The sequence below is a fragment of the Orbicella faveolata genome, unplaced genomic scaffold, assembly GCF_042242905.1.
Source record: "Orbicella faveolata isolate gen_17 unplaced genomic scaffold, um_ofav_v1 contig_13, whole genome shotgun sequence".
NCBI classification, from domain to species: domain Eukaryota; kingdom Metazoa; phylum Cnidaria; class Anthozoa; order Scleractinia; family Merulinidae; genus Orbicella; species Orbicella faveolata.
Genome location: NW_028301540.1, coordinates 5,514,626 through 5,795,105, shown reverse-complemented (window position 1 = coordinate 5,795,105; position 280,480 = coordinate 5,514,626). Strand labels below are relative to the sequence as shown.

Genomic DNA, 280,480 nt, shown 5'->3' with positions numbered 1-280,480 from the left:
CCGCATTAAAGATTCTTACCTTCATGGATATGGTTGCATAGTAATGCAATTGAATGTTAGTTCTCATGCAAATTGTGTCATTGAAAGTCTTTTGTTGAAAACTGATTGTGCTAAAGTGTAAATGATTGCCGTTTTGTGACAACGAATTTTTTTTCGACCAAAATGAAAATACATTTACAGTCAATGAATGTCAAATGAAGGTATTGTTTTTCTATTGATGATTTTGAATGTTAATGCATATGTAAATGTTATTCTTGAACGTTCCTTACGCGCAAATGAAGGTCATATTGGTGTTAATGAGAGTTTAATGATCATAATGAAGGAAACTTGGACACAAATGAATGTTTATTTTCTGTAAATGAACAGCAAAAGGTGTAATAAAGCGTGCTAACGACTTTAAAATTATTTCAAACTGACTCGTTTTCCTTTCGAGGTGCGTCAGAAAATTGCAGCCTTTCCGAGTCTGCGTGAATAGAAATCGTTTCCGAACCCGTCAGGATCACAGTAGAGATATAATAAATATCTTATTAACCTCGTCTAAACGGTCCGTACTGTAAGTTACGGATCCTCGTTTTTTCCCCTTCGATTTATGACCCTCGCGCGCTTCGCGCTTGGGCCATGAATCGAAGGAGAAAAAAACTCGGTCCTTAATTTACAGTACGGACCTCGAACTCGTTTAGCAAGAGGTATTTATTATATCTCTCAGTTAGTACGTGCGCTGTGATTGGTCAATTTAGCGGGCCGTAATCTACTGTACGGTCCGCTAAAATTCAAAGCTGTTTTGGTTGGCAAAATGTTTCGTGATTTATCGTCAAGTGTTCTTAACTTTATCAGCAAATAAAAGTTTAGATCTTTCTTTACTTCTGAAATTGTGTATGAAAACCTGCTAACGACTTAAGAGTCACTTAACAACGATTTCAAATTGACTCGTTTTGGTTTCGAGGTGCGTCAGAAATTTGAAGCCGTTCCGCGTGAATAGACTTCAGACACACAGCAGAGATATAACAGATAACTTACTAACCTCGTTTTCTCGGTCCGTACTGTAAGTTACGGATCCTCGTTTTTCCCCTTCGATTTATGGCCCAAGCGCGAAGCGAGCGAAAACACTCAGTCCGTAAGCACGGCCCTCGAACTCCGTTAGCAAGAGGTATTTTCAGCCCAGTTCGTGTAAGAAACCTTCGCTTCGTAACCCCACGTGTTGTACCCTTTGCTAAATAATCAAGTTCACTTATTTCCATTTCGAATAGTACCACAGGCATCATAAAAGATTACATTACAAACCAGAAAATCCTGACCTCCCAAACTTTCCTGTGATGTTAAGGTAGCGGTCAATTCGTTTACCTTGAATATGTCGCTCTCTCCAGTTTCTCATTTGACTGCAGTGATGGTGGACAATATAAAGGATTTTACACGGGTTCTTTGTAGTAAATTGTGCATACTTATGAAAGTTAAACATCAAAACTTGTTCAATACCGTTAATGTTCGGCCGGTAGTCAATGCTGTCTAATAGTTGAGAGGGTAGTGGCACGAGAAGCCTGAACAGAAATGCATCGTGGGAACCCATGTATTTTGCTTTCGGTCCACAGAAATCTCTAGCGTGGCAATGACGCACGTTTTCGGGAGTTTCATGCCTGGTCAATGCGTGCATTGTTTTCCTGTTCAAAATGCTTTCGTCCAGTCGTTCAAACCCTTTATCCACATAACAGTCTGCGTTCATTATCATTACATTTCTACGTAACAAGTTGTTCGAAGCGTACTGGAAGGCATCTTTGTAGCGCATGCGCCGACCAAGAAAATGAAAATTTAATTTCCAGTCCTCAGGCAAATTCCGGGCCTCAATGGCGTAGTGATCTGTGTCTCTTTCAAGGAAAATATGGATTCTTTCAACCTGGAAAAAAATCAAGGACATTCACGGTTTTCAAGGCACGTGCAGATGGTCTCGATAAGAAACTAGCGAGACAATCTCAGATAGAGCAGAGTGCAATAGGCCCTTTGCACGATCCGGTAACATGGTATCAAGTCACACATGCTGGGACGCAAGTTGCCAGTGGGACTTCCAAAACAAAGCAACTCGTACCAGTCCACTTTGACCTGCCTTTGTTTTGGAAGTCCCACTTTGCAACTTGCATCCTAGCATGAGTGATTTTGTACCATGTGACCAGATCGTGCAAAGGGCCTAGTTACGGCTCTGCTACAGTAGTCACACAGGTCCTCACCCCTGCCGTTCTCTTCCTTGGTAGTCAACTAGGCCTTTTCTCCTTTGCAGAATATGAGCGGACAAAAAACGTGATAAGACACAACCTTAGCAGTGCGTATGTCTCATGTTTGTATTTTCTTTCAAGGCCCAAAAATAACTTACAATTACCGTTTGTCAAGACGGTTTGAATTTTATTGTGGTGTTTTACTGACGTTGAGTTTCGTTCATTTTAAATTCAATAATATGTAGAAGTAGCAATTGTGACAATTTTACTTCTCACGCCAACGTTTGTAGCTTGATACTTTTGTTTTCCTCTCCAAGGTATGCAACATGATACCCTTGTTTCCTCGAAAATATAGCAAAAATGCGTATTATTTCACTCACTGGCTGCTGGAAATAAAGCTAAATATCTGATGAAAAATCGAAGAGGAATCATTTTGTTTGATTCAAAAAGCAAATTTTCATTTCACCGATGATAAACAAGAACTATCTTATTATCAAATAGTCATGTCGAGTCACGGAATAGTGCCTTCTTATTCACGCCAAACTATTGATTAATACAACTAGAGATCGTTACTTGGCCGAAATTATATCCTACATCGATGAGAGGGTTACCTCAAAGACTGATGACATTAATTAGCGGCCACGGAGTCTGCGGCAATAATTGCGAAGTTTCTGCTGTTATTTGCTCGGTTTCGGATATGGCAAACTGAACGTTTTAAGGTGGCCGAACACAGTTTTCGCGCTCGCTTTTGCTGATGCAATTCAGCGCGCGTACAAGGATTGCGAAAAACAAGCATGCCGTCAATAGAGCGATCGTTTTATTTACTCAACACCCGCACTATCTGTGCTATTTTTCTCTATAATCGAACGCAGTGTATTGATGGCTTTAGTCTTTTACCACATTAGAAAAGGTAACGATGCAAAGAACCCAGCAATTCTCAGCTTTTTCTTTGTTACCGAAAGAACCCAGTTAAACGCAGCGCATGCGTAGTAAGTAAAAAAATTGCGATTGAATGAAAAATTACATTCTCAGAAATACGCCTATTTCTCGAGAACCACTCATTAGAATTTCACGAAATTTGGCACGAAAATACTTTAGGAAATAAGTAACTAGTTATTGAAAATAATTGAACTTTAACAAAGGAAATCTAGATATTCCAGTGAACCTTCACCCACGGATAATTAAAGATCTCTCTGTTAAGGTGGTATGGTACCCTAAAATATGGCGATGTTCATGAAAAATTCAATTTCTTGGAAATACAAGACTTAAGACCCTTGAGGACTTGTCAAAAACATTTTGAAACGATCTTGCCGAATTTCCTTCCAGATGAGTGTGAAATTTAAGGAAAGTACAGAGAGGTATAAGTTTTTTCACGTGGCAACGGCCATAGCAACGACTGTTTACTATAAGAACGTGACCAAAAATATAGATTATTTTTAACTTATATGAACGAAACTATTTAGAAAAAACTTTTAAGACATGCACAACTCGATTGGTATAATTATTTGTGAAAAGCTTTGCCTCAAATTGCCATCACAGGCTCATTCATTTCCCTTATGACAAGGAATATTTCCCACAACTGCGGTAACTTTTTACAAAATAGAACAACCATTGCACCCCCTCCCCCGAGATCCAATCTGCACCCCTTCCCCCCACTATTTGTGGCTCATTAAATGCTTAATACTTCGTGTAAGAAACTTAAAGTGCATTTTTCTCAAAAGTTTACTTTTGTACCGACTGACTTCGCGCCAACATTTCTACTTTGCAAGGTTTTTAAGTAGAATTTCTGAAACTTGGGCTCATCAAAGACCAATAGTGTCGTGATGATATAAACCAAAAAAATCGTAACATTTTAAGGTCTGTCACGTGACATGAGATGATTTGTCCACTGGGTGTGGTAAAAAATAAGGTTATTTCCAAATAAAGCTGTAAAAAGCACTGAAAATAAGAGTTAACTGTCAAAACTTAGGTTCATATCACAGAACAAAACAGAAACTTACATGATATGCTTATATGACAGTCAATTCTTGTTTTGTAATAGAGCAGGAAGTGTTGGCGTCAATACTATAAAACACTACTTCAAAAGGCCGTGGCTGGTTTCCATAGCAACCATTTTGAGTAAACCTCTAGAAATTTAATTTCTCTTCTTGAGTGCAATAGCACACAATTGATCTTTCTTTACCATATTTAAACAAACTTTTTGGTCCATATTGAGGGTACCATACCACCTTAAATTATTAGCAAAATGGCGTTAACTTGCGAGAATCGTTACAAGCTTGTTGCATGCAAATTATAAAGCAAAGCTAATGACCAGATTTTCTACAAATAAACAAAACCGATTTTAAAGGCATGTTTATATTTATTCATGTTGCCATGGCAACGGCACAACTTAACCATCAAAAAACCAAACTTTGTGTTGTTAACTTGCTTGCTGCCATTTTTGGCGACCGAGGGATTAAGGGTTTTAGAGAAAATGGTGAATGAAACACAGGTATCAAAAACTGTGTTCAGCCACCTTAATTCAAATAACTGCCTAATTTATACAAATGTGCGGTGGTTGTGCTGTATGCTAATTACGTGCATGTGCGTGCTGAGCAATAGGTGCTGGTGCGAAGGTGTGACATATTTACATGGTGTAACACTTCTGTCACAAATTTACTAGTTTTACATGTAACTAACGCGGGAAAGTTTCGGCTGAATATGAGCTTTTTTCTCCCTTCATAGAAGAGAAAATTAACAAGTTGCTAAGGAGAAGAAATATGCTCCCATTCTTTATTTGAACCCGGCCAGTTGATATAAAAAAGCAGACGAAATTTCTTGAATCGAGCTAAGGGTGATGCCAGAAGATACGCAGTCACAGTAGCGTTCTTTGCACTAAAAAGGGACAACTGACGTTACCTGAAATATAGCTGCTATCCCCGGTCAAAACGAGAGTGTAATATCACGCAAAAAAAAGATGCGCAGCTCTGAACTCGAGAGCGAAGTTTATCGTCTTACACGTTATGTTCTACCACAAGGAAAAGCACACTACGTTTGTGTGTGATCCCGTATAAAATGTTAACCTAACAAATAGTCGACTCTGACGCTAACTAATCTGCGCATGTGTTTCGAGCAAATTGCTTTTGTTCTTAAGGTAATAGCACCACGGTAGCAACAGATTTGCGAAAACGTATATATAGTTTTGTTATGTTTCCAAATTAGCAATGTAAGTAAGGGATGTTTTGCGTAATGCACTCGTGTACCTACCCCACCCAGCCCCCCCCCCTACCCGCAAGGATAATTGATTAATTGAAATTAATTAATTAAGCAAACATTGAAGGTTACACTTAATTGTGTTAGTCCTTACTGCATTAGCGAACAGCAGCCCCCTAAACCATCCCAATAGTGCACTCTGCACTAAAAATGGGAATGTCTGCGGTGATTTCTGATTTTAACACGGCCCGCGTTTTATCAGATTCCCCGCAGTGGCCTCATGGTTAGTGCGCTCGACTCCAGATCGAGCGGTCCGGGTTCGAGCCCTGGCCGGGGACATTGTGTTGGGTTCTTGAGCAAGACACTTTACTCTGACAGTGCCTGATCTTTCCTCTTTTCGAATTGAGGATGAAGCGAGTTCACCCCGCGAGCTACGTGGGGAAGGAACGCGTGGAGAGCGTGACGAGGCTACAATGTCAAGCTACAGCTTTGTTAAAACGTCAAGTTCTAAGAGGGTCTTGCCCCTGATGAAACTAAAACCTCGGAAATATAGGTAACTGTTTATGTTGGATTATATCCACATCACATAAAAACTGGCAATATAAAATCAGATAAAATACAGTCCTCAAGCTGCTCCGAGAAACTATTGGCAATGACTGAGAAGTCTGCATAGATTGCGTTATCCAAGTTTGGAAAGAAATTTATAACTATCTAGTTTTGTGAGTTACAATTTTAATTGTTGATAGACCGAAGTAAACTTACGTGTGGACTATTCAGGTTTCTTCTGAGGCAATAGATGTACTCCTTTTGTCTCAACACAACCCAGCTGTTTTCTGGTTCGTTTGTGATATTCAACACTGGAAACTGGACAATGAGGTGAAGTCGAGTTCCGACCATGAAATTTACAGAACTGTTCTGTGTAGTAGTCTTGTTTGATGACGAATGACTGTCTAACCTCCCTCAAGAATAAGATAAAAAATAGAAAGTATGGTTACGTTGTTTGAGCTGTCTTGCCTTTACATCTGCGTTGTTTTATTGGAGGTAGTGTGGTGCCACGCCGTTAGGATACCAGCGGCCTCACTACAAGATTTGTTTCCAATAGTCTCGAGTTCAATTTCTCCGTCGCGCCATTTTGAGAGGGTCTGCATCAGGTTTAACTGACAACTGAGAAATAAGTTTTTCAAACTTATAGCTAACAATTGTCCTGCGCTCAGGTCTGTGAAAGTTGATGAATGGGCTTAATTTATAGCAAAGAAATCCGCGCCGAAATTTCACTGATTAAAGAATTTCCAGCGCTTCTATCCAAACCAATTTTTTGGCCGTACCATTTGTAAGTCTTAAAGAATGCTTTGTTTACTTGAGATAGTTTTTCCCTCTTACCCTCAAGTTTCCTGCTTAGCATCACCTTCAATCCAATCAAAAGAATCAAACTTGCAGCCGTGATTATCAAAGACCGTCTTTGGAAAGACCAGCACTGAAAAGAATGTAGAAAGAGAGATTTTGAACAAATGAGCATTTATTTGAAGGCACCTTTGTTTTTGATTACGTGTGAGAGTTTGGCTATTATATTTTATTCGGAGCATGTCGAAACGGAGGAAATATATCATTGTGAAGCTACTAAAGATAATTAAACATATACACTTTCGGGAATACAACTTACAGTAAAGCAATAAGATTTCGCTTCACCGTGCAATATCAATAATTTCGATGGCATCGGAGGCTGACTAGGGTCCTTTAAAGAGGTCATTAATGTCACGGGCCAATTATTTAATTTTAAGGCCGAACTGAAGAAGCAGGAGGACTGAGAAGAAGCAGGAGGGGTAGAAGAGCCGGTAGCTGCTTAGTCAACTCCGAGTTTCGTGGTTCGCCTGCAACAAAGACACTTTCCGACGGCCAAGAGATTTGTATTTTATGTTTTGCATTTCTCCGATCTCTCAGTCAAAAGCTTTGATGCCTTCTTTCACCGATTTGGTGTGAAGGATATTTCCGTTGCTGCTCAGTTTGCAGCTCAGTAAATATCCTCCGCTATCTACCTCTAGAAATAATAACTAACTATATATCATGCACAGTCAAAGCCAGGAACTCGCGCACACCAACATAATCATTCGAATGAAATTTCAACTGCTCTCGGATTTCGCTATCTACTCGAACCTTCTAGAAACCCTCGTTTTGCATTTTAAGTAACGATACTCATTGAATTAGATTTAAACTGAACAAAAAAAAAAGTAACTCTTACTTTTGGTGGTAAAAACACTTCTTGGACAGAGTTATTTAACAAATAGCAGTCCATGTTGTCGCGCGTCTGTTCAGTTATGAAGAGCTTAAGCAAACCACGACGACCACCGCCCCAACGAGAACGCAACCAAACAAAAGATCTAATGAGCAAAACAATAGCTATGCACGTGCGTTATAAATCTTTGGGCATTTCCTTGCCGTCCTCTGCAAAACAACAACGTGAAATGACCAAGTTCTGCGTAGCCTGAGGAACGCGAACGACAACGGCTAATTTTTCGTATTTTCATTTAGAACTGAAAGCTATCATTGAATATTTAGCCTGAGCACGCTTTTAGAGCCATTGGCGTACTGACCAGCTGGTAAAATGCAAATCCAGTTTTGACTAGGCGTCGTTCACGGCGTCGTCGTCGTCGTTGCTTAAGCTTAATTCACACTAGCGACGTAACGACGTAACGACACAATCGCTTTATGATGGCAATGTGAACATCGAAATAACGACATAACTCTAAGTGAAAATGGAGCAGGAGACACTTATTTTGGTCTTAAAATTCCTTCATACTTTTCTCATACAATATTGGTTAGCATCGAAACGCTTCGGCAAGCGCTTCTTCATCTATCCGAGCCGTCTATATTTCATGCTCAATGAACAGTCCGGATTCTTGCTCAGTCGCCGCCATTTTGAAAATAGTGCTGGGTTCGACAATTCTTGCGCTGCTCTGATTGGTTCTTTGGTATGTTGTTATGTCAATGATTTTCACACTTGTTTTAACAGAAACATAACGTCATAACGACATAACGTCTTTCTTATGTCGTTATGTCGCTAGTGTGAACTAGGCCTTAACACTTCATTTGAAGAGGTTTTAAATTTAAAGGTGGAAAATTACCGTTATTTAAGGAAAATCCGACTCGACGAAGCACTGACAAAAACTTTCGTTCACTCGACGAGGCCGCCATCTTGAAAGTTCCGTAAACATATGATAATTTAGTACACCCAAGATATTTGGGTGTTCTGAGATCATGTGACCAGCCGATCCCAGGGCCTTTTCCCGCCCCACCCCCAAACCAGGGAAAAGACCCTGGGAACGAGGTTGTGAAAGTTGAAGAATGAGCTCAATTTATAGCAAAGAAATCCGCGCCAAAATTTCACTGATTAAAGAATTTCCAGCGCTTCTATCCAAACCAATTTTTTGGCCGTACCATTTGTAAGTCTTAGAGAATGCTTTGTTTACTTGAGATAGATAAAAACTGTAAAAAAAACTCTAAAAAGCGACGACGTTTCGACGTTTACTCAACGTCATTTTCAAGTCAAAATGAATAAGAAAACGTTATTTGAATATAAATGTACAAAACAAATCCTTAGAGACTTAAATAAAACACTATTAAATGCGAGAAATATTTGCACGCAGTGTCACGTAAACAGTTTAGCACGAACGGAGTCCTTCTGGGTATTTAGCCCAGGTTTTAGCTCCTTAATAAACAACATCTCGAATATTAAGCAGTCAAACTTCGTTCTACATTTCCTCAATATCGAGAATTGTTTGTCCTTCAAATCAGACTTCGATAGGCCATAGTCTTCCAAGTGTCTTCCAATTGCAGAATGTTTATGCTCGCCAGTGCGTTGGTGCAAGTGTCAGGTTGTGTACCCGACATAATCTGTGTCGCACAGATCACATTGAAATTTGTAGACCACGCACTGATTGATGATCAATCAGTGCGTGTGTTTTATTTAAGCCTCTAAGGATTTGTTTTGTACATTTATATTCAAATAACGTTTTCTTATTCATTTTGACTTGAAAATGACGTTGAGTAAACGTCGAAACGTCGTCGCTTTTTAGAGTTTTTTTTACAGTTTTTAGAATTTTTAACCGTGATGGTTTTAACTCTTGTCTTATCGCAATGTTTTATAGTTAAATTACTGACAGCCTATTCTTTTACGTATCTTGAACAGTTGTTGCTCTAGAAAAAGTCTTAATTTCAATGTGTCGGAGCTCTAGAGTAATAACTTATCAATCATCTTTCATGTCCCAGCTTCTTGACTTAATTTATTGAATGGTTATGATTTTTGAGTTATTTTTTTTACAAAAAAATACGTCTTAGTCGGCGCGTCGAGTATGTTACGGGTCAATGGGTGAGTGAGTGAGTGAGTGAGTGAGTGAGTGAGTGAGTGAGTGAGTGAGTGAGTGAGTGAGAGATGTATGTATGTCACACCAATCAGATTGGATCTACTATAAACAGCCAATCAAATTTCTTGTGCTAAAGGTAAATGGTATGTGAGAAGATCTGATCCCGATAAAGTTCAGACCGGCCGTATTCATTCTTCTATAAAAGAGGAGGAAGTATTCATATATTGGGTTTACTTCGACATTTTCTGTGGGTTAGGCTGAGGATTTTAGTTAAATGAACGAGATGAGCCTTGAGGTTTGAAACAGTTCGTGAGTTCGTAGTATGCAAATGCAACGAGATATTTTTATTTTTAGTTAAAGGTAACTTGATACTTTTGTTTTTCAGAAGGAGTAAATTCAATTAGAGGTCACGAATCGTCGCTTCTAGTTCTTAGGACATGTTTTAGAGGGGACGAGACTTTAGATTTGAAACAGTTCTAACGTTTACAATAGTAAGTGCGGGTAACGATTGTTTTGTTCTTGTTGCATGCAAATATAACAAGATATTTTTGGTTTTTAGTTACAAAGTGTAATGTGACACTCTTGTTTTTCACAAGGGAGTAAATTCAATTAGAGCGGACGAATCGTCACCACTCTTTCGCACGAGATGTTTGCTATCTTTAGTAACAAATGGTAACTTAACATGGGAGTAAATTTAATTAGAGCTGACAAGTTATCGGCTATTGTTTCCAGGACGGTTTTTACGTCTCTGCAGTAGCAGTTTAATAGTTTTATTTGATGACAGTCATTTCAGGCCGATATTTTTTAAGGTAAAAAGTATGAAAACTGTTCAAATGTTCTTTGAAGACTGCGCGGCACCAAGTTAAAGTGCAATTTAATTAAATCAGACTTTCAACGTGTCAGAGGTTTTTTTCTCTTTCTTTCTATTTTTGGTGAAGTTGTGTTGTGTTGTGTTGTGTGAAAAGGTAAACTTACTTCTCGTATAAAATGCGAAAAAGTCCCTAAATTAACTTGAATATTTTTGAGCAAAAATTCCTCTTGAGGGTTGGAAGGGTTATGTGATCGGTGAGTGAGGGAGTTATGCATGTGCGCGTGTCACACCGGGTTGTATTAAAGAACGAATCAAATTGCCTGTTAGAAAATAAGATGGTATCTACATTAATCTGGAGACATGTCAGATTACTGTAGTTTGTTCAGTCAAACATTTTATGGCTTACTATTTAGCTATCTTACCATGACCGATGTAACATCGCAACCAAAGAAAAAAATGTCAAATTAACCAAATCATTACTGTACCATGAATGCTCCTATCTCCGACACTTCACACAAAAAATAACTCTTGCACGCCTTGCGTGCCTATGTTTATTTTTGATGGCGTGACACTGCAAACCAGCCATATTTAGGTTTGTGTGGTTATTCATTCGCGCGCTATTCGGAAAAGTGTCTGACCCAAATTTATAGTTTTGTACGGGAGACGCCATGTTGGTGCCCTTCGGAGGGGCAATTTGACTTATCATATAAGTCATATAAATTTCCATAGATTAGAGCATTCAAGATGACCTTAACATTACAATCCTGTTTTTTTTCTTAATAGTCCGCCGCTCAACAAATGAAACCCCGAGTTCGAAGCCTAACTACTTTGATCTGTGACTGAAAGTGAACTAAATAACAAAAAAAAGAACAATCTTACCTTCCTTGGTGATAAACGCATTCCTTAGCAGGCGTTTTGTAACGACGTTTTTCCCTTTTGGTGTTCTTCTGAACTTGTGTCGCACTCAGCCTAAGAACAAGCTTAGTTAGGTGACGGGTGTGTTAAGAAACTTACATCGGCGACGTCGACGTCGATGCGAAATGCTGACTAGTAAAATTCAATACTGACATTTCTTACCAAAAAAGTTGCCTGGTGATCTGACCAAACTCAGCAATCATCCGACAATTTGGAGCTTCTGCTACGAACGTAGGAACGTAAAAACTGTAGGAATATCAAATCTTGCGCTCCTCGAACATATTCCTTACGTGGACGGGATACTTTAAAATGTCATTAAAGAAGCTAACGAAAACTCGGGATCTCTGTTTTGTTGTTGTTTTAAAACGTTTGTATCCTTGTCACCTGGTATGACGGTAAAATAGTGTTGCAGAGCCTGGTGATTTGGTTTAGTTTTGCTTCCCGCCTTAAGTCCGGACCCGTCTACATGCATTAATCGGGATGAATTGGAAAAACGCACCCATTTCAGGGTCTTAATCTGCAACCAGTTTACTCACCAATCCAGCCATTTATTTAGAGCCCGCAGGTCTTCTCGCGTAGAGGTCCTCTCCAAGTCCCCTTGTTTTTGAAGGACTGTAGCCATCTTCCGCAGTTGCAATATTATGGGCACCTCTGCAAACCTGGGAGCATTATCCCGATGGCAGTATTTGAGAGCGTAGAGAAGGATGCTTGCGTGATTGCTTATTGTAGCCGCACTAAGCCGTCTGTCCTCCTGAAATAGAGTGGATGGAGCAAAAAATTACACAAAGAGATCGTCAAATAACAGCATTTTACCGAATTTCATTGATTTAAACTGGTTGGTAATTCGGAGTTCCACCTGTTTTAACTGGTTCGTAATTGATAATAATGATGATGATAATAATAATAATAATACGTTTTCATAGCGCATTCAAAAGGCCTTGACATATATTGATAAAAGTAGAAACATTAACATTGCAATTCAAACATAAAATATGCTATCACGAGGCCAAAAAAGAAAAAAAACAGAGGTGAAATTTCAAAATAGACACCGAACGTTCAATTTCGCTTCAGGATCAAGCGCAACACGACACGTTTGTACCAAAAGAAAGGCGTGAGCACAAAAGAGCCATGCCTAGGATGATTTTCAAGAGGGATTCACACTTTGCGCCTGTCAGAATGAATATTAAAAGCAAGTCCACCCCCACTCGGAATTGCGGTGCATGTGCTTTTGGACAAACTAAAAGTAACGAGCCTACCTTGAGAAAGTCCAGATAAGCTTCTATGAGGTGTGAGCTGTTGAAGACTTCTGGTGACAGTGGCTTTTCGGCACGAACGCGTCTTACGTGACCCAGGAAACCTAAGGAGTCAGAGAGAAGGTCTTTCATGAAAAGGTTTTGTTTGTTTGGGCAGTGCCACACTTTTATCCGGATAAATTGTCCAGCGAAAACGGAGCTTTTCTAAAACGCTCTTCAAAGTCCTGAATTGATTTAAAAGCGCCAGGTTAACGCTGAAAGTGTTTGCATGGAAAACGGAACTTTTGGAAAACGCCCTTGTAAGCGGGTATCCGTTTTGAACCAAAATACGCGCGTTTTCAAACTTATGCGGGCTGGTGTGGACGGAAAATATTTTATGCGGCGTTTTCAAATCTCTCCGTTTTTCGAAGTTATCCATTTTCGTTCGTTCCTCGTTGATGGTAAACTTCAAAAGCCTTGTCACAGGATTTTAACAGATTTTTTCAAGAGCCAAAATTGACATTTATGTGGCAAGAAACCTAAAACGTGCGGTCCATTTTTTTTTATGAACAATTGCTGTATTAGAGCACTGAAACTGTTAACAAGAGTCTTTGGCTGCGGATGGCTAGAATGCAAACGGAGTGCAGGTTTGAGAAAGAAATCAAGGCTGGACTTTTCAGGTTGTTTCCCCGTGTCTTCAAAAACATCAGTATTCATTGAGGAAGTTTGATTTCAATCCGCAAATCGAGGTTAAGCCTTCCTTGAGCCGTTCAAAGAGAATGTTTGTCATGAATTGATTTGCCTAGCACTAATTTCAAAACAGCTTAATGCAAAAATCGGAGAAGTCGCGGAGAAGTTGTCACCTTGAATCTGTTTGCGACAAAACATGTGAGCAACAGAAAAGTTTAATTGAAGACAAAAGTAAAAGGGAAGTACTCACAAAGAATGCGTTCCTCGGCTTCAGCTTTGCTGTAGGTACTGGTTGCGACCTGTTGGCCATGTCTCTCCAGCGCATGGGGCCGGATGAAAAATGACCTCGCTTCCTTAAGAAATTGCGTGAGTTGACCCGGGAGATCTTGCATTCGAAGCGCGTAAGACTTCCTGGAGGGAGCGAGGACAGGCTGAACTTCTTCCTCTTCAGAGGAGCTGGCAATGGTCACGACTTGGACTGCTGCGGGCTTCGTTTCTGGCTCGCTTTCCGGCTCGCTCGGGCCTGGCGAGGCATGGCAGGTGAGGTCAAACAGACGTGGTCTTTTGCTGGCTGGCTGATGTTCATCGTCACTGCTTTGACTTGACGCATCGCTGGTGTCTTCCTCATAGCCCAAGGGACATAGCGCTGGCAGTTTAGTCGCGGAACAGTAAATGTAGCTCTGATCTGGCTGAAGTTCGTCCTCGCTGGAAGTTAGATCGTATTCAGCGATAGTAGCGCGCCTCTGCTGGTCGCCCTCCAAGGTTTGCGGGTATTCCATTGCTAGAGTCTGAGCAAGCCGCGTCTGATGCGAATCTGAAATGACGCCACGCGAAGCCGGGAAGCCGCTCAAAGTGACTTCCGACGAGGTGTGACCTGTTGGAAACAATGGCGCATCCCTTGGGAACTACAGTGGAAGCTAGACTTGCAGCTAGCTGCCTAGGACAGTCTTTTTACGTATTTACTTTTTCATTCATTTAGTTATTCACTGATATTTTTTTTTGTCCCGGCGAAAGGGCTATATCTTTTCCCATAATGAAACTCCGTTAATAGGGCTAAACGGCCGCGTTCTGAAATGCCAACCTGTATAATCCTTCATAATTCTACCGCATTGTTACGGCCACATGAACAAATTACCATCAATAGTTGACCAATCAAAACAACTCGGACAGCACTTGAGAAACAATGTTGAATGATCCATTGTCGTTAGCGTGGGTATCCGCTGAGCTGAATTAAAAGGCGATTAAGACGAAATCCACAAGAAGTTCGAGTAACAAGTGGACAAAAACCTAGAACCAAGACTATTGACATCGTATTGCAAGCTTCTGTGCGACCGTTTGAAACATCTCAAAAAAATAAAAAAAATAATTTCTAGCCACACCAAACGTGGAAAACGAATGTTGAACTTCGTACGAAACACTTGAAAGTTTTGCCTGTGTTTGCACAAGTTCTCTTAACTTTTAAATTTAGTTTCTCTCGTTTCCATGGGAAATTGTTTTCGGTTTTATTTCAGGCAATCATTTATGTATTTAGCTTTAAGAAAATGTAAAAATCACTGTAAAATATACTTAAAATTATTTTGGTACCAGATTTTTGTCCACTAAAACCTGAACATGCTCGATTTTCTATCGGATTTCGTCTTATATTGTTGTGCGCGCTTAGCAAAAAAGGCAATGATTAGCAAAGTTTTCAACACGGCTTGCTTTTTTTTCTTGGCGCTTGCTGCGGTCTATAATCCTGACTTTTTTTTTGCCTGGCTCACAAGAGCTCTCGGAAGTTAAGAAAGGCCAGGTTCGCTGCTAAGTTTGATAAGATGATATTTAAGCTTTTGGCCGAACGCATAGCCGACTTCCTCTGTTGTGGGTTAAGTTTATCTTTGGTTTAGAAATTTTCAAACCACTTGGATGTTTTATAGTTGCTTTTAACTTCAAGAAATGTTGAAGTCAATTTAGCCGTTTTAGATTTTTTTTTTCTTCCCGCCATTTTATTCTTTTATTCTTTGTATTTTTTTTACTTATTTCTTTTTTTGTCTCCTTAGTCTTCATGTTATATTTGCCATTAAATTGTAATTAATAAATTGTTACAATGAGTAAATGACCAAAGAAAAAGCAAAATCAAACCGGTTTGCAAAACATATTTAAGCCGTAACATCTACATAACGCTGATAAGCTGTGGATGGTACAGGGAAACCGGCCTCTCGAACCCTCAAACATTCTTCCATGACCCACCCGCGCGTCGGCTGCTTACGGTTAGCTATAGTCTGTTGTGCGGGTCAGCGACTATTATATTAATTTCGTAAATGTAAACAAAGTGAAATAAAATTCTTGCTTACCTGTCGCGTCTCTCCGCGTTATTTTCCCCTTGATTTCCTTCCTCAAATTCCGTCCCATGCGATGAAGCTGTGTATTTTGTTTTTTTCCTCAATGAAGTGGCGATCGGATCACGAACAGCGCATACAATGGTACGAGGAACAATTTACCCATCTTTGCGTACTTCACATAAGTCGGCGATATGGTTGATAATGTTGCCAAAAGGATCATCGCCATAGTGCTTACGCCACATCCATTCCTGCAGGTAGCTTTCGAAGAGATCTTTGGATGTTCCTGTATGAGGCATACTTTGTTGGACTCCCCACCATGTATTTTCAATGCACTGGGTGTGCGCACCTGTGTCTGGATCTACGAAGTTTAGGCTGTGGTTAACTGTGATATGACTATAGTCCTCGTCTTTTAGGCAATCGTAAGCTTTCCACATGTCGCTCATCACGCGTGTCCCCGGCAATATGTGAGCAGTAATGGACGCTTATATGAGCGGTAACCAATCAGGAGCCGAGAAAGACAATAGGCTATTGTTTGGAGAACAATGGATGCTATTGTTCTCCAAATCTAAGATGGCGCTTTTTTTAAGCCAATCCGGAGCCGAATTAAGAATTCAAGATGGCGGCGCCCACAATAGTCGGCCATGTTGGAAAACAGCCCACCAGCCTCGAAGGAGGACTGGGATCGGTCTCACGGATTTCCATGGCGACACAAACTACGTCAGGGTCACGCCAAAAATGTCATGCAACTTCAAAATCGATACTTACAGTGTCGTGTGGTCCTAAACGACAGAGGTCCGTCTGGCAAGCGGCCAGAATGAGAGACTTGGGTCTGAGTCTAGGCTATATAAGGTGGTGCAAAGCATCATAGGACGATGACATCATCGGGAACCAATCAGAATGAATTAAAGTACTTACAGTGGTGGGCTTCCCCAGTCCCCCTCTCTTAAGGAAAGTATTAAACCAAACATCACACAATGTCAAATGTCACGAACTTTAATATCAAAACTTTTGCGCTCACATTACAAGATATGACGTCATTGCATTGTTGATCGAGTAAAAAGACCGGTTTCTATCGTCATCACAGTTTTTCAAATGAAGTTTACTGTCCAAATTGTTAGTGCTAAAATTACAGAAAGCTGGTCATTGTGTTTCAAATAAGATAACACTATTACAAAATGGAACAGAAATAATTTTATCTAGCGTAAATGCAATCCTTGACGAGTAACGAATAATAAGCGAAAACAAAAATATATAGGGTAAAAGGTGAGAAGAAAAATAAAATACAATTGAAATACTTCAAGTGGAAATGAATTGCTAATGGCAGTTTGCAATAAAATCTAAACTCCTTGATCTCGACTGTTCCCTTGAGAAAAGCATCATTCAAATCCATACACTATTTACAAACAAGGTGTATGCGTGTTGACGAAGGGGGAGAGAGTGTGTCATGTTAGATGAATGTTATTTTCTCAGTACAAAATAATGTTATCATTGATCATTGCTTTTAGGACATGTGGTGGCTCCTAAAGGAGCCGTTTTTCGTTCGATGTTTTACTTACTGCTCCAGAAGTAAGTGTAACGCATTCATGAGGAGTGCGATTGTCTCTTCCTGTTCCGCAACTCTTTTACGAAGAAGCAACTCCTTAGAGTGCCTGATATGTTTCTCCGGCACTCTTGCCATGAAGTTTTGGTCTAAAAAAATCTTCAACTTCTTCAGTCTCACCTCCCTGCTAATCTTTGGTGACGGCGTACCATCCACTAAAGAGTTGCTAGGAAGAGAATGATCTTTCTCCACTTCTACTAGCGCTTCTGAGACGTCGAAATTTTTAGCACACTCCATTATAAACATGGGTTGTTATACTGAAAAATAAAAAATGTTGAAGTATTTATACCCTTCAGTGCTTAGGGCATAATCAAATTGCCGTGTGCTTTGTTGTCCCTATGGCTATTCAAAATGCCACGTGCTTTAAAAGCGTTAATGAATAGGTGTACCTACCATACCTTGATATGTGTCAGTTAGACTGAAAAAAATTCCTATGATTTATTCTCGTCAGTTTAGTTGATTTGTAGAATTTTTTCGCCTGTCAAAGTGATCGGAACAATTTAACGCAACGCATAATCAAATTGCCGTGTGCTTTTGTTGTTCCTGGGGCTATTCAAAATGCTGCGCGCTTGAAAAGCGTTAATGAATAGGTGTACCTACGATCCCAGGTCGGTAGTCTGCTTACTAAAGCATACTAAAAGACTTATTAAGCACTCTTTTGAATCGTATTGTAATCAGATGGTATAAAAATCATTGTCGAACGAAAGACATTCAACTCATGTATCGACAAGCTTAGTCATGCCTAGTAGTGCTGAGAAACCTAGAGAAAGAGTGAAGAAATGGAGGAAAGAAAATCCAGAAAAGTACAAAGAACAGAGGAAACGATACAGAACAAAACATGCAAAAGTCAGATACGAAAAACTGAAGAAGTGGTGAGAAGAACATCCTGACCTTCGCAAGGTCCAGAAGGAACATGAGAAAAGTGTGAGAAGGAAGAAATCGAAAGAAGAGTTAGAATGTTCAGACGAAACAGAGGTATTATCAATTATAAACTTTAACTGCGATGAGGCAATAGCCTCAGAGCAGCAACAGCAGGATTTAGAAGACTTGTATGCAGTAATTGGATCAGAACTGGAGCATGATTTAGTAGCTGATTTTGATCTGTCTTTGCTTGATGTGTAAACGAGGCCATGGAACGAAAACGGCCCCTTTAGGAGCCACCACATGTCCTAAAAGCAATGATCAATGATAACATTTTTTTATTCTAAGACCGTAACAAATCTGGTGTATGGTCGGTGGATTCTTTTCCGACTCTTTAAATTCCCTGGCTATTGGCAGTCACATTGATGTCAGTAAAGAATGTCCTCCTCCTTTACATTTCCCAAAAATTTATCATGGCGTGTTTCGCTGCCTTTGAGCGAAACAAACTTCACCAGTTTTTAAAGATTGTTTCCTTTTCACCTAAGCGCTCGATTTACGCTTTTTTAAGGTTTTCTTTAGTCTTTGCCTCGTTTTTTCGCTGATTTTAAGTTTTGTTGGCTGTTCCTATATTCCAAAAGGAACGTTCCTCAAGTATCGACTGTTCCTCGTTTTTGTGTTCCTATTGACTATAAGAGGACCAGATTTTTTACATGGTAGGAACAAAACGTTCACACTAGTGTAAAAGAGGAACATTTCGTTCCGAGTTCCCAACTGTAAATGGAACATATTGTTCTCAAACTGATAAATTAGGACTGTTTTGTTCCGAGTTCCTTTCTGTGCATGGAACACATTGTTCCGAAATTGATAAACTGGGACTGTTTTGTTCCGAGGTCCCCTCTGTAAATGGAACACATTATTCCCACATTGGTCATTTAGGACTGTTTTGTTCCGAGTTGCTATCTGTTGATGGAACACATTGTTCCCAAATTGGTCATTTAGGACTGTTTTGTTCCGAGTTTCTATCTGTTGATGGAACACATTGTTCTCAAGTTGGTCATTTAGGACTGTTTTGTTCCGAGTTTCTATCTGTTGATGGAACACATTGTTCTCAAGTTGGTCATTTAGGACTGTTTTGTTCCGAGTTCCTATCTGTTGATGGAACACATTGTTCCCAAATTGGTCATTTAGGACTGTTTTGTTCCGAGTTTCTATCTGTTGATGGAACACATTGTTCTCAAGTTGGTCATTTAGGACTGTTTTGTTCCGAGTTCCTATCTGTAAATGGAACACATTGTTCCCAAATTGGTCATTTAGGACTGTTTTGTTCCGAGTTTCTATCTGTTGATGGAACACATTGTTCCCAAATTGGTAAATTAGGACTGTTTTGTTCCGAATTCTCATCTGCCAATGGAACATACCGTTCCCAAATTGATATTTTTGTTCCGAATTCCCATCTGTGAATGGAACAGTTCGTTCCCAAAATTGGCCACTTATTACGAAATATAGGACTGTTTTGTTCCGAGTTCCTATCTGTAAATGGAACATATTGTTCCCAAATTGATAATTTAGGACCTTTTCTTCCGAGTTCCTCTCTGTGAATGGAACACATTGTTCCCAAATTGGTCATTTGGGACCAGATTTCGGACCATTTCTCTGCGCATTCCTATTTTGTTCCCAAATGGAGGTATACTTTGTAAGGCAAACAATAGGGCGCGCTCAGACCTGCTTGGGCAAGTTTGGTTGCATGTCACTGTCATGAATTTTGCACAATAGTAATGAGGGCGGGCAAGTAAGGGCATGACTTGGCAAATACAAACATATATGCAGTTCCTTTGCTTGTCATCGGCTCCTTGGTTATGGGTCAGATTTAAAGGAGATCGTGTTGGCCAAATGCTCTTCAAAAGGCAAAATGAGCAAGAAGTGCAAGGTCAATTGGTCGGATATCGATGGAGCATCACCCAGACCAAAACGGCTTCACTTGGAAAAGGATGAAACCGACAGCTTGTATCACTGCCCAATACAAGAGTGTGACCATGGTGGATTTCAAAGTCAAAGAGGGTGCAGAAAACATGTTAATGCCAAGCACAGTTGGTTCTTTTATTTCGATGAAAAGCCCAATTCGAAAGAAATCACAGATTCGCTAAAGGTAGCAAGAAATGTTCCAATGGTGAACACAATTCAAGATCAAACAAGTGAGACCACAAAACATGCCGGAAAGTTACTTCCCTCATTTTCATTGTCGTGTGACATTGGCGAAGTATTTACGAGATGGTTGACTGGAAGTGGTGGCGGTTGCAAGAAAGATCGCGCAGCCCAACAAATAGTGACAAGATGCTTTAAGTTTCTTAGATTTTGTTGTGAAGACGAGGAAGAGTTGACTTTTGACGTGGTGGACTTTAGTTTGTGTTCTCCAAATTTGTTGTTCAAGTTTATCGACTACTTACAAGACGAATGCAAGCTTGGACATGGTGGACGTTTAGGCTACATAGATGCCATTTCTGAAATGATCGACTTCAGAAAGCTGCATGGCGCATCAGAGGCAGTCTTTCGAAAGTTCTCTGCAACAGAGCTGTACCTCAAAAGAGCGCGAAAGACGGTTGCTAAGATGATGAGATTGCAGTGGACACAAGATTTAGACATCGAAACACTAGAAGCGAGAGGCCATTGGGCAACAATGGAGGAGTTGTTGGAGGTGGTGAAATTCCATCTGCCTCGCTACGAGAATACCGTGAAGATTTGCAAATCGAGTCCAACTCAAGTTAACCCTTCAGACTTGACATTTGCCACGAAATTCGTTGCCATGTATCTGTTCATCAAAGTGAAGGGGTCGCGTCCCATGACTTATCAATATTTGACGGTGGACATGATTGCTACAGCTAAGGAAAAGGGTGGATTCATTGATCAGAAAACGTTCAAGACTGCTGGAAAGTATGGATTTGATTCTTTGATTCTGACCGATGCAAACATGCAAGTTCTCAATGGCTACATCTCGAACGTCAGACCTTTGCTTAAACCCCAGTGCGATTTCGTTCTCGTCAACAGAAATAGGGGCCAACATGGTAAATTGGGGGAGATCATGAGCAAACTGGTGTTCGATACAATTGGAAAGTACATCCATCCCACGCGTTATCGCCAAATTGTTGAAACGCAGAGCCTCAATGAGCTCACTAGCGAGGAGCAGAGGATTTTGTGGGAAGACCAAAAACACAGCTCTGCTGTTGCCAAAGTTCACTATCAAAAGCAACGATCCCGTGAAGTTGCTTTGAAGGGTCACGAGTGCCTACAAAAACTTCAAGGTGCCAAGGGTTCAGAGGTGGACGAGGACGTCCACGCAAGACTCGGAGATTCAACTTTCGACGCCGGGCCTTCAGTTGGAAGAGTGCAAAATATCAACTCCTCCCCCAATAAGGACGCCCTGCCTAAAAGAATCTTGCGCTCTCAGAGGAACATTCGTCGTGTTTTGAAATTCACAAAAGAAGAGGACGATTTTCTAAAGGAAGGGATAACTAAGCACGGGTTTGGACAGTGGACTGCTATTTTGAGAGATGACGATTTCCAATTTCAAGACGGAAGAACAGCGGACTCTCTAAAGAAAAGGGCTGGAATGAAGATGCCACTCGGTTAGCAATTCAACTAGCAAAAAACAACAAATGCACACCAACTAAAATACAGAGGAAACTGGACCATTTAATTATCGCATTTCGACAAACAGCTAGCCTGTTAACACATCTACGGAACGCGTTTTATAAATGATCAAAGTGTAATAAACTCTAATTTCTTGGACACAAAAGTCTATTCTTGTAACGAGTTATCGTAGGTACATGTAGCGTTCTGAGTGCCTAATTCTATCCTATCTATTATTAATTCTAATTCTATCCTAATTATCAAACTACTGAAAAAGACCACCCTACGGCCTATCTTACGAGGAAAAAAACACCGCTTTTACTTTTGACTAGTAAAGTATCGAGTTAGAACGTTCTGGGATTTTTTGACTGCTCGTTGACTGCTGGATTGCCTCTTTCGCTTCTTTTTGTTAGAAGTACTAGCTCGAAGTAGTTCAGCAGAGACTGCACAGTCGTCGAAGCTTGAATGAGGCACAGACGCACCACTTGTGCTCGGAAGAGGAGTGATGAAAATACTCTGTACCTCTTCCGTCTCATCCACTCCATTACACTGCTGCGTGATGAAAATACTCTGCTCGTCATCCGTCTCATGTGCATGTTGCTGTACTCCCTCGGTTTCTGAACTGAGGACAGGCAACACAGGCAGCCTTTCAGCAACGCTTGTGACTAGGTGGTGCTGCTCTTTTCTCAGCAGTCCAAGAGTGGTGCACACCTTGATTCGTTCTTGGACAGCCTCGGCAGTGTTGAAAGTGCCCAAGGACTCGTGATGCATTTTTAACTTGTCGCACAGGACCTTCATCCAATCTTTGACGTTCAAGCGAACCGTGGGATCGCTACTGCTTTGATATTCGTCGCAGCAGTTCTTTAGCTCGACCTCAGTGGCTCTTATCCAGGTGCCTTCGAACGCTCGACGGGCTTTCTCGCGTCTTTCTTGCTCTTGGTGCGCTTCTTGTTCGTCGCAGTGCTCCTGCAGTTGTCTTTGAATTTGACTTGGCATCGCTGCGTCGGGGTCTTCTGGCAACAGTTCGGCAATCTCGCTGCTGACACCCCTCTCTCTCAGGAAAGATCTTCTTGCTTCATGTAGTTCATGTTTCCGCCGATTCTCTTCTTCCTTCTCTCTGACGCGCGTGTGCAAGATGCTGGCAATTTGTCTATGTCTCAGGGAGCCTGTGGAAGATAGCCCAAGTGCTGTCCTCAAGTTACGAATGCGCTGGTCGTCATCCGAGTCGACTTTATCGTCACTGGCAGCGTTAGCTGTTGTGGCTGGCTCGCCCGTCTCCTCAAGAGCGTCAGTCCAGACGTCTGCGAGAGACAACGTTCGTAAAGCGTCCTTCTCCTCGTCTTTAAGAACGCCGTCACCGATTTGCTCTTCTTCCAAGCTGCTGTCGGAGCTTTCTTCTTGGTCTGTCGTCGGACGCGCTTTCGTCGAGGCCCACAAAACACAATCCATGGAGTGCTTTCTGAGCCACTCTGCAGCTTTCTTCCTTGGGTTAGGCAGACTCTTGAAGACATAGTTCCTTAGCCTACGGTCCATTGCTGGTTGATCTTCTGGTCCGAATTCAAGTTTCTGTTGTGCTGTTAAAAGCATCGGGCAACGGTTAATGACTGACTTAGCTGTTTGATACTTGATGTCACAGGCCGTGTAACCTCCCTGCGTTAGGATTTTCCAGTCATCTATATCTAGTGTGGAAGGATTCGCTTCGTCCACGAAGATTACTTCTGTGAAGTGATTGATCATGGCCTTATTGAAGACGCGCTGTTTAGTGATAGTCGCTATGTTGCCATGATGTACCAGGCCTAGAATTGGTTGAAATAAACTCGTCTTTCCACTATTAGCAGCGCCAATTAGGCAAGGAACTTTGTCTTTGTGTCTCTTTTGATTGTGATTCAAGAGCCTCAAGAAATCTTCGCAAAATTCTTCAATTTCAGCTTCTGTGAGGCTGTTTTCCAAAATTTCTTTGAAATACTTCGGTTCTGGCTCTCTTGTTGGATCGTACGGGGAAAACGCTCGCGGTGTAACATGACCAATGTCCTTGTCCGCGATCACATTCTCCAGGAAGCGACGCTCCTTGACTGACCAGCACTTGCCATCGTTAACCTCAATCAAATTATAATCTACGCGAAGTGGTCGAATGACCTCGCAGTGCGGGTTGGCTAGGATATCGATGACTTTCTTCATGTCCTTTAGAAGTCGCGCCTTGAAGGATTCGTTAGCCGCCAAACTATTAACGAACGCCTCCACCTCGCACTTGTAGGAATAGGTGTACTTTGCCTTGTCGCATTTCTTGTACACTTTTCCACCGTACAAAGCGTAGCCCAGCCTCTTCATGGCGATACCGATGTCATTGACAAGCACTGTGAGTTTATCGGACAATCTTGCCTGTTCGTAGACGATCTCATTCTCTCTTGGAACAGCCGAGCCGTCTAATTGGAAGCCGAACTGGTCGATGACCAGTTTTACATCTTGAAGTTTCCTCAAAGCCCACGAAAGACTGGAATAAAACGAGGGATCGACGAGACAAATTCGGACTACGTTCTCCGTGCCGCATTCGTCGAGATCCACTGAATCAGCGTCCCCCACGAAACTTTCAAATTCATCCCGAAAGCAATACTGGTAAGACGAATTCACCAAATCCTCCATAAACGGGTTCTTGTGGTCTTTAAGGACTTTAAACAGCTCTTTCATCGCTCCGGTTTCTTTACCCTCGTGACAGGGGACCTAAGATTGAGAAATACTTAAGAGGTTGATTCCGGTTCTTTCATAATAACCAGCATTCGCCTGGTCAACAAGTGATCAGTGATTTTCAGTACCGAGGAAATTCATCGTTAGTGTACTTTGAAATTCCAGGCTAAATAAAAGTTGTTGAATCTAACCGTTGGAATTATCTTGGGCACTTATACGTTTGATGTAAAGCCTGACTTTCACTATTTTTTATTTATTTTTTTATTTTTTTCATGCCTTGTAATAAGCCGGTAAAAGAGTTGTTACACTTTATCACTGATTAGTGTTACTCATGTCAATTTTACGATTGGAATAAAGTTGTTACCTGAGTTGCGAAGACATCCACGCTGCACTCCAGGAGGGCACGGTGGATAACAAGAGGACTACACGGCGCACCATTTGGCGTGGTCAGAGCGATCCAGTAACTCACACATGGGCACAACTTCTGATTTATGATTGTGGAGTGACTTGCAACCCATTCTTGGCTTGTTGAATTTCCCAATTGACTCGAATCTGGAAATTCGTCTGCATCATCGCTCCCCTCTTCCTCGACATGTGCTTTTTTCCTGCTTTGTTCTTTCTTTAGACTTTGCGTGCTAATGGCGCTGAAAAAGAATGCGACATTCTTTATGCCTGCAAAATAGACGAAACAAGATATTATTCACTGAATCTGCATCAATTTATTCCACCAAAACAACGACAGAAAAGCTCGACATTTCAAACAACACACATATAAACAAACCTTGCAGAGCTTTATCACAGGCATCTCTAGTTCGACACACGCCATTCCACGCATTTTCAAAACCTTCCTCCTGAACTTTGCAAGCACATTTTGCACTGATAATACTACATTTTCCCAGAACTACCGGGCTCAAGTAGCACAACGCAGCGCTTTTTATCGTCCTGCTGTTTAGTTGACGGCATGGATAACGAGCCCTCTGCATCTTGAACGACGATGTAAGCCTTGAAACGTGTTTCGCTTTTATAGAGAAGACTTGTGAATTTCCCGGGGATAATTATACCACACAAATGCAATCAACAGAAGACGTAATTATTTGTTTTAAATGGCCAATTGTGACACGCTATCAGTTCGCAGATGCTTTCCAGTGAGTTTTCTAGACGACTTTTCTCGCCACGTAATTTTCATGTCGATGCCATTTTTTGTCGCAGTGGTCAGCAATCAACAGTTATTTTACACCAAACAATAAACTCGATTAACAAGCCACAGTGACGGTAAATTCGTGTGAGAGGAATTTAGGAAATGATGTCTACTCATGGTCCCAGTAGGGGCTATCAACAACATCAACCAGAACTAATGAGGCAAGCGAAAAGAGTTGAGAAAATATTATCTACAGCGGCATGTTTTCATCGTGTATCACACAATTATTACGACCCATGTTAAAAACACGAGCAAGAATAAATAAACTGAGACAGCTCTCATCTTGATGTTGGGGAAGGTAGGAAAGCGACGTATCAGTGTCACTGGCTTTTGAAGAAAGATGTAACATTTTCTATGTCACCGCAAATGTGGGATGTGGTTCAATAAAAACAGTTGAAACAGAATATAGAAACCAGAGATAAGTAAAATCTTGTATTTCAAAGGCCAAAGGATAAAAGCGCAAATGTTATGCTTTAGTTTTGCAAAGAGATATTAAAACAAATCTGAACATTTTCGCAAAATCCGTGAAATCCGTCCTTTCCGCCGTGATTACAAGAAAGTTTCATCCAACTGCCTCCCAGTACTGGAAGTTTCCACCGAAGGTTTTTCCTATTAATGGCGGAAAGGACGGATTTTACGGATTTTGCGGATTTTTTAATTTAATTTAAATCTTCTCTTTAAAACTGTAAGTATAATATAAATAATATATTATAATATATCATGAATAATATTTTACTTACAGTTTTAAAGAGAAGAATTAAATAAAACCAATTGAAAAAATCCGCGAAATCCGTGAAATCCGTCCTTTCCGCCGTGATTAAAAGAAAGTTTCATCCAACTGCCTCCCAGTACTGGAAGTTTCCACCGAAGGTTTTTCCTATTAATGGCGAAAGGACGGATTTTACGGATTTTGCGGATTTTTTAATTTAATTTAAATCTTCTCTTTAAAACTGTAAGTATAATATAAATAATATATTATAATATATCATTAATAATATTTTACTTACAGTCTTAAAGAGAAGAATTAAATAAAACCAATTGAAAAAATCCGCGAAATCCGCGAAATCCGTCCTTTCCGCCATTAATAGGAAAAACCTTCGGTGGAAACTTCCAGTACTGGGAGGCAGTTAAGTGAAACTTTTTACTAAACACGGCGGAAAAGACGGATTTCACGGATTTTGAAACATTGATAGATTTAACTTAGTCATTCCCTTCCATGTCTCAGTTAAGTGTCTTCTTGTGAGAGAACAGTTTGGACCGTTTACCTTTAATTTTTCAACTTTGTTTCAAAATCCAACAACGTTGCTGTTTTTCAATTTTATATTGACTGGGAAATTGCAGTTCAACTTCTAAATGCTTTTACGCCATGGAGCGACAATGAAATGATATAATATCTCAGACTTAAGAGATTTAACGAAAAGTAGCAAAAGGAACGAGGACATTTGGGAAACGATCCTCCACATTTCCCAAAATTTTTACAGGGTTTATTTTACTGCCTTCGAGAACATCAAAGTGCTCTAGATTTTGAAGCTTGGTTCTATTTTACCTAAACGTTTAATAGATGCTTTTTTAGCTTTAAAGCTGAACTTGTTGGTTTATTTTTCACAAATTTTAAGTTTTTTCGGCTGTTCCGATATTTGTAAAGGAACGTTCCTCTGGGATCGAGTGTTCCTCATTTTTGTGTTCCTATTAACCTTAAGAGGACCAGCTTTTTACAGAGTAGGAACATAGCGTTCACTGTAAGGTAAGACAAGAACATTTTGTTCCGAGTTGTCAACTACAAGTGGAACAAATTGTTCCCAAATGAGTGATTTAGGACTGTTTTGTTCCGAGTTCCTTTTTGTACATGGAACACATTGTTCCTAACTTGATAAATTGGGTCTGTTTTGTTCCGAGTTCCTATTTGTGCATGGAACACATTGTTCCTAACTTGATAAATTAGGACTGTTTTGTTCCGAGTTCCTATTTGTGCATGGAACACATTGTTCCTAACTTGATAAATTAGGACTGTTTTGTTCCGAGTTCCTATTTGTGCATGAAACACATTGTTCCTAACTTGATAAATTGGGTCTGTTTTGTTCCGAGTTCCTATTTGTGCATGAAACACATTGTTCCTAACTTGATAAATTGGGTCTGTATTGTTCCGAGTTCCTATTTGTGCATGGAACACATTGTTCCTAACTTGATAAATTGGGTCTGTTTTGTTCCGAGTTCCTATTTGTGCGTGGAACACATTGTTCCGAAATTAATAAAGAAAGACTGTGTTATTCCGATTTTGCTATCTGTGAATGGAATATATTGTTCCGAAATTGGTCATTAGGAACAAGTTTTGGACTTTATTGTTCCGATTTATCGATCCGTTAACTATGTATTGTGTCACTGAATAGGCGTGTACAGACCTGCCTGGGCAAGTTTGGGTTGTATCTCACTGTCATGAATTTTACACAATAGTAATGAGTGTGGGCAAGCAAGGGCATGTTTTGGCAAGTTGAAACGTCCTTTTGTTTCGGCTAAGATTTAAAGGCGATTGTGCTAGCCACATGTTGTTTAAAGGGAAAAAATGAGCAAGAAGTGCAAAGTCAATTGGTCAGATGTCCAAGGAGCATCACCCAAACCAAAGCGGCTTCACTTGGAAAAGGATGAAGCAGACAGCTTTTACCATTGCCCGATACAAGAGTGTGAACATGATGGATTTCAAAGTCAGAGAGGCTGTAGAAAACACGTTAGCACTAAACACAGTTGGTTCTTTTATTTTGACGAAAGGCCCGATTCTAAACAAGTAACAAAGTCGCTGACGATTGGAAGAAATGAAGATGAGACAAGCGAGACCACAAAGCACAACGTGAAGTTACTTTCTTCATTTCCATTATCATGTAACATTGGCGAAGTATTCACGAAATGGTTGACAGGAAGTGCTGGCGGTTGTAAGAAAGATCGTGCCGCTCAACAGATAGTGACAAGGTGCTTCAAGTTTCTTAGATTTTGCTGTGAAGATGAAGAGGAGTTAACGTTTGAAGTGGTCGACTTTAGTTTGTGTTCTCCAAATCTGTTGTTTAAATTTATCGACTACTTACAAGATGAATGTAAGCTCGGTCATGGTGGACGTTTGGGCTACATAGATGCTATTTCTGAATTGATCGACTTCAGAAAACTTCATGGCGCATCAGGAGCAGTTCTAAGAAAGTTCTCTACGACAGAGTTGTACCTCAAGAGAGCCCGAAAAACAGTTGCGAAGATGATGAGATTGCAGTGGACACAAGATTTAGACATCGAGACTCTGGAAGCAAGAGGGCACTGGGCAACAATGGAGGAGTTATTGGAGGTGGTGAAATTTCATCTGCCGCGTTACGAAAATACCTTGAAAATGTGCAAAACCAGTCCAGCCCAAGTGAACCCCTCAGACCTAACATTTGCCACAAAATTTGTAGCCATGTATCTGTTCATCAAGGTGAAGGGATCGCGGCCCATGACGTACCAATATTTGACGGTGGACATGATTGCCACAGCTAAGGAAAACGGTGGATTTATCGATCAGAAAACGTTCAAGACGGCTGGAAAATATGGCTTCGATTCTTTGATTCTGACCGACGCAAACATGCACGTTCTGAACGGCTACATCTCGAACGTTAGACCGTTGCTTAAGCCCCAGTGTGATTTCGTTCTCGTCACCAGAAATGGAGGTCAGCATGGCAAACTGGGCGAAACTATGAGCAAACTGGTTTTTGATGCAATTGGAAAATACATTCATCCCACACGTTATCGCCAAATGGTCGAAACGCAAAGCCTCAATCAGCTCACTAGCGAAGAGCAAAGGTTTTTGTCTGAGGACCAGAAACACAGTTCTGCGGTTGCTAAAGTTCACTATCAAAAGCAACGATCGCTAGAAGTTGCCCTGAAGGGTCACGAGTGTCTTCAAAAACTTCAAGGTACCAAGGGTTCCGAGGTAGACGATGACGTACACGCAAGACTTGGCGGTTCAACGTCCAGCTCCGGGCCTTCAGTTGAGACAGCTCAGAATAAAAACAGCTCGACCCCCATAAAGGATACCCTGCCTAAGAGAAACTTGCACCTTCAGAGGAAAACTCGTCATGTTTTAAAATTCACGAAAGAAGAGGATGATTTTCTGAAGGAAGGAATAACTAAGCACGGGTTTGGACAGTGGACAGCTATTTTGAGAGATTCCGATTTCGCATTTCAAGACGGAAGAACGGCGGACTCTCTAAAGAAAAGGGCCGGAATGAAAATGTCGCTAGTTTGATAAAGAGACTGGAAAAGTGTGGACACTGACTTTCAATGCAAAGCTGATGGGTGTAAGCAGAGTTTGTTGTACACAAAACAGACAAAAATCAATTGCTTTATTGTAAATGCATCTTCCTGTCTCCAGATGACAGCAAACTCAACAAACATGTTATATTCTTTTGGAACTGGCCTATCGCCACTGTCAATATCACTGTAGCATAACGACTGTCTAGTTCACAGTGCTTTCAAGAACTATAATCTCTTAATGTAACTAATAGCCATAATATTTTTCCTTTAATTCACATCGTGTGCAAAATAGTCAAACGTAGCATAAGCGCAACGTGGTATTCCTTAACAATGCACACACTAATACATGTGCAAATATGAACATAGAAAGAATAAGTCGCACGCAAGCTGTCTTATTACAAGCCCATGAAACTACCAATCTACGGTTGCGTACTAGTCTGCATAAAACGAGTCAGGGTCATTTGCTTCTTGGATGGATGCGCCTGGCTTTGAAAGTGCGGCCTCTTCACTGACGTAGCTGCTACAGGGTTGTGAGCTCGAGCAATGCCTGGGGACGGTGGACAGATAGCTTCCACGTCGTCATTCGGAATGTACAGTGGTGTCTTTGGTGCCGCCGACCAACATTCTTCGTCGTCTTCGTCTGAGCTCCTGCTTCTGGCAGGCAGATTTGCTGGACGCTGGCTGGGTGGGAAGACTCTCACTGGCAGCGGAGAGAACAGGTCTCGTATGAAATTCACGCAAGAACGGTCTACCAGCTCGTTGCTAAGGCAGAGCCTCTTGCGTTCTGCCAGGGCAGCCGGTAGTTTCAGCGTTCCATGACGCTCGTGATAACAGCGCAGTTTTTCGCAATTGATTTCCAGGAGACTTTGCATCACTCTTCGTTCTTCTTCGTCTCTTGGATCTTCCATTCTTTCGCTTTGCTCAGCCATTTCCTTCTCCATAGCTAAAAGCCACGGCTTCCCAAATGCTGTTCTGATCCTTTCCTGTTCCTGATCTTCTTGAAAGGCAGCGAGGTCCCTTCGAATCGGTGTGGGCAGCGGCTCGTTATGGTCGTGCGGGAGCAACGACACGTGCTCCACCGACACTCCCCTCGTTTGTAAGAAGTGTTGCCTCTTCTTATAGCACCTTTCTTCAACCCTTTTCAGCCTTTCCTTTTCAGCGAGATGACTTTCTAACATGTGGCTCAGTTGGCGGTGACGTAGAGAGCCAGGTGAGCATTGTGCCAGCCTAGCTTTCAAGGTCGTCAGGGTCTCGTCTTCATCGGAATCGCCGACATCTTCAATGGCGTCCTCTTCAGAGCTTTCTTCTCGGGATTGCGGTTCTGTCAGAAGGCCGCAACTCTGTTCTCGTCTACAATCGCCCTGGGCGGTTTCGTCGACTTCTTCGTCTATTAAAGAAACGCTCAAAATGTTGCGTAACTCCTCCTCAGGCATACCACTTTCGTGCACAGTGGGCATTGTACTGGCCTGACTGCTCGGGCTGTCTCCTACGATATTGTGCGCCCACACAATGCAATCCATAGCATGTTTCCTCAGCCACTTGTTTGCTTCAGGTTCGACACGAGGAAGACTCTTGAAGTGGTACTTGCGCAGGCGTTTGTCCATAGCTTGATTGTGAGCTGCACCAAAATCCATTTCCACGTGGCAAGTTATGTACATGGTCGCAGTGCAATGGAAACCTTGAGCCTTTTTCCACTTCGCGTCGTGCGACGTGAAGCCCCCTTGACATATGATTTTCCAGTCATCTATGTCGAGCAGGGTGGCATATGCCTCGTCTAGGAAGATAACCTCTGTCAGGTTGTCGATCATAGCCTTGTTGAAACTCTTTTGCTTCGTGACGCGAGCAATTCGGCTTAGGGGAATGATCTGAAAAACAGGTGAGAAGAGGCTGGTCTTTCCGCTGTCAGCTGAGCCAATAGCACACAGCATAGGCTGTTTGTGTTCTTTGGGACGGAACAACGCCAGGAAATCTGCACAAAACTGCCGAATTTCATCTTCTGTTAGGCTGTTCCTTAGGATTGCCTCAAAATATCTTGGCTCCGGGTCCTTGAGTCGGTCGTAGTCCACAAACGCGCGTGGAGTTGTGAGACCCTTCTGTTGAAAAGAGCCAAAACAAAAGCACATCAGACAGTGCTACAGATCGTAAAGATTGGGTTTGAAAATTTGATTGTATCTTCTTATTTAAATGTTAAAACAGTCCAGTGTATTCTTCTCACCTGAGATTCTGAGATAATCCCTTGGACGAACGACCCAGAGGAAAAGCTCCAAAACCACCCGTCTTGTACTTCGATCAGGTCTCTGTCAATCTTAATTTGGCGTATGAAAGAGCTTTCTGGCTCGCTTAGTATGGGCAGAACACGTTGAATATGCTGGACCAGACGGTCTGTGGAGGAACGTTTTCATGGTACACAGATACTGGAACGTGAACTGCGATTTGGCCGCCAGTTTGTACACCTCGCCGCGATACACAGCATACTGCAGCTTTTTCATCACAATTTGTATATCGTTGCACAGGACTGTTACTGGACAGGATAGGGGTTTGTGCGGCGGATCTGGTAGTGCTGTCTGCGATGTACTTTGCAGGTTGTTATCAAATCCAAAGGTGTCTAACACGAGACCAGCTCGGCGTAATTCCGAAACGGATGCTGCCATCATCGTTTGAAAACTCTCAAGAACGACACGAAGGCGAACGACATTTTCCGTCGGCGCTGACTCTTGGGATTCTTCGTGGAAGTCACCATGAAGCTCCTCTTGCAGAGCCCTGCCAATCAAAACAAAAGGTTTTGCTTACGTAAGGCAATGCAATATCTCCCTGGTATTACTTTGTGAAAGTGAACTGCTGAAATCAAACTCGCGATGTTTTGAAAATGAGAAGATAAAAATTGATCAATTATCGATAATCGAATAACAGTCTCTTTTCACCGGGCAATGAAGCATGATTACTTTGATTTTTCAATGATGAATAGCATTTTTTACCTTTCTGACTATTTATGTTTGTTTATTATATATTTACTTTCATTAGCGTGCAATTTAACAGAAATTCAAGGAATATAAATTGGTCAAATTAATCTACTCACCCGAGGCAATGCTGGTACGATGACTCCACTAGTTGCATTAAGCAGAGGTTTTTGTGGTCCTTAAACACTTGACACAGCTGATTCAGGTTATGACAGCAGTTTTTCTTTCGTGACGCCCTTGATGCATAATATTCCAAACCGCAACTTGCGACAGCTCTTTGGATTCTAAGTGCATTAATGACCGAGCCATTGTTTGTTTGGCAAGCCACCCAGTAAGATATGGCTGGGAATGTTTGCTTTCCCGGCGATGAAAGCTGGGACGCATTGACGGGCGATTCGTCATTCGATTCGTCACTCTCTCTGGTCTCCTGCGATTGTGGCCTTTTTCGCTTCTTGCTGTCCAATGTTGACGTACTTATCGCCGAAAAAAAGAAGCAAATTTCCGCCAATTTTGACAAGGTTAAATCGCATTCGTCGCGTTTCTCGCATATCCAGTTCCATGCTCTTTCTATTTCGGCGTCGCTAACCCGCCAAACGCACTTAAAAGCAACAACCGAACACAGCTTTTCAACCCTCGCAACTATCTCGCACTCCGCCTTATCTCTGATTGCCTTGCTATTTAACTGAGAGCAAGGTTTGCTCATCTTGCCACATGAACATGAGCATGAACTGAGCCGTTTGAAGTTCTGACTACCCTTAAATACTGTTCCGTCACAAACATGAACAAATTTTCATTCTCAAACCCGCCGGAGAGAATAGCAGAGCAAATCGCAGGTGAAAGATTGAGAACTCCATTTGATCACCACCAATAGCTTTGCAATATTCTTTTTCTCTAAATTCTTTCGTTGAGCTCAAAAACAAATAATGGCTTTCACCTAAACACTCCACAATACAAATCTCCAAAACAAGTTAATGCTTTAATACATTTGATGAAGAAAAGATTACATAAGCGTTATGTAACCTATCAATAACTTTGATATTTCTGACAAATTTCTTGTGGTTAGTTCCTTTTGAAAATAATAACGGAAAAAAGCTGATAAAGTTAAACAAATGTATTCATGCGTATGTGATGTGATGAACAATAATAAGTTGATGAGGTGAATCTTACTCTGTTGTTGGCGTGTATACTGGGTATGGCGTATACTACGGATATGGCCAGAGTTGATTAACAAATTTACTCAAACCCGCTATATACGCTTAAACCGGTATATACGCCAACAGCAGAGAAAGATCATTGCAACAACTCATTAGCATGCAGTAGGCACATTTCACTCTGTACATGGCGTGTTTACCGGGTTTAGCGTATAAAGCGTATATGAGATGAATTAATTAACATCAACTACTACTACTACTACTACTACTACTACTACTACTACTAAATAAAATTAATTATTATTATTATTATTATTATTAGTAGTAGTAGTAGTAGTAGTAGTAGTTGATGTTAATTAATTCATCTCATATACGCTTTATACGCTAAACCCGGTAAACACGCCATGTACAGAGTGAAATGTGCCTACTGCATGCTAATGAGTTGTTGCAATGATCTTTCTCTGTTGTTGGCGTATATACCGGTTTAAGCGTATATAGCGGGTTTGAGTAAATTTGTTAATCAACTCTGGCCATATCCGTAGTATACGCCATACCCAGTATACACGCCAACAACAGAGTAAGATTCACTTCATCGACTTACCTTTCATTTTTACTGTAAGTATTTTGATACTTACAGATCAAAACGTGATAGGGAACAGAAATTTTGGGAAACGATCCTCCACCTCCACCTCCACTTCTTCCACTTCCTCCTTCTCCTCCTCCTCCTCCTCCACCTCCTCACCTCCTCCTCCTCCTCCTCCACCAACTCCTCCTTCTCCTCCTCCACCAACTCCTCCGTCTCCTCCTCCACCTCCTCTTCCTACTTCTCCTCTTCTTCCTCCACCTCCTCCTCGTTCTTTTCCTCCTCACCTCCTCCTCTTCCTCCTCCTGCTTCTCCACCTCCTCCTGCTCCTCTTCCACCTCTTCCTCTTCCTTCTCCTCCTCCTTTTCCTCCTCCACCTCCTCCTCTTCCACGTCTTCCTCTTCCTCCTCCACCTCCACCTCCTCCTCCTTTTCCTCCTTCACCTCCTCCTCCTCCCCCCACCTCCTGCTTTTCCTACCCCACCTCCTCCTCCTCCTGGTCGTCCTTCTCCTCCATCCCCTCCTCCTCCTCCTCCTCCTCAAGTCCTTTGTTTTCCCTTTCTTCCATGGTCGTGATGATCAACTAAATCACCATTAATTATCGGCCAAGAATAAAAATAATGCTTGAACTACCTTTATTCATTTGAAGTAAGGAGTCTGTAAGCGAAACATGTCCTTATCGTGCCGTTATTGCCAGAGACTTGACGCGTGAAGACAATAGAATCCGTCACGCGAAACATAGTTGTCAAAGCAAAAAAACACCAGAGGATATCCCAAAGATCCCATATACTACCGAAAAGCACCATGGGGTCCCTAGTGGAAAAGAAATGGGAGAAGCGTTTCGGTTCAAGACACCCTCTAGTATTTTTATTGTGGGCCCTTCTGGTTGTGGCAAGACTTGTTTTAGCGAATCGTTACTCTTGGATCACCTGGAAGAATAGTTTGTAAACCCTCCCCCTACGATTCATTATTGCTACGGGGCGTGGCAAGATGGATTCCGAGGTATAGAAGATGCTGGTGTGCAATTTCATGAAGGGATTCCAGAGTCAGACCATCTCAAGTCATGGTTTCCGAAGGGTGGATTCCTCATATTAGACGATCTGATGGCAGAGGGAGGTGAGGACAAAGCGTTGCTAGACTTATTCACCAAACACTCTCATCAAAATATCACCGTGTTGTACTTGTGCCAAGACATGTTTCCACCAGGGAAATACACTAAGAGTATTTCCAGGAATGCCCACTATATCGTAGCCTTCAAAAATCCAAGAGATCAATTAGGGATGAAGAATTTACCGCTTCAAGCTTTTCCACTTGCTGGCAAGACATGGTAGACGTGTTTCAAAAAGTGACCAAACGACCATTTGGGTACATGGTCCTGGATTTACATCCCGCCAGTGATGACAGGAAGCGCAAATTTAGTCACCTCCTGACGCATGAAGGATACCCGTGCTGGCATCGAAGAAAGAGAGGATGTTTGATCCTTGACCAAAATGGTATATTAAATATCAGTTTAATCGACTCGGCTCATTTGAAGTACGCTCTCTTGTTGAAGGTCGACGGGAATCATGGATGATCATTCAACAGATATTTTTGGCCCCATAGAAGATAACGATGAAAATGTAGAAGAGGAAGAGGAGGTAGAAGAAGAGGAGCCTGAAGAGGAACAGAAAGAAGAGAAGGATAGTAGCAGCTCCGAAGAGGAAGAAGAAGCGGACGACGATGAACCGGATCCGTGGAGTCCGTTACGTCAAAATGTCGGGAAGATCTCAAAGAAACCTACCTGAAAGAAGTCCAGCAGTTCCTGGATAAGGGAAAATCCCAAAACTATGCTGAAAACGCTGCTTTCAATGCCCTGTTACCTGTAACTAGAAGAAGGCTACGAAGGACTTACTTAGAGCGTCTAAAATGGACTCACCGTATCAAACACGACACAATACACCGTAAAGTCATGAAGACTCTTCGACACTTTATTGAGGAAGACAACATGGATTTTGATGAAGCGGCCGAGTCGGCAGTGGCAAAACGGAAATTCCTGTTAAGCAGACTAATGAAAAAGAAGTTACTCCCTGACGATGATGAAGAGGAAGTAAAAGAAGAGACCTGAATAAGCCATGTGACTCCAGGGTTTTGGTCATAATTTGTAACACGCCACACTTGCAAGATGAATTGCTCCAATCAACTGTCAGGGAATGACCAGAAGGTCGTCTGTAAAAAGGCCTACCACAGCAAATATTATGCAAGGAACAGAGAGCAAATCCTGGCCCAACAAAAGAGATATCGTGCAGAGAACGTCGTAATTCTCAAAACCGGTCGTAAAAGATGGTATGAAAACAACAAGGAACGGCTCGCCAGCAGACAGAGATCCTATTGTCAGCAGAACAAGGAGCACATCAGAAATTACCGAAGACAACACTGTAAAAGCAACAGGGAACGGATCAACGAATATTGGAGAATTTATTATGCCAAGAATAAGGAACGGATCAGGCAAAGACTTCATGACCAAAAGGAAAGAAAACTAGGGCAGAATATCGTGCGTTTTGGGGCCACGGACCAAGACTCTGTGAAACTGGAAACGAGTCTAGTTCCCAAAACTTTGTGGAATACCGACGGTCAAGACTTAAAATTATAATCAATTCTCCCTTTAGAGTTATTATTCAATAAACGTTATAAAGACTCAGACTCTTTGTTTTGTTTATAACAATTTAGCAATTTATTTCCACTTGAAGTATTTTAATTGAATTTTTTTTACATGGCCGACTTTCGTGGGCGCGGCCATCTTGAATTCTCAATTCGGCTCCGGATTGGCTAAAAATAAAATAGCGCCTATTGTCTTTCTCGGCTCCTGATTGGTTACCGTCCATATAAGCATCCATTACTACTTATGTGGGCGCGTATAATGGGTAAGAGTGTGTCTTTATCCCTTTGCGCTACTGGAACAAGAAAGAAGGTCTTGGTCTCGCGGCAGATGCCGCCAAAGACCCACTGTCCTTCGATGTAGCGACCGCGGTTGTACTTCGTTTTGCCAAACTTGGACTCGTCAATCTCAACAGTCGTACCTGGTCCGCCTATTTGCCCTGCATAATGATTCATGATTCTGTTGGCACAAACCTCTCGGCAATAGTTATACCAATCTATCACCGTTTCTGTTGACGTGGATTCGTCATCTAGTGAGGTCTTGTGTACTGCTTGAGTAGTGGTAACTTTGTGCGCCCAAACGTACATTAGGGCTAATACTTTTTCAATGGACAGCCTGCTTCCAGAAAACCATGAGTTCTGGCGCATTGATCCCATGCCATTGCATTTTCTTCTCGAACACCGCCATTCGAACCCATCTCGCGATGAAGCTCGTCGTGTTCACGTCAATGTATTGCTACAATTTTCCCGTGGACACATAATTGACGACGCGAGCAGGTTGTGTTCCTTGCGCCGCTGGATGCACTGATCGTGATCCGTCAAAATTTTACGCAATTTAAAAAAGTTTAGTGTAGACATTCCAAGCAGAAAAACGGTAAACTGTAAATGTAACTTAAAACGAAAATGTAACCAAACGTAATTCTTACAAGAGAGTAGATGCGACAGGGAGAAAGAAATACATCATTCCCTTTATATTCACTAGGGAGCTAGTGATGAGAACATGCGATGCGTGTTTTCGTGCAGCGTGAAACATGCTTGAAACAGAGGAATAATGCAATTGTAATGTAAATTTTTGGGAATGTGAACGAGTGAAGTAAAATAAAAATGATTTTTCGAGTGATAATTCTCGACTGAACCTCGTAGTGTAGTGGTATGGAAGAGAGACTGATAAGCGGAAGGTATGCGAAAGGTAAGTGGTTCGACACCTGCAGGGGTACAAGGAAGAAAAAGGAAAAAAATGCGCAAGGAGCCTGAATAATGTGGAGGAGAAGAAATCCTCTTTTATTCATACAGTAAGTAGTAATTATCAATGTTCATATTCAATACCTTCGGGAATTCCTATTGTCTTCAAAAACAATAGAGCGCATACATAATTAATCATTCTGCATGCACAACAAATGTTGGGGTTATACGGAAATCTTTCCCAAGCCACATACAATTTGTTAATTATGGTCAGGAGCCTTTTTCTAATGATTTACGAAATTACTAATATTCAAAAAACTTAATGTAAATTTTGGATTTTTATCGTTAAATGTTCGAGGGATCAGGCTATTTGATAAGCGGAAAGCGCTTTTTCACTGGTGTATGAAAGACAAAGCTGATATAATCTTTCTACAAGAAACATATAGCACACCCGAGGTGGAGAATGTTTGGAAGTCCCAGTGGAGGGGAGAGCTGTTTTTTAGCCACGGCTTGGAACACAGCAGAGGTGTATTAACACTTGTCAAAATCCAGGTGCCAAACGTTTGTCTTGGACGCAGAAAAATCCAGCAATTCAATGCCGCCTAGATTGCTGGCTAATTAACAATTAGACCCGTAGCCCGCAAGGACTACGGGTCAATAGCCCATGAGGCGAACCCGAATGGGCTATTGACCCGTGGCCCTTGAGGGCGAAGGGTCTAATTGTTTTAGTATCACCCAACTAGTCGGACAGAGAAGGTAATAATAAAGTTAGCAAATGCAAGTTGAAGAAATATTTATTTGGGAATAAAACGAAAGAAAGCGTCACGCTCGATGACGCCAATTTGGCTACTCGATGACTATTACTAATAGTCCCCTAGTAGCGTAGCCAATCAAAATGCAGGATTTGCATTAGTCCACTAGTTGGGTGATACTAATAACTAATAGCATTCAAGAAGGGGTTGACAAGGTCGACATTATTCCTGCCATTAGGTCTGATCACTCTGCCATTACGCTACATATCAATGGCATAGAAAACACGACTTACGGACCTTCCTTTCGGAAATGTAATGCAAGGTTATTGGAAGACGAAGAGTATGTGAATAAGATAAACGAAAAAAGTCGGGAGTAGATAGAAGAAAATAGAGAAATACAGGATGCAAGGGTTCTTTGGGATTTCCTTAAGGTCATTCCCCAGTATTGCATTGCGCATCCTTACTGCGCATAATTGCACGCGTGATCAGCGCGCGCGCATTAAAAAATGGCGGCTTTTTCTTTACAGCTGGACCTCGCCATTAAGGTAAATCGTCATTTTCTCGCAAACGAGTATGGTGACCTATCATTTTTTTCTGCTGTTTTGAATTGAGTAATAAATTTCTCTGTGTAAAATAAATATGGACCAATTCTCAGTGTAGAACAAAAAGCAAACGTCGGAAACGTGAATCTAGCAAGCAATCGTGACTACAATCATGGTGCTATAATAAGGATTTATATGGGTATAAGCAAGGTGCTGTTGCTCCTAAACGAACATGGGACCCCTCATTTTTATTTCAAAATTTACGTTCCTATAATATAAACAATCAATAGGCAAAGTTTCACAAAAATCTCAGTGCAGGTTCTATTTCAGTGGAATGACCCTAAGTGTAAAATACGCGATGAAACGATTGTTTACAGTAAAAAGAAAGCTAAAGAACGGAGATCGGTGCTGGTCAGTTTAGCGGAAAGACTTAAGGGTGTCGAGTAAAATGCGACAAGGGTCCAACACCTGAAAATCTTAATGACTTAGACATAATTCAAACAGAATATGATCCCCATTATGATTGTTACCCAGGGAATAATTATAAGATCCAGGCAGAGTTAACTGGTATGAACAGGGGGATTTCACTGGCCTGGGTACCAGTACATGGGGCTTGGGACCAAGTTGGCAAAGAGACTGAAACGAGGAGACCCAGGCATCAACCGACTGGACAAGATCGCCAAACAACACGACATCGATTACAGTCACGCTAAGAATTTGCAAGACAAGTGGAAAGCGGATACAAAGATGATCAAGGCCATAACGAAGTTACCAGGGAAACGCACTTTCACCGAAAAAATTGTCAAGAAAATCATGAAAGCGAAGAAAGCGTTAAAATTTTTAAGTAAATGTCTCTGTGCCTTTGCTAGAGCTCATGTTGTCATTATTCAACAAAAGTTGACAGGAAATATCAGACTCTGTGTTCCTTGATAAAGCAAAGTTTATTATCAAAACCCTGATTACAATGTGTGTGCTCTATTATAGAAACCAGGCTTTTTACTCCGCGAACACGGAAACGAGATTAATAACGTCATTCCTCCACTGTCAACGGGCCGGGGCTTCTGGTTACCATGGATACGTCCAACTCAAGAAAACAATAGAACTCTTTTCCATAACAATACCTTTTCATTTGCATCACAATACGTGTCAAATCCGTACTGAACTAGCCCATGCCACTACTCAATCCCCCCTCACATTTTATTAGGTTTCTTTATTGATATTTTAGTGCTGGTCATTTTCTTTTGCAAACTTGGTGGGTCCTAAATGAGTCGTTTTTTGGTTGTGGGTTTTGTTGACTTATTCAGTTCCCACGAGTCGGGCCGTTGAGATGTGAACAGGTTTTCAGCAGCTATGCGGCGGTCTTCTCCTTCTTCCCAGCTGTCGATTAGCCTCGCCTGCAGGGGTCCGTACCGCTTCCGCTGGACCCTCTCCAGTTTTCTATCTGACTCAAGCCTGATGGTGACGGCTGTAAGTCTTACCTCTCTGTCCAGAAGCTCGAACCAGGAGTACAGAGGTAATCCGCACTTCCCACTCGCACGATGATTCAAAGCGTTGTGTCATTCCTCGATGTCGTTGTTGGTTCTGATGGCCTGCTAGTAGACGCTCCAGTTATTTGGAAGGAATACTGTGCATTCAATCCACTGTCATCTGATGTAGGCGACATGGTTGTAAAGGTGCTCTGTTTGTGCTTCAGCTTGCAGGCGAAAGAACATAGGGCTGATCTGGTGGTGAGGCAAGAACGGAGGGGCGATTAACTTTCTGATGTATTTGTAGACCGCATCGTCCTCAGAATAGCCGGGCTCTCTGCAGGCTGAGCTCTTGCACCTGAAAACAAACATAGACAAACGCATTAGTTCCGTAGTCAAGAAGAAAGAGAAAGAGTTGAAAGAAAGAGTTGAAAAGTCAATAATTTATGCATATTTATATAAACCATTGATATCAAACCTCAACTAAAAATACTTATATCGCGTGTTGCGTGAGATTCGTAACGAATGTTCGAACGTAAGTTCTTCTTTATTTATCTGATCTTCGCCAATAAATCATTTATATATATGTGCGAATGTTCAGTTGAAACTAATTGCGATAACGTACCTTCCTCCACACGGCTTGCGTCCAGTGGAAAACGCATCCCTGAGTGGACACAGCTGGCAGGATCGTTCTTAATGCCGCCCACAGCGCCTTTTCAAAGTATTGGGTAACTTGTTTGACGGTTGGCTAGCATGTAAGCAGTTCGATGATCATCTTTAGTTCTGGGAAAATAATGTGACAAGACGCTGAGTTACATGAAACTTCATAATAATGCTCAGTTTTTCCCTAAAATTCTTTCTTCCCAGGAGTCGCACAAATGCTGGGATATTGATTAGTATACAAACACTTTGCGCGTAATCAAACAAAGATATTTCGACTCAATGGCTCTTTAACTTCGCAAATGATTAATAAAAAGGTTTTACAGGCGGTTTATACTCTACTCTACTCTGGATGGTTTATAAAGTTTTCAAGCACGGTCGGCCCACGATCGATCAATGGTCTTTGTTAGTCTTTTAGTATTGTTGTTGTTTTATTTTTTTGTTGTTGTTTTGTTGTTTTTTTATTTTTTATTTTTATAATTATATTACATGCATTTCATTACATTTAAAAAACAGGAACTTTTACACACGCACTGTAAAGTACTTACTTACATTACATACTACTTGACTCTACACCGACATTGTATATTACACTACCAAACACTACTACACTACTTAGTAAGTTACTTAATTACTTTACACACCACCTGACTCTACTTTACATCCACATTGTATACACACCACTACACACTAATACACAACTTATATTTAACACCCGAAAAAGAAATAAATAAATAAATAAATAAGGTTTACAAGGCTTACAATACTACTTACGTTTTCTAATAATACAGAAAAATAATACAATAAAAAATACACAAATAAGTGTCTCTAATTAATGAGAGGCTTCCACTTTCCGTCGTGGATTTTAAGTCGCTTGTTCGTCATGGCTATAGATCTTTCAATTGATTCTATGTGATCTAATTTTATTATGAGATAACGCAATGATGGTAAAATTATTCTTCAGACGTCTGTGGTAGATGACTAGTTTTCCAGCGAGGATAATATGATTTAATTAAAAGCAACCAATGAGACCTTTTTTGCGTGCCCTCAAAATTTCCCATGCATTAACCCGTGTAAAGAACATTAACTTAATTTGTCCATCGCCTTTCCTTAAGTCAATCACAATTGACAGCGAAGTACCGGATCTTTGACCGCGTACAAATCGTGTCTCAACCAAGACAACGGGTATATTAACAAGTTCTGCATCATTAATATGCAATGTAATAAAGATAGAGGATAATCTTTCTAATCTTTCATATTTTTGAGAAATGGTCCAGAAACTAAACAAGTGAATTAGCCATTGACCATAATATATAGATTTAGGCCAGCCCAAAAGCGTAGCTCCTGGGCCGGGTTGTTCAGAGCCCAATTAAGCTAACCCAGGGAAAGGTAGAATTTTGATTTGAGTTTTGTGACTTTGCAGTGAGGTTTTCCGTATATTGTTAATCCTGAGTCAGCGTTAACCGGTTTCGGAACAATCCTGCCCTGTTTTCAACAAGTTAACCTGACATAAGCCCGCGATTCAATCGAAAACCAGCACTCGGTCAGCGGTCAACCTAAAAAAAACACGTGACCTCAATTAGCTGTAAACTTGAACCCGCGATATGGTCACTTGATACTGGTCAGCAGATACCTTGTTTTGACAGGTGTCAATTGATCGTAACATGGATGTCCAATATCAAAGAAGTACACGGTAAACCAAGGCTGCATGTCTCTTGTAGGCTTTGGTAGATTGTGCCCGAAAAGAAAGCATATTATGCTTTTAGCAGTGCTCATATTTTTTAGAAATTATGCCAAAATTATGCTACTTTCTGAAAATTATGCTCTCTGTAACCGAAATTATGCTACTTAGATTTTAAGAAAAATAAAGATCACCAGTAGCTTAACAGCCTGCGACATGTTTTTTGGAAGCCAAGTGGTTTTTGAGAATGCTCTTTTTAGAGCTCAGTATCTCCTTACACCCATTGCAAAACAGTATTCCACCTCGAAGACACAAATTTTCCCCTAGAAATTCTTCGATTCGATCACGAGGACTCATGTTCTTTGGATCTGAGTTACCTCTTTCCTTGTACTTTCCGGTATTACTTTTAGGAACACGTTCTCTAGAGATTGAAGCTCTCGGTACGGTACTGGAAGTGCTGAAAGGGCTGGAAATGCTGGAAGTGGATGTACTCGAGGACGACGCCATCTTTGATCTGAGGCCTGAAGGGCCGAGCCGCCGAGCCATAAGCGTGGTGGCCTGAGGAAAGTCTAAGTCTCTCAGATATGCACAGGGTTACCTGGAGTCTGCCGGACCATATTTGACCATGGGCCTTAGCACAGACCTCAATATTTTCCAAAAACAATACAGAAATAAAATACAAAGTGAATTATTCGAGAACTATGATGGGTGTTTTTTTTTTTTTTTTTTCAACGCATAAAAGCTCGGATTATGTTAGCAGTGCTAAACTGAAATAAAAGCTTAAAATAATGCTCGTTTTGCTAAATTATTCTTAAAATTATGCTAGCACAATCTACCAAAGCCTAGTCTCTTGCCGTGTTTTCACGAGAGAGGTTTACTACGGCTACCGTGCTTACTGAGGTTTTGTAACTAATATTAGAGGAGCTGTTTGCACGAAACTAATTAAGTAAAGTAGGCCGCATACAACGGACGATTTGAGGTTTTCTCGGAAAGCAAGTGCTGCAATGCTGCTATTGGAAAATTATAAAATTTGAGTTTACTCCAATGCCGAACGCAGATTGCTGTCAATTTGCTTGCTATGATGTCGAGCCAAACTCTCCTTAAATGTAAAGCTTTGTAGATGAATAGTGGAAAGGAAATTTTGATATCTTGCATAGCCTCTTCCCTCAAAAACCCTGAAACGGCATCTGCCACGGAGCCCGGGCTACGTGAACGTTTACCGGTACTTCTTCTTAATTTCGGGGCCGCTTTAAATTCAAACATTTGCTTTTCTTCTCCATTGACCTCAATTATGATTTTTTTTTCTCTCTCTATTTCTGGTAGGTCTTCTTCTAGTTGCGCCTGCCTGTACACTCTTACTGAGCTACATGTACTGAGCTTCTAACAGTAAGGAAACGCTTACGGCACTTGACGATGAACGGGAAACAGTAGTCCGGGATTCCTTTGCCTAAACATGAGTTTATTTAGCTTTTTTGCCCGTTGACTTGAAACCTACTTACATTAGGAGGAATCTTCGTGCATTTTTCTCTTCTTTACGCGCGCTGCACGCGTAAACACTTCTTGCCAAGATATCGCGACAACGTCTGCTTTTCCTCGGTTACCGTCGGTTACTGAGCTAAACCATGCCTGATGAGGCGTTCAACTGTCGACAAACCTAGGTTGGCTTACTTTTGATTCTGCCGCCATTAACCGAGGTTTGCTGCTGTGTTTACACGATTAAAAATTTCACTTCAGTAAAGTTAAAACAAAACAAAGGTAAACATCTCTCGTGAAAACACGGGCTCTGTCAACCTATTATTTGGAGTATGGCTGCCATGTTGCGCGACTCCGTCGTCGTCGCCGTCGTGCGTACGCGCCCACGAGCAATACCAATTAATTTCCTAATATCGATTTCACTGATCCTTTCCGGCGTTCAAATATACTGCACCTGGCTAACCACATCAAATAGTATATTTGTCAAATAAAGCATGACGTTATGGTTATTTGACTGGTATCCACAACAACTAATTATCACAAGACGACGAGAGTTACTTTGTAATTAGCTGAAAGGCTTTTCCGTAGCTTTCATAACTTTTTCTCGGCGATAGGATCTTCTGTGTAGACCGTTACCCAATCATTTTGAGTTTCCTCGACTATCATTTGAAAAAAAAACCTTTTACTTCCGTGCTTTTTTAAGCTATTACAGGTGGGAAAAACACACGGCAAACGGATCCTAAAGGGCCTACATTTTCCAAGTCATGAAATGAGAAAAAGTAAATTTGTTGCGGTTGTGTTTAACTATGGGAAATTTCGGTGCAGATCAGACATTTTAAATCGAGGATGCAAGATTACTTAAATATTTCAGGGAATCTTGGCATCTCTAAAGTTTGTTAACGTAGTATTTTAAATAGGTATAAATTCCTCTGATATTTTATTTTTTGTGTCCACGTTTAGTGGTTTCCGTACTGCTTATTTCAGTTTGTCATTTAAATGGATGTTTTAAACGTTGATTTCTCATTTCATATGAAAAATTGCTATGTTGCTATGGCAATTAGTGTTGGGTTGATAATTTACGGTTCCACGGTTGTCATCGCCTGGGTTGGTAATGAGGATAAGCTCCCATACATTGAGCAAGTCAAAAATCCACGTTTGTGAGCTTAACTTTGTGACCATGGTATTAAACTGGTTACAGGCTCGGACAATTATATATTAGAATTTTGAGAGAACGCGCGTGAAGTTATTTCTCGATTTCACTCGTCACCATTTCATTACCCATACATATTTCAGACAACTTTTTAGACGTTGTGGAGCTGATTTCAGAGATGGGGCCACACAGCTCCGCCAAGTATGCAGTCTCACCCCCCCTCTCCCTCAACCCGCCACACAGACAAACGAGCTTTGCCTCAAGAGTCTCTTGATTTTTATTTTGACAAATCATTTCACCATACACTGGGTCTACATCTGCAACAATATAAGTCACGGTAAAGTTTAGAGTCCCATACATTTAACTTAAGTTTATAGGAAGTACGACTTGGCGGGCTTGAAACCTAAATACAAACTTTCTCATTTCCTTCTGTCGCCAGCAGTAGATCAGTGGGTTAAGAAGCGAATTGAGTATGCCAAAGGTACGAATCCACGGAGTGTAGGCATAAAATAATTTTAATTTCGTGGGGTTTACACCTGGCGGAAGCGAAACTATCCATAAAGGATAAAACGCCATTGGGAGAAGGCAAAACACGACCGCGCCGACTATATACACAGTAGTCTTGAGCGCTTTGCTCTCTTTAGCGAATCTTTCCACCTCTTCTTGCGGCAGCTGTTGGGTTTTGATTTTCTTACGCTGGCGAAGCGTTTCACGATACAAAATCACATAAGAACATGTCATAAAAAGGACACATGAAATCAGAATGATAGCTAATGGAAAGTTCATATAAAATATAGTTCCTTTACTGTAGACTTGTGCCAACATCTCAGTTGTCCCCCAAATGGCAGCTAAGATCCAAAGCACGGTTACAGCATGCTTTATGTTCTGCTTCGTAACAACATAAGGATAACGCGTGAAGAACTTGATAGCTATTAGCCTCTCGCCCGTAACCAGCATCAGATGAAGCGAGGAAAACGCGAAGGCGGTGCGTAGACATGAATTGTGAAAACGGGTTGCGTCCGTGGTTTCCTGGCTCGTCTTCCCAAGTAACTGGAGCGTTTTCCACAAAATGAACGATGGCTGGACCAGAAGACCTGTTAACACCGCGTCAGTCGCCGCTAAACAGCCCAGCAAGATATTGGTGTTAGTCTGGAGTCTTGGTCTTCTCTTGACGGCCAATATCACCAGCACATTGAGCAAAACTGTCAAGGGACAAGAGATTCCGTTAATGATAACAGTACTGATCAAGCTAACTAGCACTGGAACATTTTGTGTGTCGCCTTCCGTGGCCATTTCTATAACGCTTGCAAAATTTGATCCGGAGAAGTTGATTGATATCAAGTCGAAAGCGTAATGGAACTGAAGCGCTCCAGGTTGTTATTTTCTTGTCCTAGTTGCTCTGATATACCGCCACTGTAGCGTTTCCACTCCAAATTTTCTCATGCATTAACCTAATTATATATCTTAACCTAAAAAGAAGATGAACTTAATTTCTTCGTTACCTTCCCTTACGTGAATTACGAGTTGAGTGTGAAACGATTTTTGAGGTGTTCCATTATCCTGGAAGTTTTTGGTGTGCCGATAAATTTACGTGAAGTATATTTCATGTACAAATCATGTGTCTCGGGGAGGCAATGTAATTATCCAACTTGACTTAAGGCCGGCAGCGGAAACCTTAAAAAGAGAGGCCATTAGTCAGAAAATTGTGTTGGCAACTTACCAACTGTTCATGACATATCTCTCCCATGTTTCAATTATTTTTATTTATAACACTTGGCTGATTCAATTTGCCGCTTATTTTGAAGACCGTGGTACAGGTGTATAATTTCTCTTCAGTGAATATCAACCGTACCACTTTCCCCTTCCACCTCGAGAAATAATTTCTATTGATTATTAATTGAAAATCTCTTTCTTACAGGCAGACGGCAAAACTTTTAAAACCAATGTAGCTCAATGTTTAACTAACTGCTTACAAAAATTTTTGCCGATGATAATTTTGAAATGGCTCTGGAGAGGACAACGCAGATTGACAGTCAAAGTAGGCTAGACGAATAATTTTATAACGATGGATCAAACGCATAAAAAAGGAAGAATGAAATTGAAACCCGGCAATGCAACAAACTTGGATAACCGGAGCACATGATTTTTAGAAATGCGCCGCTCAGCCGAGCGATCTGCAACAGGACGAATTTTGTCCTGAATCTGGATACTTTTTTTGAATTATTTTTTCCAAGAAATAACAAATGGCATACCTCAGTTTGAAATGGCAACTTACTGGAATATTTTGATGGTAAAAACTAAATAGATCATTAGATTGCCAAGTGAACCCCCAAACAATTTTCAAGATCTAGAGGAAGTGAGTGTATAACAATGTCCTGATGTATTTTGTTTCTTTAATTTCCACGTCAATGTCTCGTTCGAACTGAGAGAAAAGTACTACGACCCGGGTACTATTGTTACACACTGATGTATCTTTCCGTTGATTAATTAAAGCTATTTAATTATTCAGTAATTTTCAAGCTGTATTTAAACTTTATGTTTCCAAGATTTACTCGAGCAGGAAATTATCAGATGGGGAAATACATGTCTATGAGTATCACAAGGTACACGGAAATTTCCATTTACCTTTTGTTATGTGCCGCAATAAACGTACATGGAAATTTCAATGTACTTTTTCTTATGTTTGGCCATAAGGTACATGGAAATTTCCATGTACTTTGTCTTATGTGTAACCATTAGGTACATGGAAATTTCCATGTCCTTTTTCTTATGTGTAACCATTGGGTACATGGAAATTTCCATGTCCTTTTTCTTATGTGTAACCATTAGGTACATGAAAATTTCCATGTGCTTTTTCTTATGTGTGTAGCCATAAGGTACATGGACAATTCGTGTACCTTTATTGGGTGTGTGGACGAGTTACTCTGAAATTGTCATGTACTTTTGTAACCGTGAGAATTTTTGGGAACATTTCTTGTGATGACCACTAACTTTGCCAGTTCTTTCCTAACTTCGCAAAGAAAAGAACATTTTCGGTGTTTAGGTACCATTAAAAGAGATAAGAAACATTTTTTTGGCAAATAATCAACTCTAATCATGAGTTCTTGCCAGTTTTGATTACCCCATAGCAGAAAGCTGGGTTATCGCACTAATTCTTACCAGTAGGTTTTGGTAAATATATTGACAATTTAGTAAATTTGTGTCATAACTTTTCTTAAAGCTTCGCTTCTGGCAAATTTCTTAGGGATTCGCTGTATTTTTACCGGTTGACGTTTTCCCCTAGTTTGGCCATATTTATGCCTTTAAGGCTAACTTGCGCCAAACTTTTTATCAGCCTGGCAAAATAATGGTCCAAAACATCCTTTTCTGGCAGATAAGTCATTTTTTTATGGCAAAATTAACGCCCAATAGCCAAATTCTTGCAAGAAATTGTATTTTAGAATATCCCATTTTTTTTAGAACGTGTTAATGTTCTTATTTGATTTTGTATCGTGAAACGCTTCGCCAACGTAAGAAGATCAAAACTCAAAAGCTAGAAGAGGTGAAAAGATTCGCGTAAGAGAGCAAAGCGCTCAATACTACTGTGTACACAGTCGGTGCTGGTGCGTTTTGCCTTCTACCAGGCGCGTTTTTTCTTTTATGGGTAGTTTCGCTTCCGCCGGGTGTAAAACTCACGAAGCTAAAATTTATTTATGCCTTTCACCATGAATTTTCGCCTTTGGCATATTCAACTCGCTTCTTAATCATAATCCACTGATCTACTGCTGGCGGCGGAAAGAAATGAGAAGTTAGCATTTAGATTTCAAGCCTGCCAAGCCGTACTTGCCGTAAAGTTAAATATATGCGACACTAAAGTTTACTGTGATTTATATTGTTGCAGGTGTAGACCCAGAGTATGACAAAATGATTTGTGAAAAATTAAAATTGGGAAACTAATCAAGACATTGCTAATTTTCATAAATTGTATCAAATTTGGAAATCGAAAATGGTAAATTTTAAGCTTAGTCCTCGACACTAGCGACATAACGACATGAACATAACAACATAAGACGGACGTGATGCCGTTATGTTTTCAGTGTGAACATCCTGACATAATGACATAATAGCAACATAACAGTTTGAACATAACGACATAAGGGAAAATAGCGTGGTTCACACTAGCGACATAACGACATAAGGAAAAGATTAGTTTTATCTTTATTTCGTTATGTTCATGCTATTACGTTGCTAATATGTCATTATGTCTACATGTTCACACTACAAACATAACGTCGTTTTTACGTCGAGATAACGTCCTTTTTATGTCGTTCGTGACGATATCGTTACGTCGCTAGTGTGAACCAGGCTTTAACTGATTTTTCCTCATGTCTTTATGTCGATGTTGATATTACCAACATAAGCGATAATGTCGTTCTGTTATTTTTGTGGTTCTGTCGTAACCAAACATTACAGAGCTCAGCGTGAAACAAAGGTCGTGATGTATTTGCGTGGCGGGCGAGGGAGGAGAGGGTGGAGCGAGATACTTTCCGGAACTTTGGTTTCAATCCAATTATATTCTTAACATCCTATTACCCAATCTCTAAAATCGGCCGATTCTAAAAAGCACTGGAGAATTTTTCGCGTCGCTTTCTGTTGCCTTTTCTGTAGCGTTTAATTAGTAAACTTTATGAAGACATGATTGAGGGTGAACTTTGGTACGAATAAGTTAGTTGGTATCGAGTCTAGAGCGTAATGGGGCTGTGGTGCTTAGGTTATTTCCTTGTCCTAGTTGTTCTGATGTACCGCCACTTTAATGTGCAATATGTTTGCCCTCCAAATTTTCCCATGCATTAACCTATAAAGAAGACTTACTTAATTTCTTTATGGCCTTTCCTTACGTCAATCAATATTGACAGAGAAGTGACGGATCTTTGACCGCGTGCTAATCACGTGTCTCAACCAAGACAACGAGTAAAATAACAAGTATTGCACCGTTGATAAGCAATTTAATAAAGATAGCGGATAATCTTTCTAATCTTCCATTATGAGAAATGGTCCAGAAACTCTAAATAAAAGCAAGTGAATAAGCCATAAATCATATTTAATTGCCTGTATTTGTTGTCCTACTTGACATCAAACCAATTAACTTCCTAATATTTTACTAGCCTGGTAATATTTCACCTGGCTAACCGATCAAATAGATCAAATAATATATTGGTCAAATAAAACATCACGTTATGACTTTCATCCACAACAACTAATCACAAGACCACGAAAGTTACTTTGTAATTACCTAAGAGGCTTTCCTGAGTATAGTTTTCATAACAACTTTTGCTCGGAGTAGGAATTTGTTTCTATAATCTTATGTGTACACCGTAACTCAAACATTTTGTGTTTTGTCGATTATCATTTGAAAAAATATAAACCTTTGGCTCCCGTGCCTTTTAAACTTTTCCCAAGATTTAAAACGAGGCAAACAAGTTTGTTGCGGTTGTTTTAAACTGGTTTAACTATGGGAAATTTCGGTGCAAATCAAACATATTAAAACGAGGATGCAGGATTACTCAAATATTTCAGGGAATCTTAGGAGCTAGAAAGGTTGTTGGCGTAGTAGTTTAGTTAGGTTTAAATTCCTCTTATATTTTATTTTTTGTCTCCGTTTAGTAGTTTCCGCACTGCCTATTTCAGTTTGACATTTAAATGGTTGACAAATTCCAACGTTGATTTCTAATTTCATATCAAAAATTACAATATTGCTATGGCAATCAGTGTTGGGTCCATAGAATAATTTATGGTTCCACGGTTGTCATCGCCTGGGGTTAGTAATGAGGATAAACTCCCATACAATAATGGCAAGTCAAAAATCCACGTTTGTGAGCTTAACTTTGTGACCATGGTATTAAACTGGTAAAAGGCTCGGACAATTATATATTAGAATTTTGACAGAAAGCAGGTGAAATTATTTCTTGATTTCACTCGTCACCATTTCATTACCCATACATATTTCAGATACCTTTTTAGACGTTATGGAGCTGATTTCAGGGATAGGGCCACAAAGTTCCGCCAAGGATGCAGTCTCACCCCCTTCTCCCTCAACCCGCCACACAGACACACGAGCTTTGCCTCAAGTGAGTCTCTTGATTTTTAATTTGACAAATCATTTCACCATACACTGGGTCTACATCTGCAACAAGATAAATCGCTGTAAAGTTTAGAGTCCCATACCCCATACTTTTAATTTAAGTTTACAGGAAGTACGACTTGGCGGGCTTGAAATCTAAATACAAACTTTCTCATTTCTTTCTGCCGCCAGCAGTAGATCAGTGGATTAAGAAGCGAGTTGAGCATGCCAAAGGTGCGAATCCACGGTGTAACGGCATAAAAGAACTTTAATTTCGTGGGGTTTACACCCGGCGGAAGCGAAACTACCCACAAAAGAATAAACGCTGCCGGTAGAAGGCAAAACACAACTGCACCGACTATATACACGGTAGTCTTAAGGGCTTTGTTCTCTTTAACGAATCTTTCCACCGCTTCTTGCGGTAGCTGTTGGGTTTTGATTTTCTTACGCTGGCGAAGCGTTTCACGATACAAAGTCACATAAGAACATGTAATGAAGAGAACACACGAAATCAAAATGATAGCTAATGCAAAATTGAAGTAAGATAAAAGACTGTCGCTATAAATTTGTGCCAACATGTCAGTTATCCCCCAAGTGATAGCTAAGATCCAAAACACGATCACTGCGTGCTTTATGTTCTGCTTTGTAACGACATAAGGGTAACGCGTGAAGAACTTGATAGCTATTAGCCTCTCGCCCGTAACCAGCATCAGATGAAGCGAGGAACACATGAAGGCGGTGCGTAGAGAAGAATTGTGAAAACGGGTTGCGTCCGTGGTTTCCTGGCTCGTCTTCCCAAGTATCTGGAGCGTTTTCCACAAAATGAACGATGGCTGGACCAGAAGACCTGTTAACACCGCGTCAGTCGCCGCTAGACAGGCCAGCAGGATATTGGTATTAGTCTGGAGTCTTGGTCTTCTTTTCACGGCCATTATCACCAGCACGTTGAGCAGAACTGTTAAGGGACCAGAGATTCCGTTAATGATAACAGTACTAATTAAAGTAACTAGCACTGGAACATTTTGTGTGTCGCCTTCCGTGGCCATTTCTATAGCGCTTGCAAAATTTGATCCGGAGAAGTTGAGTTGATATCAAGTCGAAAGCGTAATGGAACTGAAGGGCTCCAGGTTGTTATTTTCTCGTCCTGGTTGCTCTGATGTACTGCCTCTGAAGTGTTTGCACTCCAAATTTTCCCATCCATTAACCTAATTGACCTAACAAGAGGATTAACTTGATTTCTTCGTTGCCTCCCCTTGCGTCAATTCAACGAGTTGAGAGTGAAAAGAGTTTCGAGGTATTCCATTATCCTGCAAGTTTTTGGTCTGCCGATAAATTATGAGAAGTATATTTCATGTACAAATCAGGTGTCCGCAACTTGACTTAACGCCGGCAAAACAGCGGAAACCTTAAAAAGTAAGGCCATTGGTCAGAGAATTGTATTTGGGCAACCGACCAGCTGTTCATGACTTATCTCTCCCATGTTTCAATTGTTTCTATTTAATACTGACTTGCCGGGCTAAGTGAATTTGCTGTTATTATTGAAGACCGCAGTACAGGTGTATAATTACTCCGTTATTTTCTGTTCAGTGAATTTCAACCGCTTTCCCCTACCACCTCGAGAAACGATTTTCATTGATTATTAATTGAAAATTTAATTTTTTTTAATTTGTCGATGATAACTGTGAAATGGAGAGGACAATGCAGATTCAACATTCAAAGTAATACACGAAAATGGGATCATTTTGATTCTTGAGCTTCCTGATATAATTAAAAAATGTTATCTGAAATATTTTTCCATGTTCCGTTTTTCCCGTCCCGAACAGCGGCTACTAATCGACCCTCGTTGCTTTCTGTTCTAATTAGAATCTAAATGTTTTTCTGATCTTTCCCTTCGTTTCATACGTCTCACCTGTTCAACTAGATCAATCAACAGCATTAACCTTATGTACCTGACAACACGGTTATTTAACAGGCATTCATGACAACAAATTAAGAAACGGAAAACATTTTTCGTCTTTTTTGTGGAGTCACAGAAACGAGAGTGGAAATTTTTGACAACGAGAAATGCTGTTGGAATTCAAGCCACGGGCGAGTGTTTCCACAACTTTTTCGAGTTCTCCAAAAATTTTACTGGGGTATCTATAACTCGATCGAAACAGACAAAATGTTTTTTTTATTTCTTTTAGAAGACACGGCGAGAAAACGACTTAGGAGGAAATCACTTGTCGATCACCAAAACGTAAATTCTCTTTATAACCGCCATCACTACGTCAACAGCTCGACCCAGTTCTCTCCAGCTCATGCCAGTTATGTGTTTCTTTCGGGTTACATAGAAGTATTGTCTCAAGTATGTATCTGTTATAGTTATTTCGTGTAAAAGTTTCTGATTTACCGCTACGATAAGTGGCAACATGTTTCCACTATATTTTTCCCATACATTAACACGGATAACAGGTCAACTTGATTTCATTATAATAGCTTTTTACTGTGCTTCTTTTTCCTCGAGTCAGTAAGCAGTTGACAGTGAAGTTACTTTTGAGGTGATCCATGGTAACCCTCAATTTTTGGTTTTGCTGATAAATTTTTGTGAACTATTTTAAGAAAACCATGCGGTACCACATAACAAATCATGAGTCTCGGGAAGGTAATTATGCAACTTAACTTGACGCCGCCCAAACAGTGGAAAACTTAAGTGGAGTGAAGCCATTAGTCAGAGAATTGTATATGTAACTGGCCAACTGTTTGGCGTCGATATGTCTCATGTTCCACTTGTTCATATCATTATTTACACTTAATTAATTGTTCTAATTTGAAACTCTGTTTTCTCGCGGGCATATCCTGCCTGATTCATGCGTTTTGCCGATTGTTGTTTATGTAGTTGTTTAATTTTTTTCAATGAGTAATTTTGGAAACGATGGATCCAATACAACAAACTTGGATAACCGAAAAACATGATTCCTAGAAATGCGCCGCCGCCTAGACGAGGAAACTGCAAGAGGACGAATTTTGTTCTGTAGCTGGATACTCTTCTGAAATATTTTTTTTACCAAGAAACTACAAATGCAGATTATGGTCAACAAAAAAACCAGAAAATATCAAAACATTGAGGTCCTCTAAGAATAAAGTTGTTGTTTTCTCTTCATGATCGCATACACAAGCCAGTAACGTAATTCTTGCATTCAAGACTCAAAACGCTCCGTCGAACTGATTTGAAACGTATTTTTTGCAAATAACAATTTCTCGAAGCTCTCTCTCATCAGTGTTCTGTTCGTGGCTGGCTAAACGGCCTGCGAACAAGGAAATCTCAACACCCGACTTCACTACATTTTCTACACAGTCAGTCGCCACTACGCTTCCCCCAGCTTTGCAAAGTCTCAAAGATAAGGTTGCACAGGTCTAATTCTAGCGCAAGTTGAAGGCTTGTTTTCTGAGGTTTGACCTGGCGAATAAAACTATCCGAATACAAAAGCATCCTCGAGCCTAAGGCGGATGGGATGAAGCAGTTTGAGAAAACTTTGCTAGTTATAGAAACATGAGAAAACATCAGCACAAAACATATGCACTCTGTGGTTGATAGAAGTCTATAGTTTGGATTTCGACAATGTTCACATGATAGTAGCATTGTTCTCAATTTCTAACAAAGTTGCAGAAAAAACATAGAAAAACAGCTCTTTCCGTCAAAGCGTAAAAGCAATTTTTCCGCAAATTGCTTTTACGGAATGATTCGGTGCATCACTGAGCCGATATTCCTGCGCTTCTGATGATTCTGTAGACAAAACCATGAACAAAATTGAAAGGCAACAAAAAAAAAAATCAGGTTAACAATTAACTTCCGAATAACTCGGCCTAATTGATCGAAAAATAGCCGACTTATAAAGTCAGAAACAATTAACCCGCGGATAAATTATCGGAAAATGCTTGCAATCGAAAGTGACGGCACAACGAGACCGCAAATAAGAAGATCACCGAAGAAGTTCACTTGATTACGCTTTCGTCTCGACAAGGCAAACCTCTCCCGCGTTACAAAGATAATATGACCATGCAAGGCGACACACGAAATGCTCTGCCTGATGTTACTTACGTCATCACTAGCATCATTAACGGAATCTCTTGTCCCTTGACAGTTCTGCTCAACGTGCTGGTGATAATGGCCGTGAAGAAAAGACCAAGACTCCAGACTAACACCAACATCTTGCTGGCTTGTTTATCGGCGACTGATGTCTTAACTGGTCTCCTAGTGCAGCCGTCGTTTGTCTTGTGGAAAACGTTCCAGTTACTTGGTGTGGACTACACTGACACGATTTTTGAATTGCACGATTCGTCTCTTCGCACGGTGATAATATCTTCAGCTCTTCATCTGATCTTTGTAACTTTCGAAAGACTTGTAGCCATAAAATTTACTATGCACTATCCTTCCATTCTCGAAAAGAGAAGCATCAAGGTAGCGGTTATAGCGTTTTGGGTTACTGCTTCTATTTGTGGGCTATTTAGACTGACACTAACGAATTTAAAAGTTTTGTACACTTTTGTGGCTCTCGTTCTGATGTCGTGTATCCTTTTTATTGCATGTTCTTATGTTATTTTGTATCTTGAAACGCTTCGCCACCAAAAGATGATCAAAACCCAGCAGACGCCCCAAGAAGAAGTAGAAAGATTCGCCAAGGAGAGACAACCGTGTTTGTAGTCGGCGCTGTTATATTTTCATTTCTACCGTCGGCATTCTTTCTCGTCGTGACAGCTTCAGGATTGCAAACACGGTCACCAAGTGCATTTCTTGCCTTTACATCGTGGCTTACCAACTTTAGCATGTTAAACTCGCTTCTTAAGCCGGTGATTTATTGCTGGCGACAGAAGGAAATGAGAAAGGCGGTATTTAGATTTTCGCATGAACATGTGCATCCCGCAAATGCTAACTAAAAGACCTGACAAGGTAGCTGTGTAAATAAAGTTTGGCAAAGTGTGGCCTACTATTTACTTTCGATAGATTGCGTAGCCTGTCCACTTAGTGTCCATTTTTCCTCTGCCGTCTGCTTCGCGATCACTGTCGCACTCAGCGCTCACTGTCGCGCGCGATTCGATTGTGCAGTCGCCAGAAAAAAATGTGGACAGCCTTTAAATTACTTTAAATACTGCAAGTAGAGTCATAATAACTGGGTTTGCGGAAATACACGGATTTGACCAAAAAATTCGTGGTCCGATGCCTTGCCTTAAAGTGACCATTTCGACTTCCGAATTTGGAGCTTCTTCATAACAGCGCATGCCTGTCTAGTTGTATGTTGTTGAGTTCAGGCTTTTTTTTTTTTTTTTTCACCTACCTAATTTGAATTCGGAGAGAGAAATGATTTGTGGATTCGGACTTAACAAAAATTGTTCACAGATAAACTGATTCGGCCACATTCAATTTGGCTGAGAGAAGCGGCTTGGAGCATTGACATCACAAGTGCATTACACAGTACTAAGTGTTCAGTTTGACCGAAATGAAATCGTCATAATAGCCGTACTTACACCGGGCTTTTTGGGAAAGAAGCCAGCGCTAGTAGACCGTTCTTGAAAGAGCGGCGGAATCGAGCCTAAAAACAGAAATGAGAGCGTTTTTTTATTATTATTTATTCGAGCGCACCCTAAAAGATACTCTGACAGCTTAAATTAGTGGCTTTTCGTCCTGAACACTCAAAGTGAGACCAGAATTCTTGATTTATACCCCTAAGCGAGACGACGAGGACCCCCAACCTTTTCATATGGATCCGGAGTCCCCCTTCTCCCTTTCCTGGGCTTCAGCCCCATTACATTTTGCACACTAAAGTGGCGGTACATCAGTGCAGCGGCCAGGACAAGAGTATAACAGAGTATAACATACAGAAGCGCTTCAGTTCCATCGCGTTTTTGACTCGATATAAGCTGACTTATTCAGATCAAAGTTTACAAATTAAACGTTACAGAAATGGCCTTAGAAGGTGACGGCAAAAATGTTCCAGTGCTAGTTAGAATTGAGCCGATTTCAGAGATTGGGTAACTGGTTGTTAAGAAATGAGGCTACAGGAATGAGGCCAGCAAGTTCTCTCTAAGGCCTCGTCTAAACGAAGCGGGAGAAATTTAAAAACGCTGCTATATTCCTTCGGTGAGGCCTACCGTCCACACTAATCAGTCACGAAAACGGAGCTTTTTGAAAACGCTCTTCAAGCCGGAGGAATTTGAAAACGCTGACTTTGCGTTTTTAAGGTGCGCACGAAAAATGGGTTTTTGAAAACAGAATTAATTTTGCGTGACGATGACGTTACAATAATCGTGTAATTTTCCTGCCCTAGTTTTCCTCAAACACAAATCCAACAATGATCGGTGATTGTCGCGTTTTCTAATTTCTCCAGCGTAGTGTAGACGGGACCGAAAGTTCCGAAAAGTATCTTGCCCCACCCTCTCCTCCCCCGACAGCCACGCAAATACGTGTACGACCTCGCAAGATGATTCCAAAAGTGTTAAAACTATGTTCTATCTCAGCAATTTCAAATGTAAGTTTCCACAATTCTCCTAGCTCTTTCCTTTAGTAATCCGACCTTCTACTCCCATGTTTTTCTTTACGTTCACTCAAACGAGATGGAGGCTACCTCGATAAACCTCGCGGTTCTATTTGCCTCCATGCACAAACTATATGCCATTGTCACCTTTAATTGTTATATATGTATCTTTTTTCTTTTTTGATGCTAATATTGTAATTTCAAAATGTAAGTGCAAAATAAAGTGAAGTTGAAGTTGAAGTTGAGCGCTGTAAGGTACACTGACATTTGCCACATTTTCGATTTCCTAATTTGTTACAACTTATGCAAACTAAACAATGTCTCGATGAGTCTCTCAATTTTAATTTTTTGTCGTACTCTGAATCTACATCTGCAAAGACATAAATCACAGTAAAGTTTAGAGTCTCATACATTTAACTTAAGTTTACAGGAAGTACGACCAGGTGGGCTTGAAATCTAAACACAAACTTTTTCATTTCTTTCTGTCGCCGGCAGATCAGTGGATTAAGAAGCGAGTTAAGCATGCCGAAAGTGGAAATCCACGGTGTAAAGGCATAAAAGGATTTCGAATCCGTGGGGTTTACACACGGCGGAAGCGAAACTACCCATAAAAGTGAAAACGCTGCCGGTAGAAGGCAAAATACAACAGCACCGACTATATACACAGTCGTCTTAAGGACTTTACTCTCCTTCGCGAATCTTTCCATCGCTTCTTGCGGTAGTTGTTGGGTTTTTATTTTCTTACGCTGGCGAAGCGTTTCACGATACAAAGTCACATAAGAACATGTAGTGAAAAGAACACACGAAATCAGAATGATAGCTAATACAAAATTCAAGTAAAATAAAAGACTGTCGGTATAGATTTGTGCCAAAATGTCAGTTATCCCCCAAATGATAGCTAAGATTCAAAACACGATCACTGCGTGCTTTATGCTCTGCTTTGTGACAACATAAGGGTAACGCGTGAAGAACTTGATAGCTATAGGCCTCTCGCCCGTAACCAGCATCAGATGAAGCGAGGAACACATGAAGGCGGTGCGTAGAGACGAATTGTAAAAACAGGTTGCGTCCGTGGCTTCCTGGCTCATCTTTCCAAGTAACTTGAGCGTTGCCCACAGAATGAACGATGGCTGGATAAGAACACTTGTTAACACCGCGTCAGTAGCCGCTAAACAGGCCAGCAGGATGTTGGTTTTAGTCTGGAGTCTTGGTCTTCTCTTGACGGCCATTATCACCAGCACATTGAGCAAAAATGTCAAGGGACAAGAGAGTCCGTTAATGATAACAGTACTAATCAAACTAACTAGCACTGGAACATTTTGTGTGTCGCCTTCCGTGGCCATTTCTACAACACTTGCAAAATTTGATCCGGAAAAGTTGTTTGATATCAAGTCAAAAGCACGATGGAACTGAAGCGCTCCATTGCACTGATGTACCGCCACTATAGTGTGCGAAATATTTTCACTCCAAATTTTCCCTACGCATTAACCTATAAAGAGGACTAACTTGATTTGCTAATAGCTTTCCCTTGCGTCCATGACGACTGAAAGTCGAGAGCCTGATTTTTGAGTTAATTTATTATCCCTCAAGTTTTTGTTCTACCGATAAATTTATGTGAATATATTTTAAAAGAAAACCATGCGCTACCGCGTACAAGTGGGAGGTAATTCACCAAGGACCAACGCGTATTTTTTAAAGTTCTGTACCATTAAAATCAATATAATAAAGATAGTGGATAATTAACAATTATTGAACAAGGTTGAGCAAAATACCGTCCTTCGGCATCGGCAAATAATTGATCTTTAAGACACTGACAAATCACGATATTTTTTGATAATCGAGTTCAATAATCGTTTTGCCATTCGATCACCGCGTTTGTTTTCATATTTAGATCACTCTCTGACAGCTCACTACCCTTTTTCACCCAAGTGCGTGGTTACAATTGCGCATGAGCAAAATATCATTTGCAGTCAAGCTCAATAAAAAAGACGGTATTACTCATGAGAGAACCATTATTTGAAGGCAGTTATTTTTAGTCCACGTAGTGGGCTGTAGTGGGCTCTCGGCCAATGAAAAGGGAGAAAAAATGCATCGAATGATACACGTAACATATCTAATCCTTCATTCTACTAAATAATCTATTAACCACATTAACTTAACAGTACAGTTTTTGATCCTTCTTGACATCAAACCAATTTAACATTTACTCATATTTATGTGAAATTGCTAACCCAGGCCTTGAACTAAAACTTCGGGCTGACAATATAATATGTACGCATTGCTGTCCTACGTTTATTTATCGAGCCCGCGATACGCCCCTCAGGACATGCGCCCTCTCGTCAAAACAAAATGGTGGACGTAAAGGAACTTTGTGATGATGGCTACCGATTAGCGATACAAGCAGTAGATTTAGACAAGATTGGCAGCGGAAATGCAGCCGCTTTTTTCTACATCGAGGCTGCAGAAGCTCTGATAAAAGCGCTGTCGTACGATCCCACTCTAGACGTGAAGGATAAAGCTTCGCAGTACATCAGGAGAGCGGAAGAGCTTCGTGCACAAGAGCAAGGTAGCGTTTTCTTCCTCATTGGATCCATGACGGTTCTGATGGAGTGACATGACACTGTAGATTGTTTCATGCAATTGATGATGTTGCAACAGATCAGCTGTTCTTTAAGCTTACTGTAATTTATTGAGCTTACATTTACACGTAAGTATCAAACATCTATCAGCTGATAAGCTTATAGTATAGGAATTAGCATTAACTGCTTAAACTTTTGAGTTTTGATTTTTTTTTTTTCAGGTTCAACAAGACCACCCTCTTCTTTTAAGTCTTCACAGCAGGTAATCCATCTATTTCCATAAATAAGAATTTATCAAATTACTCATTCGACTTATCAGTCCTTTAATATTAGAATGTTGTCTTTTTAATGACAACTTGTGCTGGAGCAACTTCAGAGTACCCGGCCACTTTATTTACATGTGCCGGTGTACTTTCAAGAACGAGGTATATAACAATCGTTGCTATTCTTATTCAATGCTGATGCTTTTTTGCTGTTGCAGAATGGCGTAGAAAGAGCAGAATTTCTTCTGAAGCAAGCACTTTATGAAGATGAAAGGGGCAGACCTAATGATGCACTGCCACTGTATACTGATGCAGCAGCACTCTGCATCAAAACAGTGAGTTGTTCGTATTTATGTCCTGGGCTTAATTGAATGGGGCACCATTATTATTATTACTCAAACTTTGCTTGTACCCTGGGCAAGTCATAGCTAGTTTACCTTTTTTTAATTTAGTTGGCAGGCAGTTTGCCTGAGCCTTGCCCATTGGCTAAATGAGAAATAAGAATTTTCTTGCCTGCCAGGAAAATCTAATTATTCCAGAAGACCAGATGGTATTTTTTTCAAGCCCTGGATTTCCACATTTTATTACCAAATGAGACCAAAGAAACAAATATATTGTCTGAAAAGATTCTGCAGAGAAGAATGGTGTTTCTTTCCTTTCTCGTGCAAGATCTAAAAACAAGTTCAGTTAATAACAAACTTCTGGTCCTTTAGTTTATAATTTCTTTCCTGTTATAGAGCAGTGGCCTATCAGATGATGATGACTTAAAGAAAAAACTTCATTATCTGGCTAAACAGGCAATAGAAAGGTACATGTAACTGTTATATGTGGATGTTAAAGAAAACAGCCAGACTGTACTGGTTTAATATGGATTAGCAAGCTACATAAATGCATGGCTCCACTAGCTCAGTGGTTTGAGCATCTGACTAATGTGTGGAAGGTCATTGTTTTGATTTCCATTGAGGAATTACATAGAGGATGTTACCTGGCAGCGCAAAGATATCAATTTTATTTCTGAGTGGTAAAATATTGTTTTTAACACGAGAAAATAAAATTCACTTCTTCATATCTTTTTACATACAAACTGACTGTTTGCACAAGGAACTGTGAAAAAGCAGGAATTGACATCATCAATATCTTCACTAGTGAGGATATGGAAAAATACACCACTCAGGTCCCGGATGTAGTTTCATATGAATTTTGCAAGTGTGGCATTTTCCAGTAAAACACTCTATATCTTTCTAATGTTTCTGAAGTGTTTTTTTTTTTTTGTACAATTTTAGATTGTAATGTGGGGTAATGCTACATTCTCTCTTGTCATGAACCTAAATGGTCCTTCCATCTACTTGCACATTCTTCCTGGCTGCTCTTTGGGAATTGGGTGGCTTTACATTTTGAATGTCAAAGTTCTTAAGGAACACTTAATAATATTATACACAAATTATGCAAATTATGAATCAATGTGCTGCGTGTACATTTGTAAGTAGAGAAACATTTGAAGAAATGATAGCATGACTGTTACAATCATTTCTTCTCAGAGCTGAAGCAATAAAAGGAATTTTGAACAAACCTGGAACCTCAACATCAGGGTCAGCATCAGTAACCAAAGGTGTAAAAGACCTCTCTCTGAGGTCCTCTGGAGAGTCCACTCCTGGGGGTAGTACTGGGGACAAAAGACCTCATCTTACTGTGAAGGAGCTGGATGTCTTAAAGTAAGAACCTACAATGTCTATACAGAACTTTATAAAATAACTAAGCTACATTACCGTGCGCACTCTCGTTGGTTGATAGGTGTGTTTGGATGAGAGTATGTAAACACAGTTGTGATGTTTTAGATTCACACGTATTTCTGACAATTACTTTATAAGAGCAATAGTCAAGAGCACTTTTTCCATGTTTATGTGGCCTCGTCGTAACACTTGGGGGCTGGGAGAATTCTCGAAAGTTACACAAACCTTCGACTATATCCTTGGGTTTTTATAACTTCTCAAATTCTCCCAACTCTCCTCGTGTTTAGATAAGGCTATGTACAGTAAACATGGAAAAAGTGCTCTATTGCTTAAGTAGTGTAAACTTTTCTAATTTTACCGTGAGTTTCCTAGATGATCCAAACAAAACGAAAGATTTCAAAGGATCTTCCTAAGATTTCTAAAGACATTTCAAGCGTTTGCAAAGACATTCGGAAGATTTCCAAAGATGTTTTAAACATTTCCCAGTTTCAGTTTCAAGATGAGTTTCTCCAAAACCAATGCTGTTAATTGCAAGTACTTTAATTGGAGAATTAAAGCTTATCATCATTTACAAGGATTTTTCTTTTCTTTTACTGGTGCAAATCTGAGTTTGTAGGTATACACATGTATGGTGTAATTCTGAAGACTAAAGGAATGTTTTCCTGTTTTTACAGTTTCCTTGTTTTCATACAGTACACCATGATTTTGTTTTTTTTTTTCATTATTATTATTATTATTTAAACATATCTGTCAGATTGCTTTCCCCCAAAAGCACCTATGTCAATGAATCAAACTTGACAGTTCAACTGAATAATGCATTAATACATGCACCTGTCATCCATTTGATATAATATTTTCAATAAAGTTATTAATTTTTTCAGTTATTTTTTAATTTACAATGTAAACATTCAAAAATACATATCCACCTGACAGGGGTTGTTATGTTGTATTCTTGTGCAAGAAAGGTTACTCTCACAGTGCCTCCGATCATGTGTCAAAATGTGGCTAGGTTATTTGCGATATTGGACTAACATCCCATCCAGCTAAGGAGGAGTTGTAGCTGCAATGCTTCTAAAAGTTGGAGTTATATGTTTGTCAGATTGTCCATAGGCAACATTGATTTTCTTATGTGTTACTAATTTTCAGGAAAACATCCTACATAAATGGCAAGCTGTTCCCCCCATGGCTGGATATTGATCTGAAGGAAAGATTTGCTTATCCCGATTATTACAGGTAACAATTAGACCTATCCAAAAAAAACACACATTTCCGAGTATTTAATTTTATTGCTTTAAGACTAGTAAGAGCAGAGTTTTTTTATCATTTCTTTTTCCATGAAAATTTAGCGGGTTTCAAAAACAACAATGATGAATGATTGATCTCATTATTTTAGTGACAAAGATGGACAGCTTGCTCTTTCACAAAAGCAAAAAGCTCGTTTTTCCAAGTGGTTAAGGTGAGCTATTATTATCCTATGTGTCAGTGAGTTTTAATACAGTCGATCCTCCATTAACTGCCACCTCTCTTCAATGGTCACTATTTTTAGCCCCAGCAGATGGTCCATGTATTCACTCTTATTTTAACTTCTCTACAACAGCCAACTCCCCACAATGGTAACGGCCACTAAAACATGTCCCGACAGCCAAAATAACTTCTTGACAACAGCCAGTTAATCAGTGACTGTTAAACAGTGTATGCAAAAAACATTGTTTTTATTGTAAAAGCTCACCAAACTTGATCTGTCTGTGCATAGTTGGTCTCTGTTTCTGTTTAGTTTCTGTTTTATTGATTTATTTTTATTGTTTTGTGTACAGTTTATATGCTAAAATAAGCTTTTTAAAAAAAGAAAGAAGAAGAAATGTTGCATCCCCAGAAAAAAGGTGTTGACAGTGTTTAAACCCTACCTCCCCATAATCGCCACCTCTCTACAACAACCACTTTCCTCTGTCCCTGAGGTGGCTGTTGTAGAGAGGTTTGACTGTATCATGTGCCAGAATGTAGGAGTTGCAAAAAGTAACTTAAAATATGTCAAGACTAGGAATGATTTTTAACTCTCGACTAGACCAACAGAACTATGTGAAAACCCAGAGATGATTTATGCCATATCCAGCTTCAGCATCAAACAGGTATAAATCCATTCACACTAAGTCTTTTAATTAGTTTACTGACAGCAGCATTCAGTGACATGGGCACTCTCCTCAATTACCAGTTGGATTTTTCTCTGCTGTTCATCAAGTAACAGTTCTCGACTTCAGTGGGTTTAGAAGTTTATTTGCCATTGCAATTATGATTGACCAGCAAAAATGCAAGGATTAATTGTTTGTTAGGTTAGTAGTAGAATTTAATCACATCAACTAAACTACATTTCTGTTGGATAAAGTATTCTAAACTTGTGGAGTGGTTTTTTTTTCTTTTTGTCACTTGGCAGACTATTGTTTCAGATTGCTCCTTTCTAGCTTCACTAGCCATCAGTGCTGCATATGAGAGAAACTTTAAAAAGAGTCTTATCACAAGGTAAATTTATTTTGAAGGTAGATGTTCTACAGTAAAATTAATAATTAACAATTAATAATGGTAATAGGACTGAGTGGAGTCCAATTTGGTCTGTAATCATACGAGTGATTAACAAAATCGGACGACCGTGAAGTGGGAGTCCGATTTGTTAATCACGAGTATGATTACAGACTGAATTGGACGACGCAAAGCCCTGCTACCAATTAATCAAAACTATGACAAAATTCGAGAAACAACAAACCATCGATTGAGCTCTGAATGATTAAACATCGTTATGAATGCTGAAAAACACAGCAGTTTACTCAACAAGGAGCACCGCAACAGCGTGCACAAAATGACGCATACTGTCCAATTACAAGCATGACGTGTACATTGTCCAATTAATGCTCAAATCAGGCTGCTGATAGCCAACCACGTTCGAGAATTTTGTTATAGTTTTGATTAGACCTGTAATAGCCCATGAAGCGAAGCTGAATGGGCTCTGTATTTACCCGTGGCCCTTGAGGGCAAAGGGTCTAATTGTTTTAGTATCACCCAACTAGTCGCACAGAAAAGGCAATTATAATAAAGTTAGCAAATGCAAGTTGAAGAAATATTTATTTGGGAATAAAACAAAAGAAAGCATCACGCTCGATTGCGCCAATTTCGCTACTCGAGGACTATTACTAATAGTCCCCTAGTAGCATAGCCAATTAAAATGTAGGATTTAAATTAGTCCACTGGTTGGGTCATACTAATTGATAATAATTTTACGAGCTTGTGTTGGATATGACATGATAGATGACCAACAAGGTACGTAGCCCATTCCCATACCAAGTCAAAACTACAGTCTGTAGTTACCCTAAATAATTGTGTAATGTGTATTTAGAATACTATAATAGTGATTCATTGCGGATCTAGCATTGAGGATGAAACATTGCTTAGTAACGGTCTTAAAGATGACTGTGAGTCATAAATCGACTGATCGTGAAGCACTTCTTGCCCAAACAGCATAATCTATCCACAAAATCGTGCAGGGAAACCAGTCATCAACCCATCTGGAAAATACATGATCAAACTGCGGGTTAATGGAGTGTCTAGAAAGGTATGTACAACCCCAGAAATGCACACTCTACATGCATACACATCTTATTCCAGCTCATTTTCACAGAATTTGCATAAAAGAATTTCACGAGGCAGAACATAACTACTCACAGTGATTATTTGTAGAGTAATCCTGAATTAAGATTAAGATTTAGATTTGGTCCTATCTTTTTGTAGTTTTGTACATGTATGCTCTTCGTTGCCCTTCATTTCCCTTCTCCTCTAGCTGTTCTTGTGTTAATTGAGTTATAGTGCATAAGTGTTGTTGTGATGTCCTTACAGGTGATTATTGATGATACATTACCAGTGGGAAGAGATGGAGAGCTGTTATGCTCCTACTCAAACAATCGCAATGAAATGTGGGTCAGCTTGATTGAGAAGGCTTATCTGAAGGTACGTACGTTTCGCTACCGGCAGGTCATGCGATCATTTTAGTTTCTAGGCACCTTTTTCTTTTCTTTTTTTTCCCTTTTTTTTTTCTCCCTTTTTTTTTTCTCCCAGACCCAGTTTTTTCTTCACTCGTCCGCTCTTTTCGATCGTCCCATTGGCCAAAATCCTGTAACAGGCTGTCTAGTGTCATAAAATCAAAACCACACAAAGGGTCAGAGCGGTTTTCAAATGGGTGTCGTAAAACCAAAACCAAATCAATTACTTACCAGTTAGACTACTCATCCAATCTCAAACTGTAGTAAAACCAAAACCAAAACCAAAGTAATTGCCTGATTACTTTCAACACTCAATTGAAAACAGCTCTAACAACACGAGACCCAAAGAAAACTCAAAGCAAACACCAGTTTTTTCAATCAATCAATCAATCAATCAATCAATCAATCAATCAATCAATCAATCAATCAATCAATCAATCAATCAATCAATCAATCAATCAATCAATCAATCAGTCAGTCAATTAATCAGTCAATCAAGGAGTGTAGTAAAGCAAAAGCAGGGCTATTTTGGATTGGTTTTGACACCTGTTGAAAATCGGTCTAGAGTGGGTTTTTTCCCATACGTTTTCCCGCGCTTAGCATCAGCTCTATGTATTTGCTTCAAGCTTTGATTGGTCCTCTGGATTTTCTGTACTCCATGTGATTGGCCAGATTGATTACTTTGGTTTTGGTTTTACAAAATTCAGTTGATAATCGCTCTAATCCAGTCTTGTGAAAAACCAAACTAATGGTTGTCGTTTATCATTGCTTTATAGGTGATGGGAGGGTATGATTTTCCAGGTTCAAATTCTGTAAGTAGACTAACGATGTGTTAATGTTATTTTACTAGGAGCAAAATATGTCTCCTGATTTTAGTCCTTATATAAGATTCTGTTTCTATTTAGAATTGTGACAGATTAGTATTAAATGTGGAGTTTTCTTCCTAGTAAGCATTATATTGGTTTTTTCGTGTCAGTTTTTTGAACCAGAAGTGAAAAACACAAAAGGAAAATATCCATAACTTCTTATATACCAAGGTAGCCTTGAGATATATTCGAGCGTTGTGATTGTTTCTTTCTTGGTCGGGATTTTGCCATGTATTTTTTGTTTTCGAAAGCCGGCAAAGTACATATAATAAACTACTTACTAGCCTAGTTTGCTGAAGCAGTACTGGGGAATATTGGCCCTTGGTTGTTCTTGTACGGACTGCGCTGCGCTAGGTCGTACGTGCTGCAACGACCTCCGACCAAAGTTTCTCAATACAGCCCCGGCGCTCGGTTGGTAAGAGGTTATTCTTGCTCGGTGACCCACAATTTCGCGCAGTATTGAACTTTCCGTGTTTGTCTTTGTATATTAATTATTTCTGTTCCCATTTCAGAGTATTGATCTTCACGCTCTCACTGGCTGGATTCCAGAACGGACGTCCATCAAGCGAAACAGTCCAGCATTCAATGAGAGTATGCATTTTGATCGGCTCTTGAACGGAGTCAGAAAAGGTAACAAGCTTCGTAATATTTCCCACAGACATAAAGACTTAGTTCTTCCTGTATCAAAACCCAGGTCTGGTCTCTTGTTGGTTCTCTTTTCTCTTGTGACACTAAGGTCCCGTCCGCACTGCGCCAGAGGAATTTGAAAACGAAGGTTTCACTCTGAAAACGCATCAAATGTTTTCCGTCCACACTACGCTGGAGAAATTTGAAATCAAAGGTTTCACTCTGAAGATGCATCCAATGTTTTCCGTCTACACTACGCAGGAGGAATTTAAAAACTAACAATCACCGGTCATTTTGGATTTGTGTCTGAGGAAAACTCGGTCAGGGAAATCACAGGATTGTCGTGACCCCATCGTTTTCGGAAAGCTCCGTTTTCAAAATGTTTTCCGTCCACACGAAAAAGAAAACCCGGCGTTTTAAATTTCCTCCGGTTGGAAGAGCGTTTTCGAAAAGCTCCGTTTTCGTGACGGATTAGCGTGGACGGTAGGCCAAACCGTAGAAATAAAGCTACGTTTTCAAATTTTCCCGGCATAGTGTGGACGCTGCCTAATACATGTACGTTGTTCTTGTTTTGGTTTCTTGTAATGTCTTTTCCAATGGCGGAAGTGCTTTGTCTCCCCTTGTGAGCACCAACTCCACCCACAACCCGCGTATTCGCATCAATTGCGTTTCCAATTCACCACGGCAGTAAACTTCTTTTAGCCGCGCAGTGGAAACTAATCTTCTTATTTATTTGTTTTAACTGATGAAAGGCGACTGCCTCATCACCGTGGCAACAGGTCCAATGAGTGAAAGTGATGCTGACCGAGCAGGGCTGGTACCTACTCACGCTTACGCCTTGTTGGATATCAGAAAAGTCCTGGTAAGTCTTGTGGGCAGTTGTAGTTTTATGCGGAGTTTTCGTTGCTTCTCTGTGTTGGATTTACTTCTTAAGCAGCTCGCAGTGAAAAATGCTACGGAGTTGCTGTACTCAAGGGACTAAAAAGTTTTCTACACTAATGAAATTACATAAGGTATCAACAATAATCGTTTTGTAACAGGCCTGATTTTTTACCTCAGCTTGCTATAAACGTTTTTCATTAAGACATCGCTGACGTGTATTTCAACATGTTTTCCTTGTTTCTTCAGGGACATCGTCTACTTCAACTCAAAAACCCTTGGAGTCATTTAAGATGGAAGGTATGCAGTCGATTTGTTCCTTTTTCTGTATTTATAGTTCCCAGCTTTTGGTTTGTGATTTTGTTCAGCCCCGTCCGTGGGTATGTAATTAGGTAACGGGTAGCTTATATTTCAGCAAAAATTGTACAACATCTGTAATTCTACGAAAGTTCGAGACTTTAAAACACTTTCATTATCACACTGAAGTTCTTTCCAACCGTTCCCCAAGAACAAAAGAAAAACCGAACCATTAATTTGACAGGTGCAGGAAGAACATGCCTTATGCATCTGCTTAGACGTGATTTGCTGAGAGAACAACGTCTTAACTCTGGCGCGTTAAAACAAATTTTAGAGCTCAAAAGGCGCGGAAAACGTTTCAGTGAAAACCATGCGTTAATAGAACCTCTTTGTTTGCTTACGACAGGGAAAATTCTCCGAAATGGACTCTGTTAGCTGGACACCTGAACTTCAAAGAGCACTCAATTACGACAGAAAGAGTGCTCTTCAAATTGACAACGGTAAAACTCCAGAATGATTTCTAACTTACTTTATTTACTGATTTTGGTTTCTCGGTTTGTCGGGTTTGTTGCGTTCCCTGTGGCTTTGGTGTACGTTTAAATTGATGCAAAAAGTCCTTTATTATTGGATTTCTAAGCAGCGGATTGTTTCGACTTCTGTTGAATTTAAAACTAAATTATTTTCTTCTTTGGCAGGAGTTTTTTGGATCAGCTGGGAATGTGTCATGCAATTTTTCGACGTGATTTACATGAACTGGAATCCAAAACTCTTCAAACACCGTTACACTCTTCACTCGTGAGTATTTTCTTCTGCTCGAATTTGTCTTCACTTTGTCTTACCATGATGACTCTAGCCTGCAAATAATTTCCTCCGCTCTAAGCTGGTCATTTGTCGGGGAAGATACGATGTTGATGGAGCAAGAATCAGTCTGATCCGTCACACAGATTTTCCCCCGTACTTTGTGTTGTCTTGAGGAGGATTTCAAATCACATTTACATGTATGTAACTGGCTAGAGATCATCCCTGGTCAATAGCCCATTTCTGAGTTGTCTCAAGCCTCTCTATCAAAGCGAGGCCTGGTGCACAATCATTTATATGAAAATTAGTTTAATTTGCATGTGAATGAAATACATTTTCATATGAAAGAACAGGCGCCAAGACTTGCTTTGAGAGAGAGGCTGAAGGTAATGACCTATTTGCCAGGCTGCCGGTCAAAATGGCAAATTTATTAGACGGGCGGCCATATTCGTATTCTTGAGACTGAAATGGACCTAGCTTGCAATGGAAAGCATTGTGAGGGAATATTATTTTTTAAAGACAACTTCCTCTCATACCTTTATAGGAGAATCTTTGTTTACAATATTTGCCTCATTACCATAAGCGATACAGTTTCTGATGGAGCTACAAAGAGATTAATACTGAATATTGAAAGGGTACAGCACGATTAACTGTCCCGAGGAATTTGAGCGCGATGTATTGAATGCTTTTTGTGCGACGTGGGTTTAAAAGCTCAAAATTTTACAAAGAATGTATGAACTCATTAGCGCTTCTGCCACACAGAGATTTTGATGCTTTTAAAAGCCAATTTCTCCTCGAATATTACACCCAAGGAGCCAAAACTTTCACCACTTACTAAGTTTCACAAGCTCTTTAAGTTTTTCTAGTAAAATTGTGTCTAGCATAACGCCTTCTATGCGCAAAGTCGTATGTTAATGAGGAAAAATGTAAACAATGACGTCAGCAAAGATTCGCCTATATGCCCCCACATCAGTCTCCTTTGCAAGCTTATTCCCGTTTAATCCTGAGAAGACGAAAATGGCCTATTATCTCATGACAAACTGTTTATGCAGGATTGACAACTCGTTTTCGGCATAAAGTAACTTAAGGACTGGACCAGTGGACTCTTGGATCATTGGACTGTTGGACTATAAAAAATAACAAGTGAAAAAAATAGTCCTGCAGTCCAATGGTCCACGAGGCCACTGGCACCAATGCACAAATTACCCTATTCCTATTTTTTTTAGACAGATTGATTTTCATTGCACGACGACTCATGCACTCTAAAGTAGTTCAGTTTATAATATTCCATTATTCAGAATATTTCGTCGGTGATAATTCAGAATGACTTAAATATATTAAATTGTTTGATAGGACTTGGACAGCTGCCGAAGGTCCGAAAAAAGACGTTTATAATATTGGTAAGTTGTTCTGTGTTTTCAAGGCTTATGTTGTATCGCACTTTGATTTGGATCACTTTAGAGGTCAACGATCGGTCATTTTTTAGTATTTTCTCTAATTTAATTGCGCTGTGTTTGGTGAGCAATAAAACGCGCATTTGTAGCGAGTTAGAAAAAGAAAACCTGCGTTATGCGAAGCAAAATCACCAAATTTTGCGTATTACTCAAAACGTGAGACAAGACATCAAGGCGCCGGATTTTTCCTTTTTGTCTGTAAGATTTGCGACTCGAACAACGTGCTGTAAATATGATATTATAGTCGTCTTCTCAGTATACATGTATGCCCGGCCGTATAAGCATAGTTGTTGTTGATAGTCAAATACAGTCGTGGTCTTCATTGCTATATCCAGTGTTTACACTTGTGCCGCATTTCCATTGCCAAATGAGTGTTAATAAGTGTATTTAGAGAAGTATGTGTATTGATCAAATCGAACATTTGGAAACTCTATCAAGGGTCATCATGTTGTGTATTTGATTTCATGTTAGAACGGAACGTAAACAAACATTGTGATAGACAGAGCAGTGGCTTTGAACATGCTTTACATTGTATTTCTCAAACTCATCAATAATTCATCAAGTTTAAACAAAGGAAATCATGACCGCGACGGTGTTTGGATATCTGATCTTAATTAGCAGAGATTTTCACGATTTTATTTCTCCGTTTTCTCCTTAGTTTTGGTTTCGATTGAGAAGATATATCAAACACTCAAGACAGTGTTTGACGACATTTCCAAACAGCTCGAAGTTCGTCAAAAATACTCCGCTGCGCGTTGTATTTCCAACTCTCCTCTCGGTGTTTGGAAATGTGGTCAAAGTCGGTCTTTCGTGTTTGATATATTATTTACCCTGGCACATTTTATTGTTGTCTTTTGCGAAACATCAACGTGAATTGATGATAAACGTCTGTATTTTATGCAAAACGCGAACCCTGGCGGTGAATTCTGCCAGTGTTTCCTTTTGGAATTAAACGGTATCCCTGTTTAGTTATTGCACAGTTGTTCAGACCTTAGTGAGTACAAATTCACTAAAAACCGTTTGATATTCGAGGTAAACTTGTCTTGGTTTTACCTAAGCTACCCGATATACACTGAAGACGGTACACAGACAGCGTCCTATATAACTACTGTTCCTATGAGACAATACATGTCGTTAATGATATAGGTGAGCAATACAGTCTATTGCCCAAGCTGAAATCGTAGTCATTACTCATTCCTAAAACAATTGAAGTGCTTCTTAAGGTGTATTTATATTAGGTAAAGGCTTTACTGGATATTGATTGTTTTCAGTTAAGGTTAAAAGTCAAGGGTTCGACTTGTGCAAAATCGTTGCGTTGTCAGGTGTTCTTGAGAAAGACAATTTAGCTTCGAATGCCTCTTAACCTCGCACTGGAATTTTTCCTCTTTTCATTTAATCTACTGAAATGAGACCTGCCTCCGACGATCTTGGTTAGTCCGGATATCACAAAAATGAATCCAGTATTTTTTTTTTTTTATACGTCATTTCAATGAAAATAACGTGTTGCGCTGAGCACAAACCAGACATGTTTGTATCGTTCACGAGAATGCCCAGACACTGTCCATTCATTGCGCGCAATGACGTCTTCTTGAAATCATCCATTACGCGCACACGTGACATGAAATATTCACTAATAACTTATTCTCTATATTGGATGCAATCCTCGTGGAATAAACCGCTGTGTTGTTGTTCTGGGTCCGGGACGTACTAGAGTAAATACGGCGGGCAGATTATTCCGTTGATGTCCCTTGCGCTAATTTCAAGAATTAACTGTGGACTCTTAGATAAAGATCGTGAGAAAAGAGATATTGACTACAATGCGCTGTGATAATGCTTCCTATGAGTACAGTATACGTGAAGGAATAGAGTTCAGTGATGCATGCATGAACCTTATTGTATGGTTTGTGTTGCGGACAATCTCATGTGCAGCAGGGTGGTTTTCACTTGACTGTCAAAAGTTATTCACTTTTTCTTTGTTTTGTTTTTTTTTTATTTCTGCACCGAACGATTGGCGCAAAAATCCAATCAGAAGTAAAACCAATACTTATGGTGACTCTCTCGAACGCGTTTTCTCTCGTTTCGCGTCGGCTACATAATTTCGCGACGGGTTTTGTGTGATTCACTGGATTGTTTGTGTCGTTTTTGATAGATCAGAGTGATTATTTTGGCGCTGCTTTTACGACACTCGATTGAAAATCACTTTAAGATTACAGTCTCCTGACGTTTTTCTCCTTGAAACTGCAAAGTTTGCAATGCCTTGACTTCTCCTGCTGCTTTGCTTTGCTTTCTTTTGTTTAATCCCATTACGTTTATGGGTTCTGATTTATACAGTAATTTAGAAATGTATTGTTCCATTTTCACTGGAAAACCTTACAGTTAAATCTGATAAAATGTACCTGTATGAATAGAAATGCAGTATTTTCTTCCGTCATTTGTTCTCAACTCCCGATAACTCGAAACTTTTTCAATTTCTCTTGATGGTTCGAGTTATCGGGAGTTGATTGTACTTCTAATATATTATCATGCACGTGATTCACAGGAGACAATCCGCAATACAAACTGGAGTTGTTGTCATCTGACAGTGATGCTGTTGTTTGGATTCTGCTCACTCGACATATTACACGAAAGGTGTGCTCTTCACATTAATATTTTCCTGTGGTCACTGCTGTGAAATGTAGTATACGTTGATCCAGAATTTTTCTGAAACTCATTACAGAATGGCTGTTCCAAACAGGGCCACCTAACTAAATTCTTTTCAAATTAACCAAAGACGTTTGTATTTTTTTTTATATATATAATAGTAAAAAATTTTTTTTTTCCCGTGGCGTGTAATTTTATTGGACCAATAATTTGTCTGCAAGCGACGATTTATGTTGGAAGGTCCCTGACCCTGTATATCTTTTGTTTTATGCTCAAAGACTGTGCATGAATTACATAATCGCAATGCTTCTAGTGGTTAGTTGTATGAGCACACATAACCAACTTTTGTATTTTTGCCAGGTTTTGTGCAGGGTCAACCCCCAAAATAGCCAACAAAAACATACAACAAAGAACTTTGCCAGGTTTCAAAACCATTTCCCTCTATTAACTATGCTTTGGTACATTGTTTCAGTCTGATGCCTAAAGTTCTTTAGTTAATGGAGTGTTCCCGATCTGGCTTTAAAATCTTATTTTTGATTTGGCTGAATAGAAAGAGGAACTTAGAAGTTACCTGCAGTAAACACCACTTTTTCATAGGACATCACACTACAATCACAAACTGATGTTTATCCTCCATGTCACAGGATGATTTCGCCGAGAACAAAGAGTTCATCACAGTTCACGTGTACAAAACAGATGGCGGCAGAGTTTTTTACCCGGGTTAGTTAACGGCGTTGTGTTGTTTAAAGGCCACCATCATCGCTTCTTTGTGGTAAAGAAGCGATGATCTTTGAGGTGGCAAGACTAGAAAGAGAAGAAAAATGCATTGCTGGACATGGCTCTTTTACTTTGCTCTATTTTAATTGTTGTTTTTCCGCTTATCCCTTTGAAAATCTGCAATAAAGAGATGTCGTATTTTAAAACACAAACTGAAGAACAAAAACTTGTTAAGTTCTTTATCGTTGGGAGGCTAATCGGTTAGCTATGCAAAAGCTGTAGAAATAAATTAGTCTGGTCGAAGAGTTTAAGGCAGGACCTTCCATATCTTATCGCCTCCTACGGGTTAGCTAGAATGAAGGATTTGAGCCAGGGACGTCTTAGAGTTGAAAACCCCCATACTTGTGTGTGGTGTCCCCAAAACTACTTCAGTAGTATTGTGGAGGAATGAAGCTTGTCGTTCCGTCTTATTCTTAGTTTGTTTTTTTTGTTGTTTGTTTGTTTGTTTGTTTTTTTTTTGTTTTTTTTTTTTCGTGTTTCAGACAACCCGTTCTTGGAAGGAACAAAAATTAACAGTCCTTTCTACTTGGCCAAACTGAATGCTCCCAAAGGAACAAACCGATTCACGCTAGTGGTCTCTCAGTACGAGAAAACCAATACCATTCACTACACTATCAAGGCATGTGCCTTACTAGTTGTATTTGGTTTTCTTGTTTTGATTTTGTCTACATTGATTTACATAAGTATTAAGTGTTTACTTAGAGTTTTGGTTTACTGAACTTGGTTGAATAGCTGACGTGCTCTAACCAATCACACTGACGCTATTCTCTTTATAGCCAATAAGGTGCAAACGCCGAACCATCGGCAGATATTCCCGCGCTCTCCACAACTTTCATGTTTCCCGCGCTAACAATGCCTACATATTTTCCCGCGCTTACATGCTTTTCTACGATTGCTACTTTTTGCATTTTTGACGCTTTTCCATCGGTTGAAGGGGTTTTCCTATGTCGTTCCTACATGTAGTCGTCAACTGCCGTAATTTCCTACAATATCAAGTCACTGACTTGATATCACTACATGTTTGCTCGACTTTGAGTACAGTCGATACCTAGTTGTATCTTTGTGCTAGGCTTCGGCGCCAAATCAGGCTCGTTTGATCGCGTCTTTGTTATTTCCAATCAATACGAACCATGGATCGACCAAATTCGCCTGATATGTTGGTTAACTTTACCAAAAAGGTTAATTTAACGGATAACATTTTATTCTCTCACACAGGTATTTTCCTCCACTGAATTTCGTTTATCCCCCGTTCCTGTTCCATACACAGTTGAAAAGCAGGTTAGAGATAACATAAAGAACAACCACAAATTTACCCAAATCTTGATGTAGCGTAATTGATAAACTTCCTGTACTTAAACTGAAAACATGGAACGGCTGTCTTATTTGACTGTTGAATGTTTTGGATGTTATGGTTAGTGCGCTAGTCTCCGGATCAAGCGGTCCGGGTTCGAGCCCTGGCCGGGGACACTGTGTTGTGTTCTTAAACAAGACACTACTCTCACAGTGTCTCGCCCTACCCAGGTGAATAAATGAGTACCAGCGAATTGTTTGGGCGATCTGACGGAATGCTTAGGACGAACCTGCGATGGACTAGCATCCCATCCAGGGGGGAGCAGCCATACTCTTAGCCGCTTTATGCCTACGCGTAAAGAGCCGACACGCGACTATGGAGAACGTTTCTTTCCGTGTAACACGTGTTCTGTTTTTGTATTCAGGTCAGTGGTGAATGGCGTGGCAGCTTAGCCGGTGGATGCCCAAATTACTCCACACATTCTAATAATCCAGTCTATCGCCTGAAGCTAGAGACTTCCTCGCCTTCAAAAACTGCTGAAGTTCTCTTAAAACTACGTGGACCCAAGTAAGTTTATTTCTGTTAATTTTCTTGTCGCTTTTACTTTGCGGTCGCAGAAACGATTGATAGTTTGAACAAATCCTCAGCAGAATCTTGCATTTTGAATCCGAAATAAAGGAGCTCAGTCACAGTATTTTGAGTAATGTTGGCCATGTGCAAAATTACTTTTTAATTGAAGGAAACGTTAACCTGAAAATAGTAATTTACAAAAATAGAAAAACACGAGAGATAGCAATAAACCATAAACCATTGGTAAAGGATGGATAAGATTAACACGGATTACAAACGACGAAAAAACCAGAGCAAAAGCAGGGGCTGGTTTCCCTGTTTATTTACCTACCTCTTTCATTAGTTAGAGGAAATCGTGTCACGTGATTTCTGCTTAACCAATCAGAAATCAGTCGTCACTTGGTTCACGTCACTTTTCCCGCGCTTTTCACCGATCGCCAGCTGGTGCTTCATGATTGGTCAATTTTCAGGTTTTAGATGTACGATTACGATTACACGAGTAACAAGATGTCATGGTTGTTTGTTTGTCTTGCAATTTAGGCAATTTTCAGTGGGAGCCATATTTCGCTCAGTTGACCGAGCCTCTGACGGAAAGCCTGTGTACGAGGCCTACTCTGAAACTTACAGGTAAACGACCCGAAATCTGTCGAATGTTTTCGAAGCAACTAAGGCCTTCCGAAGACTTCCGAGAATGTCCGAAAAAGTGATCAGAAGATTTCGCTCGCTATACGAGCTACGATTTGGAGATAGATGCTAGATGATCGGGAAGTTAAGGATGAAACGATTCTTCTAATCTTGGTGTAGACTGAAAGTAAAATGAAAATAGGATATGTTTAGAGAGACGAGACGAGAGAGACGTTTAGGCGAGCGAAGCGAGGATGTGCTAATTCTTAGCTCGGGACGTCTTGTGCAATCACAACGAGCGACCCTAAAATTGCAATGCCTTCTTCACTTTCAGGCCTGGCTTTTACGTTCAGCAGCTGACCAGGGTGCCCGAAGGAACGTATGACGTGATTCCTTCCACGTTTTACCCCGGACAAGAAGGGCCATTTATATTGACGATAGCAGCAAGTTGTAGGATTGCACTGGCAAGGAAGTAGACAGCACGACAGAAAAGAAAGTCAAGCGAGTCTGCCGTGTACACGTTTCTTAGCTGGCGGCAACCTCCTTCCCAGGGTCTTTTCGGTTTTGCTTTCCAGTGAAGATCACTGCTACAGATGAACGAGGAGCACTGGGACGAGTTCAAAATTACTGAGTAGGGGAGGGAAAGTTGGAAAAAGGGTGGAGGGACAATACAATATGGCTTACCAGCCTCTAAATGAGCACATTCAGAATTCAAACCTGAACAAATGAACTGTTCTTGAAAAGAACGAGAATATATTAGAGTACAATGCTAAGTTAACTGAGCAGCTTTCCCGGAAATGCCTTCTTGGAATTAACCTTTTGTAACTGTTCATGTTGAAGAGAAAGGACTTCTCGACGAGTCATAGTTCTTCAAATTTCACGACAGCCAACTTGACTAGTAATTTGTGGATATCTGACTTTTGTAAAAAATACAGTCCAAACGAAGAAAACATTAACTTTTTGTAAACGCCCACTTTTCTCAACGAAACAGTCGTTAAGCTGACAATGGGATCGTGTAAAATACCAGCTGCTTAAAACTTTTATTCTTAGTAGAAGACAATAACGTCCATAATTACAATGTTAAGATAATATTGCCTATGAAATAGAGATGAAATAGTTTTAAGTGAAGAAATATAATTAATTTTCTGTCCGTGGCAAAAGAAGATTTATTGTATGCAAATATTTCTCATTTCTTGTGAGTCCAGTATGGCCGTCGCGAAAAGTCTTTGTAGTTCAAAGTTGAAATGGAGATGAACAACGAAGGACATTTTCCACGCATCGAGGTAAATTAAATACCCTCTGCTGCTCAAGAGCATTGCTCGGTGTATGCCGGCGAAGATCCATCGCAAATTAAGGTATCTGCTGTCCAAACGATAAATCTGCGATGAGACTTCGCATGCGATAGTGTATGATTTGCCAATCAGAGCATGAGAAAAAAAAAAATTGCACTAGTCTGGTGTGCACTAAAAATTTAATGAACCTTTGCATTGCGGAGCGCAAACACATTTATATAACTTGGTGCCATTTGTATGTAGAGTAAGTATTTTCCGTAAATTAATGTTTTCTACTTGTTTGTGCCAGATTATAAATATATGGATGAAGGTGCTATGGATAATAAAGTAATAATATAATGGCAAAGGAGTGGAAAATGAGAAAAACACTGTTTGTCATGAATGTAAACGGAGTTACTCAGAAGGTTCCGAGACGTTTTAAAATACCCACGCTAGTTTATAGTACTCTTGTAGTTACAAAAAAATTCCGAAAATTTCGGTTGGAAATTTCTGTTCGGGAAGAATTGAGGTTAATATGACGCAACTGCCATCGTTAGGCTTCACTGTTTTACTTGAACTGATGATGCAAAATGGTAAATGGAAAACGGGACTACCTTTTCAGAAGTTCCTTTTCCGCACAGAACATTTTTTAGCGGACTGAAATATAAAGTTATGTTCCGTTTATTCTCAACTGGTATTTTAAAACAACTATTCCGTAAAATGGCAAGCAATGATGGTTGCTGTTCTTTTGGCGTAAAACAGTCCAAGTAGACGAAGCTTTATTTGTTTTTTTTCTTTTTTTGATGGGGGAGGGGAAGGGGCAAGTCTTATTTTAAAATCCCAGTTCACGCTTAGTTTTTCTCATTTGCATTGCAATGTAATCCAAAGTGGATGCGAGGCAATTTCGGGCTAAAAAAACAAAATAGCCTGAGTTAAATTGCCTCACGCACATGCGAGATTATATTTTAAAGCAAATGATAAAGGTTAACTGTGAAAAGGGATATTGACGTTAATTTCAAAAGCAATTTTATGCTTGTAATATTAAACTGAAACAGGCAAAGCCCGAAACGTCAAGTGTTGATTTTGTTAAAAAAGAAAAAACTCAAATACTACTCGTATATTCAAATTTGCGGCATTCGTCTATTTGCCGGATAATTGTTGAAGTAGTCAACAGGTTAAGATGAATTGTAATTGTGTCATTACATCTGTTTGCCAACATGCCCTGGCAAATGGCAAGCGCAAACGTTTGACGCTTGCTCAATGAACAAATAAATACAAAAAATCCGCGTTTGTTAAACTGAGCAATGAAGTTTGAAGTCTTTTTCACTAAAAACGCCTTGAGTTAAATACAAGTTATGAGATGAATTCCACATTTCGTCTTTAATTTAGCGTTTACCTCTCGTGGGATTTGAACATGTGAAAGAAATCTCACTGAAGCCAATCAAACATTGCCAAAACCATTTAATTGTTTTTCAAGTTATGAAGAGTGCTTAAGATTCGTATTCAGAATCGAGAACAGATTACCGAAGGCTTTCACCCGATTGTTTCTTTCACAACTGGATCAGTAAAATCGCTAATTGACAATAATTTGTACCTATGACTTGGCATCAATTTATTTACAAGTGTCTGAATAAATACGTTTATTAACATTTTGGCTTTGATATCTGGGAAAGTTTACACTTGGTTCAAGCGCGTATCGTTTCGACTTTAAACGCTTCTTCCGTTTGTGTACATTGCATGTCAAGCAATGATTTTCAAGAATATTGCGGGAATTGTAATCCGGTAAAAAAATCTTGCAAGAAACGGTAAGTATTTTTTTTTTTTTTTTTTTTTGTCTTTTATGAACATCGATTGTATTTTTTGCTATTTATCTTTTTTTTTTTCATTTTTTACCACTGATGTATGTTTACCGAAACTTTAAAACGCGTTATATTTCACAGAGAAACATTTTATAAGCCTATTTTAGCTCGGTGCAATATCCAGTTTTCAAAGCTTCAAGTTGATACCGAATTTGAAATACATGTAGTTCGAAATTCAGCAATATCTTAAGATTACTGTAGACCTTCAAGGGTGGCTTCCGGGAAAATCTTTTTGTTTGCACTACTTTAAGGAAAACCACGGGAAAATATCTATCGTTGTATAGCTAATAAACTGCAAAATCCGAAAATATCATTTTTTTTTTTTTCTGCCGTTGGTAGGCTCGCGCAAGCCTTTAAGCGCAAAACTGGGCGTACCAGAATTATCACTCAGCGTTTCCGCTGACATCCCAGTAAACTGACTGGCCCCGGGTTGTTCAAAAGGTGGATAACGCTATCCACCGGATAAATCACTATCCAGTGGATAGTGTGATTTGTTTTGTTAACAGCTATCCACTGGATAGTGAAAAACCAATATATAAAAAACGTATTTCGATCAACAATGCTGTAGCTCATTTTGAAACGTTCTTTTTAATTCAGTCCGCTTATAAGCTCCCCTGGATATAAGCCCCTACATTTATAAGCCCATCCGAAACTCCTTACGAAGTTGTATAGGCCCAGGGCTTATAAGCGACATTTTACGGTATTGTCTTTTGCTTGTTGTGTGACACGAGTTCACAGTCTGAAGCGAGTTTCTTACATAGCTTTCAAGAGAACGCTGTCGGTGCCGAGAGATGAACAGAAGTTTCCTTATCGTTTTCATCGCATTCACAGAATTAACCTTTGGTAAGTTTTAGAATTGTTCGTTATGTGGTGTTTTTTCTACTGGCAACAACAATAAGAACGGCATCAGACTTAAATGCCCCGTCCACACACACTACGCCGGAGAGATTTGAAAACGGAGCTTTATTTCTGCGGTTAGGCCTACCGTCCACACTAATCCGTTACGATAATCATGTGATTTCCCTGCCCTAGTTTTCCTCAACCACAAATCCAAAATGACCGGTGATTGTTACGTTTTCAAATATCGCCGGTGTAGTGTGGATGGAAAACATTTGATGCGTTTTCAGAGTGAAAACCCCGTTTAAAATTTCTCCGGTATAGTGTGGACGGGGCCTAAACTAAACAAAGGCAGAAGTATTATTGTTCCAGATGGGGCAAGGTAAAACTATAAGCTGCGAAATTACTCAAGAACTAGCTGTAATAATAACAACTTTTTTGTGGCATGCTGAGGCGAAGCAATTTACTGTTAACTTGATAGGAGCAGTATAACATTTAAAATAACTATCTTGTGCGCGAACGCCTTAATACTAATAAAATTTAACTGCAAATGGAAAAGCAAAGTGGTTCAAAATAACGCGAAAATGTTTTACTAGTACTCGATAGACTTTCTTCAAACTTCTACTGGGGACAGATAATGAATTACTTGTTTCAGAAATGAAAAAAAATGGGGGTCACGGACTTCGTTTCAGAGATAAAGCGTGTGGAAAACTAGTCTGAGTTGGAAAAATTGACGCACGTAAACCAGCATGGTCTCCAGGATTTTTAGCTTAAACTATCATAGATGAATCGACGGAGACAAACCATCCTAGTAATATTTTGTACAAGTGAATCCTTTGCGTTAATAATTCCAAATGTTGCTAAAGTTTTCACAGAACTTAACCCTTCAAGAGGCATTTGAAACCGCCGCGCAGATAAATGAAGAGCTAAAAGGAACGGAATTCGATGGTACATTTTGCAAAAAATTCAAACTTACAATCGATAGATAACGTAGAAAATCGGTAGAGAAAATGATCCATCATAAGAAAAATAGGGGTCACCGAACGTCCAAGATCGTTAAATCCAGGCAATCTGTGCTTAGCTTGCGCTTATGCTTGCGTTTGCGCTGCAACAAGTGAAAATGAAATGCCGCTCAGGCATAACACAAGCACAAGGATATTTACCACACGTGGTTGTGTTTGGCCAATGAAAACACTGGATCCAGATTACCTTGCGCCTAAAAAGTTTGGAAGGTTCGCGTGCTTGTGCTTGTGTTTGCGTCGAATTTCGTTTTCACTTGGGTCATCCCTATTGCTAGCGCTTGTGCTTGCGCTTGTGCATGCGTCGATTGTGAAAACCGGGTTTTAAGCTCCCTATTATCTTTTAATCTCGCCGGTCACTTAGGAAAGCACAATTATAGGTACTTTAATTTGAAAGTCATTCTCTAGTAACGTGCGTGGTTTATACATATACTCTCAGGTTTTTCCTTTTATCAAGTTGAGTACTTGAGTTACAAATTGATGGTTTGAAGAATGACTGTATTTTTTTACAATACACAGTAATTTAAGTAGTAATAAATCCATTTATATAACTTGCTAATGTTATAAATTTCACTTTGGATAGCAGTGGCGTCATTCTCAAATGACTGTCCGGAGAAATGCGACATAACTTACGACCCTCTGTGCGGAAGTAACGGCCGAACGTACAAGAACAGCTGCCACATGGCGCGCGACAACTGCTTTGCAAAAACCAAGGTGGTGGAGATTCACAAAGGAGAATGTTTAAAGAGTGAAGATGATAAAGCAGAAGAGATACAGTGAGTGCTGATTGTGTCTTGGTGATCTCGCGCATATCTTAAATTGAGAAATTGGTATAAGTATATTTTATATTTAGTATAAAAAATAATATTTTCAATATCTTGGTATCAGTACAGTTAACTTTTCATAGTGTGCTTTTGTGCGCTTTTTTTCGCGGATTTTTGGTCTTGCTTTCCTTTTGCGCATTTGCGCATTTGGCCTTGCTTAGCTATTCTTTATTTCATTTTGTACGCTGATAAAAGTATTTTTTTTCTTTTGTTAAGTCTTAAGTATCTTTAAGGTAGGCCTTTACATAAGCCTTATTGACTTTCCTGGGCTTCCTTGCCTTATAGATTGATTTTGAAAATATATTTATAAAGGGCAAAAATAAGACCAACAAAAAAAAAACAAGAAATTATCGAATTTTATTACACTTAACTGAAGTTTATCTTAAAATCAACATTGCTATAAGAGCATGACTTGCTGACGTTGTCGTGGATAAACGATTATAATTTTTTTTTTTGCACCTCGTGATCATAAAACTGCAAGTAAATGGCGAATTTTACCAAAGAATCCCTCGTCAAAAAGCACCAGTAAGTTTCACTGCAACATAAAAGACACGACAGATTGGAACAGATTAGAAGCCATTCCACCTTTCTCATCTCAGATGCCGAAAGACGGATCGCCAAGCATCAGATGAGGTAAACAGATTAACCAGAATTTCCAAAAAACCTTAGGAGGTAAAATTCACTCGGTTTAAAAAAAAAAGATTCCGCAGTATTTCAACGCTACGGCCCGTATCGCAAAATGTAACCATCATGCAAAAAGAGTTAGTAGCCGTATGTTGAACTTACGTTGAATTGGGTTGGGTGACCAAACGGTGAAAAACGTACGTCGACTTGGGTGCAAATTTGATCTCGCCCAAGGTGAGCACAAGTCATCACAAGTCAACGCAAGTGCACACAAGGCCTGGACAAACGGAGTCGCAAGTAGGCCCAAGGTTTCAACTCTTTTAACTGACTGTCTGCGGTGACATTCATTTCAAAATTTCTGTAAAGTAAAGCCTCATTTTATTTCCTCATTGGTATTAAACGACAGAATTAGACAAACCTTTATAGGAAATGGCGCAATAAGTGGTAGATTTATAGTGAGTCAATTTTGTCCTTTTCATCGGAAAGCAGCCCTCTAGTAGTTATTCCTTTAGTTTAAGTGAACAGAAAGTGCTTCATGGTATTTTTCGAGACGTTTCGGGAAAAACCCCCTTCATCAGTCGCAAATTTAACGCTTCATTTGCGACTGATGAAGGGTTTTTTTCCCGAAACGTCTCGAAAAATACCATTAAGCACTTTTTGTCCACTTTAACTAAAGCAATTCAGTTCAAAGTGCCACACAGCAACAACTTGTTTTACCTCTAGCAGTTATGTCCACCTCTATGAAAATGGCAACAGTTGTTTTCCAAAGTTGCCGACGAGCAACTTGGGATTTCCACTAGACCAAACACACACCGGGTAATCGAACAATGAAAGGTCATGAAACAATCACTGAAGTAAATTGTCGCAAAATATCGCGGTTCTTCGTTCTTCTTCCGCCGTATCTCACAAAACAGTTTATAAAACGTTCGTCTTTAGTAGATATAGACTAATAATTCCTCCCCAATGACAAATATCGTGATTTTACTCAACATCGTGCAATAATTTTTGATTATTTCTACAACCGTATATTCCAGTTGTTTTTCAATAAGTCAGCTTAGTATGTGTATAGTGGGAAGGTTTTCTGTAGCAACCGCACCCAAATTTGCAATTAACCAATCGGAAGCCGTGTCTATTGTCCTCATATGCTGCGAAATCCTGTGATATCTACTTACTGAAGTGACATGGTGCATGGTCGAATTTATAGACGAAATTGGGTCCTGTAAATACCTAATCGCGCCTTTCTGGTACGTTTCGGTGGCATATCAGGCCCGTTTAGTCTTGCCATGGGTATTTCGGCTTGACTGGGTCACATCAAGATACGAACCATGCATGCTTGACCAAAATCGCCTGCACGATCATGCTGATATGGCGCGGAATCACACCGTAAATGTACTATGACGGGTATAAGTACCAGGCAGGTGGTAAATCGATGTTTGCTCTTTTTACTCAACAGACCGTACAGCTGTCTGAGGGTCGGCCGTGGAAAGTATCTCAAGTGCTGAAACGAAATATCGCAGGAGCAGTTATTAAGGGGTTAATAGCACTGGCGGCCCTACAAAATTCTACTGAAGTATTCAATACTTGCGGCATGTCGCTATTCTGCCTACAAGAGATTTTACTTTAACACTACAATTAATGACGCAACTTCGGTTAAAATTTCTGGAATTTGAATAATTCAGACCTTGATGATGTAATCAATTGAAATGCCTATGAAAACGGTGATGGTAAAACTGAAAAAGACGCGACGAAAAGCTGACAAGAAATATTTAAATTTCCTTGAATTTTCCCCAGGTACGTAGTGTTCCAGCGCTGAACTAAAAAAAAAATAGTTGCTTTGGTTGGTCTTCTTGCTAATTCCTAAGATTCCAAAGCCTGGAAGAGATTATATCTGAAGAGGTGATAAAATAAATATATCTTGATTTGTTTGAACTGTTATTAACTTTGAGTGGAGACTTAACACTTAGTAGTCAGTACAAGATAACACGATATCGCACGGTGTATATGCAAAAATTTCTGATCCACAATTAAAGAGCAAACTCAGTTAGGAAGGTTTTATATCACTCCAGACCATTTTCAATTAAAAAAAGAATAAGTATAAACATTTGGTTTCAATCACGCACTCAAGCTCCAGCCGGCACTTAAATATCGTCCTTTAATGGGCTCATGACTGAATGTTCACACTGAGGACCTGCTAAAAGCTTAGTCATATGTCAAATGCACTTTCGTGACAACCTAAAGTGGCTTTTTTTTCTCTTGTAGAAGTGGGTATTGCAAACTCACGTTTCGCGATTTGCGCTCACAAGGAACTACATATCGAATATTGCACTCTGTTACCGACGTTTTACGTCTAATGCCTGAATTAGAAAGTTTTGTGGTTATCTTCACAGACGTAAAAAGGCGTTTTCCTTTACTCACCGTTGCCTTCGTGCGTGCGGTCGCAACATCGCTCTCGTGCAAACACGAAAACCGGACGATTTGATTCAATTCTTTATGTTACAAGCCCTTGAAACTAAGTGCTCGAGATGGAAATTTCGCATGGGAAAATTATAATCGATTTATTAAGGTGGGCGTAAATCATGTTAAGTATTTAAGAAATCAGGAAAAGCTATTAAGGACCTTTCGCCAATTTAAGCGAAAAAGAGGAATTGAAATTCAGTTGGAACTTAATGAACTTTCATTGGACCGTAATGTCTTCTATGCACAACAGTGTGAACAAATTTGTTTGCTAAGTGTTTAAAAGTATTTTCCCTTGTGTAGACTAAAAACAAATAAAAGGAAATGGACGATTAACATCTGATTGGGTGTGCCTTTGTCCCCCGCGTGCCTCAAGGCCTCCCAGCATGGCACAATAGCAAAAAGTTGGCGAAAATTGTATCGAATATTGTTAAGAAAGATAAACGTTTCGGAAGCTATAGGCGAGCGTTGTTTGAGGGCCACGGTTGCACGGATAGCAAATTCTTTTTGAAATGTGAAAATGTCTGGTGTTCAAAATAAGCGATGATTACGTAATTACTTTCGCGACGAAAACGCGAAAGACAAATCTGATTTGAGCTTTTCTTTTTATTTACGTGCTAAACTCTATATTCAAGCGACAAAGGTCAGGTAAAGTTCTTTGTACAACTGTTTTAATCTCAAATGAAACAATCAAATGTTTCTTTGAGTTGCTTTCCACATGCACCTACAAACGAAATGGTCGAACTATGCGAATGAAGACGGAAAAAGGCAGTTGAAACCTCGGGCGACTCAGTTGAAACCCCGAGTTGAATCTCGCGTTCAAGTGATGATATCCCTTGAATGTTTATCGCATCATGACAATGTTCTCGTACGAATTCAATCTCGATATTAGATATTATAAATATTCAGTTATACCGACACTTGCCGTCGGTCGGCTTCATTTTCAATGTATTGCCGCGAATTCTGTTGTCGCAGTCGGCTGAGCGATATTGTTCCATATGCTTAACAGAGGAAACCAAAACCTACTCGGGAAGGATTATAGAAACTAAACTAAGTGCAAAACCCACGTATATACTTTGGCTGAAAAACGGAACTATGCCTATATAATACGGAATTTCATGAGCTGAAAGGTTCCATCTCTTCCGGCACAAAAATAAGCAAATTAAGTTTTGCATTTTAAAATGCCTGTCACTTTTGACCTGTTCTACACGATTTATGAAGGTATTTCAGCATTATTTTTTGACAACGAAGCAGAGTTACAATAGCATTCCATAAATAGCCACAAGAAGTTAGACGCCTCCGAAGTACAATGAAAAGTGTTTCGCTTTCAGGTTCTGTGGAGACGCAAGTCTGTGCTTGCCATTGAATGGCGCGGAAATCCAGCAATTCTGTGAATTCTCTGCCCGTTTATGTACGTGCAGTGAATTTATTTGTAGAACAAGGAAATATCACACCAGGTTAGCTGAAGTCTTAGTGTTTTTCCTAGCAGGATTGAACATAATCGAGCCTTAGCACGCCCGCGACAGCCTACTATTAACATATTAATGTTAAGAGCGTGGAGGACCTAAAAGAGATGTCTCATTTGTCTTTCACTAAGTTATAATTACTTACAAGCATTAATCAACATGGCTTGAAAAACCAATATAATTATTTAAGAAGCACCGATCGAAATATCGCTTCCAATCGAATACCCTAGTACTTTGCACAATGTAAGGTATCGTAAACAAAGTATTTCCGAAAACTTTGAAGAGAAAAAACCAACAAAGGTGTTTGCAGATCGCGCGAGGAATTGTGACAATTGTGTACTCTGTACACCGACGTCTTGTTTGCATGTTAATACTAACCTGTAAAAGTTGTCGCTCAATTGACTACCCCGAGCCATTCAAACTCAGTGACCCTTTAAAAATTGTCGTGATATTGTGATTATTCACAAGGCGCTTTTGTGCGACTTTTTTAACTTTGCAGAGCTAAGCACACGGCAGGCGACTGCGATTTGCTCGCCTTGCAAATTGTGCAGTTATAAAACAACAAAAAACATAGTTGATATGTTTTTATTTTTAAATTCCCAAAGGAACATGGTAATTTGGATCTTTTATTGATATAACTGAACTTTCGAAGAACAAACTCGTATTTACTGGCAGGAATGCGTAGGAAGATGCAAACAGAAATTTTTGGAAGATCATTTTTTCTGTTTCTTTGTATTTATGGGTGGTTCTCAGAAAAAGGATAAAAATTGCGAGATTCCCTACCGACATTCCTACTGAATGATAGCATGGCGGAAAATTCAATTACGTCATTCTGATGTCTTTGTTACATGGGTTGCCCGTTGCCCGGAAACGTCCAAGAATAATATAAGGGACACCTATGAGCTGTGAATATTATAAATAACGATATCTCGACACGCGAAGACCAGGTCCGTGGGTGAGTGTGAAAATCGAAGAAAAACTCCAACGGATTCACACCTCGAAGGTATTAGACAAGTTTACAACTCTGTGCTTCAAGACTTGCAGTTTGACTGGAAATATACATGAAGGAGCTTAAAATGGGGTTATTGCAGGTAAAATATCTAGTATTTTTTATGCTAAAAACCAAGAGAATTTTAACGATTGCTAGTATAAATTAAAAGTAGTTTAAAGTTACTTTGCGTTAATTTGAATATCGAATTCGTTTTCCTAAATTCTGTCTAAGTACCGCAAAAACCACGTTGAAAGAAATTGAAAGAATGTGTTGTTATGATGAATTTTCACTTAGCTAAGAACCTACTCTTGCGTCTCGAAAGTTTCAATTGATAACACATTGCTCAGTTAAGTAGGGCGGTTATCTGTGGTATACAATCAATATTCAATTTAAAAAAACACATTCGTGTTAAGAAAGCTTCACAGGAGTTCAACAATATTTCGGTTCGAAGATTGGATACACGTGTTTCTTTCTTGCGCAGGAAATGAGCTTGTAATCGTTGTTTTAGGGAATCAGGGAAATTCCCTTGCAAGTATTGCAGGGAGACAATCATAAATTTAAAAATTGCTGAACTGACCATTTTTGAAGCACGTGGTGATGTAATTATGCAATGAACCGTTGCGAGCAGAAAATAAACTGGAACAATTTAACCGGGTTTTCTAAAGAGAAGGGAACATAGTTCACCGCTATTCTTGAGCAGAAAATTCCGGAAGTCAGGTAAATAGTGGCAAAATTTGGCCACTTAACCCCGTCAGCCTCGAGGTGTCTTAAGATGGTCATCAGCTGTTTTTTTTTTTTTTTTTTTTTTGCAATTTCACTTCACAGAGCTTGTTTTTACACCGTTAGAATAATATCATTAATAGTGTTGGGAAGAGAAATTTTAGGTCGATTCAAAAAAAAATTTAAAGAACATTTCTCGTGGGTTGTGACCCGTGAAATAATTTAAGTAGCTGTCTTTGTGTTGTTTTATTGTTTCCAACATTAGATCCAAAAATATAATACAAACACACAAGAAAAGAAATCACGAAATGTCTTTTGCTCGAGGCGAAAAAAATTATCATACTGATGACAAAGTGGTGCATATCTTCACGTAAGTACTCTTTTTGTTTCAGGTTATTTCGGTCGTCCTCTTTCTGTACTTGTTTGGCAACTCCGGAGCTGAGCCCTTCCAGAAACAACTCATGCGGAGAATTCAAAGAGAGAGAAGACATGTGAAGTTGACTACGGCTTCTTCGAAGCGCTGCAATCAAACGCTGCCCGGTTCTGGCTACACATCGACTTCGGATGTTTCTTTATTATACAAAAATGGCTGGTTTTTAGCTGTTTACACTGACGGCAATATCAACGGAACTTCAGATGCTCGGAGCCCGGACAGTAAGTAGACAAACAACCTTTTGTAGTCCCGTTGCAATCATATTTGCTGGATAGTTTTGAATGACAGAAATATCTCTGTTTCGAGTTCTATTACAATATAGAACATTAAACGCCGTATTTGTGACTGAAAGAGGTCTTTTGCGCATGCTAATAGCCTTGCTTGGACAATTAGCCTCCATCCTTAATCGACAATCAATACTGTTAAGAAGACAGCCGATTTTTTAAATTTTTAATTAGTTTCATTTCAGTTCTCCTCCTCTTTAATGAAAATAGCCACCAAAATAGCCGTTTGCTAATTTTAATGTCAACTGTTGTATTTTTTGCAGTTAAGCTTCAACTCCAGTCTGTTGGCACTAGTTTGGTTCGGATATTCAGCAAACAAACTTGTCTTTATGTTGCTATGGCGGCCAACGGAAAGGTGTACACAACGGTGAGTGGTTTAGTTTCATCCGGGAAAAAATAGAAACTTAGAAACCACCAAATCCACCGCAGATTACTTCTTTGTCAGTCACAAGCGGTTACAGTGTTATTTCAGATCACGATTGACGCAAATAATGTGGAGGGGCGACATCTTAATGAACTAATAAATAAATGCTTCCTTTATAAAACAAACGCGCGGATGTTCTTTATGTGGAAAAATGCTGAGCTAAATAGCGGCAAGCCCAAGATTTGAATGATAACCAGGCATAAGTGAAAAACTCGAGTGCTCTAAGTATGTCACTAAATTAACCTCTGCCTTAACGATGCCGCTGTTAATTGGTAACACCTAGTGGCGTATTGTACAAGGGCATTCTTTCTTTCGAAAAATAAATCGACTTTCCAAAGCGAAGAATAGTCATTTTTATCAGCTCGATCAGTTGTTGTTGCTGCTTTGGCGGTTTAAATGACGTTCCCTTTATCTCTGGATACTTTACTACGAACAAAAGTTCGGTGAACGCACTTGATTCCACTAAATATGTTTTTCACTGAGAGTACGTTCGTGTGTATGTGATGGTATTTCATGTCGGGCGAATATTTGCTTTAGGCCGGAGATTTTGATTTCCCACGTTTAATATCCTTGTGTTGTCACCTGGAACACCTTGTTCCCGTTTAATCAATCACCGCAGTGAGGCCAGAACTTTAATAAAAGCGTCAAAAGAAAATTAATTTTATTTATTGCAACCCGCATCTATTATAAGCTCAGAGCTGTGCAAAACATCGACCTATATTAATTCGCTACGCATTCCTTTAAGTTAAATTCGAAGAACCGATCTCGAAGAGAATTAACTAAGGTAGATGGTTGTTTACTAATATTTCTCACTTAACAAAGTGTTGTTTGTTTTTCTTATTTACAGGAAGAACCCACAGACGACACAGTGTTTCAGCAAACCCAGGAATCAAATGGCTTTGAAACTTTCGCTTCCAACAAGCATTATATTCCACTCTCAAGACACACACGAAAATTCCTTTTTCTATCCATGAGAAAAAATGGTCAAATGAAGAATGGCACCCATACGAGACGGAACAACAAGACGTCGCTGCTTTCTGTGATGCAAGCGAGAGAAACCAGTTAAAGACAGTAGATACTGACGACAAATAAATCTTTATTTATTTTGAATTTCATGTTTCGCCGCCGGTTTTGTTCTGAAAGCGGGTCTTCAGTATAGACATAAAGCCGAGATATATTTTGACAATTTAATATCTAGATATTTATTTTTAAAATTGTTAGATTCGTAAATCTATTTAATAGTTTCGCAAAAGCGAATTTAAGAATCGAAGGTAACAATATTTATGAATGTTTTGAAGTGCAAAGAGTTAAAAATAGTATTACAACTGACTGTCAAACAGTTTGTGGTTTCACTGAATAATTTCAAGAGAACAGCTTTAAGTTGTTATCTTCAGTTGAGAATCCTCCAGTCTTAAGAAGACTTTTTGTTGCCTAATATTAGGAAAACGGGCATCTCTTGATGAACACTCACGCGACAAACGGAAATATGCGAATACGTGTATGAAATACGGCTAGAGATACCTCTCATATAATCGAAAATAAATCGAAACTACGGTTTAAGTGTACACATAGTCTGACGGTCGAATGAGTTAATCTTTCAGCCGCCCCGTGATTGCCATAAAATTTGCTGAAACTATCATTCGTCATCTGTTACTACTTCGTCAATTTTCGGTTAAGGAAATCAATATCATAGTATAGACCAGGAAATTCCCAACCCCTCTCCCCTTGTTCATTTCTCCTTCCCTACATAAAAGACCCTCTTATTTGATGGTATTTCAGAATATGGAAGCGATATTTTTTATTCCGAGGGAATAGATAACGAAAGGCCAATGCAGTGCGGATTTTTCCTCACTTATCGGTTTTCAGAAATAAACGTGTATAATTTACGTCTTGCTTATACTGCCGGAATGCTCTTTCTTTTATAATAGCATAGTTTAGAATTAGTCATATTTCTACACTCTGAATTAGTAATTGAAGGTGAAAGTCTAAATGGAAAATAAGCTATTATTCATTTAACTTTAGTTAGGTTTTTCCAATTGAAATAAAACTCTATACTTGAAAAAAGATGTGGTTACGAATTCAATTCTTATACATTGACAAACGAACTAGGGACAGTACAGCAAACAAAACACGGTGTCGTTCTGCTAAGTCATCGAAGTGGAATTTAAGGCATATCAGCAAATGCCCCGACGTTGATTAACAGTCTAAGATAATCGATAATCGCTAGTCGATAATCAATAATCTATAATTGATAACCATAATAACCATAACTATAACCGGTAGCCACTATCTGTAATTGCTAACTGTTAATTATCGAATTTCAGAAAACGTTGAAAAGCTATTTTTAAGTGGCGAAATGTTGGTGGGTGTTTACCTCCTCCCCCTCCCCCTCCGGCCATTATATGCTTCGTTTTCCATCGTCCGATCGGCCCAGTGTGTTGAAAATCTATAAAACACGTGTTTCTGATTCCTTGGCTGACCCCTGGGGGTGGACTCCCATATAAAAAAGACAGGGGTGCTAGTCGGGAATTTTGAAAAGAATCCCTAAGAGGTACTAAGATCCTGTTTTGTGGGCGTGGCTTGAAATTTTTTTCTCTCCTAAGAGGTACCAATTCTTACATAACACATTGTCTGCTGTCATATGTTTTCGGCTCAATACCCTAAATGGTACGCAAAGGCTCCCGCTGTGGACCTCTAGAGGCTGAACACTCGAAGAGCTACCAAGACCGCGTGTTTAATCCCGAAAAGGTATGACGAGCACCCCCGTCATTTTAATATGGGAGTCCCCCCCCCCCCCTCCGGAGGCTGACCCCGTATTTTTCGGGTTGTCTTTATTCATGTAAATCTTTAAGTGAATCTGACATCTAAATTAGCCATCATAACGATTCCTTCTGACAGCTTGCATAATGGGAATAACAATTCAATACCGCATATAAGAACCTAGGATTACCTTGTAGGTGATATAGCGGGAGTTATGTCGTAAACAGTCTAATGAACGTGAGAACTAAACTAAGCAAGCAAGTAAGTAAGCCAGTCTCATCACATTGAGTGTTTTCACACACGATATACTCGAAATTTTACCTCGATCCGTATCAGTAAAACGTAATCGAATTCGAATCTAGCTCACGCAAGAAAGTTTTTAAGTCGCTTGCATGTATCTTTAAATTTTTTTCATGCCTTAGTCACCAGGCATGCGCTAGAGCCATTAAAAACTTTCAAAACTATAAAAGGGCATAATATATAAAAAGTATTTGAAAAATTGCAGCCTTTGAGACAGCGTTTGAAAAGAAAACTAATTCTTCGTTACACTTGAAAATGTTGTTAACTCTTTGAGGTAAGCCACTTAATGTGCTTACTACGATATTCTCAGAGTTGTTTTTACTGAAGTTTTCGAAAATAACAAAGGAACGTGTTTAAAACTCGTTAGTTGTAATTGAAGAACTTGGGTGGCTAAAGTGAATAAGTCTTTTAGTCCAACATTAACTTTTGGATTTAATGGAGTTAAAAATTAGTATGAGAGGTGGAATTTAAAAGGTTTCCTGATGGCTGTCACTCACGTGGCACAGTGCAATGAATTAACCAAATAGAACTCCTATAAAAAAAGAAAAGCATGCAAGCGCGTTGCAATTAAGTGCGGGAAATTGTAGCTTGCGCAAAGACTGGCTTTAGTTCGCGTCTGATCTGCATAAATAGTAAAATGATTGGTCATAAAGCTGCATGTTCAAAACCGAGTAAACACAGAAACTCTGAGTGTGATTGATATTAATTCTCCACGTCAAAATGTTGTGACCACCCGTGGGGTGGTCACGTTGACCGGTCTCAGAACAAAGGCTTTTGATTGTTGTTAATCACACGTCACCAATTAAAACGTTAGAAATTTGTTCAAAGTACACATGAGGCTGTTAAGTGATATTCATTTGCCTTCGAGGAGGCTTTAAGTGTCATCCCACCATAGTATAATGTTTTCAATTTTGGCATCGGTACATTGTCACTGGCAGATCGATGACAAGAATACTTGAATGATACACCTTCACCATCATATTTTTCAAATTAACATTTAAGGAAAAACATAGCACGGAATAATGGGGAAAAGTCGTTTGAGAACGGAATTTCATGGAAGGTGCAAAAGTAAACTACATTTGTGGTTTCTGTTAATAGATCTTTTTTTTTTTTTTTTTTACCATTTTTAAGCACAGATAAATAAGAGTTATTGGAGTGGAGTGGTGGATTCCATGAATTAGTTGGTAATTTACAAAATATATGCAGCCGACATACAATATAACTAGAAACATCCTGACTTTCATTGCAGTAAACACCCACCTACCGGCAGAAATTTGCCAAATATAAGAACCTGTTTAGCCAAGCAAGATCAAGCGGGTTCTTATGTGTTGGTTACAGTTTAATTATGATAAACATTTTCACCAAGGAGTGCACGTGTGACTTTGAGACTGCAAATTTACATTACAAGAAAATACATCGAACACAGACGATTTATTGTATATTCAGGGACCAAACCCAAGTTTATCTATTTTTCTGGTAATCAACAACTATATCTCCTTCATAGAAATTAAGAATCTACTTACTGTACTTAGCCCAAATAACTACCCGAAAATACAAGAACCAGACTTCAAAAAATGTACTTCTTACTTGCGGGTTAACCACAAGTGCAGCAAAGCGCTGATATATTTACCTATTTTTCAGATTTTTCTTGGCATTTGCCTTTATGAACCCACCAATGTTTCACAATGGAAAGTTTCCACTTTCTAATACAACCTACCCGTTAGTCCACAATACAAATTGATCTTATAACTGTAATCTTATCTCTGCTAGCAGTGAGATTCTGTGCGGCGTAACCTTGCCATCGATCAGTTTTCCCTTGAGCGAGACATTGGCAGAACAATACATTTTACGATCAAGAATGGAGGAGTAACCGGGATTGCAAATGATCTTGTGTAAGAGCGTTCTCTGGTTAAGAATTTTTAAAAAGTCGTAGGACTTTTGGCTTGTAGTCTAAAGCCTTTGAAAACTAAAATTTGGAGACTGGGAGACTGGAAGTCAAACGTTCAAAGAAGGTTAAAAAATTCCGCTCAAGGAGCTCAGAAAACGGCATTTTGAGTTATTTTGGCCATGTGTAAAATAACCTGCAATTGAAGGTAAACTGAAAATAGTAGTTTACTAAGATAGAAAAACTACAAAGAGGTAATAATAAACCATTAAGGAACAAGGAAGGTTAAAGATGAAGAGGATTGACACGGATTACAAAAGACGAAATTGATCATGAAAAAAGTAGGCTTAACTTTCAAGATGTGCAAACCCTGACGTAGCTCCTTTAACCAGAGAACGCCTTTACACGAGATGAATACATCAATGTCTCACTCGTGCCTTTCTTTTCTTGTCTCTTCCTCAACATACTGAGTTCAAAGAAGCGGCGTGGAGAAGGAAAACGAACCCGGGAGAAGTATGAAAATGGAAGGGGATTGAGGCGAGTTGAATTGCCTCCGGCCGGAGGTGAGCTGTGTTTTCTCTTACATTACCGTGATCAAGGCAAGTGGCGCAAAGGAAGGCCAAAGACCAACTGGAGGAGAATTGAGACAGCAAACCTTAAACAGCTGGGCTTGTGCTTGCTGGAGGCTGAAAAGATTGCCAGGGATCGCGAAAAGTGGAGAGGCCGGGACGAAGAGGATGAGGGAGTGAGTGATGTGATTAGTACACATTAATACATTATTGTCATCAAGCTCAAGGAAATAATTTATTTCTAAAGATAAATCAAGATGGCTACAACAGTTTTTAAAATCATATACCCTAGTTTGGACAGTAGATAATAAATAATCTTCCCTAATATATATATATTTTTTCCATTTAACCATTTTCAGTTATTTTGTTTATTTGTTTTCAAACACAAGTCTGCGTTTTTAAACCGCAATCCTTTCCACAACTATTACTTTCATTCATGTATAACATTGCTACATGCAATAACAATAAATATTAGTTTTCTCTGATAAATAATGCCTTCAATGTCTGGTTAAATTCATGGTAACCAGTATGGAGAACTAGTTGATTGTTAAATGATCAAAAACTGAGATCCCTTGTGAAGCCGACATGTTTTGTTTCCTTTCCTCGGCAGTCCGTCCTTCTTGAGCGCTATATACATGTCGTGGGGCGTGTCCCTGTAGTATTTATGCGAGGAAAATGTATGGAAGCCATTGACCCCGGTCACGTGCTTGAAAATTGTGCTGTCTGTCTTGTTTTTCTGCAAGAAAAAAAAAGCACAGACAAATTTAGATCCTTAATTCAGGGAAGGTGAGTAAAATTAATACTGTACAGTTCTTATAATAAGCCTTATTTTATAAGCTATAATAAGCTTATATTTTCAAAAGGCTTTTCGGTAGGTTTATTTTTTCGGGCGGGCTTGTTATCCGAAGAAATTTTAAGCTGGAAAAATTGTCGGCTGATATTTAGAAGAAACTTGACGTGTGAAAAATTTAGGTGCATATTAGAATCCTGCATGTTAAAACTGTTGAAACATAACGATGTGAAACACAAAAGAAGTCAGTCTACAATATGTCTAAAATATTATAATGAGTCGAGACGCAGGACAAACAGAAAGGGCGTTATAATCGGAAAAAAAGATTTGTTATTCTGATATATAGAGCTAAAATTAATGTTCATGGTCTGATATTCAGGAGGCCTTGCAATTTGAAGTATTGCTATCTAAAATTTATGGGGCTTTGAGTAAGCTTCTTTTCGGGGGAGCATCAGAATTTCACGCATCATATTTGTAAGTGTTCAAACGAATTGACAGCAGAAAAATCCCATTTTCACTGACAGCTAGAAACCCGAAGGACTGAGTCTCGTGGAACTCCTTCACATGCAAACGTCACGTGATTATCACATGTAACCAATTCCTTAAAACATGTCATCAAAGTCTTTCTCGATTCACATACTAGCTTCACTACCTCATTAGAATTAAACTTAATCTGCGAAATTATCCTTGTTACAATTTCTTTTTGTTATTTTTTTTTCGACAAATGCGCGACAAATATTCACGTTGATCATTGGTTCTGCATGATATCAATATAACCCAGGTTTCTAATTCGACAACTGGGTGACAAACACAAGTATAGATAATGACTGTGAATAAAAATAAATTGCAAGGCTATAGAACGTAAACAACAGGTAGATATTTCATAACTGGTTGGTATCACTGTCATATTGTAACTGTTTGGATATAAATAAATTCCACATAAGAGAAGTCTCATTGTTTTTGTAGATTAATAGAGCGCTCTTTTAAACCATCTAATCTTGAAAGTTGGATAAGTAACTTAAATGGGCATTATAATCTGGAGTAACTCTCTAAATTTGTACCACGGTTTATTTAAATCATTTTATCAGACGTCGAGGGGTCTCGTTATGATTCAGGGCCACTCCTGGTGACCCTAGATGTAAATTTCGTAATACATATACCTATAAATTCTGAAAATACAGACTTGGCGCCAGTCCTGAGCAAACCTTGCATAAAATCTGACACCCAGTTGCAAGTTAATAATTTAATAAGCACTGACTTCTCAAACGTGATTCCTCCAAAAATCTCTTTGAGTGCTTTTTTAGTTTTATTATTTATCTTTCCAGGTATGCAACGTGTTCAACTATTGATTACGTAATATACATTTTATGAGCCATGTTTGATTGTTTTTCAAGCTCTAAAAAGCAGTTGTTGTGGGTTATTAATAAAGACGTCATATTAACGTCGGCGTCTTTGAACTGCTCTTGTGATAGTTTTTGGTCCTAGATGTTTACAGTAACAATTTTAATTTTGGCAAAAGTCCTTGACGTAGTGTTAGGCCTCATGCTTATATTGCCAAATTCACGTGTTTGAAAATATATCAGACTTCGTCTATCATTGCGGTAATCTTTGGACAAATATATTGCTTCCTATTTTTGGCACCAGAAACAAAAAATATATATATGGCTCACTCAGTGAAAACAAGAGTCAATATCACTGCTTAAGACGACCGGTAATACCAATATTTGTCAGCATGGTAGAAGTACGATAAAGTACATGTGATTGATCCACGTACTCGATAAGAAAAATCGATGAAAGTGGAAAATTCTAAAAATAAGGCATTAAAACCTACTTTTTAATTCTTATTTCTCGTACTACTAGATGTAAAACTGGCAGCTAAAGGGTGGAGACTTTGACTGTTATATATATCGTGATTGATTCAGGTTTGGTAATTCCGTTATATGCATTGAGCAAGTCAAGATTTCGTGACCGAGTTTTAACTATGAATTGCAGAATATAAGATTTCTTAAAAGGAAGAGCTGGTTCGCGCGAAATGATTTGAATATTATCGCATGTTTGGAGAAATTTGCATTTCAGCTTAAACTGTCTAAACTCTTCGAAAACGTGTGTCGGAACATGTTTTGAAGCTCGACCTGGTAATTACGGTCGATATCCAAGGAGGCCAGTGGCATTAGATCAATCGACTTCTTTGTGGTTGGATTGACTTAAAATATCTCTAAGGAAAAATAACAATTTTTATTAATCGAATAAGAAAGGCTGGTGGCATACCACATAACATGGTTTATTTGACCTTGGACTCAACACTAAACGTTTGACTTCCCTCCTGGTATTACGTGTTACTTCCCAAGCAGAATTTCATGGAATGGAATGTTATGAAAGGAGGTCATGAAAACCGCTTATATCAAATCTTTACATTACCATAAAAAGTCCATTCTTATACATGTACATACGACCTCACTTTTGAGATTAAATATTCCACTTTATGCAATGTGTCTTTTTAGAATATGGTGTGAATTTTCTTTTCTAACCGAACACCAAGATCTAAAACAAGTCGAATAATAAAAACAAATAAAAATAAATGAGAATGATTCTTTAGCAGATCCAAAATAATAATTGGCTCTTCTATGCTAATATAAAAGGCCAACAGCTAAAAATACAACGTGTTTACAATAAAAGACAATAGAAATAAAATTTAAAATTATACGAGCTAAAAGATTTTAGAAGAATTAAGAACCAAAAATAAAGTTCTTTGCATTGAACTGACTGGCCTGCGATTATTCAGCTGAATAAACAAATTTGGCTACTGAAAGGTTTCAAAGCTTTCTTGGAACGAAAAAATATTTTCTACCGTTTTGAATCGAAATGGTTGTTTTGGTGTTCTTCTGAAGAACACAATCACATAAATTTACATCAGAGCAGTTGAACAACAAGGTAAGGCCAAAAGCATATTCGACTTTGTCTTAGGGCGTCATCTTGTTCTGATGGTGTTCGCACTACCCACGAGCATTCTACGATTTTAAGTTACTAAAAAGATTCTAATGAAAGAAAAGGTTCTGTTCATCTACTGATCCGCACAGTACAACCGAGAATTTCAACCACCAAAACACATAACTTCGATCGATTGAGTGCAACTGTCGGTGCCAAATTTCTAACCTGAGAACGCCATGCCAAGACAGCAGTCATTGCCTTCTCTTATACATTACCGCATTAGTTTTGCATCTTTTCTAATTGTATGGTGTTAGTGATGCATGTTCTCAGTTTTGCTGTACCATAACAGGTTAGATTTATCAGAATTATTCTGTTACAATGCTTCCAAACAAGTCTTATTTGCAGATGCGGAGGCGTCCGAAGACTTCAGTCAAGCTTTTGATTGTTCCGGTTCTCAAACAACTGCTCTGCATACAAGAGAAAATTGAACAGATATATCCATCTATGGCTTGGTGTTGATGACATTATTATATATCGTCTATCGATTTGTCCACATTAGATCACTCCGTGAATGATATAGCTTCCACTGAATCAGTGAATTTAGACATGATGGAAAACACAAGTTTAGTCGAAGGTACAGATTTAGTGAGAGCGCGCAAACGGGTGAATTTAGATCGTTCATAGCCATTTAGTTAACTTCTATTTGCGGATTTATCTTGCAAACAGTGCGTGCCCATACCTTTTATAAAGTTCTTCTGGAAAAGAACTAAGAGTACTTCGAGAAATCTTTACTGGGAGAAGGCCTAGCAGAAGGCCCCTACTACCTTGAGCGAATCGCAGCACTCTGCTCACTGTTATACTCAGACGATTTAATCAAAATTTACTAAACACAGTATAAATCGATTGTCATGATTTAAGTGAAGTACTACTGGGGATTTAAGCAACGAGCAACCGACGGAGATATTAAGCTTACCGTGGAAAACAGCCGCCCATTGCTGTCCATTGCGAGATACCGCTTCACTTCGGGACCATAAATGTGAACTAATCCTTTCCCGATCGGCTGTAACTGCAGGTTGACTGCAAGCAAAGCAACAATATGAACAACAAAATTAAAATACCACAGTAAAGAATAGATTTGCTGAAAGACAGCGGGGTATTTTTAGACAATGCTGTAAGGCCGGAACTGCCAAAGATTTGAGTTGCACGCATTCACTTTATTCTCAGCCAGGAATTCCACAACAGTTGTGTAAAACCAATCAGGGTATTTTTTATTTGTCAAAGCTGTCAGCTTCAATAAGAAGCACCGACCTTCTCAAAGCTCGGTCGTTAAGCCTATAAACACAATAGTAGCATTTACTTCATCATTTTCGAATTTTTCCACATAGTCATCCATTTTGTATTGAATAACTGTAAGCTTCCATAACGTTCGATAGGCAGTCGACTGTTTTTCATTCTTCAGTATATTAGGAACTTCATCACGACTTCCACGGCAATTTTAGTTGACCAGTCCTTGTTAATCCGTGCAATTAACCTGATTTCAGCTAGTTTCGTGTAGACACTTAATATATTCGATTTTAACTGGCAAGTTGGCCTCCGTGAAGAGCTCAATGGGGCAGCCATGCCAGTTTGACAGTTTGTCGTGACTGTTGTGATAACCACGAGAAGAAATATTTGCAAAAGAATGAATAGAGAGCGATCTACACGTATTCCAGCTTTAACTAGCCAGATCTCCACTGGATCTCGTTGCCACTGCGTTGCATTTCAATTTCGTCCTAAGCATTCTTGTAGAAGCAGGGAGTTGTATGCCCATAACTTCGACTCCGTTAAACCTCTATTCTGATCCTTTGTCCGATGAAGACAAAAAATTTATCGAGGTCCACACTAATCAAGTGCGATGACAGGTAAATGAATGGTGAATGGATTTGCCTTTCCTTCGATATCTTAAAGCTTCTAAAATGTGAACCTCTGGAAAACTTTAGTAGACAACTGACGCTGATGGAATATAAGCTTTCTAGAATTTTTGAATGTGCTATGTTTATACTGACCGCAGGTCATAAACTGAATTAGCTTTTAGTATTAGATATCTTCTTCGTTGTATTAAAATCTTCATATATATATGCAGTGGAATCCCGGTTTCTCGAAACCTCATTTTTTCGAATCTCCCGATAACTCGAACCAAAAGTAGTTTCCCTCTCCCCAGTCGAACACCTGTAATTTTACCCCCGATTTCTCGAACTCTCCGATTTTTCGAACCAATTTCCGTTTCCCTTGGAGGTTTGAAAAATCGGGACTCACTGTATATCTATATTCCTTGTCGCGCCAGCTTAATTGACATTACCTTCCGCTAATGCATGACGCGTCAGCAAAAACTTTAATCAGTGGCTTTTAAATAATCTAAAATCTTTTTGTTTCAATTCTATGTAGTATACAACAAAATCAACACTGATTCTGTGACCGTCGAACTCACCACCGAAAAAAAAAAATTACTGTGGGAAAGAAGTCTTAAAGTTATCATTTTCTTTGACTGAAATAAGGGAAACTTTAATCGAAGAATTTCCGGCCAATTCATTAGGAATAGAGGCTGTACACAGCAGTGATATCGTTTCTGTCTAAAGCTACGCGCATGCTCACAATGGTGTATAATTTTCCATCTTGACTACCAGTAACTCAAAAAAATGTCTTTTCGCGGTCGCGATGAGCCTTTTTAGTTCTATTCCAGTAATAGAGGAGTCAGAAAGCGGTTTCTTTTATTTCGAATACATTTCCTTTCACTCAGTGGATTAATTTTCGCCCATTGGCCCGTGTGATAATAATTTAGGAAATTCCAGGTAACATTAAAAATAAGCGGAAGAATGGGTACTATATATAAACATAATTTGACGAGGATTATTATGGGGGATTAACTCTATTCAGCTCTTCACCTTCTCTTGCAGTTCTCTGTGGTAATCTACAGTATTTCTAAATCGTCGATTCAAGAATCATTTAGTTTGGGAAAACTCTGTATACCCCTTAATTTTTATGCTGTTTTTGGCAGCTGGCTTCTCTATGTGATGATGAGATTTTTCACCTTAGTAAAATCCATCTAAGAAGGTTTTTATGAACAAGAAAATCTGATTTCTAACCTAACGTGAGTTATCCATTCCAGTCAGTGGCGTTACATATGTGCAGATGGTATCACACATGTCTGAATATTGAACAAACAATTCAACGCAACCTATTTCCCATATTGCAGGAAGAAGTAAACATAGGATTTGTCTCAGGGACAATTTTTAACACAATTTTCCGCGTCCTTTCTATCCTGTTTCAGTTCCTGCGGAACGTTAAGGAACTATGTGCTTGTGATAACCACCTGACCACTTTTGCCAAAGATTTCCTGAAGGTAAATTCCCTCATGTTTAACCGAATTTAAAAAGGCTTATCTTAAACAGGGAACCTTTAGAGGAACATATAGGACTCAATACATTTAAATAACCAGTTTTCATATTCACTAGGTTTTTTTTTTTTTTTAATTTTTCATTCACTTTGACAAGAAATCGATCTCAAAACTCTTGGGGCGTCTGGTAAATATTGTTTCTCCTGCTGGAATGATATCGACTGGCGCGATAATGTTAATCTTATGTATTCCGTTATTACTTCCCGTAAAGCTGATTGTCAATGAGGACGTGGCAAGGAAAGCGGAATGAATCAGTCCTAAAGCAGATATTCTATCATTAAGACCGTCTGCTTGCCTTGTTAACTGAAAAGAGTGCCAGTTTGAATAACACGTTTATAATTTTCTAACAATGATCATTCTCTTTCCACTCAAGGTCCCGGCTTTCGTTGTCTCGTCTCATAAAACAATTTGAAGTAATCACTTTTATCTTTAAAACATGAACATCAAATGGTAAAAATATTAAATACTACCCTTACGAACCTAGATATATCGCGGTTTTCTATGGACAAAAGATATTGAATACTCGTCTGATAAAGTTTACGTCCAATGCCTTATTTTCACCTATTATCTTTTAGAAGTTAAAATTATGCAACGTTATATCTTGGTTCTATTTAACTGAGTTGAGTTTCAGTCTAGTTACCTTGACATTTTTCGGTTTTCATTATCATGCAGAAATGATGAGGAACTAAGTTTGTTTAACTCGGGTAAAAAGCGTCTAGAATATCGCATAAAAGTTAGAAGACTCACTAGCTAGATTGCGAAAGGGTTTTACACAGTCTTCAAATCAAATCGTGGTTAACGATGCATGCATTTCACACGTCCATGCAAAATAAAATATTAATTCATTTTGCTTTACCTTCAACGTTGCCTTGTTCACGAGTTCCTGTGACGTTGCCATCATCTTGCAAGCGAAGGAACCAATGATTCTTACCAAACAGCTTCACACTTGTAACCGTGTTTTCAGCCTCATCCGTTGCACCAGTGTCCTTCAGCGAGAAGATGTTCAGGTTGATCTTGGCTGCGGACCATTGAACAGTCCTCGACTGAAGTAACGCTGATTTTGTTAACACCCAGTCTCTCGTCTTGGCGCAGTGCGCCGTGATTTCAACATCAGACCGCCTATTCATCTGCGTCTTGAAATACTTGGTTTCCATTTCAAAAACTCTCGACACAGCTCTACGCCAGCTTTATCTGCTAAGAGAGAAAATTTCATCACTTAAGCGAGTAGATTTGCTTTTAACCGGAAAGGTACGTGACGCAAAGTGTTGCGACACTTTGCGATGACGTTGATGAAGACATGGCTGAGTAACAGGCACTCAGAAATACAATAAAACTGTCGACACTTTCAACTACCTTTTTCATTAATCTGCATTTAAAAGCTTGCATATATGAGCAGGTCAAAATGATAATTTCTTTTCAAGGTCACAAGTTGCATTGCTCCTGATCTACATTAGAAAATCCAAGTAATAGCTAAAATCTTCGAAAACCTTGTCTCAATCGTCGAATATCAAATTATGACTGTATCAGCTGCATATCCTTGAGCGCTAGTCCAAACACACTATCAGTAGCTGAATGTGTAATGAAAATCTTAGTCTAGCCCACAATAACGACGTTTTTTAATGAATACAAACATTCAGCCAGCGACTTGTAGAAATAATTCGTGACTCTGGCCATGTTTCACTTAAATTTTGTTTATTAAAATCGAACAAATAAAATGTAAGAGTCGCTGACAATCTTCTGGCGTTGTCATCGCTCAGTAATTGCAATATACATCCGATGACAGAGAAATGCATAGATAACTACAAAACACATTTCACTATAATGACTTGTATATTGCACGCGCTCAAGCAATCACAGAAAACGATTTGCTTTCGCCAAACTCTTTTCACTGCATGGCCTTTCCTGTTAGCGCTACGTGACTGAATACCTTGAAGAAAATAATTAATTGTAACAAACGAGTGGGCTGCAAGCCAGGCTGACACATAAATGTTATCGCCGGTATTTAACACTTCGGAGTTCTTCGATGACTGTTCTGACGACACTACTCGAGAGCTCAAGAGCAAGAAAGCATTAGTTTCTTGTACTTCTAAATTGTTGATCAATTTTAAGAAATTGTATTTTAATGTTGAATGGAAGCTACAAGAGGTTGAGCAGAGTTATGCTCAAAGAAAAAGGTCATGTTTTAAATAAAAATTATAACTTTTACAATGCAAATTGCAACGGCAACTGATCCTTTGGCCAAAATAATGGCACACAACAATTAACGCCTTGTCGAGAAATTATTTCGTTTCTGAGGTTCGATATGGCGACTCAGTCCAATGAAAAGTCTAAAAGAAAGTTAATTTCGGTGAATAATTATTTGAATTTCGTTCGCCAATGTTATTTGCGGTCAATGACAGACAAACACAAACTTTTTTAGTCCCCTAACTTTCTTAAATCAGCCCGGTGCTTGATATCGGAGACAAACTCGATTAAAAAAAAACAAAATACAAAGTATCTTAAGACTGAAATTATACTCTCAAGGAAATGTTTTTCTCACGGTTCTCCTGACGTCACACTGAACTTAAGAACCTCATCGGCAGTAAAATCTAAACTTTTTTTATGTCTGTAGTTACACACGTAATTTTAAAACTTATTCTTGAAATTCTGTCATTAATATTGACGTGTTAAAGAGCTTTCGGATTTCACCAAGTGACAAGAAACTTGCTAGTTATTTTTTCAGTTTTCATAGAAAAATCTAATTTTTACATGTTGCCATGACAATATTAGTTGTTAAATTCCAGGTAATATTTCGACTTCAACATTTCAGAAGCGGGGCTACATTGAGGAATTTGACTGTGTTCTACCGAATTTTGAATAACATCCATATTATTCAACTCAAATACATTTTCCAATGGATTTAGATCTCTTAGCATTTATTTTTTAAGTCTGTTGATACCTAAACCAGCAAGTTCCATCATTTTCAACCACCGCACTCAGTCATTTAGACACCACTTCTATCATTGTCTGAAAATTTCAATTAAGAGATACGGAAAAAGCCTGTTATATGCCCAGGGCTAAAATTAAGTTTGTTCAAAAGGCACTTTTGATGGGTTTACATTTTTGGTGCACATGTTCTCGGAAGAAAGTTTGTTTTTTTTTCCAAAATGTTTGGGCTTATGCTTCGAAGAAATGTTATGTCTGAAAATTCTGGGCCAATACTACGAGGTAAAATTCTTTAAACGCGATGACATATAAAACATAAAACAAGTTCCACAGTCGTAAATGAGCATGGCAAGTCTTTGAATGATAAAAAACGACGTATCCAAAAAAGAGGCTTATAACGAAATAATTCGTATGGATACATATTCAGAATAGCTCGTCATCATGAAAGGACTGTTGCGTCTATTTTTTTTTTTTTTTTCGGGGGGGGGGGTAGCTTATTATTGAAGTTTTGCAATTTGTGTGGCCGTAAACGTCCGTCATTCAAGCTTGCGAGATATAATTCATTGATATGCAGGGCGCTTACTATCGATTACCAGACATCAAAGCTCCGCGGGTCCACAGTGGAGCCAGATTATGCTATTCTGTTCACTCTGTGTGCTATCAAAAGTTTTTATTGAACGGTACGTCTTCCATTAAAGGGGAATTTAATCTCAGCGTCCAATATAACAGCTGTTAGATTTTTTATGAATTAGAATAGATAAGAACAACTCAAATAGATAAGATCAAATACTTCAATTTCTCGCCGACCAATTGTGACATGACATCAATTGATGGCTAAAAATGTTTTTTAGATGATTCAAAAGCCGAATGAAATTCTAAGCTTAATTAATTTTTTCACTACTTTCATCAAAAGGAGTCTTAAAAGCGAAATGGCACCTAGCTCGAATTGACGTTCCTATGCAATTCCATCCTTAATCGGCTCTCAAGAATTGTGCAAAAGATTCATGTAAATATAGTTTGCTGAGTAAATGCCTACAAAAACATATTATCATAAAATCTTCAAAAATCGAGTGTTGCATTTTGCTTTGCCCATTTGTGTTCATTTAGTATTTCGCAAAAATGAAATACATTTTTTCTCAAATACGATCAAGTTTTATGCACCGTTTGTGTTTCAATGCGTTAAGCTGTTCCTTGGCTAGCTAATGTACTCATAGAATCAAACTGCACCCTTTGCTTCTAGGCGTAAACAATCTTATTCACGTTTTAAAAATTCTTTCTTACTTTTGAACAGTAAACAAACCACAGAGCTGATGAAAAATTGGCTACGATACCAACTGAATGTAGTTAAAAGAGTAAGTAAGTGAGTACACTTATATGTACCAACAGCGTTGCATTTCTTATGCAGGAAACTAAAACAAATACATATTTATTTGAAAAAGTTCAGTGCAGATTTTCTCACCTTTGATTTAGGACTAATATCGGCTCCTGCTGTCTACAGGCGAACCGCCTGATTCCAGGCCGCCAGACAAACTAGAGAAGAGCCACTTGGAGTGAAATGCTTGTGGGAGTACTTTTCTGTGCCGGCCTGAAAATAACAACAGGATCAGTTGTTGTGTTACGGCCAAGCTGCCACCCTCGGAGCTGAAGAAATCAACAGATGACGGATTTAAAACATGTCAATTGTTTGGAACTATTTTTCAAAGTGCCTTGATGTGTTTTGACTCAAAGCTTTTCTTAATTGAAGCGGAACACCCAAACAAAGCCTGCAGCCATTGGCTGGTCGTAATAACTTAAGTCCGCTCGTGAATTTTTCCTGACATTTGCCCCAAAACAAATTAATTTCTGATCGCTTTTACTGAAATTGGTGGGGTAATGCCGCATTGTTTATGAAGTTTTTTGATTGCTTTTGCCAAAAGACCATATAATGAGAAAATTCCTTCATTGCTTCGATTCACGTTAAAGTTGAGTTTGTAATGCTCCACACGAAATCTTTAGAGCAACCAAAAAGCTGTGTAGACAGAAATTAAGTTTATGTTGTTTAATAGCATTTGTTTTCTTTATTTCGTTTATTTTTATTTTCATTTCTTTTTTTACCGCGTTGCACATGAAATGCACTGACTTTGCATCCGATCCAATTAATTTAGCTTCTATAAACTTTGAAGACTAATGCAAAATAGCAAAAATAGCACTCAGCGTGTTTTAGAGTAATTGAAATTTAATCAACAATCCCGGCTGGAGACCTAAATCACACTTTCTCAAATAATTTCATTTGTTAAAGCGCATTTTTTCCTGTTCGTTGTTCTCATTTATAAACTGGTCAGTTGTTCAGTTCGATGTTTGCTAACCACGTGGGGCTTCGCATAACAATATACAGTCACGGAGCTCCAACGGACAGTCAATGTAAACATTTATTATAGTTTAAACGAAACGAGCGATAAAGCGGAAATGAAAACTAAGACAAGGGAGAGGAAAAAATTATCTGTAGAGAATGTTTCTCTGTTGATACTAAAAGAGCTCGATGTGCTCAGATGGACAAAAGTCCGAAATATTTCTAACATCTAAACTATCCAAAAATAGCTAACTGAAATTTATAAGGAGCCAGTCCTAAGGCCCGTTGTATCGTGTTGGTTTCAAACCAATAAGGAACTTGTATAGACCGATGCCAACGGCAACAGCTGTTAAAGTCGCAACGAATTTTCGTCTTTATTTGATTGGTTAACAAGATGGCGCTCAAGGCTCTGATTGGTCCAGGGCAAAGTTGAACGCTCGAGAGTCTTGAGCCAGAGCGATCACCAGTTACTTTTTAAGGCAAATTGTTCTATCCAGAAAACAACACCAGATTTAGTCACGTGTGTTATTAGAAAACGTAACTGATAGCTGAGTAGAGTAATCGTTTCATGATCACTGGGCAAATGATCAGAAATTCAACTCGAGTTGGACCATAGTACACGTATAATCTAACCCAGGGGCATTAGCATGTTTTCCAAAAAGATGGCAAATTCCCTTGGATGGGGGACAAATAAGTGACACTAATTCCCCCAGGGTGAGAGCAAACTGGAAGGACCAAAACCACAAAGGTGCCAAATATTCTGGAGTTGTCCAAGGGGGAGGCAAATTTCCGTCCCCGGGGCAATAATAAAATTTCAAATGCCCCATCCCCGAGATTAAGACGTCAACAAATGCCCAGCTGTTGCCCGGAGGAGGTGGGCACAACTTCAATTGACTGATGAATTAGCCCTATATACTCCCAAAATTAACTGAATCGCTAATACCGAAGACAATACTACTGAAGTCATTTCTTTTAAATAGTAGCTTTTATTCTTGGCACTCAAGCATTACTTTACAAAATGTACACACGTTAGCATTTGCATTTAGTTTACATCTGTACACACACTGCCGACGCTGACATTCCAGTATTTCAAATAATACTGGCACACATCAATGGCATTAATACATCCTTAATAATAAGGCACCAAAATTAATACTTTAGATGTAAAGTAAAACAATCACCATTTTACAAATGGCGCTATTAACTAAGCCTTCAAAATGTTTTAGCTCTTTACAGAAAAACTTATTAATTTACATATTTTGAAGATGAAAAGACTATATGAATTTTGCAAGCATTTTTATGCATAAGTATTCCCTTTTAAATTCTAAATTTGTTTGGCTATGCGTTATTACAAAAAAGGTCTAAAATAGAACTAATTTTGCTTCCCATTTGATGGGAATAAAACAATGAACAAATAGTCTTGATAGTGCGATTAAGAAAATCAAATTATATTACGTTGCTAGGCAACATGAGAGTATTCACGGGTGCTCCCTAGCAGCTGTCAGCTGCGAGGATCAAGAATTTGACTTTATTTTGCGCGCTTGTGGTATATTTTCCGTTTCGTGCTTTGCCATTTCGTCCAAGCGATATAAACGTGTCATATAGAGTCGTTCTGTAGAACTTCGCCGAGGCAAATGTGTGGAATGAAGTGCTTTGCATTGTCTCTCTGAAAACGGTTTCGTCATTAGTTGAATTCTGTGAAAAATGAAAAAGATAACGATGAAGAAAAACTACGTATATTTATCTCCATTTAAACTCTCCAGCTACAAGAAACAGGCTTAAACTGTAAGAAAGAAACATTTCAAATAAATATAACAGGCTTAAAATTCCCAACTTGCGGAAGGTAGGCCAGTTGACTATTTACAAGCATGATCGAGGAGTTGAACTAAGGTCTACCAACAAACAACTCCAGCTTAGTGGTCAGAACGGGACTTGAACGCGCGACCTCCGGATTTCAAGTTCGGCGCCCTAACCACTCGACCAAGCTGCCTCCAATTTAAATTGTTGAAATACTGTACAAGTGCTCACGTCAATTGTTACTTATGACTGACATAATGTTTTTTTTTTTCTTCACTGTCTGCAAAATTTGAACTTACTGTGGAATATAAATTGCCTTCGCTGTTCATCGCAACATAAAGACCAGTATGAATTCCTTTAATACGCTGGAGTCCTCCTCCCATTGACTGCAGCTCAAGTTTGGCTGAAATGGAAAGAAAATGCAGTGAGGAAAGATAGGTAACAAACAGTTTAATGCTCTTGACAAAAAGTAAGGTTGTGGTTTATGACAACCGAAATGTCTTTCTCATTTTACCAACAACCTTCGCTGGCCACGATGAACTTAAGCGTAAAGAGTAAACAGCTAAAAAGTGCCTTGGGAAAGAACAGGAAACGTATATAAATAAACACTAATTTCAACAGTTTCCAATCCCCCCCTCCCCCCTTTCCCCACTATCGAGTCTTTTTCTCGATCGCACTGAAGGGTACTGTAGTGTTATTGTCCGAATCTTGCGTCCGTTTTACTGCCCAGGAGTTATTAAATAACGGCAATTTGATAAAACTGCAGTATTCATTCAAAAAAAACGACTAGTCTCTCTTACCGTATTTACTTGCACAGCGCGAGGTTCCGTTAATTGTCCCATCAGCAGCGATTTGAAGAAAACTCTGTGTCTTGCCAAACAGTCGAACAGCCATTTTAAACGAAGGTTCGCCGGCCGCAATATTGCTTATCTTTGGGTTGACTGTGAAAAGAGAACGACGCTGTCGTGCGGAGAGGACATCGGCTAGTCTCCAGGCCACAACGGGGTCAACTGATGTTGTTGAATGTTTTGTTGATTTAAGAACCGCCGAACGACACACGCCCAAAGTGAAGATTACTAGAAGAACTGTATTCTGTAGAGAGAGAAAAAAATGAACTGTAAGTTAATAAGTGTAAAAGTATTTAGGCAAGAAGGATAGAAGGCGGAAGGAAGCGAGAAATTGAAAAAAGGAAGTAAGAAACAAAGAAAGAAAATAATGAACCCACAAACCAACAACCAATGAAGCCTCAAAGAAGTAGAGTTTAACGGTTATTTAATCTAAAATGCGTGTGTTTTTTTCACTAGATTACGATGATGTTCACCTTCTTCAGGAAGAAAACTTAAGTTCGTTACACATAGCTCGCAATCATCATATCATGAGCCGTGTTTCGACTTATTGACTGTAACCCTAGTTATTGACTGTTTTTGCCCAGTAGTTCAAGGCAGTAAGTCATTGTTTATACTCTATGTAGACTCTCTGTAAACCTCAATTTGAAAACGTCACGGCTGCAAGCAATTACGATTTTCTATTTTGATCTTGATTCTAAGCAAAGAGAACATCAATCTTGTTTCTCTCTGTACGAAGTACATGTTGACAAACCAAAAAAAAATATGATTGTACTAAGTCAAGAAATAACAATGAATCGGTCATCTTATGTTACATAGGTAAATACAGAAACTTTGCTGCCAAATAATTTAGAAATGAACTTCTGTGTTCCAGCAGGTGGAGTGACTTTGGGAAGCGTTTCTAAAAAGCACGTTGTGGTGAAAGTATAGTAGCTTTAAATCCTGCATTAATTCTGTAGGCCTCTGTAGTAATTCTGCACACACAAAAAAACTTACCATGGTTATCCTGAGCATAATGGAAGAAAATAGTCTGAAAAGTTCTATTTAGAATTTTTTCTTCGTTATCTGGTTGCTTGCTTGCTTGTCCAAATGTCTGCATTGCTTCCAACCTGTAGCTGCAAGCCTTTTTATAGGTGAATTTGATACCGCTCTCGTGGGCTAGAATAGATACAAAATAGCAGGCCATTTTAACGTGATGTTCTAACTCCTAAAGTATGTCGTATGTGGGAGTTGTCTGTTTATCACCAAACCCAGCTTTCAAGGAGAGTTCTTTCTATTTAATTAAATTCAAATCTAGATTTTAACCAAGCTCACTCAATCATGTAATTTGGCATCAGCGGAAGCGGCTTTGTCATGCGTGCATTGAAAAATGTTTCGAATATGTCAGTGTATCAACCTTAGCTTGCATGCAACAAAGTTAACTTTTGACAAAAGGCGGGGTTTAGGGTAAGTTCTAAAGACAGGTAAGTGAAATTTAGAAATCTGATATCAAAATTCGTAGTTAGCAGGATTTTTTCTTTTTTGTAAACTTGTTGAACACATCAATTATGATAGATTTCCTGTACGTAGTTCTTTGCACGCGACTTGTGACAATGCAATTTACATGTTAATTCTTTGTTTGGAACAGGATCTAAAAATAGCAGTTTACGTCCTGCTGAAAGAATAACTTGGTTATCTACCTCCGGAAGAGGCAATATATCTCTTTCTGTTTAAAAAGCCAGTTAAATTACATTTTATTGTCTTGCAGCACGTTCCGACTGTTAGCAAAAACAAGCAAAGTTGTGACATCAACGAAAAAAATAAACTTTTAAAAACATTTTTGCAAAATAGCTTTGAAGAATCTTGTTACTTTCTCTTTTAAAGTCGAAGTCATGAAAAGAGTAGCGTCTAAAATAGCAACCCGGCAGAGGAAGTTAACCTATATTTCCCAGTCGTGAACATCATATGACTTGGTTGTCACAAAAACGGTATGCTTTGTATGCAATACGGCGTTCGCCGGAAATGGCCAACCGCAAGCAGAACGAAAGGAAGTTAACGGGTTGACTTCCGGCAGCATCCACGTGTTTTCAAGTGAGCTCACACGACGGTCTAGATTTATGGGAGAGGTAAGGGGGAAAAAATTCTTTCCCTGTTGAGGACTATTTATATTTCATGTGGAAGTTATTGCTGTTCCTTTTAAGAAAAAACATCAAATCATTTTTAAAACACTAAAGTGAAGTTTACAACACCTGAAAAATAAGTTCGTGTACAGGTGAAAGATATTGTGCAAAGATTAAACGGCCTGTCCACACTACGCCGAAGAAATTTGAAAACGTAGCTTTATTTCTACGCTTGGGCAAATCGTCCACACTTATCCGTCAGGAACTTTTCGAAAACGCTCTTCAAACAGGAGGAATCTGAAAACGCCGACTTTGCGTTTTAGTGTAGACGGAAAACATTTTGAAAACGGAGATTGAAAATATTTTGAAAACAGAAGTTGAAAACATTTACATAACGGAGATTGAAAACATTTTGAAAACGGGCATCGCGATTTTCCTGCCCGAGTTTTCCTCAAAACAAAAATGCGAAGTGACCGGTGATTGTTGTATTTTCAAATTTCTACGGCGTAGTGCGAACGGGGCCTGACAACATGTTGCAAACTGCGTTTGAAACTGTGTGATGAAGACGAGAATATTCTACGTAGCTGTGAAGGGACAATGGAGGATACATGAACTTCTTCATGTACCTGTTAGTAGACCCATGCGTGCCGTGCATGTTTGAATAATAGTGAATCACGGCAATTCATTATCCGACCTAGTTATATTGGACCGACATTTTTGAATACCACACACATGTTGTGGTTTATGGAAGATAAAGATATTGTTGCTAACGGTGTGTAAACCGCTGCTCTGCCTTGAAGAAACGTAGTATGTTGTGGATTAAAACTAATAATAGAAGATCGCGGAGATTTTCCAAGCACGTGTCCTGCGAAATACGAGGAAAATCAGCTTTCCGTGGATTCTATTTACATTTTCTCGCTTCACGAAAGAAATCTCTTCAGAAAATTGGAGCCTCAGAACATACAATCCCCGGCGACGAAAGCTATGAAACCTGGAGAACTTGAACATGTTAGATCGATTTTTTTCACTCAACTTATATTCGCGTTATCGAGTTCATGTAACTTCAGTAGTTTTACAAGACTACGCCAGTTCAGTAAATTTCCAATGTGATGCCCCAGATAATTATAAAAGCGCACTGGCAAGTAAAAACAAAGCGTGGGTATCTCTCAAAGTATGAATTTTCACCAAAGTGCTGATCTTTAAATAATTCTTCATTTTTTTTACTTACAAATTATTCGAGATTAGTCAAGGCAATTATATCATGTATGAAAGGACTCTTTCAATTCAAAACCCCATACAATGAATTCATACTTAATTCAGACACGAATTTAATTTGACTATAATCACTTTCAATCAGCAGGTGTTTTAAATTTTTCTACGGTACTCATTTAGCTTCATTTGACTTATCTCAATGTTTTGCTCGAATTTCGATAGAATCATTCTACATGAACGAATATTATTCCAGGTGGAATATTTTGCAATCCGTTCTTCTGATTGGTTCTCCAAGTGTAGACTATTCACTGATAGAGCACGGTAGCAAGTGCGATGCTATTGAAAGGGAAACTTGATTTTTTTGCTGCAAATACATGAAATGTAGTTTTCAGTGGAATGCTAGCCTTCAGAATGTGTTTTGAAACAATTACGTTAGTCGCCTACGCTTTTATCAGTATTATATTATATTCGCTCATGGAAAACTTGGGCTCATTCAGTGTAAAATAATTCTTGGTGTTCGTGTCGTCGCGTGAATATCTCCCAATATAAAAGGGAGATACAGTATATATATTTTTTACAAAAGCGTCACTTACCACGCATTTCTTTAATCTACGGGCTCTTAGAATCTTGGATGACCACTTGAAAAGCTTGCGAATCGCAAACCGAGGGTTTTTCCACTGATCCATTGCGAGTGAATTATTGAATCGATATAGCATACCAGAACTTTCTTTCCCATTCCGGGAGATAGGTCAGTAAGTGCATTAAAAGCAGTCAGTGAAAAACTCAGAAAAGTTCATCTGTTTCGAGACATTTAGGAGTAAATCTTTGCCAGGGTGGGGACCTTTGTCGACTACTCGTCTCTTGGTCGTCACTTACACTGTAATCACACTCCTTAAGTAGAGTGTGAGTAGACTGATCAAACATTACTGCTCTTACATATACGCCGGAAATGTGCGCTGAATTCTTTCGTTCGCCAGCACTAGATGGCCAATATGGCCTCTGACAAGGCACACCTAGTGAGAGAAACGTATGACGCGTGGTGCAGCCTAAGATAATAAGAGTTTTATTTAGCCATGAGACCATGATTAAGAGTTGAGTGACTCATTTGACTAGTTTGTCATTTTTTTCAGCTTACTTCTCATCTTCTTTGGCTTCTCCTTCTCTTTCTGAAGATTCAGTTTGCTGTTTATTGCTTAATGTTATACAATCCCTTGCAGCGATGGTGAAATTTAAACAGATATTGAAAGGTAATGGAATCCAGCTGGCAAGGCGTCGGCCCAACTTCATCTTTGCACACAAGAGGAAGCAATATCATTCCAAGTTGTTTATTTATGTGTGGACATTATAAGAGGCCCTTGTATGTGGCTTACCTTGAAAACATACCGTGATACACATCACGATAAACAACATCAGAGAAAATTTGAAATTAGGACCTTTCCACCAGTGGTTTTCATGACATGATTTTCAACTCGCAAAGATAGTCCCTCCGTCTGCCCCATATAGACATTTAGTCTGAAGGGTGTGTGACGTTGAGAAAGTGTCATTTACGAATAATGGAAAGCTTCAGAAAAGTTATTTCGTTAATGTATGTATTTAAGGAAAATTAATTAAAGTACCGTATTGAATCATCGTCCGGTATTCTTTGCCTTTTTTCACACGCCGATTTATAAAGAGGCCTCGGAAACAACTGGGTAGTTCGGTTTCACCGCGGGTGGTCTATTTTTGACGGACAAAACAAGACCCATATAAACCGCGGATGGTCTTACAAGGGTTTGTAAACGTCTTCTTCCGTTTCCTGATGGAATTTCGACGTCTCGTCACGTAAGGGTCAAATATATCAAAGATTTCATCTCACAACACTGTTTCATTTTCTTAGGTATTTTAATTTTTTGTTTCGTCTCGTTTCGTTTTCTTTCATTTCCTTTAGTTTCATTTTACATCTTGTTTTTCTTTTTCTTGTCTGGTCTCTCAACTCGAGCATCTTCCAGCAGGACAGGCGGCTCCGCCGACATAGCGGTTGAATGTTCGATGCATGCGCAGTTCCCACCAAAAGCCAATACCACATTGTCCTAATTTTATCAAACACTAATATCAAAAAAAATTCACACGCGTTCAATTTCGAACAAAAATTATCCATAAACATTACGTAGCCTTAGATTGAGTAGTGTGGATGAAAATGCTCGATGCAAATTATCAGGGACGGACCATTATTTTTTGAGAGAAGAGGGAGGGGTTGGATAATTTGCAGGGGCGTGAAATTTTTTTTTTTTTCTCACCTTTGAGCTGTACATTACAGTCGAACTTCCACTAACGACCACCTGCCTGCAACGGCCATCTCTCTACAATGGCCACCTCTGTACAACGGCCCCTTTTTTTCGTCCCGACGGATGGTCCATACATTTACTCTTATTTTAACTTCTCTACAACGACAACGGCCACTAAAACGCGTCCCAACTGCCAAAATAACTTTGACTATTTTAAATCGCAATTTGTAGAGTTAAATACGTTCATTTTTAAGGTCCGGTAATACGGGCAACATTTCTCTTCAACTTGTCTCGCAACATTGTTGCATTGTAAGTTGAAACACATTGTTGCGCGTATTACCACGTTTGTGACCAACTTGTCTCGCAGCAAAATACAGTGTTGCAAGCTTGCAGAATTCTAATATTTGGTTAATCGTGTGTAAATAAAGATGGCGCCTTCTTTAATATAATTTAGCATTTCGACGAAGTTCCACTTCGACTTCTGGCCGTCATTTTCTTCATAATTTTCCGTGCCGGCGAAGTTCTCTCAGTATGAAGCTCAGTGTCGTTTCAGGTAGCTAGGCGAAAAGTTATATTTTTGCGACAGTTCTTCCAAGCCTTTTGCCTTTTTTCCTCCTTGTTTTGAAGGGACAAACGAGGCGTCCCAAAGACTGTGATAGCCCTCGAGGTCTTTGTACAAGGCAAATTTATGACTTAACGAGAGTTACTGGTCTACTTCGAATTCAGGCTCGTGTTCACCGTCCGTCGTGTTTTTCTTTTATTTGCCTCGTTGCCACGCTTCGCGACAGCCAATCACAAGCGTAGAATTCAAATTTGTTGCGAGACAAGTTGTAGTTTCAGTGGTAATACGAGCAGCAAAACTAAAATTTGTTGCAGAAAGTAGAACTCGAGTCTACTTTGCGCAACATGTTGCCTCAACTTGCAACGCTGTATTTTGCTGCGAGACAAGTTGGTCACAAACGTGGCATACGTGCAACAATGTGTTTCAACTTGCAGTGCAACAATGTTGCGAGACAAGTTGAAGAAAAATGTTGCCCGTATTACTGGACCTTAATTCAAATTAAAGTAAAGACATTTAGCTAAAAGTTACACTCTTTTTTGTACTGCAACTATGAATCGAATGGCCTTTACGAGTATTCGCGAGCATGCGAGCAGTGCGTTTATTTCTGAGTATGAGCTGTGATCAAATTTGTCTTGCGAGCAGCGAGCACTTTAGAAAATACAGATGGCGAGCAACGAGCAGTTCGTAAATTTTCCGCTGGACGGAATTTCTCTCTTATCAAAAGGAAACATTTTGCACCAAGTAATCTGGCTGACACCGTTCAAACAATGCTAGCAGCGTACAGCCAACTGCTCTGTTGAATGCCAAATTACGTCACTTCGCTTCACGTGAGCTTCAGTAAAATAAAATAAAATAAATAAATAAATAAATATATTAGCTTTGTTTAACGAGGGTAACACACAACAGTCTTACGACTGACAAACCCGTGACCCTCGAATTCCCGATCAAATTGGTGCGTTACACTAGGTGGACGCTCAAGGAGATCTAAAGCTTTCTAATCTGACGTTGAGAACACTACTCGAGAAGAAGCTAAATTTTACCAGACTTTGAAGTTTGCAACATGGAAGGTTTTTTTGGTTATATTATTCCCAGGAAATGCCGAGTAAACAACGTGGCATTTAGTCTAACAAGCATTTCGAGTTTCGGTTTCGATTATCGGCAAACTGGTTTCCAACTGAGTTACTAAAAAAGATTCAAAGCAACGGAAGCTTTATTTGGAGGCTTCAAGGATCTAACCGATTGAGCTCTGACAAGCTCTGAAGGTCGAATAGTAATAGTAATACTCTACATGTTCTCATGTCTCTGGATTACTTTCTACCTTTGGGGATGCCTTTCGCGAAGAATTTACGCGCGTCAGTTTCAATAAAACGTCACCAAAAACGAGGAAGCATAACGTGTGCATGCTTCTCCCATGTTTCCCAGTTTTGCCATACGGTAATTAAGCACATTTTAACGAGAATCCGAGCATGCGAGCAGTGGCAAAAATTTTGCGAACTCGAGCAAGCGAGCACTCATGTAATTTTTGCGAGCAATTCAAGCAAAGGCCAAATTTTGCGAGCACTTTAAAATTGAACGGGACCATTCTATACCCCTTATAATGATTGCCATCCAATATCTTTACCATCACTTCTTTCGGTTTGTTGTTGTTTTAAAATTTCCTCTGTAGTACCCAGGTCCTGGACGAGTCTTTTTTCTCAATAAAATAGTAAAAATGATCGATAAAATATTTGGCTGTTGTATCCTCGAATCTGTTGTAGAACCAGTAGAAATGAATTTGCTCTTTTGATGTATTTTTTGCTCTTCGATGCAATTTTGCATATCAATCATCTTCAACGGAATAAAGAACAACAGCGGAGCCTATTTCTACCGTTCAGTGTAATGTTAAATTCAAAAACAAGTGTGTGGGTTTCTTAAGGCTGCAGGAATTGACCGGGGTAATTGACCAGCCTACATACAGGGTCTATAAAAGCAGGACAAAGTCGAGGACCGTTTGAAAGGAGGTTGTTTCCGCAGGTCACTCACAATCATGATAACACTTGAGCACCAAGGAAACACTCGTAATTTAATACCTATGATATCAAACACAGACGTCACAGACTGTGATGTTTAGGCAACAAAATTAATTGACTAGCAAAACGAGATGCAAGACCAATAAAATAAGAAGCCAAGGGTGGTGTGAGCGGGTAAGCGATGACTAGGTCGAAAGTGGTTGAACTTTGAAACGATCTGAAAGAATGACTACTAGATAAGGGGCGTATTCTCTCTGGTAATTATCATTCACCACCTACAGTGATCCTTGCAGCACCTCTAAGAATACGGACCACCACCACCAACAACAACAACAACAACAACAACAAACAAGACAAACAATAAAACATTGACAACATTTAACTTCTGTTACGTCGTAGATGAGAGTAGCTGAGACTGACGTTTGTTTTCTCTTTCTTGCGTGACTGCTCTGCTCTACCTGTCACGAAAATTGTTACCGTTGCATTATTTTTTTTGGATCTCGTGACCAGGACATGACATTAAGTTACAGCAAGAGATTATTCTTTTGGTTACAGCGATGTCTACTTTGATTTTCTTTTCAGCCTTGATTTGGCTTGGTTCAGGCTTTGAGTGCAACCTCAAAGATTCAACAAGGTCGGAAGAAGATAAATTACAGATCCATCTTGTTCCCCACACTCATAATGACGTTGGCTGGTTGAAAACTGTCGACGAGTATTTTTATGGCGCAAATAATTCCATTCAGCACGCTGGAGTGCAGTACATTTTGGACTCTGTTATCCCTCAGTTGAGTGCAAACCGGACAAAGCGATTTATTTACGTGGAAATTGCGTTCTTCGAGCGCTGGTGGAAAGAGCAAAACAGAGCCATGCGTAGGGAAGTGAGGAAACTGGTTAAAGAGAAAAGGCTGGAGTTTATAAACGCTGGATGGTGTATGAACGACGAGGCGGCAACACATTACAATGCGATCATTGATCAAATGACTTATGGACTGAATTTCGTGCAGAGGACATTTGGATCGGATGCAAGACCTCGCGTAGCTTGGCACATCGATCCATTTGGTCACTCGTCCGAACAAGCATCACTCTTTGCTCAGATGTCATTCGATGCTTTCTTCCTGGGTAGAATCGACTATGCAGATAAAAAGCTTCGCCTCGAGCAACAGAGAATGGAGTTGGTCTGGAGAGGGAGCAGAAATCTTGGACAAGATTCTGATATTTTTGCAGGGGTGCTCTATAACGTCTATGCCCCTCCGCGTGGATTTTGTTACGACCAATCATGCAACGATACCCCGGTACAAGACGATCCGAGACTCTTTGATCTCAACGTCAATGAAACTGTAGAAAGATTTGTGAATGTAACATGCAAACAAGCATCGCAGTATAAAACAAACCACATCATATTGACCATGGGTGAGGATTTCCAGTACGAGAATGCCAACACGTGGTACAAAAATTTGGACAAACTCATCAGATATCTGAAAGAAGTAAGTATAATGCACAGAATGAGAGTTTGACGTAAGCATTTTTTTTTGCCCTGGTTCGAGCGATTCCTGGCTCCCAGGCTCCTTTCATTGCTGCTTAATGGTGACTAACTTGTCACGTAACGAAAAGAGTTTTAGCATGCTTGTTTTTCTATAGCCTGCGTAGCAGACGTTTCATATTCATTTTCCAGGCAAGGAGAACGAGAAAGCGAGGAAGCAAACGAGTGCGCCTTGGACTGAACATAAAATGGGGAGAAGTGGGGATGGGGTGAGAAAAAAAAAAGGAGGAGAAGGGGAACGGGGTGGGGAGGAAAGTAGACCTTAATTTTTTGCCCCAATCTCCTCCCCCTGCGCCTTATTTTTCCCTACTCGCTCGCAGTTTCGTTACCTTCGCGTGCTTTTGGAAATGAACGAATGAATGAATTTTCTAGATCTACCGCAACATTTTCTACAGCCTCTATCCGTATCCACACGTGAAAACCGATCTCCTGTCCATTTCATGTAGTTTCCCTTGTGACCCGGGATAGCAAGCCTTTCATGTGATCCGGACTAACTTGTCATATACCAGGGCGCTGACCGGGGAGAAAATCTCTCCGTAGCCGCTATAACCTGTCATATACAAAGGGGCTGACCGGAGAGGAAAGCTCTCGGTAGCCGCTATATCATTAAATGTTAACTATTTATACTACGGAGTCATCATTCCAAGAAACGGTACGTCAGTCCTACTTTTCAGTTAAGGTTACCCATGTCTCCAGGCTAAAGGAGTGAAGGAGTTTGGATTTCAAGGTAGATACTGCAATCTCGTATAACAGTTAAAGGTTATAAAATTATCCACAGTACAATGGTTTCAGTTTCTTTCTATTTGGAGCATTCCGTACTATTCCATGACCCAATTAAATGAGTTATCTAATGTGAAGTTTATATGAAATAATTCATATATGAACTGCGGTAGTAGATGAAAGTGAAGAATGATCATCGCAGCAGATTTTCGAATTTGGGGAATGTGTGGCTTCATAGCTCAGTTGGTAGAGCATCGCACCGGTATCGCGGAGGTCACGGGTTCGAATCCCGTTGAAGCGCTGATTTTTTCAAGCTTCTTCTTTCCAATTGCTTAAATTCGAAAATCTGCTGCGATGATCATTCTTCACTTTGAGTTATCTAAGTAAGCGTCTTTTTCTCTAAGAGCTCTAACTCGAAGCGATTAATTTAAGCGAGAAAACCTGATTATTTCTGAAAAAAAGTCGCCCTGTTTGAGTATCTCGATTAGTTTAAAGTTCGTAAAATATTGCCATTGAGCAACAAAGCCTGAGTGAAGTCTTGCGAATACTGAGCGGCCGTAACCGTGAAAGCTTTGAGCATTTTGAAGTCCTAATACGGTTCTTGTTCCGGGATTGTTTGTCCGTGTTCAAGATCATTCCAACAAAATCCTTGTGAATATAAGCCTGATAAGCTCTTCAAAGATCGCTGTTGGTTCAACAAGAATTTCGAGGAAACAACCCACAGAATCAATAAAATCTTCAATACCATAACCTTTCGTCAATGGTGACTCGATTTCAAGATGGTTTTCTTTAAAAGTTTGTCATGTAAACTTGACATTTGAGCGAAAATAGATCAAATTTGGCTTTTGAAGGCACTTCCTTGAGCTTACTTGGTATTCACGTGAGGAGGAAATCGAAAATGGCAAAGTTTCGCAAACTACAGACAATGTACTGCAGACGAACAACCGAGAGGTCGAACCTGTGGTGACTTACTGGAGCTGGTCCTTTACGAGAGGTCAGCCTGCATGTAGGGAGTGTAACTTTTAATTGCGACCGCTAATCGCGCGTTATTATTATTATTATTATTATTATTATTATTATTATTATTGTTATTGTTATTGTTGTTGTTGTTGTTGTTGTTATTGTTATTGTTATTGTTATTGTTATTGTTATTGTTATTGTTATTGTTATTGTTATTGTTATTGTTATTGTTATTGTTATTGTTATTGTTATTGTTATTGTTATTGTTATTGTTATTGTTATTGTTATTGTTATTGTTATTGTTATTGTTATTGTTATTGTTATTGTTATTGTTATTGTTATTGTTATTGTTATTGTTATTGTTATTGTTATTGTTATTGTTATTGTTATTGTTATTGTTATTGTTATTGTTATTGTTATTGTTATTGTTATTGTTATTGTTATTGTTATTGTTATTGTTATTGTTATTGTTATTGTTATTGTTATTTTGTGCAAATGAGCCCGTAAAACCAAAACCGTATTATTTAAGAAAACAACTAGTCATTTGAAGAGACTGCAGTGCGTCCACGGTGAAAGTACTGCTTTGCGCGACAACATCGGATGTGGGAAGAAGCTACTTGTTGTAATTTCTAGGGTTTTAAGGCTTCTCGTTACCTAATTTTTGTCCGAAGTAGTCGCTACCCTAACCAGTGGTTACAGGTAGTTACAGTCCTGAAAGTGGTCGCAGCTGTTGCGGCAAACAGGCGATATTGTTTTGTTCAAAACTGGATCTTAAAGACTGTTTTCATTGGCTTAGCCAATATGGCGCAGTTATACCATGCTCTACAAATACGGTAAGTGTTCGCGTGAGCTTTTGGAGCGCTTTTATTTTAGTTTTCTACATTTTGAGGGCGTTTTTAATAAAACAATTATTCCATTTGCGCTTGTTGAATGTGAGATGAATATAAATTTAAGTAACTTGTCGGTCGAATTTTGGTAGGATCGCGGGCGCACCGCAACACCCTCGGCTGGAAAAAAGAGTCTCAGACTTTTGAAGACAAACAACAATAGACTTCATACATTTTTTTGACCGATCAGATCTCTTGTAGATCCTACGTTGGCAGCGTTTATCGTATACAGTCCCTTGCAGTTTCTGATTCCTCAGACTTTTGGCTGCATTTGTCGTTCTCTCTGTTACAGTCAAACTTCCCTTGGCGAACATCTCTTCTAGCGATCACCTCCAGTTTGTCTCCAAACTACGGAAATTTTGGTCAAACCACTGTTGTGATCGGAGTCTCTGGTAAACCATCTCTCATGGAGGCGACCGCTTGCGACCGCGTGGCGTTGACCTCGCGGAATACTGGAGACTAGTAGTTCCAGGCTCTCTCTAGATCTGAGTATTCGCCTGTAATGTCGCCTGTAAGAAATTTGACAAAAATATCTCGTGACTTTATCGTGACAGACGACAGCACAGCGGAGCTGAAGCGACAACTTTCAATCAGGAAAGTGAAACGAACGGAGTGGCTTCCTTTGTTTTCAGCAGAAAATGGCTACTTTGTTCTTTTTTGTGACCTTTCTCTGCCTGAGTGCAGTCTTTGAGAGCAAGTTTGGAGAAGCAGTGAAAGATGAAGATAAATTACAGGTCCATCTTGTAGCCCACACTCATGATGACGTTGGCTGGTTGAAAACTGTCGACGAGTATTTTTATGGCGCAAATAATTCCATTCAGCACGCTGGAGTGCAGTACATTTTGGACTCTGTTATCCCTCAGTTGAGTGCAGACCGGACAAAGCGATTTATTTACGTGGAAATTGCGTTCTTCGAGCGCTGGTGGAACGAGCAAAACGAAGCCATGCGTACGGAAGTGAAGAAACTGGTTCAAGAGAAAAGGCTGGAGTTTATTAACGCTGGATGGTGTATGAACGACGAGGCGGCAACACATTACAATGCGATCATTGATCAAATGACTTATGGACTGAATTTCGTGCAGGAGACATTTGGATCGGATGCAAGACCTCGCATAGCTTGGCACATCGATCCATTTGGTCACTCGTCCGAACAAGCATCTCTATTTGCTCAGATGTCATTCGATGGATTTTTCTTCGGTCGTATTGATTACGCGGACAAAAGTCTTCGCCTCGAGCAAAAGAGAATGGAGTTGGTCTGGAGAGGGAGCAGAAATCTTGGGCAAGCCTCTGACATTTTCACTGGTGTGCTTTACAATGGTTACAATCCCCCCAAGGGATTTTGCTTCGATCAGTTTTGTACAGATCCCCCAATACAAGACGACCCAAGGCTTTTTGATGTCAATGTTCAGGAAACCGTGGATAAGTTCGTGGCAATAACAAACGCACAAGCCTTGCATTACAAAACTAAGCACATCCTCTTGACGATGGGTTCTGATTTCATGTACGAAAATGCTAACCTGTGGTACAAAAATTTGGACAAACTTATTAAATATGTAAATGCCGTAAGTACAGGTTGCTGTTTTGTTATTTGTTTATTGTTTACTTGTTTGTTTTTTTTTTCCTCTGTTAATCTGTAAATATTTGATTGTTACTGCTTACTTTGTACGTGCCAAATGTTTTATGGGATAAACATGCCCTACTTAAAGCATTTTTTGGTGAAACCACCTCAAGTGTGAACTCTAGAAATGGAATTTGAACTGGTCATGGAATTTCAGTGTTACAAAAATTATCCCAGAAAATTGTGATAAGTTGTGTTAAGAAATGGAAAATGAGGTCTTGACACAAGCAAAATGAAACTTATATAATCTTAATTTCCTATGCTCTTTACAACAAAAGGATTTGTCTTGTAGTGTGACCTTTTTATTGTGAAGAGGGCCATGGATTTTATTTCATATGGTCTAAATACATGTAAGTCTACTAACCCTGGTAAAAATATCTTGAAAAATGTTTAAAAATTCTATTTTAATGTTCACTGATACTAATATTCTCATCTGGACGAGTTTACCAGTGGTTCATTGCAGGCCGTTACCTGTCTCCCACTTGTATTGATGTTTAGGCACCTGTTTTACTCAAGGTTACTTTTTACTTTTTGAAGGTTAGGTTTGATTCTATTTAATTCATATATTTTTTTGTAGGATGGCCGAGTGAATGCATTCTACTCCACACCTACCATGTACTTAGATGCTCTGCACAAGGCTAACCAGACATGGGAAATGAAGACTGATGACTTCTTTCCGTATGCAGACTGTCCTCACTGTTATTGGACTGGCTACTTCACCAGCCGGCCAGCACTCAAGCGATATGTCAGATATAACAACAATTTGCTTCAGGTAATCCTTAAGTAGGTTTAAGTATTGTTTGGTGACAAAACTGAAAGCCATACAGTTGTGGGCGTACGAGCTGGGGAGGCGAGGGGGGCTGTAGCCCACAACCCCCCCCCCCTCCCCAGCTACAGAAATTATGTAATTTGCGGGCAAAACCCTAATGATTCAGGCATTGGCACTTGAGATAAAACATTACAAACTAATGCTGTTGGCGTGATTCCCAAAACTCGAAAATAAAGTTTCTAGTTAGTTAGTTTTTTTGAAACTTTTTCTTTTGGTAAGTTTTGAGATTTAACTCGTATTTAGGCTGTTGATAGAATATGATTGATTGATTGAGTATGCAAGCTTTGAATGTAACTATTTTTGGAAATATAATAATTATTGCAGTTTCGTTAGATGTGGGAATTTTGAACGTTTTTGTTTTTCGTGCAATTTGATTGCGTTTGCATCCTGATTAAAACGATCACACATTCAGGCATTGGGTAAATTTTTTCAGGCAAGAAGGTCACTGCCCTCCCCTCCCCAAAATCTGAAGATGCCTGCATGCCTATGCTAAAAGTTGAAAGTGAAAGAATTATTTGCAGATGACGGAAATTCCCTGTTGAGGTCAGAAAAAGAAAACATTGTGTTTCTCCTAGTTGGTCTATGATTAATGTCTGTGCCAGCCGTAACTGGATGTGGCAAGCATTGGCCTTTGTTCCACTTCAGACGTCATCACCTTTGACTAAAACATTTGCATCACTTATACTCAAGTTCTGCAGGAAGAAAAGATCTTTCCAGTGATACCCAGATTAGAGTGATTGGGTCAATTGAGCCTGAAATATGCACAAAAATGCTCACAGTTAGAGTGAAAAACTGTCATAAAACACAATACTAGTGGAAAGAAAGGCATGCAGTCATGTTAAAATTGCCTTTTTGAGTAGATTGGAGCTAATTTGGCTCCTATCCAGGCTGAAAATGTCCAAAATCGCCAAAAAATGTGTTTTTGCCAAAAAGCTCCAGCTGTCGATGGGTTAAACGTAAGTTTGATTTACGTGTAAATAATTTGCATTAAAAGCAATGAGATGTCATCTCAGGTTTAACCCCTTCTCTGACCCTTTGTAGGTCTGTAAGCAACTGGAGGTGATAAGTGGTCCTGCAAAGAAGAATGGCCCAACTTCTGATACTCTACGCAGAGCAGTGGGTGTGGCCCAGCACCATGATGCTGTCAGTGGTACATCAAAGCAGCATGTGGCTTATGACTATGCTAAGCGACTTGCCATTGGTGCAACAGAATGCCAGGTAATATTACACTTTTAATAAAAATGCATATTCAATTGTGATCAAGCAAGTATGAATTTTGAGCGTGTGCATTTATTTCATTAAGGAAGTCATTCATCAACATGGAAAAACTAATGTCTAAAACATTATAGTCAAGTTCTCCCAACTAGTACCATTAGAAATGAATGAAGACCTGTGAGGAGAATTTGTACTACGATTATCAGTTGAGTAAGGTGCAACAAGAGTTTGGTGACCAGGTTTTAATGGTTAACCTGTGTTGTTGTCATGGCAACTTGCTTTGTTTCCCAGTGGCAATTTGTTGACCTTTGACATCATTATCAGCAAAAAATGGGAAATTGCAGGTAACGATATTTTTACCATTGGAATGAGGAAAGTTGCCCCTGGCAAAACCATAATTTAAGTGTGTTCCGTTGCGCCTTACTCAACTGATAATCATAGTATGTTTTGCATCAGAGCTTAAAAAGTTAAGATGGTCTGCTGAAAGTTCGAGCAATAGGTGCAAATATTATTTACTAAAAATCTACTCAAAACATGGTAACTTTTGGAATGCTATTCCTATTGAAAACAGCTCACTTTAGTTCATTTCTCTAAGTGACCTTGTGATCAAATTCTCAAGCATTCTCGAGAAAGTTAATGTCAAACCTCGTAAGAATGCTTAAAGCCGTGTTATTGTGTTTTTAACTAATGCGAAACGTCTGTTTTAATTGAAATATGGATAACTACAAGTTCAATTTTCCCTCACAGGGTCGGCTTGAGTAAGTCTTGATAAGTTCTTAACTGTATTCAAAATATTACAATACCATGAGGTTTCCTTGGTAACTTAGTTTTTGCAATTATTGCTCAAATGTTCTGCAGAAATCATCTTAACACATCATCAATTCTATCAACTGGTATTAGAAACTGTTAATGATAGCCTGAGCAATTGCAAAGAGAATTTAGATTTTAATAAATGAAATAAATGAGTAAGTTTTCTTTATTTTTCTTTCAGTGTTTTCTAAAGGAAATAGAAAACATTTTTTCTGACTGTGTTTCTATTGAGATGTAGAATAACTTCTGAAAGATTAAGAGAACTAAAAATTGCAGGGATAAGTGAATAAAGATGGTGAATTTTAAGCTTGATAATGAAATGTGAAAGGCTACTACTGGCTGGAGTGTTTTCTTTTTTACGCATAGTTAGTCGTAAACTCAATTGTTGATTAAAGTAAGTTACACATTAGCTCTCAGCGATTTCAGACAATGAAGCGTTTCAGTGTTAGAGAAATTTGCCTGTTAATTAGTTTTATTAACCTCAAAATTGGTGATAAAGTTCGCTTTCCACTTCCACTCTGAGAAATCAGTGAAGCTGCTTTAGAAACTAATGTTCCTAATCCTGCCGGTCTGTTAAGTTCTAATACCGTAATACTACACAACTGGGCGAGTGGCCTAACAAAACAGTTTTTTTTTTCAGGTGTTAATTGGTGATGTGCTCGGAAAATTAATGGCCAAAAACCCTGAAACCAAGCCTCCTGAACTGACATTTTGCGACCACCTCAACATAAGTGTCTGTACTGTGACTGAAGAGAGCAAATCCTTTACTGTGACTGTCTACAATCCCCTTGCCCGAGACCTAACCCCGTATGTCCGCCTGCCAGTCGCGATGGCCTCAATGGCTGTGTTTGGTCCACAAGGTACTGCTGTTGAAACGCAAGTGCTCCCGATTTCCGATGCTACGAAACAGCTGCGTAAAAATCAGAACCAGACACAAAGCAATTCATCTTTTGAGCTTGTTTTCATGGCCAAAGTCCCTGCTCTAGGGTTTGCCACCTACTTCGTGAACTCGACAAAGGCCAAGTCACCGTCCGCACTAAAGAAGTTCTTTCGGCCCGCTCCCAAGCCCGCTTACACAGACTCCGGTGAAGTCTCCATCGAAAACGAGCTTGTTAAACTTACGTTCTCTCAGGACACGGGCCATCTGACAAGCATGACTGATTTGACTTCCAAAGTCATCACCGCATTGAGCCAGGCATTTTACTGGTACAACGGCAGCATGGGAAACGACAGCAGCCGTCAGCCGTCGGGCGCGTACATCTTCAGACCTAACAGTAGCCGCGTGAATCTCATCTCCAGTGGCAGCAAGATGGAGATCTTCAAGGGTCCCCTGGTACAGGAGGTACGTCAGGTGATCTCTCCGTACATCAGCCAGGTGATCAGGCTGTACGCTGGTCAGCGGCATGCTGAGTTTGAGTACACTGTGGGACCGATACCTGTGGGGGATGGGTGGGGCAAAGAAGTGATCACCCGATTTGACACAGATATCAAGTCCGACCAACTCTACTACACCGATGCTAACGGCAGAGAGATGCAAGAGCGCAAGAGGAATTACCGACCGACCTGGAAACTCGACATCACCGAGCCAGTTGCTGGAAATTATTATCCAGTCAATAGTCGAATGTACATCAAGGACAGTGCTAAACAGCTGACAGTCCTGACTGACAGGTCCCTGGGAGGGTCCAGCATGAAAGACGGCTCCATGGAGATCATGTTGCACAGGCGGCTTCTCGTAGATGACAAGAGAGGGGTGGGTGAGCCGCTCAACGAGACGGGGATCCTCGGTAAAGGTTTGATTGTCCGCGGGAAGCTGTGCCTTACTCTAGCGCCACCCAAGTCATCTGGTGCCCTGCATCGCGAACTTGGCGAGAAGCTCCTTCTGGAACCCGTCATGGCATTTGCGCCTAATAGCCTCACTTTCAAGAAGTGGACGAGCCAGTTTAACTCGTTACACAGCGGTATGACCCGCCAGCTTCCCGCCAATGTTCATTTGCTGACTCTGGAGACGATGCAGGACACCGCGTTGGTCCGCGTGGAACATCAGTACGAGGCTGGTGAAGATCCCAAGCTCTCGCAGCCTGTCAACATCTCACTCGCAGAACTCTTCACCGACTTTGACATCGAGTCCATGACTGAGATGAACTTGTCTGCCAATCAGCTACTGAAGGATAAAAAGCCCCTTCACTGGAATATCAAATCGAAGAAGAACGTGGAAGAAAACAAGACGAAGAAGAAGAGGGTGCATCGCGCCGCAACTGATATGAACGTGGAGCTCAGTCCAATGCAGATCCGTACCTTCAAGGCTATTATCAAACGTCACGGAATTTCCAGTTATACTAATATACACTAAGTACACCTCCACATAGCCTACTACGCAGCCGTTATTTGGGTTGACACACAACACGGGTAGCCTGCGAACGCAGACGTATTTCCGGCTGTCGGTTGTCTCCGCCGAAAAGAATGTCTGTGAACCCGAACCAGGAAACTATTTCTGTGACGTAATGGCTTTTGTTTCTCCTTGGTCAATCAGATTCCATGATAGAATGAAACTCGAGTGCTCCTCGAAGCGAACACCTCGCGCAGTAGTTCTGGGGCTACTTGAGCTAAACTGTGATTGGCTTAAAATTCCTACGTCACAGAAATCGTTTCCTGGCTCGGGTTTGCAGACTTTATTTTCGGCGGAGACAAGCGACAGCCGGAAATACGTCTGCGTTCGCGGGCTACAACACGGGCGGATGCAGGAATTTCTGAAAGCGGGTGCGGGGAGAGGGGGGGGGGGAGGGGGAGGGGGAGGGGCGGGGTTGTGCACTTATATAACTTTCGACGTCATCGCTATCCCCTCAACCCCTCTCCTGGATCCGCCTCTGCAACAACCGTGATAATGAACAAGCGTTGTGTGACGGAACTAATAACGGCTGCGAAGAAGGCCAACCTGCAGATAGAAAAATAGCTTGAAAGCGTTAAAATGAAATCAGGTTGGTTGTTAAACAGGCGAACTCGTGAAGGCTAGGTCACCTTACTTCTGACAACTCTGCGACTGGTTTGAATAGAACGATTGTCAAAACTGACAGAAGTGGAAAAACGGCATGCAAAATTCATTCAGATCTATGAAATGTTGGTTAAGTGGCTGGGATGAATAGAAGTGTTTTGTAGAAGTTGGCCGAGATTTCATTTCTTTCTCAGTTTAGAACAGAGAATCGGAAAGAATTGTAACCTAGCCCGTTTGTGTTGCTAGGTAACACCTAACTTGTGTTTTGTTTTGTAGTTACTTTTTATTGGTTAATCACAAAGTTAATGTAAGCGCTCAGACCGCAAATTTTGTAATAAACTTAAGAACTTGAAGCCAAAGCTATAGAACTTTTCTCTCTTTAAGTCCTAGGACCACTGGGGCCCTGGGTAGCTTGGCTTTTCGTCCCTTTCTCCTAATTTTGTCAAATTATGCCAAAAGTTATGCCAAAGTTCACAATTTATGCCCCTAGACTCCAAAATGGTGCTTACAAATGACGTTTCTGTGTTTTTAACAGCGAAAAGAAGAAAACAAAGCTGAATTATGAAAAGAGGTTTCAAGGTTGGGTTTAGCCTGCCTAGCAAGCATTCCATTACGCATACCCTTTTCCACATTTCTCCGAGAGCAAAGGATCGACGATGTAGGGAGTGGTGCGGGAAAGCGTTCCTCTACTCGCCCCACCATTCCCTGCTTCGTCGATTGATTTGCTCTGGCTATAATTTTGCGCGCGGGCAAAATAACCGCTGTTCAAGAAAGGAGGCCGTGACTTTCTTCTCGGGGACGAATGTGGACTGGACTCGAGTGAGCGGCGGAAATCGAGCCTGGGCCCGAATGCGAAAAAAACGTCTTTCGGGAACACTTGCTACGCGGGCTAAAGGATCGAGTACATTCCTAAACCGAAAACTGTCTAAATAATACAGCTTCCTCTTCATCCCGATTGACGTTTCATTAAGTAACCCCTTCGAAGATTATTTGGTGCTTTAACCCAATCGTTATAACCGAACACGACAGCGATTTCGAATTAGCGACCACTAATTAAAATCCATATCCAGTGGATAGTGCTTTATTCGGAGAAAAGCGTTTCCGCCATAACAACTTTCGCCTCGGTTGGAGAAATACAGCTCTTTTGAGACAGGTCAGTAGTCCTACAAAAACGTACTCAACAATGTCAAAAGGTATTATGGGTAATCGTGGTTTCAGTTGCTTTGAAGTTCGAGGTGCTTCAGTGGAAGGCAGCAGCACAAACACGTGTATTCATGCTTTCCTTCCTTCTTGCTGAAACACTGTGAACCTCAACCCAGCAACGAGAAACTATTACTACCCATGATCCTAATCGGCATTGTCGCGTACGCTTTAACGCATTTGTGGAACAAGTGTGTACATACAGCTGATTCCACAAAGGTGGTAACTGCACATTCCTAGGGAAAAGTAATAGTCCCTTGCCTGTCGGAATTACCATAAGGCTTGTAAAATTGTTACACTGTAACTATTCATTTTTTTAACGTCGTATTTGTCGATCGAGTAGAAGGCAAGCTGTACTGAACTCTAACCCCCCTCTAGCCTGTCCCAGGCTCTCGGTCAGTGGAGCGGGGAAGATCGAAAACGCGTGCAGGCTACGAGCGGGATTTGGGAGAAGAAGGGAAGGGCGCCCTATCATTTTCTCTCCCAGGCTCCGCTCGTAGCCTGTACGGTTTTTCGATCGTCCCCACTGACTGAGAGGCTGGGACAGGCTAACCCCTTTCCGAAATCAGCATTTACCGCGTGCATGCGGATAAGTCGGGTCCAGTGCTTGAGCTTAAACCCAACTCTACAATTAGTGGTGCTAAAGAGTCTTCTTTATTAAAGAAATAAAAAAAGTATTTAAATGATCTGACAATAATAAATATCTGAGCCGAAAAATCAAGAAGTCATCCAATAAATTCGGACCACTTAGAATTGCTAAACTCACATTTTTATGAAAACTCTGAGGCGAAAATCGTAAATGACATATTGGACAAAAAATCTTTATTTCTGGTCACGTGGTATCCGCAGAATGGTATTCCATATCACTATCCCTTGTTCTCCAGCCTCCGCCGGAGATATCATAAATTATCAACTGGTTATCAGCTCCGCCACTAAGCATAGACTGTGAAAATACAAATAATGGTACTTAACATTAACTGAAGGCAAACTAATCGAAGTATAAGTAAGAGAATTAATGGAGACCTCTCGTCAACTTACAGTTTGTAGAGCCCAGTTTACGCACATAACTTTATCCTGGTGTTGGGTCATTGTGAACAGCGGTGCACTTAAGCTGATGAAAGATAATAGAATCCTTTAGTTTGAGGCGACCTAAGAGAGCCAAAATAAAGCGCGGTTGTCTCCCCCCTGCTCCACCTAGCCCCTTACCACTCTTCAAGCTTTCTATCTTGGCCACCAAACCCTAAGTGGTACTTACCTCCGTGTGTCCCAGAGTTTGACTGTCGTGTCGTACGACCCAGAAATCAGTTCGAACTCGCTGCTTGGTGACCATGCTACTGAGGACACCCAGCCTTGATGTGACGTCAGCGTTGTTTTTACAATGGATCCGTCTGAAAGAACGAATGTTAGTGTTGAAACAATAAAGATGGAAATTAGCGGTACAAAATTATGTCTAGTTAAAGAAACAGGACACTTATGTTATGTTCTTGGACAAAAGACAGTTTTCTTTCCAAGAGTATGAATGGATGACAGCAAATTGTTGGTTAGTTCGTTATTTGTGTTGGGATGGGATTGTAATGACGTGTAGTAAAAAAAAATGTATACGTAATTGGCCACTCCCCATTGGGGCTTTTCAGGACCAATGTAAACAAACAATGATAAATAAGTATTCAAATAAACATAACTAGGTTAAGAATCCCAACTGGCGGGAGGCAGACCAGTTGGCTATTTACAAGCGCAGCCGAGAAGTTGAACTCGGGGCTACCAAGAACAACATCAGCTAACGGTCAGAACGGTCAGAACGGAATTGGAACGATCAGCTAACGGTCAGCTAACGGTTAGAACGGAATTTGAACCCGGGACCTACGGATTTCAAATCCGGCGCTCTAACCACTCGGCCACGCTGGCTCCAGTATGAAATGGACTGAGATTTAGCATTATATCCGGAGTGGGGAAAGTAGCAATGCCCCTAGTCAGTTACAAGCCAGTGAAACCGGACGTAGGTTCGGGTTCTTAAGCCCGTTGACTCTGAAAAGGCTTTGATTAACTTAACTGTTCTAAGGGAAGGCTGGGTGAAATACTCTCAAATACACAACGGCTTTCCTGTATTCTGATTGGCTGTATCTTCTATGGCATGGTATAAAGGTTAACAATAAGTTATCTTGTTGCTCTTGACTAACCAGTAGTTCTGGGGTCCCACAATCTAACATGTCTGTCAGCGCTGCCAGAAACTAGAAGTCTTGAGTGAGGAGAGAAAGAGACGTCGCAAAATACTTTGGAGCCACTCTGAATAGAAAGAAGAATGAAATCGTAGTTAGATATACAAAGCCTTGTTACACAGCTGACAGACGGAGTATCATTGTTTGGTAGAGTTTTGTATCATTTTCTGTAAAATAACTGAGATACTTCGCGCGCTCTCATCGGTATGATAAGTGTGTTTAGATGAAAGTATGTAAATACGGTTGTGACGTTTAGATTCGCGCGTATTTTCGGGAAAATTTTTAATAAAAACAATAGAGTACTTTTTCTGTGTTTACATAGCCAAATCTAAACACCAGGGAGGTTTGGATAATACTCGAATTCTCCGAACCCACCTCATGTTTAGATGAGGCTGTGTAAACGCGGAAAAAGTGCTCTATTGCTTAGGTGACTTGTCTAAAGCTAAGGTGTGCGAGCGTGTGGATAAAGGCGCACATTTCCAATCAGGAATCTTAATTACTAAGATCCTCAGTCTTATGTAATTTGATCTTTAGAAAGTCAAGAACTGTCACCACAGACACATACCAGCGTCTGTTTGTTGACTCCAGCCTGGACGTCCCAAATTCGAATGGTGTGATCCCAGCCTGCACTGCACACCGTGCTTTGATCCATCCACAGTACACTGGAGACAGCTTCTGCGTGACCAGATAGCGTCATGAGTGGGGTCTGGTGACGAATTACATGATCAACGTACGTGACAAGTAACGCAAATGCACCATGGGCTTAATCGTTCAGTAGACGCAGTAATGCCTTGTTCTGTAGCATCATTTGATGGAAAATGTTCCTAGTAAAAGAGCCAATAGACGGATTCGACTAAAACAGTTTACGTCCCTTTTGCCACCCAATTCAGACCACGTGATGATTCATTTTGGAGGTTACAAATGTTCTGTTTGCACATACTCCCCTGCAATCAGTTGCAGGTGGCAAATTGCACAATTGTAACCTCCCAAATAAATCATCACAAGGTCTGAATTGGGTGGACACAAAGACGCAAACACGTTAGCCGAATCTGTCTATTATCATGTGCGTAAAAGAGGCGAACGCCCCCACCCCTCCCGACCTAAACAACAGCAACAGAAACAACAAAAACTGAAACGGCAGCCTAAGCAGGAAAATGTTACCCGTGTAGTTGCTTTTCTTTTGTCGGTCTTTTGCTTCTTCTTCACTTTCTCATTGTCGTCAGCTTCATCGGACGCCAAAGGGTCTGCAACTAAACATACGCCGTTTATCACACATGTACACAGTAAGAGAAAGCCGGAAATAATTTTCTCGAGAGAAAAGCAAGTATCATTTTCAACCAGCTTGACGACGCCACGCCACTAAACGTTGACATCAGGTTCGTCTAATAAGAAGAAATAATTCTAAGAAACGGCTACAGGCCAATAACAGTTCTCGTATTAACGACTATATAGCCTGCGTAGCAAGCGGTCCCGTACGGATGACGAGTTTTTTCCGCATTCTGACCGCGCGAAAATTGGGTCAAAAGCGAAGAAAAATGGACGATTTTTTGCTTTCGCCACAATTTCCGGGCGACAAGACTTGCTCGTGCGCCCTTACAACGGAATGATTGCCACGCAGTCTAGCGACTATACACATAACTTCACTCAGAAAGGAACTGAAGGATGACAAACTGTTAAGGGTAAATGTTTAGCGTTATCAGAAACAATCGGCAGAATGCAATGCAACTTACCAGCTGACCATACTTTTAAAGTTTTATCCCAAGAACCACTGCAAAACTAAACAGTAAAAAAAGTCAATACCGAGGGTCTAGATGGAGGTTCAACGGATAGCTGATGTATAAGGTGTTAAACTGATAACTGATAGAGATGATGCGTTTTGTAAGTGATATCTGAGATTTGCAAAACACTGATAACCAAAAAATGGGCTGAAATTTAACTGATACCCTGTCATTGAGATTACAGCACGTCCATTGAAAACCTCAATACGCTACTGGTAGGATCAGCTACAATGGAGAAAAAACGGCTAAAACATGCCATGGATGAAGCTTATAACCTCGAGCGCTTTTAACTTAAATGTCGATAGTGTTTCGCATTTACTTTCCCTTTGCATCACTACGCTAGACGATTGGCTGACAAATCTCGCGCCTCTTTTCCATCCAATCAGAAGTAAAATCAAAACCAATCGTAACGCTCGTGCATGTTTTCCCGCGCTTTGCGTCAGCTACACGAGCTTGCCTCTAGTTTTAATTAGTTCACTGGATTGTCTGTGTTCTTTGTGGTTGGCCAAAGTGATTAGTTTGGTTTTGGTTTTGGCTCGACATATTACAGTAAACACCCACACGTAAGAACCTATGACGTCGGGGTTCTTAAAATGTTCTTAAAATTTGTTTCAGAAATACAATACTTTATACATTACTAGAGGTGTAATTAAACATACAATGTTTTATTACTTAGAAATACACTAAAAATAAATTGCAAATAAAAAAATATGACATAAATATACTATTACTACATATAATACCGTTAGGTTATACTTTAATATGAATGCTTTCACCTTCTGGAATCCTTTTTCTTTTTTTAGTATGAATCTACTAGTGTTCTATCACGAATGCCGTTCTCTGATTTGCTTTGCCACTCACTATCTATTCTGTGATAGATAGTGAGTAGCGTAGCAGTGTGTCCTTGTCAAAAAAATGACCGTCGCCTCTTGGCGTTTTCGAAGTGTCTGTGAAGAGGATTTAGATAAAGTTTTGAACGACTAGCAGATTTATACTAAAACAATTAGATTATTCGCTCTCGATTTCTATGCGTGATAGTTGACGAGGGCGCATATCACGCGATAGAAATCTCGAGCTCATAATCTAATTGTTTACTATAAAAACTTGTTTCATTTATTAGGTTGAATTAGTTCTTAAGCGTATGGTGCTATATTGGGCAACTTTCAGTCTGATGTTCTCAATCTACTTGTTCTTATATGTGGGTGTGCACTGTACTCAATTGAAAACTGCTACAACTTACCTTTGTCTTAGATGAATCCACAGCCACTGTATCAACACTCTGTGTGTGCCCTTTACAGATGTGGATACACTCTGCCTTCCCCTTATTACGTGACCACTAAACAAGGAAAGAAAATAAACAAAATCTTGTTTTCCTCACTGTCATTATCATGAATTCCAACCTTGGGGCTTAGGCTTTTTCCTGGAAACTGAGAAAAACGTACTGAATGAAAAGATAGTCATAAGGTGACAGGATACGATTGCAAATGGTTTTCTATTTGGTTATGCTCAGGGGGAAGGGGGGGGGGTCGTATTGCTGCACATGGTTAGGGAGAGGTGGCATGGCCTAGTGGTTAGGATGCAGAGGTCCCAAGTTCAAATCCTCCTTCCTGGCACTGGAAGGATTTGTGTTTTGTGGTCCCAACTCTTTGTAAATTATAGCCAACTGGTCAGCCTCCCATTGCTCTGGATTTTTAACAGTTTCTGTTCAATTTAAAATATTGGTAAGCTTATTTCAAACCACAATTAGCAAAGCAGTGCTAAACACTTCGTTTTTGACACTTATTTATTTATTCCCTGGTGTTGCCTTGTTGGAATGGAGGTATTGTGCTAAAGAAATAAGTTCTTCAGGCCAAGAAAGTGGTAGCAAAAATATATAAGGGAAGTTTTTATTTGAACAGAAAACAGTGGCCTGAGTGCGATCTGTAGAAAATCAGTGAAATAGTACCGTGACATTCCATTTGTAAGAACAAGTTAACACTAATCACCAGATGCTTTGTACAGTCAAGTTACTTTTAACGCCACTTTTAGAAAGAAGTGCTGGTACCTCACTCAGTCGAATGGATTGGTCTTGAGATGAGGTTAAAAACATACCAACATCATCATCTGCAAGAAAAAAAAAATGCAATTAAAAAAGAAAGGTGTCCAATGTGCTGACCAGAAAACACTGGCTTTATTATAGCAACAAAGCCCATAGCAAAGTATCAAGAGATGAATTGTGGTGTATGTGTGGGCTGGGCAAGCTGGAGAGGGGGTCGGGGGGGGGGGGTGGGTGGGAGGGCCGGAACAAGCTCTCTAATCGCTCTCTTTGCTTGTGATCAGTTTTTGTCCACTGCATGATCAGAATAAAAACAGTTTTTGCCTGCAGCACTATCTACGAAAATAGTGAGGCTGTAGTGAGAGTCTATAATTCAATTATGCGAGCACTAATTAAAAGCTTTTAGAATGGTTTTCAATTAAGTGTCATAAAACCAGAACCATACCAGTTACTTACCAATTAAACTACTCAGCCAATCTCAAACTGTAGTAAAACCAAAACCAAAATCAAAGTAACTGCCTGATTACTTTCGACACTCAATTAAAAACCACTCTATTAGCTTTGGTGCAACTTACCCACATCTATCCACTGCACACTCTTCACAGGTGCCGTGTGTCCATCAAATGTCAAATGACATGTACCTGTCAATGGAAATGCACAAATCCTTGAACAGAAGTTTGATAAGTCTAAACCATTGCTAGTGATGGCAGGTGGATTTACATATAATTTACCAATAATAAATATTTCATGGGTCAGCACGGGATGCTGGCCAGACACTACTTATATTATCATATTATATTATCATATTATCAGTTAATATAATATAAATTATAATTATATATTAAGTATTAGTATCAGAGGGACAGTTCTAAGGTAAGTAGTTGCTCTTGTATATATTGATGTCCTGATGTTTGTTTTGTATGCCAATGTCCTCCTAGAGAGGAAATAATTTTGAAATAAATTTTACCGTAAACCAGGTTAAGCAATGCTGAATACTACACTGAATAAAATTTCTCCTCCACTCCAAGTTAAGTAAATTAATGGCAAGGTTTCTTATCTTATAACAACTACGTGAAATACAACAAGGAAAAAATTGATCTACAATCCCAGACAAAAGACTTGGGACATGAAGCAAGTTCTCCCCTCCCCCCACTTTCAATGTTGATAATCAGGTGATTTTTCCCTTTTTTGTTGGAGAAAACGCGATATTTTCCAACATTGATTAGGGGGGAAGGGGGATACGTGATACAGCTCAAGTGTCCCAACTACTTTTGGCCAGGATTGTAGCTGTGATTGTGCCAAAAAGTACATTTTACAACACATTTCAACACTTTCTAAACTTTAAGCAACAATCTAAAGTACCATTAAAATCCCACATGTATGCATTTCCATCATAGCTGCCACTCAGAATACTGGTAAAATAGCATAATAAAAAAATGGTCCAATTTATAATTTTTATCACATAAATTTTATATTTAATGCATGCATATAGTTTTAAATAATAATTCCTTAAAAATATGCAAACTGGTTTCTGGCAAGACTATTAAAGGCTGAGTTAAGGTCTTAGGTGTAAATCATGAAAAAGAGAAAATTGAGAGAATACAGAAAAAAGTAGCGTTAAGATGTAAGTTCTTGTCATTGAAGCATTGAAACAAGCCAGCAAGTCCATAGAAAACAATAAAATCAAATTGGATTGAATCCACTGATTAAATTTAACTGTTTGTTGTGTTAACATACCACTTCTTGCACACGGCTATGGAGCTGATCCAGTCATCATGAAGAAGACAGTTATCTGGTCGTGGTGTGGGATGTTTCTCAAGATACTCTATTTCAACAACACTCTCCTGCAAAGGTAGCGTATTGCATTCATAAGGGGAAGCACTGTGTCAGTCTTGCCCAGTAACACAACAAAATGAACAGAACTCAAATCTACTCCTCTTGATAAAGAGTTTGGTATACTGGCCTGATGCCTCAATCATTAACAGCACACTGACACATGTTGAAAGTTTGAATTTTTAGCCATAGTATTCCAGATGTAATGGCCCTTCTTCATATCAAATTTACCAGCTTTTTCTTATCAACACATTAATTGAAGAAGGATGCTTCTGTATGGGGATCATTCTGTATGGGTATCATGTGGGTTGATCTAGCTCACTATGATCATATCAGTTATAAAAACATCCACATCCCAACATAAAATGCAGACAAAAACATATTCATTAATAATAAATAAAATTGCATTTACTTAATTTAAACCCAACAAAATAGAAGATGCTGATATCAAAAATGAATAATCAATTATATATTCTCTTCAATCTCCGTTTTTTCATATAGGAATTTTTCTTAACTTGACCTTGAGTTGACTGAGGTCACTCTTACAACCAACAAATGTTAATTGCTCTCACTTTCAAAGGTGTTTGGATGATTGTTCCTCTTTAGAACTTTACAGGCAGCAATTTTGTCTTTGAATCTGAGCACATAGGAGAAATAAACTCACTGTTGAAATGTTGTTAAGTCTCATAAGTTTATCCAGTGTTTCTTGTAGGTAAATGCCATCAATGAGAAAATCAAACTGAAAATTCCTTTCATTTTCATCCTCAGATTCAGATACCTCTGATTCTGAAATCAAGCAAAAAAATTTTAAAACAAAATATCTCCCAAACTTTATTAGAAATGTGTTACTAATGCTTGAAAGCTGAAGTGGAGCAAGAAGGCAGGAGAGTCAGAAGTTCCCATGTTTTCCCTGTCCTTTCTTCCTCTAGTAGCTAATTCTTGTTCCCAGAGGTCATACTCCTTTCAGTCAGTGACAAGAATTGCGGGGCTCTCAGTAAGTTTTGAGTTACCTGTATCCTTGTTCTCTATGCCTGTAGCAAACTTGTTACTGTGTGGGCAAATTCTATCAACAACAGGCAATTTCACCTGTAGCACCAAGGAAAAATCAAGCATATTCAGCCACAACAGGTGTGATGGGTTATGGTCCCCTTAATGACAGTCCTAAATTATGACCTCTTGGAAGTTCTAACACTGAAGTCCTTGATGCATGAACTTCCAATCATATCTGACAAATCAGATTAGCTGTGAAGACAAAATGAATACTCTACACATGCTCAGAAAACCAGGTCTGGCCAGAGGTCACAATGATTTGTGCTGACCAAAAGAAGCTTGCATGCCTCAGGGGACAAGAATGCTGGTAGCCTTATCATCCCCTTTTGAGGCCCTATTTCTAGGGGTTGCAAGATACAGGATATTTGGGTAAAAATTACCTGGATACAGAACATTTAAGAAAAATTAATAGGATATGGCGTAATAAATTGCACTGTTTTATTAGCTCAATGTTCGACCACATGTGCTAATGCCACATGTGTCGCAATCTATATATGTATCAAATCACAATGTCAATCATATGCCTCAGTCCATGACAAATATAGATATATTCATGACATATGGGTTACTAGGATCAGGTAAAACAGGATATCAAGTAGAAAAATCGTCGGTTTTTTCGCAACTGGAATTCACGGGATACGAGATATTTGTAAATGCCACACGTTAGCAAGATGTGGGATACCCAGGTTCCACTCCTATCCCCCAGTCCGTGCACACTTTAGTCCCAGGTTAACAGACAAAGAATTATACTTCAGTAGTGTCCCTTGATCATCTAGTTGGCAACAGAAAAGAATATCTATATGAACCCTGAGGACAATCTGAGTATTATATTAATTAAGCCTTTATGCATATTTACCATTTGACGACAGCAAGCTACTGATGAGTTCATTCAGCTCTTGAGACCCAAGTTTGACAGGCACAGAGAATGGCGTTTCTGGAACTGCATAACTGCAAATGAAATTTGTTGATTTTATCTTGTAACACTCCAAAGTAGAACCATTCCCAAAATGTCATTTGGTACATAACGTAAATGAATTGTATATGTATTTCTCAACAACTTGTACTATTATGCTTTTGTGTGACCTGATGAACTACTGAGCTTTAATTATAATCGTGCTTAAATAAAGGTTGTCTGTCTGTCAATCTGTCTGCCTGTCTATTTAATTTCTACCCAATTATTTAGCACTAGATCTTGCATAAATTTAGCAACATCAGAAAAGTTTTAGACATATCCTTGCCATTGATTTTGTCTGAACAATAATCATAACCACATATGCTATAAGAATTTCAGTGCATATACAGAAAGTATTGATGTATTCTAAGCTTATTTTACATTTTCAAGGTGACCATCTGGCGAATTTGCATTTCATAGCAGGATGCATGACGCATTCAGTTATATTCTGTCTTTACATGTTAGGTTCAAGTTCAAGTTCAAGTTCATTTCACATTCATACTCAGAAAATGTTCCTTTAATTCAATCAACAACGTAGCTACGTGGCTGCTGTGCTCTGGTACACTCCACGTGCCCCGAACAACAACAACAACTAATAAGAATGTCAATTATAAACCTCGTTTTACTTTCTGAAAATGACAACATGAAAGGCCTTCTGAAAAATACAATCAGGCATATTATCATATGGCATTTTGATTAAGGTTTCATTAACTTTTAAGTAACTTAAGCCTAAGAACAAATTTGAGGTTATCACAGGTTTATATTGAGCTCGAGATATCAGGAAGATCTTGGATTAAATTAGCCTCAATTTCGAATATTAAACTACTCGCAAAATCAGATTATGATGCTATATCAAGTGTCATGACCAATAGTTGCAAAATTCCGCCTTTACCGTTTTTGTTGCGTTGTAAAACGTGCTTGGACGTAACCACTCACTTCGTCGGCCATTTTGATTCGGATTAGGTTCCAGATCTCCTGAGCTTACTTGCGTGACTTCGCGCGCGTAATCGCGATAGATACGTGTAGGAGATGCTACAAAAGCAATTTTTGAAATTTCCCCCATTTATTCATGGAAAGAAAATACCGTCAAATGTCAAATATAATGCGGACTACGTGAACGGAATATTTTATAGAAGTGTTTAAGCGCCTCAGATTTAAATTTGCTGCTGTAATGATGCCCATTAGGGTCCACCCATACCGTCATTGGAACTATAGTTATCTGACAGAACGCTTGGCTGTAGAAACAAATACCTCATCAGTAATAGTGCTTTAATATCTAACAAATCGCGTGGCTGGCACGGATCGCTTTGGAAAGAGGCTTCCAGACAAATTTACTGTAAATGAAATACACCAAGACGACTACATAAATTAGTATTTACTTACCAAACACTGTCTAGAATTTTAAAAAATGCGAATATAAATATTAAGTACGCTGCAGTTAAGACTGTCAGACTCTTTATCGTATTCAATATTTCGCTAATACGGTTGTAAGATCTTTTAGTCTTTTAATGTGGCTGTACATCGATAACGGTGAAGAGCGGCATACACATCAGTCACGGCATGTCACAAGCAAGGATTGGTCCGCCTGATTCGGGAAACCGCTTTTGACCATGTATTATGAGGATTACGCTGAAATCATTTGTAAATAGGCAGGAAAAGACAGGGCAAATTGTACTCTCGTCGCGTTGTTTACTTAGGAGAAAAAGCAAACTGTCTTTAGTGTCACGAAACTTTTAAAGCAAGCGTTAATGTTAATGACTTTCACTTCTGATTGTACACTGGGCTTCATGTATTTATTCGGTCAAAGTCATGGATATTTCATTATGATAATTAAATGAAAAGAATAAGTATGATAATTTCATAGCGTGTTAAAATTGGGCGCTAGAGTGATTGTTTTGAGACACACATTTTATGTAGACCGGCCTTTGGAAAAACAATATCAGAACACTTCAAATCATCAACTCAGAAGGCGCCTAACATATTACCATAATCCCATCACAAATGCTGATATGAAATACTTTTGTCCTTCAAGTACCGTTACATTAAGTTTTTAATACTATATTCCGTATGAATGAACAAGCAATTAAAATATTTATTGCGAGTTTTACTGGGACCTCGCCGTAACAATGAAAAACTTTGAAATGGTCCTTTTGCCTATGTTTACATTCCAAGTACACAAATTTCGCGATAGCCAATCAGAAGGCGGCGATTTGGAACGAAATACATGTGCAAAACACATTTGCCTTCGAGCAGTAGTAGCGGACGATTTGGTAGGTATATTGTGGTTTTTCTGATCGCTATGCCCGTGAAAAGAGGCCTCGTGGCTCCTCAAAACATCTTTATTCAAACAATTATCAAGAAATTCGACGGATCACGTAAGTCTGTTAAATTATCATCTCATATCGATGGCTCAATTTTTTATTTTTAAAAAGCGTTCTGCTTCTACGACGCTGTACAATAGCAAGCTGCTATTTTTAATTCATAATGCTTTTATAGCGGACCGAAACTTTGTCCTGGGAAACGCTCAAGTGGCCGATCTTCCCATCATTTACTGCAACGATGGATTTTGCGAGTTAACTGGATACAGCCGGGCGGAGTTGGTACAAAAACATTGCAGTTGCGACTTCCTTTGCGGCGAAAACACGAACGAATTCTCGGCCAGGGAAGTGAAGGAAGCGCTAAGGGGACAGGAGGAAAAGCACGTGGAAATCCTCTACTACAGAAAGGATGGTAAGATCAAAAGCATAACGATCATTCTTGCGTTTTTAAATACAAAACCCGTCTGTAACGAACTCTGGACAACGCACATGAAACATGTGTGTTAGTCTTATGACAAGCCGCGCGCGCGAGCCGAATATGTGATAATTTCCGTTCTCTCTTTTCTGTTCGTCTGTTAATTAGGGTAAGAAAGAACTGAGGCCAAGCACTCCCAACAAAACATTGGTTTGGATAGTGTTGAATACGATAAATATTTTATAAACTTGGAGATGATCGCCTTCGAAGTGAGAAACACCCGCGGTGAAATGACAAATTTCAATTTGTATGTGCGGCGAAGCCCACTCGGCGGGTATTTCGTTATAAGTAAGCTTGTACTGAATTAAGAGCCTACCTTACGCCGTAAGTATTTACCTTTTCAACGAAGCAGCTGCAGTCGCTCGTTTAGAGTTCGATTATTACATCTTTTGGGAAAATTTTAGTACGTTTAATAAAGAGATGGCATTTTAATTTATAAAGTATGCACTGACGAAAGCTTGTGGTGTCATTTTAATTTTCCAATAGGCAATACTGTTCTGGTTTCGTTACTTTCGTTTTAAAACAGCAACTGATAAATGTTGCTCATTTTATCCGCCAAAAATGTGCATATTTCAGGCGACAATGCGACGAGATGCTACGAACACGCGTTCCTGTCCATTTATGCTATTTTTTAATGCCTCAAGGCGTAGTACAGATAAAATTTGGCGAAACAGGCATAAAATTTAGGACGTGGTTAAGTATCTTTGAGTCCATGTTCTACTGATAATTCGGAGTAATTTTTTGCATGACAGAGCGCTGTAAAAATTGTAAGCTTTTACCCTGGCAACCCATACAGATTTTTCCATCGTAAGTGACACTTCAAATTGAGGGGGCTATCTCAATAACATTATGCCCTGAAATTTTAGATGCATCAATTGCAGTTTGCAGACAATTTTGAAATGAAAGGCGTGTTTCCGGTAGAACGTTCCTGCAGTTAACTTTTTATTTTTCTGTGAAAATCGTCACCATTATTATCGTCATCATTGCCATCATGGACATCGACATTAGGAATTTATTTATAATCATATAAAAGTTAATGGTTGATTACATGGAGTGTGTTTTAAAGGTAATAATGCCTGTTCTCTGAAGTTTGCAGAAATTATGCAATGAAGACAAATAATTGAAAATTCTGTAATTAAACCTTAAATAATTTAGAAAACATAATTATCCGTAAATAACTTGTTCGAAGGTGTGATAAAGACATAATCCATATCTTTGGAGGACCGCCCACCTTCAAACATGTGAAAATATTCAGAAGTTCTTGGGTGACATTCAAGAAAGTATTTGAAAAGATATTTTTGGGCATGGAGGACTTAAGGTCAATTCTTAGGAAATGGTATAACACTGCTGTATTCCAATATTGAAGTGGAGAAAAAAAAAAATACAATTCAATACAAAGGTTGGAAGTCCTTGGCTTAATAACTTAGTTTGGAAATATCTTCAGAGGTCCTCAGGTGATCTCACAAAAAAATGCCCACTAAGCCTGACAAAACTGTAATCAGAAATTTTGTGTGTTGTCATGTATGCTATTTTATTAAGGGGAATATTGCCCGTATTTAATTTTCTGAAACAACACAATCTTTGGTGAACTCTCCTATGATAATCCAAGTTAGACTGGAATGTTAAATATACTTCTCAAGCGAATCAACTGATGGTTTTCTTTTGCAGCTGTTGCTTGTTCTACTTCAGCTTGACAATGTGCTGACATAGTCATATTAAAATATAAAATAATTTCTGGTACTCAGATAGTGCAAATGTAAAAATCTTTTTAAAAATGGAATATTTCATTCAGCTCAACCAAACTTCATCAGCCACAAAGCTTTTGTGGCTGATGCATTGTCATGTGGCTGACGAAGTTTGGTTGAGCCAAATGAAATATTTATTTTTAAAAAGATTTTTATTGCGCTCTGTGGAGTACCAGAAATGATTTCATATTTTAATCATGATTCCTGAGAGCACTGGAACACAATATTTTTTATTAGACATAGTTATAGTTTCTTTGAAACATTACAATGAAATTAAAAACTGATAACCAGGCTGTTTATTTCGATAATGTTTTGCTAGTAATGACTACTGGTAACATCATTACTTAAAGTAAAAGAGAATAAAAATATTGTATACAAATATAAATATTAAAGTCTGAGAATTCCTAACAGAAATGAGTACTCAAATATTTTAAGTGCAATATTTTGTTGTGAAATTATTTAATAAATCTCTTATTGTATGTGTTTTTGTTTACAGTATTATGTTTATGGAGGAGGGAATAATAGGAGAAGATTAGTGGGGACAGCAAATAATGAAAATTTAATGAAGGTTTAAGGGTGTTAAAATTTTAGTTAATTCTAATTGCTATTGAATCTAAATTAAGTCAGGTCCTTGTTAATCCAGCTCCGTCTTGATTCGTGTTAAGCATGTTCACTGTAGGTTGACAAGAATGAATTTTAGAACAAAATAGACAAGTAAAGGAATCAATGGCCTCAGTTCATGCCTGTTCTTGCAGCTGAAATGAAGCAAGAGTTGAGCGACATCTTTAATTAGTTACATAAATCCCCTTTTAAAGTGCTTTGACATACTCAGATGTTAAATTTTAGTCTCATCACATCAGCATAATTTTCACCATCTTAAAAACTTTTTATGAGGAGATTGGAATGTTTCTTATTATTACAGAATAAAAAAGTGAATGAAAAATTTATATGTTTATTTTTTTCTCAAGCTCACTTGCATATCTCTCAAACACATTGATTTTAATAATTATGATTAATATTGATGTTCATGTATTTATTTATTGTGTGTACAAAACTCAAAAGCTGGTAATGATATCTACTAACATTTTATGCAGTGAATCTATGCCAAAGTACCACAGAATTTTTGTCAAAAGCTTTTTTTTTGGGGGGGGGGGGGGAGTGGGATTATTTAGGAAGGAAGTGAGGGGGACTTATTTTGCATTTCAAACTTTGTAATGAAAAAATTGCCATATCCTGAAGCCCACTATATGAGATAAGGCTTTTAAATGTGTTGGGGGATTATTTTCAGCTGCCAGCCTTGTGGAAACAAGGTTTCTGCTTCAGAAAGGTTTACAATGTAGTTCATGATACTGAGACAATCAGTGCTTTCCTTCATGACCAATGAATCCATAGAATATTAACATTGTTCACAAAATTACTGCACAGTCAGAACCCCATTAATCCGGTCACCAATGGGCCACAAAAATATGGCGGTATTAACAGGTGGTCGTATTAAAGGGTTTCTTTAAATAAGAAAATGACCGACTGAGCCGTTTTTTGAGGGGGCCAGAATAAAGTGGCCGTAATAACAAGGTGGCCATATTAACAGGGTGGTCATAAGGCGGGGTTCCACTGTAGTTGGCATTATGTGGTACTAAAAATTTAAAGGTTTCACTTTAGGCTAGGGGAACTTTTAAAGAGAGGGGATGCTGCTGGGCCCCTCAAACCCACTCCCTGCATAAGGCCAGAAGCTGTTCTCAGAAATAGGCCGTGCACTACAGTAGCCATTCCAGAGAAAAGGGGACCCTTGGGGAGATGAAGTAATCATTATTTGTCACTTCATTGTTTCAGGCATAAGTTAGGGGAGTACAGCTCTTGGCGTCCTCCCCTTCATCTCATCTGCACATTTGAGTCCTTCAGACCATTGGTGGCCCCGATACCATGGTTAATGGTGACCTATAAACTTTTTTTCTCCTACCTGTGTTAGAGATTTTTTACCCTGTAACCTCTCTCGACTTTGCATAATTTTTGAAGAATACTCATTCTCTCGTACAAACTTCCAAATTGAAATTGCTATGTTTTTGCCATTTCTGTATGCTACTATTGTGTTTTATTTTGCAGGAACTTCATTCTTGTGTTCCGTTCTGATCGCACCTGTGAGGAATGAAGAAGGGACGGCTGTGATGTACATTATCAATCATGAGGACGTCACATGGTCACCCGATAGGGATGAAGTCACTTTACCAAGTATGACACAAATCTGATTGTAACATTGATGGTGTTGGGGGTGGGGTAGGGTAGGGGTGGGGTACGGGTGGTGAGAGGGGATAATGATATATTATGAGGTCCAATCTCCAAAAGTGGTAAACATATGAATAAAGTAGGAGAAATGTCCCTGAATCCCCTTGAAAAGGAGGCCTCTGTCTGTAATCTTGTAGCAGTTTGGTATATTTAGTCTCAGGAAATCTGGTAAATGTATGGAAAATGTTTTTTAACCGTTTTATTGTTTTTTTTACTGGTTACCCCATTCTAAAGAGGTTCCATGGCCGGGAAGAAGTGTGGAACTTTGTCCTAGCTGCAGCAAGTTTTTTTCATGTTATTTATTGAAGTCAGCTGTGTCGCAGTTTTCCTGTTCACCCAGCTTATCCTAGATTGTCCAGTAGAGTTCTACAATACAATACAATACTTTATTTAGACACATCTGTACAAGCTCGTTCAAAATATGTACGTGTATTCCCACCATATTCCTTGTATTCAATTTTCTTTTGTAATTTGTCATCGTTGTCATGGAAGTAGACTGTAAGAATACTGTTTACTTGTCATTGTTGCTTGCAATTTCTCACAGAGCTGTTGTAGTACTTGTTGTACTCCTTAAATCAACTAAACGTCCTGCAAGCAACCAACAGGTTTCACAGTGTAACAAGAAGTTTCATATTTTCTCTAGACGGCTGGCAGCCTGTCTTTTCTGTCAGTGTCACTTACACGGGTGTTTAGCCATCGCGAACGCAAAAGGGCGGTATGGCCGAGTAAGGAATGAGGCGAGTCGAGAAAAAACCTCTTCTCGTGCGTGCCGCGCTCATGTCTCGTCCCATTCCCCTTTAGGCGAAAGCGTCTGGCCTCATATTTCGAGAGAAACACTGTGGTTACCAGAGGACACTCATCAATACCAGCTCGGCTGTGCTGATCAGATGGGTCTAAACTGCTAAACATAAGCTTGCGCTTAAGCTTATTTTTCTCTATTTCAACTTATGGAAAACGGCTAGAGCTGGCGTACATACAGGCGTACTCAATTTGTTAAGTGTTTGAATGTAAAGGAAAAGAGTTCCTTGCCAGGAGGTGGGACACAACAACAACAAAGCAAGCTCAAGCTTGAATTTTCTTCATCGGAATCAAAGTGACACTTGCCTTCTTGGGCAATTGCAAGGTCCTTGAATGACTTTGATCGGCTTTGATTCCGGTCGGTGCGGTATTTTTTTCTTTTACTTTCAGCGCTAGTGGGCGGATACCTCTGCTTTAGCACTCTCGCATATTTTTCCCGCCAAGGAGGTTCCGGCAAGGGGGACATTTGCCGCGACCCTGATGGGAAAAATCGAACCGTTTTTCTTGGTTCAGGAATTCGGATTTCGGAACACATTAGCGTGCGTTAAACTTAAGTATACCATTCGATTACCTACAAATTACGCCTACAATCATGGGCTTTTTACTTGTCAAACGTTGCCTTGGCAAAATTTCACAAGTGAAATCATAAATTAACACTGAAATTTCGCACCGAAATTACGGAGTAATTAACCGCCCATGAAATTTTCCGGTTTTCAACCTTGAACACAGCTTTGGCTGGACAACTAATCGGACAGATGCTATTCTTAATGTAGAGAGATGTGAATTGCGGGGATTTCAGCAAACTTCGTCGGAACTGGACAACGAATAATTTTATAACTATCAACCGATACACCTAGAAATGAAAAGAGATGCATTGTTGTAATATTACCATCACAAGAGTAGTATCCAATGCCATAAAAGTAATTTAAAGTTTGGAAACACCGATAATTTCAACCGGTTTTACGTGACGTGGACGGTGTATCACATATTCAAAATCGTTTTCTCTGTTTCTCCCCAACCAATATGGCGTTAAAAACATTCACAGCCGTCTCTATTGCCAGCAGGCACGAAAATTTGCATTTTGAAATTGTCATTTTAGTAAGACACATCGAGACTCGGCGCTTGATTTGGTCACGTACACCAGTGGAGACTCAAGGACTCCCAAGTCCCTCGTCTGTCTTCCAACAGATTAGACTCTATGAGTTCGGTACTCGCCTCGCGCCCACGTGGTGTACTATTCTTGCGCGTCTCGCGCTTCACCCTCGCATCACTTTGGAACTGCCCACCCATGCGTTTTGCTCAGAGAGTTTAATTAAACTAGTGGTAACCACAGGTTAGAAAGTGCGGGCCTTGATGCAGTTAAGGGAAGGTACTGGGGAGGAAGTTTTTTTTTATATTGGAGAATGAAGTGAAGTTGAAGGTTTTGGGAAGTTTGCTATAAGGTGGCATAAGTGTGCTATTTGAGATTTATTATATAAACGACGGTTGTTTATTAGGTGTTTGATGACGTATGGAAACAGTATCGTGATGTGTCCAAAAGTAGGGTATTTTTTTACGCGTATTTGATATCACCAATCTTATGTTGTCAAGTTTGCCTTGTTTCAATGTTAACGAGCCAATAAGCTGCGGTTGTTTATTAGGAGTTTGACCAGCGAGGAAAACAGTATCGCAACGCGTCGATAATTTTTTTACGCGTGTTTGATATCACCAATGATATGTTGTCAAGTTTGTCATGTTTCAATAGTAATGATCCAAAGGTTATTGATCTTAAGTGGAAACATACCCAGATCTTCCTCGGCAATCTTCGCTAATCTTCGGGAAAGTTCGGAAATACCGTACGACATTTGGGCGATATTTATAAATCTTCGGAAATCTTCGGAAAATGGTCGGAAACTTTCGGAAAACCGTGAAAAATCCTCGTAATTGGTAGGTTTATAAAATGAAGAAAATAATTAGTGATTGACAAACTGTAGCGATTGACACATTTTTCGCATTCCGATCGTTCTTGGTGGAAGAAGAAAATTTTCAACTTCCGCTTTCTGTTCGCTCTTTATTAACGTGGCGCGCACGCGTAAAACGCAATCCGCTGGTCACTGTCAAGATTAGGGTTGCGGGCCTCTCTTGGGCCCGCAACAATCCTCTCCTTAACGGCACCTCCATAATATGGACACCATATACAGTCAACCCTCGCCTTGCGGACACCCCACTACTACGGACAGAAGCTACATTCCCGGCCGAAACTACAGAGAAATTTGTGGAAACAACTCCCGCTAATACGGACTAGCTCCCGTTATTACTTCAGATGGTCCCAAACTAATGTTTTCACTGTTTTTCTCTTGTTATAACGAAAAACTTGGACGTATTGAATGACATACGGGAATTATTCGGCAGTCTTGGGATGTTCGATAGTCTGTACAATATTTTGACTCATATTATATGATTATGAACTGAAGTAAATGTGTAATACAAATTAGTCTTAAGGCCTGGCTAAACAAGGAAACGTTGTTGCGGAGGCAAATGTTTCCCAGTTTAGCCACACGGGAAAGATATGTTGCGGAAACACATTTCGCAGCTAGGAAACAAGAAAATGTTTTTGCCTCAGGTCAAAACCATTTTTGCTCCCCGGACAAACATTTTGCTTCCGAAACATATGTTTCCCAGTTTAGCCTGAAAGAAATGTTGATTAGGTTCCCAGTGCTGCTATTTAAAAATGTTTACCAGCAACGGCGAGCGTACAACAATGGCTAACGGCGAAGTCGAAGATATAATAGCCCCAAGCAGGTCATAGAAAAGGGAAGAGAAAGAACGAAAGGAATCGGAAGGACGAAGACAGGGACTTACTCGTTGCCTTGTATGACTGTTTGTGTGATGAAGCTCATGAAGGCATGAAGGCTGGATGAATAGGGACAAAAAAGGAGTGGCTTACCGTCAAATCGGTGCACAGATGCCAGAGTAATATGGTATCACAAGGGACAATTGCAAAAGCAGGTGGAAAATTCTGAGATCAGAAATTATGCAGGAACAAGCCCTGGAACGGAAAAAGAAGTCTCCACAGACTTCTTCGGAAGTATTTTATTATAATGCGCATGCGTGAACCTTTGTTTTCAGAAACATTGTCTCCTCGTTTAGCCACCGGGACAGCAAAACATTTTGTTTCCTTCCCGCTAATTTAGCCATCCCAGAAAAATAATAAGAAACAATGTTTCCGCAACAATATTTCCTAGTTTGCATAGCAGTACGTAGTCTCCTCCGCAGCCGTTATTAGGGTCGTCACGCAACGCTTCTGGGGGAGAAGCGTTGCGTGACGACCCTAATAACGGCTGCTAAGGAGACTAAGCAGTACGTGACCAAAAAACTGGATCATTTTCATTGCACCCACCCCGCTATTGTGGACGAAATGACGGTCCTCAAGGTGTTCGACTGTATTACCGACTGATCATTTGGTTCAAACAGAGTTTAGTTTTCTACCACTATAATTCGGACATCGAGAAACCGATGTGTTCGCTCAAAGAGAAAAAAAACTTAGTCGTATAAACTCGAAACGATATAACCTGAGAAAGGTCTGTGACATCCGGGCTGCGACAGCAGCTGCATTTTGCACCTATGGTTACCTTAGTCTTTGCAAAATATTTTCTCTCTCTTTCAGCGAAGTGATTCTGAGGTTTTATATTCGGTTGTTGAATTTTTTTCTCACTAATTTTTTTTCATGCATTCAGATTTGTATTTGTGTATTCTCGCTTTGCTCTCGTCTAACTTTCTATGCTAGTTTGTCAGAAACCTATAATGAATGATCGATTTTTCTAAGAATATAGTATTTGTCTTTATTTATTTAATAAAAATAGATACCAAACGTTTTCGGGTGGTTCTTGAAAACCATAGATTGGCAGTGTACGCAGAAGTATCTCCAGGTAAACTTGCGATGAAAAGCGATAGAAGTTGTGTCTCTGCCATCTCGTGTCTTGCTAAGCCTTACCCCACTCACTCCCCCTTGCTCTTCTATTTGATTCGCCCCAATTCCTCTCGTACTTCTGCGGCCGATAAATGGATAGGGCTTGGGATAGGTTAGAAACAATGTCAAAGAAAATTGAAACAAAGGAAAAGGGAACGCAAGAAAATTAAAATTAACCGGAAAGGAATGACGCGGAAGAGAGGTTACCTTTTATTTTGTTTTTGCTTGCTTTTGAAACTTATCCTGTTTTTAATTCTAGATTTTCCATAGTGTGTGTCTTGTGGCCTTTTATTATGTCTACTTTAAAGTTGACATTCTGAGGAAAACTCGCATTCGTCTTGAAATGCGTTTGTACAGGAAATGAAAAATGACAATTTTTGAGACGACTTTAGCACTTTATTCTTAAATTTCAGCTTAAATTTTTGACTGACCATCAAGTCCAATGCAAATTTTTATCTATCAGGAAACACTCGCGAGGTTGATTCCAATATGTTTATTTTAATCTCCACAGCCGTCTTTATGATTTGCATACATCTGCATATTGTGGAGAGTTTTCCGGTTTTTCTAAGCTCAATATCTTGCCGTCGTCAACAGGAGATTTACTTATTTCTTCCTGTGTCATTTGCGGCTAAAGAGGTAAGAATGCATCTAAACGTCAGTTTGACTCGTTGCTTTTCAAAATGAGAAGGCAATTTGGCAAAGCGGGGTCCAACCGCAAATGAGATTAAGAGTCAATGCGATGCTTCTTCAAGGCGAAGCCGCGACAAATAATATATCGTCAGTTTCACCGACAGTGCGGGATCTTTCAAAACAAATGAAATCAAAAAATCGATATCGACCCCTTTTTCTGTCTTGAGCATTGTGATAGCTTTCTTGAATGTTTCGTTGGTTCGCTGGTGGGTCTTCGCAATGATTTTTAATAACCAAAGCCCTAGGTGTTTTAAGGCACTTTTGATTGCAATCTAGAGAAGTGTTTTTACCTGATAGCCAGGTGAAAAGGGCTTTTAAAACTGCAGTTGTCGATAGATGGACGATTTTGCAATGGCCTCATTGAAAAAGAAACCTCTTGGAGATGTCAACACTTCGTGGAAACTAAAGTCGCCGCGATCTGTCGGAGGTTTTTTCGTGTTTTGTGAAAAATCGATGTTCATTTGTTGAGAGGAGAAGATAAAAGTTTCAAAATTCGTTTTGTTGTAAAACTGATCTCATTTGCTATGGGAGTTTTTTCTGTAGAAAGGTAAACGATGTTCTTTGCGCGGTTTGTTTCATATATTTTTTCATCAGCTTAAATTGAATGATTTTCGTTCTCGAGCTCGATTTGAAAACCCTTTCTTTCTTTTCAAGGGCTGAATTACAAGATTTCTACCATTTCTAGCACGAGTTTTGTACATTTTGATTAATGAAAGTCCCCAAAATAATATTAAAGTAAATTCAAATTTCCATGTTTGCTCAGCTGCGCATCTCCGGATTTCGCGGCAGCGTTCAGGTGGTGCATGAAGTTAAAGAAGCGATGTATCGTTTAGTACCGGGGTAATATACTAATGGTCGCCCGAGATCGAAAAGAAAAAAACATTGCTTGAATTCTAAAATGACATTGTTATCTAACATAAGATAGCAAAGACTTGCTTATACACTTTCCGACTTATAAATTCAAATGAGTGAAGTTTCCCCTCCCCCCCCCCCCCCCCTCTCCGAATGTTCAACAGGGATAACTTAAAGATTTTACATTGTCGACTCGACTTTTGAAACCTGTTCAACATATTATTTGTAAGCAGGCTTGTTTGGTTTCTGAAAACTTTGAGGGGTGTTCCTTCGTCACCTCCTGAGTCCCTCCCCCCGGTTCGTCTCAAAACCACTCTAGTCCATCCAGTATAATTATCTTGGCAAGGCCAGCTATAGTTTTATTGCTTTCACTCTCCAAGAATTGTGGAGATTTAATGTATAATCAATGGAAGCCTTGTAGTGCGAACAACATTTTAATAGCGGATAGAGGTTATTTGTGGGCTGCGAGATGGTTTCGGGCGATGTCATTTAAGTTGGGCGATATTTTGATTTTTCCGCTGTAGGCAGTCAATTTATTAACTGCGATGTATCACCAGTTTTGACAGTCCTCCAAGCTGTGAACTCCACTTCTTCAGCTTTCAAATTGCTGTGTTTTTCAATTCAAAATATGTAGCATCTGGTTATTTTCTCACAGGCATTGCTCGGTGTGTGCAAATCAGCGAAATTGAAGATTTAACCGCATGGTGTAAAGACATAGACTCAAAATAGACATCAGAACTTTAATGAAAAAAGAAAACATGGTGGTATTTGAATTAATCTTTCAGAGGCTTTCCCATAAACAACAGCACGGAGCAGGCCGACTTTTCAAGCTGATACCATTTTGAGGTCGGGAGAAAACTTTTGAGACTTGAATTTCGCTGATTTTTCGTTTCGGTTCATTGGAAAAGTTTCATTTCAATGGTATCTTTTCGCAGTTTGTCTTAGTTTCCAATTTTCGTGTCTTTGCATTTTCCGTGCACTCCGCGAGTAGCGGTAAGGTTAATAGATAGCAATCAATAGCTTAGGCTGGCTTTTAAAGCAGGTGGAATTCTTTTCTGACATCGATTAATCTCAGCGTTGATAACGAATTTAATCGTTCGTAGAACATTCAGATTTATGCGTTGCACTCGCTTTCACACAATCTCGCGAAAACCGATGTGTCAAGATCGCGACAGTTTCCGGCGACACTGTTTTTCGGCTCGATCGATTCTGTCAGCTGTCTGCGCTAAAAAGAATTGCCTTTTGAAACGACAGACCAATACCAAAACGAGAAAATCCGGTTATTGTTTGGTAAGGGAAATGAATTTACACCGGCAGTGTGCTTCGTTGGATTCTACTTTCGTTGGGGGAAAATCCCTCCGCTCGTATTAAACGCCTTCTGGACGGTTTTAAAAGCTCGAAATCCCCTGATTGAAAGGATTTGAGCGGAACTTTTATATCTAGGCGACCAGGGTAAGATTGTTAAATTTGTTTGCTTGTCTCTCCGTCCCATTATGTTTTTATTTATAAAGTATATTATCTCTTGTAAAGGAAACATTTTTGGATAAATTCTGGGGGATAAAACAGCAGTCGAAAAGTTTACAGTTTTCACGCAAATTATCTTTTGGTAGCAGTTTTGAAATATTTCTTGACCGTGGCAGTTTTTTTTTTTAAGAATTCGTCTTTCCTCTTTATTTACTAGCCTTATCCTTGCTAATGTCGCTCCGCACAAGGCCATTGTAATATTATTCGCAAACCAGGAAGGAACGCGCTGAAATGATAAAATGATTTGTTATGTTACGATACACTGCTTCGTAACTCCAAAAACTTTCTCGTGCAGATTTATCGTGCGTTTTTAGCCTCAGCGTAATGCGAATCAGTTTTCAAAGATTAATAGAAGGGCACGTTGCATTAATTCACGAATGTGTCTCGCTCTGCAGAATGTGTTCTATAAAACTTTCTTTGAATAAGGCATAAATTGGTAGTCGTCAAACATCGCAGTCATCACGCAAATACATTTTCCTTAGCAGACTTTCAAAGCGACCCTCTCAGTTGCCGTCTTGCAGTGGTCATTATTTCGAAGAACTTAGATTTCGGCTATTCACCAGGCTTTGGGTATGCGTTACAACGTTTTAAGTCAGCTACAGTCTCTGTTAAATAAGGTTATCATTTTACTCAGTGATAGCGATTAAAAGGCAAAGAAATCGTTGCGTCCAAGCATGTTCATTTTAGGGTATGTCATGTTTCGTGTGAGATTGTTCAATTTATAAAAAGCACAGCTAAAGGGGTGATTTCTGTTTTTGTTTTCCTTTCTATCGTGTATTTGGGAATGAAGGAAATAAGCGTAATTCCGGCTCTGGGTTCCGTGGAAGTTGTCAATGTCATGTTTTCTCTCTCATTTGTAGAATCCTGTTTCCAGTTTCCTTTGCAAGTGAACAGAATTCCCGCCGCCATCAGGCGAAAGAAAAAAGAATATAATGGTGCCGCCACAGACGAAGACGACAATCAAAGCGCAAAAAGCAGCCGCGACCCCGAAACATTTTTCACATACACTTCCAGCGGAACCGGCGAAGTAGAGTCTCCTTCATTTATTCCAGTCATGAGTGTTCATCCCCCTACTCCCACTGGGTCAGTTCCAAGTCCGAGAGAGCACCCCTCCCCAGCGTCTTCCCCAGAGCAGCAACCCTCGCGCAAGTCGCCTCTCCTAAAATCGTCGTCTTTGGATGACATGTCAAAGATTTCAAAGAACGCTAGAGGCGAGTCAGAATCGCTTATTAAACCCGTGGCATCGCCAGCTTCCAATCCAGGAAACATGCTGTATATTCCCGAACTAAAAGGTCGGCTGTCCGCCGCGGTTTCGGAGTCGTCGCTGTGGAATTCTCGAAACAAACCTTGGCTAGATGGAACAAATATGGATTTCCGAGGTTCCACGCTTATCGCCTCTCAGGGTCTGCAACAGCTCGTACACCCACGAAAAACGGAAAAAGTCGCTCAGGTATCGCTTCGTATTTTATTTTTGGAGATGTGTATCGTTTAAATTTGATTTCACGATTGGCCAGGCCATGGCTGTCATGGCTTATGGAAATTCAAAGGATAAACTCGAATGTATTTGAATTTTTCCAAGACTTACATAACAACTCGTTCTCAAATCCAAACCTAACTAAACCTGGTGCACTACACATGGTTACGGTAGCATACTGAAGAGGGCCCATGTAGGAGTAAGGGCATTTATTACAAACAGGAAGCTCATCGAAAGATTGGGTGTTGAGTTTAAACGCCCACGTAGTAAAAGATTACACCGTATTTCTCGGTGAGAAAGAAGACAAAATGAACAGCGAATTAGTCAAGGAAATTTACTCCACAGGGTTTATACAGATCTGTGGTTGTTTGTTTTATTATATTTTTGTTTTCTTTTGTTTCCTTTCTTTCTGTTTTGGATATTTTCCGTAATGTTCCCATTAAGCGTCCTCCTTCCAGTCCTTGGTTCACATAGAAGCAAAAACCTGTCTCTTTGCTCAAGGACAATTCAGCAAGATTCAGAGACTCATTTCTCTCAGAATCGCACGTTAAAGTTATTTAGATGGACGGACAAGAAATGCGGGATACTCTAGAACCCATTGTTTCTCTCAACATACAGTTAGTTTATCCTCGTCAATATTACTTTTTTGTCCTATAGTCCCTAGTGTTCAAGGACTTTCCATCAAAAATCGAGGACTGCCGGTAAAATTTCAAGGCCTTTTCAGGGAGAAAATCAAAATTTTCATTTTCAAGGACTTTTCCAAGGTCTGCATATGCGATCCATAGAGTACAGCGGCCTTCAATTGAACGCCCCTGCTTCCACGTCATCGTAATGAAAGGAAGGCTCGATTACCAGCCGCTGTTCGGGAAACGAGCCCGCGCTCAGCCCAGAACGGCGGAAAATCAGATCGAGCCTAAATGATAGTTGAACCTAACCTTAGTGACCTGTGTCTTGTCTCTAGGTTATGTCCCTGGGTGCTGATGTGCTTCCAGAATACAAGCTCCAAGCCCCTAAAATCCACCCGTGGACAATACTTCACTACTCACCCTTCAAGGCATTCTGGGACTGGCTGGTGTTGTTCCTGGTTATTTACACGGCGATAGTGACGCCTTACGTGGCTTCCTTCATCTTGACGCGGGACAAACAACAGGAGGAACGCAACAAGGACCCGGAAACAAGGCGGAACACGGGGCCGGTGAATATATACTCCGACCCCCTGGTCATAGTGGATTACATCGTGGATGTGATGTTTATCGTAGACATATTTATCAACTTCCGGACGACTTTCGTGGACGCTAATGACGAGGTTGTCAGTCACCCTTGCCGTATCGCCGTGCATTACTGTAAGACGTGGTTTGTTATTGACTTGGTGGCGGCGATACCGTTTGAACTACTCATCATGATCGGCAATACTGATCAGGTACGCTAGAGCCAGGGTCTGGACGAGACTTTACTAATAGCTGAGATTTCGTGGAAATTGTAACTGTTAGCTGAGTTATGAAGTAATCTATAAATCATAGCTGAGACCCGAGATCTGTAAAATTTAGTGATAGATGAGCATTGGGCTGAAATGCTAAACTGATAACTGAGATTCTAGCCTCTCCCCGTTCCCCCCTTTCCCCTCCCCCCCCCCCCACCCTTCAGTCTCCTTCGCAGCCGTTATTAGGGTCGTCACGCAACGCTTTTCCCCACTGCTGCGTGACGACCCTAATAACGGCTGCGAACGAGACTACCCCACATCTAGACCTGTGTAAGTTGTACATTCAGTGTTGGTTTCTTTGCTAACAATTGTTATTTTCCGCAGACAACAACGCTGATCGGGCTCCTGAAGACAGCTCGCCTCTTGAGACTCGTCCGGGTTGCTCGCAAATTGGATCACTACTCGGAGTACGGCATCTCGGTCTTGTTACTTCTGATGTGTTCGTTCGCGTTACTTGCACACTGGCTCGCCTGCATTTGGTACTTTATTGGAAATATTGAACATGAACTGGAAGACCCGAGCACTACGATTGGCTGGCTGGACTCACTGGCGACGCAGATAAATCAACCTTATAACAAGAGCGACTACACCAGTGGTCCGGACTTGCAGTCCAAATATATAACAGCTTTGTATTTCACGTTGAGTAGTTTGACGAGTGTTGGGTTTGGAAACGTTTCGCCGAACACCAACACCGAGAAAATCTTCTCTATCTGTGTTATGTTAATTGGATGTAAGTCGTTTCTTATTTTTAGCTGGCTGCTGATTTGCTTGTGCTGACCCCCCCCTCCCCCCCCCCCCACTTCCATAATACGAACCTGCCACCCTTTCCGAAAGCTCCCTAACCCACAGCCCTCCCCAAGTAACAGCCATCGAAGAAGAAATCCATTAAATTTCTGCCCAGAAGGGCGATAAGATTACGTCCAAATTTCAAATTCGTATAGTGGGGTACTGTGTGTTGCAAACAATTTGCATACCAGATTCGCGAAATATGTCCAATTTACAAATTCTCCCTGTTCAAACTGAGTCTCTGTCGTTAGAACAGGCCATTCCCGAGTTACCTTGTACCTCCGTTTCAAAACGAGTCTTCGTACAAAAACCTTTCAAATGAAAATGAGTTTGATTTGCATGAAAATAAACCTGTAATCGGAACACATTTTTATGAATAGTTTCGCACGAAGATCCGTTTTGGCACAGAGGCACAAAGTAACTTGGAAATGGCCTATTGCAGGTAAACATAAAATACCAATCTACCCTTTTTCTTTCAGCGTTATTTTACGCTGCCATATTTGGTAATGTTGCCGCCATCATAGCGAGGCTGTATTCGACAACGTCTCGTTATCACGCGCAGATGCAGAAGGTGCGCGAGTTTATCCGGTTTTACCAGATACCCAGTCCTCTGCGGCAACGAGTCGAGGACTACGCCCATCACGTGTGGTCTTATACAAACGGTATTGACATGGAACAGGTCAGTAGATTTAAGAAGGAATCTACCACATGTTCGGGTAACAAGCGGTTAAAAACTTTGTACCGACGTTATTTACATTGTATTGCGAACTTGTGTGCAACTGCGTTTTAAATATCTTCTCAAGAGAAATCATTTCTAACAACACCAACTGTCGAAAACAAATTTTGAAGTTCATATGAAACACTTCAAAGCACTGGTGAAATGAAACTGATGATGAAATGTTACCTGTGTCTGCACAATTTCGCTGAACTTTGAAATTTATTTTCTCGAGTTCCTATGGGAAATTGTTTTTGGTGTATTTCAGGCAACTATTTATATCTTTAGCTTTTAGAAAATGCAAAAAGGACGGTATGTACTTTAAGTTATTCTGGCACAAGTTTTTGGGAAGAAATGTTTTACACAAGTTTTACACAAATTGTTCGATTTCCTATCGGATTTCATCTTAAATATGATATTTATTAACTAAGAGTTACGATATCTGGCCTATTAGCTTACAATTTTTGTCATCGCAGGTTCTGAAACATTTCCCCGAGTGTCTTCAAGCAGATATTTGTCTCCATCTGAACGCCAGTCTGCTTCAGTCTTACCCAGCATTCACCTCGGCTCCCCTGGGTTGTTTACGTGCTTTCGCCCTGCGCATTAAAACCACTCACCTCCCCCCTGGGGATTACATCATCTACCAGGGTGATGAGGTGAATCATTTGTACTTTGTAATACGAGGCACAGTGGAAGTGCTGAGCAGTGACGTCATCATGGCAATTTTAGGTCAGTGTTGTATCTTTTACGACAAAGAGTTTGCTTGGCAATTCGTTATGTTTGGAGATAGAGCATTGTAATTCAAATATTCTAAAACGCTAAATCAGGGTGGGTTTCTTTCACTATACTTCCCTCATCATATCTTTAAAAGGTTATTTCCAAAAATTTTCACACCGACTAGAAAATCCTTTCCACCCCCCCCCCCCCACACACACACACACACACGCACACCTGGGCCCCCATATAACCTCCCCAGTTTTAAGCTAGACTACCTCAAACTCCTTACAAAGTTGTACATACCCAAGGCATGTACCCGGATTTTCAAGGTTAATAGGCAATAGTCTTGGCCGGAGCAAGGAAACGCAAACAAAAAGGAACCTACTCGAGAGAGAGGGGAGCTTAAGCACCCATGTGAAAGATACACGTTTGTTCGGGTTAATAAATTCGCTTTAATAATTCACTTTGGTCGTGTATGTCTCTTGTGTTGCCTTTTTTAATATATTTCTGATACCTGGTTGATGGGAGCGGTGTCCTTCACTCCCGCTCTGTTTCTGTTTTGTTTTCTCTAGGTAAAGGCGACTCGTTTGGTGAAAACTTCGCTATCGATCCCGACAGGCCTGTAGTCAACTCTAACGCCAGCATCCGGGCATTAACGTATTGTGAGCTGCGCCTTGTAACAAGAGAAGACGTGCTTCACATCTTAAAACAGTATCCGCTGTTCAAAGAGAACTTCATCAAGGATCTTGAAATCACCTACAACTTGCGTGGAGATGAAGCGGAAAAGGTCCGAGAGACTATTTACACTATTTCCATCTATTTTTAAAGTGTTTCGCCAGTACGACTGGTATGGTAAAGAGACCTCCATAACATGGCTGGGCGACGCAACGGCACATGCTTTAAAAAAAATCTTGCGGCGAAAAATTTATTCAGTTAAATTTCAGTTTGCGATTAATATTAAAAAGTTGTTCGTGAACAGCATTTTCCATTACATTCTTTAAAGGAAGTAATGGTCAGTTTCGTTTATCGCAGACTTTCACACCGTTCCGAGAGACCGCGATCTTTTCGGTCCTGCTCGAGTCTGACTGGCCACCTATCGAAAATGAGTACTCTGCGCGTTCTTAGGAAAGATTGTTTTTCTTGTTGCGAACCAAAAGAATTATGGTCCCTAGGAGGAGCGTGTTCGCGAAGAGTTTCCTTATTCTTATTTCTGGTCGAAAGATTTCGTGCGCATTCCAAGTTGTCACATCAAGTTAAGGTTTCTGCGTGGAATCCATACGATTTTGAGAGGGTATCGATGGGGTGATGGCTTTTACGGCTAACGTTTGATTGTAATTGATTGCCACGAGACAAAACACAAAAAAGTCTTGACGAGAGATTTTGAGACTGTCACGTTCGTGGCTAAAATTGTTTTACGATTAATATTTTTTACGGCTTACGGTTAAAACTGAACAATTTTTACGTCTAACGGCTAAATTTTTGGCCCGTTTTACAGCTAACGGTTAACCCTATTGAGACCCTCTTGAGAGGTAGTACGAGTTTCCTGACTAACTATGAATGATTTGCGATTTTTCTTTTAAGGACTTCCTCGATACCAAGAAGGTCAACAACCATGTCGTTTGTGTTGACTCAGAGAAAGATAAGTCACCAATGTCTCCAAGGAACTCAAGTACAATGTGCAAACGGCAAGCAGAATCAAATCTTAGAAATTCTTTGAATGGACCGATGGAATCGGGCACTAGCGGTATTCGACCAAGACCGACCAGTTTGGATCTGCCTTCAAATCATATTGAACGGAAAGAGAGAAGTGCTTCATCGAAATCTGGAAATTCTTCTCTAGAATCCTTTTTAATACCTTGCGTGGTCGAACATGAAAGACATTCGAATGATGGGAACGAAGTTAGAACTTCCAAAAGTGGAAGAAGTGTAGCGAGGGAGGAAGCTGGTTTGCGTGGCAGTCTCTCTGAAGTAGAAACACAGCTGTGCGACCAGCCCATATGCAGGGACTGTTGTAAATCGCTCAGTACAATGGAAAAAAGACTGGAGAAATTATCCTCCTGTTTAGAAAGACTTGAAAGTAAATTTTCAACTGATGTCGAAGCGATATTTGAGCTTCTTCGAGCTCACAGTGAAGCCATAAGAAATCGAAAGCAGGACTTTCATACACAGGTGTGAAAATAGAAAAGATGGCTGGACCACAAGAAGATTCTTATTATTATGCATCACTTAAGCGCAAGCGAGCTTGCCACCGGTCTTAGCCTCTTCCTGGCGCTCAGTTAGTTGTGTCGCAGCGCGAAGAAAAAAAACGACGGAGCGAAATAAAAGAGCGAAAAGCGAATGGCGTTCTCTCGTCTTCCCGCGCCGCGCTTCTCCCCTTTTGTCGTGCTTCGCCCTAAGTAACTGAATGCCTGGAAGAGGCCAGACGGATCCTCCGTCCTATATTGGTGGCAGTTGTAGTTGAAACTGGCTTACTGGTATTTGCTTTTTTGACAGCTTTTTGATAGCTTTTTGTTGGTTTTCCAACCTTTTCGACCAGTCAGTTTAGCTGTCCAATTGCACGTGCAATTTATCTGCGCGTGGGCACGTGATGGTCTCTCAGACTAACTTGGTTTTTAGTTGGTTAGGCAGTGGGGAAACCATTAGAGCGGTTGTCAATTGAGTGTCGTAAAACCAAAACCAAAGTAATCGCTCTAGTCAATCACAAAGGCCGTTAACATTACAGTGAGCCAATCAAAACTCAAAGTAATTACATGTAGCTGACGCAAAGCGCGGGAAAACGTGTGCGAACGAATTACGATTGGTTTTGGTTTTACTTCTGATTGGAAGAAAACTTGGCGCGAGTTTTTTAAGCCAGTCGTGTAGCTTAGTTAGTGAAAAACCAATTGGTTTTCGTCACTCAAATGAAAACCGCTCTATGAAGGTGAACAAGAAGTTAACAAAAAAAAAAAAACTTTTACTGAGTTAGTCTCGCACCGTCTTGCGCAGACGTTCTTTTGCGGTCGTCACGCAGTCTTCTATCTACGTGACGAGCCTTGCAAGAGACTACTTAGGGCAGCGTTGTTAAGATTCTTTTCACACATGAGGGCTTAAATTTAATATATGCCTTTTCAGATCTTATATAAATAGGAAGAGATTATTAACCGAGTTAGATTTTATAACGGGAGTGTGGAATCACGTACCTGCGCACTGGCACATTAAAATATAAATAATATATTGAGTATATATTCCAACATCTCCGTCGATAGATCGACAACACAGAGTTGAAGTTTTAGTTTAAAGTAAATTTCTTAAATAGTGCCTTTTCCAGGTACAACTTTTTGATACTGCTGTTAATTCAGTACGAATCGAGTAATAAAGGTTTTAAATTGCAAAACATTTTAATGACTGTGGCGTTTGCTACAGTGTAGCCACTACACTTAGTGGAATCTGGTTACAGTGTGAAAATATCGGATCACCTCAAGATTTCCAGGATAATACTCGATATCATAATTACTCGAATGACAATATCTCTCCCAGTGAACCAATCAGATTTTTGCAAACGAGACTCCTTATACTAACGTGTTTCGGACGAGTTTTGTTTCATTTCGATTTGAAGAGGAAGCGTCAAACCATTACAGAGCGTAATAACAACAAATGAAGCGCCCTCCACAAAACAATTCTTGCATGCGGCAGCTGCGCCCGGACGCAGCAATCAGCAGTAAAAGCCATCCTGTTCTGCTAGAGGGACACAAAATAAGCAGAGTCTGCGAATCTGTTTTAGAGCTTAGTGGAGCCAAACAGACCGGCGCTTAGCTCCTCTATCCATAACATGAAGCGACCAGGAGTATTTCTACTGCCCCCCTCCCTCCCACGCCCCCTTGATGGGACCATAGTCTATGGGCTACCCCAACATTAAATTCGTTGGTACCTATTTATACACCTGGGTGGAGAAAGGCACTGTGAGACTAAACCGTCTTCCCAAGAGCACAACACAATGAAACTCTGCAGGCTAAAATGGCCCATAAGGGGGATTAAGCACGCATCTAATACACTGTTTTGTGTTTGTTCCGTTTAATAATATTTGTAAAGAAAATTGGAGGATAACTCCATAACAAATGATCACCACAGAATAATTGTTCTCCGGTCGATAAATTGTCATTGGAATGGAAAGATCGCGTCTTAAGAGTGTAGGGGATGGGAGGTTATTAAAGTTGTTTAGAATAGGAGGTCTTATGAGAGACGGTAAACCGAAAGATCTCTTACTCTTATTTTTTGATACACTGTTGGGGAACTGGCACAAATCACACGTATTATTCTGTGTCGTCACATTGCCTCAAAATCTAACTCAAATATCTCTGAGTAACATCAAAAACAGACAATGAAGGGTGAGAGAGTTAATCCCCCATGTAGGCGTTCCCTCTCAGGTTATTTTTAGACATGGTACCCAGTCTTCCCTGGGATAATATTACCACGCGCGTTACGTGGATTTTCGCGGAGGAGGAAAACGGGTGTGAAGCCGCTTGGGCTGTCTACGTGATCAAAATCCCCGCCACATGATTGGCTATTTCTAAACCCTCTGGAATTTTCAAAACCGGGAGTGATCTAAAAGTAACTTGAGAGGATTTACCTTTGAACTAAAGGCCTACATAGGGAATTAACTCTCACTCTTCATGTTCTCTTGACGCAAATTATTTTGTCGTTCTACATTCTACCGCTAAACGGTTTTACAAGGGTTAATGTGAACTCTAACAACTATTCGAAGACAACGAGAAAAGTCATTTTGGAACGTCCTTCGCAAAATGCATCAAATGCGTTAAATATTTTGACAAAAGACGGAGTATTGAACAAGTCTGAGATAAGTATATTACAAATTCACAGCTGTTCCAGGTCTAATGAAACAATCGCATTCAGGTCAGCTATCGCTCCTGTAAATGAGAAGAGCAAAAAAGCAGTTTAAGCAAGTCATTCCCCGGGGTTGGCAGACCTACATAAAAGTCAACTCGAGCCTCTCTTCTGCTCAAAGTCCTCATCGCTAGGCACAGAACTATAAAATGGATTGTTTTCCTGCAATCCGAAACAGACGTTGAAAAGAAAGCCAGACGGAAGGGGATATAAGTAGCCACAACTTGGGCAACTTAATCTAGCACTCACACCGCGGTTCACAATAAGCAACAGAGGTGTTGACAGTACTTGACTATTCAGTTTTAGGCCCCGTCCACAGCGCCGGGAAAATTTGAAAACGCACCTTTATTTCTCCGGTTAGGCCTACCGTCCACACTAATACGTCACGAAAACGGAGCTTTTGGAAAACGCTCTTCAAACCGGAGGAATCTGAAAACGCCGGCTTTGAGTCTTAGTGTGGACGGAGACATTTTGTAAACGGAGCTTTTCGAAAACCATGACATCACGATAATAATATAATTTCCCTGTCCAAATTTTCCTCAAACACAAATCTAAAATGATCGGTAATGGTTCCGTTTTCAAATTTTCCGGCTTAGTGTGGACGGAAAACATTGGATGCGTTTTCAGAGAGAAAACACTGTTTTCAAATTTCTCCGGCGTAGCGTGGACGGGGCCTTAAAAGATAACATCCACACCTTCTATTCGTGCTATTTCATCCAAAGTTTTTAAAACATCAACTTCTTCATGCGCAGCGTTTATATGTACATGTTCTGTGCGAGGAAACGACTTCACTTCTTGTGCTCTGTGTGGTTCAAAAAAGACACAACTTTAATATGCTAAAAACCCAAAGGACATCAGTACACCAGTTCAAGAACAAGGCAAAATGTGTGATTTGTTTCTCCGATGGTGTGCGAATGAAGGTCTCAGTATATTTTGATTATGATTTAGTTGGCGGACGGCTTATCTGGGTCCTTTGCCCATTGAGCAAGTGATAATGATAAGTAACTTGCCCCACAGAGAGGACTGAGAGTTGTGGGGCAGCCATGACATGGAGAGCTGTCTGGGGTCTTATGCACGAGGGCTAGGGTTTTAGTAGACTACGAGGAGTCCCTCTTTCGCTCAGTCCGTCCAGCGAGACCGTAAATAAACCGCGAAGAAAAAAAAGCCGCGTGAAATCCTGGGTGCGCGCGCGTGCTTTTCGCCCCCAGGAGTTCGCGCGGCTATTTTTTTCTCGCGGTTTTGTTTCGCGTCACGCACGACGAACTAAACGAAAGAGGAACTACTCGTAGTCTAGGCTTTTAGCCGTAAAAGAAAGTCTCGTTTTACCTGTTTTTTGCAAGTCCGTCACTCTCTAAAAGTAGAACAACAAGTTAGATTAGTCAACACCTAGTGAACGTTGTTCACTGTGTGAATGAAAGCACCCTCAGTATTCAGTACTGTTACTAGTCTTGTAGCGAACGCTTCAACGCATTCACAAAGTATGATAACAGCTAGTGCTTGTTCTTATTACAAAAAATCTAGCACTCTCCACTGAAGTTATTTTTTTTTTGCCATCAGGTTGAGAGCTTTAATAGTGAACATAGAATCACGTCAAAACAATCATAATAAACCTTTTTTGAATTTTTTAATCAGTCGTCACTTTCAAACCCGTATTTGTCATCGTTTTTTCCAAAACTGAAAGCCAAACTACGTGTATTAAATTTTGGGTGATCGCTTAATAGGGGTGAGAACAGACGAAAACCCTCATCGGAACGACCAAAAGGTGGCCGCAGCCCTTATTAATAGAGGTGGCTGGTTAATAGGGGTTTTTATTTACAGTATTTTACTGACAATAATTTCGGGAGGTGGCCGCTTAAGAAGGGTTCTACAGTACTTCAGTCGAAACTGACAAATTGAAACAGAGTTTGCGAAGTATTCATCGGAGCTATAAAGGAGCGCTCACAGCCAAAGCTTAGTCGAGTCGGCGATGGAGTAAGGAGTCAACAAAAAGCTTTAATTTTTCACAGGGTGGGGTGGGTGTACTGACCTGTCTGGGGGTAGAGTGAGGGTTCTAATGACAGCAGCAGTCTCTCCAGTTGTTGAAGTTCTTGCTCTGCCACGTCACAAGTGGAACTCGCGCTGTCGTCATCTGTTTATGAATTGTAAGTAATGACAGGTTTAGGGTAAATTATATTTAATTTACTGCTCTCGATACTATACTTATTTGAGTAGAGACCCTCTCCCCACAATTGCTCAGTTCGTATCTTGAAGAAATATTGGTTGTTTACCATTTACACGGAGAAACCGGTTCGCCGACAATTTGCGCAAATGGCAATTTATCATTTCCTCAAAAAAACCCCAATTTACTGAAAGAAACTACAATCATGGACAAAAGTCTTGGGACAAATTTTTTACTTTTGGTGCTTTTGCGCACACGCCAGACGCGAATACAACTTCACCTGCCTAACCTCGCCCCCCCCCCCCCCCCACCCCCCATGCAATGTTGAAAACTACTACCTGCAATTTCTTCTGATTTTCAACATTGTATTGGGTGGGGAGGGGGAACAGTAACGCGTTTTTAAAAGGAAAGCAGTGCTTTTTTCAAACTTCAGTAGTAAAACACAGATAATTCGTTAAATTACATAGGTGTCCCAAGGACTTTTGTCCACGATTGTAGGACCACTTTGACCTGATCATAATTCCAAGATGGCGGTGAAGAATTGCAAATGGCATGGTAAGGACATTTTCCACTCGAAAATTTTGGACTACCTTTCAAGACGTTCCATTTCGAAAATTTCCCGGTAGATCGAGCCAAAATTGTCTTACCATTAACATTCTGACCAAAATTTTCGGAATTTTTGAGTAAACGGTAAACAACCATTGTCACATGACGATCAATTATTGTAGCAAAAGTTCTCCTTGTAGGGGTGGGGTTTGGGTTGTAAACGAGTACCTTACCGTCACTATCAAAGGAACAGCCATCGAATGACTGGTGAGGAGAGTCTGGGTTCGAGCTCGGCACTTTATCCCCCTCTCTGTTCTGTAGTGTGCATGTCTGGAACACTGAAATTAAAACAAGATGGATGACGCCGCAGAATTTGTAAAGTACGCTTGCAGTATTAGAAAACTCGATAATTTCATCTGTTGCGAATGGAATACTCGAGTTAACGAGAACAGAATGACGTTGTCACGTCTGTCACAAGAAATTGCTTAACAAAAACTTAGCCTTCCTCAAAACTGAACCAACATTTATATCGCGCGTGAGCTGTGCCTGTACGTCCTCGTTGCCGTTATGGCCATACAGCGGTATGAAGAATGTATAGATATTTATCACTGATTCTTCGAAGTGGCAGGGTTGGCACAGCATAAATTAGGTAAAAATATCACAGTTTTAATATCTTACCGTCGTGGATATCTGTGGACCTGTCCATGTCGTTCGTTACATCTACGTTTTCTTGGTGAATTTCGCTGACTGTTTCTGGCACCGTCTGTTCACCTGAAGAAAGTAGCAAATACAAGTGTGATACAACACGTTCAAGACAAGTACAGAAATATAGCACAGATAGAGCTAGCGTAGTATTGTTAGCCCAATTGGAAGGGAACGGATGGTAGTCCAATACAAGTTAGTCCTAGTTATTTCCCATCATCTCGAGAGGCACTGAGAGTAAAATGCTTTCACTTCGTACGTCGATCCTTCGATATTCTGGAACTAATGCACTAACGGTTGTCTGCCTCCATTCACTTTGAAATTAAAGTGGTATGGATATCGTCGTATGCGATATGAATCACATCAACGCTGGCCTCTCCATTGAGACTGCTGCAATGTTTGGCTTTTTGCTGGTCAAGGTAGAACACTAAACTAAATGACAAGTAAATACGGTCAAGCGAGGCAAAATTGTATAAGTCGAATCGCAATGAGCCACAAAATGAGATTTCAGCCTGATTGGTGGGGAAGAAAACAATCTCTTTACTGTGTTCGGCTCGGGCATGCGTGATGTGTTTTTACTACCTTTAAACCAATCATTATACTCAGCGAAAAGTCATCAGAAAAGTTTTCAATTTAGTGAAATAAGTGTTATTGATCTGCTGCCGCTTGGTCGGGTTATTATAACTTATTTAATTTACCTTCATCAGTGGTTGACGAGCTCGAAGTACTCTTCCGTTTCTTGCCTACCGGCCGGCCGGGTCGCCTTGGAATATCATCCGGAAGAATATGAATGTCTTGAGATATAAAGAAAAGAAAGACCATCAAGCCATGAACGAAAGGAAAACTTGCTCCTGTTATGTTAAAGCACGTCAAACTAGTAAAGGCATTGATAGCTTTGTTTCAACTCCATATACCATAGAATTCTGGTTATAAGCCCTAAACTTACAACGGATTTTGGGTTTGGTTATAACCGGGGAGGGGGCAGGGGAAGCGAAATTATACAGTACCCTAACCAGTACCTATTGCGGAAAAACATTCAACCGGTTACCAATCAAGGGAGAACATGCAACAAGCTGCTAAGCGCAGGAAAACATGCAGCCGGCTGCCAAGCGCGGGAAAACATGCAACCAGCTGTCAAGCACGGGAAAACATGCAACCAGCTGCAGAGCGCGGGAAAAAAAACGCAACCAGCTGCTAAGCGTGGGAAAACACGCAACCAGCTGCCAAGTGCGGGAAAACATGCAAGCAACTGCCAAACGCGGGAAAAGATGCAACCATCTGCTGAGCGCGCAAAAGAGAGATGACATCTTAATTTGTGCTGATTGGTAAGAGCACCTTGCGTTCGACAATCGCAAAACAAAAACAATCAGGTTGGGATCGGAACTACAAGGGACGTTTGTTTTAAGTTCCATTAAAAGCGATACAAAAAGGATGCTAAGCGCCCAAAAGATACAACTGGCCAAGATTTCCTAAAGTTTTCACTGCGTTCAAAACACAGCTGCTATACCTTCAAAATAATCACTTTCAAATGTGAAATAAGCCATAAATTCGAAAAAATTTAGGAAACAAAAGATTGTTCCAAAAAAGCAGCTAAAGTAAACTTGGCTTACCAATTTTCTTTTGACTTCTGAGATAATGCTCAAACGGCATCAGATATCTGCAAAGGAAAAAAAACCTTTGGGTCAACATCGCCATCATAACAAAAGCATACGTCACGGTTATTACGACTGAGTGTCATGCAGTTCTGTTTCATGCTATACAATACAAGCAGGGTACAAAGCCGTTGTTTTCCTCTTATTTGTCCGGTTTATAAGTCCGTTCGTCCAGTCATTCAGGTGCAATTTGTTAGTTCGCCTGGCTAATCCACTTGTTTTTCCCTCTTTTCAATCACGTTTTGTTTGTTCGTTCGTTCGTTCGTTCGTTCGTTCGTTCGTTCGTTCGTTCGTTCGTTCGTTCGTTCGTTCGTTCGTTCGTTCGTTCGTTCGATCAGTCGGTCGATCAGTCGGTCGGTCAGTTAGTCGTTCTTTCGTTCGTTCGTATGTTCGTTCGGTCAGTCATTTGTTCGTTCGTTCATTCGGTTGGTCAGTCAGTCGGTCGGTCGGTCGATCGGTCGTCGTCCTTTCACTTACTTTTGATAGAAGACGCGGGCAACTGTACTCACTCCTCCATATATTACATTGGACTCTAGCAACTCGTTATACACTTTGTTCCAGAGTTTGCACTGACAGACCTGGAGGTTTTGACATGAAAATGAATCCACGAATCAGTACTTAACGTACAGGCTGAAGTAGTAACAGGGCGGAGGGGACACTCAGCTCAAGGTCTCTAGAGGGAAGTCTAACGCTTCTTGAGTGTTAATGGACAAATCAGACAGACAGTCATCAAAAAGACGTCAAAAATGTTGTCGAGAGGCAACTTTTCAGAAAAAGCTCAGTTAAACACATTCTGGCCACTAGCCCGCACTGCCGAAGCTTAACCGTTATCCCTGGGAGTATCTTTAATTCCCCCTGTATGGGATGCTATTCCATGGCAGTTTAGCCCCAGGGATTTCGTTGGGCTCCCCTAAAAATTTGGCCGTTACCCATTTACACATCTGGGTAGAAAGAGGAACTGCGGGAGTAAAGTGTTTTGCCCAAGAACACGAAGCAAACACCCCAGCCAGGGCTTGAACCCAAACTGCTCGATCCAGACTCCAGCGCGCTAGTCATTAGTCCCCCGGCTCTCCTGTCGACTCCCTACATTACATTTTACTCACATTTTCAAATCCGCCATGTTGCTGTACTAAGTTGTAGAATCTGAAGATGTTGATTCGTTTCCCTCGCCACACTGGTTCTTTGGGTACAGTGACGCCTCTCTCCAACGAAAAAGATTGTAAATACTCTAGGAAATCCTTTTCCTGTTAACAGGAAACACAGAAAGAAAATCCTGCTCGTACAGTTAAGTTTTAGCATAAAGACTATTTTTCACTAGCACGTAAGTAACAGACGCACACATAGTGAGGTGCTGTTATGTAGCGCCATTTTGTTGAGACAATTTTCCATACAAAAGGCGCGAATTATCAACTTCTTAGTGCGAATGCGTATGTTGTTTTTTTTTTCTTGGTCAACAAACCTGTAAAAAAGGCAGCAAAAACAAAAAAAAAAGCTGCGAAGGTTTATAAGTATTCCAAGTGCATTGATTCGGAGATATTAAGATTTGGACGATAACATGCACTTATTGGTGGCTCGATGTCAGGCTTCTCTGATTACAACGCACATATCATTCATTATCTTTTTAGTCTTTTTTTTTTTTAGCTTAACTAACGTAAGAAGCGGGGTTATTAATAAACGCATTGTCTCTTAGTGCAATGGTCTCTTCGCGTTAAATACCTTGTTGTCAAGCTGTGACACGTTTCCTGTGTCATACACACGGTTTTTACTCGTCATAACTGGAATGGTTGGTGAATTCAAGGGCGTGTCTGTATTGCGGCGTGCAGGAATTCTCGCAGGTTCTTGTACACTATCAACTGGAACTCGCTCGCTCCAAACTGCGGAATCTACCGGTTTCTCTTCCTCTGTGAAATACGAGATAGATACTCATTAGTGACGAAATCTCCTATTATAAGAAGAAATAAGACGTTTATCACAAGATCAACTCACCGTCGACATATTTGAAGTGGCACGTTCCCAGCCTCTGCTCCGAAGTCTTGTTTAACGAACTCTGCGCTTCTTTAAGCGCGAATTCGTAAGATTTCTTGAGTTCGATCAGTTGCCGCCCCTGAATCTTCCGGAACTGGGGCGCTTTTTCAGCCTCGTTCATGGAACGTAGCGGATGCACGCGGGCTGGCACTAGCCACGCACGAGAACGGGGCTGCCCGAAGAACTCCACGTGGTAATGCGTGATTTCATTCTCTTTGACCAGCGGTGCGTCGTAGTACTCGCCGCAAGTAGGATCACGGGTGAGTAAACCTGGCCAACTGCATTACAATCGATAGGGAGAAAAGAGTCAAACTATCTATTTTGGAAAAAAAAAAGCGACAAGAATTTGCCAAGGGAGGCATTTACCACAAGAAGGGCGTGATCAACCTCTTAATTACTTGTAGCAGAGATGAGTTCCTAAAGTTCCCTTAGGATCAACGAGGGTTGAGGTGCCCTCAGACAATACAGGAAAAAGCAGGAAAAATTCGGAAGTAAGCGGGGAGGATTGTTATCAAATATATGGACTATCCACTATTTTTATTTCCCCCCAAAACCCCACCAATAAAAGGACGACCATGCAGAGGAAAAAAATATAACAACCAGAAACAAAACACTTCAACACTCACGGCGGATATCCTGACAATTTTGCCATGACCACATCCCCCAGGGGAAGAAGACTGTATATGAACTTCATGTGTTTGGGTTTCTTAGCTTTCTGTTCCACAGCAGAGCACGTGTTATAGCGAGGGTCACGATTGAGCCAGCAGTACCACGCGCTGTCCTCCAGACCCTTGGCCTCCTCGGTGGAGATTTGGCGCCATTTTTGGCAGCTTTCGTTCTCGCATTGCACCCATATGGACACGCCCTCTTCCTCATCTCTTGGCTTCGCGACAGCGGTGGACGAGGAGACTCGGCTCGAATTGCAAGGTTGCTTCAACAATCCACGCTTTCGTTTCGGCATCACTCGAAAGATCGTCAACGGCTGTTGAACAATTTAAAGGGATAGTTCACATATTTTAAAATTAAGCACTAACTTCATGAGGAAAAACCTTGCAGGGTCCTCAAAGACCTCCCAGAGACCCTTTCAGATGGGGATCTTTCCATGAGGATACTTTAAGGAAGATCTTTTAGAAACCATTCATGTCCAGGATCTTAAGAAAAATTATTTCCAGAGATCCTTCAACACCCGAGACTGCGATTAGTCTCTTGTTTGCTCTAAATTTCCCCGGGGTAAACTGAGAGAAAGGCCCGCGATATTCGCGACTAACGGCTTCAACGCTCGCCGCTCGAGTATCGCGCTCGCTCGCTCGCTCGCTCAGTTTTTGTGTTCTCCTCCTCAGTCTAGAAAATCTGTAAGGACCGCTTGCAGACCCTCCCCATAGAACCCGAGTACTTTCCGGCTTTTCTCCAATCGTAAGAGCACCGTGCTATCAACCTCGTTCCCGGACAGGAAGGAAGAGAGAGGGCCCTGAGAACGAGGTTGCCTTATTGTTTTTTCGGCATGACGTCAAAACAATATGTTCTGCTTTGGCTGTCAATTTTGAAGCTCCATGGTCCGAACAGCATTAGCCAAACAACTGACAAGGTGTACTTGATCCGTTACTCAAGCCATAGTTAATAGAGGGAAATGGTTAAGAAGGCCGGTAAACACCATAGAAGCAAACAAACAGGCTAAGACCTATTTTGGAAGGTCCTTGACCTGCACATCTTTAGTTTTATGCTCATTGACTATGCATGAATTGCATAATCGCAATCAATGCTTTTATTGGTTAGTTGCATGAACACACATGACCACCTTTTGTATTTTGCCAGGTTTTGTGAAGGGTCAAACCCCAAAATAGCCAACAAAAACATACAACAAAGAACTTTGCCAGGTTTCCTAACCATTTCCCTCTAGTAACTATGCTAAAACTGTCAAAAACATCTGAATACCAACCCAGAGAGACCACAACAGTTCTCCATACAATATAACTTTTTTTGAATACCGATAAAACTTTACACTTCCCTTTTGTCAGGCGTTGAAAAGTTGCTCTCCAAAAATAACTTATTATGCACCCAAAATAAAGACAATGTTTACAAATAGTCAATAAAATACAAAAGTTCAAATTACCAAGTACTCATAAGCTCTGGCCAAACGGACACGCTACTAGACGCAAGTTGAAATTTTGGGTCTACTTGCGACTCCGCTTGGCCAGGCCTTGCGTGCACTTGGGTTGACTTGCGATGACTTGTGCTCACTTTGGTCGAGATAAAATTTTGCTCGCAAGTCGACGCAGTTTCGCTACCCAACCCAAGTTGAGTGACGTTCAACCTGTTTGCCAATGAATTACAGGATATGTAGCCTTGAAAAGTTGTTGGTTTTTTTTTGCGACTTGCGTGAACTTGCGTGTACTTGCGAGGAAACTCAGTTGTGAGTCAGTTGTGGCTACTTGCGACAGCTTGGCCGGGGCTTTAAATTCAAAGCGAACGCTGACTAGAATTCAAAGGCACTATGTCAAGATTGGACGAAACATGTATTTTGACGCATGGAAGGAAGTTCTCATAACACCTTGCTCTATGTTTTGTTGTGTCAGCCTTCTGTAGGTTGATTGTATATCGTATGCGCAGCGCTCGCGGCTATCTGGCAATTTGTCCAATATTGAATCATGAATAATTACGAAATTTGCGAGCAGTTTGTAATTTTGTGGACAAAGAGTTTGATTCTATTGCTGTAGTTAACTTTTTTGCAGCTCAGAAATTTGGCCAATAAAATCTTCCACCGCGCATCTTAACTCTTTTACTTGTAATTTATTTAGCTGAGCTACGTGTATTAATTTATTACTTAACTTACATGTACTCTAAACTCCGCGGTTGATTTTATCAGCATTTTATTACTATTGTGCAGCACAGCTCGGGAGATTGCGCAAGCAGTCTTCGTGTTATTGACGTTAACATTTATTACTTACTTTACTCAATTAGTCACGGCGGTGGTCCAAAAACAAATTTCTAAGCAAATTGTTTCACATCGGATATTTACACAAGTAGTGCACTTTCGGCAATATTTTGCACTCTTCTCAAATTTAACGGTAAAAATTAAAACACCAACTGGTCTACATTTCCGCATTGCGCAAGAAATTGTTTATAACTTAGAAATTTTTAAAAGGATGGAAGGGCGTTATAATATCAGAACTCCGAGGGCGTTTCGTATTGCTCAATCAGCACTGGAAGTTCCCTATGGGAAGTTTCAGTCTTGTAAAAACAGGAACTTGTAAGCGCGTTCCGTGTTGAGACAAGTTTGTGTTTCGAACCGGTAAATACATTTTTAGTCAGGCTGTTTTTCGTTCTATTTTTAACTCTTTTGGTTCCAAACTCGAAGTATGAATTCGCAAAACATTTTCCGCATATCAGTAATATCCTCGCCGGAACCAAAACGAGAATGGAGACACACTCTCAATGACATGAAATTAGCCAAATTTTTCTCAAGTCGCGATTATTTCGTTTGCCCATGCTTATAAGAGTCGCTGAGATTTCTCGTTTGGCCCGGATCGTATTTTTGTCGGGGTGTCTGAAGTAGTTTGAAAAACAAACAGTACCTCGTGAAAACACGGCACAGGAGCAATGCAAATAAATGAATGAGTGAATGAATGAATGATCGTAAGAGAGTTTCATTCAAAAACTCAAACTGAGAATCTTAAACTGAGTTAGATAACGATTTGACAGCATAGACGATGGTACCACATGCATCACATGAAAAAACTGCTCGATACCTTTCCTTTGAAGTCTTGCAAATACTTCGTTCCTGACCTTCAAGGTTTGAACTGTGTCAGTAAAGATTTAGCACTGGAAGGGTTTTTAAAATGATTCGTATGCTAACCATAATCTTGCTTCACAGTTCATTCTGCCATCTTCGCTTCAAACGGCAGACAAGTAGGTGTTGAATAGTTGACAGTTTACTTTATAATTTGGGTTCTTTGGCGGGAGCCTCGCGTGGAGACGTTGATCACGTAACAGACGAATGTCTGCGTAGAGAGTAGGCGATATTGTAGGAAGTAACATGAAGTTTAATACCTGTACTACACAGAAATAGCGGGCAGTGGCAGCTTGCAGAGCTAATTCACTCTGCTACAGATGCTGCAGCGACAGTGAAACACGTTTCATTGTCTGTGGCTGTTATCCCGCACCAGAAAATAAATCCCGCATTCACCCATTGCTCTGCTCACTATACCGAGACCAGCAGCTATTCTGTGCTCCCTAAGCTACTTACGTACATCAAAGAGAGCATATTACGTATTTCCGGTTGTGGAAATACGGACGTGTGGATATTGCATGCTATAAACATTGTAAAGATTTTTCCCGACTGAAATGCTTCTTTTAAATTCGCACAGCTAAAACGCTTTTAGACAATAATAGCAAAGATTCATGTGCTTTAATTTGAGAATTTAGAGAAGCTTCTTAATCAGAAAAGACCGGAAAATATTACTGAGGGAGATACGAATGCTAAAGTTATGAAAATACCGGTTATTAAAAAATTCATTTGTCATTACTCATTATTCTGCAACCTAACCATACAAGCTCCTTTATGCAGATAAGATTGAAAGAAATAATATTCTTCTAGTTTGTAAACGTGATGCGAAAGGCACTTTTGTTCCTATCGCTAAAAACCGGCGGCCGACAGGTTGGCAATAAGCTTCACTAGACTACGCAAATTAGGTTATCTTGACGGCGGAAGTGAACTGTATTTGAGACACCCTTTGGCCGTGTGACCATTTTCGAAGTTTACACCTGCCAAAATTGTTCATTCTTTGCCATAACTTTTCAGTAATTCATACAGTTAACCAAGCATTGTTTCTTTGGGATTTATGTTTTTCATTTCCCGTCACCGGAAACAACCAGGTTCCTCTTAGCTGTCTTAACGACGACAAAAGGATGGCCGCCGTAAAGGAAAAACGAAGCTCATATCAAGCTAGACAAGAGCCTCAAAATGGACAAAACACACCAAAAGGGATGTAAGGTGGCGAAAAACGAACGCTTATCAGAGCATCGCTCTGTTCATAAACAATAAAATCATGTTTTGGTTAACTTTTGTCTCAACACGAGGTCCGTTGTTTGGTTAGAGCTTAGACAGGAAGCCACGGCAGACGAATTCGACGGAGTTTCCTCGCAGATTTTCCGAAGAAATCTAGAAAATAACAAGTTTGGTGTACTCACCTTACATTGTTAGCGACACTTTGGGAATTCTGTCTTCGTAAAAGGTGTAAAAACCATCCATGCGTCCCGCATGCAAATGTACAATGAGTGACAATCGTCACGTTATATCCTCTTGATTTTCCCGCTTACTGAGGTCACCCGCTGAACAGTTCATATTTATGGGCTCATCTCTTGCACATGCTTTTCTGTGGGAGATCGCTGAAGAAATCTTTGTTTTGAATTTTGCCTGAATTTTGTGGAAATGTCTCGAATGAGGTGTCTGAAGTGACCCGATCGCTTAATCTACGGCAGTGTCACCTAACACAGATCATAACTCTTTGAGCATGTTGCCAGTTCATACTCTGAACGATGGCCGACATATTCCAGCCATTGGACGTGAGTAAAAAGTTTGCTTGACATGAAACGGATATGCAATATTTAGTCGATATTTAACTGTATTTAAGCTTAAGCTTAAGCTTAAGCTCAGGAAGGCTGGCAGCAGTTTCCAGCACTTTTTCAACAGCTATGCTTTGACGGATCAATACTACCACAGTTTATCAGGTGCTGCTACAATATTGGTATCACATAAATGCCCAGCCTTTGGTGAACCAATAATGGTAATGCACTTATCATTGGCTTTCCCGGGGGGTCAACCCCCAGGACACCCCTGGGGAAATCCTGGCAACATGTGGGGAAATAGTGCCTTTTTAATAAAAATGTTCCCGATGGTAGGGACATTGTTCAGTTTTTGAACCGAATGCACCAGATCCCTTGGATGCATCAACCGGATATGTTTGAGATTGGTCAGCTTTACTTCACTTTCAAAATCCCAGGTGAACATGTAGATGAGCGACCTTGCTGCCATTTGTATGGCATTTCATGAAGGTCTTCAGTGTTTGTTGCATGTTTGTTCTTCATCGTGACCTTGTTCAAAGCCTGGGACATGGTACAAGGAAAAAAAAAGTCTGTAATTGCCAACAGTTTCAAAGACTGAAGAAGAGAGAGAAAAAAAATCGACAAATTTGTCTTATTATTCTAAATGAAGGTGTTCTGTCTTCAATTTAGCCTCCAGGGTAGAGGAAATTGGTGTGAATTTTATACCCTATACCCCAGGGATTTAGGAGGTTTTTGTCTGATCCTGAAAACAAATCCCCAGGGATGTCCAAGGGGTCAACCCCTGGGAAGGACAATGATAAGTGCATAATCTCTATGGCATAATAGCTTAATACCCTATAGCAACAGTACAACTGGTTAAAAACACCCTTAATTTTAGATTAAGTGCTTATAACTCAAAAACAAGCTCAGTCTGCCTATTTTTTATTATCGAATTCTTACAAGTATGATAAGATGCACCTTTTCACAAAAGTAAAAATAAATCTGTGTTTGGCATTCAGAGCCACCTTAAATTTTCAAAACTTTATTGAAAGATGTATTGATTTTTCTTGGACAATTGAAGGAGACTCTGCTTTCTAGGTTAAAGCCTGGTGAGGGATTTCAATGCAGCACCCCTTAGCAATAATCATTGCTATTTTAATGTTTTAACTAGACAAGCAATACTTTTTTCACAGTTGGAACATTTCAAATGAGACAAGTAGCAGGGGATGATGTAATACACAGGACTCTTGATACTGCTATTCAGTGTGGTTACAGACTCGTAGGTGAGTTGATAAAGGTATGGGGTTGAAAATAGTAGAAGGGATAGCGTAGCAGTGAGAGCACTTGCAATCAACCAATGTGTAATGGCTTTGTTCTGTCCTGGTTGTGTGTTGAGTATGTTGTTGTTGGTTGTCTCCTTAATTTCAAGTTTTCTCTCTGAGTCAGTATAATTCAGTTTTTCCTGCTTCCTGAAAAAAACAACCAACACTTCTAAATTCAATTCCAATTAAACCAGGACCTGCATAAAAAAATGGCTTGGGCTTTCTGTCTTGGCCCCTCTATCTTGAGTTTATTATAGCTAGCTCTGTGAGCCAGCAAGATGAACCAAATCCTAAGCTGATTGGCTACCTAAAAAACAACATTGGGCATCTTGTGTGCCTGGAATTTGCTGCAGTTTTCTAATAAATCTTTTAGTGACTTAAATCTTATTCAGTTAAGATGGCTGGATATTGGCCTCATTCTTTTTTAGTGATGATGGAAGTTGACTGCATTTTGATAAGTAATCATGTGTAACCCAGCATGACGTAACCATTGGTGACTCAATAGTAAAAACCTTATATTGAAGGGAAGAAGGTTACTTTTATCATATATGTCAGTCACTGATAATGTTAATGGTTAACTTAATGTTTTTCATTGAATTATAGATACAGCTGCTGTATACCGTAATGAAGCAGACATTGGACACTCACTGAAACAGATTTTGCCCAAGTATGGTCTGTCAAGGGCTGATATCTTCATAACGAGTAAACTGTGTGAGTTCTTTGAACATAAACTAACAATATATGGTAACTTAAGTCCAGTTCAGAGGCCAAACTTTTCATGAGCCAAACCTAATATGTTGAATTAAGTACATGAAAAGTTTGGCGTCTGAATCAGTTACATTGTAAGAATGGCTATTTGAATTTGGATTGGCTCAGCAGTTCTTCTCACCTACAATAGCTCAGCTGGGAATTTCAGCTTTGGAACAGCTTTGATTCAGATGTCGAACTTCTCATATGTCAAACCCAATGCATAAATTGTTAAAATGTTATAACATATTCTACAAGCAGTTTACACTCTGCCTGAAAATTGCTGACATTTTGATGTGATTTGGTTCAAACTAAATAAAGTTTGGCAAATCAAGTTTGATGTCTGAATCAACAGGCATACTTTTGTATATACATAAACCTAAATGATCTATTATCCTCCTAGACTTTTCATGTTTCTAGTCTGAATTTATAAAAAAAAATAAAGCATTTAATATTTAATAACTAATAAAAATTATCTCTCTAGCCCCAAGAGACCATGGCTTTGATAGTGCAGAAAAGGCTTGTATGAAGTCTTTGCAGACTTTGGACTGTGAATACCTTGACCTGTATCTTATTCACTGGCCTGGTGTTCAGAAACTGAAGACTGAAGATCCAAGGAATGCAGAACTCAGACAGGAAAGTTGGAAGGCTTTAGAGAAGCTCTGTAAAGCTGGTTAGCAATTTTGGTTTTCAACATTTAGAGGAATTTAATTTTAAAAAAAAATCTACAGCATGACATTATAAATTTCCATAAAATAATTATTAAGCATGTTTTGGTAAATCATTTTGTTTTTAAATAATTGCTTCCGAGCGTTGTTGTTGTTCTTTTTTTAATTTTGTGTTCAAGATGGTCTTTTATTACACTCTTGTTAGCTAAATAACATGTGATGTAAATTGTTTAGTTCTTGTTTACTCCAGAAAGCTGCTGGGTAGCCTTAGACATCTTTTGACAGCTCTTATATGGGGAAATAAAAACAATTTCCTGAGAAATCAGTCGGCCAACTAATTTTCCAGAGAAGCACCTATTAATAATTCATTTCACATTTATTGTTTTCCAGGGTTAATTAAGTCAATAGGAGTATCCAACTACACTATAGATCACCTGGAAGAACTTTTTGACTATGCCATGATCACTCCTGCTGTATTACAGGTACTAAAACTAAGGCCATAACCAGAAAAAAGTATGACTGAGAAAATGCCCTTGGTCAAATTCTCTTCCTACAGGTATTTAGCACATGTTTTACTTTCCCCCATCAAAGACGAAAACATTACTGAGGAGAGTGACTCAGTTTGCCTCATATTGGCTACAGCCACCCAGGAACACTGGATCGTGTACCACTGCTCGTACATATTGTTGTCAGCTAAAATTGGAGGTGGCAAATGTGTGGTTCTGGAAAATATCCCTACCCACCCCGGGGAGGGTTATTTCAAAAGCCAAAACTGGAATTTCCAGAGGGATGGGGGTTCAAACCAAAACATCCACCGGAGGAGTATAGATATTTTCTGGAACAATACAATGGTGCCTAGAAAATTTAGAGTCTTTTGCACTTTTATCCAATCTCAAAATCATGTAATCCTTTGTGGCGAGTCACAAAGTGTTGCTTCTGGCATCTTTTCTTATTTTATTGTTATCAGTTAATCTGAGATTTTCAAACAAGGGTCTTGGTGTCTTATCAAATCTAGGATTTTGCCATTTGTCACCCCTACTATTCAATCAAACATATTGTTTTCCTGCTCTGGAATCATAGTTTAAAAAATATAGAGGATAGACTGTACATGGCTGCACAGAGACACACAATTTCTCTGCGAGTGTTGAAAAATATTTCATGAGTGTGCGCAGCAAATGAGTGAAATATTGTTCAACACGAGAGCGAAATTTTGCATCTCCAAGCAGCTATGTGACATTCCATTTATTATATAGGAAGATAGCAAAAGGTATATTTGAATGTATTACCATCCCCAAATTGTGGCATGTGCAAAGTCTTTATCACTAGAAAAATCTCTTCACATGCATGTTTCATATACATGAATATTTGTGCAGGTAGAATTCCATCCAAGGCTTTACCAGAAAGAGTTGTTGGAATACTGCAAAAGAAAAGGAATTCAGCTGCAAGCATACACATCCTTGGGCCAAGGAAAGGTATGCCATTTAGCGTTATGGCCATTGGACATCCATTTTGTTTTGTGACCACGAATTTTGAAGGGGCCTGTTGTAAAGCAACAGCATGTATGTGCAACCTTGGTTTACATTAAAGATTCTATTGACTTTTAACATACCTGCAATGTACAAAAATGGTTTCACCAAGCAAACTGCAGCTCACTGTAGCCTTAAGAACATGCAAACTTGATTATTCTCCAGTTGTCACTTTTGAGAAAATTACACAATGGGGGTCATCATGCATGCATATGACAATTTTCTCTTTAGGGACAACCACAATTTGGGATTGAGGAAAATCTGTGAACTCCTCTTGGTGATTTTGACATAATTTCAAATTATAATGATTATTATTGAGATAATCGTTTTGTTCTCAAAGCTCCTAGATGAACCTACAGTATGCTCTATGGCTGCAAATTACAATAAGTCCACAGCTCAAGTGCTCCTAAAATGGGCTCTTCAACATGATGTTGGTGAGTAAGAAGTGCGTGGTTCAACAAGAGTGATAGATATCAATATCAACACAATGTGAAACAGCTTCTAAGAATTGTGGGCCTCCTAGGGGTTTGAGGAACAAAGAAATATCATAATGATCATTTATTTCCAGGAAAGAAGAAAATAAAACTCTCTGGATTAATCTCTACCATTAACATAAACTTTGGAGAAGTATTTTACGCTGGAACTAATGGCATTCATTGATGACAGTGAACAGGGGAGAAAATGTGATTTTTTTTTTTGGTGAATTAGAATTTACAAGGATCCTCTCCAGGGTGGATGCTTTCTTATATTGGCTATGTATGTATGTGCAACTGCAAAGGATATGGTTTTTGTGGGACTTTGGTGTGAAAAAGGTATAGTTTTCGGACATTTTGGTCTGCATCAACATTGGGAAATTTGTAGCCCTTCTCAAATGTTTATGCAAATGGAGCCAATAGCAGATTTGCACGTTGTCATCATTTGACTACAACTACCAGAATTCCTTTCGTTTTTTTTCTGTTATTTAAATTTTGAATTCCCAGTGGGGTTTAAATAACAATTGCCCTAATTAGCACAAGAAACAGAAAAAGTGAAGTTTTGTGGTAGTTGTAGTCAAATGATGCCATCATGCAAATCGCTCATTCTGGTTAGCTGCAGTCATACATATATTAGAGCCGTGCACTAATTTTAGAAGTCTACAATGGGGTATTGATTTTTCACTCAGGTCTGAAATAGGGTATGGGAAAACACCCATTTTGGTCTGAAACAGGGTAGAGGTTTCAAGGTTTGGGCTGCACACTCTTACCAAAAACACAAAACCATCTAAAAATAATATTCTTTTCCTTTACTTTTGCAACTTTAGGTCATACCTGTAAACTCTAAAAAACACTTGACCATGAACCTTTCACACTTGGCCTTTAACAGCGCTACCTGTGGAACAGTGATCCACCCAGAAAGAGGCTGTAGTGAGTTCTTGACTCACACCCCCCTCCCCCCTTCCCAATACTTTTTTACCAGTCCCTAAATGCTTAGGAGTATTTCATGGGATGATAGTCCATTTTAGGGTTACCCTATCCCCACCATGCCTTAAATTGACCAGTTCACTTGGGTGGAGAGAGGCACTGGCTTGGGTGGTCCCTTGAAACACACATTATTTGGATGAACTGTTTAGTGCTAAAAACTGATAACAACACTAAAGGACAATTCAAATCAAACTTTGAACAAGGGTATACGATTGCACCATTGCAATGCTTCTATTTAACAATTAAGTATAAATCTACTAGTCACTGAAAACTTCAACCTTAATCCTCTTCACAGACACCTGAAAATGCAAAGAAGCGGCCCCCAGTTTGTTAACAAGTGCACACTGCTAGGCCACTCAATCACCATCTACAACAGAATAGATAGAGTAGCATAGCCAATCAGAGAATGGCATTTGTGATAGAATGCAAGTACATTTATACTAAAAACAATAACACAGGACTGTTCTTTTCTAGGGGTCATTCCCAAATCTGTTCAAGATCAGCACATTGCAGAAAACATCAATCTGTCAGACTTTGAACTCTCAAGGCAAGACATGGATGCCCTGAACAGCTTGAACACTACCACTCATTTTTGCTGGGATCCAACAAGAGTGAAATGACTTGCAATGCAAAGATGACTAAAAGATTGAGTTGTGGTATCAGTTAGAGGTTTCTTAATTGCATCATAGTCGAGCCACAAAAAATGAAACCTGGATTGATTCATGATGCTCAATGAACCATATTTGTCTTGGGGGTAAATTAACAACAGCAGTTGATGGGCGTACTGGGTGCTGGGGATGGAAGAAAAGTGCAAGGTTTCCTTTGATGGCTAGCCCCTGACTTAAAATTGCAACATTGCACACCTGTTTGTGTAGATTCTATCTATCTCCTTGAAAGGACATTAGGAGACGAATGCACCCGACATAGATGTAAACAGGGAGGGAAGTGGTAGGAAAGCAAAACATGCCCAGTCCCCACCCATCCCCTCTAACCCTCCTGACCTCCCTTATTTTACAGCTGCTATGCAGGCTATATCTTACATGGTACAAGTGTTGAATGTGGAAAAGAAAGGAAAGTTGATAAAATATTATATGCGTTATAATATCTTTATTTCTACTTCATGCATAGCAATACATTGCAACTCGGTTGTATCAAAGTTGCACATGGAGCTCTGAAACTTAAACTCTCAGTGGCCAATTCTGTTTTAATCACGACTACTAGGGAGCTTCAGCGATGGAGACGTCGACACCAATGACAACGCCTGGTTAAAAAAAATTCTAAAAAAGAAAATAATTATTACCTTCGAATTTTGCAATTATTTAGATCTGCGCATGACACCAGGCAGTCTAAAAACTAGCACAAACTAATTAATATCTAATGCTAGCGATCAATTCCATAAAGAAATGGGTCAAATTAGCCCTCGTGGTTCACGTTCTCCAAAATATGCAGAACTTGGTCATTTCACGTTGTTGTCTTGGAGAAGATGCCTACTAATCTACAGAAATTTTATAATGCTGCACATGCATATACATTGTTCTGCTCATTAAACTTTTTGTTTCGTGTCATTTTTGGTGCCATTGCTGTCGTGGTTTGCTTAAGCTCCCTAGTAACTGGGCAATCACCAGCTTTTAGCCCTGACATTAATACATTAACAAATAACTATTACATTAATGCTGCACTACAGAAATGTATAATATAAACCTCACTACATAATAAAAGTAATCTAAAAAATCTAAGATAACGAGCTACACAGAGTATGAGACACTTGGCGCCTTCTTAGTGCACTGGAATGTCTAAGGGACACTGGGCACCTTAGTGCGCTAGAATTTCTATGGGAGACTTGGCATCTTTTATTGCGCTAAACTGTCTATGGGACGCTTGGCACCTTAGTGCGCTAGAATGTCTAGGGGACACTGGGCACTGGGCTGGAACCTTAGTGCGTTAGAATATCTATGGGAGACTTGGCACCTTAGTGCGCTGGAATGTCTAGGAGACACTTGGCACCTTCTTAGTGCGCTAGACTCTTGGCACCTTAGTACACTGGAATGTCTATGGGACACTTGGCACCTTAGTGTGCTGGAATATGTAGGGGACACCTGGCACCTTAGTGTGCTAGAATGTCTATGGGACACTAGGCACCTTTTAGTGCACTAGAATGTCTATGGAACACTGGACACCTTAGGGCGCTAGAATGTCTCGGGGATACTTGGCACATTTTAGTGCGGTAGAATGTCTATGGGACACTTGACACCTTAGTGTGCTAGAATGTCTATGGGACACTTGGCACCTACTTAGTGCGCTGGAATGTCTAGGGGACACTTGGCACCTTTTAGTGCGCTAGAATGTCTATGGGAGACCTGGCACCTTCTTAGTGCGCGTTTGACTCTTGGCACCTTAGTGTGCTAGAATGTCTAGGGGACACCTGGAACCTTCTTAGTGCACTACCACGCCTATGGGACACTTGGCACCTTCTTAGTGCTCTGGAATGTCTAAGGGACACTTGGCAACTTTTAGTGCGCTAGAATGCCTATGGAACACCTGGCACCTTAGTGCGCTAGAATGTCTAGGGGACACCTGGCGCCTTCTTAGTGTGCTACAATGTCTATGGGACACTTGGCACCTTCTTAGTGCGCTGGAATGTCTAGGGGACACTTGGCACCTTTTAGTGCGCTAGAATGTCTATGGAACACCTGGCACCTTCTTTGTGCGCATTTGACTCTTGGCACCTTAGTGCACTAGAATGTCTAGGGGACACCTGGCACTTTCTTAGTGCGCTACAGTGTCTATGGGACACATGGCACCTTCTTAGTGCGCTGGGATTTCTAGGGGACACTTGGCAACTTTTAGTGCGCTAGAATGTCTATGGGAGACCTGGCACCTTCTTAGTGCGCGTTTGACTCTTGGCACCTTAGTGCGCTAGAATTTCTAGGGGACACCTGGCACCTTCTTAGTGCGCTACCACGCCTATGGGACACTTGGCACCTTCTTAGTGCGCTACAATGTCTATGGGACACTTGGCACCTTCTTAGTGCGCTGGAATGTCTAGGGGACACTTGGCAACTTTTAGTGCACTAGAATGTCTATGGAACACCTGGCACCTTCTTTGTGCGCATTTGACTCTTGGCACCTTAGTGCGCTGGAATGTCTAGGGGACACCTGGCACCTTCTTAGTGCGCTACAGTGTCTATGGGACACTTGGCACCTTCTTAGTGCGCTGGGATGTCTAGGGGACACTTGGCAACTTTTAGTGCGCTAGAATCTCTATGGAACACCTGGCACCTTCTTAGTGCGCATTTGACTCTTGGCACCTTAGTGCGCTGGAATGTCTAGGGGACACCTGGCACCTTCTTAGTGCGCCTTTGACCCTTGGCACCTTACTGCGCTAGAATGTCTAGGGGACACTGGGCACCTTCTTAGTGCGCTAGAATGTCTAGGGGACACTTGGCAACTTCATAGATTACCGCTAATTAATTTAACTACTCTCCGTCATTTATAAAAGCCTGACGATCCTCCTCCGCATCCACCCTTCTGAATGCCGCATTTGTCACCACAAACAGCACAATACCAGCTAGAACAACAAGCGTGATGCCCAGAGTATTCCCCACTTGTGCTGGAGCTGGTAATTTTGAATAAGGGTTGCTGCAAATTAAAGCGAAGAGTTTTCATTTCGGTTACATGTAGAAAAAGATACACGCATGTTAAAAGGTACATGTACAGTTTTAGACACCAGTTAGGTCAGTTAGGCAAAAGTCTCCCAGATAGCTGTAATTACGACTTCAAAATGAAAAGAAAGAAATATTGTATGGGCAGATACTGCAGAGTGCAATGTACAGCACTGACACATAGCAGTAACACAGCTCCCAACCCTGCCAGATTTCCCTCTGGTCAGGTTTTGGCACATACGTTTTTTTTTTGGCATGTCTGACAATATCAGGAGTTAAAACTCTTTACGGGCCAAGACTTACTCAAGGTCTAAAAACTCGTGGAAAGAAAACGAGGCCAATATCCAGCCCTATTGTCGGAACAAGCTTGCACTGGGTCAAGAAAAGATCTATTACATGGCATAAAGAGAACCACTTGCTTGCGGGAAACAGCGGTTAAATCGCCATCTTGCCCGGTCAACAATCGCATAGCAGGATTAAGTTCATCTTGCCCTCACGCAAAGCTAGCCATATAATAACAAATGGTATTATATCTACTTACGAACTAGGAAGGAAGGAAAGTTCCTCAGTAATTCCCATGAGACAGGTTCCAATAGCCAATATGAAAATAAACACTCCAAAGAAAACATGAACTTTCAGATACACTGCACGGAGACCACCAGGTAACTTGGGAAACAGGAAGCTCACAAAACCAAACAAAACCTGAAAAGAAATAGGAAACCAAATTTATCAATGACAAAGTCAAACCTAGATGAGGACAGAGGGTCATCCATTAGTAGGCGTTGCTATTCCCTGCATCTCTGACTTACGAAATATAGATTGACTTATTGTATATATGTACAGTTACACGCACAGCAAATATCACGGACTTCTCTCGGTATGAATGCTAGAGCCAAAAATGCGGGTAATACCCGACACCCAGGTCTGAAACCGGGTATGAAAATGACACATTTGGTACATCAGCCAGGACAGTACCCCTTATGATCGTGTTTTTTAATAAGTATACCCAGGAGCTTGAAACTGTTTCAGCCGAACCTCTCTCCAACGGCCATTTTTGAGTGGCCGTTGTAAAGAGACTCCTGTTTTTGTTTTTGTTTTTTCTTTTCTTTTTTTTGGGGGGGGGAGGGGGGCCGGGGGCAACTTTTTTTTCAAGAAAATGCTTCTTTTAGCAAAAACAGTGGAACCCCGCCTTACGGTCACCTCGTTATTACGGCCACCTCGTTAAAATATGGTCACCTCGTTATTACGGCCACCTTTTTTGTCTCCGCGAAACGCCCATACATTTTCTTATAAGAAAAGCCCGTTAATGCGGCCACCCCGTTAATACGGCCAACGGTTACATTCTCAAATCCCAACCTGTTATAATCCTTGATAATTTTACCCCGTTTATACGGCCACTCAAACCAATTATGTTCGTCGATCTTTCTGTTGTTAATAGACTTGATGCGTATGTACCGATTGAAGTTTCGTTTTTTTTAAAAAATATACTTGCATTCCGAACTTTATTAAAGAAAAGCTGTTTAGCCGGAGTAATCCTAGAGAAACAAGCAGCTCCTTTAGGATCCACCGAGTCACTAAAAGAACCAAATGATGAACGTTAATCAACAAAAATGATAGAAGAATAATATGTAAATGCTGAGTCATTCTCTGTTCCGTCGCAAACAAATGAAGGGATTTTAAATCGCTTTCATATTTGTAGTCTGTGTAACAGGCGTAAAACGGGGAAAAGGGGAAGTTAGAGCGAGGATAGGAGGGGTGTGTCTCTCGCCTCCCCCCCCCCCCCCCGCCCGGGCCTCCCCTCTCTGCCCCGTTTACGCCTGCAACCCAAACTTATTTTAGTAGGACTGCTTTGCTACCGTCACTCTTTCATGACTGGATCTCGGGCAAAATTCATAGGGGAGAGGAGTCGTTGAGAAGTCTAATTAACGGGGGCTCCGTAGAGGTTGGAGTAATCAAGCTATCAAATAAAGCGTAAGTACGGAATGGGGGTGGTGGGGTGGAGTAAGGAGTAAAAGAACTGATAGGGAGGAAATGGTTAGAGAGAGGAACAGGCTGGCGGGAATTATAGGAAGCCAAGGAGGAAGTTAGGAGGGGAACTAGAGGAGGGTGAAGATGTCAGAGGGGGAACTGAACCGAAACTGTAAAAGAATAGAGTTGGAGATGGAAGATATAACAATAAATCGAAGCGCTGGTAAGAGTATATGTAAAATGGGAGAGAAAGCAAAGTAATTACAAGGTGAATGTGGAAATGGAAGTTAAGCCGAGAAATGAAAAACACGTTGGTTTGCATTTACAAAGAGCAATTTTGAAACTCTTGCATTATCAAATATTGAAATACTATATCATTAAAGTTTTTCGAGCCACTGACTTCCGTTTTGATTAGAAAATGAGCTTCCGGCTAGTGAGTTAAGACTGTAGCAGAAGATTTGTTTGAGTTACATGTTGGTGACTGTGATGGCTGACGCCAACAAAAATTACCGACACTTCAAAATGATAATAGGTCATACAACTTTCCGGGCCTCACCGTTTTCTCTAGGATATAGACGCCATCATGGCAGAAATAATGAATCAAAATTAAGGCAAAAACGTTCGCTGGCTGAAAAATTTTAAAAAAGAACGTGAGATTTCGGCTGTCAACCTACAGCCTTCGACGGATAAAAAATGAATGCAAAATGATAAAGTATATGCAAGAAAAGGCGAGATAAAAATAATAAAAAGAACAAAAGCAAAGTAAAAATGTGTAAATTAGGTGACTTGTTTAAAAAGAATACTATACTGGTTAGGAATCGGCTTAGAATTATTGTCAGCATGCTTGGTAGCAGAGGCGTGCCAAGCATCCAAAGTTTTTCTGATGCGAAAAAAGCCTTTGTCGATGACACTAGAATTATCAAAATCTATGCGATGGTCGAATGACCACGCATGTTTCGCAATGTTTGATCCATTAGTACATGCTTTGACATTCCTGATATGTTCTTTCTTACGAGTTTCAAAACACCGGCCAGTTTCGCCTACATAACACCAATCACAATCGGCACAGGGTATTTTATAAATCACGTTCGGTTGATGTTCAATAGATGGTCCTAATTTGGGAGAAGGAAATTCTTGTTGCAAAGTCTTGAAGGGCTTATTTACAACTTGTGAGTGTCGTGCCCTTGAAGAATTCTTGTCAGTGGTTGCGTGACACCATTGATGAAGGGAAGGACAGCAAAACTATTAGAATTCTCTTGAGGCGCAGCTCATTTAAAAAAAATGACAGCATTTTTTAGCCAGCGAACGTTTTTATCTTAATTTTGATCATGTCTCATTCTGGTTGCGCTTCAATCTTTAATAAAAATAATGAAGAGGCGAAAACCAAAGTAAGCGACAAGAGAACTATAAAGAATACTGAAAATGGTATAAGCAGATAAGTAATAACTAGCTGGAGTTTGTTAGAAATCAAACTGTATCGCTCATTGACTTTTGTATCATTTGGTGGCTCCTAAAGGAGCCGTTTGTTTTGGCGCGAAACCCACAAAGTGAGTTCACTTGCTGCTGGTGTACTTGGTCACAGCCTTGGTTCCTTCACTCACGGCGTGTTTAGCCAGTTCACCGGGCAGAAGCAGCCTGATGGCGGTCTGGATCTCGCGGGAGCTGATGGTTGATTTCTTGTTGTAGTGGGCAAGGCGGGAAGCTTCGGTGGCGATGCGCTCGAAGATGTCGTTGACGAACGAGTTCATGATGCCCATGGCTTTGCTGGAGATACCAGTGTCGGGGTGAACTTGCTTCAACACCTTGTAGATGTAGATAGCATAGCTTTCCTTTCTCTTTCCCCTTCTCTTCTTCTTTCCATCAGCCACGGCCTTTGCCTTACCGGCTTTCTTCTCGCCTTTCTTTCCTGCAACTTTGGGTGCCATGTCTGTAGATTAGAATGGATTTGAAATACCTGACAACTCGATCCAACTCTTATTTATACTAGAATGACTAAAAGATCGATTAACATACGGATCGAAATTTGCGATCACTGATTGGTCAGCCTGACAGCGTATACACTGTGCCAAACCTCGAGGTTAATACTATTTTGAATGCATGCAAATACAAAGGTCCATTGAAATGCTATATCGATCAACAAAGATCTGATTGGTGCTTTTCGATCCTTCTTGCATAAAAATAAGCTATAAATATCACGATCTGAGACTATTTTTGCTAATCTTCCACAACGTTCGTGAAGGCAAATTCAAACCAAACATGTCTGGTCGCGGTAAAGGAAAGGCAAAGGGCACCAAGTCCAAGAGCCGCTCATCCCGAGCAGGGCTTCAGTTCCCAGTTGGTCGTATCCACCGTCTTCTCCGCAAAGGCAACTATGCTGAGCGTGTTGGCGCCGGTGCTCCAGTGTACTTGGCTGCTGTGCTCGAGTATTTGAGCGCCGAGATCCTCGAGTTGGCGGGAAACGCTGCTCGTGACAACAAGAAGACAAGAATCATCCCCCGTCACCTTCAGCTAGCTGTCCGTAATGACGAGGAGTTGAACAAACTGCTCGCCGGTGTTACCATCGCACAGGGAGGTGTTCTTCCCAACATCCAGGCTGTACTTTTGCCCAAGAAAACCGAGAAGAAAGCCAAAGCTTAAATAAGCTTTAAACCATCACCAAAACGGCTCCTTTAGGAGCCACCAAATGTTGCAAAAGTCACGATCAACAAAAATCTTTATTCCATTTCAGTGAACCTTATTTCCCTTAGGGATACAACTTTTACTCAGTTATACACAATGCTCAATGTTTTTGGTAAGAATTATTCTTTCTGTTTTGCGATCACTGAATGTTGCAGTGCCGAGATGAATCAAACCAATGAAATGTTTTTCCTTACGAGAGAGTGAAAACTGAAAATAACCCACCCCACCCTAAGTTACTGCCCTTTTTATCTTAGTTTTACCGCTCGCAAGACCGGACCTTTATTATGTTCTTTTCCGCCTCTGTAGCATACATGCCTTATTACCTATTCAGTCCTTTTGTCAACACATTCTCATCAAATGCAAACAGAAATTCAATTAGCTCGCCGATTCATTCTTTATCATGCTAATGTAGTTCAAGCGACTGTGCGCGCGTGTTCACGCTTGAGTAAAAAAGGCGCGTAATTGAAAATTTTTTTGTCAGTTAATAACGAACTTACTTAGCGAAAATTTTCTTAGGTAGCTTGAACTTTACAAATTTTGTTACGGCTTCAAGGCCTAAACATCTGTTTATGCCTTTTTCAGTAGTAACTAAACAATATAACAGCTTGCATTACTGAAAAATTCGTCCACTAAACTCATTTACAAACGTAAACACATCTTTTGCGCGCCGCAATGACACTCCAGTGTTCGAACTGTGACTACAACAAAACTGAGATAAGCTTGCGTCGTTAACGGAATTTATCCGGAACATGTCTGTATTCCACCTGGTTGAGTTTTCTACTTTTAAAATAAACCTAAGACTAAATGACTGGTTCATTAGGTTGACAGACCTCTAACGTTTACAATTGACCTCTCTAGAAAAGAGCGTCGAAGGTTTGCCGTTCGGAACATCGCAACTGGTTTTAGTTTGAAGGAAAAACTGGAGTTTAGAGTCTACAAATGGTTCTATGTATTTGTTGTGTGCTCAGATCCTGGCGAAGTCTCAAATACATTAGGACGCGGGGAGTGAGGGAGTTTCTCTAAGAGATCTAAAATATTGTTGAAATTTCCATTATCTATGAGGCAGAAACAAAAATAAACTAGAGTAGAGCGTATTACTCCCTAGTACAGGGTTGATTTCTCTGTTTGGTTTTATGCAGTTGAAGTTACAAATATTAATATCTTATAGGACCAAAGAATTTGGAGAAAAATGTTTATTCAATCTTTACGGTCTGTTCACCAAGTTTGCTCATTAGCCCCGAGTTTGAAAATCACGTCTCAGGTATGTAGGTATACTCGAATTGTCCAGAAATCTTTAGGAGAAACACAGATTCTATTGGTCATGACTTTTGAGAGATTTGGTGGCTCCTAAAGGAGCCGTTTGTTTGTGTTGGTAGACTGTGTAGTCTAACCGCCAAATCCGTACAGGGTACGGCCTTGTCGTTTCAGAGCGTACACCACATCCATGGCTGTCACAGTCTTTCTCTTGGCGTGCTCGGTGTATGTCACAGCATCACGGATCACGTTCTCAAGGAAAACTTTGAGAACACCACGAGTCTCCTCGTAGATCAGGCCAGAGATTCGCTTGACACCGCCACGGCGAGCAAGACGACGGATGGCTGGCTTGGTGATGCCTTGGATGTTGTCACGAAGGATCTTTCGGTGACGCTTGGCGCCTCCTTTTCCTAGACCTTTGCCTCCTTTACCGCGACCAGACATGTTGATTGCTACTCGTGTAACTGAATTAAGGACCTTAACCGCCGTATGTGCTTTTTATAGACAGATGTAGGACCTCTCGGGAAACGTAGAAATATCAATTTCTATTGGTTGAATTAACAACAAAGAGCACATCATACATATTGCATTATTCTATTATTTTAAGCCGATCACAAAACACGAGCTCAGAGCCAAACGAACGGTTTGAGGCCTCTCCTCTGATCAAGGATTACGCGAAAAAGACAAATTGCTCTTTCTTATAAGTCCTATAAGTAAACGTAATCACCACAAACTAAGATACTCGTGCAACATATCTCATAAGCAAGCCATCTGTGATTGTTTTACCAAAACATCAAAACTTGTATTTTTCGGATCGAACTATGAATGCCAATTTTGTATGGTATATTTGCCAGCCAATAGAATCGCTCCCTTTTCCACCAATCAGCGCTAAGCCCGCCAATGTATAAATAGTTTTATAAGCGTCGAACACTTAAACGGAAAATAGTTCTTGTTCTATATTCTCGTGAACTTCCAAATGGCTCGAACAAAGCAAACTGCTCGTAAATCAACTGGTGGAAAAGCTCCACGCAAACAGCTCGCCACAAAGGCAGCTCGTAAAAGCGCTCCTGCCACCGGTGGAGTCAAGAAACCTCATCGTTACAGGCCTGGTACAGTCGCTCTTCGTGAGATCCGTCGTTACCAGAAATCCACTGAACTGCTGATCCGCAAGCTACCTTTCCAGCGTCTTGTGCGAGAAATCGCTCAGGATTTCAAGACCGATCTGCGTTTCCAGAGCTCCGCTGTGATGGCTCTTCAAGAAGCTAGCGAGGCTTACCTTGTTGGTCTGTTTGAAGACACCAACTTGTGCGCCATCCACGCCAAGCGCGTCACCATCATGCCCAAGGACATTCAGCTAGCCCGCCGAATCCGCGGAGAGCGAGCCTAAAGTGGATAACTCCTTCACAAAACAAACGGCTCCTTTAGAAGCCACCACGTAAACAAAAGCAATGACCAACATAAACCTGACATAAATCATGAAAATACATTTTCACAACCGTTATTCCCCGTTGTCGAAGAACGATAAATGATTGTAGCCAAAAGCGCATTTTAAAACATTTCCTTTCTGTAGAAATGCTTTTGCTGTTTACTCTTTCATGCTCACATTCTCGGACAAAGTTCTTTTTAGTTTACAAAATGAACAGGGTTTCTAGAAGTCTTTGTAACGAGCCGAGAAAGTTTTCTAATCAACACGTGTTCGCTATTTAGCCTAAGTAAATTCGGTCGGATTCGTACGCGCTTTCCTTAAATGATACTTTCTTTCCGCAACATTATATCTGTGAAACGCTATAATTGAACGTGCCTTTCTTTCAGTTGTAAAAAAATTAAGAAGTTAACCATTGATTCATTCTGTGCATGAGCTTCTGCACCTTTTCATTCTTTTCCCCTACTAGATTTAGATCTGAGAATCGTTTCTTCACGAATTTTGGCGCCATGCCGTTTAGTGATGGAAGATCAGGTTTCCGTAGACTGCTTTGCTATAAGCTCTCAAAGTCTACAGAACTCAGAAGAAGTTGGAGAAAGGAATGAAAAATACCGCATGCCGTTCTCTTCGTTCCGAGGCATTTCTAAGCTTATATCATAGCATACAAGTCGTATAACTCTTCGCCTGGTGATCAATAGCGTAACGAAGTTTGGCGCTTGATATATATGCAAATATACCTTTGCAACTTACAACACGAAGTCTCACATCACACCAATACATTGACTCCTTTCAAATCGAAGGTTTGAAAGTCGTACTACACTACATTATTGCGCTTTATTCTTAAGGAAATGTTTGATAGATAAATTTGCACGAGTCAGTATTGGTACTGAACGAAACAAATGGGTGAAGATTTACATCGGTTCAGTGCTTCGTTCTCTTTACCAAAATCGTAGCATTGCAAACCTCAGCACAGAGCCGTTATTCTTTTTAAAGTAATCTGCATGCCTCTGAAATTATGTTTGATTTTCGCTCACTCAAAGAACTCAGAATTCAGACGTGATGTCCTGTTTTGTGTACGTTTGCTTAGGTCAAACTGAGTGATTTGCAAATGGCGGCCTCAGGAGTTTGTCCTTGTTATTTAAATAAACGCGAAGCTAAGCAACTGAAAATTAACTATAAAGACAAATTTTCTAAGCATAACTTAAGCAGTAGGAGTTCTTCTTTCTTCAGATACTGCAAAATGCGATGATTAGCGAACTTAACAAGAGTTAATTCGCCACAAAGACAACGCGTTCTTTCGAATCTCACTGTTTTAGAAACTTTCAGGCTTCCAATTTGCCTCTTTGCCAGTCTTTGACCAAATATGTTTTGTATCTGCAACTAAGGAAAAACCACAGCAATAAATGTTAAGGTTCAGATCATAAAAGTATCAATACCGTGCCATTTTGTTGATGAAAACGAAAGGGAAACTAGCACAGAATTGGAGGACGCCATTTTCCGCGTTCTCGTTTCCTCGGTGGTCCGCACGAGACGTATATACTTTAGTCGCATCGTCCACTGAGCATTTCGAGTCTCCAGTTCCAAAGTGAAAACAAGGTTCTCAAATTGCAGCATGTCCGAAGCGGCGAAGAAGAAGCCTGCGGCGCCTAAAAAGCCTGCCGATCATCCACCTTATTTAGATATGATCAAGGCTGCCATTTTAGCGCTGAAGGAGCGAAGCGGTTCATCCCGCCAAGCCATCGAGAAATACATCAAAGCCAACTACAAGGTTGGTGAGGTTGGTTCGCACTTGAAAATGGCTTTGAAGAGAGGCGCCGCCAGCGGAAAGCTTGTGCACACCAAGGGAGTTGGTGCTTCAGGCTCCTTCAAGTTGCCCAAGGAGGAAAAGAAGGAGAAGAAACCAAAGAAGAAGCCTGCTGCAAAGAAGAAGCCAGCCGCCAAACCAAAGAAGCCCGCCGCCAAGAAGACAGCGAAGAAACCAGCGGCAAAGAAGGCTGCAAAGAAACCAGCGGCAAAGAAACCTGCAGCTAAGAAACCAGCAGCAAAGAAGCCCGCAGCTAAAAAACCCGCCAAGAAAGCGGCCAAGAAACCCGCGGCAAAGAAGCCCGCCAAGAAGCCTGCCGCCAAGAAAACGGCTAAGAAGTAAAGTGCGACGATTCTTCACTGAAAAAAACGGCTCCTTTAGGAGCCACCACATACGAAAAGTAATGAACAACAGAACAAACAGAATACTCTCGCCGTATATATATATATATATATTTTTTTTTATTTCAGCTTAATTTTCAATGGTTAATGAATTCGTTAAATCTTTACAGGTTTTTTTTGTTGACATTTCTAAGGTATGGCTACCCTCTAGTAAAAGCTCTATGTTTTCTTAACAACAGTTCAATAATCTCAATCTCAGTTTTATATTTCCCCTTCCCCGATAGGAAAACAGTAGCTCATTTTTGCGGCAATGCCGATCAGTAGAAAGCCCTCACTTGTTCTCGTTCCCAGTGTTTCGCGCTTTTTTCGTTCTTGTGAAACTCGTTGGAAGCCTTGGACATCTACAGGCAGATCAGCCATTTGCGCAAGCTGACGTTTCGAACTTTAATCAAAGGGTTAGGAAGCGAAAAATGAGCAGAAAAGTAATTGAGAATGGAGAAAATAAATCCAGATGGCCTTGATCTGCGACGGGAACTCCGGGGGTACTCTGTAAAACTTAGGGTAGGGGTGTGTCGTTGACACACTGACACCCTTACCCTTTGCTTGACCATAATCAGCTTGATTTTGCAACCCTATTCTAGGCAAGGCGCCAAAAACTCCTACCCTATCCTAGACTAGCTATTTTCCATGCAGAAACTTTATCACTATGGTAGTCCAACATACGCTAACTAAACCTATGTCGTTCAAAGCCCAGGCCCGTAACCAGGGGGGGTGCAAGTTAAGGAGTGCAGTCGGTTAAACTGAAGTCTAAAACTTAACAGTGATACTTAAACAAAATCAAAGAATGGAAAAAGCAGTAATGTGTTCACTGGGAAACTAAAAGTAGCTACTCTTTAGTAGCCCGAGCCATTCAGAACATTTCAATGAGCGCTCAGATGTCCGAGCTCATCTAAATGAATAATAAAATTAACGTGCGCACGCTTTGCTTGGGAGTTTAGACGAGCGAGCCAATGACAAGGGAGTGATCTCACGATTTTTGTTAGACACGTCTGCTAACGCGTCGGGTAGTATTCTCTATTTGTACGAGCGCATGAACGCCCGAAGATGCAAAATTAGTTTTTTGTGTAATACGTTATGGGTAGGAGAGAACAGGAAAATAGAAAGGGGAAGGCTGCAGCTAAATCTTGCCAGTCTCTCGATACATGGGTCAGTAAAGTACGCCGTCAAGAGCCATCAGACGCTGACAATGACACTAATGACGGTGCAGTCTGCGATGACAGCCCAGCTGAAACCACGACTTCAGATCTATCTCAGTTAACTACAGTTTTTCAGCGAGATATAGAAGGTAAATCATACTTATTTTCGCGATCTCCACCAGTCTTGATCCCATTATTATGCTCTGAGATTTAGTCGCTATTCCTCGATATGAAACAAACTCGCTTAATAGAAAGCCAGTGAGGAACACAGAGTAACAATTCGGAGAGGTACTGGGGGAGGGTTAATCTAAAGCAGCAATCCACAGGCATCCCAAACCATCAAAATAGAAGTTTTCCAGACACAAAGAAGGAAATACATTTTATGTTTCTCTTTGTCCCTTATCGTCATTTCCTGATGTCATGACAATATTCTATGAAAAGCCGATGTGTACTTTCTTAACAATTCAATTCAATTCGCAAGATATGCGCCACAATCCCTGCAACGAGCTGTGAATGTGAAAGAAGTGCGAGTTCTTTAAGGCGGCTGCATACATATAACAGGGCATGCATGGGCCAGGAAAGGCTGTCGTTCGTCGCACTAATGCACATACATTAGCAAGTTAAAATTGTTTTGGATGAGGTGGTAAATCTCTTTGCCACCAAACACCCACGAAGGCTGGAGCTCGGGACTATTCTGAGGGATTAGTTCCGCAGTATCTTGATGTATCATTTTACATCGTAAAATTAGTCCTTTATAACTTAGCTCAAACAGTTGTATTCGACAAATGTAATATTCAGTTCGTACCGTGTACTTTGCCGTTACAATTTCTCATGTGTTGCTACTTTCCTAAATAAACCGATCAGACAATAAAAAATACATTTCGGTAGTTTGATCCACTTTGGCCTCGTTAGCACCCCCGCACATAAAATCCTGGTTACGGGCCTGAAGCCACTTTCTAGTATAGAACCGTAGGTAAAGAAACCCGGCTGTAGACTAAATTATTTATACACTGGCCACTTTTCCGGTAAATTATACCCCATTCTATACCACAACTGTCTGATTTCTATATCCTATCTCAGACTAAACTGCCTGAAAACCATACCCTTCACAGCAGCGCACAGGAGTCGGAGAGAACAATTCTCCTTGACCTAGTCTCCTAGTCATGCAAAAACGATTGAGGTAGCTTGGGAGCAAAGTTATCTGGATTTATACCGTAATACACATTGCCAGTTTACAATATTCTAAGTTACTTTGTTGTAGTTTTATTTTTATAGCAGGATAAAGGTGATCATCTGTTTTAAAACAGATCAGAAGTTATAATCTATCTAGTAACTTATTTAAGGAATCATTTTGACGAAGATAAGGCACATCTTGGTTAAAGAAAATTGATCAAAATTGAGGAACAGAATGTGACATAACTTGTATGTCGCACGTTGCATGTTTTCGTGATCTGAGACTTTTTCTGTTTTGATTTTTATTTTAGCTTATGTATTTTTATCCGATTTAGCGGTCACTCAATTTAGACCAATCATGAAATTTAACCCTACCCCGTTAATACGGTCACCCCGTTAATTCATGGCCCGTTGGTGAGCGTAACGGGGTTGCACTGTATAAATCAAAAAGTCTAAATGAAACAGAAACTTAACAGAAGTAGAGACCACTTTGGGGACAGAGGAAAGTGGCCGTTATGGGTCGTTATAGAGAGGTGGCCGTTATGAGGTAGGTGTGTAATATAACACCAGTTTTTTTTTCGGGGAAACATTTTTTTTGTTCACAAAAGTACTTAGCAAACATAAATCAAAATGTATCAATAAAACAGAAACTTTTGGTGACAAACTGCAATAAAGAAAATTGGGTTTTGTATACATATGCATATTCAAGTGTCCCGGGAATGTATGGACTTTCCATCGGGACCAAAAAGAGAGGCCGTTGTACGTAGACGGAGGTGAGTGGCCGTTAGTGGAGGTTAGACTGTAATCTGCTTTCTCAACTTGCAATAAAAAAAAAATGATGAATAAAAAAAGCGATGAAAGCAAATATACTAACTGAAAAGAAAGATAATGACTAACAGATTCCAAATTTTACCAGAATGGTAATTTTGATTTCTGGATATCCTGTCGCAAAATCCAAGTCCACCTCCTCCTTCCTAGCTTGTAAACCAGTTCTTCTTCCCCCAAATACTTGTTGTATTTTGCTCTGCAGAATCACTTATCCAATCTTCTTTTATTATTATTTGGTGGCATTTGACAATATAATGTTAATATTATGAAAGAGAAGTTTTAATAATCAGCCGAGATATCGTCCCTATATAGGAATGGACTTAACACCCCCAGCTACAATTCCAGACCGTACCCTCTCCCCACGGGGAGTAACACTTAACAATAGAGACTAACCTGACAGCCAAAAAGAATAACTGTAGTCAGACCACACCAGCTATGCAGACTGTACAGGTTTGCATATTTCATGTGGTTGTGGAAACCAAACACTGCCTTCAAACCCCAAACTGCGATTGCAAAGGCTACCAGCTGAAGAACAAAGTGAACCAACTTGACGACGAATTTGTTCTCACGTCGGAACAGTCTGAACACAATCATGGCTAAAAAAAAGGAAAAAAGAGTTGACAGTTTGTATGTTTCTCAATATCACTGGTTTGCATGCCAGATTGGTGAAACTGTATAATTAATCAATAGAACACACGTTTTTATGGTTTATAGGCTGATAAACCACGCGGGATGTTGGAAGAACACGAGAAGAATTCGTAAATCACTCGCCTGCGGCTCGTGATTTACGAATTCTCCGACTGTTCTTCCAACATCCCAAGAGGTTTATCATGCCTCTAAACCATAGAAACTTGTGGTCTATTGCTTTTATATAATAATTTAGAAGACATGCGAAATTTCTATGAGTTTACTGGCACAATAAACCATAGCTGATTGACCGATCAGAGCGCGCGCATTCATTTAATTATTATATACTTAACAGTAACGCGTTTGTGTCGGTGGAGGTAGTAGATTCTGTTGGAGTAAAAAAGTTTCAACTATGAATTTTATGTAGTGCAGTTAAAACTTACGTGTAAGAACATACCATTTTGCTAAAAGCCCAAAGAGGTTAAACTTGCCATGAAATCAGTAGCTCTGACACATTCATAACACATGTCTATATCTCAGCTGGGTCTTTAAAGGAAATGGGGCGCGATTGCGGGGAAACACTGCATGGTCTCCAAGCCGGACTTACGATCAGTTTAACCCGCTCAGGTCGCAGCTGTCTGAGATCACCGACACGGATCATGTCGGCTAGACTCCTACGGCGCTTTACTACCTACAGCTAGCCAGCGGCAAATGTACAGTTGAACCCCCGGAGGGGGGGGGGGATCCCATATAAAAAGGGACGGCGGTGTTCGTCATACCTTTTCAGTAGGGGTTAAAAAAAGCGGTATTGGCACCTCTTAGGGTGCTCAGCCTCAAAAGGTCAACACCGGGAGCTTTTGCTGTACCTTTTAGAGTATTGAGCCGAAAAAAAACCAAGAGATAATGTGTTGTTTTAGAATTGACAAGTAAAACAACACGCAGAGATGTAAAACAAGGGGCATTTTCCGTTTACAAAAAAATTCGGAAAATTTCTGTTGGGAATTTCCGTTTGGGAAAAGCGCGTTCCATTTGTCACAAGTCCCATTTAATTAATTAATAATTCGTTCATAGGCCCCGCTCTGTCGCTTCTCTGACTCTCCCGCGAATATTCAAAATGGAGGCTAATGTGGCACATCAGATGTTGTTTTTGTGCGAAATGTTAGAAGTCTCTATAGAGGAAGAAAGTTTGATTAATTCAGAAGATGATGCAGGAGATATCTTTTCAGCGGCCTCGACGTTCATGAGACGGAATTTGCAACGAACTGAAGGCTATCTACCCGAGCCAAAAAACGATTTCTGTGACGTAGGAATTCTAAGCCAATCACAGTTTAGCCCAAATAACACCAGAACTACTGCGCGAGGTGTTCGCTTCGAGGAGCACTCGAGTTTCATTCTATCATGGAATCTGATTGGCCAAGGAGAAACAAAAGTCATTACGTCACAGAAATCGTTCCCTGGCTCGGGTTCGGAGACGTTATTTTTCGGCGGAATCAAGTGACAGCCGGAAATACGTCTGCGTTCGCAGGCTACCTGATATACCGTTCATCGAATCTTCCCTGCTAAGTGCATACACGTGACTGCTTAGATGCCGTGAGCAACCGCCCTGCTGCGGGAGCATTACCGGTCGACCCATAAAAATCTCGACGAGTTGCCGTTCGATCCACTTCGTTGAAACCAAAAAATATTTCTCTCTACCAGATATTGACCCAGTATCAAATGCAAACAAGTGGAATCAGACTGAGACATTGAAATCAGACAGTTGGACTTAATTAACCTAATCGATTTAGTCATTTACAAGGTTTAGCTTCTGCAAATCAAAATTTTCGAAAGCAGAGATGCCATCGTAGAAATATCGAAAACCGAAAGATCGCTGATTTTGCCTCTTCTCGACCCTAAAAAGCGTAATGCCAGGAGTACAAAACACCAAAGCGCGTCCAATATCCCCCTACCAACATTTCCCAATGAAAAGCACATGTCTGGATTAAGGCCAAAGTCGAAAATATTTAACCGGGAAGAACGCGAACGACTGAGCCGTTCACCGGCGTTCAAAATCAAAGTAACTGCAGTTCTTGATCTGCTTGATTGATTCGGACGCTGTAAGATAATTCACGATACCTGTTTCGGCTCATAAACAGGCGTATGAAGCGGGCCGTGACTGCCATAGCAGTCACGGCGTACATTCAATTTGCATGTTGTATTGGAACATTGGGAAAGAAGTAAAACGCTTACCTTCGCTGTACAGAAATACCAGACTTATCACCATACAGAGAGGATGGTAATCAAACTCGAGGCCTGTGCCGTCCCAACCGAATCCTCCCAAATAATGCTTCATCCATGTGCCAGTCAACGTCATCGCCGCTATACCGAGAATTTGAATGGCGAGCACACTTACGACGAACAAAACCGGTGAAGCTGTCTCTCGATCCAGATGGGAAATTGCCATGGCCAAAATACTTTGAGGCTAATAGCTTATATGGAAGCAATAAGATTTCCTTAGATATCAAATTCAACGGAATTTCAGCAGATCTGAAGCAGAACTGTTGGCGCTGCGAGGGAGCTGCGGGTCGTTCCAATCAAAGTTATCCCTTACGGGGAGGGCTCGGTAATTGGTGAGCTCAATCCTCGTTATTTTTCTCTCGATATGGTTCGAATTTTACTTATTTAGAATGAGTTAGATTCCAAATTTGAACTTTCTGCTGGACTCTTATCTACTATGGCACAGGCACATTCTTCCCAACAATTTTCTTTCTTTTACTTGTACAAGAAAACTACTTACCCACTCCCACTCGGTACTTCTTTGGCACAAAGCGATCAAGGACCGGAAAAGGAGAACTATGATATTTAATACTTCTCACTTTACGTGACTCTGGTTAAAATATGCTAACCATGACTCAGAGTTTCCCAGAGATAAAAAAAAAAAAGTTTCTACCGACAGCAGACAACACAACTTGTTACATGATGGACCATGAATCTGACCCTCGCTATCAGATTCACGAAAAAAATTCATGCCGAGCTGCGTGACACAAAGGTCAACTGTCAGCTCCCTGCAAAACACGTCAGGAAATCAAAACGTTCACGAAATCTTTTCGTGTAAAGCCTATCGGAACGACCAGACTCGTTGAGCCGGCGAAAGGTCGGAAAAAGCACTCCGTCGAATTTGCTGTCGTCAAAAGCGATTTTACGCCTTTGATTGAGGCAAGAACGCCGGGTGCTCATCAAGCCTGCGAAAACAGCTGGTAAGAACAGCACAGAAAATGGTCACGCGATTGCAACCATCAACTACCCAGATTTATTTGACCTTCCGTCAGACGGTCGTCTCTGGGAAAGTGCATTTAGAGGAAGACAGCAGGATCTAACCATCAAGGAATCCCTAAAGCACTGAAACTGTAAGAAGAGCTGGATTCACTCAGTCATGTCAGAGAGCAAGGAATCGTGACATTGGGTCAGCAGTGTAGCCATCGCAGATTTTACTACATTGAAACAAGCTTTTAGAGGCCTTATGCCTGTCCAAGTGTTTTCCAGGAAGACATCTAGACGTTTTCAAGTCCACTTTGTGATGACTTAGTAAGAAAAGACAAAAAGCTGGGAGTCTCCAGCCAATTGGCAAAACGTTAGGGTTGGAAGGTTGCCAAAAGACTAGCAGGAAAATAGGAGACGTGTGCTCTTGACGTAGCCTGCAAAGCAGGCACCCCACCCGGGACAGGGGAGGGGGTGGGGACTCCTATATAAAAAAGATGGGGTTGCTAATCAGAAATTTCGAAAAGATACCAAGTTCCTGTTTTATGGGTGTGGCTTGAAATTGTTTTCTCCCCAAGAGGAACCAATTCTTGCATGACACATTATCTCCTGTCATATTTTTTCAGCTCAATACCTTAAAAGGTACCGCAAAATCTCCCGCTGTGGACCTTTCGAGGCTAAAAACCCCAAGAAGTACCAAAACCACGTTTTTAACCCATAAATAGAGGATATTACACGGTGGCGAGAAGATATGAATTTTATGTTCTCGTGGCAAGAACAATATCTCACGAGTGAGCGAAGCGAACGAGTGAGATACTGTTCTTGCCACGAGAACATAAAATTCATATCTTCGAGCCAACGTGTAATGTTCTTTTTATTATATGGAGAAACCAATTCAACAAAAGCAAAAGGCGGGAATCGTGACGTCATTGAACGATACGACACTCACAAAGGTGACATACGGAAAATACGCCACTCGGGTCCCGGATGAAGTGGCGTATGGAATCTACGAGTGGTTTAGTTCCCAGTAAAACACTCTTCTCCATATAATAAAAGGAACAACGAGCACCCCCGACAGTTTTATATCGGGCACCCCGGCCATCTCATGTAAATGGGGAAGAGGACGGGAAAAGGTTGTAGGAGAGGAAAAAGACTCCATTCCTTTACAGGCTACGCCTTACACAGTATTAAGGTTGAATGAGGAAAGAAAGTAAAGTTGATCAAATATTCTCATTATTCTATCTTTATTTCTACTTCATGCATGGCATCACATTGCAACTCCAAAGTGTCAAAGTTTGCATATCTGGCCATGAAACCTAACTTCTAATGGCTAGTCCATTTTCAAAGGGTGCTAGTGACCGAGCATTTACCACCTTCTAGCCCAGACATTAATGTATTAATGACAATGATGAATTTTTATTACATTAATACATTAAGGAATAACTACTTCATTGATACTGCATTACAGAAGCACAATTACAATATATATATACTTCTGTGCATAATAATACATGAACTTGGTTAAAAAAATAATTTAATATTCTGAGCAGCTACACTTACAAAGGCAATGCAGATTCATTTTGATGAATGTAATGTTAATGGTAAATAAATGTGGAGATTGGATAATTCTAATCATAGAATTTACTAATAAATAGGTTCAAGCCAGACACTAGTCACCTAAGCATGCTAGCAAGTCTGGAATGAACTGGGAACTACCTGATTCTGGGGGACTGGGCACTACCATTATAAGGTGTCTTGAGGTGACTGGACCCCATCTTAGCGTGCAAAGACATGTAAGGAAGACTGGGTAACTCACATATTCAACTGAAACCCCTAAAATATCCATTTTGAGTACAACTTTGTAAACCTGACCCCAACTCTGAAAAATAACAGCCAAATGAACAGAGCTTTCATTCAAGGCCAGGGGCACGTTTCTTGAAATCCCCAGAAATTTTTCGGGCCCAGAGAGCCGTAGCAAAATCTTGAACCTTACAATTACACTGAGCTGTTTTATTCACATATTCTTAATATGAACAGACATTCCCTTCACTACAAGAAGTTTCAGGTGTATATACTTCTATGTTTTTAGATACAGATGGACTAAAAATGGCTTTACAGGCCCGAAAAGCTTCCAGGGCTTTCAAGAAACAGGCCACAGGCACCAGGCAAATTGATCAGCTGTGTGGATGATTTTGCCCGCCTGGTTTGACCATCTAGTGAAAGGTTTTTCTTATAAAAAAGTTCATTTCAAAATGATTTTACCGCCTGTGAAAATCAGTTGATCTCCTGCTGAAAACATTTATGAAACCCCTGAATGGAATTTCATGATTCTCCAACTTTGCCATTTAAAAGACTTTCCCCCTCCCTACCCCCAAAAAGTCCTTTGCGCCTCCTTTCAGTATTCCCCCTGGGTTGTTTGACATACATGTAATATTATTACCCGTCCAGTAACTACTTCACTGAGATATGATAATTCATATGTGAGGCAATTCAATTCAATTCAATTCATGTGTGACAATTGTGTGAAATTTGTATTTGCTCAGGTAGACAAACAAATTTAGCCAATTTTTATGTGATAAATATAATTATTGCTGAAAAGCTGGCATGTTAGCTTTTATGTGACAAATAAAAGTTGTCACAGATGGAAAGTTGCTTGTGTGACATGACTCCTCACATAAAACATAGCAAATATGTTCGTAGGCCCCAATTTTTGGGGGGGTGTGACTTGGAGGCAAATGAGCAGCCCCGCCTTGTTTCTGCATATCTCAGCTGTCCAAAGCCATGACTGGTGCCCTAAACTTGAACTGTTGACAAATATTTGCCATACCATCTACACCATCAAATCAATTTGTCACATAAAAATTGCCCGCATAGACCTGGCTTTATGGACCTTTAACACTAAATATACACTCTCACAGGGCAAATTTGTCTCATGACCTTTCCTGCATTTAAGTTAAATAATATCAGAAGCAATCTCACAACCAAGTTTCTAAAATAATTTCAGAATGCATCTGCTGATAAATTAACACTAAATTATCTTCATTATTCTTTTTCATTTATCAAAGACACATGCTCCTCTTCCGAATCGACCCTTCTGAATGCCGCATTTGTCACCACAAACAAAACAATGCCAGCTAGAACAACGAGTAACAGGCCCAAAACATTCCCCAGTTGAGCTTGAGCTGGTAATGTTGAATAAGCGGGGCTGCAAATTAAAAAGATTTTATTTCAGTTACATGTAGAAAGAGATTTGCATACACATTTAGTATAATTTCCAGAGGTGAATATAATAATTGGACATTCTGACTGGTTGAAAAGCATGGCTTATAACTCTATATTCACTGTGCTAGGCGGAAAATATAACATTTCTGAGCTTGATTACTATGTAAGCTAAGCTTGCCCCTTTGCCATCTTGGCAGGTAAACATGGCAGACAGTTGCTGAATGGAATTCTCATTTATTTGAAAGACATCACTCCAAGTCCAGGATATTTGAAAGGATGGAGAATTTTCAAAATTACTGCTGTCACCCTTGGACCAAAAATTTTTTCCAAGAATTTGTACTCAAAGCATTTAAGAATCGTAACGCAGTGGTCACGTTGATCACCAGCAGGTCGGATTGATTGACCGAAATTTATTTTTCTTCAAACTAAAGCTACTCATTTTTAAATGATGATGACAACTGTGAATGAAGTCAACAACGATAAAACAAAGGTACCAGATGAATTTATTTTTTGTAGTGTTCCACCTGTTTGTTTTATTGCAAACTCAATGTGTAAATTGATTCACAATAATATTGATGTGCATGTAAGCTTTAATTATTGAACTATGGCTGCAAACAAACAATTTGCATCTGCATTTTTACGATCTAGTCCATTATTTTGTAGTTCTTCATATTCACCTCTGGAAATTATACTAAAACATTTGTCTCAGGCTCAGTGAACATTTGGTGAACATTCACCAATGTTCACTTCAACTTTGGCCGATGCCTTTAAGGTACAAATGATCTGATTAATCATTAAGCCAATCACTGTGGTCAAGCAAAATCAAAGCAAACGCAAACTACTTAATTCAACACTCACGTGAAATTTCTTCTATTAACAACTGGTATTACTTACGTTTTCATAAAGAAAAGTTTCTCAGTGATCCCCATGAGACAGGTGCCAATAGCCAACATGAAGATAAACACTCCAAAGAAAACATGAACTTTCAGATACACTGCACGGAGACCATCAGGTAACTTGGGAAACAGAAAGCTCACAAAACCAAACAAAAGCTGAAGACAAAAAGCAAAATTAACCCAGTCAAACCTGCTTCAATGCACCATATTTGTATTCTCAGCAAACTGGATGGGAACAAGCTTGCAACTGGGGCTAATGCACAGAATCTTTTCAAATGTAAATAACAAATTTATTTTTAATGAAATTTCCCTCCACGAGCCTCCAATGCTGCGAACACAAATATAGCCTATTTAGAGGAGTGTAGCTGAGAATAGAACTTCATCCATACAGAGCTGCTGTCCTCTTCATCTTTTCTATCTCTGGGATACAACACATTCACTTACTGTACAGTTACACTTAAAACCACATCATGTACATCAATTACATGTAAATGGAATGCTAGAGCTAAAAATGCAGGTAAAACTCAACCTCATGTCTGAATTTGGGCATGAAAAAGATGTAGTTGGGTTATCAATAGGTCAGGGTTAAAAGGGATAGTGTCCCAGCTGATACTGTAAATCACATTTTAAAAAGTATAGTTGGGAGCTGAAAAATACAATCTGACTTTCTTGGGGATGGAAAATTGACTTCTGAGAGGGGTGTGGGTGATATGGTACTGACACAAATATTTTTTTAAACCCTTTCATGCACTAGGAAATTTTTTTCTTGGGACATCCAATTGCGTCCAATTTCATTTCCGTGTAACATGATTTTTCCAGCTCACTGAACATGTGGAATGTTTTTTTTCAGCTGCATTTGTGTGCATGTGTTCATACTCCCTTATATGTGCAGCCCCACGAGTAGGGTTTGTCAGCCATTTTGGTCAATGATAAATAGGGCACTGATTTTGGCCATCTTGGTCAGAAATAGGGTATGGCTTTTGCACTCTGGTCTAGAATTGGGTATGTTGTTTAGAAGACGCTACTTTTTCATCATCATCATGGATAAGACCATCAACAAAAGCCCTTAATAAATTATTTTTAGAGGAACTGTGCCAGCCACAATGGCCATAAATAGGGTATCGAATTTTTGGTCAGGGCCGTACACTCCCACCAAATTTTTCTGGGAGTATCCACCCCCCCCCCCCCTTCCTGGGTTCTAGGCTTCCTCAATCTTACCAAATTGAATATGGCAGTTAGAACAACTCAATTCCAAGAACATTTGGTACTCGCTCGCCAAAAAACACACCTGAGGCTGTCATATTTTTAGCTCTGTTTGGGCCAAAAATGGTGTGGGAGGCACGGTGGCCTCAAGGATAGCATGTTCATCTCCAGATCGAGCAGTCTGGGTTCCAGCCCTGGCCAGGGACATTGTGTTGTGTTCTTGGGCAAGATGCTTTACTCTCACAGTACCTCTCTCCACCCAGGTGTATAAATGGGTATCGGCGAATTTAATGCTTGGGGTAGCCCTGCAATGGACCAGCATCGCATCCAGGAGGGGAGTAGAAATACTTGTGGTCGCTTCATGCTACAGAAACCGGCGATAAGCGCTGGCCTGATGGGCCACTTGGCTTGTATGCAGACTTTATTTCAGACCAAAAATGCATGAGAATCACTGTGATAGTATCACTTTAACAATGCTGACTTACCTGTAAGCCAAAGAGAATAACTGTAGTCAGACCGCACCAGCTATGCAGACTGTACAGGTTCGGAATGTTGTTGTGGTTATGGAAATCAAACACTGCCTTTAATCCCCAAACTGCGATTGCAAATGCCACTAGCTGAAGACCAAAGTGAACCAACTTGACGAGGAACTTGTTCTCATGTCGGAACACTCTGTACACAATCATAGCTAAAAAAGGAAAAGAGTTCACACTCTCAGTGTCTCTTATTACTGGTCACTGGTTGTGAGCTTGTATGGTAACTATTATTATTAAGAGTGCTTGACATAGTGACATCGTAGATCACCTCATCATTAGCCTGTATAAGTAACATGGAAGTGCAATAGCTAAAAAAAATTATCAGTCTCAGCAAGCTTTTCTGACCTGTGCACCTCCAAATAATCTCAGATCTTAGTGAAATTTCAGTCAATGAAAGACTCTCTTTCAGCCAGAAATAAGGCAGTAGCTGGCTCTTAGTTATATCCAGGGAGCAGGCATGTCCTTGGGCCACATACATGAGTGGTGAAGCCTGCAGTGGATTGATCAGGCGAGCAAAGGGACTAGGTGAGACGCAGAGAAGTGAACCCTCCCTAACAGGGCTGTCATTAAGTTTTGAGTCACCGGGAGCCTTGTTCTCCACACCCGTAGCAAACTTTTTACTTTGTGGGTGAATTCTATCAACAACAGGCAATTCCACCTGTAGCTTCAAGGGAAAATCTAGCATACTCAGCCCTTAATGACAGCCCTGTCTGATATTTGCTAATATTTCTTTTCCACCCCACAAACTGCAGGAATTGATAAGCAAATAACAGTCAATTTAGTTAGAAGCATCTATAATTGTGATTTTATAATTAGATTTTTGCTTCTGTAGCCTGTGCATGCACAATAGGAAATTGAGGGGCTAAGAGCAGAGGTTCTCTCTTGTCTCCTGCTATTGTAGGGTATGTGTTAAGAGACTGTGGCATGACATGAGTACTATACTCATATGATCAGCCAGTTGTATGAACAGGAGATTTTGCAGAGTGAAAACCAAACTGGACACTAAAAGTTTTATATTGGAGTTTTCAGCCCATGGCTGGCATTTATAGTCATCACAACTCAACAGAGACAAGAGCAAATTCACTTGTTCATATCAGTCTTGTGGCCTTACAAGTCATGCATGACCCAAATATGAGCTTGCTTATGTGACCCGAAGTTTTACTATCAAAAGTACTCAAAAGAACATTTTGGAATTTCTGAAGGCAAGGGGGCATAAAATATTCATGCTACCATTGCATTTGCTAGGGAGTTATACTAGGAAAATTGTTTCACTCGCCCATTAACATTGTTCAATGAGAATAAATTTGAATAAGCTAAATTCATTTATAAGTTATCTTAAATAAAATTAACCAAAAATATTCATTCCTTTACTAGGAAATAAATTCTCGCTGCACTTTTGTAAAGCTTCAAGTTTACAAAACAACCTTAAACACCAAGCCAGTATCAAAACAAGTTGAAATGAGAAAAAAATTGGAAAATGTCTGTGTTTTACTAAATTATAATTATCTAGCCGTGCCTTGTGTAAATTTAAATCAAAATCGAAAAGTTGGCGCCAAGTAACAAGAAAATTCAGGCGCCAAACTTTTCATGAACCGAAAATCAATTTGCGGAGTTATTTGGTTCAAGACAGAAAAATGAAACATTAAGCTTATGTAAGACTTTCAGTTAGCTTAGCTTAAGTTATGTCATAGTAAACAATAGTTCGATAGCAGTCAAAATTAGACCAGCAAGAAGTTCAGAACCGTTCCAAAATGACATACCTGTTTTCAGTTGATTCTAACGCCCGCGTACCTACGATTCATTAATTCATGATAAGCTCTTACTCGGTTCGGCTCAAGAAAAGTTCGACGTATTAAATGGGCAACACTAAAGCGTGAAGAAACAATTATCTTACCTTCGCTGTACAGAAATACCACACTGATCACCATACAGAGAGGATGGTAGTTAAACTCAAGTCCTGAGCCGTCCCAAGCGAATCCACCTAGATATTTTCCCATCCATATGCCCGTCAAGATCATCGCCAAAATACCCAGAATTTGAATGGCGCCCACAGAAACGATGAACGTGACCGGTGAACCTACGTCTCGATCTAAATGGTTTGCCATGGCCGAAAAGTTTGAGGCCAATAGCTTATCTGGATCGAAGAATTCACGTTTTTTTGGCTATCAAATTCAAGGGAGCTTCAATTCAGTAGACCTGAAAGAAGACAATCTGTTGCCGCAGCGCGGGAGTTATCGTTCGTTCCATCGTTGTTCTTCAAAATAAATATGCACCTGACTTGTTTCAGTCAAACTTATCCCTTATGGGGAGGGCTCGGTAACTGTTGCCATGGTCGGTCTTTGTTATTCCTATCTTGATAAAAGTTAGAACTTTACTTTTTTGGAATGAAGTAAATTCAAAATTTAAACTTTTTACCACTCTCCTTTCTACCAGGGCATATCTTTTTAAACAAATGTTCACACCTGTACAAGAAAACTAATTACCCACTCCCACTCAGGACGTAGTTTGCATACATCCCATCTCATTGGCAAATCCCCAGTGAATTACCCCGGAGTGTTTCCGATTGTCATTGGCCAATGAAAAATATCGTACAGCACCCCCGACAATCGTGTCGGATTTTTGTCGAGCCGACGTGTTAGAGGACATTCACTTTCGAAGTGCGCAATTTGCATCTACGATACGACGCTGGCTGTTGTTTAGATCCTTGAATGGTCTTCAATAATTGGCGTATATATAATAATTCCCCAAGCTGATCAACATGACTCCAGTTCTGATAATTGCGATCAGTCTTTTGGGAACAATAATGATGGCATCGCTTCTCGCCTTGTTGCTGCTCCTTTGCACCAAGCGGAGATGTCGGAAGGCGCAATTAGCCCGAACACAGTACCAGTAAGTTAAAATAATATGCAGCAATTTAAATTATACATACAGGCTTAATTGTTTATAAGTGCCCTATTCAAGGCATAGCGTGGTCAGCACCTAGCTACAAACTGCACAATATAACTCATAAAATTTAAATTGAAGTCCCTGAAAGTTTCTTACGACTTTGAGGAAGTAAAATCTCAATGAAATTTTAGAACGCTGAGCTATTGGGTTAACCGCGTAAAGTACAATTTTATAAGCGATTCACGGTCTCACTAGTTACATTTTTAGTAATTTTAATAAATATTTATTAAAGTTAATTTTATTTGCAAAGTTTCCTCGTGAATATCGTCCTCTGCTAGCTAACTATAAGACTCAATTACCTACAAAACTTTTGGGGACCTTGGGTCATACGAATTCACCCCTTCCATCAATAATTTCAAACAGTAACGCCTTCTTTAGGGACAAGAAAACTTAAAGAAGGTCTTTATTCACGAGTGATTTCACTGCATCGTGAGCTAAAATGTCAGGCGTCATTGAGAATGCTGACCAATGTTTTGTCTTGAAAAAAATTGTGAAAATGTGGGTCATATAAAGAAGACTTGTCACTCTTATTTCTTAGGAATTCCTTTATCTTCTGACATGTCATCAATGAAACCCGACCAACTGACAGTACTTAGTATTTTTCTAGGGGGGTTTTGGACACAAAATGGCAAAATGATGAAATGGCACCATGGGAAAGAGTCAGTGAGGAATACATGTGTCTGTTAATTAAGAAATAGAAAACTGTGTACTGTGTTTCTATTGAGTTCTAGTATAAATCTACTAATGTTCTATCATGAATGCCGTTCGCTGATTGGCTATGCTACTCTCTATCTAGTCTGTGATAGATAGTGAGTAGCATAGCAGTGTGCGCTTGTTAACAAAATAACGGCCGTTTCTTGGCATTTCCAAAGTGTCTTTGAAGAGGATTTAGATAAATTTTTGAACAACTAGTAGAATTTTATACTAAAACAATTAGATTATTCGCTCTTGATTCCTAAGCGTGATAGTTGACTCGGGCTGCGATAGAAATCTTGAGCTCATAATCTAATTGTTTAATAGAAACACGAGCGGAAGTTTGGAAGAAAGAGAACTAGTTTGAGTTCTCCCAGACTTTCATGAATGTTTCTATAAGTCAATAGAAACACGGAGAACATGTTTTCTATTTCTTTTAGAAAACAATGCAATGAAAAAAGTAAAACAACTTGTTAACTTTGATTTTCAAAATGTAAATTATCTTTGCTCACGCCATCATTACATCAACAGCTCGTGCTAGTTCTGTGTTTCTATTAAGTTATAGAAACACCATTTTTAACCAATCAGCACGCGTATTTTCTTAGGACTGTTTTCTAAACCCATATAATTGTTTAATATATACAGACCATACTGTATGTAGCTTCCTTGTTGGGGTTACTGTTTGAAATCACTGAAGGGGCTGTGACCTGATCAATGACCCAAAATCATCAGAATCCTGAACAGTCTCAGACCAAAATATGTCATTTTCCAAACCTTCTTCCAGGGGATTACACATTATTGCCAGTTATAGTCTTCCTTTTGTTTTATTGTGTGCAGGGAACAGGATGCAGAAATGGTCAAAGCAACATGGAATAAGTCCCATGGTGAACTGGGACTTGGTGGATACTCCCCTGAGGACGATCTGGTAATCAAACAGCGTTACAAACAATGTGACCAACATTGTAAACTGTAAACAGTGAACTGTTTTTTCTTTGATGTCATAGTATTCACAATGTTGCCCACTCATGGCATTTGGCGGAAAACAGTTTCATTGTAAGATGTCATGTGACCATGAACTAGCCAATGAATCGATGCGACATTTGATGTCATGTGACCATGAACTAGCCAATGAATGGGAAAAACACCAGCTATATAACAATGGTGATTGTAAATGGAGCCTGCATGCACATGTAAGGACTGTGTCGTGTGCAACACTCTAAATATTGATCTCTAAGATCACAACACTTCCAATAATAAATGATTGCTAGCCGTTATTTCAGTTAACATTTTGATTGGTAAATAATTTCTTCTAAGGGATAACGAGCCCCATTTTCCAGTTAGGGAAGGACATGATAATGATGACGATGCTGATGGTAACGGGCTGCTTGACAAGTTGTTGTATTGTTATAGTCACTTTCTTTTCATATTCTTTGTTAGCCTGAGATGTTTCTGGACCCAGACTGGAATGGTGATGCAGAGTAAGTAACTTCTTCCTTCGGCATGTATCTGTTGTCAGAGATTATCTTTTTAATGTGGATACTAAATGGTAGCTTGCATCTAGGAGTATTCAGACAGTTAGTCTATATTCATGTTATCAACAGGACAAGGGTAGTTCTGAAAATCACAGTGCTATTAGTTGAAGGGCATGGAATAAGGTCCTATGTGACTTTTGGAACACTTTGAGGTAACCAGCATTGAAATATGTCGCAGCAATTGTTTCAGTTAAGTTTACTTTTGTCTTCAGTATTGTCTAACAAGAACTGTCTAGTAATTATACTAATTAACTGGTACTGTTTAGACTTTAATTAAAACCAGAGCAAACTGTGAAAATTGTTGGTAGGAATTTCAATCCAGGCTGCCTCAAAATTTTTCAAAAGTCACTTTATTCCACGCACCCCTTTAGTTGGTGACTGACATGAGTGGAAGTCATCTTTCAATTCAGGTGGAAAGTTGTTTTTAACACTTATGTACACTGTAGAAACAAGTTCCCCTCAGGTGTTGAAATGTTGAAGTGTGTAACAATGTTGAAGTCAGTAACAATCAACAATATTGTACTACTACTGAAAACAATAATTATTGTCACTAATTTTATGGCTGGAGGTCACAGATTTTTTCAGCTGAGATTTGAACAAACTTCTAGAAATCTTTAAATTAATTTACACCAGTCCAGAGTTTTCCTAGGAAAACTTGGAGATTTCCAGCCTTTGATGGGAGTTCATGAGAAAACTGAAAAACAGAGAGTCTGCAGGCAGAACGTTACAGGATTTGTAGGTTGCAAAAATGTGTTTATTACCCATTTTTGTAACTAAAGATAAAAATACTTGTAACTATGCTGGTGTAAATGACATATGGGTTATTGGCCAAGCGTGAGGTCAGGATGGCTGGATATATTGGCCAAGTTCTTTTTTTTTTTTTTTTTGCGTGTTTATGGACTGAGACGGAGTAGAGGTCCGTAAACTCACAAAAAAATGGAACAAGGCCAGTATCCAGCCATCTTGACTTGACTAGCGTGGTCAATAAAGGGTTTGTTATATGGCTTTCAGGAAATTTTTTTACGGGACACTTAAAGTAGTCCCAAGTAGCAGGGGTTTCAATAACATTAGTTATAAGTGACCACTGAAGGTGTAATAGGCGGCTGTGACCACTAAAGGGGCCGTAAGGCCCCTTTCCCCTAGGGGGGTCTGGGGGCATGCCCCCCCCCCCCCCCAGAAAAATTTGGAATCTAGAAGCTCAGAAATGCGATATTAATATCATTTTTATTTTCAGTAATGAAATCCAAACAGACGGTGGTAAGAGGTCCTACAGGTGGCAATAGACTGCTGGTAACCGGCTTTTATTGAAACCCCTGCCAAGTAGGCAAGATAGCTCCATCTTGCCTGCTCGGGTAGCCAATCACAGCGCAGAATTTGGTTAATCTTGCCCACTCACAGCGCTAGCCACATGATAATGATTATAGATGAAGGCTAGCACTTTGGACCTTGAATCACCCCAGGGTAATAACACGTAGTTAATTCTCTCACATACATACAGAAACGTGATATCAGACTGTATCGAGTTGTTAAAGTCCTGTCATCTACTTACGGAACAACTTGTTGCTTATACTATGGAAAGCAGTGGTATGATCAAATCACCAACGGAAGTCGATAACATTGTGGCTGCGGCCAAGAATATTAGGCCAAGGTAATATCTGGATATTTATGTTATTTTTAAGATAATGTTTTGTTATTGATTTTACATGTAAATATGTGTCAATATATATTTAACAAAAATAGTCCTCAGAACATTTATGTTTCACTACATATTATGTTTATTGTAGTGTGATAGAAATAATTAAATGCTATACATGTGCATGTACCAAAGACTAAATGTAGTTACTTTCATAAATATTTGCAATGTTATCCCTAGGCATGTTCTGCACAGTGGTCTGGGTGCACCTATGGGAAAATATGAAGTAATTAAATAATCTTCAGATATCTTTGGAGATCACTGCAACCACAGGATTTAAATCATGGCAACTAGTTGACTGAAAAAAAAAATTGGCAGGTAAACTTACTATTTTTCCTCAGGGTTGATGAGCTAGTCAAAGCAATGTACACACCTTCAGACTCAAAGCAAATTGAGGAAAAGTAAGTAATCTGCAAGATGTCACTGTCTAACTTAATTTTTGGTTTGACATCTCAGTCACAACAGAGAGAGTATTGTAGGTCACAGATGGCATTGAAAGACCTTTAAATCATTGTGTAATATTTCTTCCCTTAAGATAGTTTTAAGTCTTTGTCAGTCCAGTAGGTATGTTTTAATAATGCAAATAGGTTAGATATTTTGGCCCCGTCTACACTAAGCTAAATAATTTCATTTCATATACACATAACTGTTTTTGTTGGTTTTAAGTCTCATTATATGTCTTTCTGGAAAAACATCTCCAGGGCTCAATGCTAGACATTTTTTCTGAAGGTTCATTTAGAAATTGTACTTTATTGATGTACCATGAATAATTTTCTCAATGCAAACTTAAAGCAAATCATTTCTTAGTACTAAGATGAATTTTAACTTTCTTAGGTTGGATCTGAAAAGCACTATGAATAATTTTCTCAACGCAAACTTAACGCAAATCATTTCTTACTACTAAGAAGAATTTTAACTTTCTTAGGTTGGATCTGAAAAGCACTTTTTGATCAAACTGAACTCTGGGTGGATTAAATCATTGATAATATTAATTTTGTATCTTACAGGTCAACAGCACTGTACAAATCAGTCTGCAAGTTACTTCAGGTATACTATGAAACATTACTTTTACAGTCCTCTTGATAAAGGTGTATGCTTCATCTGTGAACAATTTAAAGAAAATATGGGAATAAAAAAATTGAGAGACTTAATGAGGCCTGTGATCACTTAAAACAGGTAACTTGTGTACTTTATATGAGATCCTCTAAGTCCAGGTTTTATTGTAACATAGGTGCAGAATGGGTGCAAAGAACTTTAGTGCATAAATAAGAGTGCAGCAGGTTAAAGCTATAATACCATTTGGCACCAAATTTTCATGATGATCCACCCAAAAAAAGTTCTCGCAAAAATAATTCCCTCAAAAATATTCTCCGCAAAAATTTACTCCACTGGCAGAATTATACATACAAACATCACAAGTAGATTCTTGTTGCTGCCATATATTTAAAATAATATCTCTTTTGTTCAGAAACAAAACCATGAAATGAGAAACATAACTTTCAGAATAAAAAAAAAACTTAAGGTTTACAGGAAAGGATCGAAGAAACCAGTGTTTAACAACCACAAAAATTGGTTCACCAAAATACAAAAAATCGCCAATTTGCAAAAATAAACTCCTGCAATAATTTAGTGATACATGGTATATCCCTATCTACACATATTACATATATGTAAATCCCGTTATATAACTTCCCTTAACTTAAAATTGTTCTGTCCCCATCACAGGTTGTTCAAGGTGCCTCCAACAAGCCAGACACCCTTGACTGGGCAAACAAAATCATTCTTGCGATAGAGAAGCACATGGAGGCCATGCAGTCAGGATGTCAGTCAATATGTTCCTCTTGCTCGTCCATACAGAGTTCAGCCAGTTCAGTGTCCTGTCTCTGCCGACAGCCAGTGGTAGTGGTCACAAACCAGGCTTACTGCTATTCACTCAACACTCCTGTACGCTGACTCTTCAACTTATACTCACGCTGCAGTTAAATGTTCAAACCACTGGATTGGTTTTGTGCTAGCCTAGAATGGCCATTATTTGAGATTCCCCTGCAGACAAAATCTAACTTAAAGTTATTCAAACTTTGACTGCCCTGTCTAGTCTGAAAATCTCTAAAAATAAAAAAATATATGTATATATATACAACCTTTTTTACCCTCGGCAGTGTTTATAGCACAAAGGCTAGTGGGGCCAAGCAAACAACTGAAACAAGTGATTCGAAATGAACAATTAGCATTATTAAGAATCCCAACTGGCCAGAGGCAAACCTGTGGCTATTTACAAGCGGGGCCGAGGATTTGAACTTAGGGCTATCGTGAAACAAATCCAGGAAGTGGTGAGAGTGGGACTTGTACCCAGAACCGCTGGATTGTAAGTTCGATTTGCTCACCACTTGGCCACGCTGCCTCCTTTTACTCTCAGTCTGCTCTCTTGCACACTCAGTCTGCTGTGTGTTCAAATTGAGTTTGCACTAGCTTCGTACAGAGACCTTACTGTACTGGCTTGTTCTTCCTTCATGAGGTATGCGTGAAGCATGACTGAAAAAGAATGCCGATGTCTTTAGAAATGGAAGTCTTCTCAAAATTTACAATTTGAAGTTATTTGGAAGGGTTTTGTGGATACCAGCCAAAGTTTTGATCAGGATATGAATTAGACTAAGAGTGAAATAAACTTTGAAGTATTAGTAATCGTATGAATGCGAGACTGTGCAATTAAGGACTTACCCTACCAGTGATATTTGAAAATTCTCTCAAAATTGCACAAGCCTTTAGGAGAGTGCAATTTGAAAGAGTTTTCAAATATCGTGAGTAGTGTAAATTCTTAATTACTGTCTTGAGCTTTCATACAATTAGTCATTTATTATATGACTGACAAATTATGAAAGCATGCATGTTAATTTACACTGCAGTGCAATTGAAAATTAATTATAAATTAGCCTGGCCTATGCTAATCACAACAAAGTAATTTTCTCAGTCATATAATAAATTAAGTAATTTGCATAACACAAATTATGCTTTTGAAAGTGCGATGTGATCCGATATATTCAGAGTGACCATTAATGGCTATGTACCATTATGGAAAACTATATTTAGGAAGAAAGTATATAATTTCGGATTTCTATTAGTCTTGTATCAAAATAATTTTAGGTTTTAAATAATTATAAATGATACACAAAATTTTGTAAATATAGATACGTGAAACTAACATTCTCTATTCCTTTTGCATCATATTAAATTAAGATTTTAAATAATTAGAAGCAGTATTTTTGCCACAAATGTGTACAGAAAATGAATTTAACTTTAACTAATTTAAGATTTAATTTTCAATAAGGCCCAAAAAATTATAAATAGAAAATGAGTGGATTTTTTTGAATGAAAGGTTTATATCTGCTTTGGACCGGTTGTCATTGCTACTTACAAGGAGAAAGATAGCATGTATGTTTCAGGCCAGGGATAAGACAGGGAATCATTGTCTTGTGAGGAAAATGTCATGTCAGGGGATTTTATTTAAAGTCATTCCACTTTCCTGTTCACATGACTGTACAGGCCATCACTGACTGTGCTGGGTTACTGGGAAATTTCCCTTTCAATGCCGAGGATGGGGTAGGGCATAAGACAGGGGTGATCGTCACGCAATATTTGTGAATTCGAGCCATTGTTTGTATAAATCACATGTGGGTGACAACCTCCCCCTGCCGGGAAAAAAAAAAAAAAGAATTGTTAAAAAAAAATCATAAGGCTGGGAGTTTGTTTTTCACGGGATCCGTGATGAGCGCGAATTCGTTGCGTGACGGGAGGCGATGAACAGCGCCACATGGCACAGTGCCCGTCGACTAAACCGCCATTTTGAATAAGTTGTTGAAGAAAAGGACGTTTTGTTTTTTCAAAAATGCTCCCCTCGCATTTTTCTGTCGCCGATTTCGGTGTCTTTGCCGTTGCTTTGGTTCTTGGATTGATCGTTGTCCTTCTATTCATGTTTGACTTCGTAAGTACTAGTAATGTTTTTCAAACGCACATGATCCGTTTAATTTGTTGTGGCTGCAGATAATTTAGGGAGATCGATTAGCGTCATAAGCAGAGAGATCACCCGGAGAGATCAGCGTCGAGTTGGGATTTTTGGGGTTAATGAACGTCTCAGTATTTAAGGGTTAGCTTAGTTTCTCAGGGTTTAGAGCTTAGGGGTTGGGGTTAACCTTAAGAATTGCTCGTCGCGTCTGCTACCGTGATGGTTGGTGGTTGGTGGTTATCCATGGCCAGTCGTTTAACTCCCAAAGTCGATTGACCTCCAACCGTTTAGCTCCCAACCAGAGGTCGGTCGATCTCGTTCGTGGAGCGTGAATAGGGCTAATCGACTTCTGGTTGGGGGCTAATCGACTTGAAGGCTAAACGACTTACTTACCCTTGTATCGGGTGCTTACCACTGAAGCTTGCATTGTTACGTTGTACGTGTACAAGAAGTACGTTCCGAGAAATTGTGCAAGTCGGCTAGATGAACGATGTAGCCACGGTCCTGCGCTATGAAAAACAAAATAGCCATTAACTTCTGGGGTTTTTTACCTGTAGCATTTGTTGTTTTTTTTTAATTACGACAATAACAAATTATTTTACTGCAATTGCTACTAATCTCGCAATCTGATTGGCTAATTCGCCGTTGTCAATAAGAGTCCAGACAACGCTGCTCGCGTCAGTGTGTCACGCAATGCCTTTTTCAGCTCACGCTCTAAAGCAAACATTTTCTTTGAAGTTGATATTGTGGTAAAAAACAAATCAAATGTGGTTTAGTGTGGTCTGTACTCTTGTCGACGACAATACGCGTCATCACAGTGGTCAAAATGTTGTGGACTCACAAGGCACAGCTGAGTGAGTCCACAACAAATTCTGACCACTGTGATGACGCATATCATTGTCGATAAGGGTACAGACCACACTTAAAACCACATTCAATTTGTTAATTAGCCTATGTAAGGGAATACCCCCCTCCCCCACGCGATCACACAGCACTCAAAATGGATGCTGGATAAAATATCCAATAGTGCAAAGTTGCAGCTAATTAGTTCTACAGCCCACAACTGGCAACAAATTCTGTAGAATATGTCATTTTGAAAACTTTCTCTCTTTAATTTTGAAAGTATCCTCTGCAAATGCATCAAGTAACAATTTTTCTCTCATCGAGGTCCCCACCCCTCCCCTCTATGTACTCTGCATATAGGCACGCAGGCATAAAATTTACTAGACTAATATATTATAGATTTAGCCAAACCTAAAAGCGGAGCTTCTGGGCCAGGTTTTTTTAAGCCTGATCAAGCTAACCCAGGATAAGCAAGGATTTTGATTTGAGGTTTGTAACTTTGTGGTGAGGTTTTCTGTTTATATTGTTTGGCTTTCTGTTTTGAGTTTCAACGATCTCAAACTACACAAAACAAAAGCAGTGAAAAACATTTGTACACCTTCTGAACAACCCGGCCCAGATTAACAAGTTATCCTGACTTGAGCCTGCGATCCAGTTGAAAACCATTACTTGGTCAGCGGTCAACATGTCACACTGATGAGCTCTAAACCCTAGCCCGCAATATGGTCATGTGATGCTGGTCAGGGGATACATGTACCTTGTTTTGACAGGTGTCAATTGATCATAACATGGATGTCCAATATCAACTATGTATGCTGTAAACCAAGGCTGCATGCCTCAGTTGACCTATTAACTGGAGTATGGCCACCATGTTGTGCAACGTTGTCGTCGTTGGGTGCACGTGCCTGCGATCCATGCCGCTAGCCATGTTGACCACAAAAAAAGAGTTGCATGGTTTTCTATTTCTAATTGCATGCATGTGGTTCTGTTCCTATAGTTGTAGGGCTCTGCTTGGTGGCCTTTTGGGCTGCCAGCACTTCATTATGAAGAACAAATAGCCTTTTTTGCAGTTAGAATTTCTCATTTGCTTTTACAAATTTAATCCAACCTGTATGCAAGGGCAGAAACTACATAATTGCCCAAAATTTCCTCATGTACCTGCATTTAGTTATTAAATATAAATGAAAATAGTTAACCCTGAAAGTTGTATTTGTATAATTTTTTTTTACTAAAATGCTGCATTCCTTTCTCTTTCAGAGGGGCTCATCCAAGGGTCCACAGATACCTGGAGTTGCACCTTCAGATCCAGTGTGGGTACAATGTATATAATTTAAGTAAACTGTTTGATTTTTATCTACCCGGCCAAATTTTATTAAAAGCTAGTGTGACTGGAACTTGTTATTTCATGAAAGGTGCTTTTTATGGCCCAGTACATTATATAATTCTATGGTTTCACATCCAATTTCGTTCCTGAGATGGTCTGCAGGTCCTTAATTCTGAGCAGTGATATCAAAGTAAGAAAAAAAAAAATACTAACAAATATGCGATTGGAACTAATTTGTCTAAAATTTCTTTTTGTTCCTTTGGCACTTTTTTCCTCTAAAATTTAATTTAATCTGCAAAAATTACTTATTAATTGTTTCTTTTGTTTGGCAAATAATTATTAGAAGATAAATAAATAAATATATGAATAAATCAATAAATCAATAAATAAATAAACAAACAAATAAATTAATGTGTTGTTCCAGAAAATATCCATACCCCTCCCACGGAAGGCTTTTTGGTTAGAACCCTCCCACTCCGCCCAAAAATTTTCACTTTTGAAGCCCCCCCTCCCCTTCAGAATTTCCAATAGCCTTCCTTGGGGTGGGTATGGATATTTTCTGAAACTGCACAATTAATTAATAACGTGGTGTTCTCTTTTTTAGGAGTGGGAACTTAGGGGACATGGCTAAGGCTGGGAGTGTTCATGAGTACTTGATAGAGTTACATGAGAAGTATGGCAACATAGCTGGATTCTGGTGGGGAAAAGAGTACGCTGTCAGTCTGTCGTCAGTTGAATATTGGAAAGAAATACAACAACTCTTTGACAAGCCATGTAAGCTGATGTTCAGTTACATTTACGTTACTAAATAGTTATAAGTGCAAATAATAGCTCACACATAGCCAATGGATGAATGGACATTGATTTACTGTTCCTCTAGATCTGGCATGATCAGATGGTCAGATAAAACAATGTTTTGCTTTACCTTTGAAAGGTATTTTTATTATGATTTGTGCCATTTCCTTCAGATGAACAATTTAAGTTCTTTGAGCCTCTGTTTGGAATAAAGAGTCTGACATATAAGAATGGACCAGAGGCACGCAAGAAAAGGCAACTGGTTGACCGGAGTTTTAGCCATGAAGCAGTGACACACTATTATGATCACTTTACTAAGGTATTTGTTACTCTTGCCATGTTCTGTTCTGTTCTTATTTTATGGTAAACCATGATACTATCAGGCTGGCAGGCACTTCTGTAGCATGAAAGAATCAGAGTTGGTTATTACTCTGTTTTAGAAAGGAGTCAAGTCCATCATAGTATTGTCTTGCACTTCCAGCATTTAATTGACACCAGTACCCAGTGATACACCTGGTTCTGGTTGTTTGAAGGGTGGAGATCACTTTCCATTGCCAGGATAACTGTTGTCAAAATGGACAATGTTGCCAAAAAGGATAATAAATGTTATCCACTCTTTAGAGTTCACTATGTTCAAACTTTTGACAAAAAGCTTCAAGTAACTATATTGAAGTGGTAAGTAAGTAAGTAAGTAGAAGTAATGGAAACACATACAACCAATCTCTGACAAGCCAGGTAAGATGTTCAGTTACTACACTGTAGATTACGTATTTATAAGTGAAAGCCTCTGGTGAAAGACGTGGTTAGCAGTAATCTCCAATGAATTGGCATGCAAACAGGACTGATTAATAATAGTCATATCAATTTTATTAATTGCTTCATGCTACAAAAACTGAATCAATTGAAGCACTGGCGAGATCGAACCCCTGAGCTCGCACAAGCTCTTGCTAATCTTTTATCTCACATCTGTTGCCCATTGCTCACAGTCTTTAGTTAGTAAAAGCCTTTTGCATTAATTAAATTATTTTTAGATCGCAAAAGAGACAGCGGAGAAGTTTGCTACATACTCTCAGACTCAGGAACATATTTTGTTAGGGAAATCCATGCTAGCCATGACAATCAAAGCCATATCTGTGGCAGGAATGGGTCGCTTCTTTATGGACAAGAAGGAAATTGACAAAATGGCAATAGCATATGAAGATGTAAGTAAGAGTTTTGCAGTATTTACTTTAGGCTCAATTTCCAGCCAAACTTCCAAAATGGCTGGAAATCGAGCCTACATTCCCCCTTTATGCGTAGAAAATGTAACACTCAGGCTTCAGTTTCAGTAGATATTTACTTGTTGATCACTAAATATTTGACGTCCATTTTGTAACCAACAGACACTTTTTTATGTGACTGAAGTTCTATTATCAGCATCTTAACTGCTGCCCTTTAAATGACTTCCTTTCATCAATATTGCTGAAAAAACATTATGTTTAGGCTTCAAGTCACCTGTGAAATTTTTAGTATACAGCTAGTAAATAACCTGCTTTCATGCTATTGATTCAGTTACAGCCTAGGTGGCCCTTTAAATGTTCTTTTACATTGTGTGCCTATGAGACTGCATGTGCTGGCTTGCATTATAGGTCTGAAACCCTGATATTTGCAGTGGCAGATCCAGACCTTGAGCCAAAGGGGGGGCCGGGGGGGGGGGGGGGTTGCTTGCCCTGCCGGCTTTTCTTCTGTGATTTTTTTTACCCAAAATAAGGGGGGATGGGCCTCCCAAGCCCTTCCCTTAGATCCACCACTACTTTGTAAAACATACCACAGCAGCAAAGCTCTCTGTACATCTGTATGCAGTGTTGTGTGCCCAGAACAAGATCAGCTTGCTTGCACTTGTTTATTACTTCATGAAGCATAAACAGAGACCATTTAGAGCTCCATGTAATGCACTGTCTGAGAAAAAAATAATAATCAGTGCTTTTATGATTGTACAAGTCCACAATACAATCCCATTCTATCAAATTGAATTTAGTGTTGGAATGAGATGGAGGCTCGGCTTGCTGGTCCTTGTCCTGCACCTGACAGTGAGAGGGAGAAAAAATTTCAGAAAGGTAATAAATCAGTAGTTTGTATATGCTGCTGTATAAAGTCTGCATAAGTGGTCCATCAGGCTAGCGTTTATCTGTGGTTTTGGTAGCATGAAGCAACTAGGAGTATTTCTACTCCCCTTGGATGAGATGCTAGTCTACGGCAGGGTTACCTCAGTATAAAATTTGCCAGTACCAAATTTATACACCTGGGTGGAGAGAGGCACTGTGACAGGAAAATGTCTTGCCCAAGAACACAACACAATTATATCCCGGTAGCCAGGGCTCGAACCAGTGGACTGCTAAATCCAGGGACAAGCACACTAACCATGAGGCTTAAACCGCATCTCTTAGTTGAGTAAGATCTGGTTGTAAAATGAGTCCTATTTTAAGTTGGACATGAGATATATGTATTTGTCTATCACAGTGCCATCTCCACTCTGTGCTGGTGAACTGTTAACAAAAACTATCATAAGTTCAAATCTAGGGGCAGTGTTAATGCTGTGATGACCCAGCATCCCTTCCAAAGGGAGTGGCAGTTTTCCTAGTCACTTCATGCAACAGAGACAGGGATAAACGCCTTCAGTGTAACTCGCATGATCATGCTTACTTACCATGACAACAGAAAATGAAAACTAAAATATACGAGAACCCTTCTAATTAAGTGTGTTTCAAAACCATAGAAGAGTGTTGAACTCATAGCTAGCTAGAAAGTAAGGACATTCAGGAGGGTGTTTTTGATCTTCAAAACTTAATTTAAGAACTACACTTTTGTAGTATTTAGACTATCATCTGCCTTAAAGTTTGGCCCATATTTTTTACATGGAACTCAAATTGGTGTTATATAATGCTAAGTAATTAACGATATACTGTACCCACTCAGGTTCTGTTTGTTTCTGCTTTTACAAATTTAAAGCTAACTGTATTATTTCCAACTTCATTCTTTTTCTCATCTGCAGCAAAAACTTACATGAAAGATACAGTCAAGAACCTGCTGAATAAGAGAAAGCAAGAAAAGAATAAAGAGGAAATGCTGTTCATTGATTCCATTTTGGATTGTGATCTTATGGATGAAGAAGAGGTAGCTTGACGGAGTTAAATTTTCTGTTCCAAGTGTATTTTGTTAATGAATATGTCTTCCTTTGTCTCAGATAGAAAGAAAGTAAATTTAACCTAGTTAACTTTATAAATTGTGTGGTGTGGTGTGATGTCACTCACAAGTGTTTTGTCTCTCTGTTGGAGCCGCATATGCTTGGGGCGAGCCCATGAGGAAAATTCCAACTTGACTACCACCCTGTTTAAGAGGCCCCGTTGCTAAAACATAAAACTTGCGCACAAAATTCTGACAGCTATGTAGCAGGTTAATTAAACTTCTATTACAGTTGTAATTATGGGTTACCAGTTGTTCTATAACCACATTCAATTTTTCTAAGAGCATGTTTTAGCTTACTCATCAAGTGAGCACTAGGTACATCTTTTTTCTTGTTCTTTGTAGATGAGCGATAATGTGATAACATTCCTAGTTGGAGGCTTCCACACCACAGGGTTCAGTACGTACTGTTTAAACAATAAAATAGTATCAAAAGTACCCTAATAAGGTGTATTAGAGAGTCAATTGCCACAAAGGCACCTTGAAAAAGTGCAGTGTTTAATTCTAAAATAGTATCAAAAATGCCTCACATATATGAGGTGTATTAGAGACAAATTTGGGACAAAGAGGCAGCTTGAAAAAGTGCAGTGCATATTGTGTATTGTGCGTTTTGCTGCTCTGTCTTGAGGCTAAACTTATCTGTTAGATTAGATCTGTTTAGCAGCTTAACATCCACTGGAACATGGAAAACATGGAAAATTTCCTGTTGTTTTTCATGTTCTCGAGAAGATGCAGAATTAGGCGATTTCAACAAGTATATGTCTTGAAAAGGTGACTATAATGCACACACAAAATCATTAATTAAAAGCAATACCCCACCCTTTCTGTAAACAAGTGCAGAAAGCATTTTTAATGTGACTGTATCATGACATTACCTTTTAATGATCTTTGTATTTCATTTTATCAGTGATGACCTGGTGTTTGTACTATCTGACAAAACATCCTGAGGTTGAAGAAAAAGTTTTTGCCGAACTAGACAAAGTTTTGGGAGATGAAGACATCAAACCACAAGTAGCCTCGGAACTGAAGTGAGTGCACTTTACAAAACCTAATTTCCTACTGGAGGCGGTGTGGCTGAGTAGTTTAGGGCACTGGATTTGAAATCTGGTGATCATGAGTTCAAATCCTCCCTGCTGCCAGGGTTTGTGTTTGGTGATCCCAAATTGAACTCTTCCGTGTCTTGTTAATACCGTAGCCTGGACTTACCAGCCTTAATCAATTGGCATTTTTAACAAGTTTTTCAACTCAGTTTACAATATTTGTTTCTACATTTACAAGTGTCCCCAGCTGGCACAGCAGGGCTAAATACCATGGGACTTAAATAGAGTGATCTATCTACTGACCCACAGGGACTTCCATTTGAAAAGGCCGGGAATGCTTGTCTTTCTGCTTAAGGATGTAAAGCAAGGATTTTGGTCTCACTTAAAATCTTCAGGACATACTACGCTCTTTATAGCTGGCAAAGTATATTTTTGGGTGCACTCAGAGAAATTTAAATGAAAAAACAGTTTCACTTCTGTTTTTAGACTGGATTTTTGCCGCTCTCTGGAGTTTAGTCAACTAACACAAGTTCCTTTCTCAAACAGCAGCTGGCAATCACTAGCCTAGTTGGTTCTAAGTAGTATCTTTTACTGAGGGGTCAAATAAAACTCAAGACATGCCCAGAATGGTCTCCTTTAGGGACTTAAATAAAAAAATTTATGTCAAGCATCCCTGACCTTTTCATATGGGAGTCCCTGGTTCTGTTGAACTGTTCACAATGCGGCATGGTTTCCATTCATTTAGGTACACTCGTCAGGTGCTTGATGAGACCATGCGTGCCTCGGTACTGGCTCCTTGGGGTGCACGAATCCATGAGTTTGATCTCCAAGTTGGGGAGTTTGTCATTCCTAAAGAGGTAATCATATGACATAATGAAATAAACATGTGTTTTACTCCATGCTTAATTCATCCAATGAGAGAGAGATTTCTATAAATCTACCAAAAAAGCCGTACATTTACATGGATCTTTGCTGTGATTGGTTGCTGCCAGGCAACAATTTTTCATGTATAAGCTAAACAACCAATCAGAGCAGAACTGAGTAATGTCATTGTAAGGAAATAAAAGTAACTGCCACTCCATGCTGCCGAAAAAAAAATGTTACCCTTTACTAAATATATTGAAAATATTTTCAGCTGGAACATCTCAATTTTTGCATGCCCAAAATGTGTTAATGCCCTCTCCCCAAACTATAAACGATAATTGAATTCAGTGTTTTTTATGATATCTACAATAGCATCTGTGGAAAGACTACAGCCTTTCCTTCACTTTTGATTTTTTTTTTTTTCACTTTTGATGCCAATTTCGTTTTATTTTATTTTTCAGACACCAATACTTCTGCCATTTGGCATTGTCCTGCAGGATCCAAATTTGTGGCCAGAACCTAACAGGTAAAGTAAAGGCCACTGAACTCTGAAAACAAGCTTGGGGAAATTCAAATAAGCTTTCTGTCTCATCCAGACAGCACTTTTCACATTTTTTGGTCAAATTCCTGTTTTAGGTTTGATCCTGATCGTTTCAACCCTGAGAACATCAAACAGCTTCCAAGCCTTGCTTACCAGCCATTTGGCTTTGCTGGGAAACGAAAGTGTCCTGCATGGCGATTCTCAATTGCTGAGGGACTGGTGTTTTTGTCCGTTCTCATTAGACGATTTAAGTTTCATCTTGTAGAAGGACAGGAAGTGAAACCTGTCCATCAGCTGGTGACGTCACCAGCAGAGGAGATCTGGGTCACAGTGACTGAGAGATAAGCACGAAAAGAACTGAACCAGTCAAACATTGTTCCTTTATGTTAAGCCTTGACTGCAGTGAACAGCAGCTTTGACTGTAATGACTAATTTCTTTGTACCGCAAATCCTTGTGTTAGGAAGGGGAGGCTTAACTGGCTTAACAGAGTAAGGGGGACTTATTTAATTTATCTTCATTGGCACAGTAAGAATACAATAAGGTAATACAGTTTGTTGCTAAGAAATAGAGAGAAGGGATGAGGGCTTTAAGAAGAGGGAGTTTAATAAATTTGCTTTAGAAATGAGGGCTATTAGAGAGGGGGACTTACCTTAGTAGAGAGGACAACTTTTTTGAGAGAGAGATTATTGGAGTGGAGGACATATTGTGAAGGGGCTTACTACCGTAGGTATTACAGAAGCAGGCTTAATATATAGATTTAGGCCAGCCTAAAAGCATAGCTCCTGGGCTGGGTTGTTCAAAGCCCGATTAAGCTAATCCAGGAAAAGGTAGAATTTTGAGGTTTTCTGTATATTGTTTGGCCTTCTGTTTTGAGTTTTAATAATTATCATATACACAAAACAAAGCAGCAAAAAACATTTGTATAGGAGAAAAAGTTATAATTTGGTTAACTTTTAATCCTGGGTTTGAACAGGCTTCCAAACAATCCTGCCCTGTTTTCAACAAGTTAACCTGACATGAACCCGCGATTCAATCGAAAACCAGCAGTTGGTCAGTCACACGTGACCTTGATGAGCTGTAAACTTGAGCCTGTGATATGGTCACGTGATACTGGTCAGCAGATACCTTGTTTTGACAGGTGTAAATTGATCATAACATGTTTGTCCAATATCAAAGAAGTACATGGTAAACCAAGGCTGCATATCTCTGTCAACCTATTATTTGGAGTATGGCCGCCATGTTGCGCGACTCCGTCGTCGCCGTCATCGTGCTCACGCGCCCATGAGCAATACCGCTAGCCATGATAATCATAAGAAAATCAACTCATTGGTTTCCTTTTCTTCCCTATATGAGTATGGGGCTCCGCTTGAGCTCCGCTATTAAGAAGGGACTTAATAGAGAGGATATTTTCTTGGGAAGGGTTTTCTAGGGAACGGGTTTATTTGAGAGGGGGCTTATAAGAGAAGGGGCTTATTTGAGAGGAGACTATTTTGAGAGGGACTTACTCACAGGGGCTTACTAGAGAGAGGGAGTTTATTTGAGAGGGGGGTTTATTTGAGAGTGGGCTCATTAGAGAAGGAGATTAAGGGGGCTTGCATTAGAGAGGACAAGATAGAGGATTTATGGTAATTTTCACACAACATCCTAAAACAGGTTGGAGATAAATGTTGTAGGTGATATCAGCCTTTCTTTTTCAATTCTTACATAAAAACATACGTAATATTTAAATATTAGTATACTTATAAGAAATCAACAGATGGCTAACGAATCAGTGAATTAGTAAATAACACAATGCTTGAAATAAGCAAATAAATTATTTTGATAAGCGTTTAGAGTATAATAAATAGACTATTAATAAATAAACGAGTTTAAATCAAACTCTTCAATTTTCAGTGTTTTCTTTGTTTTCTGTTAGTTTCTCGTAATTGCTCGAAAGATTGATAAAGTAAGAAACAGCCTTCTATTTCTATTTATTTATTTTTCCGTGACATGTTATGTGGAGCCACCCACCACCTCCAGCCCTTATAATACATGGGTTAGTGGCATCAGACAAGACTGGGAACTAGTACAATGGGACACGCAGGGAGTCATGGGAAAAGAAAAAAGAAAAATAGACTATTGTATCCAATCTTCTCTCGCCCCAAAACCACACAAATTGCTACTTGGTACGAGTCAGGACTCGCTGACACTTCACAGAGTCTGGCGAAAGCTGCCACCCCAGTGAGACAGCGGGACTAACCGAGGAAAATGGAACGACATTTTCCAATCAAACTAGGCCAACCCGAATTCCCTACGTAAGCAGGAATCCTGGGCTCCTGACATTGGTGAAATATACTGAAGAGAAGTAGAGCAATGAACTGTTTCGTCAAAATGGAACACCAAATTCCTGTCCGACCGGTCAAAGTGGCCCACCTCCAGAGGGGGAACCGAATATTCCGGTAGGACCGAACCAAAACAGACCTTTCCATTTGACTTTCGACCGAAACTACAGGAGTGAGGCTGGCAAAGGTGGGGTACCAATCACGCATCACGCTGAATTTTTCTACTAAATCACGCATTACGGAGAATTTTTTTCAACAATTACGCGTCACGTGAAAAGAAGTAAGTACAACGCCAATTTTACTTTCTCGACCCTAAAAGCGTCGTTAAAAGAAGAACTCTGCCGATTCAACCAAAAAAATGCATCGGCAAATATGTGACCTCTCACGCAAAAACTGTTTTTTACGGTGTCCGTTCGAACGGCTGAACGCACGGCAAGTGAACGGATAAATTGAATAACGAACTGATAACCACTGATAATAATGAGTAATGACTTAAGAAACGATTCAATGAAATGCAAACTGTGAAGGTAAATCTTAGAGATTCATGAGATGTGGGCTGTGTAGGTGTAGATATATGTAGGGGATAAATGAGACTGAAAAACGATTTGATGGTAAATGTGAGGGATTCATGAGATGTGGGCTGTGTACGTATATGTTGGGAATTAATACGATGAAAGCTATGTAGGTATATGTGGGGGATAAATGAGATGTAGGCTGTGTAGGTATATGTAGGGGATTAATGTATGTATATGTGGGGGATTAATGAGAGGTATATGTAGGGGATTAATGAGATGTAGGCTGTAGGTAGGCTGTAGGTATATGTAGGGGATTAGTGAAATGCAGGCTGTGAGGGGATATTGGGTGGATATTTAGAGGATGGTTGAGGAACAATACTTGATTATATATCCAGGAGGTATTGTTTTAAGAGAGATCAAGAGAAATGTGTATATTGCGGTGGAGTTAACTAGCCGCCCAACCATCCGGGTGGTGTCGCACTTATAAAGCGAAAGAACTAAAGGCTTGGTTGTGAGCCAATGAGAAAGCACTGACGTCATAGCCAAACCGGACAAACGAGTTTCTGACAACGGCTGGATTTGATTATTCAAAATGGCGGACATACCTTAATTTAAGGCTATAATATGCTAATTTGCCAAACATTCTTTACATGCACGCTCTGATATTCTGTAACGGCTTTGTAATTTATGCTCTACATACAAATATATATTAAAATACGCGTTCACCTTGTGTATCTTGAGTTACACTAGCCAGATTAAGCCTTGATTGATGACGTTCGTTTAATGTTCTCTCTGCCATCTAATATTACACGTTGCAGCGAAAGGGTAGTTCAAATTCGAGGACAGCGTCTATCGTCTACGAATGCCTACGAGTTAGCGAAAACTTCAGCTGCCTCGCCGCCTTAAGCAGCACAATTTTCAATGTTATTCCACCAGATATCATTGTCTCCGCAACATTTAGAGTTGAGGTCAATTAAGTGGCGACTGAAAGCTATGGAAAGATAAATATTTGGTTTGGAGCGGGAAAGCCCCGAGTATTAACTCGCCATGTTCAAGGACGTTATTGATGACGATGGCCTTGAAGTCTTCAAAGCGATAAGCTATACTGAAGAAGATGCTAACGATTGCCGTGTAGTAATGGGGAAGACGAAAAGGTACTGCATCGGCGAAATAACGTAAACGAGATTGTTTCAGCAGGAGCGAAAAACTTCCTACTGAAACGCTCGACAACTTAATCGCTGAATTAAAAAGAATCATGGCAAAGAGCTGCAATTTATGTGATTTTTTTTACGGTTTTTACACGATATTCTCATCCGCGCTCGATTGGTCTTGGGATAAAACATGAGCAATGCACAAAGCAGCCATTAAGGATGACAGACCCCACGTTAAACAAGTGTACCGACGTTACATCATCCGAGATGCAAATATAGGGATCTTAACAATGACGACGGCGACGTCGAGGACAACGCCTTGTAAAATTGAAGTTTTCCAGGATGCCTATGGCTCTAAAACCTCGCTCAGGCTAAATATGTAATGACGGCGTTCAATTGTAAATGGAAAAACGAAAAATTAGCAGTTCGACTCATCGTCAAGACCATTTATCCACTCAGGAAATACGGAATTTTACTTCTGGACTACAAGCGACTTGGTGGTTTCAAGGTGACGGAATTTCGTACAAAGAAAATTTTCTTGATTTCGCTTTGTACTCAAGCAATGATGTATTGTTTACAACGCGCATACCACACGGCTGGATGGATAATTACGCAATCACTGATAATCTTCTACAGAGGTATTTACCAAAGCGGCATAGGATGAAAAGACACAAAAGACCATGTTTTTATTATCCCAACAGCTCCGCCGCTTTCAACATGGAATTAATTGGCGATCTGACATTCAAGCTAAATCCCAGGCCTTCTGTGAACAGAACAATACCGGTCATTGTTTCATCGCAAGCCAAACGCAGCCATGCATCACGGCCCACCACTGTGTCACACAACGTCACCCTTGGCTCCAAAAATTGCTGCTCCAGAGGAGTGAATTGGCACAATCTTACCAGCATAAGATGCTCAAACAAAAATCTGCAGAATAGTATTATACCAATCGACTTCTGTTTATTGAACACTAGATCGATCAACAAGAAGGAACTTGCGATAAAAGATTATGCAGTCGACAATAACGTGGACATTTTTGCAGTGACTGAGACATGGCTGCGCAATAATGAAAACTATAATTTTTCAATTGCTGAAGTTTGTCCAACCGGATACCGCTTCTACCATGTTCCACGGAAAAACTCACGAGGGGGAGGAGTTGGTCTCCCAATAAAGAAACAAATGAAAGTCACGAAACAAACCCAGACAAATTTCAGCTCCTTCGAATACCTGGACATTGTGACGACATGCTCCACTGGTTCTATAAGAATTGTAACTATCTACAGACCGCCTCCATCCAAGGGAAATCAATTAAATTGTTCTCTATTCTTTGAAGAATTTTGCACCCTCGCAGAACAGTTCGTTGTTTCCCCTGGCAACCTTCTAATAGTGGGTGACTTCAATTATCACATGGATAAAATCAGCAATTTGGAGACTGTAAAATTTAACAAGATCCTAGAATCGCTCAGTCTAGTCCAGCATGTAAATGGACCCACCCATAAGAAAGGCCACATCTTAGACCTGATCATAACTAGGGCCGAGGACGAGCTAGTCACTAGCGTTGAAATACGCGATCCAATGCTGTCCGATCACTCTGCTGTACACTGCAAGCTACGCCTAAAGAAACCACCTCTGGAACGAATGGAAATTAGTTATCGTAAACTGCGCTCGGTAAATATGGTCAGTTTTAATGACGACCTAAAGCAATCTGACCTTCTGACAACCAACGCCTTTGATCTTATGGATCTCACTGAAAAATACGAAAAAACTCTGACGGAAATACTTCAAAGGCATGCACCTTTAAAACGACGCATGATAACTCTCCGTCCATCAGCACCATGGTACCATGAGGGTATTAGTAACGCCAAGAGAAAACGTCGAAGGCTGGAGCGCCGCTGGCGATCGTCGAGACTGTGCGTCGACAGACAGATGTTTGTCGACCAGTGCCAGGTAGTGAACAAAATGCTAAGGGACGCAAAGGCTTCATACTATTCATCTATTATTTCAGAGAATGCATCAGATCCAAAAATACTTTTCAACGCAGTCGACAAGCTATTACACCGCAGAGTAGATAGACGCTATCCGACCGCACCCTCAACGTTTGTGCTTACGAACAATTTTGCCGACTTTTTTGACAAGAAGATAGCATCCATAAGAACGGAGCTATCCAAAGAAGTGACTTCTGGTACCCAGTCCTGCGAAGCATACAAACAGCCATGTCAAGCCGAATTCACAGAGTTCAGGGTGATGTCAGAAGGAGAGATTGAAAGTTTTGTGGACAAAATCGGTAAAAAATCCTGTGATCTTGACCCTATACCGGCTTCTATTCTTAAGGAATGTAAATCAACTATTCTACCCGTGTTAACTAACATCGTTAACATGTCTCTCCAATCAGCATCTATGCCCGCTGCACTGAAAGAAGCAATGATCAAACCGAAGCTGAAGAAGGACAACCTGGACTCTGAGGATTATTCAAACTTTAGACCTATCTCAAATCTGAAGGTTGTATCTAAGATAATTGAAAAGGCAGTATCTTGTCAATTGAGCGACTATCTACGCGATAATGATCTAGAGGAATCTTTTCAGTCAGCATATAAACGCTTTCACAGCACGGAGACTGCTCTCCTGAGGGTGCAAAATGACATTCTCTGTGAGATAGATAATCAGAAATGCGTTATCCTGCTACTGTTGGACATGTCTGCGGCGTTTGATACCGTCGACCATAAACTGCTACTAGAAAGAATGGAAAAACGCTACGGCGTGAAAGGAAATGCGCTAAAATGGTTTCGATCCTATCTTCAAGACCGAAAGCAGTTTGTGATGATTGACGGAACCAAGTCAGAGATGAAAGAACTTCGCTACGGTGTTCCCCAGGGATCCGTTTTAGGGCCAATCCTGTATTTGTTATACACATCGTCCATCGGGGACATCATCAAACGGCACGGACTTAACTACCATCTATACGCTGATGACACCCAGCTCTACCTCTCATTTAAGCCCAACTACGCCGAACAACCTGGTTCTATAGCTAAAATAGAAGCATGTGTTTCTGAGATCGACTCGTGGATGGTGCGCAATAAGCTGAAACTAAACAGAGGAAAGACGGAGCTTTTGATCTTGAGCGCACGACATCGTCCACCCCCATTAATAGACCACGTCGATGTGTCTGGTGAACAGATTGAGCCATCTACTTCTGCAAAGAACATTGGAGTCATCTTTGATGAGTACATGTCACTGGAAAAGCATGTTACCAGTACCTGCAAGGCCTGTTTCTTCCATCTTAGAAACATTAGCAGGATAAGAGTCTGTCTATCTCTAGCAGACACTGAAAAGTTAGTACATGCATTCATCACTTCCAAACTAGATAACGCCAACTCGCTTCTATATGGACTACCAAAATTTTTGATAGATCGTCTACAAAATGTCCAGAATGCTGCGGCTCGCGTTGTTACCAGAACAAGGAAATACGATCATATCAAGCCGGTTTTAAAGCAGCTACACTGGCTTCCAATAAGCCAGCGCATCAATTATAAGATTTTACTTTTAACCTATAAAGCGCTCAACGGCCAGGCCCCTAATTACATTACTGAACTGCTAGAGCCTTATGTACCAAGCAGAAATCTTCGATCCTCCTCCAAAAACTTCTTGAAAGGACCACCTGTCAAGTTAATAGGCTATGGTCATAGGTGTTTCTCTTTTGTAGCACCTAGCCTATGGAACTCTCTTCCGAACAATATAAGAGGGAGCGGCTCGCTATCAGATTTTAAGACTTGTATAAAGACATATCTTTTTAACAAATTTTATAACTAGACTTTTGGTTAGTTAGTTAATTAGTAGATTAGATAGTTTAGCTAGTTAGTTAGTCAGTCACTTAGTTAAGTTAGTCAGTTTTTATTTAAAGGTTTTAATGATTCCTAGTTTTACTTTCATTTTTACAGCTTAGCTATTTTATTTGTTAGTAATTTTTTATCACTGATGTAAATTTTTAATGTAAATTTTATTTTTAATAACATTTTTTACTGTAAAGCGCCATGAGCCCTGGATATGGCGCTATACAAATCTATTATTATTATTATTATATCGTTCGCGTTCGCGGTCATTTTGCGTTGTTGTTGTTTTGCAGAGTACAGCTATGAAATGTACAAAGGTTTACTGAATACACTTGTACAGCCTTTCTTTTGCTCATTAAACCTTTTGTTTGGTGGTGCTCATTGACGTCGTGGTTTGCTCCAGACTCCGTCCACACTACGTCGGAGGAATTTAAAAACCCATACAGTTTTATTTCTACGGTTAGGCGTACCGACTAAAGTAATCCGTCACGAAAAGGGAGCTTTTCGGCTCTTCAAACCGGAGGAATTTGAAAACGCCGGCTTTGAGTTTTCCTGTGGACGGAAAACATTTTAAAACGGACCTTTTCGAACACGATGGGATCAGGAAGAACCACGTGATTTCCCTGGCCGAGATTTCCTCAAACAAAAATATAAAACGATCAGTGATTGTTACGTTATTAAACTGCTCCGGTGTAGTGTGGATGGCCGGGCCTAAGCTTCCTAGGTTCCTAATGAAGTCAATAATCAGACGGCGTTCTTCAATGAGTCCAAAGAGAAAAAATCGGGGGAGGTCCCGCGCAAAGGAGAAATGCACTATAAATAAACACCGTAAACAAAACTATATATTTAGGAGTGGAACTCTAAGGACCTCGATCAAGTTTACTATTCGTTAAATGTTACTAGCATTATCACGAAGGCTAACCCGGTGGCTAAATTAAGTTTTACTTTACTTACTTTTACTGTCGGATTTATCAGAAGGAACCTGCGTCGTTGCCCCGAACATCTTTAAGAAAAACTCTTGTTATTTATTAGTAAGAGACCATCTGTGTGGGATTCACATACCCAAAAGGAAATTCATGACATTCAGATCTTGGGTAGATACTTCGGTATCGCTTAGAAACCAAGCTAACAGAGAGATTAAAAATTCAAAAAAAAAAAATGCTTCTACAACGCTAAATTCTCTGAAAACTCAAGTAATCCCAAAGAAATTTGGAAAACAATTGATTCAATTGCAGGTAGATCACAAAAGGACTCTATTATCAACGAAATTGAAGTCGATGAAATACATTGTATCAACAATCAAGACGAAACTGCTGATTTCCAAAATTACCACTTCACGAATATCGGGCCTCATCTAGCCTCAAAACTTCCAAGCACTACCAAGGCTTTTAATCTTTTCATAACCCCAGCTTTATCCGCTTTTCAATTAACCTGTATTAATCCGACTGATGTGTTGAATCTCCTCAAAATTGGTCACTAATAAATCTGTCGATCTCGATCGCATTCCAAACACATATCTCAGGGTTGTAGCGGATATTTTTGCCGAGCACCTTTGTTTGCTTTTTAACAGTTCTATCGCTAGTGGTTATATTCCTAGTGACTTGAAAATTGCGAAGGCTTTTCCACTCCACAAGGGCAACAGTAAAACAAATCCTAACAATCTTCGTCCAATTTCCATTCTATCTTCTATTTCTAAAATTATGGAAAGGCTTGTTTACAACCAACTCTGTTTAAGCCTTTCGGATAACAAATTACTAAACAAATTAATAGCAATCAGGATTTCGATCCTTACATTCAACCGCCATAACTTTGCTTGACGCTCGGCTGGCAATCAATGGTAGGTACTTCAACATCGACAATGGCCTTGTCACAACCGTTGTTTTTCTCGACTTAGCTCAAGCTTTTGATACCATTAATCATAATATTAATTATTCCAATAATTTTCCCACGAAAATAAAAGAGGAATAAACCCTAGCCTGCGAGCAGGCTCACTTGTTGTTTGGGTAGCGTATCGCGGGCAAGGACGGCGGAGCCGCAACTGCGAGCCGGCGAAGCTGACGAGAAGAATGGGGCCCCATTCTTCTCGCCGGCCTTGCCGGCTCGCGGTTGCGGCCCCGCCGCCCTTGCCCGCGACGTACGGGAGACCGGGTGATTCGGTCTGTATCCATGAGGCTCCTGGATAATCTGGGAGAGTTTTCACCGTCTGTAAGTAAACGGGCTCCCGACCGTGAGCGCGAAAAAAATAAAATAGGTCGAGCGAAGCGAGCCTGGCGGGGTGGGAATTTTCAGTTCATCTCCAGACCACTCTCGGCTTTCTCTGCCCGCCTGCTTTTTCCTTTCCCTATAACACAATCGGGAGCCTGTTCACAGGCTAAGTTGGCAGTGTCAAAGCTTAACACCTGCAAATCCTTTTCTGTGCGGCAACGTTGGTCTGTAAAGGATATAACGTGGCTTTTGAATTCTTTTGAAGTCTTTATGACGACCTTCATTAAGTGTCATACAAACGTTTTCCTTGTGTTTACTCTTCAGTTATACAAGTCAGCTGTACTACCTTACCTTACTTATTGTCACCTAGTGTAGCATTTTTGCAGCTAGCGATGCACGTAAACTTGAACGACTACAGGAAAGGGGCTTGAGGGCCGTTTACAAGGACAAGCATGCCAGCTATACTCAGCTACTGGAGAGAGCCAAGTTGCCAACTCCAGTGAACAGGCGTTTACAAGACATCTGTATTCTCGTGTATAAAGTTAAACATAGACTATGTCCTAATAGCATCTGTAACATTTTTAACGAGCATATTTCCGCATACAACCTAAGACAATCAGATTTTTCTACTCCTAGATACAACACTGTTACTTATGGGAAGCACTCTCTGCGTTATGTAGGATCCAAATTATGGGGCAAACTGTCTATGGTTGACAGATCAGCCAAGACACTGCAGGTTTTTACAAACTATATTCGCAAAAGGGATATAACTCGCTTAATGGACACCGGCTGTAAGGGCTGCATCCTATGCTGCACATAATGCCCTTCAAGTCATTTATTTTTTATTCTATTAATATTAGTATTAGTATAGTTTTTTAGCAGTGTCCCCTAATTAGTATGCTGTATTATTTCTATAAGATTATTTGACACTTTAATAAAGTTCTCACTCACTCACTCACTCACTTGTGTAGTCTCCGGGTGTAGTCTCTCGTTGCTTACACAACTGTCTTATCGAACGGTATAAAATGACACGAAGCTCCAACGTGTGCTATCGTTTCAGCCCTTTTGGACAAAATTCATTCAGACCTTTTATACGATAGTCGGATTCGGATATATGGCGTGTCATATTCTCTTCGCAAAAACCTGAAAAACCCTTTGCCACCCTTAGGAATTTTTGGCGTAATGAAAGCATTACAGTTTTGCGGCTTACTTTGGGTTGGGTCCAGATCCCGCGCAAAACGATCGCTCGACAAGTCTGGGGCAGAGAGAGTGGAGCAAAGCGTTTTGGAATCAGTGAAAGAGAGTTGCTGACGTTGAGCAGATTGGTTCGAGAACAGAAAAGATGTTTCCTTCGCATTTGTCTGTTAATGATCTGGGAGTGTTTGCGGTGGTGATGGTGTTTGGGCTGATAGTCGTGCTTCTGTTCATGTTTGACTTCGTAAGTGAGCTTTGATAAACAAATTTTGTGTTTTACGGGACGGTGTAGCGCGCATGCATGTAACAATCGATCATCTTGATCAGGAAATACCGCGTTTTAATACTCATTAATTTACATATGAGATTTACAAAACTAGTTTCTTTTAAGACCTCGTCATTTGATCGCCATACGTTGTTAGGAATAAAAATATCTCGTCGTGTCATTGCTGCACAAATGATTCAACGTAACCTAGGAATTTTGCGAGGTTCATACTAAATGTAGCTTAATTAACAAATCCATTATGACTAGTGTAAACGCGTCGCATGACCCAGTCGAAATTACCCATGGTTTTCCCAAGTGACCCTACCCAGTTCAGTTTTCAACATTTGTCTTTTACATTCGTACATGTATGATTGTCATCCCCAAGAATAGGACTGCAGTGGCAGATCTAGGGGAGGGGCTGGGGAGCCCGCCGCCCTTATATTGGGTAAAAAAAAATCGCGGAAGGAAGAAAAGCTGGCAGGCGGGCAGGGCAAGCAAACACCCCCCTCCCCTCCCTCCTTATCTCAAGGTCTGGATCCGTCACTGGACTGGATGTTTTCAACAGACAAGCAAGCATTCGAAACGCCAGCAGGGCTTTGAAGCCTCAGTGTACTTTTGGCTTTTCCGTAGTTATAAACCATCAAACATTTTTTATCACATGGGACTGGTATTCGTCTAAATGTGTCATGTGACAATCTCGTTCCCAGAGCCCACATGTCTTTTGGTCAGGTGCTGACCAAAAGACACGTGGGCTCTGGGAACGAGATTAGTCATGTGACTGAATATATATACCCCAGCTAAAACTGGGGAATATCCAAGTGATATTCCTCAGTTTTCAAAAGATTTTGTGTATTGCAAAAAAATAGTTGAAAGGTTATTAATGTCACAGTGGTACGTACTGTTCAAGGTTATGAGCGAGGGAAAATATCTAAGCTTATTTTTACAACAATTGTAAGTTATTGTTTAAATTATTGTCCTTATACATCATATCTTCCTCACAGTTCAAAGTTTCCACTGAGCTTCACTCTCAGAAAACAAGAATTGAATATTCCTGAATGAGCACGAGAGCATGCCTTTGTGCCATATTGGAGGTCTTACATGTATATACCACTGAAATGCTGCCAACACCCAGGGCAGATTATACCCTGAACAATAATTACTATTATTAATTGTTATTCCGTCAGTCAGTCAATTGAGCTGTGAGGCGATTTTTAGGAGGTGTAGCTGCTGGTCTTACTGTTCTAACTCTACATCAGGAAGAACGTAAATTGCAAATGCCATCTCAAATATTGTGGACAGCTCATGAGTTACTTTAAAATCAAATCAGGTTCTCTTCATCTTTTATAGAGGGGTGTATCAAAAGGACCGTCAATCCCAGGAGAAGAACCATCAGATCCAGAGTAAGTCAGGCTTTGGTACTGAGCTTGGTGACTTTTTAGTGTTAGTGTTGTGTTCTGATTTCCATGCAGTATTGAAATGCTACTCCCTAATTTACTCCTAAGTTTACCTATGGCACTAGTTTTGACAAAAAAAATTGAGAACTTTGCATACCAGAAATCCTTGAATTTGCCCCCCCCCCCCCTCGAGTAAGCACCCCTGTCAAATAAGCGCCCCTCCTATCAGCCAAAATTTAAAATAAGTGCCCCCCCTCAAATGAGCACCTCCCTCCCCTCCCCCGATCTTGTGGACGAGTAATAAGACAACAAAGGATGTAAAGTTTTCGTTGTGTAGTATTAGATTTGTACATTTTTTCAGTTTGTGACCACGTTAGGTTTGTAAAAAAGTTACAAGTGCTAACGGTGCCACAATTAATATTTTAAACTTTAGGATCAGCTTTTTATGTTATTAAACAGCTTATGTTGCTGTTCATGTGCAGATGATGTATTAAAAAATGATCATGTCAGGCCACAATTTGGGAAAAATTTAACAAGCGCCCCCTCGATTGAACACCCCCCTTGAATAAGCGCCCTCCGTCTTCTCCTAATTTTGAAAGAAGCGCCTCGGGCATTTATTCGGGGACTGCAGGGCTGACACAGATCAAGAAATGGTCAGGAAAAGAAAAATTTGTCAAGGTCAGGGAAAAGTCAAGGAATGCTTTTTTGATTCATGAAAATTGACATTTTGAAGAAAAGTCAGGGAAAAATTGAAATAAAAATTTAACACGGCTGATTTAATACCATTGAAGGTCGGAAGAAAACATTTTGGGTCATTGTGAGCTCCACGATATTTTTCCCTAAATGAAGAAGGAAAATTTGTTGAAAACATATCAGAGTGGAAAGGACAGTTCTAAGTTGAGACTAGAAGCTGCTACTTTATCTGAAATTTTGTATTTGTTTGGTCAGGGAAAATTGATTTTTACCACAATTGCTACTAATCTTGCAATCTGAATGGCTAATTTGCCGTTGCCAATAAGAGTCCAGACAACACTGCTCACGTCAATGTGTCATGCAATGCCTATTTCAGCTTGCACACTGAAAAAAACATTTTCTTTGATGTCAATATTGTGGTAAAAAACAAATCGAAATGTGGTTTAGCGTGGTCTGTACTCTTATTGACAACAATATGCGTCATCACAGTGGTCAAAATGTTGTGGACTCACGAGGTGCAGCACAACAAATTTTGACCACTGTGATGACGCGTATTATTGTCGATGAGAGTACAGACCATGCTAAACCACATTCGATTTGTTAATTTTATCAGGGAGAAGTCAAGGAATTTTGAAAGGTAATGTCTGTGGCAACCATGCATTAGAAATTCTGAGGGCTTAGCCTAAGACTAAAGTAGAATTGCACGAGGTGTGGGGTATGATCCAAAAAACGTTGGTGATGATTTTTCGGAAACAACACAAATTAAAGCAGATTGTTTTAAACTTATCATTTCAGGATGGGAAATCTTGGTGACATGGGAAAAGCAGGAAGTCTCCATGAGTATTTGATGTTACTTCATGAGAAGTATGGGACCATAGCAGGTTTCTGGTGGGGCAAGAAATACGTTGTCAGTTTGGCATCACCAGAATATTGGAAAGAAGTACAACCTCTGTTTGATAGACCTCGTAAGTAAGAATTCAAAGCGAATTACCAAACTAAGCAGTCAAGCAACTCTATGAAGCACAGGGGTTTCATTAAGGCCTGGGCACCGGGCAAATTAACCAGCTGTCAGAGGATGATTTTGCCTACCTGGTTTAAACAGCTGGAGGAAAATGTGACCTTCCTATAAAGAAATTTGGTTTAAAACATTTTGCTCACTGTGAAAACCAATTTCCCTCCTGCTGAAAATGTTAATGAACCCGTATTAGAAACGCGTTAATTAATTGTTGGTGGTCAACATTAAATATTTGGATAAATGAAAATTTTATACATGTTCTCAGTTTAACATATATGACTGAAATTAACTAGCATAATGTAAGAATTAAAAATAAAACACCCTTTATGATTTCCATGGCTTCAAAGTCTGTAAAATTGTAACAAAAATGTGCAAGACTTTGTAAAACAAGAAAACTTGATAAACAGACTATTATGAAATCAAGTTAGTAATATTTTGATGCATAGCTTATCTCCAGTTTGATTATCTCAACTAATCTGGGTGCAAAGTGGGGGATTTTGAAAATTCGAGATGTTTACAAGAGGCAGTTTTAAGAGCTGCACGCACAGTACAATTTAGGTGTTTCATTTTATTAAATTATATATATTTGTAAAACTGGCTGCGGGCCTTTTTTAATGATCCAGTTACTTCAGGAAGCCAGGCCCCCCTCTCTCTTATTTAAATATTGTAAATATCTGTAATATTGTAAATAGGGCCAGATGGGGGAAATGAAATTGCTTGTTGTTGTGGTTGTCAATCACATGTTTAAGAATTTAAGTACAGCTGGAATTTGTCAGATGGGTGACTTGTTGTTCAAACACTTTGCTGTCTACCTTTTGACAGCGGATTTGTTCAAACTGTTTGAGCCTCTTATCGGAAAGAAGAGCATTCAGTATGCCAATGGTCCAGAGGGAAGAAAGAGACGTCAGCTGATGGATAGAAGCTTTAGTCACGAGGCTGTGAAAGACTACTATGAACACTTTGTCAAGGTGAATGCATTGGAATGCACGATAAGTGCTGGTTGTGAAGTACTCTGCGGGGGGCTGGGGGGAGGGGGGCGGAATTCCCATTTGATAGGTCGGGGATGCTGGTCCTCTCACTAATGGGTATAAATTACAGATTTTGGTCTCACGTAGGGTTTGCAGGATGAAAGGCCACTATTTTTAGCAGTCAAAGTAGTTTTAGGTGCACTCTTTTAGGGTTCAAATAAAGCTTGAACCAGGCCCAAGTTGGTCTCCATTAGGGATTCAATTCAAATTTTCCAACCAGCATCCCTGACCTTTTCATATGGGGTCCCCCCACCACAGGATGAAGTACGACGGTCATGTCAGTCTTGAACATTAATTGTCAAGTTAACAATATTGAAAGTACATTTTTCAAAGAATGTCCCTTATAATCCACCTTTATGTACAATTTTTCAAATGCAATGTAACAGTTGTAACAACCCACACTTAACCTGGCATTTTGCCCAGTTCAAGGGGTACAGCATTTTTTTTTTAGAAGGGGAGGGATGGAATCAATCAGACTTGATTTTAGGTAGCTGCAGTACTGCAACATTTCTTGAGACAAGACAAGACAATGCAGGGATACATACCTGTAGCACTCAGCACTCAGGATTTGAAAATGGTTTCTGGAAAGTACTCTTCCTCAGAGAAATGTAAGCATGTCATGATCTCTTTATTAGAGGGCAATCAGACTCCGTAGACTTAGACAAGGCACTCTCTTTGCAAGTGCACACCTGTCCCAATGTTTCTGTGCTTTGGTTGGGCTCTGGGAAAAATTTGAAACCTTTTACTTGAGGCCATTCTTCTGTCTTCTAAAACTGCGCTACCAATGTAGGTGTGACTTTCATTATGAAATACCACTCCAGTGAGTAAACTTTAAATATTTCCAAGTAGTAAGTAGCATTCTTCCATTCTTGACTCTATAAACAGGTTGCCAAAGAAACAGCTGATAATTTTGCCAAGTGCAGTCCTGAAGAACACATTCCTCTCATGAAATCTATGATAACCATGGCAGTGAAAGCCATAGCAGTTGCAGGAATGGGGCGCATCTTTATGGATGAAAAAGAAATTGACAAGTTGTCAACAATGTATCATGAGGTAAGATTTCCAATAGATTGACTACCTTAATTTTGTGTTGCAATAGAAAGATCTTTGCAGACATTGCATCGTTTACATTTTTCCTCATTAACATATGACTTCGCATAGAGAAGCTAAGGCATCTTAAACTAGGTATGAATTGACTTCAAGTATTTAAACAGCTTGCGAAACTTACTAATTATTGGTGAAATGTTTGCCTCTTTAGTTGTAGTATTCCTGGAGAAATAGGTTTTCAAAAACTGCAAAACGTTTGGGTGGCAAGAGCACTAATAGGCTCATACATTCTTTGTAAAATTTTGAGTTTTTAAACCCACCTTGGGCTCAATGCATTCAATGCATCGGGCTCAGATTCCTTAGGACAGTTAATCATGCTATGCCGTTTCAATATTGAGAACCAATGTTTTTGTAGCTCCATCAGAAACTGTATCGCTCATCCTAATGAGGCAAATATTGTAAACAAAGATTTGCCTATAAGAAAACCATACCCATCCCAATGAAAGGCCATTGCAAATTCCAAGGAGATGGGATGTTTCAAAAGTTAAACATTTTAAAGGAAGTTGGGGTGATGAATAATGGTAAACCTCAAGACTTGCCAAGACACTAAGAACCTTGGTTGATAGTCTGAGACTACACATACTTTAAGACCCAAAGATGATTGAAACATAGAAATACAGTGGAACCTGTGTTAAGCAGACCCCATAGTGCATGGGGACATAGATGGACATATTTCAGTATTTTTTGGTGATAATTTTCTAAATTCTCATGTAACATGGACAATTTATTTATTTTGTTTCTTTTTTTGTTTCTTATTTACTGACTGACTGACTTACTTACTTAGTAAGCGCAGACCCTCTGTTAAGTGGACACCAGATGGTCCCTAAATTTTCTTCCCATAGTTACTGTAAAATACATGTAAACCTGCGCTCAGCAGACACCTCTGGATGCAGATACCACTATAAAGCATTTTGCTGCATAAAACATTCATTTGACAAAACCTGCAATAAGCAGGTACTTCAAAAGCCTGTTAATCCAAAATCAATCTTCTGTGCACTGAGGGCAAGAATTTGTTCTCAGTGGAACAACACATTTTAAAATGTTTTACAATTTGATTATCTGGGATTATCAAAAAAATTATGATAATTTGATACATGTAGTTTCATAATCTGAGCCTCCAGTTTGGAGTTAAGCTAATTAAATTAAAAGATGAAGAAGCATCTGTAAAAAGTTAATCTCAATCTGTCAAAGTAAATAATTCACAAAACCAGTGAGAACATGAGCTATGCACAACTCTCATCTTACACTTTTATCCGCTCTGTCAGCACAGCTGATATTTTCTGAATATTTTACTTCACATTGGAAGTATAGATAGGTCTTAAGCTTTTTTTATTCAGCAGTCTTGGTTAAAATTTGGAAACTGGACTATTTGATTCAACTGAACTTTCACATTGGGTTGCTGTGGATACAGCTGTAAGTGTTCAGTTTTGATGTGTTTATTGTGCTGAGGCTTTTAAATATTTCTTTCCTCTTTAGGCTTGGGAGGAGATGGAAGCTCGACTGACTGGTCCCCCTCCTGAAGCAGATAGTGAAAGAGAAAAAAATTTCCAAAAAGGTACATATAATGGATTGTTAATCAAAACATGAATGGCCCATTTATACAAGACACAAGTTATCTGGTGCTGATTTAACAAGATTTGTCAGCCTCGGTGATGATTTATTAGACTTTAGCTCAGCGATGTATTCAATTTTACTCTGAAGACTTCATCTTTTAGAGAGTAAAGACTTTTACTACCTGATGGATTTGGCAGAAGCTTTTAAAATCTTTCAGCTTTGTTTTATTCATCAATTGTGCACCTTATCAATCATTTTAATATAGATAGGATCCTGCACCTGCTCTGATTGGTCAAAAACCCATGTTTTATCAGAGTGTAATACACGGGTAAGGCTTCTTTATTTGTTAAATAAATGAACTCAAAGATGAAAATCAGTCGGCATTTTACAGAATCGTTGGGTTTGCCAGCAAATGTATACTTGCTTGTGCCTCCCTCCCAACCCATTGATTTCTTTGCATCCCCCCCCCCCCCCAATTCTGGCATGACCAGACTGACTGAGTTACTCAAAAGAGAATGTTTAATTTTTTCTTTTTAGCAAGAGCAGGTCTTCATGGTCTTGTCAAGGATCTAATCAAGCGGAGACGACAGGATGATGATAAAGCTGAAAAGCTGTTCATAGATTCCATACTAGATTGCGATTTCATGGATGAAGAGGAGGTTTGGTAGCACTTTTCTTGTCGTAAATGACATCTAACTGACATCTTCAGCCAATAGGTTGCATTGGATTGTCTATATTCCAGGACAAAACAGAATAAAATAATGAAATCATCCTACAATGTAGTGTTCATTTGATTGAATCACTACCGATATTCCAATTCCAGAATACCAGAAAGTATTCCACGCATTTTGTTATAGGAAGCAGAATACTTGGAATTATTATACATTGAACTCACTATCTCTTTTCTGATTGGCCAAAAGCGTACAGTGAATTTTTGAAATTAGCGCCTGTGACATCATCTAGCTGCAGATTATACAATAATCATGTCAAGGACACTCGAAGTCATGGGTAATCATGTCATTGTATGACTGTGGGTCATCACGTCAAGTTTGCGCCCTTTGTATTGCTTACCATCAGTGAAGAAGCAAAAACATGACTTGTATAATAAGACAATTATTAGATTCAGTTTTTGTGATATCCAGAATAATCAAGGTCTCGGTAAGGGTTATCAGCCTTGGCCTTCGGCTTCTGCCGATAACCCCTACCTCGACTTGATTATTCTGGATATCACAAAAACCTCATCCAATGATTGTTTATAATTCAGAGTAATGACATCACTGTGCATTAGCTCATTGCAAAGGAAACGGGTTTTCTACACAAATGTCCAAAATCCTAAAGTTGACGAGAGTATAAAAGAGGTGCTATTCTCTTGTCCTTCTATGAGCAAATGAAGTAGCTGTTTACAAAACATAACTCAGCAAATGCACAGCTTGGATTATTTACAAACCAAATAATCGTTTTACTGACCTGAGAAAAGAATGTCTATTCTGAATATTCCAGGACATATCTCTAGTCTGGAATGAGGTCAATCAAATGTACTCTTATCTAGTTTACATTGTGAGTTTTTTGTTAGGATGCTGTACATGTAGGACTCCTGGTCAGCAGTATAGGTTTGATTGGTTTAAATAGGTTTAAATGCAATTGAAATAAAGTGTGTTTGTAAGTGTGTGATTGCATGCTGAAACCAGGATAAGCTCTTGCCTGATGGGCCACTTGGCTTATATGCAGACTTAGCCTTTATTGGTAAAGTGCTTTTTTTATTTAAATAGATTTGTGACGATGTCATATCTTTCCTTATTGGAGGGTTCCATACAACTGGAAACAGTGAGTAAATCTTTGCAAATGTTGTGTTGTAGAATTGATTAGTTTAGGAGTCCTTACTTTGGAACAAATCAAGTAATATAATTCTAGTTTTAGAATTCAAGTCGGGAAGAGGAACTTTTATTTTATTTTCAGTTCAAGTTGTATTCTTTTGTAACAATACTTTTGAACTTAATTTGTTTTTGGCATTCCTTAGTATTGCTGGGTTTTACAAACAGATCAGTCTTTTAATTGAATCATAGTGGAAGAACAAAATTTAGTATGTGAGTCACAGTCAATCAGGAAACTGGCTGAAGTCATGCAGCAAATGTTGTAATAATGTGTGAGTTGGAATGTGGCTTGCAGGCCAGCAGTTGGTTTGCGCTTTAATGACCAGAAGAAGAGTAAAATAGCTGACTATAATCTTGTGCAATGTATTAATTAATCTTAAGTTTTTAATTTCTTTCAGTGATGACATGGTGTTTGTACTACCTGACAAAACATCCTGAGGTTCAGGAGAAAGTTTTTGACGAACTGGACAAAGTTTTGGGAGATGAAGACATCAAACCACAAGTAGTCTCGGAACTCACGTGAGTCTACCTCATCATCATCATCATCATCATTATCATTCTCCTCCACCTCCTCCTGCTCTGCCCACCACATCATAAATATCATCTGCCGTCGTCACTGTCGTCATAATATCTTTATCAAATACAAAGTCTGTGGATGAAACTGTTTTATGAGGCCATCCAACAGAAAGATACTGAACATAACTTTGTCATGTGGCATTGTTTGTTTCTATCATCATTATTTTGCGATTAAAAATGTGGATCTCTTTCTTTATTTTGAATTAATTTTGTAAGGGCTTATTTGAACTTTTGTCATATCCGTTCAGGTACACTCGTCAAGTGATAAATGAGACATTACGTGCCTCAGTGGTGGCTCCATGGGGTGCACGAGTTTACGAGTATGACCTTCAGGTCGATGAATTTGTTATTCCTAAAGAGGTATGTTCAGTGTTCTACCCTGGTATACTCTTCAAACTGGTCACATGGACCATTGACTAGGAATGAGAAGTATTATAATCATTATTGTTCCTGAGTCCTGACCACTTATCTGAGACGACAGAGAAAGCAATAATCCCAGAAAGGCAAATGTAGTGGGTCTGTTAGCAGCTCTCACAAGTCACAAGGTCTCACATGAATGACTTGATACCCTTTCACGTGCACCAAATCTGATATCTGATAGCTTAGTTTGGTGCAACACAGTACTAGCTGTTTGTCTGTGCACATTGCAGTCCTATGATGGTGGACACAATCCACCGTAGGAAAAAAGATGGTGGCTGTACATTTTACCACAATACCTTGCAACCCTAACACAGCCTATAAGTTACAAAGAAAGCCAAATTTTTACAATGTTTGTCCTTGTACTAAGGACATTGTGTATGCTAGGTTTGAAGATTCTATAGCTCTTCTGTGCGTTTTTATGAACGTTGTTAAGGTTTTCGTGCGCTAAGAACGATGGGTAAATGTACCAGTCGCCATCTTTTTTCCTACGGAGGATTGCTTAAAATCTATGGCAAGAGAGTTTTTCAGTACTTGTAGTCAGGAGATGACTTCGTAAGTTGGTAGTTTCTTCCTGACTGTATTTAAGATCATACTGCAAGTAATGTCTTAAAAAACAGTCAGTGACAAACCCACTAATTAACTTACAGTTTGGAAGGTTAGTAGATTTTATCTTCCCTCCCCCTCTGGGCTTCTAGCAACCTTTTTTGCACAAAATGGATGGCAGAGGGCTCCTGCATCAGTTTTTCTGACCTTCAAAATTCACTTTACAGCCTTTCCAACTAAGTTTGATTGGGTTGTGCCTTTCTTCGTGCATTGCAGGCTTATTGCTATGTCACAGTTTGCGCATCTTGAAAAGTTTAGCCTAAATTTTTCAAGTTCGTCATTTGGGATTATCTCTTTAGTGGTTTTCTATCTAAGTAAACCACTGCAGACCTTTCCCGCTTTCCAACAGACAATGGCGCCAAGTCGAGGTCATCATTAAACCCTTTCGCTCCCAGTGGAGCATAGGTCCACGGAAACCATTGCTCGCCATCTTGGTCTGTTTTGGGCTATCCTTTCAAGCTGCCACCAGGTGTAGCCGAGGTCGAGGTCGAGGTCAGGGTGGACAAAAATACGGCAAATGTATGAAAATGTCCACCCCAACCTCGCTCTGGTGCCATTTTTTAAGCGCACTGAAGTGGAATGCAGGAAAGGTCTATTTTCAGGTTTCCTTCAATTTAAAGTTCATTTTGGACTTGGCCAAAATAACTCAGAATGCCGTGACCGAGCTTCTTTAAAACTGAAACTCTGCCTGTTTAAAAAGCAGAAAGCTAGACGAACAGATTGACTGTCTTTCTATCCGTTCAACATCGTCCCTGTTATGTAAGGTGACAATGAAGTGACTTCCTGAGAGAACAGTTATTACTGACCACTATGTATTGTATGTACTGTATGTGGCCACTGCAAAGCTGCATGTCACCATAGCACTTTTAAATCGGGAAAACATCACGAAAATTTCTCGAATTTTTGGACTAAATGGAAAGTACTCACTGTTTCCCTAAACGTTTCGTTGTTTGCATGCACATGCAACGTTTGTCATAGGTAAGAACAGGAGCTCCTGGAAAGAAATGTGTCTTTTTGTGAGACTTTCTTCTATAGCATTTCCTTCTTTCACAATGTAGTTTTGTTGTGAGGGATAATAAGATATTTATAACTTATTTAGTGCTGAGCTGGAGTTTTCACCTTTTAACATTCTTTTTTTTTATTTTAGACTCCAATTCTTTTGCCATTTGGAGTTGTTCTTCAGGACCCTAACTTGTGGCCAGAACCCAAGAGGTAACAGCGTCCCGATAGATCATTTGTTGACTGACCGACTGTGGGAGGGGAGGGGAGGGGAGGGGCCCATATGACTTTGACGCGGGGAGATCACAGTACAACTTATCGTGTTTAGATCTAAAATAACCACTTTTTAATGAGGGACGGGCTATTTAATTTTCTGATAAGGGTTAGAGTTTGGCAATTTTACCCGAAAAATTCCAGCACTGGAAAAATGGATGCAAAAATCATGCAGAACAAACCGAACGATAAATTCTCGATCTTGAAAACCTTTCTTCTTGTGGGATCTTGAAATGAAACTGTTTTTAAAGAAAATATTGTCATAAATTTGTGGTAAACCCTTGCCACAATTCAGGTGCAAAATCGTTTTTGCTGACAGAATTTTTTGGCATATATTTGAGTTTTGCGTAAATAGGGTCTAAAGATCTCTCGTGCTCTTTATAGACTTCTCACTTGCTAGCACGTTGTAACTGATTCAAATTCCTGTTGTAGGTTTGATCCTGATCGTTTCAGCCCTGAGAACATGAAACAGCTTCCAAGCCTTGCTTACCAGCCATTTGGCTTTGCCGGGAAGCGAAAGTGTCCTGCATGGCGATTCTCAATTGCTGAGGGACTGGTGTTCCTGTCCATTCTCATGAAACGATTCAAGTTTCATCTCGTAGAAGGACAGGAAGTGAAACCTGTCCATCGGCTGGTGACGTCACCAGCAGAGGAGATCTGGGTCACAGTGACTGAGAGATAAATGATCAGAGACGGACTTTGCAAGTGCCACTCGTTGAAATTGAAATGTCATTGTCGTCTTTACGCGCAGTCCACACTACGCTAGAGAAATTTGAAAACGGAGGTTTCGATCTGGTAACGCATCAAATGTTTTCCGTCCACACTACGCCGGAGAAATTAATAAAGGGAACAATTTCCGGTCATTTTGGATTTGTGTTTGATTAAAACTCAGGCAGAGAAATCATATGATTAGCGTGATGCCATCGTTTTGGAAAAGCTCCGTTTTTAAAATGTTTTCCCGCCACAATAAAGCGAAAATCCAACGTTATCAATACCCTCCGATTTGAAGATTTTCGAAAAGCTCCATTTTCGTAACGGGTTAGTGTGGAAGCTAAGTTGTAACAGTAGAAATAAAGCTGCCTTCAACGTTTTCCGGCGTGGTGTGGATGCTGCCTAATAATTATCCAAAATAAGTTTTAGTTAGTGGTAAAGTTTAGAGTGCGTGTCACATCATATCTTGTCTATCTTCAGCTGGATGTGAAAAAACCTTTTCTAAACACCACTGTGTAATGAAAAGTTCCAAACAACCATTAAAGTCGACTTTGGCGACTCAAAATAACAAGACTATAAAAACCAAACTATGTAATCTTAAACTAATATATTGTCGTAATGACTCAATTTGTCAATGTCGCCGTAGTATTTCCAAAAAAAATTGATTTAATGTTGAAAGATGTATGTGATTTACATGACGCGAGCAACCGGCGCTCAAAAAAAAAATATAGTTTTTCCGTCCAAAAAAGCAACATTATTTTAAAGTAAAACAATCCAAGCCTATAATTTTTATACTGGCTAGCAGGAATCTTGATGAGATAAAGTTTAATTTGCTTTAGAAATCTGATTTTAGTGCCAATTTAGAAGGTATTACTTAGCTGCTTGCGACACGAATTTTTTGGGGTAATTCTACTAATTGTAGGTTTGACTTACACAAAACTATTTATGATAAAAACTTGTCGTAGGCTTGTCGCGTGCGGTAAAGTTGCGTGGTCTAAATCAACCCGAAATTAAATTACAGTGCTCAATACAGCCTCTTAGTGGGTTTGGAATTATCTGAAATCTCGTGTCTAATACTCAGTATCATGCTAGTTATCGAATTGGTTTACAACCGCAACCTTTAGAATCTGATGACTTCAACAATACTGTGTAGCAGAACTGTAATGTTGCTTTTTTTACAAACCTGTAATCTGGAACAATTTAAACTTAATTTAGTGTTACAGTAGGTAGGATAGAATTTTAAATAAATGAATGCATCGATTATCCAGTTAAAAATGCATTGTTTTAATTATCTTGGTTTTTTTTTACTGCTCAATTTACAGTAAATAGCATATACGCAGGGTATCAGACCGTATGACCGTCCGCTGGTCAGGTGCTCAAACAACTAAGCTACATAGCACTCCTGGTGGGCCAGGTCATGTAAGTAGGCTCTACAGGGTCGAGCGTCGCGCTCAAATATCTCAGCTAAGGATCTTACGAGATCCGTATGACGGTCTGTTAACATACAGTCTGACGTGAATTCTATGAGTAAATACGCAAAATTTCTGCGCAAACTCGATCTATAGTCTTCTCGCTGTTTCTTCACACTCGTCTCTTTCAACTTCCTTATTTGTCTTCATCACCAGACGTATTTTGGATGCCTTCAAACACTATCGGCTCGTCTAAGAAAACCAGCAAAACATACATTAATAATATATACTGCGAGGACAAGGTGATCAAGAAAAAAACAATACACTAATAAACAAAAAAGTGTCTTTGCAACTGAAAACTGAAGCCGAAGACACTACAAGTTGAAGAACGATGGTTGAATTACGCACCTGTTCCAGCCATGACCGTTGTACCCTCTGTGGGGAATTCGTACGGCTTCATGTCCCCACCCTGGAGAGTGAGAAGTACTAAGGGCAAAACACTTTCATAGCCCAGAGCAATACACTGACCATCCCCCACGGGATATACCGCTGTCACCTACGAAAAAGAAATAACGATTATCTCTGGTTTCGATTTCGAATTTCCGCCCGTCGCATTCGGATTGAAATGCCGCGGTTTTACTTGTAATACTTCAGAAGAAAATCGCTACTTGAAAAATACGTCCAGCGAGATAATATAGACCCCACTCTCAAAAATGAACCGATGGGCTTATAAATTATTAGGATCCTGGAGGCAAGTTTACTCTTTCCATTATGAAGATCGAGTTGTTTTGTTATTTAATTCATTTCAGGATGCTCAGAGCCTTTTTTTAAATATGTTTAATAAGTTCCACCGCGCAGTACTCAGTTCTTTATTTTTCACAGCAAAATTACCTTGAAAATATAAGCCCGACCTCACATTCAATCCTATTGCCCAAAAATAAGCAGAGGCATCAGGGTAAAGCGACAAGATGTATTTCTTCCTACACCTCACCTGCCCTGAACAGGCCATTTCCAAGTTCGCTTATGATCTCTGTTTCAAAACGAGTCTTCGTGCAAAACCTTTTAGATGAAATGCGTTTAATTTGCATGAAAATGAACCTGTAGTGCGAACATATTTTCACATGAATTGTTCCGCACGATGACTCGCTTGACACATCATAGGGTTACCCAGCATTCATTTCGCCCGTACCCAAGGCCATTTATTCCTTGGCGCGCTTTGTTAAATAGAAACAAAAATTAATGCCACATCAGTTTAAGTCTTTGACCTTATCTGCCGTGAAGGTGGCTTTTTGAACGCCCGCTTTCATGTCCCACATGATCAGTGTCTTTTCCTCATACGACACCACCAAGTCCCCTTCTGACGCGATGACGTCAATTCGAAGATTGCTGAAATGGCTGCTGGGAAGGATATGAAGGGCGGTCCCTAAAAAGCGTGACAAAACATGAATAAGTTTGGTAAAAGAAACACATTACCGTGTCTAACCTTCAAAGATTGTCTGTGAGGGAGAACCAAGAAGATTCGTCTGATGTATTCGCCAAAAGGGGAACTTTCCGCGTTCCACACAGGCTGTCTGTTCGGAACCAAGGATTTAGCTAATAGCAAGCTATTAGTTAATTTCACAGGTTCAAGCAGAGCTCATCATCGGATGGAATTTCAATCAAAACAAAGGCTTGGGGTAACTTGTGATCATAGGCAGTCTATTTGCCCAGAGCTGGCCCTTGATAAAGCACTTCGTTACGTTTGGGATGATGATAGAGAAATGGGTAAAATTTAAAATTGACCCAAAATGCCAAGCTCTAGAAATCAAAATTTCAACGATTTTGGTGTTGCTCTGAACATAGATTTGCTATTTTAGCCCACGGCATTTTGGGACGATTTTGAATTTTCATCTCATCCCAACAACCCCATTTTACTACCATCATTGGGAAAGTAAAAACGGCGAACTTCTCAAACAGTACAGTTTTCAAACAGTACCATGGAAGGGGAACACGGTTTTGTTTTTCTATTCTGTCACTTTTTCTATTAAAGACTGCCTAATAGTTTATTGGAGAATCTTTCGTCGCCCTGTGTCACTTGGACCGAAGTCTAGTGCCATGCGTTAAGAATGAAACAGATTTAAATTTGTCCCTTGTAGTTGAGAACTTTCATAATGCAAAAGAAATCGAATGTTCTGGTCGTACCTTCTAAAATGTTCCAACAAACTATGTTTAGGTCCTTGTGGGCCGTCACCACGCGATTGTTGTTCATTACAGCCAAAGAAATGGCGTCCGTATCATTCGCATATCGCAAGTCATGCGCAAGCTTTCCTGAAACATAAAGACACAGGTTGTTTACACGGAGAAACCAGTTCGTCAACGGTTTGTGCAAAGAGGTAAGCAAAAATGCCTTATGGTAAGTCCCGTTCGGATTGTATATTTACCATTTACTCAAAAAACCTCAATTTACCAAAGAGACCAGGACGAGTTCGACCCGATCATAATTCCAAGATGGCGGTGAAGAATTGCAAATGGTAGGCACATTTTCCACTCGGATATTTCGGTTGGAAATTTTTGACTACCTTTCAAGACGTTTCGTTTATTTCGAAAATTGTCCGGTCGGTCGAGTCAAAATTGTCTCACCATTTACATTCTGACCGAAATTTTTTTGGGCAAATGGTTAACTACCGCATTCTCCTTACACGTCTCCATACACAACTTTAGTACTTTTTAAAGTACTCTTTAAGCTCTGATGTCAACACACAAATTGTCCTTACTAGAAGAATTTGATGAAATATTAACATTGTAAAACCTTATATCAACATTTAACCAATCTCTTTACATTTCGTACTGTACTAGTTGAGAGAAATTGTTAATGTATTATCCCTTGAAGTTCTGATGTCAAGTTCTCCTTACCGGTCTCAGTACATTTCGTACTGTACTGGATGGGAGAATTCACATGTTTCGCTTTCTTCCATCAAACAATAGTGTACTCACTGTTCTGCACATCCCACACGGTGGAGTGTCGGATCCAGTCGCTTTCCTTGGTCTTCCGTGTACTGGACACGAAATGCTTGCCATCTGGGGTGAGTTCCGCATGAGACATAGTCAGCCTCTCATACCCCTCCCTTTCGATGACAAAACATTGTTCTCTCGTCACCAGGTCCCACACAAACACCTGGGAACACGGCTCGTCTGTCCAGACAGCAATCGTTCCTTGTGAGTTCACGATAAATGAACGAAGACTGTGTTGAGGTTGGCTTGACCCTAGAACTGCCACCTGCTCTCCCGTTTCAATGTTGTAGAGCGTCAAATGTTTACGATCGTGAGAGTATGTTAGAACTTCTGTTCTTTTGTTGACGACGCAGATATCATCAATGCCTAAAAAGTCAAACGGTGGGATTTTTCCTTTGAGTACCGTTACAACTTTCCACGTTTGTAAGTCCACGATCGTCACGTTTTCTCCCACGCGAACAACAGCTCTTCTGCTGTCGATTATTTGAATGTAGCTTGTTGTAATACCGGTGACTTTGCGCACAGGTAAAACAGTGTACAAATCCCAAATGGTCACGCAGTGGTTGTCAATCCCCAGTCGGCCGACTGTCACCAGGTGTCGAGAGTTGCCTGGGATGGAATAAATGTTCACCAAAATCTCGGGCTTTTCTACTTGTCGGTGAACATCTTGTTGGGTTAGATCCCAGACCCTCACGATATTGTCGCCACCGGAAGTAAGAATCGCATCCCGGCCCACGGCAAAGGTCCTAGAAACGTAATTGGGATGTGGTAGAACATCTTTTCTCTCGCCACTTTCAAGATCAATTAGAGCAACTTTGTCGCGTTTTGGGAACACCAAGATGTTCTGAGTGGGGTCCAGGGAAGAGTGTCGAATCCAGTCGTCGATTTTGCACTTGTATGTCCGTAAAAGTTCGCCTTTACCGATGGAGTAAAGGTCGATTTTCATCTTTTTCGCAACAAGAACCTCATTCTCTGATTTCATTACTATTTGAGTGAGGTGAAGGAATTCTTCCTCGTCTTTCTCTTCAAAAACTACAAATGAATGAAGTATTTTGAAGTCGCTTAAGTCAATCACTTTCAAGGAATTTTCGTCTTCTTTTGAGTTACAGAGTACAATGTCGTTCCAGGAGGTTAGCAAGCTGTTCTGCCCTGCTCCACCGACCGGTTTGATGCTTGTTAAACTGTGCAAAGATTTCCCAGAGGTGGTTAACATCACATTCAAACTCTTTTCTTTGAGGAAGACCAGTTTGGATCCTTTGTTGCCGGCTAGCGTCAGTGGAGGATAGCTCTCAAAATACTTGGTTTCTACCCTGTGGTACGAAAAAAAAAAATCAAAACAAACAAATATAAAGCAACAAGCAGACATACCATGTGAAGTCCACCTGAGACGATGGTAAAAAGGACATGCTCTGTATTCAAGTTTCAGAGGGATATAAGAAAATCAGAAATTAAAATCAAATCAGAAAATTATGTATTCTTTTAACATAACTTCCAGGCATCCCAGCACAGACCTTAACTTCAAGTGAGCAACTTCCCCATCCTATTTCCTGAAATGTCGTGCGAAAAAACGAGCGAAATTCAAACGCGTCCAAAAGTTAGAGGTTTTTTAAATGTAGTACACTTTCGATGGCCTTTAGGCTCGAAACGAAAACATTGTGTACGTTTATCAAGCGGTATCAGGTGCCGCGAGTCCCTCATACCACTGCCGAACAATAAAAGATTACGACATCAAATGTCTCCAAAATGCAAAACGAGAAAAATAGCACAGTATAAAAGACCGACAATTACACTTAAATAAAGGGCACCTTTAGCTGAACTAAATATTTCTTACCTGTGAAGTATTTCACCAGTTTCAAATGAAATCACCACTATGCCTCGTTTAGACGAAGCCACGATGACCTCATCGTCACAACAACACATGATCATGCCAATCTCTTCTCCAGCTTCCGGCACGGTCAGCAATAAGGAGCCATCACTGATGTCCCACACTTTCACCACACCGTCTTCTGCACCTATAACAAAATGGCCGCAGTCAGGAGTCGACGTTCAATTCATCCAGCAGACACGAGAGAATTTTGGGACGCAAATCGCGGCCAATCAGAGACTACACGGATCTCTGAGGAACTACGTCATCAAAAATTTTTCAGGTCGAATCGACCAGACGAAGATTCGAGGGTGGAAGAGTTACGGCTGTTTCAAGTTTGTTTAAAGAGGAATCTTTGTTTACAATATTTGCCTCATTAGCATAAGCGAACAGTTTCTGATGGAGTTACAAAAACATTAGTTCTGAATATTGAAAGGGCACAGCACGATTTACTGTCCCTACCGATGTATTCACTACTTCTTGTGCGACGCCTATTTAAAGAAGGTATGAGCCCATTAGCCCTTTTGCTATCCAGAAATTCTGCAGTTTTTGAAAGCCAACTTCTCCTCGAATATCACACCCAGAGCCAAAAATTTCACCAATTACTAGTTAAGGTTCAGAAGCTCTTTAAATGTTTGTAGTCAATTCGTGTCTATTGCGATGCCTTCTCTGCGCAAAGTCTTATGTTAATGAGGAAAAATGTAAACAGTGGCGTCAGAAAAGTTTTTCGCCTATTCAGATCAAAGAAAAAACATAGCAACAACAGCTTTTAAACTGTAAGTGTTACCCAAACATTACCTGTAACAACGTATCTACCGTCACTGGTGGCAGCGAGTCCATGGACTGTGCTGGCCGAGTGTCCAACTAACGTTTGTATTAACTGTCCGCCAGGAGGGGTTAAAAAAGCTCTGGATGGGATCAGTGTGGGCTCTGGTGGCCTGCGAGAATCCTGGACAAGCTTGGAAAGTACCTGAAGTTAGAAAAGGTGACGGTTAGGCCAGGATTACAGCACATTTGGCGCCCACCAGTGAGAAAAGCGTTCAAGACCGCCCAAGTAACAGTTGGATAGCAGTAATTGGTTCATATCTTCATGTAAGGTGCTCCCAGGGAAGTGTTGTCTTCATATTCCGACAAGAATCCGTGTTTGCAGTCCGTGACTTTTCCCGCGCTTGTCACAGGTTAAACGATTTCCCGCGCTTTCCACAGGTTACATGCTTTCTAACGTTTGCTACCCGTAGAAGGGTTTCCCGCGCTTGCTGCAAGTGCTGAAAATTTCATTCCTCGTAAAACCGATACCAAATTATCAATGACGTTACTCTTGTTAATCTCAACAAACGAAATGTAATGAACTAACTAGTATCAAAACGTAAAGCAAAATCGCCCAACCGGAACCAAGCGAGGAAGACGCGACACCAGTTTGAATTTGTTTCAACAACGCATATATATACTTACTGGTGATAGGCTGGATGAAATAACGTGATAGGCATTCTTAACCTTACACTGTCAAAAAGAAAGTACAACAAAAATAAACAGTTTTAAGATTAAAACCAGTAACAGTACTAACAGAACACCAAGTCAAATGTTACGTTTTCGGCGATTTAAAGAATATTGTTGTCACAAGTTTCAACTTTAATCCTGAATTAACCAAATCTTACTTTGAAAAGCTGGGTCGAGGCATTTTAACAATGCCGTACAAGAAATAAGGGGGCAAAACCTGACTAAGGGAACAGAAAAAACATCAAAATGGTGCGAACCTCGTAAAGCCTCGCTACAAATTGCGCAGCGAGTTGTTTAGAGTCGCTCAAAATGGCGTCTTGGGCGAGCTGAAGCACTCCCCCAACAGCAGCAATGTCAGGGTCATTGACAACCTTCATGGCGGCATGGAAATTATCCAACACAGACCTGTGAACAAAAGCAACATTGTTAAAAAAATGTTCAAATGTTGTTGTTTATAGTGGTCAATGCGCTTAGCTCCACCTAGCTAGTTCACAGGCATGCCACTTAAACTGAAAGAAACAAATATATCAACTAAACATAATAGGGTTAAAAATCCCAACTGGCGGGAGGCAGACCAGTTTGTTACATACAAGCGTGACCGTGGAGTTGAACTAGGGTCTACCGAGAAACAACACCAGCTAGTGGTCAGAGCGGGACTTGAACCCGCGACCTCCAGATTATAAGTCTGGCGCCCGAACCTCTCAGCCACGCTGCCTCTTCCTCCTCTGTTTAATTCAGAGACAAAATAAATACAAGCATATCTGACCAGAGTGTACCTTTGAAGGAAAGGAAGAAAAACTGCTTGAAACGCTTCATTTAAAAGTTATAGACTGAGAACGTTTTCAGATCGAAGTCAAATTGTGAAGCTTTAAAATGTTTGTATCAATGCTCTTGTTGTAAGTAGCTGGTAGTTGTAGTAATTGAGTTGAAGCATGTTGCAGTAATTTGCAGCAAGGGTGGTAATTTCGGCGAAACAACTCTTTTCAACATGAAATGCGACATTTTTACGCCGCAACTTGCAAGACAATATTGCTCTGACCACTTACCTTACTTAAGTTTATTCTTATAAAGGCAAAAAGGCTGTTACCCTACCTGAGAGAACGCGCCGTTATTTTTATTCTGAGCCAATGAAAGTTACAGAGCACTTCACTTTTTAACTCGTCCCATCTTTCGCTGCGCATCAGATGAACGGGAAGTTCGTGTAGTTTTCTCAAATTGTATCTGCCTTTAGACAATATCAGAGGTTGTCCTGAAATACTCGCCAAGCGCACGTGTTTGCCATGAATGAGAGTCGTCTCCTTCGTGTTCTCCGCTGCACAAAAAGGAAATAAAATTGTTCTAGACCTGCTAATTTTGCGCGATTATCGCTTTTTCCACTAACAATATTAAGCCTTTTTGAGATCTGTGATACAAAAGTTACATTTGACAGTCGCTGCTGCCACCTAGCACGATAGCAATTGATGATAGTTAATGAAGGAAATCAACGTTTGATGAGTAACAGCTTCATGTTTGGTGTTTGGGAATAAAAGGCACCCCTTTCTATTACTCCCCATATAACCTCTCTATATTATGATATCATGTGAGCTGAATAAAGATTCTACGTATCCATAAAAAACCCCTTAGAATTCAACCAAATAGTGTGGTGTGTAGTGCCAAAAAAACTTTTAACATGGCTGTTTATATCAAGGCGTGTGACAGAAACGGCGAGTTTCAGTGTTTCCCTGTGGCCAGTCATTAAGTGCTCATTGTATCCCCTAGCATGCTTAACAATGTAATGATCTAAGGAGAAATTAGATGTTGAACCATCTCACTTACCTACAAAATTTCTTCCCAAGAAATAATCGGCAATTGCGCTGTGCAAGCGCTTTCTCTCAGACGAATCTGACAAGTATCTGGCTTGTGCAGCTTGAACAAACTGACGGTGATACCAGCAAGTGACCTGGGCACCATCCGCCCCCCTGTCCACCAGGTATGAGGCAAGATCCGCCCTTATTCTGACCCACAGCAGGGGGGGAAGCCTTCTGATGGGAGGGGTCCAGTACTGGAACACATCATGGAGGAGGGCTTCATCACACGACAAGATGTCCTCGAGCTCGTTTGTCGTCAGACCGCGAGACGCTGGCAGAACACAACAAAAGAAAAAAATCTTAGGGTCAAATGATCGTACTTTGTGAACTTTCTGTGGATTAAACCCTAGGTAACACCATTTGAAGGAAAGCTATAACGAACGCGTTCATTGCTTTGCACAAAGTGGTTCCAACCTTTCAGTCTGTGAATGGAGCTCCAGTGTATGACTACACAAATGAAAGCTATCGAGCAATACTTTCATGTGGTACTGTTTATTATGCTGTACAAGGTGGTTCCAACTTTTAAGTCTGTGGATGAAACCCCAGTGTGTGACCATTACAATGACAGCTTGTGAGCAGTATTTTCACGTGGTACTGTTTAATATGCTATACAAAGTGGTTCTAACTTTTAAGTCTGTGGATGAAACCCTAAGACATGACCATTCAAATGAAAGCTATTGAGCAGTACTTTCACGTGGTGCTGTTTATGCTATACAATGTGGTTTTAACGTTTATGCCTGTGGATGAAATCCTAGCTATTGAACAACTATAAAAGGTTCAATAACTTACCAGCTGTCAGGTATCCCAGTGCACTTCGTACTAGGACCTTGCCATGGCTTATTTCAACCCTCTCGAAAAGTTTGTCAATAGCCTTCCGTATCGTTGTCTCTAAGGAAGTCTCACTGGGCGTGGAATAAGACCTCCACAGACGCGTCTCATCGTACGAGATTTTTAGAAACAAAGGAAGGGGACATTGTTTGAAGGCATCCTTCAGCACCTGCAGCTGATGTTCCTGAAGGACCCTTTTCTCGGTGTTGAGCCATCTGTTCAAAATGGTAGACACGTCAGTTGAGGACAATTCAGGAATGGACACAAAACACTTCGGATCTTTGAAAAGCGCCTGCAATTAAACAAACACACGGTTTAAAGCTGTAGACCGCATGATCATGGCGGAACAAAAAAAAAATAGAAAAGTTAACCCGCAAATTAGAAAAAAAGCAATTCAGCTCTTCCTAAGAAAGAACTCAGTGCGCGCACTCTACCATGAAAATCCTCGTGATATTAGCAGCTCGGTTAGATTCGAATAACCTTTAATATCTTTTTCGTTTGGTCGTTGTGAAATTTTATCCCAACTGGCCGGAGGTAAACCAGTCGGCTATTTACAAGCGTGACCGAGGATTTGAACTCGGGACTACGGTGAACTGAAACCAGGTAGTGATCAGAGCGAGACTCGCACCCGGGACTGCTTGATTGCGAGTCCGACGCGCAGACCACTCGGCTACGCTGCCTCCTGCGATCGTTCAGTCCTGTTTGGAATTGACCTTCACTGGTTTGAAAAGTCACCACAGTTCGTAAGGTATGTTTTACCTTCCATTTTGTTTTCATCACTTGCTTCCCGCTTCAGTAAACGTTGACTATGCTGACTTTATCTCTGTTAGTTCGTCTTTCCAATTGAAGTGACACCATCAAGTTTACTTTGTTTTTAACATCTTTTTCTGTAATGGATATCAAGTTACAAAGTAACCTTTCAATGCTGGCATACCTTAAGCGTAGGAAAACACTTGTACTCTTCATCAGGCAGGGTTGACACAATGAACTTCACATGAAGTGGAAGTTGCCTTGGAAACCAAGTTAACTTCCTTGCCCCGTCAAGAGGGGAGAGCTGGTCAAGAGAGTCAAGAAGGATCACCAATGGTTGTTCCTTCGTAGCACTCGACAAAAAGACGGGAAACTGATCAAACACACCCTTAGTTGACTGAAAAAAAGCAAAATAAAATCAACACAGTGTGAGAAACTTTCAATCTGCGCTTCCCAGGGATTGGATCGGAGTCATACGATATTATTTTCAGCAATTATGTCATCTACTGGATCCCTGACAAACAAGAATTCTTCAAGAATCAAGAATATGTTTACAAGTCTAAAGAGTGGAGGGAAACTAGCCATCAACTACATTGATCATCTTGCCCCTTTTTTATCCAGCGCTTTCAAGGAAGTCAATCCCTAGAACGCTGAGGGAATTTTTGAGATGTTTCATTGCGAAGAGAGGCCCAAGATTGAGCAATACTGTTCCTTCGCCGGATTCCATATCACCAAGAGTTACGACACGCACAGCGTACAGCTGGTTTTCCAAACTATCGAGAGCCTTCTAAACTGGATTTCGTCGACAGCACACGGTGTTTCTGATCCTAAGCTTGTAACCGAAGAACGTTTGCAAAGATGTTACCCTACTCAAGCCGAGAAGGTAAACCTCCATTTGACTTCAGAGGAAGCAAAGACGAATCAGGTGTTCGTCGACTGGTAGTTGTCAAGTTAGGGAGAGACAAATACAGTAGTCCATAAACTTTCTCAGACTTAAGGTGCTTGACGTGGAAAATTTTGTACATTTTCGACAATATTTAAACATAGGGATTTTTTTCACCCAAACTTCACCCAGCATAGTCAATCGAACCCAATCGAACTGTATTTCAATCGAACTCAGTCGAACTAAATCGAACTTCCCAATTAAATATTCGTCCTGCAATCTGTTCTCAGGTGTCCAAAGTTGATACAGGGTGGCATTATCAATCCATCAGAGCGCAAGGCTTAAACTTTTTTAGGTCTCTAAGACGCACACAAAATGACGTCAAACGCCGTTTCATGTACTGACTTATTACACAGTATTAGCAATGTTGTAATTTCTCTTCAGTTGCCTCATTTCAATTACGTGTTTCGCTTCCTTTCGCTACATAGGTATGAATGTTCACGCATACGTTACACCAGGGCGGAACCTGCGTGAGCACAAACAATTACATGGCCATGAATTAAAGCTAGTATGGAACGTAAACTAAGTGTAAACTTTAGTGTTCGAAATGTTACTGCAATATTCAACACCAAAACCTTAGTTATCGTGTAGAAGAGCAAAGCTGTATTTTAAATACTGCAGCCTGTTGACTAATGTTTTGCCTGTGTCATTCATTATCTGTTTCACGGTTAACTAGCTAAAATAAATATCAAGATGTAAGCTGAGAAACGTAGTATTAAAAGTTCATTGTAAAATAATAAGCAACCCATATACACATAAAATTATGTAACTGTTTCCATGTGAATCAATATACTATTTTTGAGTCGATGTAATATACATTCAAACAGTCATTAACTAAAAGTATACGAGAAGAAATTTGCAATTCAGATATTATTCTACGTTCTTATGATTTCATGCATAAACTGTTTTTTTATTTGTGGTGCCCATTGTGTAAGGGTCAGGATCAAATTGCGCGAGGACTCTTGACCTGAAGTAAACTACACGTGTCTGGCAGGTAGGAAAACAGATATTCTTGAGCTAATTGTTCAAAAGATGGCAAATTCGTTCAGCTACAACGCAGCACTCGGCTACAAACAGAGTTCTGTTTCCATTCAAAAGGTAGACGGTAAGATGTTTATTGAATCTGATGTTTGTCCTCAAGCTGGAGACGCCATCTTGGATTTAGGTTGCGGTACTGGAGAGCTGTCTGCATATCTCGCTGAGCTTGTAGGACCCGAGGGAAAGGTTGTAGCTGTTGATCCTGACAAGGAACGAATTCTACTGGCTCAGCAGTCTTACGGTGAAGTCAAGAATCTCTCGATTATGGAAGGAAGCGCTTCAAACTTCCCAGGGATTGGATCGGAGTCATACGACATTATATTCAGCAATTATGTCATCCACTGGATCCCAGACAAACATGAAGTCTTCCAGAATATGTTTACAAGTCTAAAACGTGGAGGTAAAATAGCCATCCAGTACAATGATCATCTTTTTCCTTTTGAATCCAATGCTTACAAGGAACTCAATCCTGAGAACGCTGAGGAAATTTATGAAATGCTTCATTGCGAAGAGAGGCCCAAGATTGAGCAATACTGTTCCTTAGCGGGGTTTCATATCATTGAGAGTTACGACACGCAAAGCACACAAGTCGTTCTTTGGTCTATAACACACGGTGTTTTTGATCCCAAGCTTGTAACCGAGGAGCGTTTGGAGAGATATTATCCGTACTCAAACCGAGATGGTAAACCTCCGTTTGACTTCAGAGGAATCAAAGAAGAATCCGGTGTCTCTCGATTGATAGCCGTTAAGCCACAATGAACAGTGAAGCGTAACTGTTGCATGTACAGATAATGGGCCTTTTTTTACTGTCGGAGACTTCGTGTTTCGTGCGTGTTTCTTTGTGGTTTTTATTATAAGTCTAGACATCATGTCAAGAGACAATGGACATTTAGTGACAGACTTTGATCAACCCGTTTTTCTGATTATCACCTAGCAACGACCAATCACATTGTCTAATGAAATAGTATAAAGAGAAACATTTATTTCGTGCATTCAGAGTAGCTATTACACGCCCGTTGTAACAGTGAAAGCTAAGAGAAGAGATTAAAACGTGTGTTAAAACCCAAACGACTTTATTGACTGGGGCCTAGTTAGATTACCGAGTGACTAACCCTAGTGAACGGGGCTAAGTTCGCGAAACGTGGCACCTCCGACGGGACATACCGAGGAAGGATAAGGACAACTTTGTGAGTATTTTTAGTCCTGATCTTCTGTTCGAACGTCTAAAGAAGAAATGGAAGCGACTGAGAAAGCGCTGGACATCAAGCTCACGCAGCTCAAAATGACTATCGGGAAGACGAACGCCGTCATCGAAGCAGGAAAGGCAGAGTCTATCGAGAGGCAGCTTTCGACTTTAAGGTCCATCACTGCCGAAATAAATCGTATGCGACTGGAAGTGGAAGCGAAGAAGATCGAAGCCAAAGAAGAGATGACCGAAATCGAGACATGGAACGCCGAGATTGACGCGCAGTTAGAGAAGGCAGACCTCGAAGTAGAGAAAGTGCTCAAATGGATCGAAGACCGAAAAAGAGAAGCACAAGCGCTCGTCCAGGAAGAACAGCTTAAGTTCCACAAAACGAATCTAGAGATACAGGCAGAAATCCAAACTGCGCCACACCCCCAACAAGCTGCGACGGCCAGCGACATGCAAGCAAAGTTACCGAAGCTTGTTATTACTAAATTTGACGGTAGCTTCATGGACTGGCCACGATTCTGGGGACAATTCTCAGAAACGATCGACAAAACAAGTGTGGCAGCGATAACCAAGTTTTCGTATTTAAGAGAACTCTTGGACACTAAGGCGAAGCGCACAGTCGAAGCACTCCCTTTCACGCCCGAAGGATACAATAGGGCGAAGAGTATCCTGCTGGAGAAGTTCAGGAAGGAGTCTGAGATAGTCAAGGCCTATACGAAGGAAATTTTAGATCTGCCTACACTGCCCAATGGAAATCCGAAGAAAATCTGCGAATTTGGCGAAAAGCTAACGTATTGCGTGCAGGCATTGCAGACAATGAACAAACTCGCGCAAGTCAATGGGATGGTTTCGATGACTCTAGACAAGTTGCCAGCAATTCGCGGAGATCTGGTCCTCAACGACCCGGAATGGGAGAAATGGGACTTCACACAACTGTCCGAGGCTATTCGTCTGTGGATAAGAAGAAATCCGGTGGATACAAGCCAACGCGAACGTGAACAAGAACAGCAAACAGCGAAACGGAACTTACGCCCATCAAGAATTTACCATGCGCGTCGCGACGCCCATTTGAAGCCCCGCTGTTGGCCTTGCGTTTACTGCGGTGAAGATCACAGGGTAGCAGAATGTACAAAAATAACAAGTGTCGCTGATCGCAGACAAATTCTCCTTAACAAGCGTCTATGCTTTAACTGCACCACAGGAAACCATCGCGCCATCTATTGTAAAAGCAGTTCTGCCTGTCAACACTGCCACAAGCGTCACCACACGTCCATTTGTAATATGCCCGCCCAGGAATCTATTAACCAGCCAACGCCTGCGAGAGGAGTCGCCTTGACTACAAACCAAATTGGAGAAGGTTTATTCCCTGTCATCGTGATAGAAGTCAGTGGCATTAAGTGTCGAGCGCTCATCGATTCTGGAGCCGGGAGCTCATACGTTTCCGCAAAACTGATCGAACTACTTCGCATAAAGCCCACTGATGTCCAGACAAAAACAATCGATATGCTAATGTCCTCAAAAGCTGCCAGACTCGAAACTTACGATCTAGAATTACAATCTGTCGACCATCAATTTTCGCTGTCAGTCAAAGCAACCAAAGTAAACAAGACAGAACTGTTGTCCATTGACAACCCTAATTATCGCGCGCTAATTGAGAAGTACCCACATCTGAAAGGCGTAAATGTCAACGACAATGATACGAAAGCGTCTTTTCCGGTCCACGTGATACTTGGCAGCGGAGAATACGCCAGGATTAAAACGGAAACCAGGCCCAGAATCGGACAAGACAACGACCCGATCGCAGAACTGACTAAGTTTGGATGGTTCCTAATGTCCCCAGGGAAAGAATTCGACAAAAACATTATGCTTTTCACCCAGACAAGTCAAAGTAACTACGAAGATCTGTGCAGATTAGACGTCTTGGGATTGCGTGACATGGCAGACCATGATCAGTCAATGGTGTTTGACGAGTTTAAGGAACGATTGACACGCTCGCCAGAGGGCTGGTATGAGACCACTCTCCCGTGGAAAGATAACCACCCAGAACTGCCGTCGAACAAGGAAGGCAGCTTGAAACGACTAAAGAACCTAAGCAGAAAACTTCAGCGAGAGGGACTAACGGAGCAGTACGACGCGATAATCCAAGAACAACTGTCACAAGATATTATCGAGAACGCCCCCCCTGTGTCACAACCGCTGAAAGAATTCTACATCCCGCACAAGAGCGTGATACGCAAGTCCGCCGAAACTACAAGAATGCGCATCGTCTACGACGCCTCAGCCCGAGCGACACCTGATGCACCATCACTAAATGATTGCCTGTACCCAGGACCAGCACTACAGAACAAACTATGGGACGTACTTATTCAGCAGAGAGCCTACCCAGTAGTCTTAGCGGGGGATATTAAGAAAGCCTTCTTACAAATCCGAATTCACGAGAGTGAACGAGATGCCCTTCGTTTCCACTGGCAAACTGATCTGAATTCAGATGTACAGACATATCGGTTCACGAGAGTTCTGTTTGGTCTCGCGCCATCACCATTTCTATTAGGCGGGTTTCTTGAATGCCAACTTGATACCTGGGCTGAAAAGTACCCGGAAGAAGCGGAGCGACTACGTCGAAGTTTCTATGTAGACGACCTGTTGACAGGCGGTCAAGACGTGCAGCAAGCACAAACACGAAAGAAGATAGCGCAAGAGATTATGAGTGACGCTACATTTGAGTTGCACAAATGGCACTCAAATCATCCACAGCTAGAAGATAACCCCCAGTCTACATTGAGAGAAGACAGCGCCCAACCTGCATCAAGCGAAGATCAGACCTATGCCAAACAACAATTACTAGTCAAGACAAGTGAGTCCAAACTATTGGGCGTAAAGTGGGACAAGTTCCAAGACACCATCGCCGTGCAGTTCCCAAGTACAAGTGGCGCACCGACAAAACGTGAAGTCTTAGCCAAACTAGCGAAAGTCTACGACCCCCTCGGTCTGGCATCCCCTACTACACTACAAGGGAAGCAAATCTATCGAGAAGTGTGCGACTGCAAAGTACCATGGGACGCAGACATCCCAGAAAACCTTCGAACACGCTGGCAGAAATGGGAGCAATCACTGCCGGCGGAAGTAACCACAAGAAGACCCTTAGCACCTTACCAGCAACCAGTTATCTCGGTTGAGTTGCATGCGTTTGGAGATGCGTCAGCGTACGGGGTCGGAGCGGCGGTTTATTCAGTCGTACGCCAAGAAGACGGAATCACTCAAACCCTGGTTGCGGCAAAAGCAAGATTAGCCAAGAGAGAACTTACCATCCCAAGGTTAGAGTTAGTCAGCGCGCACATGGCTACCAATTTAGTTGTCAACGTCCAAAACGCACTGAAGGATCTACCTGAGCCGACGGTTTACGCTTGGCTGGACAGCACCGTCGCCCTTCACTGGATTATAGGAAATGGCCAGTACCGACAGTTCGTCGCCAACCGCGTGCAGAAAATTAGACAACATCCACAGATCCAGTGGAGGTACGTACCCACTGTTGAAAACCTAGCAGACCTAGCGAGTCGAGGAGGCCAGGTGACTAACGCAAAGCTCTGGTGGAATGGCCCAACGTGGCTGCGGGATCCTAACGGTTGGCCAGAGAATCCAGTTACAGTGAAAACCCAAGCTTCCGAAGAAGAGGCGAAAGTTATTAGAGAAGTACTCAGCATGGCAAACGGAAAACCTAAACAAGAACGAAATGTATTCGACGAACTCCTCGAGCGCTACGATCTACGTCGAACTCTGCGCATCCAAGCCTGGGTGCGCCGCTTCACCACCAATAGAGCGCGCAAGGGACCGCTAACTAGCGAAGACATACAAGAAACAAAGAATTGGTGGATAAGAAGAGTCCAGTCCCAAGAAGCGCAGAAGTCTCACTTTGAACAAACGAGACGTGAACTCAACCTCATTCCAAATGCCGACAAAGTGTTTGAATGCCATGGCAGAATCCAGGGACAGTACCCAGTTTATCTACCAGCTGACAGCCTATTCACCAGAAAGCTTGTACAGCGGATTCACGCAGAGACCTTACATGGAGGTGTGTCCCTCATGATGGCAGCGATTCGTGAAGAATACTGGATCCCGACCCTAAGACAGCTAGTAAAGGCTGTACGATCTGCGTGCTGGGGCTGTAAACGTTTCAGAGTCTCACCCGTAACAGTTCCACCCCCTGGACCGCTACCCACAGACCGTACCGTAACCCATGGCGGAGCAGCCTTTGAGGTCATTGGGACCGATTTCGCAGGACCAATATTGTACAAACTCACCCACAAACGCGAGGGAAAAGCATACTTGGTGATATTCTCGTGCAGCCTATCGAGAGCAGTACACCTAGAACTAGTTCCCAACTTAGCGACTAGTACGTTTATTCCGTGCCTCAAACGCCTGATAGCTAGACGAGGACGTCCAACTATCATTTACTCTGATAATGGTAGCACGTTTGTCAAGGCAGCCAAGTTGTTACAGCAGGTTAGAAGGGACGAGCAATTACAAGGTTTCCTCGAGTCCCATGACGTAAGGTGGAAATTCAATCTGAGCCGCGCCCCTTGGTGGGGTGGCCAATTTGAACGCCTAATTGGAGTAGTAAAGAAAGCAATGCACAAGGTCATCGGGAAAGCCACCCTTTCCTGGAATGAATTGACCGAAGTACTCCTAGACGTGGAAACGCAGGTTAATCGTCGTCCACTCGGTTACGTTGAAGACGACGTAGAATTACCCATCCTGACACCAGCCAGCTTTATGTTCCAGCGAACCAATCAGCTTCCCGAACTGCAGACCTGGAGAATCGAGGATACAAATTTGCGAAAACGAGCCAGATTTTTGCAGACTTGCAAAGATCAAATGTGGAATAGATGGCAACGTGAATATCTGACAGCCTTGAGAGAGCGTCACAACCTTGTCCACAAGACAGCTAACCACAAAGTCAGAGTTGGAGACATAGTGTTAGTACGATCTGATAACAAGAATCGAGGGAAGTGGCCACTCGCTTTCGTCCAGCAGATCTATCCAGGACGTGACGGCCATACTCGTGGAGTTCAGCTGAAAACCAGCAAAGGAGTGATAGAGCGTCCTGTTCAACACCTCTACCCCCTAGAGTTGCAGTGTGAACTTCCAGTAGGAGCTAGACAGCAATTGAACCCTGACGCGAAAACATTCAGACCAACAAGAGCTGCGGCCGCGGCAACTGCAAGAATCAAAGAGATTACCACTAATGAAGAAATCGAACAATGATGAACTTAAATCGAGTGATCGTTGTAGAACGTTTCATTTAGCTTGAAATCGCCTAGTAGTTTTGTTTCAGTCTCCAAAGTAAATGCACCCTCGCATGCAATGCTGCATTGGGGGAGTGTGTCGGAGACTTCGTGTTTCGTGCGTGTTTCTTTGTGGTTTTTATTATAAGTCTAGACATCATGTCAAGAGACAATGGACACTTAGTGACAGACTTTGATCAACCCGTTTTTCTGATTATCACCTAGCAACGACCAATCACATTGTCTAATGAAACAGTATAAAGAGAAACATTTATTTCGTGCATTCAGAGTAGCTATTACACGCCCGTTGTAACAGTGAAAGCTAAGAGAAGAGATTAAAACGTGTGTTAAAACCCAAACGACTTTATTGATTGGGGCCTAGTTAGATTACCGAGTGACTAACCCTAGTGAACGGGGCTAAGTTCGCGAAATACCGATGATCACTTCTCCGATTTTTTCATCCGAACGAAAAATAAGTCTCACCGCTCAATTTTTTAAAAATCCAGCCGTTAGTCGTGACAAAAATTGGAAAATTTTAACTGTTAGCCGTAAAAAATGTTAACCCGCCGTAAAATAATTTAACCACGAAAGCCGGAAAGTATTAAAGGGGTGGCGAATGGTCCTTCAAAACCATGGCAGAGTCTCGCAGAATTTTTCGAATTTCACGGATCTCGCACACGGTCTCGTTTTTTAGCGGTTTTATGCGTCTTGCGGTCTCGAATTTCTGCTAAGGTTAAGCCGAGAAAGTCTCGAAGTACCGATTTCAGTTCTTGACACTAAACGTCTCGAACTCGCATTTAAAACACTGAAGTCTCGGTCTCCCAATTGAAGAAGTCAAAATGTCTCGTTCTCGCAAAGAAAAACGCTAGTCTCGCCTTCTTGCAAAGTCTCGCATTTATCTTTCGCCAGCCCTAATTTAAGGTGCACGTCGTGACCTGACAACATTGTTATTTCAGGATGTCGCATTTCATTTCTGATTTGATATTTCAAGTCACGTGTATTAAATAAACATGCCTCTCTGCTCAGCCATTCTTTATTTGTTAAGATGGTTTCCGCTGAACTTTGGAGAAATAATGGGAAAAATAAAGTTACTAAAAATACCCCGTAGCAAGCATGATAATATTTTGAATACAGTTGACATGAACTTATCGAGACTTAGCTCTCAAGCTCACCCCGCGAGAGAAAATTGAATTTAAAGTTATCCATATTTCAACTACAACAGACGTTTCACGTTAGTTCAAAACAAAACAACATTTTTAGGAGGTTTGACATTACCTTTCTCGAGAATGCTTGAGAATTAATTTAACCTCGAATGTTCAGCGGAAACCATCTTAACAAATAAAGAATTGGTGAGAGTCACGTTTATTTAATACACCTGACTTGAAACATCAAATCTCAAACGAAATGCGACATCCTGAAATGACAATAACAATGTTGAAAGACTGTTCAACACGATAGAAATCTCGGGCTCATAATCTAGTTACTTAATAGCCTTGAGTAATTGAACTATTAAGAGAGATTCCCCTCAAAGTTCGAGCAATTATTGCAAAAAATATTTACCAAAAATCTACTGAGTATCACGGTAGCATTTCGAATACTATTTGAAACATCTCACTTAAATTCATTTCTCTGAGTGACCCCGCGGTTGCAACAACGGATGTTACTAAAATTGGGAACGGAGAACGGCGAACGGGGAACGGGGAACGGGGAACGGGGAACGGGGAATGGGGAACCGGGAACGGGAGTCTGAGAACGAGTGTATAGCGGTAATCCACCTGAGAATTCAACATGGCGGACAAAGGAAAAGAACAGGGAACAATTTGGGCAAATGTGAGGAAGTGCTACAGTTCTAAACGTGAGTTTCTACCAGCTGTGCCCCCTTATCATGTGCCCAGGACGTTTTTGTTCTAGCAGAGTCCGATTGGCACTGTGATAAACAACGCATGAAATGGGGCCTGGGGGAAATATCGAATCGGTATTATCACAAGCTACGTCCTCAATCGGTCAGGCCACAGTCATTCTTAAATAGAATTTCAAGCCTTCATAGTCTACTCATATCTTCTCAGTTTATGCGCGAGCTGTCATATCAATACGATTTCGAGGACAAGTGACATAACACATGACTGTCTTTGAACGCGGGTCGTCCGCTGTCTTCGCATTCGGCAGCGTAGCGGCCTTTCGGAGATCGGCAAGTCAGCTGGCAAATCAGGTGAGCAGCATATAAATAACCTGTGGCCTGGCCGCTTTGTCAAAGACAAAATATATGAAGAAACAAGCAAGGAATATTCCACAATAGTGCTAATGTTGGTGAAAGATGACCGCGGAAAAGCGACTGAGTGACACTTGGTGTGTTTTCAGATGACATGTTGTCACGTATCAAACGAAAAACAGTCTTTATTCTCTGTCTGCGTTTTGTGCCCAGTCTGCAGTCTGCATTTTGTACCTAGTCTGCATTTTGTACCCGGTCTGCAGTCTGCAGTCTGCATTTTGTACTGACCTATTAGGAAAGCATGTGATAATACCGATTCGATTTTCTGCCCAGGCGCTATTTTATATATGCTTTGTTTAACTCAGTACCATATTGGACTCTGGGGCACAGCCGGTAGAAACCCACGTTTACAACCGTAACACTTCCTCACATTTCTGTTCCCTTTTCTTTTCCTTTGTCCCCCATGTTGAATTCTTTGGCGGGTTACCGCTGTACACTCGTTCCCAGACTCCCGTTCCCGGTTCCCGGTTCCCGGTTCCCCGTTCCCCGTTCCCCGTTCCCGATTTTAGTAACATAAATTGTTGGAAATGCGGCAAACGAAGCGGAAACGAGTTTGTATGAGAATTTCAGGGATTTTGGTATTAAACAACTTTAATAAAATGTCACTTTAGTTTGTGTTATTTCAGACATCAGGTTAACTCACGCGCGGAACTCTAGCAGTCAACTTGTACACGTGTTTGATCTGCCACATGATTGACTTGAGCAATCGGCGAATTGTTGAACTTCTTGGTGTTGTACCGAGAAACCTGTAAAGGGTATATAGGGCATAGGTTAGTCCGCAAGTTTTGGCAGTTTTTTATTTGATTTCTGGTTTCCTTGTTTACGTGACTGTCTGTCTGTGTATCAGTCAGTCAGTCAGTCTGTCTGTCTGTCTGTCCGTCTCTTTGCCTGTCTTCCCCTCCTGGTTATCTCAGTGTCAGTCAATTACATGGATGGAAATCCAAGTGTAAATAAAATTTTAATTAATTTGATTCTGTTTGCCACGTCCGTCCGTCCCTCTGTCTGCCGTCTCTTTGCGTACCGGTCTGTCTCTCTGTCTGTCTGTCTACTGTCCATCCGCTTCTCAGTCAGTTAACAGGTTACTCTTTATGTTTGTCATGCCGTTCATCTGTGTTTTTGTCTGTCTGTCTACCCGAAAATCTCTCAATTAGTCTGCAAGTCGCAAGGTATGTCTGTTTTTCAGGGTGTCTCACATTATGCCTGCCTTCCCGCCTGCCTGCCTGCTCACCTGTCTGTCTGTCTGTCTGTTTGTCTGTGTCTGCCAGCAAATATTCAACCACGAGAGGACGAATCGGTCCAGCACACATACCTGAGACAAACACAACATTTTTTATCCATGGTTTCACTTATTGCCTTGGCCGCCAGGGCAATAACAGCTGTTTTACCGCACCCAGACTTCCCATGGATCACCAGGGGATATTGACTTGGGCCTCTAACATACTCTTCAATATCCTGATAAAAAAAGCACAACATTTTATTTCTTAAGGCCAAACGTTTTCCTACCGTAAACTGACCGCAATCGGAGAAGTAAAAAAATATAATCAAACATATTATATATACCCATGGGGTTAAATTAAGATTAAGCGCTTTCAAAGATGCAATTTATTCTAACAAGAAGCAGCCATTGTTAAAGGAGCTCAGTCACGGTATTTTGAGTTATTTTGGCCACATACAAAATTACCTTTAAATGGTAGGAAATCTGAAAATAACAGTTTAATAAGATAGAAAAACACCAAAGAGATCATGATAAACCATAAAGGAACAAGGATGGCTAAGGATGGAGAAGATTAACACGGATTACAAACGACGAATTTGAAAAATTGAGGCTAAACTTTTCAATATGCGCAAACCGTGACTGAGCTCCTTTAACTTTGAACTGATTTCCTCGTCGTTATATAACAGTATTTTCAGACACAGCGTTGGTCAAGAGTTTTATCAATCCGCTTATCCGAATGTAAAATGTTTCAGATGTAAAAATAAGCTCAACGCATATTTATGCCGAATGCAAATCCCGCAATGATAACACTAGATTCCTCCAGTACATTGCAACTAAGTTTACCGTACACTTACAGTATTTACTCGATTAAGCGTCACCTCCAATTAAGCGCCGCATATGAGAGCATTACTATTATTAGAGCGCTGTATGCCCTCGAATGAGCGCCGCATTCATTCATAACAATACGGCACTTAATCGCAACATGTTGAGACCAAATTATTCGAGAAGCCAAAATTGGAAAAACCAAGAGCGATACTACACAATCTAACCAGGCTCAGAAATTTATTCTTCTAGCCCCAGTTGTTTGAAGGCTAGATAACGCTATCCACCAGATAAATCGCTATCAGGAATCCATTGTTCCTGTATATCCAGTGGATAAGTGCTAACAAAACAAACAATGCTATTCACTGGATAGCGATTTATCCAGTGGATGGCGTTATCCACCCTTTGAATAACCTGTGTCTGGATGACAATGATTTTCAGTTTGAAGTGGCCATATTTTGTTGCTAACATGTTGCTTGTTATCATTTACAACCGTTACGATTTTGAAAGAGTGCCGCCCCTAAACAAAACGCTAAACATTAAAAGCGCGCCGCGGCGCTCAATCGAGTAAATACGGCAAACCTGTCGGCCAACTTGCCAGAACAACAATGTAACGTGTAAGTTTAAGGTGGCCGAACACAGTTTTCGCGCGCGCTTTTGCTGATGCAATTGAGCGCACGCACAAGGATTGCAAAAACAAACATGCCGTCAATAGAGCGATCATTTTCTTTACTCAACACCCGCACTATCTGTGCTATTTTTCTCTATTATTGAACGCAGTCTATTGATGGCTTCAGTCTTTTATTACAAAGATATGTTAGAAAAGGTAACGACGCAAAGAACCCAGCAATTCTCAGCTTTCTCTTTGTTACCGAAAGAACCCAGTTAAATGCAGCGCATGCGCAGTTGCTTGAAAAATTGAGACTGATTGCTTTTGCAGAAACTTGCGGATTTCTGACGATCCAGTCGTTAGAATTTAAAGAAATTTGGCAAAAAAATAGTTCAGAAACCACGTGAATGATCTATCGCAAAAAATCTGAATTTTGACATAGGGAATTTTTAATAATACAGAACTTGCGGGGAAAACGATTAACGGCGAATTACGAAAATCGCCTATGTCAAAATTTTATTAGAACAGTGTTGACAGAAGGGATTTAATGTCAATTCGTAGTGGGCAAAAAATGAAAAAAGTCTAATGACTGGATTTTTTTTAAATAAACAAAAACCATTTTTTAAGCCTTGTTTTTAACCAGCCCCGTTGCCATGGCAACAGCACACACCTTAGCCAAAATGCGAGAATAAACTTTTCTGTGGTTAACCTTGACTCTTGCAAAAAACGGGCGCCAAAGCATAAATAGCTTAAAAGTAATGGTGAATTAGGCATAGGCTCTTGAAAACTGTGTTCGGCCAACTTAAATCTATCAAGCCCTAGCTCCCATCAAAGCCTGGGGAAACTCCCATATGAAAAGGTAAGGCAAGCC

General features: G+C 40.1%; 27 protein-coding genes, 1 long non-coding RNA gene and 6 pseudogenes across 38 annotated transcripts in view; 18 read left to right on the top strand and 16 right to left on the bottom strand.

Annotated features, from left to right (window-relative positions):
- The first annotated feature begins 19,338 nt into the window (after window positions 1-19,338).
- On the top strand, window positions 19,339-21,845 carry LOC149114741 (uncharacterized). The gene has a single exon (XM_089284264.1). It carries the CDS (start codon window positions 20,088-20,090, stop codon window positions 21,801-21,803), a length of 1,716 nt encoding a protein of 571 aa, XP_089140390.1. The 5' UTR covers window positions 19,339-20,087; the 3' UTR covers window positions 21,804-21,845.
- A 64-nt stretch (window positions 21,846-21,909) lies between these two features.
- On the bottom strand, window positions 21,910-25,310 carry LOC149114740 (uncharacterized). Its single transcript, XM_089283940.1, has 3 exons — window positions 25,266-25,310; window positions 24,849-25,184; window positions 21,910-24,520 (listed from the first exon to the last, which is right to left on the bottom strand). The coding sequence occupies exons 1-3, from the start codon at window positions 25,308-25,310 to the stop codon at window positions 22,121-22,123; spliced, it is 2,781 nt and encodes a 926-aa protein (XP_089140066.1). The 3' UTR covers window positions 21,910-22,120.
- A 2,162-nt stretch (window positions 25,311-27,472) lies between these two features.
- On the top strand, window positions 27,473-30,123 carry LOC110041076 (uncharacterized). The gene has a single exon (XM_089284263.1). It carries the CDS (start codon window positions 28,243-28,245, stop codon window positions 29,938-29,940), a length of 1,698 nt encoding a protein of 565 aa, XP_089140389.1. The 5' UTR covers window positions 27,473-28,242; the 3' UTR covers window positions 29,941-30,123.
- On the bottom strand, window positions 30,021-34,324 carry LOC149114739 (uncharacterized; annotated as a pseudogene).
- Window positions 34,325-40,670: 6,346 nt separating this feature from the next.
- On the bottom strand, window positions 40,671-44,062 carry LOC110043633 (uncharacterized; annotated as a pseudogene).
- Window positions 44,063-46,431: 2,369 nt separating this feature from the next.
- LOC110043632 (trace amine-associated receptor 13c-like) lies at window positions 46,432-47,478 on the bottom strand. The gene has a single exon (XM_020749110.2). The coding sequence runs from the start codon at window positions 47,469-47,471 to the stop codon at window positions 46,539-46,541; it is 933 nt and encodes a 310-aa protein (XP_020604769.2). The 5' UTR covers window positions 47,472-47,478; the 3' UTR covers window positions 46,432-46,538.
- A 4,797-nt stretch (window positions 47,479-52,275) lies between these two features.
- LOC110043631 (adenosine receptor A2a-like) lies at window positions 52,276-53,348 on the bottom strand. The gene has a single exon (XM_020749109.2). The coding sequence runs from the start codon at window positions 53,322-53,324 to the stop codon at window positions 52,392-52,394; it is 933 nt and encodes a 310-aa protein (XP_020604768.2). The 5' UTR covers window positions 53,325-53,348; the 3' UTR covers window positions 52,276-52,391.
- Window positions 53,349-55,173: 1,825 nt separating this feature from the next.
- LOC149114738 (melanocortin receptor 3-like) lies at window positions 55,174-57,239 on the top strand (annotated as a pseudogene).
- A 1,660-nt stretch (window positions 57,240-58,899) lies between these two features.
- On the bottom strand, window positions 58,900-60,133 carry LOC149114737 (alpha-1A adrenergic receptor-like; annotated as a pseudogene).
- Window positions 60,134-61,124: 991 nt separating this feature from the next.
- Window positions 61,125-79,845, top strand: LOC110043716 (calpain-7-like). The gene is made up of 25 exons (XM_089284262.1): window positions 61,125-61,356; window positions 61,591-61,631; window positions 61,851-61,967; window positions 62,370-62,440; window positions 63,171-63,344; window positions 64,509-64,595; window positions 64,756-64,818; window positions 65,425-65,488; window positions 65,791-65,876; window positions 66,867-66,960; window positions 67,242-67,352; window positions 68,161-68,196; window positions 68,763-68,880; window positions 69,630-69,739; window positions 70,006-70,056; window positions 70,460-70,553; window positions 70,749-70,848; window positions 72,205-72,251; window positions 74,845-74,933; window positions 75,590-75,665; window positions 76,205-76,341; window positions 76,938-77,000; window positions 77,438-77,580; window positions 78,124-78,210; window positions 78,542-79,845. The coding sequence occupies exons 1-25, from the start codon at window positions 61,140-61,142 to the stop codon at window positions 78,681-78,683; spliced, it is 2,418 nt and encodes an 805-aa protein (XP_089140388.1). The 5' UTR covers window positions 61,125-61,139; the 3' UTR covers window positions 78,684-79,845.
- A 1,305-nt stretch (window positions 79,846-81,150) lies between these two features.
- LOC110043591 (turripeptide Ici9.2-like) lies at window positions 81,151-86,576 on the top strand. Its single transcript, XM_020749061.2, has 4 exons — window positions 81,151-81,283; window positions 82,099-82,180; window positions 83,777-83,969; window positions 86,095-86,576. The coding sequence occupies exons 2-4, from the start codon at window positions 82,129-82,131 to the stop codon at window positions 86,141-86,143; spliced, it is 294 nt and encodes a 97-aa protein (XP_020604720.1). The 5' UTR covers window positions 81,151-81,283; window positions 82,099-82,128; the 3' UTR covers window positions 86,144-86,576.
- A 1,585-nt stretch (window positions 86,577-88,161) lies between these two features.
- On the top strand, window positions 88,162-93,477 carry LOC110043574 (fibroblast growth factor 1-like). The gene is made up of 4 exons (XM_020749043.2): window positions 88,162-89,652; window positions 90,665-90,926; window positions 91,253-91,356; window positions 92,261-93,477. The coding sequence occupies exons 1-4, from the start codon at window positions 89,623-89,625 to the stop codon at window positions 92,477-92,479; spliced, it is 615 nt and encodes a 204-aa protein (XP_020604702.1). The 5' UTR covers window positions 88,162-89,622; the 3' UTR covers window positions 92,480-93,477.
- A 2,119-nt stretch (window positions 93,478-95,596) lies between these two features.
- On the bottom strand, window positions 95,597-108,632 carry LOC110043708 (fibroblast growth factor 2-like). Of its 3 annotated transcripts, none has more exons than XM_020749198.2 (4): window positions 108,463-108,632; window positions 104,935-105,272; window positions 101,619-101,722; window positions 95,597-97,663 (listed from the first exon to the last, which is right to left on the bottom strand). In XM_020749198.2, exons 2-4 carry the CDS (start codon window positions 105,230-105,232, stop codon window positions 97,475-97,477), a joined length of 591 nt encoding a protein of 196 aa, XP_020604857.1. In that variant the 5' UTR covers window positions 105,233-105,272; window positions 108,463-108,632; the 3' UTR covers window positions 95,597-97,474. The 3 variants fall into 3 exon arrangements, with proteins under 3 accessions (XP_020604857.1, XP_020604858.1, XP_020604856.1); XM_020749199.2 differs by having other exon boundaries at window positions 104,935-105,269; XM_020749197.2 differs by lacking the exon at window positions 108,463-108,632 and having other exon boundaries at window positions 104,935-105,330.
- A 1,666-nt stretch (window positions 108,633-110,298) lies between these two features.
- On the bottom strand, window positions 110,299-112,068 carry LOC149114736 (fibroblast growth factor 7-like). The gene is made up of 3 exons (XM_089283818.1): window positions 111,930-112,068; window positions 111,429-111,532; window positions 110,299-111,027 (listed from the first exon to the last, which is right to left on the bottom strand). The coding sequence occupies exons 1-3, from the start codon at window positions 112,021-112,023 to the stop codon at window positions 110,824-110,826; spliced, it is 402 nt and encodes a 133-aa protein (XP_089139944.1). The 5' UTR covers window positions 112,024-112,068; the 3' UTR covers window positions 110,299-110,823.
- Window positions 112,069-120,629: 8,561 nt separating this feature from the next.
- On the top strand, window positions 120,630-132,047 carry LOC110043630 (lysosomal alpha-mannosidase-like). Of its 2 annotated transcripts, none has more exons than XM_089284259.1 (4): window positions 120,630-121,604; window positions 126,423-126,617; window positions 127,716-127,892; window positions 129,340-132,047. In XM_089284259.1, the coding sequence occupies exons 1-4, from the start codon at window positions 120,678-120,680 to the stop codon at window positions 131,047-131,049; spliced, it is 3,009 nt and encodes a 1,002-aa protein (XP_089140385.1). In that variant the 5' UTR covers window positions 120,630-120,677; the 3' UTR covers window positions 131,050-132,047. The 2 variants fall into 2 exon arrangements, with proteins under 2 accessions (XP_089140385.1, XP_089140386.1); XM_089284260.1 differs by lacking the exon at window positions 120,630-121,604 and adding an exon at window positions 124,745-125,789.
- A 1,472-nt stretch (window positions 132,048-133,519) lies between these two features.
- Window positions 133,520-143,713, bottom strand: LOC110043688 (ribosome biogenesis protein WDR12 homolog). Its single transcript, XM_020749167.2, has 15 exons — window positions 143,645-143,713; window positions 142,657-142,748; window positions 141,415-141,536; window positions 140,655-140,761; window positions 140,280-140,329; window positions 139,493-139,558; window positions 138,927-138,985; window positions 138,123-138,218; window positions 136,835-136,880; window positions 136,266-136,354; window positions 135,670-135,810; window positions 135,066-135,171; window positions 134,144-134,276; window positions 133,927-133,999; window positions 133,520-133,831 (listed from the first exon to the last, which is right to left on the bottom strand). The coding sequence occupies exons 1-15, from the start codon at window positions 143,698-143,700 to the stop codon at window positions 133,721-133,723; spliced, it is 1,347 nt and encodes a 448-aa protein (XP_020604826.2). The 5' UTR covers window positions 143,701-143,713; the 3' UTR covers window positions 133,520-133,720.
- A 1,238-nt stretch (window positions 143,714-144,951) lies between these two features.
- LOC110043620 (voltage-gated inwardly rectifying potassium channel KCNH6-like) lies at window positions 144,952-165,930 on the top strand. 2 transcript variants are annotated; one of them, XM_089284257.1, is made up of 10 exons: window positions 144,952-145,127; window positions 145,249-145,482; window positions 149,391-149,516; window positions 158,244-158,833; window positions 159,819-160,277; window positions 160,662-161,067; window positions 161,603-161,802; window positions 162,315-162,567; window positions 163,128-163,342; window positions 164,137-165,930. In XM_089284257.1, the coding sequence occupies exons 1-10, from the start codon at window positions 144,977-144,979 to the stop codon at window positions 164,728-164,730; spliced, it is 3,228 nt and encodes a 1,075-aa protein (XP_089140383.1). In that variant the 5' UTR covers window positions 144,952-144,976; the 3' UTR covers window positions 164,731-165,930. The 2 variants fall into 2 exon arrangements, with proteins under 2 accessions (XP_089140383.1, XP_089140384.1); XM_089284258.1 differs by lacking the exons at window positions 144,952-145,127; window positions 145,249-145,482; window positions 149,391-149,516 and adding an exon at window positions 153,693-154,519.
- A 658-nt stretch (window positions 165,931-166,588) lies between these two features.
- LOC110043558 (uncharacterized) lies at window positions 166,589-179,847 on the bottom strand. 5 transcript variants are annotated; one of them, XM_020749021.2, is made up of 14 exons: window positions 179,707-179,847; window positions 175,146-175,501; window positions 174,481-174,797; window positions 174,211-174,395; window positions 173,598-173,738; window positions 172,972-173,072; window positions 172,453-172,499; window positions 171,541-171,636; window positions 170,819-170,911; window positions 170,374-170,478; window positions 169,463-169,564; window positions 168,763-168,787; window positions 168,132-168,238; window positions 166,589-167,459 (listed from the first exon to the last, which is right to left on the bottom strand). In XM_020749021.2, the coding sequence occupies exons 2-14, from the start codon at window positions 175,478-175,480 to the stop codon at window positions 167,407-167,409; spliced, it is 1,707 nt and encodes a 568-aa protein (XP_020604680.2). In that variant the 5' UTR covers window positions 175,481-175,501; window positions 179,707-179,847; the 3' UTR covers window positions 166,589-167,406. The 5 variants fall into 5 exon arrangements, with proteins under 5 accessions (XP_020604680.2, XP_020604684.2, XP_089140375.1 ...); XM_020749025.2 differs by having other exon boundaries at window positions 168,132-168,242; window positions 168,766-168,787; XM_089284249.1 differs by lacking the exons at window positions 166,589-167,459; window positions 168,132-168,238; window positions 168,763-168,787; window positions 169,463-169,564 and having other exon boundaries at window positions 169,940-170,478; window positions 179,712-179,844.
- A 30-nt stretch (window positions 179,848-179,877) lies between these two features.
- On the top strand, window positions 179,878-187,524 carry LOC110043559 (uncharacterized). Its single transcript, XM_089284251.1, has 8 exons — window positions 179,878-180,081; window positions 181,254-181,343; window positions 181,986-182,093; window positions 182,614-182,802; window positions 183,188-183,279; window positions 184,171-184,269; window positions 184,664-184,757; window positions 186,258-187,524. The coding sequence occupies exons 1-8, from the start codon at window positions 180,030-180,032 to the stop codon at window positions 186,401-186,403; spliced, it is 870 nt and encodes a 289-aa protein (XP_089140377.1). The 5' UTR covers window positions 179,878-180,029; the 3' UTR covers window positions 186,404-187,524.
- Window positions 186,871-205,758, bottom strand: LOC110043557 (ferric reductase SjCytb561-like). 2 transcript variants are annotated; one of them, XR_016205885.1, is made up of 5 exons: window positions 204,968-205,758; window positions 202,505-202,707; window positions 189,987-190,147; window positions 189,193-189,422; window positions 186,871-189,091 (listed from the first exon to the last, which is right to left on the bottom strand). XR_016205885.1 is itself a non-coding variant. In XM_020749020.2 (4 exons), the coding sequence occupies exons 1-4, from the start codon at window positions 205,179-205,181 to the stop codon at window positions 189,260-189,262; spliced, it is 741 nt and encodes a 246-aa protein (XP_020604679.2). In that variant the 5' UTR covers window positions 205,182-205,743; the 3' UTR covers window positions 186,871-189,259. The 2 variants fall into 2 exon arrangements, 1 of the variants encoding a protein (XP_020604679.2); XM_020749020.2 differs by having other exon boundaries at window positions 186,871-189,422; window positions 204,968-205,743.
- LOC149114735 (uncharacterized) lies at window positions 190,566-191,184 on the bottom strand. Its single transcript, XR_016205886.1, has 2 exons — window positions 190,699-191,184; window positions 190,566-190,662 (listed from the first exon to the last, which is right to left on the bottom strand). It is a non-coding gene; the product is annotated as an uncharacterized LOC149114735 (long non-coding RNA).
- LOC110042066 (histone H2B.1) lies at window positions 191,729-193,338 on the bottom strand. Its single transcript, XM_020747400.2, has one exon. The coding sequence runs from the start codon at window positions 193,336-193,338 to the stop codon at window positions 192,967-192,969; it is 372 nt and encodes a 123-aa protein (XP_020603059.2). The 3' UTR covers window positions 191,729-192,966.
- On the bottom strand, window positions 193,257-195,832 carry LOC149114733 (histone H4). Its single transcript, XM_089284256.1, has one exon. It carries the CDS (start codon window positions 195,788-195,790, stop codon window positions 195,479-195,481), a length of 312 nt encoding a protein of 103 aa, XP_089140382.1. The 5' UTR covers window positions 195,791-195,832; the 3' UTR covers window positions 193,257-195,478.
- LOC149114734 (histone H2A pseudogene) lies at window positions 193,670-194,076 on the top strand (annotated as a pseudogene).
- Window positions 196,261-198,302, top strand: LOC110042064 (histone H3). Its single transcript, XM_020747398.2, has one exon. The coding sequence runs from the start codon at window positions 196,323-196,325 to the stop codon at window positions 196,731-196,733; it is 411 nt and encodes a 136-aa protein (XP_020603057.1). The 5' UTR covers window positions 196,261-196,322; the 3' UTR covers window positions 196,734-198,302.
- Window positions 198,350-199,429, top strand: LOC149114732 (histone H1.0-like). The gene has a single exon (XM_089284254.1). It carries the CDS (start codon window positions 198,382-198,384, stop codon window positions 198,913-198,915), a length of 534 nt encoding a protein of 177 aa, XP_089140380.1. The 5' UTR covers window positions 198,350-198,381; the 3' UTR covers window positions 198,916-199,429.
- Window positions 205,759-207,202: 1,444 nt separating the features above from the next.
- On the bottom strand, window positions 207,203-214,266 carry LOC110067753 (ferric reductase SjCytb561-like). The gene is made up of 4 exons (XM_089284253.1): window positions 213,727-214,266; window positions 211,782-211,984; window positions 210,092-210,249; window positions 207,203-209,180 (listed from the first exon to the last, which is right to left on the bottom strand). The coding sequence occupies exons 1-4, from the start codon at window positions 213,935-213,937 to the stop codon at window positions 209,018-209,020; spliced, it is 735 nt and encodes a 244-aa protein (XP_089140379.1). The 5' UTR covers window positions 213,938-214,266; the 3' UTR covers window positions 207,203-209,017.
- A 181-nt stretch (window positions 214,267-214,447) lies between these two features.
- Window positions 214,448-222,087, top strand: LOC110067754 (transmembrane protein 98-like). Its single transcript, XM_089284252.1, has 7 exons — window positions 214,448-214,721; window positions 216,309-216,396; window positions 216,909-216,949; window positions 218,502-218,651; window positions 219,038-219,097; window positions 219,704-219,743; window positions 220,422-222,087. Exons 1-7 carry the CDS (start codon window positions 214,591-214,593, stop codon window positions 220,647-220,649), a joined length of 738 nt encoding a protein of 245 aa, XP_089140378.1. The 5' UTR covers window positions 214,448-214,590; the 3' UTR covers window positions 220,650-222,087.
- Window positions 222,088-222,442: 355 nt separating this feature from the next.
- Window positions 222,443-233,204, top strand: LOC110047947 (cytochrome P450 20A1-like). Its single transcript, XM_089284250.1, has 12 exons — window positions 222,443-222,675; window positions 224,797-224,849; window positions 225,468-225,637; window positions 225,832-225,977; window positions 226,690-226,860; window positions 227,676-227,754; window positions 228,690-228,811; window positions 229,226-229,280; window positions 229,788-229,908; window positions 230,666-230,777; window positions 231,246-231,310; window positions 231,421-233,204. The coding sequence occupies exons 1-12, from the start codon at window positions 222,580-222,582 to the stop codon at window positions 231,668-231,670; spliced, it is 1,440 nt and encodes a 479-aa protein (XP_089140376.1). The 5' UTR covers window positions 222,443-222,579; the 3' UTR covers window positions 231,671-233,204.
- Window positions 233,205-242,600: 9,396 nt separating this feature from the next.
- On the top strand, window positions 242,601-256,323 carry LOC110047946 (cytochrome P450 20A1-like). The gene is made up of 12 exons (XM_089284244.1): window positions 242,601-242,783; window positions 244,152-244,204; window positions 245,687-245,856; window positions 246,729-246,874; window positions 247,820-247,987; window positions 249,518-249,596; window positions 250,133-250,254; window positions 251,365-251,419; window positions 251,865-251,985; window positions 252,291-252,402; window positions 254,213-254,277; window positions 254,770-256,323. The coding sequence occupies exons 1-12, from the start codon at window positions 242,688-242,690 to the stop codon at window positions 255,017-255,019; spliced, it is 1,437 nt and encodes a 478-aa protein (XP_089140370.1). The 5' UTR covers window positions 242,601-242,687; the 3' UTR covers window positions 255,020-256,323.
- LOC110047945 (NACHT and WD repeat domain-containing protein 2-like) overlaps window positions 256,309-280,480 on the bottom strand; it is a 33,023-nt gene continuing 8,851 nt past the window's right edge. The window contains exons 10-24 of the mRNA XM_089284242.1: window positions 278,271-278,413; window positions 277,605-277,707; window positions 266,419-266,631; window positions 265,446-265,776; window positions 264,625-264,927; window positions 263,902-264,121; window positions 263,067-263,214; window positions 262,765-262,812; window positions 262,111-262,282; window positions 261,280-261,460; window positions 259,431-260,758; window positions 258,639-258,764; window positions 257,723-257,880; window positions 256,866-257,013; window positions 256,309-256,709 (exon numbers count right to left, since the gene is read on the bottom strand). Of these exons, the coding sequence (XP_089140368.1) occupies window positions 256,654-256,709; window positions 256,866-257,013; window positions 257,723-257,880; window positions 258,639-258,764; window positions 259,431-260,758; window positions 261,280-261,460; window positions 262,111-262,282; window positions 262,765-262,812; window positions 263,067-263,214; window positions 263,902-264,121; window positions 264,625-264,927; window positions 265,446-265,776; window positions 266,419-266,631; window positions 277,605-277,707; window positions 278,271-278,413 (3,678 nt within the window). The 3' untranslated portion in view covers window positions 256,309-256,653. The remainder of the gene's footprint in view (window positions 256,710-256,865; window positions 257,014-257,722; window positions 257,881-258,638; window positions 258,765-259,430; window positions 260,759-261,279; window positions 261,461-262,110; window positions 262,283-262,764; window positions 262,813-263,066; window positions 263,215-263,901; window positions 264,122-264,624; window positions 264,928-265,445; window positions 265,777-266,418; window positions 266,632-277,604; window positions 277,708-278,270; window positions 278,414-280,480) is intronic.
- On the top strand, window positions 266,676-267,951 carry LOC149114731 (uncharacterized; annotated as a pseudogene).
- LOC149114730 (arsenite methyltransferase-like) lies at window positions 267,332-269,283 on the top strand. Of its 2 annotated transcripts, XM_089284246.1 has the most exons (2): window positions 267,332-268,171; window positions 268,276-269,283. In XM_089284246.1, the coding sequence occupies exon 2, from the start codon at window positions 268,288-268,290 to the stop codon at window positions 268,972-268,974; it is 687 nt and encodes a 228-aa protein (XP_089140372.1). In that variant the 5' UTR covers window positions 267,332-268,171; window positions 268,276-268,287; the 3' UTR covers window positions 268,975-269,283. The 2 variants fall into 2 exon arrangements, with proteins under 2 accessions (XP_089140372.1, XP_089140371.1); XM_089284245.1 differs by having other exon boundaries at window positions 267,334-269,283.
- On the top strand, window positions 269,408-275,051 carry LOC149114729 (uncharacterized). Its single transcript, XM_089284243.1, has one exon. The coding sequence runs from the start codon at window positions 269,450-269,452 to the stop codon at window positions 274,670-274,672; it is 5,223 nt and encodes a 1,740-aa protein (XP_089140369.1). The 5' UTR covers window positions 269,408-269,449; the 3' UTR covers window positions 274,673-275,051.

What these genes read in the sequence shown, in the direction of transcription:
- LOC149114741 (XM_089284264.1), top strand. Translation starts at nt 20,088, where the DNA reads ATGAGCAAGAAGTGCAAGGTCAATTGGTCGGATATCGATGGAGCATCA.
- LOC149114740 (XM_089283940.1), bottom strand. Translation starts at nt 25,310, where the DNA reads ATGGCGTGTGTCGAACTAGAGATGCCTGTGATAAAGCTCTGCAAG. An exon ending in CTGTGATAAAGCTCTGCAAG is followed by an intron (nt 25,185 to 25,265) that starts GTTTGTTTATAT and finishes CAGATTCAGTGA; the next exon opens with ATAATATCTTGTTTCGTCTA. An exon ending in TGGATGTCTTCGCAACTCAG is followed by an intron (nt 24,521 to 24,848) that starts GTAACAACTTTA and finishes TCTCAATCTTAG; the next exon opens with GTCCCCTGTCACGAGGGTAA.
- LOC110041076 (XM_089284263.1), top strand. Translation starts at nt 28,243, where the DNA reads ATGAGCAAGAAGTGCAAAGTCAATTGGTCAGATGTCCAAGGAGCATCA.
- LOC110043632 (XM_020749110.2), bottom strand. Translation starts at nt 47,471, where the DNA reads ATGGCCACGGAAGGCGACACACAAAATGTTCCAGTGCTAGTTAGCTTG.
- LOC110043631 (XM_020749109.2), bottom strand. Translation starts at nt 53,324, where the DNA reads ATGGCCACGGAAGGCGACACACAAAATGTTCCAGTGCTAGTTACTTTA.
- LOC110043716 (XM_089284262.1), top strand. Translation starts at nt 61,140, where the DNA reads ATGGTGGACGTAAAGGAACTTTGTGATGATGGCTACCGATTAGCGATA. An exon ending in GCTAAACAGGCAATAGAAAG is followed by an intron (nt 62,441 to 63,170) that starts GTACATGTAACT and finishes ATTTCTTCTCAG; the next exon opens with AGCTGAAGCAATAAAAGGAA. An exon ending in TGCTCTTCAAATTGACAACG is followed by an intron (nt 70,554 to 70,748) that starts GTAAAACTCCAG and finishes CTTCTTTGGCAG; the next exon opens with GAGTTTTTTGGATCAGCTGG.
- LOC110043591 (XM_020749061.2), top strand. Translation starts at nt 82,129, where the DNA reads ATGAACAGAAGTTTCCTTATCGTTTTCATCGCATTCACAGAATTAACC. An exon ending in ATTCACAGAATTAACCTTTG is followed by an intron (nt 82,181 to 83,776) that starts GTAAGTTTTAGA and finishes CACTTTGGATAG; the next exon opens with CAGTGGCGTCATTCTCAAAT. An exon ending in GATAAAGCAGAAGAGATACA is followed by an intron (nt 83,970 to 86,094) that starts GTGAGTGCTGAT and finishes TTTACTCAACAG; the next exon opens with ACCGTACAGCTGTCTGAGGG.
- LOC110043574 (XM_020749043.2), top strand. Translation starts at nt 89,623, where the DNA reads ATGAAGGAGCTTAAAATGGGGTTATTGCAG. An exon ending in TTAAAATGGGGTTATTGCAG is followed by an intron (nt 89,653 to 90,664) that starts GTAAAATATCTA and finishes TTTTTGTTTCAG; the next exon opens with GTTATTTCGGTCGTCCTCTT. An exon ending in AGATGCTCGGAGCCCGGACA is followed by an intron (nt 90,927 to 91,252) that starts GTAAGTAGACAA and finishes TATTTTTTGCAG; the next exon opens with TTAAGCTTCAACTCCAGTCT.
- LOC110043708 (XM_020749198.2), bottom strand. Translation starts at nt 105,232, where the DNA reads ATGGAAACCAAGTATTTCAAGACGCAGATGAATAGGCGGTCTGATGTT. An exon ending in TGAACAAGGCAACGTTGAAG is followed by an intron (nt 101,723 to 104,934) that starts GTAAAGCAAAAT and finishes CTTTGCTTGCAG; the next exon opens with TCAACCTGCAGTTACAGCCG. An exon ending in ATGGGCGGCTGTTTTCCACG is followed by an intron (nt 97,664 to 101,618) that starts GTAAGCTTAATA and finishes TTTTTCTTGCAG; the next exon opens with AAAAACAAGACAGACAGCAC.
- LOC149114736 (XM_089283818.1), bottom strand. Translation starts at nt 112,023, where the DNA reads ATGGCTGTTCGACTGTTTGGCAAGACACAGAGTTTTCTTCAAATCGCT. An exon ending in GCGCTGTGCAAGTAAATACG is followed by an intron (nt 111,533 to 111,929) that starts GTAAGAGAGACT and finishes TTTCCATTTCAG; the next exon opens with CCAAACTTGAGCTGCAGTCA. An exon ending in AAGGCAATTTATATTCCACA is followed by an intron (nt 111,028 to 111,428) that starts GTAAGTTCAAAT and finishes CATTTTTCACAG; the next exon opens with AATTCAACTAATGACGAAAC.
- LOC110043630 (XM_089284259.1), top strand. Translation starts at nt 120,678, where the DNA reads ATGTCTACTTTGATTTTCTTTTCAGCCTTGATTTGGCTTGGTTCAGGC. An exon ending in TCATCAGATATCTGAAAGAA is followed by an intron (nt 121,605 to 126,422) that starts GTAAGTATAATG and finishes ATTTTTTTGTAG; the next exon opens with GATGGCCGAGTGAATGCATT. An exon ending in ATAACAACAATTTGCTTCAG is followed by an intron (nt 126,618 to 127,715) that starts GTAATCCTTAAG and finishes GACCCTTTGTAG; the next exon opens with GTCTGTAAGCAACTGGAGGT.
- LOC110043688 (XM_020749167.2), bottom strand. Translation starts at nt 143,700, where the DNA reads ATGGCCGACGAAGTGAGTGGTTACGTCCAAGCACGTTTTACAACGCAA. An exon ending in GAGTCAACAAACAGACGCTG is followed by an intron (nt 135,172 to 135,669) that starts GTATGTGTCTGT and finishes CTTTCTATTCAG; the next exon opens with AGTGGCTCCAAAGTATTTTG. An exon ending in AAACTCTGGGACACACGGAG is followed by an intron (nt 134,000 to 134,143) that starts GTAAGTACCACT and finishes ATCTTTCATCAG; the next exon opens with CTTAAGTGCACCGCTGTTCA.
- LOC110043620 (XM_089284257.1), top strand. Translation starts at nt 144,977, where the DNA reads ATGTGCAAAACACATTTGCCTTCGAGCAGTAGTAGCGGACGATTTGGT. An exon ending in CAAGAAATTCGACGGATCAC is followed by an intron (nt 145,128 to 145,248) that starts GTAAGTCTGTTA and finishes ATGCTTTTATAG; the next exon opens with CGGACCGAAACTTTGTCCTG. An exon ending in AAACGGAAAAAGTCGCTCAG is followed by an intron (nt 158,834 to 159,818) that starts GTATCGCTTCGT and finishes TCTTGTCTCTAG; the next exon opens with GTTATGTCCCTGGGTGCTGA.
- LOC110043558 (XM_089284247.1), bottom strand. Translation starts at nt 175,480, where the DNA reads ATGCCGAAACGAAAGCGTGGATTGTTGAAGCAACCTTGCAATTCGAGC. An exon ending in CCACTTCAAATATGTCGACG is followed by an intron (nt 174,396 to 174,480) that starts GTGAGTTGATCT and finishes CGTATTTCACAG; the next exon opens with AGGAAGAGAAACCGGTAGAT. An exon ending in CAGAAGTCAAAAGAAAATTG is followed by an intron (nt 171,637 to 172,452) that starts GTAAGCCAAGTT and finishes TTATATCTCAAG; the next exon opens with ACATTCATATTCTTCCGGAT.
- LOC110043559 (XM_089284251.1), top strand. Translation starts at nt 180,030, where the DNA reads ATGTTGCCAGTTCATACTCTGAACGATGGCCGACATATTCCAGCCATT. An exon ending in ACATATTCCAGCCATTGGAC is followed by an intron (nt 180,082 to 181,253) that starts GTGAGTAAAAAG and finishes CTTTTTTCACAG; the next exon opens with TTGGAACATTTCAAATGAGA. An exon ending in CATCCTTGGGCCAAGGAAAG is followed by an intron (nt 184,270 to 184,663) that starts GTATGCCATTTA and finishes TTGTTCTCAAAG; the next exon opens with CTCCTAGATGAACCTACAGT.
- LOC110042066 (XM_020747400.2), bottom strand. Translation starts at nt 193,338, where the DNA reads ATGGCACCCAAAGTTGCAGGAAAGAAAGGCGAGAAGAAAGCCGGTAAG.
- LOC149114733 (XM_089284256.1), bottom strand. Translation starts at nt 195,790, where the DNA reads ATGTCTGGTCGCGGTAAAGGAGGCAAAGGTCTAGGAAAAGGAGGCGCC.
- LOC110042064 (XM_020747398.2), top strand. Translation starts at nt 196,323, where the DNA reads ATGGCTCGAACAAAGCAAACTGCTCGTAAATCAACTGGTGGAAAAGCT.
- LOC149114732 (XM_089284254.1), top strand. Translation starts at nt 198,382, where the DNA reads ATGTCCGAAGCGGCGAAGAAGAAGCCTGCGGCGCCTAAAAAGCCTGCC.
- LOC110043557 (XM_020749020.2), bottom strand. Translation starts at nt 205,181, where the DNA reads ATGGCAATTTCCCATCTGGATCGAGAGACAGCTTCACCGGTTTTGTTC. An exon ending in GGTATTTCTGTACAGCGAAG is followed by an intron (nt 202,708 to 204,967) that starts GTAAGCGTTTTA and finishes CCTTTTTTTTAG; the next exon opens with CCATGATTGTGTTCAGACTG. An exon ending in CTTTCCTTCCTTCCTAGTTC is followed by an intron (nt 189,423 to 189,986) that starts GTAAGTAGATAT and finishes TTTAATTTGCAG; the next exon opens with CAACCCTTATTCAAAATTAC.
- LOC110067753 (XM_089284253.1), bottom strand. Translation starts at nt 213,937, where the DNA reads ATGGCAAACCATTTAGATCGAGACGTAGGTTCACCGGTCACGTTCATC. An exon ending in GGTATTTCTGTACAGCGAAG is followed by an intron (nt 211,985 to 213,726) that starts GTAAGATAATTG and finishes TTCCTTTTTTAG; the next exon opens with CTATGATTGTGTACAGAGTG. An exon ending in TTATTCTCTTTGGCTTACAG is followed by an intron (nt 210,250 to 211,781) that starts GTAAGTCAGCAT and finishes TTTTGTCTTCAG; the next exon opens with CTTTTGTTTGGTTTTGTGAG.
- LOC110067754 (XM_089284252.1), top strand. Translation starts at nt 214,591, where the DNA reads ATGACTCCAGTTCTGATAATTGCGATCAGTCTTTTGGGAACAATAATG. An exon ending in GCCAAGAATATTAGGCCAAG is followed by an intron (nt 218,652 to 219,037) that starts GTAATATCTGGA and finishes ATTTTTCCTCAG; the next exon opens with GGTTGATGAGCTAGTCAAAG. An exon ending in TCAAAGCAAATTGAGGAAAA is followed by an intron (nt 219,098 to 219,703) that starts GTAAGTAATCTG and finishes TGTATCTTACAG; the next exon opens with GTCAACAGCACTGTACAAAT.
- LOC110047947 (XM_089284250.1), top strand. Translation starts at nt 222,580, where the DNA reads ATGCTCCCCTCGCATTTTTCTGTCGCCGATTTCGGTGTCTTTGCCGTT. An exon ending in GGAGAAAAAATTTCAGAAAG is followed by an intron (nt 227,755 to 228,689) that starts GTAATAAATCAG and finishes TCTCATCTGCAG; the next exon opens with CAAAAACTTACATGAAAGAT. An exon ending in AGTTTGTCATTCCTAAAGAG is followed by an intron (nt 230,778 to 231,245) that starts GTAATCATATGA and finishes TTTATTTTTCAG; the next exon opens with ACACCAATACTTCTGCCATT.
- LOC110047946 (XM_089284244.1), top strand. Translation starts at nt 242,688, where the DNA reads ATGTTTCCTTCGCATTTGTCTGTTAATGATCTGGGAGTGTTTGCGGTG. An exon ending in AATTTGTTATTCCTAAAGAG is followed by an intron (nt 252,403 to 254,212) that starts GTATGTTCAGTG and finishes TTTTTATTTTAG; the next exon opens with ACTCCAATTCTTTTGCCATT. An exon ending in TTGTGGCCAGAACCCAAGAG is followed by an intron (nt 254,278 to 254,769) that starts GTAACAGCGTCC and finishes TTCCTGTTGTAG; the next exon opens with GTTTGATCCTGATCGTTTCA.
- LOC149114730 (XM_089284245.1), top strand. Translation starts at nt 268,210, where the DNA reads ATGGCAAATTCGTTCAGCTACAACGCAGCACTCGGCTACAAACAGAGT.
- LOC149114729 (XM_089284243.1), top strand. Translation starts at nt 269,450, where the DNA reads ATGGAAGCGACTGAGAAAGCGCTGGACATCAAGCTCACGCAGCTCAAA.